This window comes from Stegodyphus dumicola, chromosome 5 (assembly GCF_044657685.1).
Source record: "Stegodyphus dumicola isolate Sdum_Otavi_A_Nest chromosome 5, ASM4465768v1".
NCBI lineage: Eukaryota > Metazoa > Arthropoda > Arachnida > Araneae > Eresidae > Stegodyphus > Stegodyphus dumicola.
In genome coordinates this window covers 213,589,698-213,878,055 of record NC_140772.1, presented here as the reverse complement: position 1 = coordinate 213,878,055, position 288,358 = coordinate 213,589,698, and the positions used below count along the sequence as shown (strand labels likewise).

The 288,358-nt window shown below is 33.5% G+C and overlaps 2 protein-coding genes across 9 annotated transcripts; one reads left to right on the top strand and one right to left on the bottom strand.

The window, feature by feature from the left end:
• Nucleotides 1–129,452: 129,452 nt before the first annotated feature.
• LOC118190320 (phospholysine phosphohistidine inorganic pyrophosphate phosphatase-like) lies at nucleotides 129,453–194,520 on the bottom strand. 7 transcript variants are annotated; one of them, XR_015041414.1, is made up of 9 exons: nucleotides 194,159–194,516; nucleotides 193,715–193,827; nucleotides 192,752–192,939; nucleotides 182,135–182,288; nucleotides 178,598–178,661; nucleotides 158,661–158,753; nucleotides 156,802–156,893; nucleotides 144,562–144,743; nucleotides 129,453–132,667 (listed from the first exon to the last, which is right to left on the bottom strand). XR_015041414.1 is itself a non-coding variant. In XM_085817657.1 (8 exons), the coding sequence occupies exons 2-8, from the start codon at nucleotides 193,825–193,827 to the stop codon at nucleotides 132,586–132,588; spliced, it is 786 nt and encodes a 261-aa protein (XP_085673783.1). In that variant the 5' UTR covers nucleotides 194,185–194,506; the 3' UTR covers nucleotides 129,453–132,585. The 7 variants fall into 7 exon arrangements, 6 of the variants coding, with proteins under 6 accessions (XP_085673783.1, XP_085673784.1, XP_085673781.1 ...); XM_085817657.1 differs by lacking the exon at nucleotides 144,562–144,743 and having other exon boundaries at nucleotides 194,185–194,506; XM_085817658.1 differs by lacking the exon at nucleotides 144,562–144,743 and having other exon boundaries at nucleotides 194,284–194,506.
• A 661-nt stretch (nucleotides 194,521–195,181) lies between these two features.
• On the top strand, nucleotides 195,182–270,095 carry LOC118190319 (uncharacterized). Of its 2 annotated transcripts, none has more exons than XM_035361016.2 (11): nucleotides 195,182–195,408; nucleotides 201,859–202,136; nucleotides 217,052–217,161; nucleotides 223,391–223,833; nucleotides 232,230–232,342; nucleotides 232,480–232,667; nucleotides 232,932–233,085; nucleotides 237,820–237,883; nucleotides 246,132–246,224; nucleotides 246,327–246,418; nucleotides 259,060–270,095. In XM_035361016.2, exons 2-11 carry the CDS (start codon nucleotides 201,898–201,900, stop codon nucleotides 259,316–259,318), a joined length of 1,755 nt encoding a protein of 584 aa, XP_035216907.1. In that variant the 5' UTR covers nucleotides 195,182–195,408; nucleotides 201,859–201,897; the 3' UTR covers nucleotides 259,319–270,095. The 2 variants fall into 2 exon arrangements, with proteins under 2 accessions (XP_035216907.1, XP_035216906.1); XM_035361015.2 differs by having other exon boundaries at nucleotides 217,052–217,185.
• Nucleotides 270,096–288,358: the final 18,263 nt, after the last annotated feature.

Below are 288,358 nucleotides of genomic sequence, written 5' to 3'. Positions count from 1 at the left end.
AGTCTGTTGTTCTCCGTTTGTGATGCAATTTCAATGATCAGATGAAATTTTAATGTAATTTACAAGTATATTAGTCATCTCAAAAGCACTGACTGTTCTAGGACGAAGATACCATGTGCCAAATTATATAAATATATAAAGCAAACAGAAAAATGCAAACAGAAATTAGGTGCAATGCAAACGTAAAATGCAAACAGAAATTAGGGTGACATAAACGATAGCTATAGATATTTTCCTGAGAACCCAAATTTCTTTCACCACTTCCTAGTCAAGCTACTCTTTTCAAGTTTCCACAGTGCGGATGCATTCAGCACAAGTCGCTTTCACATTTCTTAAAAAAGGAATAAATTATTTTGGAAAATGAAAAAAGTATGTCTCAATAGGATTAAATTACTTTATGTTTTAAGTAGCGAAATTAAATTATTTCAGCAAGACTATGAAATATTCAATGAAATATTTACAAAAGTGGAAAGTTGAAATTCATGTTTCGATATAACCAATGTCTCATTGATTGATATCTCCTTTAATTTCTAATAAATATTGAAACATACTTAATACTAGCGGAAATGCCCAATGCCAGTAACGTTAGATTGAGAGTAATGTATCTAACAACAGAGAAAACGATACCGTTGTAATCCTTCTCTAATAAGGACGCAAAAAATATGATTCATAGTTATACATTTTTCAATTTGATGCGATACGGAATCCATATAAAAAATTTCGGTAGAAAAATAAACTAATTCTTTCTCTCTTTATATCAGCAACAATGGATATAAGGATTTCAATGATTTTCATCTTTCTAATCAAATGGTCATAAAAGCTCAATTTCCATTCAATATTTCATCTATTTTAGTCGATTAAATGTAGCAAAATATTTATCATAATTAAACAGAAATCAATAACGCGAACAAACAAACAAACAGACAGGCATTCTTCTTTATGTATATAGATTTTGTAAAACTTACAAATTTCGATAAACAAACTCTACGATTTGAAAGCAGGAAGTAGTAACACTTTTCGAAATAAAGCATTTTTATCTCAAAAGCGCGAGACTGTTGCCACTCGGAAAAATGGATGCGAAAATTAGTGTTTTCAGTGTTTTTAATTAATATCTCGGCTGATTAAAGTCGTACAAAGATGGGAGCAGTTGAAAAGGCTTCCCACGAATTTTGGAATATGGAATAATGTATTTGATGTTTGGCAATGCTATTTTTATTTCATTGTAAAACTTAAAATTTTTTATTAACAAACTATACGATTTGAAAGCGAGCAGTGGCAACAGTTCTCAAAATAAATCAGATTTTTATCTCCAGCGTGCGAGACTGTTGCCACTCGGAAAAATGATGGCGAAACTTAGCGTTTTCAGAGTTTTTAATTAATATCTCTGATTTTTAGCTATTTTTTCAGAAAAAGTGGACGTCGACCTTTCCGAGAACCCAGAAAATAATTGTAGAAAATTTGGCGACGATAGCTATAGTAGGGGCTGAGTTAATTGCGAACAAACACACAGATATTCTTCTTTATATATATAGATAATACAAGCTGTTTACAATAGTTTTCATCTAAAATATTTCCATTGCCCATGTAAAATCAAAGAAATTTTGTTTCTTAAAAATGACATTGTAAAAGGCATTTAAAGGGCTTGAGTCGTCAATCAGTTAGTCATAGATTTCTCATGTAAAAAGTACATAGCTTTCGTTAAATAATTCAGCAGAGTACATTTTTAAGAACTTTCATTCCTTTGTAAAATACTTTGACTTAGATTAATCATGCCAGAAATTACTACAGAAAATTAGTACTAACTTTCAAAGCTTTCTCACATTTTCTATATACAACAATACTCGGGTCAAATTAAAAGAATGCTCCAGTTTAGGGAAGAGAAAGAGCGAGAAATTTTAATGCAATAAAAGTTAAAAAAATCTATGATTTATCGTTATTAACTTCTAATGCATTACTTCAACTTCTTCTGCTTAGGTGATTCAAACACTTCTTCTACCTTTCCCTTTTTCTTTCTCTTTTCTGTTAATTTAGATTTTGCTGAAATTTTATACATTCTTCACATTCTGTTAATTTCAGTAAATGACCTTAATTCCTGTTCTTCCTTCTTCTCTTTAGTATGTTTTCTTTTTCGCTCGAACGTTGCAGTGTTTAATTAAGTGCTCTGAAAAGAATGGCTTTCATTACTATCTGATGTGTACTACACTCACTACATGACTTCCTTGTACGGAATATTAAATTATGCGCATTTTCCCTGCATTTCATTATTAAACTTATTTCCTAAATTTCGTTAGAGATATATTTCTCATTCAGTTAATTCAATTCTCACCTCGTAGTAAGGCAAAAATACATAAAACCTCAAAATATCTTCATTAAAAATTGAAAGATACAGAAAACCATAAAACGCCAAATTCAGTCAAAACAATTAAAAAACAGTTTTTACAATTAGAGTTTCTACGCAAAAACGAGCCATTCGGCCAGCAAGCAGATTTTTCGGTGGACAAAACTAAAAGTTTCCTGTTGGTCCAACTTGGAAAAAAAAACGCTGAAGGTGAAGCAAGACTTAATTCCCTATTCTGTTCAAATGGAAACACATTTCAAATGTAAACAAATATGTGTACTATGGTTAAAACATTAGACTCAGCCGCACTTGAACAACTTTTAAATTGTTGATAATTTTACAACTATTGCATGGAGATTTACTAAAGCCATAAAAACCTTAACCAGGAGATAAGAACAACATAATTCAATCATTCAATCATTTTCAAAGACAAAAATGAGCAATTTATCAACATACAAGAATAAAAAAGGGTGAGCTCATTGAGCCGAATAACAGAGTGGGTGTATATACGTATACGTGTATATATATATATATTCGTTAATGCTGCATTTATGTATATATAAACTTTTGATGCGACCAATTGCAATCAAAACGTGAGGAGCACAACTATATCTTATAGCAGTCCTATATACATATTTTCAACGTTCTGAATCTACTGGTTTCTGAGCTATGCGAGATACACACACATAGTATACGTACGTATGTACAGACGCCACGAAAACCTCTCTCTTCTGAATTCTTTTTAAATCAGTTTTATAAATCAGTTTTATTATTCTGTCCTTACGTACAAATTTCAAGCAAAAACATCGTTGAATTGCATTCGATAGAGGTCAAAATGGATAATTTTGTTGAAATATGATACCCGGAATTTTTCGTGATTACAATACTTCCTTTACTTCGTACAAGGAAGTAAAAAACGCTAAATTAATTTATTTATCAGGTATGTGGTGCATTCACGTTTTACACTCAAATCCAAGCAACACTTTCTGATAAATACTGCCTCTCGAAATATGCAACAAAAACATTTAGATCTAATAAATTCCTGTTAGAATATTTTTCCAGGTGTCTATATAAACTCAATGGCAATTATGACTTCTAAACCTTCAACAGAAGGAAAATTATAGGAATTAAATCCCACGTAGACTCACGCTTGCAGGCTTATTTAACACATTACGGGTACTACAGTGTAAAATAAATGTGATTGTTCTAGTGTCATAGTGAATATTTTAGGAAAATTGTCTGCTGTTTATTGGAAACTGATGAACTATATCTACAAATAATATAAAAAATTATTTTTTTTATTTCAAACATGAGACTGCCTGTGATCCACAAAGCATCTAGAATTTTCAATTACTCACATGTCTTGAATCTTAGAGAAATCAAATTACAGAATCCTATGTGATTTTTCTCGTAAATTTTCTTGTGAATTCTTTTCATATTAAGCTCACTCTTTAAATATAAGCCTTTGAATTCTTTAAGAGCAGTCTCAAGTAAACTTTAAAAACTTCCAGTTGCGCTTCATTTTGAATCCATAATATTTTCAAGCATATAGAGGTATTTCAAAGAGATATCTTGATTTTTACCGTACTTATTAATTTATGTAATTATCCCCTTTTTTCCTAATTTTATGGCCTTTAAATTCGATGAGAGAATACTGTATAAACCGGTATCTGGGGTTATAGGGAGAAGAAAGACATTCACGATTAAAAGCGTGAATATATTGGAAATACTATTAGGAATAGCTTCAACACCGTTTACTTGTTACATTCTTTTTTTTTCCTCTTCTCCCTTAATAGGCTATGCATAAAAGCAAAATTCCTTGTTACGATTGTAGAGTCATTAGATTATTTTGATGCTGGAGACGTGAAGAATGTGCAAAGCCCTCGCCGAGGCTCAAACCTTGGGAATGATGGAAACCAACCGCCAAATCCAGATGGTAACGAATTATCGTCCACCACGTTTTGGTTCGGACGTCAGTTCTAGCGTTATTAGTAAGATTTTTTTTTCTTTCGACGCTAAAGACATGAAAAATGTGCAATGCCTGCACGGGACTTGAACCTAGCCTGCCGATACGTGCCGAGTGTGCTGCCATAACACCCCGAAGGTATGCTGGAATGAGGGAGAAAATGCATCATCTACTTCCTCCCCTTTTAAAGAGCTATTTGGGATTAGGGGACCCAGTCACCAAATCTTGGTGGTGACGAATTATTGCCCATCATCTTTTAATTCATAAGCCACTGTAGAATCATTAAGATTTTTTTTATGCTGAAGACATGAAAAATGTGAAATGCCCTCGTCTGGATTCGAACTCGACCTCTCGAATACGCGCCGAATGTGCTACCGTTACACCCCGAAATCATGCTGGAAGGAGGGAGAAAATACCTTATATTTATCAGATTATAGATACCTATTTAGTTCTCAGAATTCTTCATATCAATAAATTCTTGTAAAATAATTCCTTTAATAGTAGTAATAACTTTTAAAAGACGAAATGATGGAATAAAATTATATAGTATATCTTCAGTATTCCATAGTATTCTGTACTGGCTAGTCACTGGACATTACGGAGAAAGCCAGCACAGAGCTACTCAACTGTTAAAACAGTACTTCTCTATCTATAAAAAGAGAGAAGGGCATTCCATGAACTACAAAAATATATTCTGTTATCTTTAATAACACCTCCTGGAATTTGTTTTCTAGAAATGATGTCTTTAATCTGTGTTCACCTTCTTTATTATTTTCACAGTAAAAGTGAATGACGCTAGGATTTTGTATAGTTCAATGAACGGCCATAAAGTGCATATATAAAGAATAGCAAACCGAAATGGTTCAGCTGATCATTTATAAAGGAGTTATATCATATATATATATATGTGAGTATATATATATATATATATATATGCGAAACATTATCATAACATTATATATATATATATATATATATATATATATGCGAAACATTATCATAACATTATATATATATATATATATATGCGAAACATTATCATGCCCATCAAGAAAAACACCTAAGAAAAGTGTCAAATCCTTATAAATATATATGGAAACAGGGGGAGCTTCACGCAGGAAAGCAGACTTTCATCATCGAATGGGTAAAAGCCTCTACCAACCACCATTAAAGCTAGAGAGCAGGTTGACTATTCCTAATCTGCACAGTCGCTGAGTTACACATGGGAATATCATCCCACAATTCACATTTTTACTGAAGATCATTAACGATATCTTAAGATATAACTATTCTTGCAACTCAATAAATGGGCATAAATACTCATTTATTTAATACTAGAAGGCCCGGTGGTCATACGAAATGATCGCTATTCTAGATATTATAAATTGTAATTAAAATGATTTGTGCAAAGGTGTCTGATAATTCAAACTGAATTACCCAGGACAGGCGGCGAAGATTCCCCTTTGCTTACTGCCCTACGGTGTTTCCCCTTCTACTTGCTTAATTACCTAAAATAGAGTGCAATGAAGGAAACTACTGGCGGTATATTTCTTAAAAGCCACCGCTAGCTCAATAAATAAAGGTGATTTGAATAATAAAATGTTAATTCACCTGTCAAAGATCTCTTTGTACACAGCATTTCTTGTGTAGATCTTTCCATCATTTTTAAGCTCACCTTGCAGAGGACCATCTATTATTTTTAATTTTACGTCCGTTCTTTCACGAACTCTTCAACAGGCAACATAAAGTTGATCGTGTCCAAATGCAGGCTCAGGTAAAAAAATTCCAGTACGCTTAAGCGTTTGGCCCTGAGACTTATGGATGGTCATAGCAAAGGCAAGTTTTACAGTAAATTATCTACGTCTCAATTGAAACGGCAACTTCCCCCCTTTGGCTAGTACAGTTACGCAAGCAACCCATAAACTATCGGCGACAAACAGACACTTAAGCCGCATGTAATAAAGATATTTATTCATTTCATTTTATTTGTTTTTTCATCGTTGCCGGTTTTTGCCAGTTGCATATTTCGGAATTCTATTATATGTAGATGTTAAATTTATTTATCAAATGTTAAATGCACGTGCTCATGTATTTTTAATTTTTCCGGCTTAGCTTTCTCATAATATTCGTCACGCGCTGCACTTCATGGGGAATAAAACAATTTACAGTTACGCAAGCAACCAATAAACTATCGGCGACAAACGCTTAAGCCGCATATATATAAGAAGATATAATAATTAACATTAGAATTATCAGTCTTTTAGCGTGAGAGATATTTGCCTATAGAAGAAATAAGGTTATTTTTATTGTCGGCAGTTTTAATTAAGCACATCTTAGCTTATTTTATGAAAATAATATTTTTTGGACTTTTAATAATTATCCTAAAAGTAATAAATTCAAAAAAACCATGTGCAAGTTTTATATCATTTCTCTTACTGTGAATTGTAGCATTTCCTACTGAAAAGTTTGTTTCCAATTTAGCAATGAATTTTCATTTATTTGTTCTTGATAAGTTTCATTCAAAGCGCAGCAAGAGACTCAGAATAAATTCAAATCCCTAGATTGTTTCGATCATTTGAATCGTATTATAATCAATTAAGATCAAAAGACAGATCTGATTTTAACAGATTTCGCTTATCTTATTAACGCCGTCTTACAAGTACGACCATTTTGAAATGGCGAACTCAACTAAAAGGGAATTAATATTCGCTCTAGAAGATCAAATCTGAGGGCACTCCTCGAACAGATCCTAAACTTTTAGTAGAAGCATTCGAAACAGGCGACGTTATTTTTCAACCGCTTCACAAAAGGACTCTCCAACAATTCACCGATTTCCATAAATCAGTGACCGCGACATGCCAATTAGCATTCGTTTCAGTGGCAGCCATTAAAGACTAACGGAAGTAACCGGGCTTTTGATTGGAAGAAGGCGAGTGGCCGTTATTTGTCGATTGTGCAGCGAATTCCATTAAAGCGAGATGGATAAATCAGGTTTCGGCAGAGAGCTTTTCAATCACAAATTCCAATTAGCGGAACTGTTTGTGTTCTTTCGGAAGCTCTTTGCAGATGCAAATGGACTGCGATTAACCGGTCCTGGGTCGTGAGATGAGGGAAGGTTTGAATGTTTCTATCCTGTTCACCTCCCCTCTACCTTTGCATTTTCCCAGAATTCCGGCTTCATTTAGGGGTGGTTAAATTTTAAGTTTGTGATTTTGGCGTTACTTTGCAGGTGAAGAGGATAGTGCTCTGTTAAGAGGTTTTTCGCTAATTACATTTCTTAATCTGATCGATTTTAGAATATTGCTTTGCGGTGGTATTAGATTCAATAAACCAACAGAAATTACATTACAGTTCTGTTAAGAAGGTGTATAGAAGATTGCTTTATATGTAATGCACCGTTAAATGATAACAAAATTTTTCGTCAAATAGTGGGACAATTTTAATAGTTTCATGAGCAACTTCAGAAGAAAATAAGGTATAAGAAAAAATCTGCTTTCCAAAGCTAATGCAAGCAAGAGACAAAAAAGGAATCTTAGCTTAAACATTTTACTTATTAACACTAGAACTATCGAATGGCTGACATTTAATTTTACTTAACACGAAATTAAATCATTTTAGTCATACTTAAATGTAGTGGGCATTATCGAACAGTCTTGCTGAGTTTAATATATGAAACAAACACTTAAACCGCAAATCTGATTTTATATATATTTTAAATCTTATTTTATATTTTAAATGCGTTTATACTACTAGTTTGATTACTCAAGACAAATACGTATATTTTATAGAAAAATACGTATTTATATTTTATAAATATAAATATATATTTTTAGAAAAATACGTATTTAAATTTTATGTGTAATTAGAAAGTTTGTAAAAGAATTGCATTTGCTTCAATCTGTTACGAATAATGCAAATAAAAATTTCTCAAATTCTAACCTATATAGTGTTACAGTAATTTTTTCCGCTGTTTTATTTTGTTGAGGATGTGCAGTATTAATCCCTAAATTGCAAAAGGAGTGAACAAAATAAATCTGAAAGCTTTCAGATTTATCAATATCACGATATCAATTAATTTATCACAAAGAGTCTACGATCAAATCCTTTACACGAATTGCTTAATTTTCCATTATCAGGCCATCTGGGAATAAAAAAATCAGTGCAGAGAGTTAAAGAAGCTGTTTATTTTCCACAGCTGCAAAGATTTGTAACTAATAAATAAAATCATGTAACACTCGCCAGTTTATTAATTATAGCCGGACCAGGTACCCAAATTAGATAAAAGCCGTTTTTTCTAACGAAATTGTAGGAATTGATCTGTTAGGTCTTTATTCACATAGTGAAAGAAATGAAAATAGATACTTGCTCGTGACTGTTGATCATTATAAAAATGATTCTCTTCAGAACGGCACCCACAAAAATTGCCGTAAAGTCATTTTAAATAAATTTATATTAAGGTATGGAGCTACAATAAAAGTAATCTCAGATAATTAACCTCAATTCGTAAGTCAGATGTTTCAGGAAGTATGTACAGGGCTTAGCATAAATATTTTTAAATGGTCCCTTATCGACCACAGTCTAATATAATAGAGTAGATGAATAGAAATATAATTAAAATTGTGTGCACCTATGCACCTATGTAAGAAATTATCACCAAAGCAGGGTTAGCTGTGTTAATGAACTGCCCTATGCACTAAGATTCGCCAAGCACGATACCGTTGGTAAATCACCAGCTGAATTATTTGTTAGCAAGAAGTTGGTTATGCCTACGTTAAACACTTTTGTTCACTTTTGTTCAGATTTCAAAGACTTTTTTTCGCTCTATCCGATGGTGCATCGGAAACAATATGCATGCAAAATTTGAGTTCGATAGCATACTGGAAAGAAGGCGCAAATTGAATGACAAACTGTTCATAATAGCGACAAGCATCATGATAGAAAAGCTTATAATAAAAACGTTTGTGTTGGTCTGGTTAAACGAATGCTCAAGATGCATATATTAGCATAACATGTTCAACCTAGGTATAGAAATGTTAGTCTTTGCTATTAGTAAATAAGACCAGAGAAGACAAACATTTCTACATTCTGCTTTTCTACTGAATACAAAATATTAAACTGCGCATTGTTCTAATAGCTCAGCCGGAAGGCTTCTGAAAGCAGACAGATTTTTACACGGCCCTATGGTGAAATATACATGCGTCATTTGGCAGTTTCTGTGTGTTTTAATTTTTTTGATTCATTCACCTATGATAGTCATTTGTTCAAGAGAATCCTGGAAAGTCTTTCTTGAATAGTATAAATGTAAAATACTTTCTGGCTACATAAAAGAAAAATGATCAAATCTCTTGTTCAAGTGCTTAATAGCAATTACTAACATTAAACTCACTAAAAACTTTAGTTACGTTTAAATAACTTAACTCTAAAAATACTTCATATGGGAAAATGTTTTTGTCTCTTTGCTGCACATATATTTAAATTTGATACAATATTTAACTAGAAAATGTTTGAATGAAATAAATTAGTCTTTTAAAAGGTATAATATTTATTACAAATATAACTGATTAAATTACTTAAATGTTTTCACACTATGCAGAAACTTGTTGCCAACCCTAAGCCTAATTTTTTTTTTAATTTACTGTGCTATTTAACGTAAATCGTTATTTCATTGTCATTTTTTTTTTTTTTTTTTTTTTTTTTTTTTTGTTTCTTAAGCTAATATCTAAGTTACAATATGCATTGCCTAGCAATATGCCGTTTAAAAACAATATGTGTTTTCATAACATTTCCACCCATTTTGAAATCAACAAAATTTAAATATTTATGCAAATAGTTTAAGTAATAAAAGATAATTTTAAGACCATGTATTGTGTAACTCAGAAACAGTATTTTTCTAATCGCTTTTATGGAATTTTATAATAACCGAGTTTATAACTTACCGAAATGATTAAGCAGTGTTTCATTATGCCCTTATTTTTAATTAATTTTTATAAAACAGTATCACTTAGAAGGCAAATCTTTTCTAAAATACCAATTTCGTTATATTTTATTTTATGATTGGTGTATCATAACTTAATGTTTCTTTTCTGTTGTCAACATAAAATATACAACTTTATAGCTTATATGTGTGGCATCGCCTACGTTTACAAAATAATTACAAAATATTCGGCAAATTTATGAAATATAAAATAATTTGAGTCTGCAGACATTTGTATGAATTAAATGCTTATAGTGATGAGCACTGCTCAGTTTTACTTTAATGAAAAGAAAGCAGTAACTGCTATTTGATTGTGCTCTTTTCCACCATTTGTTATCATTGGCTATCCTTTCGAATACTTTAGACTTTTCTTTTCAACTGGGAATGTTTATCAATCTAATAAAATAGTATAAAAATAAAGGAAATCTCAAGCTATGTAGTTTTATAATATTTATTTTCTGCTTTTCCTGCCTTTATCTTTTCTTTGAAAACTATTTAGTTCGATTCTAAAGAAAAATTAATTAAAAATTTTGTGATTTTATTAGTTTTTTGCTTTAAACTATTGATTTTTCCTATTCGTGTCCACTAATTCTGCAAATCGTTGTCAAATTATATGCTTTCTGATATAAAATAACGCTTTCTTATTTTGATTCCAAATGAAATTGGGTGCACAGTTTTGCAAACTCTCTGTATACACTGAAGATCCAAAACATTATGAACACCTACTCAATAACGCGTTATCCGATCTTTGGCCTGAAAAACAGCTGCAACTTGCCTTGGCATGGATGCTACAAGTTCTTGGTAGGTTGTACCAAATGCCATGCGAGTGGTGGTGTTTAAGCTCTGAGCTGCCTCCGCATGACATCCCAAATGTACTGTACTCGATTATGATCTGGCGAGTTAAGTGGCCAGGACATTAAATGGAATTAATTCTTATGCTCCTCGAACCACTCCAACAGAATTTGGGTCTTGTGACAAAAGCCGTGATCCTGCTGGATGATTCCATTTATTTCCAGTTGGGAAGACAGACATGTAACGGTTCAACTGATCCACAATTATGTTCAGATATTTCGCATCTTGCATGGTCTGTTCTATCACAACTAAGGGTCCCAGAGCCGCCCACGAGAAGTCCCCCCAAAGCATGATACTGCCACCATCAGCCTCTGTATGACCTGCTGTACAAGGGGGAAACTGTTCACCTGGAGCACGGCGTACCCAGACACGACAATCGACGTGATGAATGAGAAATCGTGATTAATCCAACTAGTCAACTGTATCCCAGTTATCAATGATCATGTGTCGGCATGGTTCAAGAACACAATTAAGAATAAACATGCGTTCAGCAGCATTAGAGTATATACTACCATTGCTAAGAGCATTGCTAACAGTCTGAAGTGATTTCTTTCGTTGGATACGATGTCGTCAGCAGCCTGCTCTGTATATATATTAACTTATTTAATGTCTTGTGTTTTTTTTTGTTTGTTTTGTTTGCTTTGTTTTTAATCATGTTTAATATTGTGATTAATCCAGCACTCGTATATTTTATGATTTGTAATGTATTTGCTCAGATTTCATCTTTACATCTGTACCTGTGTCTATACCAAGTCCTTAATATATCTGTATGTCTAACATATACCATAATAGTGAAAAGTGTTCCCCTTAGTCTCAAAGTCCAAACCACGCACCTTTCTTCCATGTTCTGGTCCTTCTTTCAATGTTCCTCGTTTAGAGTAGTCAATTGCTGGAGGACACATCACTAAGCTGTAAATGTAATGGATTCCCGAAGGACATAGAACTAAGCTCTTTTTTCTTTGAATGGATCTAACAGGCTGAAGAGTACCTAACCCAGTGGGCCAGCTGTTCTGTCGATGGAGAAAAGAAAAAAAGTCTAGTCTTGGTGTTCTCGGGCCCACTGTAGGCGTAGTTGACAATGACGCTTGGTCAACAGAGGCACACGAGTGGAACATCTGCTGCGCAATCCCACGTCAAAACAATATCCAGCCAACAGCCATAACATGCTAAAAGTACCGGTTCTCCTCCGATCTAACAGTATCCACCAAACTGTGCGTTCTAAAACACTTGCACTTGCATTGCAATGGTCTGTCAGCTGAGTCACTGTCTGGCGCCGATTTTGCTGTACCAAGCGGGACATTCTCCGACACATTTTTTCTTTAATGAATCGTGGACGTCCAACACCTTGGCGTCTACTGCTGGTTTCACGGTCATTTATCCACTTTGCATAAATACTAACAACGACAGATCGTCAATAACGGCAGATCGTTGATGTTGTTTTGCTCGGCCGTATTATACGTGCCTATTCATATTCGCCGGCTAGTTTAATTTAAGGGCCAACTACGTTAGATAATTGTGTTTAACTTCGGCTAAGTCTAGTTTAGTTAATTATAGTTTATTTTCTTATTTCTTATTCTGAGTTAAATCCCGAGTAGAGGCTTCATGTAAGCCCGAGAAGGGGCCGAGTGTTATTCTTTTTTGAGTAAATAAAAGGGTAATTTAATCCTTCTCGAGTCCGAGTTTTCGTTGTTCTGAACTCAGCGATAATTTGCTATATAGTTCATTAGGTTCCTCTACGTTCATTTAAAAAAAAAGGAACTAGGAATCATACAGCTTAATTAAAAGATCCGCTTTGAATATTTTTCAATATTATTGGGTACGTGACCTCAGTTTCACTTTTGCCACTACGTAAACATGTGCTTCATTAGTGTTAATAACAAGCATACATATAAAAGATTTATTATTAGCATATCACTAGTTTTATAATTGGTAAAGGAATAATCAAATTAAAAAAGAGATTTAAACAGAATTAAAATTACAAATTAAATTTAAAATTTTACATTGCATATAAACTTCTCAAAATCATTCCTCTTCTAACTGCTAAAATTTAAAAGATAATTATTTAACGCACAAATCGCGTATATATATATGATTGATGAAGTTTTCGAAAAAAAAGGGATAAGTAGGATGCAAAAAAGAGCACTTTAGGGTTAACTATTAATTTAAAAGTTAAAAAAATTGCCAAATTCGATAAGTTAAAAATTTATCGTTCTAAAAAAACAAATCCACAAAGCACGAAAGTTACCTGCAGTATCATTTACGAAACTTCCAAACTCTTATAATTGCAGAATACTTGCGTGGTATAATTAAAAAGAGATTGCTCAGGATTATTTTTCTGTGATATCTTTATTCACTGTTACTGAAGGGAAGTGATGGCGGCCTCATTAGGCTTAGTACCACTTAAACAACTTTCAAATTGCTGCTAATTCTACAACTACTGCATGCAGATTAATTAAACAAAATATTTTTCTGTGATGTCTTCATTCGCTGCTGTTGAAGAACTTGTTGCTGTTTAGTCGAGCTTTTGTCACTGGTAGTACAGGAAAAGTACCACCGCACTAGTTATTCAACGTCATCCCAGCCCTTCTTTCTCTGCTCCTCTTCCACCAAACCACACGAAAGGGCTTTCGGATCGCCGGATATTTTGAGGGCCTCTATGTCCCGCAGACGCTATATGAAAACAAGCATCCATGCCTTCTCAGGGATTCTTACCCGAGTCCAACGAACAATAACTAGGAACGCTACCTTACCGAAGTTTCTTTTTTAATGTGAAGAAAGTTGGCAACCAGCAGTTTGCCTTTTAATCAGCATATCCTAATCATGCTGGATTGAAATTAAGTACAGTTTAGGAGCCCGGTTATTTACTGCTTCATTTCATAGCCTCATCTTTTAGCATAGCTAAAAAGTTATACCCTTTGCGAAGGCACGTAATATCAAAAAACGCGTTAAGTGTAACAACTTATAAGGTATTTTCTCATTTTCTCCCGCTTTCAAGCACGACTTCGTGATGTAACAGCTAGCACGCTCGGCGCGTATTATACCTGCGACGGCACTGCTCATTTTTCACATTTCCTACTTCAAAGACGCTACAGTGGCACCCGAACTAAAAGCTGGTGAATAATGATTCTTCACCACCAGGATTTGGTAATTATGTCCCTTAATCTCCAGTCGCCCTTTAAAAGGGGGTAGCATATAAGATAGTTTCTCCCCCCTTTCTGCATGCCTTCGCTGTGTAACGTTAGCACACTCGGCGCGTATTCGAGAGGTCCAGGTTCGAGTCCCGGCAACGGGATTGCTCATTTTTCACCTGTTTCCTACTTCAAAACTCCTAATGACTCTACAAATTGAATGCTGCAGTATCAGGTTCTGCGTGAGATGATGTATTTATGTTAACTGTAACCACAATAATACACAATTTTTATTAAAGTTTTGTTATGTTCTGTATAAGAAAGGATATACCTCCACAAAACATGCATTTTTCTTTGTTTTCGTACTACATAAAATTATACTACAAAGACATAAAAAGATATTTAAAAAAGGGTTTTGTGTCATATAAATTAGTAACACTTTCCATACTTGTATTTTTTTTTTAATTTATTTTTTTTTTATTTTTTTTTTTTTTTTTTCAAAACAGTCGCAGTGTTCTGTTTTATTCGAGTTTTTAATAACTCAAGGCGGCATCCCTGTTCATTCTGTTAATCCATGTTCAGCTATGCATAGAATAAATACAGACATATTATTATCACAGACATATTATTATAAACAACTTTCAAATTGCTGCTAATTCTACAACTACTGCATGCAGATTAATTAAACAAAATATTTTTCTGTGATGTCTTCATTCGCTGCTGTTGAAGAACTTGTTGCTGTTTAGTCGAGCTTTTGTCACTGGTAGTACAGGAAAAGTACCACCGCACTAGTTATTCAACGTCATCCCAGCAGTGTACATTATCTACATCCTTAAGGAAGTATGAATAGCATTCATTGTGCCCACATTTTAGATAAACTGTTTATTCTGCTTCCTTTTCTAAGCATTTCGTACCTTGATAAAAAATTTGAATAAATTGAGTTTGGGAGGAAATCGGTTATTTTAAGCGTAATTGCGCACATGGTTATCAGAGAGGTTATCAGTGTATCTCTTAGCAACATATACTTTTATCTCTTAAATTTCCTTAAACATTTTGAACTTATATCAGACTCCATAACAGAAACTCTCAAAGCCTACAAACGTTGTACAATCTCTTTCTGAGTCACATTTGTTGCTTTTATATTCTCATTATTCTTATCGGATTACTGTTGCGAAATAACAGTTTTGTAAGAGGGATTAGAATTTTTTTTCAAGCTTGTAATGAATCTTGTAAAAGAGAACAATAATTCAATAAAGAGAACAATAAGAGAACAATAATTGTTTTAACAATTATTTTTATTTCCAGATTAGATTGATTATCTTTGCACTTTCAGAAATTATTTATCGATGTACTTGTTTTACCTCCCTATTTTATCTTTATCTACAATAAAACAGCATGATCCAAAATGAAACTGTATGAGATAACTAAAAACTCGGACAAGGAGGAAAGGCGTGTACTTCATATTAAAAAGTACGGGTATAAAGCATTTCACCATTCGTACGAAGCAATATAGCTTTTTAAGACGGTTTTCATATGTTTAGGTATTTTATGTTATAGAGAAAACTAAGACAATCATGTATGATACATATATATAGGAGACAACTAATTTATTAAAATTATTATGCATATAAGATTAGAGATTCTGATTTCCGTACCGAAGGGCCAGACTTCGAGTCTCAGTAAAGGCATGATTGTTTGTAAACGTATAGTGTCTGTGCGGCATGGTAGCACTCTAAATATGCGGCTAGCCGAAAATCCTCTCAAGAGGTTCGTATTAGGGGAAGAGGGGTGTCAGCCTTTCAGACTCGTTCCTCCGGCGTGCCCTCTTTTAAAATATGGGGGGGGCAGGGAGTAAAGTCGTACTGTCACTTGTATTGTGCTTAAGACTGTCGCCAACGACAGGAGCAGTCTTGCACTCCTTGCCACGGCGAAGTTCGTGGGGTTATTCTAATGTTACTGTTAAACAAGGGATGTAAGTCACAATAACAACATAGGCATAAGACTTGATAATATACATATCGCTCCTCTGTTCTGGGGTCTCATTGTTAATGACTTTATTGCAGAAGTCAATATTTCGAATTGGGAGATTGTCTGTTATGCCGACGATATGTTGGCTTTGATGTAGGGAGATTCTCTTGAAAAAATGGTTAAAAAAAGTATTTTAAAAAGTAGAAAATGATTTGAAAGAATGGAGTGACAAGAGAGAAAATATATTTTAATAATGAAACAACTTGTGGATTTTTTCCCTCGGGGTGGGAGAAAGACTAGACCCCCCAATTGAAACTTAAGGGTAATCATATCAGATTTGGTGAAAATAGGAAATATCTAGGAATTATTATTGATACCCAATTAAGTTTTGCGGAACATTTTAAGCATATATATAGAATCCCAGATAATATTTCAAAATGTTATAATTATAATTTTAGTGTTGATATTTTGAATAGAAAGAGTTCTACCCTGAGAGAAATATTTAGAAATGGGATCATCCCTAAAATATTTTATGGAGTCGGAGCTTAGGGCTGCCGGGCAGATGAGGTACTTAGAATTAGAATGAGATTGGACACCCTGCGAAACGGTTCTGAATGGATGCTTGCCATTACAAGAGCCTTCAGAACCGTTTCGACCGAAGTTGCCTGCGTCCTTGCGGGTGTTCCGCCCCTCTCGATTTTATACAAATTATACTACAAAAAGTTTCTATTAGTTAATAAAATTATACATACTGAAATTGGACAAAAAGTACTCACGAGTAAGGCCTTTCAACAAAAGAATGAGGTTATTATTCACTCAATGACACGATTTGATCTTGAGTTTCCTTAAAGTGGCGAAACAGACGTTTTTACAGATGGTTCTGGAATTGATGAGGGAGTGGGTAGTCCTGTCATGGAGTTGAGATAGACAATGTGAGAATAAAACTTAAACCAATGAATTCGGTTTATCAAGCAGATCTATACGCATTGACAGAGGCTTTAATTTGGATTAATAAAAAATTAACAGTTCGATGTTTTATAAATATTTATACTGATGCCCTCCCTATCTTTGCTTCAGGCACTCGCCCAACCAAATCATAAAAATCGACTGATTAATGGAATAAAAGATTTGTTTAAAAAAGGCTAAAAGAAAATTTATTGTTAAATTACATTGGGTGAAAGCACACAGTGGAATTGTAGGAAATGAAGGAGCGGACACCCTTGCTAAAATGACGGCACTTGGGGATGAGACCAATAATTTTAATATCCAAGATTCAAGGAATAAGACCATTGCTAAAATGGAAAACTGGATTTATACGGAATGGAAGTCGTCTAATAAGGCAAAAAAGTTAATGAAAAGTATAAAGTTAAAAAAGAAGATGAATATTAGAAATAATGTTGATATAAATTAGGTACTGACTAATCATGGGCATTTCCCGGCTTATTTTAATCAGTTCCATCTACAGAATAATGATAAATGCTTAATTTGTACTACGTTTGGCGACGACAAGCACTTCGTCGATGAATATACGCTTACCCGGAGTGCAAAAGAGAAATATAGAAAGAATTTTAAGAAAGATTTTAAAAGGACCTTGTAAGGATCCTAAGTTTTACTAACGTTTATTTTATTTTAAATCTTTACTATCACTTCTTATTTTCTACTTCCGGCCAGAATTAAAAGCTTTTAACTTATTTATGCAAATTTGTCTTGCTAACGCCAAGTACTTAAGTTGTGGCTTTTTGCCAAGCAAGAGAGAGGAAGGAGTTATTAGAAGCAGGCCGCTTGCCATAGTAGTTTTACTCGTTTGCTGGTTGCCTTCAAGGCCAGAGGTTTAATCTTCGTGATAATTTTAAACGTATCGTACTTTTAGCAGCTCTCTGTACTACATACGGCTTTTTGTTAATTTACGGCCAATCTTAAAGTAGGCACTTGTATATTAATCCAAAGTTAGTTTATTTAGAGTTTTAGTTAGTATTTTTATATTCTTACGTTCAGACCACAAGTGGTTGGTCTCTGTATTCCGAAGTTCCGGAAACCTCTGTAAAGATAATAAAAATAAAGGGTTTCGTATACCCTTCCTGTGTGTATTGTCTAATTCACAATTTATTGAACATAGCTTTAGTAAGCTCCCTGTTCCGAGTCAGGACAGTTAATGTTTCCAAAGCAAGTAAAGAGGAATACTAATCCTGATAGTGGCGCCCGACGAAGAAGAATAACCATGTCGGAGTTTCAAGAAGAACCTGTGGTGCCTGCAGAAGGGGATCAGAATCCAGAAATGCCAGCTGCCGCCCTGGAAGGATTTGGTTACAACGTACAGACCATGCGCGCATCGATAAAACCAGAAGCAACATTTAATGGAAACTCACCGGTAACCAGTTTTTTGGAAAAATTGGATGACCACTTCATGCTGTATTCAGTACATGAGTTCCAGAAAGTCACCTTAGCTACCAACGCTTTGAGGGGCCAAGCGCTTAATTGGTTCAAATGTATAGGCAGAAGCCTCTTGGGTCAAGCGGGAAGTCCCACCTATACTTACGAAAATTTTAAGACTGCCTTAGTAAAAGCCTTCCCTGTCGTAAGAGATCGCGCAAGATTAGAAACGGAACTCTTCAGCATATATCAGCAACGAATCGAAAATCTTTCCACCTTTATTTTAAGAAAAATTCACGTCTTTAAACTCTTGTATGGAAACCGTCCGGATCCTGAGATAATCCAAGTGATTTTGCCGAGGTTACTTCCCCAAGTACAAGACTTTATTGAATTAAGGAATCCGACTACACTGGAAAAGTTATTTGAGCTAGCAATCCAGTTTGAAAGTAGAAGAACGGCGGACATTGAAAGAAGACGCCAGTATGAGCAACGAAGCCAATTTGGTGCGCCAAGACCACAGCAAAGTCAAGAACACGGCTACGGAAGCAAAGCGAATCAGTGGGCAAGGAAACCCGAGTATCCAAAAACAACCGGCGAACGTCGACAGTTCAATAGTAAGCCAGAAAAAAAGTCTGAAGGCCAGTGGAAAAACAAGGAAAGCATGGAAAGGAAGAAACAAAATTTAAACTAGAACGGATTTCTACTGACGTGAGGGTGCGGAAATCCGAAGGCCAAGAAAACCCCTCTTTCTTCAAGTTAAATACAGTTATGGCGAAAAATTTGACTCTTCCAAAGATTGAAGTGTTGGTGAATAACATCCCAGCCACCGCACTCCTGGATACAGGCGCGCAGTGTTCCTGTGTGGCAGAAGATTTTTTTAGGAAGTATTTCCGTAAATACCGCATATATAATTCGGATAATACGACAGTGTTAGCTGCGCAGGGAGAAAGATGCAAGTGCATAGGTAAATTACCCTTATACATTCGTATCAAGGACGAACAAGTAAAGATCATGTTTTTTATCGTAAAAAAATTACAAGCACATGTCATTTTAGGGATAGATTTTCTTTCAGAGGCAGAAGCAACGCTGGATTTTAACGAAGCGTCCCTTAAGCTGACGATGAAACCAGTTCGAGAAGAAAAAATAGAACCACCGATGTTAAACCTCGACCACCTGCCTAAGGAAGAGCAACAAAAAATTCGACAAGTGGTAAGTGAATTTGCTTCGTTATTTAGTGATATTCCCAGATTTACTCAAGTTACTAACCATAGTATCCACACCGGAGATTCACTGCCAGTTCGCCACAAGCCATATCGATATGATAAGAATAAACAAAAAATTATAGAGTGGCACATTCGAGATATGTTACGTAAAAAGATCATAATGCCCATCTCCATGACTAAATATCCGGTACTCAAGTTACTAACCATAGTATCGACACCGGAGATTCACTGCCAGTTCGCCACAAGCCATATCGATATGATAAGAATAAACAAAAAATTATAGAGTGGCACATTCGAGATATGTTACGTAAAAAGATCATAATGCCCATCTCAAGTAGTTATGCTAGCCCGGTTGTGTTATGTAAGAAAAATAATGACTATCCGGTAACACATCCGAAAAGGTGCGTTTTGCAATTGACTATCGTAAATTAAACTCCATGACTAAATATCCGGTATATCCGTCACCTATTATTGAAGAAATTCTAAGGAACATTACTTCTACCAAATATATGACTACGTTAGACTTAACGACTGGTTATTTTCAAATAGGGGTTAAACCGGAAGATGTGCCTAAGACTGCTTTTATAACCAAGTCTGGCACTTATGCATTCTTGCGTATACCGTTTGGCCTTTCAGGGGCACCGGCAACATTTCAGCGATGTATGGACATTGTGCTAAGGCCTGTTCTTGGAAAGACCACATTTATCTATTTAGACGATATCATTATTACTAGTGATAATCTGGACCAACATGTACAGGATTTAAGACAGGTGTTTTCGTTATTAAATGAGGCCGGTCTAAAAGTTAATTTCGAAAAGTGCAAATTTGCAGCCCCTAAATTAAAATACTTAGGTTACAAAATATCTCAGAAAGGAATCGAGACAGACGAATCAAAAATAATCGCTGTGCAATAGTATCCGCCGCCAAATGCGGCGAAGAAGCTCTCTTCTTTTCTAGGACTTTGTTCATATTATAATTCCTTTATAAAAGATTTTGCAGCTATTGCTGAACCATTGTTAAAATTCAAAAGGAAAAAGACAAGATTCTCGTGGACGGCCGAAGCCAATAGTGCTTTCGAAAAAATAAAGCAAGCATTTACGCAAGCCCCTGTTTTGAAATTTCCTGAGAACGATGAGAGTAGAACTTTAAATCAAACACAAAGAAATTATTCCGCGACTGAGAGAGAGGCACTTGCAGTTCTGTTAGCAGTGCAAAAATTCCGAGTCTCTTTTGCAAGGCCGCCAATAACAGTGTATTCTTATCATGCGGTGGTAACTAGATTGTACTCAGGGAAAAACTTATCCCCAAGGTTAATAAGATGGGCACTCAAGTTACAAGAATATAATCTGGTAATTAAGCACACCCCCGGAATGGAAAATATCGTAGCAGATGCCCTATCCAGAATAAAAATAGATGAAGAAGGTAATACTGTAAAGGTGTCAATGCTCACAGCATGTTCGATACATTCCCGAGAAACTGTTATAACCGAACTGGGTAAGGATCCTGAATTTAAAAATATTTATGAGTATTTAAAGGATCCTGAAAATTTTTGCCACCAAGATATTGTGGCGATAAGAAATAGGGCGGCCCATTACGAACTAATAGATGGTCTATTATTCTATACAAAAACTACGAATTCCAACAACGAATTTCGACCTGTTATCCCAGCTAGTCTTAGATTAAATATACTGCAGGAGTTACACGACTCCCCATTAGCTTCTCATGCTGGTATTCGAAAAATCATCCAACGCGTACGCGAAGCAGTTTATTTTCTTTAGCTGCAAAAGTTAACAAGGGCATATAGTCCAGTCCTGCCCAACATGTCAAGCAGTTAATTATATTAATTTCTGCCCGGCCGGTTTTCTAAATAGCATTAAATCCGAATTTCCAAATGAAATAATTGGCATCGATTTATTGGGCCCTTTCCCAAAAAGTCAGTTAAATAAAAGTCGGCATCTCCTTGTTATGGTTAATCATTTTAGTAAGTGGACCGAAATTGTTCCCTTAAAACGAGCCTCCGCGAAATTAGTTACTGATTCTATTTTAAATAAATATATTTTAAAATACGGGGCACCCCTAAAAGTTATATCGGATAATGGTCCTCAATTTGTAAGTATAAGTAATATATTTGAAGACATGTGCCAAAAACTGCGCATACGCCATTTAAAAATGGTCCCGTATCGGCCGCAATCAAATATAGCGGAACGGGTCAATAGAAATATAGTGAAAATTATCCGTAGTTATGTTAAAAATTTTCATAAAAGCTGGGATAACTATGTCAATGAATTAGGTTTCGCCCTTAGGACCGCAAAACATGATACGACGGGCAAAACTCCTGCTGAGTTCTTTTTAGGCAGAAAGATTATAACGCCGTTAGATAAATTATTTTATGTTCTACAAAGAGCCCCAGAATTTAAAATGGGCGATATAGAAAAATTAATTAAAGAAGCAAAAAAGTACACTGAAGTAGCACAGAGAAAACAGAAGCTTTATTACGATATGAAACAACGGGGAGTAACTTATAAAGTAGGAGATCAAGTGTTAAAAATTAAGCATTCACTTTCTTCAGCACCAGAAGATAAAACTGCCAAATTTTATCCACAATTTGAAGGACCATATGTCATAGAAAAAATAACTCAGGCTGTAGTGGTGTTAAAAGCCAGGAATGGTGAAACATGCACTGCAAACATTGACCAGATAAAACCATTCTATAATCGTAATAAAATGCCAATATTTAAAGATCTCTTGCAGGATCCGGCACGGCAGGCACAAGCTCCAGAGGTGGAACAACGACAATCACAAGGGCAAGCCATTACTAGACAGGAGCAGTTGAAAAGAAAGTTCCCCCGTTGGAAAATTGAAGGTAACAAGAAAAAGAAGCCGTTCCACCGACCAGAAAAGAGGGGGCTCTACCACCCCCAGAATGAAGAAGGGAGAAGTACGACGAATGCAAAGAGAGCCAGGAGAAATGACGGCAACTATAACCCGGCTCCAAAACGGAAGATCTACCCATCGGATAGGAGTCTACGCAGCAAATGTCGACGAATGGATAAAGGAAGACCAGCTGCAGATGCAAAGAAGCAAGAAAAATTTTAACAGCCAGCAACGAGATCCAAGCAGGAAAGAGAGAGAGTTGTCCCGGTTCCGCCAAGACCAGCTGCCATAAAACGGCCGAGACCACAGGCAGAGGCTAAAAAGAAGGTCTTCAAGGGTGACCGCACTGGAAGAAAAAGAAAGCTCATCGAAGAAGGAACCGAAGGGCGAACCCGCACAAGAAGGAAGATAAACCAGACCGTATTCTTCGCCACTTTCCAAGACTGAGCAGAAAAAAGGATGTCTGAATATCACAAAGATAAGTAAAACTTTATGTTACTTTGAAACCTTAAGTTAATTTTTCATTCTTACTGCAAGTGGCAGAATTCAAGAAGTTTTACCTTATGTGAGGCCTACGTTTATCGCCAAAAAGGCGAGAAATGAGTTGTTACCTATTTTGGTATTACGTTTTTCAATTACTCCCGAGTAAAACTAAAATTAATGTATAATAGGAATGTGTAAATACTTGAATATTGTAAAAACATTGATAATCTTTGAGAAAGGTACCTTAAGAAAATTGTAAAAAAATTATTGTATAAAATTTTATTTAAAAGATTCTGGCAAGAAAGAAGTTTTAGTCTGAAAGACTTTTGAAATGTAGTATTTCAATGTAGAAGGATTGGCACTTGCTTGGAAAAGAATAGAAGTTAACAATGTACTATTAATGTATGTTTCCAAATGCGTAAAATTAACTTCATGTTAATATGTCCTTATACACAATGTGAACTGTTATTTTAAAAGTTAAGAAATACTGTGATATGTTAAAAGTGAAAGTGATGCCAAAAATTTTAACTTATTCGTGTGACTGTAAAAAGAGAAAATTATTGTGAATATGTGTTAAAGGTTGAATGAATGTAGTTAGGCTCTCTGACGCTACACTTCAGAGTTAGCCACTTTTCAGAATAGTACCTCAGGGTTTAGAGATGAATATAAGGTGTGTTCTGAGGTCTTGTTATGTTGAATTTTAACACGTTAATGTTTTGATTGCAGGCGGTAGTGTTGAACACTTGTACATAGACACGCTCGTGTTTGGTGTTTTTCTTTACAACACATGTCAGAGAGCACGGGGAGATAATTAAATAACGTCATAAATGAAATAAGAATGTTAAAAGAGAAATATAAGTATTCATGTTACTTGCCATTTCATTGTGTAACATTTCATTAAACTAGTTTTCCTTCCAGATCTCTGGAAGGAACCAGATTTCAACTTAGAAACTCCTGTTTAGATGCAGTACAGATGAAAAATCTTGTCCATTGAGTTAATAATGTAAAAACGACTTTTTTAATTTCTAGTTTTTAGTGAGAAATGTTTGTAAAAGATTGGCCTTGAGTTAGATTCTAGAGCTAAAAGTTTTCAACAAGGTCGTTTTAGACCTCAGTTTCAAACTAATTAACTCTGGCGGGAAGTATGTAAGGATCCTAAGTTTTACTAACGTTTATTTTATTTTAAAGCTTTACTATCACTTCTTATTTTCTACTTCCGGCCAGAATTAAAAGCTTTTAACTTATTTATGCAAATTTGTCTTGCTAACGCCAAGTACTTAAGTTGTGGCTTTTTGCCAAGCAAGAGAGAGGAAGGAGTTATTAGAAGCAGGCCGCTTGCCATAGTAGTTTTACTCGTTTGCTGGTTGCCTTCAAGGCCAGAGGTTTAATCTTCGTGATAATTTTAAACGTATCGTACTTTTAGCAGCTCTCTGTACTACATACGGCTTTTTGTTAATTTACGGCCAATCTTAAAGTAGGCACTTGTATATTAATCCAAAGTTAGTTTATTTAGAGTTTTAGTTAGTATTTTTATATTCTTACGTTCAGACCACAAGTGGTTGGTCTCTGTATTCCGAAGTTCCGGAAACCTCTGTAAAGATAATAAAAATAAAGGGTTTCGTATACCCTTCCTGTGTGTATTGTCTAATTCACAATTTATTGAACATAGCTTTAGTAAGCTCCCTGTTCCGAGTCAGGACAGTTAATGTTTCCAAAGCAAGTAAAGAGGAATACTAATCCTGATAGTGGCGCCCGACGAAGAAGAATAACCATGTCGGAGTTTCAAGAAGAACCTGTGGTGCCTGCAGAAGGGGATCAGAATCCAGAAATGCCAGCTGCCGCCCTGGAAGGATTTGGTTACAACGTACAGACCATGCGCGCATCGATAAAACCAGAAGCAACATTTAATGGAAACTCACCGGTAACCAGTTTTTTGGAAAAATTGGATGACCACTTCATGCTGTATTCAGTACATGAGTTCCAGAAAGTCACCTTAGCTACCAACGCTTTGAGGGGCCAAGCGCTTAATTGGTTCAAATGTATAGGCAGAAGCCTCTTGGGTCAAGCGGGAAGTCCCACCTATACTTACGAAAATTTTAAGACTGCCTTAGTAAAAGCCTTCCCTGTCGTAAGAGATCGCGCAAGATTAGAAACGGAACTCTTCAGCATATATCAGCAACGAATCGAAAATCTTTCCACCTTTATTTTAAGAAAAATTCACGTCTTTAAACTCTTGTATGGAAACCGTCCGGATCCTGAGATAATCCAAGTGATTTTGCCGAGGTTACTTCCCCAAGTACAAGACTTTATTGAATTAAGGAATCCGACTACACTGGAAAAGTTATTTGAGCTAGCAATCCAGTTTGAAAGTAGAAGAACGGCGGACATTGAAAGAAGACGCCAGTATGAGCAACGAAGCCAATTTGGTGCGCCAAGACCACAGCAAAGTCAAGAACACGGCTACGGAAGCAAAGCGAATCAGTGGGCAAGGAAACCCGAGTATCCAAAAACAACCGGCGAACGTCGACAGTTCAATAGTAAGCCAGAAAAAAAGTCTGAAGGCCAGTGGAAAAACAAGGAAAGCATGGAAAGGAAGAAACAAAATTTAAACTAGAACGGATTTCTACTGACGTGAGGGTGCGGAAATCCGAAGGCCAAGAAAACCCCTCTTTCTTCAAGTTAAATACAGTTATGGCGAAAAATTTGACTCTTCCAAAGATTGAAGTGTTGGTGAATAACATCCCAGCCACCGCACTCCTGGATACAGGCGCGCAGTGTTCCTGTGTGGCAGAAGATTTTTTTAGGAAGTATTTCCGTAAATACCGCATATATAATTCGGATAATACGACAGTGTTAGCTGCGCAGGGAGAAAGATGCAAGTGCATAGGTAAATTACCCTTATACATTCGTATCAAGGACGAACAAGTAAAGATCATGTTTTTTATCGTAAAAAAATTACAAGCACATGTCATTTTAGGGATAGATTTTCTTTCAGAGGCAGAAGCAACGCTGGATTTTAACGAAGCGTCCCTTAAGCTGACGATGAAACCAGTTCGAGAAGAAAAAATAGAACCACCGATGTTAAACCTCGACCACCTGCCTAAGGAAGAGCAACAAAAAATTCGACAAGTGGTAAGTGAATTTGCTTCGTTATTTAGTGATATTCCCAGATTTACTCAAGTTACTAACCATAGTATCCACACCGGAGATTCACTGCCAGTTCGCCACAAGCCATATCGATATGATAAGAATAAACAAAAAATTATAGAGTGGCACATTCGAGATATGTTACGTAAAAAGATCATAATGCCCATCTCCATGACTAAATATCCGGTACTCAAGTTACTAACCATAGTATCGACACCGGAGATTCACTGCCAGTTCGCCACAAGCCATATCGATATGATAAGAATAAACAAAAAATTATAGAGTGGCACATTCGAGATATGTTACGTAAAAAGATCATAATGCCCATCTCAAGTAGTTATGCTAGCCCGGTTGTGTTATGTAAGAAAAATAATGACTATCCGGTAACACATCCGAAAAGGTGCGTTTTGCAATTGACTATCGTAAATTAAACTCCATGACTAAATATCCGGTATATCCGTCACCTATTATTGAAGAAATTCTAAGGAACATTACTTCTACCAAATATATGACTACGTTAGACTTAACGACTGGTTATTTTCAAATAGGGGTTAAACCGGAAGATGTGCCTAAGACTGCTTTTATAACCAAGTCTGGCACTTATGCATTCTTGCGTATACCGTTTGGCCTTTCAGGGGCACCGGCAACATTTCAGCGATGTATGGACATTGTGCTAAGGCCTGTTCTTGGAAAGACCACATTTATCTATTTAGACGATATCATTATTACTAGTGATAATCTGGACCAACATGTACAGGATTTAAGACAGGTGTTTTCGTTATTAAATGAGGCCGGTCTAAAAGTTAATTTCGAAAAGTGCAAATTTGCAGCCCCTAAATTAAAATACTTAGGTTACAAAATATCTCAGAAAGGAATCGAGACAGACGAATCAAAAATAATCGCTGTGCAATAGTATCCGCCGCCAAATGCGGCGAAGAAGCTCTCTTCTTTTCTAGGACTTTGTTCATATTATAATTCCTTTATAAAAGATTTTGCAGCTATTGCTGAACCATTGTTAAAATTCAAAAGGAAAAAGACAAGATTCTCGTGGACGGCCGAAGCCAATAGTGCTTTCGAAAAAATAAAGCAAGCATTTACGCAAGCCCCTGTTTTGAAATTTCCTGAGAACGATGAGAGTAGAACTTTAAATCAAACACAAAGAAATTATTCCGCGACTGAGAGAGAGGCACTTGCAGTTCTGTTAGCAGTGCAAAAATTCCGAGTCTCTTTTGCAAGGCCGCCAATAACAGTGTATTCTTATCATGCGGTGGTAACTAGATTGTACTCAGGGAAAAACTTATCCCCAAGGTTAATAAGATGGGCACTCAAGTTACAAGAATATAATCTGGTAATTAAGCACACCCCCGGAATGGAAAATATCGTAGCAGATGCCCTATCCAGAATAAAAATAGATGAAGAAGGTAATACTGTAAAGGTGTCAATGCTCACAGCATGTTCGATACATTCCCGAGAAACTGTTATAACCGAACTGGGTAAGGATCCTGAATTTAAAAATATTTATGAGTATTTAAAGGATCCTGAAAATTTTTGCCACCAAGATATTGTGGCGATAAGAAATAGGGCGGCCCATTACGAACTAATAGATGGTCTATTATTCTATACAAAAACTACGAATTCCAACAACGAATTTCGACCTGTTATCCCAGCTAGTCTTAGATTAAATATACTGCAGGAGTTACACGACTCCCCATTAGCTTCTCATGCTGGTATTCGAAAAATCATCCAACGCGTACGCGAAGCAGTTTATTTTCTTTAGCTGCAAAAGTTAACAAGGGCATATAGTCCAGTCCTGCCCAACATGTCAAGCAGTTAATTATATTAATTTCTGCCCGGCCGGTTTTCTAAATAGCATTAAATCCGAATTTCCAAATGAAATAATTGGCATCGATTTATTGGGCCCTTTCCCAAAAAGTCAGTTAAATAAAAGTCGGCATCTCCTTGTTATGGTTAATCATTTTAGTAAGTGGACCGAAATTGTTCCCTTAAAACGAGCCTCCGCGAAATTAGTTACTGATTCTATTTTAAATAAATATATTTTAAAATACGGGGCACCCCTAAAAGTTATATCGGATAATGGTCCTCAATTTGTAAGTATAAGTAATATATTTGAAGACATGTGCCAAAAACTGCGCATACGCCATTTAAAAATGGTCCCGTATCGGCCGCAATCAAATATAGCGGAACGGGTCAATAGAAATATAGTGAAAATTATCCGTAGTTATGTTAAAAATTTTCATAAAAGCTGGGATAACTATGTCAATGAATTAGGTTTCGCCCTTAGGACCGCAAAACATGATACGACGGGCAAAACTCCTGCTGAGTTCTTTTTAGGCAGAAAGATTATAACGCCGTTAGATAAATTATTTTATGTTCTACAAAGAGCCCCAGAATTTAAAATGGGCGATATAGAAAAATTAATTAAAGAAGCAAAAAAGTACACTGAAGTAGCACAGAGAAAACAGAAGCTTTATTACGATATGAAACAACGGGGAGTAACTTATAAAGTAGGAGATCAAGTGTTAAAAATTAAGCATTCACTTTCTTCAGCACCAGAAGATAAAACTGCCAAATTTTATCCACAATTTGAAGGACCATATGTCATAGAAAAAATAACTCAGGCTGTAGTGGTGTTAAAAGCCAGGAATGGTGAAACATGCACTGCAAACATTGACCAGATAAAACCATTCTATAATCGTAATAAAATGCCAATATTTAAAGATCTCTTGCAGGATCCGGCACGGCAGGCACAAGCTCCAGAGGTGGAACAACGACAATCACAAGGGCAAGCCATTACTAGACAGGAGCAGTTGAAAAGAAAGTTCCCCCGTTGGAAAATTGAAGGTAACAAGAAAAAGAAGCCGTTCCACCGACCAGAAAAGAGGGGGCTCTACCACCCCCAGAATGAAGAAGGGAGAAGTACGACGAATGCAAAGAGAGCCAGGAGAAATGACGGCAACTATAACCCGGCTCCAAAACGGAAGATCTACCCATCGGATAGGAGTCTACGCAGCAAATGTCGACGAATGGATAAAGGAAGACCAGCTGCAGATGCAAAGAAGCAAGAAAAATTTTAACAGCCAGCAACGAGATCCAAGCAGGAAAGAGAGAGAGTTGTCCCGGTTCCGCCAAGACCAGCTGCCATAAAACGGCCGAGACCACAGGCAGAGGCTAAAAAGAAGGTCTTCAAGGGTGACCGCACTGGAAGAAAAAGAAAGCTCATCGAAGAAGGAACCGAAGGGCGAACCCGCACAAGAAGGAAGATAAACCAGACCGTATTCTTCGCCACTTTCCAAGACTGAGCAGAAAAAAGGATGTCTGAATATCACAAAGATAAGTAAAACTTTATGTTACTTTGAAACCTTAAGTTAATTTTTCATTCTTACTGCAAGTGGCAGAATTCAAGAAGTTTTACCTTATGTGAGGCCTACGTTTATCGCCAAAAAGGCGAGAAATGAGTTGTTACCTATTTTGGTATTACGTTTTTCAATTACTCCCGAGTAAAACTAAAATTAATGTATAATAGGAATGTGTAAATACTTGAATATTGTAAAAACATTGATAATCTTTGAGAAAGGTACCTTAAGAAAATTGTAAAAAAATTATTGTATAAAATTTTATTTAAAAGATTCTGGCAAGAAAGAAGTTTTAGTCTGAAAGACTTTTGAAATGTAGTATTTCAATGTAGAAGGATTGGCACTTGCTTGGAAAAGAATAGAAGTTAACAATGTACTATTAATGTATGTTTCCAAATGCGTAAAATTAACTTCATGTTAATATGTCCTTATACACAATGTGAACTGTTATTTTAAAAGTTAAGAAATACTGTGATATGTTAAAAGTGAAAGTGATGCCAAAAATTTTAACTTATTCGTGTGACTGTAAAAAGAGAAAATTATTGTGAATATGTGTTAAAGGTTGAATGAATGTAGTTAGGCTCTCTGACGCTACACTTCAGAGTTAGCCACTTTTCAGAATAGTACCTCAGGGTTTAGAGATGAATATAAGGTGTGTTCTGAGGTCTTGTTATGTTGAATTTTAACACGTTAATGTTTTGATTGCAGGCGGTAGTGTTGAACACTTGTACATAGACACGCTCGTGTTTGGTGTTTTTCTTTACAACACATGTCAGAGAGCACGGGGAGATAATTAAATAACGTCATAAATGAAATAAGAATGTTAAAAGAGAAATATAAGTATTCATGTTACTTGCCATTTCATTGTGTAACATTTCATTAAACTAGTTTTCCTTCCAGATCTCTGGAAGGAACCAGATTTCAACTTAGAAACTCCTGTTTAGATGCAGTACAGATGAAAAATCTTGTCCATTGAGTTAATAATGTAAAAACGACTTTTTTAATTTCTAGTTTTTAGTGAGAAATGTTTGTAAAAGATTGGCCTTGAGTTAGATTCTAGAGCTAAAAGTTTTCAACAAGGTCGTTTTAGACCTCAGTTTCAAACTAATTAACTCTGGCGGGAAGTATGTAAGGATCCTAAGTTTTACTAACGTTTATTTTATTTTAAAGCTTTACTATCACTTCTTATTTTCTACTTCCGGCCAGAATTAAAAGCTTTTAACTTATTTATGCAAATTTGTCTTGCTAACGCCAAGTACTTAAGTTGTGGCTTTTTGCCAAGCAAGAGAGAGGAAGGAGTTATTAGAAGCAGGCCGCTTGCCATAGTAGTTTTACTCGTTTGCTGGTTGCCTTCAAGGCCAGAGGTTTAATCTTCGTGATAATTTTAAACGTATCGTACTTTTAGCAGCTCTCTGTACTACATACGGCTTTTTGTTAATTTACGGCCAATCTTAAAGTAGGCACTTGTATATTAATCCAAAGTTAGTTTATTTAGAGTTTTAGTTAGTATTTTTATATTCTTACGTTCAGACCACAAGTGGTTGGTCTCTGTATTCCGAAGTTCCGGAAACCTCTGTAAAGATAATAAAAATAAAGGGTTTCGTATACCCTTCCTGTGTGTATTGTCTAATTCACAATTTATTGAACATAGCTTTAGTAAGCTCCCTGTTCCGAGTCAGGACAGTTAATGTTTCCAAAGCAAGTAAAGAGGAATACTAATCCTGATAACCTATTGAAATTTGAAAGATTTTGCAGAGACAATAATGAAGATTACAACTAAGAACAAAGATAGAATTGGAATTCGGCACTGAGACTCAGATTTTGGACTTTATATGTTTTTCCCTGGCCAATCCGATTTTTGATCATACAGCCGGCTTGTTCCAGCTCCTTATAATAATAATATTATATGCTTATATGTTTCACTTTGAAAAGTTTTCCCTGAGTTAAAATTAATAAAACTTTTTAAAAAGCCAAACTACAGAATTTTGCTATGAATTTTATTATTGAAACTTTCTTAAAAATGAAATCCTTTAAACTGCCTCGAAATAGAAGTTTATCTGATATATTATATTAGTTTCCGTCTTCTTTGCAATAATGTTCTAAAATGATTTCAGCATCAGGGGTTTTGGCAAGCGTACTGACATCTTTCTATTCAGTATGCCAAAATGCAGTTCGATAATGATATTTAGACACATTATAAATTTCTATCAAATGTGTGGATTCTTATTCATTTTCCGAAACACTGTTACAAATCTGGTTTTTGAACTATTTATCACAGCTTCGCACTCTGCATAATGATAAAACTTAGATAGCGGGATTTTGCAGCTCTGCTGCATATATGGGGTCATTGAAAAGTCATGAAACATTTCCGATAGGCGCGGATAGAATTTCCGATAGAAAGTCTCGAGCGCTAGCGATAAAAAGTTTTTATTCCGTACAGTTTTACTACTGCTCGCTTTGAAATCATTGAGGTTTTTAATCACAAATTCGTTAAAGTTTTACAAAATAGGAAATGGACAGGAAACAAGTCCAAATTCCAAATTTGGTCTTCCAGGTTCCCATATTTGGGTGGAGGACTACGCTATTCAAAATTTGATGGTTCTAGGTACATTTAATTTTTTAAAATGCGGGAAAGATACATACATTCATGCCGATTCCTTATTATTTAATTTCTTTAATTATAATACAGGGCGATATTATTTCGTGGAAACAATCTGAAAAGTGAAACGCGCATTTATAGTGAGTGAACCGACGCGGGATTAAATGTGTTATATGTCAAGATTTTAGTAGATAGATCTCGATACAATTTTAAGAAAAGGAATTCCGTCATATAGTATATTAGAAAAGTTGGCTGTCCCTGGTCAAAATAGTTTAGTGATATGATTGCTTTAAGCAGGTTCGACTTTATAATGCGGCTGATTTCGTATAAGATCTTATAATAATTTGAATTAACAAACCTAATATAGTTAATGAACAATCGACAGTTACTGTTGTCATAACTTTTCAAATACCATTGCATGGTAAAATTTTTTACTCCCCCTTTGGTACCATTTTCATAGTAAATAATTTATTATGTAAGTTTAACTCTGTTTGGAAACTTCATTGGAGTTTCAAACTTCAATGTTTTCTGAAGTGAACCTCATACATCTCCTCCGAGAATTTATGTTGTGCCAGGAAACTTAATAATGAAAATACAAATTGTTTGTCTAGGATAGAGAACAAGGACCAACACTAAATTATTTTACGAAATCTATCGTCTAGACAATTTATCTTCCTGCTGGGACATTTGAGTTCAGTCAAAAATGAAAATATGCGCACATTGTATGTTAAAATATATTGATTTAGTGTTTGTACCTATTAGAATTAAAAACAAAACCGAGCAAGACATCAGATTAAGAAGCAATAAATAACTCAAATGTTTGGAAAATATGGTAATACATTATAACGGAATTAATTTAATAGCAAATACTTCTTAAAAGAATGAAAATTCAAATTCAATGGAAACCAGGTAAATAAATTTTGTATTATGTGATAAGAATAGATGAAATAAACTTGTAGTGACATAAGGATTCTTTTATACTGGGTGACATAAAAAATGTACAATATCCTCGCCGGGACACGAACCTGGACCTCTCGAATGCGTGCCGAGCGTGCTACCATTACACCACAAAGACATCCATAAAAGAGGGAGAAAATACCTTATATGCTCCCTCTTTTAAAGTGCGACTGGGTATTAGGGGATCCAAACGCCAAATCTTAATGGTGAAGAATCATCATCCACACATTTTTAGTTCGAGCGTCACTGTACAGACATTAGGACTTTTTTTATGCTGGAAGACATGAAAAATGTGCTATGCACTCGCCAGGACTCGAATATGGACTTCTCGAATACGCGCCGAGTGTGCTACCATTACACCACAAAGGCATGCAGAAAGGAGCGAGAAAATTGAGTGAAATATATAACATGAATACTACCGTATCTACTTGCGGATGCTTTCCTTTTTATTACTAATTAATAATTACTTTTATTGCTAATTTTACCTCTTGGAAATCTTAAGGGAAGAATTACACGGTAAGTACTGTTCCTGAGAGGAAGTCTTAAATGAGTAACATAGCCCATTTAAAAGGAATAGGATTAAATGTACTAAGATTACTGAATCATCAGCCCCCACATTTCAAAGAACATTCAAAACATTCAAACATTCAAAAACCACATTTCAAAGTATTTCAAAGAACTCAGTTAAAGTTATATAAAGTTCAATAACATTGTTGCGCGCGTACGGGTTCGCAGTAAATTGATTGCACAAGTTAGATAAAAGTAAATAACATTTATTATTATCGCAACAAATAAAACAAAATGCTTAAATTTCCTCAGACATTCGTACAACATTGCAATATCTCACAGTACTTATATTTTTAAACTACCAAAACATTGAACAGAACTAATTCAAAATATAGAAAGCTAATCCGAATTCGCTACAGTAAACAACAACAGTTTTCTAAACAAACTCATAAAACAACTGAGCTGAGATGCTCTTTCTCTGGCTTTTATGAGCTTTTAATCAGCACTAACATAGTCTGGTATTTTCTCGATTTTTCCCGAAAAGCAAAAGCGTACAATTACGAGATGTCTAATTATTAAATACGCGTGCTGCTGAATGTTTTAATTTATAATTATTTTTAGCTATCTCTTGAAATAAGTCGCGTGCAGCATTGCACAGGGAAATGAAACAATTTAATAATAATTCTATTAAAAATAGCAAACTAAATAAATCAATACAAAAAAATAACAATATTCTTATTATTTTCACAACATAACTTCCTTCTCTACACGTATTTTACTTCGTTAATATAAATCAGAAGTTTCTAAATCATATGCTGAACAACCTATGAGTTATATAGAAGAAATAAGAGGGCAAATATAGTATATAAAGCACACGGGAAATTTTTATACAAATAGTGTCAGTGCCGCTGAAAGAGGACTTTTGGGCACTATATCTTGGAGGACATTGTAGCTGCCAGTACTTTCATAGTGTAGAAATTACGCCATGTCGCAACTAAAAAGGGGAAAATCGCTACATAAATATAAATATATTAAATACAAATATTAAATTAACCTAAATTCTTTCGATTATTTTTCCTCGTGTGTATCCCATTCTGGGTAACATGTGTAAGATCGTAATAAAAAAATTGGTTAATATAGATATATATAGTTACTAAACATACTGCAGCTTTTAGCCCATGGTTTAGTTAAAGGTTTATCTAAGCTTATTATTTTTATTTTATTTTATTTTATTTTCCAGTCAATTGTTAGTGTATGTGTGCGAGTAAGATAACATTAATTTTAATTTTAAATATTCACTAATTTCTTTCTTTCAATTTGGTTATTTTCCTTTCTGTCTTAAAAACAGCTGCATATTTATATTTTATGTTTCTCGTGTGCGTAATTCCTTAATTAATGACTTTCCTATGTTACTTTTTTTGTTGCTGTTGTGACTTATCTCCCGTCAGAACAAACCCACGAAATTCATTGTGGGAAGGTGTGCAAGATCGCGCTTGTCGTTGGCAATATCCTTGAACACCATACAGATAAGAGTACGGCTCATTTCCGCTCCCAGTTTTGATGGAAGCACCCCGAGAGGACGAGTCAGAGGGTCTTCCACGCTCTATTCCCCTACCAACGACCTCTCGAGAGAACTTTCGGCTCACCGCATATTTAGAGTGTGTCCATTCTTCACAGACACTACACATTTACAAACATCCATGCCTTCTCCGGGATTCGAACCCGGCCCTTCGGTGTGGAAGTCAACGTCGCCAATCACTGTTAAAACTGTGCCAATAAAATCATTGTGCCATTAAAATCAAAAGTGAAATCCTCTGTCCAATAATATTCAAATCACGACTTAACTCATAATCAATAATATGATCTGAAATAACATATTCTATGAAAAACGTATTACAACCTTTTTTTAATGTCTAGCCTCTATGAATCTAAATCCTTTACTTCTGGCGTACAGATATTAACTTCTAGCACACAATATTTACTTCTGGCACATGTGAAAGTTATGCTTAAAACTTAAACGCAGGGGAGCGCTTCAAAGACTTCATGGAGCTCGGTGGAAGATGGCTTAATGGAACTAACTAAAATGTGGTGGAGGATAAGTGTAAGTTTAGATTGGTTTTTGATTTGATTGATTATGGCGAAGCACACTAGGCTATCCGCCTAGGCAAAGAGATGCCTTAGTGGAGGACTTTTCTAAGGAAAACTAGTGGCTCGTTTACACTATAAAGAGTCAAAACTTGATAGTTTTCTGCTCCCGCCCAAATTGTGCTGCAGATGTTTTATTGTGCCTATTGTTTTCTTCTACCTTGCTGTAGACTTTCTATTGTAACTTCATTTTAATTTGAAGGTACCGGTAAGCAATTACTGTTGCGGTTTGAATAGAAAGTATCTATTTCAGTTTTCTTGTTTTAGCTTGCAATATCCGCAATTCGTGGCTAATCAAGTTTAGCTTAAATTTTATTTTTCCGTGTATTATCTTGTGTGTCTGTAGTTAAGTACAGAAGCGATGACTCGCCAATCAGCGTACATTATAAGGTATTTCTCCTACCTTCTTAGCATGCCTTAGTGGTGTAATGGTCAGCACACTCGGCGCATATTCGAGAAGTCCGATGTTCGAGTCCCGGCGATGGCATTGCTCTTTTTCATCTATCCTGCTTCGAAATAACCTAATGTCTCTACAGTGGTGCCCGAACAAGAACTGCAGCGCATATCGAGAGGTCCGAGGTTCGAGTTCCGGCAAGGGCATTGCTTATTTTCACATCTTCTGCTTGAAAAATGACCTACTATCTCTCCAGTGGGGCCGGAACTAAAAAGGGTGGTCGATGATGATTCTTCACCACCAGGATTTGGCGACTGGGTCCTCTAATTCGCAGTCTCCGTTTAAAAGCTGGAGTATATAAGGTATTTCTCCGGCGTTCTTAGCATGCCTTCGTGGTGTAATGGTCAGCATACTCGGCACTTATTCGAGATGTCCGAGTACCGTCGAGGGCACTGCTCATTTTTCATCTCTCTTGCTTCGAAATAACATAATGTCTCTACAACCTAACCTCTGTGGACATCTACAAGATAATCACAATTAGTTCTAAGCATTTTGCACCAATTTTTCAGTTACGTAAACAAATAATAATAATTATGATGATGAAGTATCACTTTTCTACTTATATGCGGAATCGATTTTTATAACACTTATTACCTATTCTTTAGTTTAAGTGAAATAAATGCTTCTAAATTCGATGATCTGATATTGTTAAATTTCAATACATAATAAATACTTTTAAAATACGAGCCAATGAGAAACTTTCTGGAAGACCGCACAAGATCAATTTCTGTTGCTTTTGCTCCACCACGGTTTGAATTCTAATGGTAAGTTGTAGTACTTAACTATTTCCAAGCTTCACACAACTCGGATACGATAAAACTACGTAAACGAATTTGCCGAAGTTAACTCGGTTTGTGCTCCCTGCGTTCCGCCGAAAGAATTCGTATAAATGTATTCTTTCGGCGTTTCTGCGCGTTTTATTGTAAGGTCAGCCGTTTTGCAGTTAATGGTAAATTCTTGTTTAAGAAACTGAGTCAAAGTTGACGGAAATGGAAGAGGATGTAATGATGAGAATGAGTATTATTTTGATGGGAATTTTCATTTGAATTTGATGTACGCTACATGCTCCTTCGCCAGAGACCAAGGAAAACATATAGAAATATGATATTATAAAATGTTGAATAGAAAACATAGCTACTGTAATTCAATCTCACCTTTGAATCAACAGTGACAAAACAAGAAAACTAATCCGCTAAAAACTACCTTTTTCTTGAATTCAAGGTTTCTCCTAAAGCAAATAATGGAACGCTTTTGAGATACTCTTCACGACAGCGTAAATACTAAAGCTGTTTGCCCACTTTTTAGACAATTTTCATTGTATTTAGAGAAATATTTCACCTAAAATTTTTGTGTTTTAAATGCTCCATTTGATGGCACTTATTATGCAATATCTTTCTACACCGTAATTTCCAAGATAGTAAAGCTTTCTTTAGTAGCGGAAGAGGTATTTTATCCCATTCCTCTTGAACACCTTTTCAAAGCCCAAGGAGGGTTGTAGGCCGACATCTGGACAATCAGCTAAAAGTCCGAAAGAGCAAAACTCCGTGAACAATACATCAGGAAAAATTTACGAGGGATAGGAGTGAAGGGTAAGGCCTTGATACTCGTTTCTTGTTCCATTTTTTTAAAGTGGATTTTGAAGTAATCCTACTTGCTTTGTTTTGATGCAGTTCTACTGACTGATGGCACTGTGGGTAAATAGAAGATATTTCTTATTTGAAAATTGGGTGTAAAATCTGTTCCTGATAATATGCGGAGTTGACTTTAACAGTCTTCTGCACTTTAATTTTTATTTGACATTATATCAAAAACCAACGACAATCTTAAATCCCCCTAAAAAACTTTTCTTTAGATTTTTAGAGACATTAGGTATATTTTTTTAAGCAGGAGATGTGAAAAATGAGCAACACCCTCACCAGGAATCGAACCACGCACCTCTGGAATACGCGCCCAGCGTGCTAACCACTACACTACGAAGGCATGCTAAGAAGAAGGGAGAAATATCTTGTATACTTTCCTTTTAAAGGCAACTGGGGTTTCGTTGCCCTACTTATTTAATATTGTACGCCTTTTTCATTGCACTATTTATTTGTTTTATTACGTATTTATTACTTATGTACTGTTATATTGCAGTACTTATTTATTGTATTGTAGAAACATTAGGTATTTTTCAAAGCAGGAGATATGAAAAATGAGCAACGCCTTCGCCGGAACTCGAACGACGGGCCTCTCGATTACGTTCCGAGAGTGCTGACCACTACACTACGAAGTCATGCTAAGAAGAGGGGAGAAACACCTTATAGTATTATACTTTTACGCTTTATTTTCTCTGTTTTATATTCTGGCATTGCAATCTGTTTCTTGCACCCTCTGTTCCCAAATCTGTATCTATAGTACAACCACTCTGTAAGGCCATGTTTCTCACCTAAATCCTTAAATACTTCAAAAAGCGTTGGATAGTGGAGGATGAGGAATGTGCACTGGCTTACCTCTGGCAGACGCTAGGTTCCCCCGTTCTCCATCACCTGCATTTGAAATCTGTATTTGTATGAAAATTGATTGTAATTAGGGTAATGTCACTGAGTGGGCAATAAAGCTGAAAGTCTTCATGGCGCACAGCTGCTCACCCAGTGGTCTCCTGTAGTTAAGGTGACTACTCGTTATGAGTGAAGAAATAACTACAAGTGCCATCCAGTCGGTATAGTGGTCAGGGAAGCTGACTGAGATGCCGAAGGGCATGGGTTCGTATCCCGGAGAAGGCATGGTTGTAACAGTCCGTCCCTTCATAGAAAAGGCGACGGTGGCCCACCTATTAGGTGCCTCCATAATAAAGACAGCACCACATCCGGCCTTGTATAGATTAACGGACTGGGTTACATTTGTAATTGTTCACAATCTGCCATTGGAAAAAAAATAACTACAAGTGAGGTACCTCTGGGTTGATATAGTTTAAAAATACGTTAAGTAGCTGAATTATAAGCATAGAATGGGCTACTCATTTGACTTCGTGGACAAAGAAAGCTGATATAAAATCAAAAAGCTAAGATCTAGTTTCGAGTAAGGCATGGACGTTTTTGATTACAATTTTTGCCCGAGTAGGGCCATTTAAAGCCAGTTAATGAGAAAGTCCTCTCAATATATTCAAAAGCAAAATCAGTGCGAGAATTCCCTTCCAACAATATTCTCATTTAATGGCTGCTAATTTACTCAGCCTAATTTAGCAGCTATTAAATGTTTCTAAGCTGGTATTAATCTTTGACTCGGATATAAGTATTTTCAGTAATATTACATTATTTAAATTCGTTAAGAAGCTTGTAATACTTTTTCCTAGGAGCTCGGATTTCCTTTAATGTTAATTCTTTTCTTCCAGGCCATTTGCCTCGCTTCATAACTAGGCAAATTAGAAGCTTCATGAATTGGAATGGCGAAGAACACTTCCCTACACCGGCCTTTCTAATAGGCTCGGCCTTAGAGACTCGGATCAGAGCTCCTGTGGTAAAGTAGGCAGTGAGAGACATTACTCACTTAAATGGACTCTAACACAGGACATGCATCTTACAGAACCCTATGAAAATAATATTCGGACTTGGAAGAGCTCCACTATTGTAAAATGGAAAGGTCTAAAGAAAGCTCTCAAGGTAATTGCATATGTTAAAGCAAATGCTGATAATATTTTACCTTTTTTGCACAGTACATTCATTACTCCTAACTCAGACCTGTCTGCTACGAAACACATTGCTCAGGTATCCCCCATAAGGTTTAATCTGTAAAGTGCATGTTTTCTTCACGCTGTTTAAACCATTATCTTGCAAATAATAAGTAAATATTTCTGTGAAATGTTATTTTGATGCTTTAATGTATTCTGCAAAATGTTCCTGTAATATCTGGAAAAATATGTGTTTCTATGAAACTGATGTAAACAATATTATAATTTATGCAGTGCTGGAATTAAGCTTCTGTTCATTCGTTGTAGCAGCACAGGATTCCATTGCTTTTCTTTCAAAGGCCTTGTACGCTCATCTAACTCAACAATATTTGTTTAAATTTGTTTAAATTATGTCGCCTTTCCAACCCTCCCGAGCCTTGGTTTTGGTGCACAGATAGTAGATTTTCTACTCTAAAGAACAAGCGATAACAGCTTAAGCATAAGACCAGGCCTGTTGGAATCATAAGGGTGCACAGAGCTGAGAGTTTTCCCTGTGTGTAACGTATATACTAGACAGTTCCCCTCAGAAAGTCCTCAACGAAGGCATACTTTTTAAGGCATATATCCTTTATCTTTTTTTCCATATAAAACTGTAGAGACATATGATTATTTCGAAACAGGTGAGATGAAAAATGAGCAATGCCCTCGCCTGGACTCGAATTTGCGTCTAGCATGCTGACCACTACACAACGAAGGCATGCTATGAAGGCGGTAGAAATACTTTATATACTCCCAATTTTAAAGGGCGACTGGAGTTTTAGGGGAACAATCGCCAAATCCTGGTGGTAAAGAATCATCATCATCTTTTAATTCGGGCACCACTGTGGAAACATTAGGATTTTTGATGCTGAGACACTTGAAAAATTAGCAATGCCTTCGCTAGAACTCGAACCACTGACATCTCGAATTCGCGTCGAGCGTGCTGACCAGTACTCCACGAAGACATGCTAAGAAAGCGAAAGAAATACCTTATAATATAAGCAACCAACTATCTTCCCATTTCTTATTGATAACGAGTAAATATCATTCACTTTTACGTTATAATAAAATTTAAGCTTTTGAAAACCAATTGTTGACAGTATTTAATGATTCTTCGTTTTGTTTTGTCTCCATAAAACCTCAATATGTCAAGAACATGATCTTTAAATATCGTAGTTTTTAATTTCTTTCCCAGGTCTTTCAATACTCGTCTAATTAGTAGATTTTTTGCCTTTAATTTTACATAACTGAATTTTTCTCTTATTCACGATTCAGTTGTGGAATCTAGCAAGAAATTGCTTTTCCATTCTAGTATTTGAAGTACTGATGACTGAGGTTATTGCACTCTTATTGTCATTTTCGGACCATTTGTAGATCTATTTGCAGATCTTTGCAGAGAGCTGTAAGATTTGCTCCTTGAAGTCTTTCACAATTCCTTTCTTGCCACTCGGAAGAATAACTTTTGCTCTCATTATTTCTGAATATCAAAATTTATTATACGTTAAATTTATTATTAAATCAAGCACGAAACGTTTGTTGCTAACATGAGATATTAAATACTGTAGATTGTTATTTGTCAAAACCACGTCCGTTTGTGCATGTGTCTTGCTTCTGCCCTTGGTCATTCGGCAATAAGCTGCCCATGTGGCTGCCGGGTGATGCGGCGCCGTCTGGCTGACAGTTGTAACTATGGTTTATTTTAAGAGCAGGGCTCATATGAGGAGTACACCCTGAAAAATCAATGTTAGGACTTATTTTTTTATCAGGTTTCTTTCCCGAGAAACACGGTATACATGCATATGCATACGTGAGTAAAAATTAAAATTAATAAAAAATTACTGGAAACTTTAAGATTTTATATTACTCCCAAAAATTCGTTTTGCTCATTTACACACACATACGTTTCGAAAGCATTTGGAGTAAATTATTGTTCGTTTGGGCTAAATTAGTTAAAAACAGCGTATCTTTAGAATTTTCAATACAGACTCTCGCGCGCTGGAGATATTTTTTTCCGTACAGTGATGCCATTGCTTGCTTTCAAATTCTTGAGTTGGTTAATCAAAAATTCGTTAGTTTTACTAAAATATAAAACAGACAATGAAACAAATTCCAAATTCGGACTTGCAGGCGCTCATATTCGGGTGGAGGATTACGTTATTCAAAATTTGATGTACTCTAGGTACCGTTATTTTTTCACAGTACGAGAAACATACATACGAGGGGGAGTCAAATGAAAACCATAATTATTTTTTTAAGTATTATTTATTGGTCACACAGAGTACAGAAGTAAATCACTTTTCAACATAGTCCCCTCCTTGTTCAATGTAAGTCCGCCAGCGCTTCGGAAGAGCCTGAATACCTGCAGAAAAAAAGTCTTTTGGATGATGGCGCAACCACTCGTGCACCGCGTTGCCGTACCTCTTCATCGGAGTGGAACTTCCTGCCGCCCATTGCTTCTTTGAGCGAACCAAACAGATGGAAATCGCTCGGTGCGAGGTCTGACGAGTAAGGGGGATGTGGGAGGCATTCAAATTTCAGGTCTGTGACGGTCGCAACCGTTGCACGCGCCGTATGGGGCCGTGCATTGTCGTGTTGCAGCAGCACCCCGGCTGACAGCAATCCACGTCGTTTCGTTTTGATGGCAGGCCAGAGATGATTTTTATTAAGTCCGAGTACGTAGCACTCGTCACAGAGGTTCCTCGTGGCATGTAGTTCAAGATGATGCCCTTTCCGTTCCAAAAGAGGGTCAGCATAACCTTCCCTGCAGACGGCTGTGTTCGAAACTTTTTGGGTTTCGGTGATGAGGAGTGGCGCCACTCCTTGCTCTCTCGCTTTGTTTCAGGCTGATGGTAATGCACCCATGTTTCGTCACCATTCGTCACCAGTGACGATTCGTGACAGGAAGGCATTACCGTCACGTTCAGCACGCCACAAAAGGTCTTCGCACGCATCAACACGCCGCTGTTTCGGTTCAGGCGTCAGTTGTCGGGGTACCCATCTTGCAGACACTTTATGAAACTGGAGAACATCATGCACAATATGATGTGCCGATCAATGACTCATGTGTACACATGCTGCAATTTCGTCTATTGTCACACGGCAGTTTTCCAAAACGATGGCTTCAACGGCTGAAATGGTCTCTGGAGTCACTACGCGCCGAGCCTGGCCGGGGCGTGGAGCATCGGCCACGGACGTAACACCATTTGCAAATTTCCGGCACAATTCATAGATTTGCGGCTGTGACAAACACGCATCTCCATACTGAACCTTCATTCGCCTAAAAATGTCAATCGGTTTCACACCTTCACTTCTCAAATACCGAATCACAGAACGCTGCTCCTCGCTGGTGCATGTAGCTAGTGGGGCTGCCATTTTGGAACTGTTCTTGCACCGGTGTTTGTGCATCTGCCGGCTGCTGCCACCTAGGAGTCGTCCGGCATACTGTCGCAAACAGGCATGGCAATTTACAGCTCACTGGCGCCATATGCGGATTTTTATTTCTACTTTTATGGTTTTCAGTTGACTCCCCTACGTACATTCATGCCGATTCTTCATTATTTAATTTCTTTAAATTTAATATAGAGCGGTAATATTTGGTGGCACAATTCAAAAAGTTAAACGGACATTTATAGTAAACAGACAGGGATACTGTTTCGAGATTAATAGCCCTTTAAGGCTATTATCCCTTTCCGTGCGGAGTCGATCCAGTTGACAGCCGGGCTGCGAGTACCGAGTGGGTCGTCGAGTGCATCGAAGAGTCTCTTAGTGTATCGCGGTTAGTGCATCGTCGAGAGAGAGTGTTGAGCTCCGGGAACGACTGAACCGAAGAGTCGGGAGCTGCGCTTTGTGTGTCGTCAAGTGCATCGCGAGTTGTAGCGTGAAGAGTTTCGAGAGTACGGGGAGTTCCGAGAAGCACCGAGCAGAGTCAGGAACTGTACTCTGGTACTTTGCAGTGAAGCTGTCTCCACTGTTGTAGCCTGATAACTTGCAGGCTGTGTCGCTGATTGTTGCAGCTTGTTTATAGTAGTTCTTCGATGACTGTAAAAGAGTTTTGGAGCTGTCCTGATTAATATTTGTAAATAAAGTATGTTCCAATATTCCATCAAGTGCTGTCGTCGTTATTCACTCCGAATCCGCACGAAGCCCGTAACGAACGTACCAACTGGTGTCAGAAAATAACGTAACAATATGTAGTTTTTCATAAGTCATGCCTATTTGTATGAATACAATAAAATTTATTGCTTTCGAAAAGCATTAAAGTAATAAAAAATACGTGCTGTTTGTCTTAGCCTAGATGATTAGGACAGTTACTTGTGATAAGCAAGCAGCTGACTCAATCAGAGAGAAAAATTCAACGTCTGAACGTCGCTTTGTCTAACTGCATGTATGTCAAAATTCGTGACGTAATACACATGTCAGAATGAAACAATTGCTTCGTGAAATCGCTTTCAGGTTTCAAACCGCAAACACATTATTGTAGAAACAGAGATGCTCAATTTAACATTCAAATTTAATTATATTCTAAAAAATTGTCTTAATATTATTTATAAATAGATAAAGTGACAAGCTTGTCACGTAATAAAAACTTTTGCATAGTATTGTCATACATCCATTTATACTTTTTCAAGCATCTGAGGGTATTGTTCTTGAGTGTGTATAGAGCTGGTCTAGATTTACGCAAGATCAAACAGAACACTAGTCTTGCATTAAACGAAAACTTCAGATCTTCCTATAGTATTTAAAATACTTGCATTTTTATGTGTTTTTTTCTGTTTCCATCTTTTTAAACATAAAACTGAAAACAAGAATGAAATTTTAAACTTCGTATTTTAGTTGTTTTCATATCTTTCTTCAAAAATCAAATACTAGGACATCGTTTTGCATTCTCGTTAAGCAGCAGTATAATTAAATTAATGTCTTTCTAAATTTTTTAAAACAAGAATAATAACTGTTTTTTCCATGGTGAACAAAAGATCATAAGAAAAACTATTTTTTCCATGGTAATAAAAAACTGAACTTTTTTTAATTCTGCAATATATTTTAATGTATGATTATTACCCAAAACCTCTCCAAACGTTTACGTATATGTAAATGAAAAACAAACACCCGTTTAGACATAATCTAAAATCTGAAAGCTTTCATTTTTTTTAATTTTATTTTAATTGAATTTTATTTTTTATATTAATATCTGTTTTCTAGAAATATGGGCGATACACAAATATTTCTTCAGATTTAGTGAAATCTGTAGTAAATCATAAATAAGTGCAACAAAATACGAATTCTTCTCAAGAAGTATCGATAATGATTATGAATTAAATCTTAATCGGGAAAATTACACGAATTTGTCTAGACGCCTGTCAATAATGCCTATAAATTCCTTAAGCCATATTAGCACAGAGTGAAGTTTTACGAAACTGAAATAATTTTAAACTTTTAAGGAAAGCTCAACGAATCCAAATGGGTTGAAGATGGATTAGTAGCACTTAAAATATATGAATCTAAAATTAGATTTGGTAGAAAGCGAATATTAGCTAAGAAAATAATTAGAAAAAAGCATTAGTTTAATATACGATATTGTAATACGTATACAGTATATATAATTTTGTTTTCGAATAAACAATTATATTTGTATTAATCATTTTTATTAAATTTTCTTATCTGTTATCCATTAGAAGTAATGCAACGATTTTACGTCAAATTATATAAAATATGTGTTTATATTTTATATTTGTTAAGGTTTTGTGCTTTATATTCTTATATGCATATAAATTTTGAATAAAATATAATTAATTGAATAAATAAATAAATTTTGAATAAAATATAATTAATTGAATAAATAAATAAATTTTGAATAAATAAATAATTTTTATATGCATTATGATTTTGATTGGTACTTTTCCGTTTCGCCGCCGCAAATCTCGCCAAACAGACTTTGTTGGGGACAACATAGACAACATACAATATACGCATAAAAAATGTTAACAAATGTTAGTTCTAAGAATTTTTTATTTTGAAAGCATAAACATTTCAATATGGTTTATAATTTTGTAAAAAGCCAATAAATAAAGACAATAAATTTGTAAAAAGACATTAATTTAAGAATTTGCTATGCTTTCATGGTTCAACATCCTGATTCGCCAGTTCGTATCACGTGACCCCAAGTGATCTCATCTCACGTAAACTACGCTACAAAAATATAATTCTCTCGATATTTGTCTACATTAATTTCAAATTAAATCTTAATTTGGAATACGAGTTTAAATGCAAGAATTATTTCAATTCGTACAAATAGCTTACTCAGAAGTTATGTAAGACCGTAGTGCTTTACTTCACTAGTGCAATCTCATTAGAATTGATGAATTTGACCCTTGATTTTTCCTTTTCTATATTTTCGCCTTCGGGTGAGCGGTGTGATTGCATCCTAATTGACTTAATTACCGCGAATGGTCTTAGGGCATAAAATTTAATTATCTTTGTAAATATTCTATGTAATTGTATGTCAGTATTGAAAGAAACAATCAATCTGGTAAGAAATGGCTGCGACTTGTTTTGAAAATGAGGCCTAAAAGGTTACCAGCGAAGATATTCCGTTTGGCATCAGTTGTACCATTATTGGCGACTTTATCGTTTGCGTGGAAAAACGGAAAAGTACCTTTTGATTTTATGCGTTATATATGCATTATATATTTTAATATAACATGCTTTTCCTCAGAGTTTAAATACTTTGCCGGTATGGATAAATTTACATTCCTTGCTGATTACATTACATGAAATTGAAAATTTTATTTTAAAGAGTGCAAAGATGATTTTGGAAAGATTGTTTAATTCATCCTGGAACAGATGAAAATTAGAGTTTTCTTATAGGCAGGATTAACACTTAACGAGGTCTTGTTTTACGATTTGAGTTCACATTTAACAATACTTCAGAAAGAGACCTTATCGGAAAGAGATCAAATAAGAAATAATAAAGAGAGCGTTCACTCAGAGAGTTAAAATATTTTATATTTCTATCTCCTCTCATAATGTTAACAAAATATTCCACAGTCTAGTAATATCCTCTAATTCGCACCCAGTACTGAATTAAAAATTTAGTCCAAAAACTTTATTGATTTCGAGGGCAACCAGTTACAGGTCCCCCTTCATCAGAAGCAAAAAAAATAATCTGTAATACCGATTAAGTTTAACGTTTGAGAAGGGAAAACTATGCATTTAAGTTATTCTGTAAAACAGCACAAAAAGAGTTTTCATGTTTAGCATTGCGAGCACAGAATTGTTGATATTGGAGAAGAATAGTGTTTCTTAGGGAAATCAAATACAACAATAAACAAATGTAAAGAGTTTGCCTATCAGCGGAACACACAAAGTAATTTCCGAGAGAGGCTGTCATGAAAAATAGGTTAAAAACCTTTTCTCATTCTTTCAGAAGTTATAATTTTCAATCAAATTATACATTTAAATAACCGACTTGGAAATATTATTTTCTCATTACGTTTTTACTTCAGACGAATTGTTTTTCATTACAGTATTCGTCTTAAAGTGTCACCTTGAATGCTATATTGGCTAGCCGAGGTTTCGACTCCCGCAGATGACTGTATATGTATTTCTTCTTTCCCGAAGGAAATGATAGAGCTTCAAGATTGTTAAATTTTCTGAGAACTAATTTATAACTTTTTCTAGTTGCTGAGCTAAAGGCAATTGACTAGATTACAACTCCATATAATTCAATACTTTGATTTTCTCTTTGAATTAATGAGAGTTTAAATTACCATCTTTTGCTGTTTACGAATTGCTGCATGCTTTAAAAATGCTTATAATTCAAGTACAGTGCTTTACTGCAGTGTTACTTCATGAACTTTCCAGTCATTAATTCACTTTTCTATGGACATTTTGCTACTCAAATTTTCTTTACCCAAATACCTTTGAAGAGCAAAATTTCGTAGATTTCTGAAATTTTCCATTTTTCAAATGTTGTTTGAAAGCATATGTATTTCAATTTTGTATGCTTTTCAAAGTAGTGTATTGTTACGAATTTTGTACATAGGTGGATGATTTTAGTACAATCATTCGTGAAATTGCTGTATTTCGCTGCGTAATGTAACATGAAAAATCTAAAAGAGACGAGCTATCCCGGAAAAGTAAAAATACAGGGGCAAGTCCATTTAACATTGATTATCTCGGTAATATGGCGAGATATCGCTAAACTGGCAATAGTTTTGAATATTTATTTTGTCGTCAAATTTGGCGAGAAATCTCCAAAAGTCGCCAAATTTGGCAACATTTTGGCCCTTTCCCTGTATTACCGTAATAAGTATTGTCACTGAAAATAGTCTTGTGATTGAATAGTCTTGTGAATTTTAATAAAATATTTGTTACTTGCATTTCCGAATTTTAAAATTTAGACTGTTTCAATAGTCAAGGGCAGACAAAAAGGTACCATTCCTCCAAACAGAGGGAAGAAAGAAAATATTCAATGAAGGATGTAAATATTATTGTTATCTAGAATCTATTATCTTAGTTTAACAGCTATAGTAATCAGCTTGAAGTAATCATGAGTAATCCAACAAGAAAATGAACAAGAATGCTAGAAGTGAGATGAGAGCACTTTTCAGGGATTTCATAATGTAATAACCAAGTTCTTGAATGAAGCAACCAGCTCAATCGATACGATACCTCGAAGAGTACCCTTGACTAGATTCATCCGTTTTTCGTTATTTTCTTTAGTTGAGTTGGGTTATGGTTAAATATGTAAGTCTTTAGTCGAGAAGCTTATAACATGAAAATATACTGCTGATAAAACTTCGACGAGGAAGAACAATGGAATATTTAAATTAAAAATTCTCTCTAAGCAAATGAGACAGCGAAGATCATGTAGTTTTAATTTCCTTTGGGAAAAAAATTGCATTTTTTAGTAGATGACTATTATTTCGATTCAGGAAAAGGATCGAAATATTTGCATGATTTCTTTTCTTCCTAGCTTGTATTTCAATGGAAATAGAAATGTGTGGATTTATGTAATATGACCTTTTTATTAGTTCCTTTGTAAGGTTTATCCTACGTTATCTAACAGTTAATTTTTAAGACACAATAACACGCCGAACAAATACTAATTCAGAAGTCAATCAACAAAAATCAGCGTTATATTTTCAAATTTTCACAGAACTAGTTTACACTCTTTTTTTAGGAGATTATAAAAATTAATTCCCTTTTCTCCATTAATTAGCTATAAAATTGCACGTATTTTGCAGAAATTTAACTTTTGGGTCGTTTATTCTCCCATCCATAAAATTCCGAGTTCCATACTCAAGGACCCATTCCGGATAGGAATTCCTGGGGTATTTACAGGATTCCTTGCCACTGTGGTTTAATTTACATTGGCCAAACTAAGGGAGCCTTAAAATTTCGCGTCAAGGAACCTGAGGCATATGTTGGAAAAAAAGAAACACAGAAACTTCTGTTGCCCAAAATTGTTGGTCCGAAAATCACACTTTCAATTTTTCTGCTACCAAAATTATTCAAAAAACATCTTCCATTAGTGAACTGGATTTTCTAGGAGCATTTCACATTCAAAAAAATCTTTCTGTTCTAGTTAACGACCCTAATTCCAATCCAGCTTTGCCTTCAGCCTTTATCAGCCTTCAGGAATTATGTTTTAGTTCTGGTTTTATCAACATATGGGCGCCAGTAGCTTATCTCCAGTCCAGGCTTTCTTATCTTATCTAATCATTATATTCTATCTCGTTCATTTGCGCTTTTGAAGCTGAGGATGATAGTTCGGTAAAACCATCGAAACTAGTCCTATGAAAATTTGAAAATATAACGCTGATTTTTGTTGTTTTAATTCAGAAGTAACTTGTTTAGTTGAACAAGTTACTTTCCTATCCATTCTTAATTTCAGCTTACAACTTCCGACCAGAACGTATTTTCAGAATCGCGGTCAATTGCAAATAAAGAGAAGAAGTATTTAACTTTGAAGTTCTACTGACTTCGTTAGAGAGCCAGTTATTCTGAGCAGCGCGCGTTCGCCTTTTAGGCTGCTCTCTCTTAAGTTATTATTATGATCAGCCGTACTTTAGGCCCTTGATAGCTTCGCCGTTAGTTAGCGTTAAGAGGACAACTCTGTTAGAATATTGATAGCTTCGGCTATATCTTTTAAGTTTAATTCAGTTTTACTTCTTAGTATTCCTGAGTTCAAACCCAGGTGGATGGTTTAAATTTATTTTGGATAATAAATATACCTTATATAATATATAAAAATACCTTCTTGAGTTCTGCTCTCTGTTCACTGAACTAAGCGATTTTTCGCTTACCAGCTTTTAAGGTTCCTCACTTTCAGCTTTAACTCAAAGGCAGGAATCTTACACTTTTTTAATACATACCACAGACGATAAAAGGACGAGTAAATGAGGTATAAAGTAAGCACTTTGTAGAGTTCAGAGTTTAGACTTTTCGAGAACTCTGTGATCGGGATAAGCTTATTTTTGTGAAGTATATATACTATATTAAGGACGCGTCGGTTGGTGGTGGATAGCCGGATGTCCTGTATTATCTGATAAGGATAACTTCGAATAATAAATAAGAAGCCTCGATTCTCACCCACCCTGGCAAAACCTCTAAGGTAGATTTTTTCTGAAATCAAAAAAACCCAGAGGAAATCAGTCGAAGGAACAGAAATGTATCCTTCATCAAGTGAGGTAGAAATGACCTTTACTCAAGCTAATCAATCAACATCTGGAGAAGAGCAGGAAGCGATTAAAGACGTGACTTTCTCTCTAGCTAAAATCAAAATCAAAAAGAGGATGTCCGTAGCACAAATAAAGAAACGTACCCCAGAACTGAAAATTGCCAGACGTACATGAGTTGAAAAAACTCAAGGGGAAAGGGGCAAAAGGCAATCTCAAAAGATGGGGCAGAATACAGCTCCGAAGACTACCAAAAGAAACAGACCTGAAGTTGTAGAAACATTAGGATTTTTTAGAAGCAAGAAAGATTGAAAAATTAGCAACGCCTTCGCCGGGAATGGAATCACGGACCTCTGAAATACAGGCCAAGCGTGCTGGCCACTACGCCACGAAGACACGCTAGGAAGCCGAGTGAAATACCTTATAAGGTTATACCTTTAGGTATAACCTCTTAGGCTGGTCAAGATGGCTGTACTCGTTGAGGTACATAACAAAAAACGTTTAACGGAGGAAAAGGCTACTGACCTTGAACTTCTGAGAACATTGACTACTTTAGGTATTCTCAATACTAAAGAATCACACCTGAGCTCCACTAAGGGTTTGTAATACTTTATAAACAAAGTTAACAACGCAAACAAATGAAGCTAAGAAGACTGGGTTTGTTGCGTTTGGCACAAAATGCTGTTTGTTAAGCAGAGGTGCCAGTTACCTGACAAACTCATCCTCAAGAAGAAGAAAAAAAGAAGCGACAAAACAAGACTGCACTTTTATAATAAAATTATTTATTTTAGAGCAAAGTATTAATGTTATTAATATTTTACAATGTTTATTAATGTTACTAGTTTATGCCTATTACTCTTTGTTAATGTTATTGCTTATCAACATAGCTTATGATTATTGCTTATCAACATAGCTTAATTAATTACTCCATATAGTATCTTCTCTAATAAATATCACGCTATATGGTTAAACTTCTATGGTTTATAAACGTGCAATGATTATAAGTCATAATTATTACTACTTAATGTTTATTACTGTTTGTTAATGCGAACATAATCATTATTATTTATTAACGTAGCTTTATTAATTACTCCGAATAGTATTCTGTTTTAATCGTACATTAGTTTGTAATGTAACTGCTTAACTATTGTGTAATATAACTAAGACATAGTCTTAATGTAACTAGAATGCACTTTTTGTGACTTATTCATCAGTAAAATAGACTTATTCATCAGGTTACTAGTTGCAGTCCAGTGCTCTTCATAGCGATGCTGAGTGAGAAACTTCACGGTATTTCCTTAGTAATACTACTGGACTTCAATTTCAACCTTGCTTCCCCACAATGTTTTGCACAATGTTTTCCTGGAGAAATTTGGGTGTAATTTGAGAGGGCGAGCAGAAGTCGTATGACAAAAAACTGTACTATTAAAATCTGTGCGCGTCTGTTTATTCGTTTGTTTGTTTGTTTGTGACATCTGATGAACTTTGTTTATAAAAGACTATTTCATATTTGTGTGTTGGTGGCATTATAAGTATCGATGATTATCGATGTATAGGTTGCTTTTTTTTTAAAAAAAAAAGGATAGCCGGATGTAGTTGTAACTTGCAAGTATTGTATTCCTTCCTGATTATTAAAAGGTTTCATCCTAACAGGTGTACTGTGATCTATGGTTCTAACATCAACACCATCTCTTGCGGAACGTCTGGGAGTTGAGTTTCGAGAGAATTACCCCGGGATTACAAAAATTCATGGGAAACCATTTCGACCATTCTCATGTTATTAATCGACTTTAATCAGCAGAGATATTAATTAAAAACTCAGAAAACGCTAATTTTCGCACTCATTTTTCCGAGTGGCAAACGTCGGGCGCACTGGAGATAAAATTGCTTTATTTCGAAAGTGTTGCCACTGCTCGCTTTCAAATGGTAGAGTTTGCTAACCAAAACTCGGAAAGTTATACAAAATATAAAATAAAATTAGAATTTCCAAATATTCAACATATTATTATTATATGCGGTCATATTCTGACGTTGAAAAAAGCACGCTATTGCATGTGACACCATTGTATGTCGAACCATTTCCATTTATGTCAACATTTTGAATAAATAGCTACCGTTGGCAACTCTTTTGTTTTAGCTTAGGATAATTGACACGATATATTGTATATTGTTGCCACATTAATTCTTTTTGATTAATATTGAGAAAAAGTTTTTATATTATATATTAAATTTAAATCATGACGTCATTTGTATGTCCCTGAAGTGTCAAAAAATTTTCTTTCTTGGTTTGGCAAAGAAAACTTGTTTACAATTTGATTGTTGCTTGGAAAGAATGAACTGATTTCATTCATATTGAAATGCTTTTATACATTTTTATACATTTTCTTTTCAGGTGCGCATAGAACTTATAAATTTTGCTTTGGCCACAGGTCGCTCATCACGCACGCTTGCCGCTCTAATAATTAAATCTTATGGTTTTAATTTTAAAAAGATGTATCTCATACTGTTTTTGCTTGTTATCTTACATTTTACGCATATGCATGAGTAAAATTACTTATTAAGGAAAGCATATTTTATTTTTTGTTATCGATTTTTGTGTTTCGTATTTCCTACCTCAAGGATACAAGCTAACGTTACCTCTAAGCTGACATAAATTTGTATCCTCGAGTAGTGGAATCTGAAGTATAAGACTGAAGATCTTTTATTTATTTGCTTTTGTTCCGACTAAAGGTGGTCCTGCTTACAGTTATGATATTTCATAGTAAGAAATACCATAAAGCTATGACACGCTGCAATCCACGGACCTGACAAGTCCCATGATGAGCAAACTGTTTTAGGTGTGTAATCTCCAACGAGATGAGCTGAGATACTAAGAGTCAGGTCAGAAGTTTATTGAGCAACGTTGTGACATAAATCTCAAGGGATGAGATGAAAAGGTTGCTTTTATGTTTATTATCTTCTAACAAATATCACACTGTATGCTTCCTGAACAGTTACCAATATGTAGCTGTAAGATTTCTTATGAGAATTATTTATATCGTAGCCAATATAAAATAACATTTATTTTACTTGTAAATTAATTTTACAAATCCAACTGGGACTTTTAAAGTAAATTCGGTACTACTCCGCTTTGAGGACCGCAAAAAATCGCCAAACTATTGTTGATGCCAGTACTGCCAAAAATAATTGCGGCAACCCTAACGCAAGAAAGGAAGCATAATACTAAATAACTATCTAAGGATTATTGTTTTAATTTATATGAAGGTTAATTTCATATAATACATTTTATTATTATAATTTATATAAAAAAAGGCTAAAGATAACTAAATGGAAGCATAAGCGTAAATGACTATTTCAGATCATTATTACAATTCATATAAAAAAGACTAAACATAACTAAATGGAAGCATAAGAGTAAATAACTATTTCAGAGCATTAGTATAATTCACATAAAAAAGGCTAAACATAACTGAATGTATTCCTGCATCGCTATTTCGCTACCGAGTTATCACTAAAGCATGATTTCATCTCGTTGGTTGTTGAAACATAATTTTCTATAATGAATGATGCCTTTTCTTTGAAAAAATTCTATTGCAGACTTTTCGTCATGGGCAATTCCCAAATTGCTAAATCCATAGGATATTAAAAGAGGATTTAAAAATTAAACTATTATTTCAATGGCATCTTAAGAAATAAAGAACTGTCTAAACTTACGCAATTTGAAATCAGGGCGTATGTTAGATTTGACGCGATATTAAATGGGCGCATTTGCTAGATTTGGCGCTTTTGCGCATACATTTTTGCTGCAATTTTTTACGGTCCTCAAAACGAAATAGTACAGTAAATTGTATTTTATTTTCCTTGTAATAATTCATAAAAATTTCAAGGTCCTCTCATATGCAAAGCCGACTTATATTCGGACTAATATAGTGCAGGACATTTAGTTTAACTTGTATTATAAAATAATTTTCAACTTGAGGTAAATCGTAGTTTAAAAAGTACAATTACTGTGAACATTTAAGCTATTTAATATAAATATTATAACAAAGTACTGGACGCACTCCTAAACTGTAATGCTTCCCTTCCTCGTGGATTTAAAAAAAAAAGTGCCTAGCATCAGAAGGAAATAGGAGATATGCCGCCCAAACAACCCTTTTTGTTTCATAATCCAAAAACAGAGAAAATCTTTCAATATTTAATAAGTCTTTTTTACTTCAAGGATCTATTGTAATCGCGAAAAAATTCGAGTAACGTATTTAAACGAAAACATCAATTTTGAGAGATCTCGATTCGATTTGAACGATGTTTTTGCGTTACATTTGTATGTAAGGACAATATAAAGGACTCTTTTTCCAAAACGTGAAATGGATTTAAAATGCATTCAGAAGAGATTTTTCGTGACGTCTGTACGTACGTATGTATGTATGTATCTCGCAACACTCAAAAACGAGTAGTCTCAGAACGTTGAAATTTTGCATATGGGGCTGCTATAACATGTAGACTTGCTTTTGGGTTGCAATCGGCCACACCAAAAACATATAAATGCATCTATAGATACTGTTACTCTCTGTTACCCGGCTCGGTGAGTTACGTTGTTTTTCCCCTCATATGCTGGTAAATTGTGCAATTTTTCGCTTTAAAAATGATTGAATTATATTGTTCTTATGTTCCGGTTAAGGTTTTTATGCCGTTCGTTAATCTGCATGCAATAGATGTAGAATTTTTTTCCATTAAGCCTAATGAAATAAGTTCCACTAAGCCTAACGACGCCGTTATTTGTTTGCATTTGAAACTTAGTAGCGTAGTGAATTAAGTCAGTTTCTGCACCAACGTCGGTGTCTTTTTCACGAGAGAGGCCAAAGGTTCTGTGCACCGAAACATCTGTCTCTCTGCCTAATTTAAATTAATTTAAACTCTAATTTTAATTGCGAAAAATTGTTTTTTAACAGCTTTTAACTCCATTTGGTGTTTTAGGTTTTTCTGTATTTTGCAATTTTTAATGAAGATGTTTTGAGTTTTTGTGTATTGTTTTCCTTGCCGCGAAGTGAGAACTGAATTGATTGATTGAGAAAGATATCTCTAATGAAATTCGAAGAAAGAAGTTTAAATGAAATTCAGCAAAAAATGGGCATAATTTAATAGGCCGTACAAGGGAGTCATGTGGTGTCCACGTAAGATTTTTTATTTGGCAGTTAGTAGGCTTATCGTGATTAAGGGGAAAAGAATTTTTGATAGCTTTAATAATAGGCTTAAATCCTTTTGTGAATTAAATGTGATCTTTTATGATTTTTTTTCCAATAATTATGTATAAGTAGTGAAAACATACAAAATATGTATGATATGCGTGTTCTCTTCTCATCTGTTTATTGATTTATATTTATGGTAAATTTTAAAGGAAAGAAATAAGTAAATATTTTATACTTAAAAGATAGGTACTACTGTACTGAAGATATTCCTTTTCTATAGAAAAAGGATATTTCTTAATCTTTATGCTCTTTATTACTAGCTAGAAGTATAAACTAAAGCTTTTACAGTTGCTTGAAAGAATTTCTAAACTGAATTAATGAATAAAAAGCTAACAGACGCTTATTGATGCATTAAAACAAAATAAATCAAACCACTTAATAAAACATTATTACGGTCCTGACCTCGATTTCTGAACAGTTGCTGAAGTGACAATCAAAACTCATCTTTATTTACTTGGATTCATTTTCTTTAACGCTGCATAAAACAATTTCGCCGGTCTGCTTTAAGTGAAGCTCAAGTATCTGAGGTTTTCAGAGACAGGGATTGGACACTTTTGCATAACAAATAACAAAAGCAAATACGTTAATTGGAAATTATTCGACACTTTTATTAGTCCTTTCAGGCCCTAAATTTTCCGCGTAATTAATTTATCAGTTAACTAATGGATCTTTCCTTTTTAAATTATTGCCTCGAGAAGTTGCAGATGTAATTGATATTTTGAAAGTATGTAAAAGCAAGAGAAGAGCATTATGGATCTGAAAAGTAAAGGATCATATTTTTCGCTGATGTTCGAATATGAGGTTAAATATTTAAATTAATATTTTCTGTTATATCTTGTTAACTATTTACTACTGATTTTGTAAAATAATATAAGAAATGAAAGACTGGGGAAAGAAGCTTCTTTCGATTTTTGTTTAAGAAAAGGGGATGAAATAGGGAATTCTTTTCACCTTTGTCTTTCATTCTTTCTTTTTTCTCCTTTCTCTTCTTCTTTGCTATTTCTTCCCGCTACTCTTTCCTTTCTTTTCCCAAACTTCCTTTCTTTTCTCCATCTTAATTGTTTGCTTGTCTTTGTCCTTTCTTTTCTCCAACTCCCCCCCTTTTTTTTCCATCTTTCAAAGAGAAAACTCCTTTTCCTGTGTTTTCTTTTTTTTTTTTTTTTTTTTTTTTTTTTTTTTGTTTGTTTTTAAGGAAACGAAAAGTAAAAAAAAAAAAAAAAGATATGATCTCATCATCTTTGCTCCATGAGTACTCAAATGACTACTCCATGACTACTCTAAACCCTTTGCTCCATGACCACTCAGACTTCTCGTCAAGAGAAAGGTATGAAGGGAAGATGCCAAGGGAAAGGTATGATTTTTTTTAATGGGAAAAGAAATCTCTTAACTGTCTTTTTGTTCTTTTCTTCTTTCTATGGTAAAGAAAATCTGACAGCCGACCCATGGACAAAGAAAGATAAAGTTCCATTTTTTTATTAACGCGCTTTATCGTTAGCCTGCATAAAAGTGTAGGAAACTTGAAGTTATTATAACTCTTTAACAAAGTGCAGATATTCACAGTGTCATAAACATATATGAAATTTACCTGTGAGAAATACACTGGGGAAATCTGGTACGTTATTGGAGCGACTCCAAATAATGATTGGTAACCGACTGCTTTTCGTTTAGGTTAGGTTACGTATTACCGCATTTGTAAGAACACACTTAATATAAATCTAGGAGAAACACCATTAAATATGCACTAACGGCCGTCCACCATTAATAATGAATACATAGGAACAAATTACCTCTAAGATAACTATTATCCTCATTTCTCTATTTCAGGAACACTAAAAGCACATTTTGAAGTATTTAATGTAAGCTAATATTTCTTTAGCTTGTGCAAAACGTCCGAAAGGGTTTACGGAATGCTCCGTTTTCTGATAATATCAGAATGTCATTTAAGTAAGTATAACAAAGTTCTAGTCCTCGAAACACTTCGATCATGAAATGCTGGAATATCTCAACAGCATTTTTAAGTCAGAAAACTCAAAAAAGAGCAAAAGTGTAATTATCTCTGTTTTAGATGTCTGCTTTATAAATATAGACGGGTATGTGTTGATAAGCCTGCGCAATATCTACTTTAGAAAACACTGTTTTATAAGGAGATTGAGCGAAAACTTGTTATGAGAGATACTTCTTGGTTGATTGGTTGGTGACGTATCCTTTCAGAAGTCAAATGGATCCATGCGTGGAAATCACTTCCTTTTGCTTGCGTTGGAAGACAGCTGCGTTGGAAGGTTAAAAATAGAACAGCGCGTGCATTTAATACCTAATAAATAAATATCTCGTAATTGCTGTTGCCATCCACAAAAATCCAGATATTTATAGATGTTTTCAGTATATTCGAGAAATTAATTATAAAGCTTATAAAAGCCGAGAACAAACAACTCATCTCAGTAGTAGCTGTAGTTCTAGCGAACTGTTTGTTTACTTAATGCTGTGATTGATTTGTAGCGATTTCGCTGTGAGATAGAATTAGTTTCTCTGTTTTGAATTGATTTTTGCTAAACGTTTGACATTTTGTGATATTGTTAGAATATTTTTGAAGAAATATTTCAGCATTTTGATTTATCTCTTGTGGAAAGAATAAATTTCTGTTAACGTTTTAACGTTAACCGTGTTTATTCCAGCCCTTTGTATTCAGTATGTCTATATCAAAACCAAGTGGTAGTAAAATTAAACGAAAAATCGCTGACGAACATAGAATATTCCAAGTAAAATGGGAATTAGAATATTTTTGCTGTGAAATAAAAGATAAAATAATCTGCTTGATATGTAATAATACTATTAATGTACCAAAGTTATATAATATTAAACGTCATTACTAACAACACAAATCGAAATATAACAATTACGGAGGATTAATGAGAGAAGAAAAGTTGAAAGAGCTCAAGTTAGGAGTGAAAAAGCAACAGTCCATGTTTAGTAAAGTATTTCAAGAAAGTGAAGCGGCTGTACATGCAAGCTACGTCTTGTCCGAGTTGATAGCTAAACATTCGAAGCCTTTGACGGTGATTTCATCAAGGAATGCCTAATGAACGCTGGAGAAATTGTTTTTCCTGGAAATATGAAGGCTTTTCAATCAATTTCATTGCCTCGAAATACAGTTGCGGAAAGAGTTACTGATTTAGCCGCGAATTTAAGTGATCAGATCAAAGCAAAATCATCAAGTTTCGAAAGTTTCTCCATTGCCTGTGACGAGAGCACGGACATTAGTGGCAAAGCTCAATTAGCAATGTTTCTTCGTTCTTGTGACAAGAATTTTAACATTTTTGAGGAATTACTGGAACTAATACCGATGCCTGGTACTACCACAGGAGAAGATATATTTACTTGTGATTTTGGACTTCTGCAGAAATACAATCTACCTTTGGCAAAATTAAATTCTGTAGCTACAGATGGCGCTCCATCAATGACCGGGGAAAACAAGGGCTTCGTAGCATTACTAAGAAAAAAACTTAGTGAAATTCAAGGTTCAAACATTCATCATATGCATTGTATCTCAGTAGTAGCTCAATTCTCAAGTTCTATGCACGAAAGTAATAAATATGGAGAATGTTTTGTCATATATAAAAAAAGTTATAAATTTATAAGATCTCAAGGTTTAATCAGCGTCAATTCACTGCTTTCTTAAGTGAGTTAGATAGTGAATATTGGGGTTTGTCCTACTATACCGAGGTACGTTGGTTATCTTGCTCCAAGATTCTCAAACAATTCTGGGATTTGAAAGAAGAAATATGTCAGTTTTTAAAAACGAAAAATCAAGACGTAAGTTTGTTTTACGATCCAATATGGATACAAGATTTATCTTTCAGAGTTAATATAACCAAACACTTAACCGATTTAAATTTATCGTTACAAGGAAAAGATCATATCATTACGAACATGTTTGACATAATTAAAGCATTCAAATGTCAACTAGTTCTTTGGGAAAAACAACTTAAAAATAAAGATTTGACGCACTTCCCGACGTGCAGCATGAACAAATCAAGTTTATATGAAACTTGTTCGTATCAAAAATGCGCAGAAAAAATTGCAAATTTAACAACTGAATTTGAAACGAGGTTTAATGATTTTAGTTCCCTCGAAGACAAAATTTTTTTTTTTTTGTTTTCTTCGATTTTCTCAATAAGTATTGACTCAGTACCCAGCCATATGCAAATGGAGGTGATCGAGATTCAATGCAACTCAAATTTGAAAGCAAAATTCATTGAAGTGGGCGTGCCTGAATTTTACAAATATTTACCAGCCAGGTTTGAAAATACTCGAAAATTCGCATATGAAATTATTTCCATGTTTGGTAGCACTTATCGGTGCGAGCAGTTATTTTCAGTCATGAAAGGTAATAAGTCTCCTATTAGAAACCGTATTAATGATGCTCACCTTGGGTCAGCGTTGAAAGTTATCACTGCAAACAAAATTTCTCCCGAAATAGGAAAGATAATAGCAGAGAAGAGATGTCAAGTATCAGGATGTAAACATTAAATTTTTCTTGTTCTCTTCTATATAAATATATATATATATATGTTTATTATTGTATTATTCGAAATAAATCTACGTTTCTATGAATATTGATTTTTTTTTTTTTTTTTTTTTTTTTCGGCCCGCCTAAAGTCAAACCTTGTTTGTTTGGCCCAAGTGTACCGATGAGTTTCACATCCCTGCTCTAGATCCACAAAATGACCTCTCATGGACAAATGGTTGCCATTGCCTCAACAGGTTCGACTTCTGGCTGTTGGTCCGCGAAAGGTATTTCATTTCTCCTCTACCACCTGAAGGATGCGTTCTCTTGTTCGCCACCTTGGGGACGAGCCCTCTAGCGATTACAGGCTTCTCAGAGGGAAGAGATACTGGTTATATGTTGGATAGACTATGAATTAAAAACTGTAACTGAATTAAATGCTGTGTAATCTCCAACTGTTCTAACTCTGATAAGCCTTTTTATGTACAATATGTAAAGGTGATGATCACTTACTTTTAGAGGAATCCCAAATTCCCAGTTCTAACATATATTCAAACTCCTTTTTTGCTTCTTTATAAACTTCGACTCGAAGCCGCCTTGCTTTGGAGTGTACTGCTTGTTCTTTTGTTTCGACGTAATGAATGGTGTCACGTTTGGTTGATTTGCTATGTAAAGCAGGACTAACTCTTGGACTAGTTAGTTTAAAAAATTGTCTAAGTATGTTGTGATATTCAGAACATTCAGAAATAGTCTTAACATTCAGGTGAATGTTGTGCTCCAATTTTCCAGTAGTAACAAGACTTTACAATATGTCAGTGAATTTTTTTTCGTAAGTCGAACAGTAAGCTAAACTGAGTGCGAACGTCGGCTCTTATTATGGGATGTGAAACAATAGTGAGTATGAAATCAATAGCTTAATGTCATACGTTTAAATTTTATCCTTATTTGCAGCAAATAGCTCTCGAGAACCAAATGATCACATGTGAAACTTCTTTTTATTTTCCTATTTCTAAGCATCACTATTTACTTGAATAAATATTAATGAAATATAAATTGAAATTGTCCAGATTAAAAAATTTCACACGCTGATTTACACATATTATTGCTGCTAGATCTACGGTATCGTGACCTATACATGCGACATGTCGAAATACACATACACTGCCGTCGAGTACACAGGAACAAGACAATCTGAGAGCATCGACACAATCTAAAGAAACTTGGGAACGCAAAACAGCAAATAATTTTGAAGGAAGTCTGTTCAATCGAAAACTATACCCTACTAAAAATGCCCCATAGAAACCAGTAAAACTTTTTATGGGTACCCATAAGATTTTATGGGTTTTTATTGACTTTTACTGGTCTCTGTGGGTTTTTTTTACTGGTTTCAAAATGACCCATAGAAACCAGTAAAACTTTCTACTGGTACCTATAGAATTTTTGATGGTCTCTATTGACTTTTACTGGTTTCTATTGATCTCTGTAGGTTTTTCTTACTGGTATCAATTGTTACCCATACAACCAACATTCAATGGCAGAACTTTGTACTGGTTTGTATAGGTTTATATTGACTTTTACTGGTTTTCTTACTGGTATCAATATAATAATAAATCTTCTGTTGGTTTATATGGGTTTATGCTATTTTTTTATCTGACGTTTATAGACTTCTTGTAAACAATTAATTAACAGAATGAAAATATGATCTCTTTAAGACCATCAGAGTAACCTGGAAACGCAGGTGGTCGTTTTAGAGAGGGTTTTTACTAAATATGCTTATTTATTTGATTTAATTTTTTTTTCGGAAACAATAACAGTAATCATATACACCACACACAACGAGGTCTCTCCAAGGCGACCAGCCGCAAATAAAAATTCATCTTTGCAAGTGGTCGCCTTAGAGAGGTGATGCTCAATACCAATAGATACTCACGTTCTCAGAGATACGTTTATCTTTTAGAGGTGGTCGTCTTAGGGAGATTGCATCTACTGAATGAATCTCTCTAAGGCGACCAGACACACTTGCAGAATTTTCTTTGTGAATGGTAGCCTTACAGAGGGAATATTCAATACCAAAGTATACTTATTTTTTCAGAAATACTGGTTTCTTTCAGAGGCGGTCGTCTTAGGGAGGTGGTTTTTGCTTCGAGTTGGTTCTCTGAATACACACACATAAGCACTTACATTTCTGATATTACAAATAAACACCAGTATCAACCAACATCTCTTTAACGCGAAAAAGGTCATTCACAATCGCAAAACTTTTCTCCCTGTTAACGCTGACGTGAAGAAAAAAATTCCCCCTCCATCTCCCACTTTCAGAAGTTTCCCAAACAAGCAATATGGCGCCGCTCTAGTTATTGTTGTATGATGGTGGTGTTATTTTCTTCGTGGTTGTAGTAATGCAATATATTATTTACTAGGATTTACTGTATTACAAATTTTACTATGTTTTACTGTTTAGAAATTAGTAATAAATAATAAAATACCAGCACTGACTATGAATATACCACTAACGCCATGCACGTGTAATCGTGTCTAATGTTTGAGAGAACGTTGCTGATAACTGACTATTTGTGAAATGGAGTTTCTGAGCGTGAAATTGATTTTCCATCTTTACTTTTATTCTGAAAAACAATGTGCTTAAAGACTGAAAAGTGATAATTTCAGGCTTGATAATTTGTTTCAGTGTGCAGATGCAGAAATGTAGTTTTTGCATTCTACTGAAACTGTATTTTGGAAAATTTATTTTTTTGATTACAGTTTAGAAATACTTTTTTAAAGCTTGTTCATGTAGATGCTTTATCATTTGAATATTATGTACTAATAAATTTGAGCATACCTTACTTAAAAATGATCTTGCATGATTCAATTTTGAATTTTTCGACTAATGTGATGTGGCCGAGCAAAAAGAATGTTTTTTTATGTTTTAAAAAATGTACTAATTATATTTCGCGAGCAAAAAAGGTAAGTTTTATTAATGAAATAAACATTGAAGTATTTAATGTGTTTATTACTTATTGAATGGGGTAGACAAGACATACAAGCTTAAGAAATCTTTTTTCCACTACTAAAATTATGTGAAAATTTAGATGATCATAGTAGCTTACATTGTTTTTTCTTTTTAGTCTATTTTTCTTTACAAGTATGAGACTAGAACCACATTTTTACATTAAATATTTTGTGCTATTTTGTTAAAACACATATAATCATTTTTATGCATACTTTAATTTTCATTATTATTAGTTTGATGAAGAAAATTTCAAATGTGTTTTTCATAAATTGCTTTTGAAATAGAAGTAGATTTGTGAATAAGATTTATGTAATATTAAATGTACTAGTCTTGGGAGTATAAAAAGTGAATTATTTATTTGAAAAAAATTACATTTAGTTGAAACCTCATATAGTGGTTATTTTCTTAAATGACCACCTCTGATAATGGTACATTGTCAGGACAATAATTAAATAACAGGACTTAAAAAATCATTCATAGTTTTGTCAGGCTACAGGAAATTCGCATTATCTCGAATTGTGGAGTTGATTGTTTTAGGAACGTTTTGCTGTATAATCAGTTGACTTCGGTGTAGTAATTTTTACGTGGGTATGAATTTTGCAGAAGTAATTGAAAGTTTTTACGAGACATTTAAAACCAAAGTTTTTCGGATCATGAGTCTTATAAGGGCACTGTTATAGCATTGCTTTCAAATATAGTTAGATTTTTAATTTATTTTAACATTTATTTTCGGAATCACTTCCACAGGGAATCCGGTTGTTCTCTGCGGATGAAAACCCATATAAATAAATCTTCTGTACAGCCTTATACAAATGCAGTTAAAATTACTGTCATTACAATTAAGCGAATATAGCCACATTTGTTTACAAAAAGTTATTATTGCTAAATACCGCACTATATCAATTTCATTTAGCATTGTAATTTCAGAAAATGCTCAGCATGAGGTATTTTTATATTATATAATCTACTGTCAAAAACAATAGCTACCTTTTCTGTACTTTAAATTTTACTATTGAGAATTTTTATGGTTCAAAATAATATTTCTATACATTATTTCAAGTATTCTTTCTACAATAGAAATCTAAATAACTTGCACCTAAAACACTGACTCAAATTTATTCCAATAATGCATCGCTTTAATTAAATTTATGTTCCCTTGAGATGATATATGAAAAACCTTGTGTAATAATAAATTATTAATATATATAGGTAAATAGTATTTTTATATATTTTTTCGGGTAAAGTGCAGAATCGCCCACTTATTTATTTGGCACTTTGTACAAAAGTAAAAGGAATTGGATTTTTGTCAATTTTCTTTTGACTTTTAAAGTGAAAATAGGTTGATGTGTACATGAATAAAGTCAAAGGAGTGCACAATGGCATTTTTGTGCAATTCTGAGTTGTTTTTTTAAGTGAAAATAGGTCGATGTGTACATGGATACCGAGTATGTGCAATTCTTAGAAACACGCCAAGCAGTGGGCGATTCTACACTTTCCCCATTTTTCTATAGGAATTTAGTTTCATTAAATTAGTTATTTAGTATAATTATGTGTATATGAGTATATTCATACTTATTCACATAGATGGAATTTTTACAGTACGAAAGTTTATCTTTTTTACATCAAGAACTACATATACTATAAATACCCATTATGTTATAGATTTTATTTATATAAAATCTGTGGAAGATTATATAGCACTAAAAGTGAGATACGGAATAAAACATTATACGCTATGAGATATTTTCTTAATTCCCGAACTGTGCGTTGAGAATTGGTATTTGTTGAAACTTGTAAATTTTTTTAAATTCATTTTGTTGCAATATAATTTATTGTATTTTGGGTACTATTAAGTTTATTATATGTTATCTTCATGTTTCATTTATCTTTTGAGAGATACAGGTAACATTCAAAGTATTGTAATAAGGGGTCGACACAGTGTTTGTATATTATTATTTCTTCACTACATCATATTTTTGGATTCATCCTTTCTTCCACGCAAAACATCTATGTGTATGCATGTCATAATAAGCTGCAGGGTGTTACTATCATCGGTAAGCGAGCTTTAAGGGGATAGCAAGTATGCTAAATTTGAACTCTATGTTAAGTTTCTAATTTGCAAGTCCCGTATTCTTTTTGCTTGCTTGTTAATAATGTTTCTCTTCCTGAAAATTTGGGTTTCTTCTAGTTTTGTTTTTTAATTTGGTTTAGTGCATTGTAGGTAACTTAAAATTTAAGCAGATGCTAGAAAGTACCATCCTTTGGCAATACATTTCTCATTAGGTATCAAATTGTTAAACAAGCTGATGTGATTAAATACAATTGTTTAATTTCCCAATTAAAGAACTGAAATACAAATATATGCAGTGAGGTACAGTACTATATGTATATATTTATAATGAAATCAATAATATATATACAGTCAAAGTAATGATTCGCAACCATCAAATGAAATGATATTATATATATATGTAATAGATTCTGTAGTCGAATACAAGCAGCTGAATCCGTAATGAACAGCAAGAATTTTGATGGCTTAGAGATGTTGAAACTCCAATCCACAATGAATAAGAAATTTGGCTGTCGAGGTAGATTTAATTCAACTTTTCTTTCAGCAAATATGTTGCAGCCACAAACAAGTTGGCACATTATTTATGCCTATTCCAAAAATTAACATTTTTGATAAATGTGTATTAAGAAACAAGGAGCAGACAGACTGCAATCCAGCTAATACAAAGCGTAAAAAGCAAATGCGTTACGTTAAGGGTGAAATCTTAATTCAGACCGAGTTAATTTTGGTTATCAACGCATTTTTACTCGTCTTTGATAGTTAATACTGCTGTAAAATTACTATTGGCTGTTTGAGTTTTAGTTTCTTTTACAACATCAAATTATGTAAGAGTCATATGACATGAATTAATCTCCAAATGATGCAGTGCAGAAAGATTACTGTTTTTAGAATAGAGAAGGAAAATTAATTTTACGCTGCTAATTTAATCTTTTGCATATTCCTTATTTTTCTTACGTATATATATGTACATATATCATTCGATGGTTGTGAATCATGACTTTGGTTATTATCTTTCTATTCATTTTATTTTCAAAATTATATAAAGGTAGTTTAAAATTTTGTAAAGAGAATTTATACAAATATTTTGTAATATGTTTATAGATATTGACGTGCATTAAGAAGGACGGGCTCGTAGGCTTCTAGATATTTTAAAATTTTTATTTATTCGCATTGAGTTTTATTTAAAATTTTTTTACATGCTTTCTCCGCAATTTAGTTCTGTACATTTCATCAGTGCTAATTATGTACTTCTGCTGGTTTATGTTTTTATGGAAATTTGATTTACATTTCTATTTTTGTGTATTGTTTTTATAGGGATTCTGTATATGGATACCCGTTCTATGTACGATTCTATGTATGGATACTCCAGTATGGTATAATGCTATTGGTTCTGTTTATGGGTTTTGTGCAGCGATTTTTCCAAGAGGTACCTTTATTGGTCTGTGGATTTTTGTGTAGTGGTTTTTACAGGATTTGGCGTATGGGTGCCTGTATAGGTGTACATGCTTTTGTTTACTGGTTTTTACAAGGCATAGACCTACGGAATATCCATTTTTAATGAAAATTTGGCCAATGGATATGCATATAAAGTTTTGATTTTTGGCTATGGGTTTTTACTGGGATTTTGTTTATAGTGCCTATAGTTCTACAGAGATTTGGCCTACTCGTAACCTTTCAGTCGTACGGGTTTCCGTTTACAGGTTTTTTACGGGTATTTCGCCTACAGGTACCTATACAGCCGTGCAGGTTTCTTTCTATGGGTTTTTACGGATATTTGGCCTACGGGTACCCGTACAAACGTACGGGTTTCTTTCTATGGGTTTTTACGGGGATTTGGCCTACGGGTACCCGTACAACCGTACGGGTTTCTTTCTATGGTTTTTTACGGGGATTTGGCCTACGGGTACCCGTACAACCGTACGGGTTTCTTTCTATGGGTTTTTACGGGGATTTGGCCTACGGGTACCCGTACAGTTGTACGGGTTTCTGTCTGTGGGTTTTTACGGGGATATGGCCTACGGGTACCCACAGAGCTGTACGGGTACCCGTAGGCCAATTCCCCGTAAAAAAATTTTATGGGTTTCTACGGGGCATTTTTAGCAGGGTAGTCATTACCTTGGAAATGATGGAAAACGCTCATCAGCACTAGTATTCATTCCACGAACCACGTGGTTGATGAAATACAACTCTAGTGAAGCAATCTTTCATGCATTTCTCCTTGCATGTAGAATTTTCAGTAGCAGCTATCTTGTACAAATATAGCGTATCAAATCTTAAGAATCATCAGCAAGTTTATTTAGTAGCTCGTCAAATTCCGCATGGCGTCTCACAGGCAGCAGTCGAAAAAAAAACACATCAGCATCACGACAAGGAAGAAACAAGAGAAGAGCCCGTCCTTCACCTCCGTGCTCCAGACGCAGAAGAGGGAGAGAAATCGTTTGTGGAGTACTTTCAAGAGTTGTCTTCATTCGATGACGATTAAAAAAACGATGCGTAAATACAAAGTGGAGGCTTTACTGCACACAGTAAGACTTAATATGTTTTCCTCATGGCACAGGAATGCAGGAAATGTCACTACCTGCACCAACAACAGATTTCATATTTGCGTATTTATCGTATATATGTAATCTGTTTTAAGTGTTTACTGCTATTCTAGTATCCATTTTTGTTTCAGAATAATATCCAATATAGTTTTCCGACTGAAAAGTGCATGGGAAAACCCATTTATGAGCATCAGTTTTAAACTTTCGATGAAAAAAATTAATAACCATTGTTGATATTATTTGTGTGTGATATGTTGCCTGCTTATCGAAAGGTTACGGTTATCGCTGCATCTTGAGTTTGATTGCACTGTTTTCGAGACAAGTATTCAACTTGCTTAGTGAGATTCTCTATTTGTTTTGTCATCAAGCTTATTGCTAAAGATAGCTCTGTATTTTACTCAGTATTTGAGGCTGCTCGAACAGTTAATTGTGTGTCTTTTGTGACATCTAAATTTTTAACTCCTATCTGGGCTACGCGAGCAAAATCTGCGTCAGAGGTCGACAAAATTGCTTGCATATTGGAGGCAAGTCTTTGTAGCTGAAAATTGTTTTAGAAAATTGTCATTTGTTTTGTTACTTTGTTTGACATTTATTTTGTCTGTATCTTTCATTTGTTGCAAAAGGAAAGTAAGTTTTCTTGTCACCTAATTTTAAATCCTATAAAAGTTTATGGATTTGCTGAACTTTTAAATCTTGAAATCCGCTATCTGAGACAAAGCGGATGTGTTTAAATTTTCTACTATATGCGAAAATTTCGTAGTATCATTGGTAATGCCAACTAGATCAAATGCACTTTCGCATTGTCCTTGCCCAGAGATAACAAACACGCGGCAGGTGTGCGACAGTGTAACACAGCGGAGTTTTTTAACAGTGGCACGCGAAGACTTACTAAAACATTAAAAGATTTGAAAAAATAGTAATATCGCCTGTATCAACTACACACATGAACAGATTAGAATAAATATAATAATTCAGTTTCTCTGCAAGGCGTTAAATGTTACCCAACCGAAATCCAGATCGAAATTATTGACCTACAACAGCATACTACGCTGAAAAGCAAATCTAAGGAACTTATTTCAACTGCAAAAGTGATCTAAATTATATTAAATTTTGGAAATTTATACCAACAAGCAATTTTCCAAATTTACACGATTTGGATGTCAGATGTTGTAATAGGTTTGGATCAGCGTATGTTTGAGAAAACATTTTTCTATTATGAACATAATAAAATCAAAATATCGCTTTTTATTTTGTACATAAACTCGTAGAGACATTAGATTATTTTGAAGAAGAATATGCCCTCGCCGGTATTCGGGCCTGCACCTCTCGAATGTGCCCCGAGAGTGCAAAACGTTAAATCACGAAGGCATGCAGAAAGGAGAAAGAAAATTGCTCCTCCTTTTAAAGCGCGACTGCGGATTAGGAGACCAAATCGCCAAATCCTGGTGGTGAAAAATCATCATCCCCCACCTTTTAGTTAGGTTAGGTTTCGTATTATCGTATACTGAGCTAAAAATGTAGTTATTATAAAGCTACGAGAAGCTCTATTAAAAATACAATAAAGACAATGGACAATTAATACTGAATGCATAGGAATAAATTAATAAATTATCTGTAAGATAAGTATTGTATTCAATAGGTGAGAATCTTGATTAGCGGGAAAAAGTCTCGGTAGCTAAGAGTCTAATAGCGTTCTGTGCGTACTTGCTGTGTCTGGGACAGTCTTAGACAAGCTGGTTTAATGTTCCGGTTGTACTTTATATCGTTTGATTCGTTATAATTAAAAGCGACATTAGAATTAAAAGATCAGTGGTTATTCAGCTCTCTGTCTTCGAGAGACCTTGATGATCGCTTATAATCTCCTGACGACGGCAGTAAAATTATTGCTTTTGTAATGTCAAGTGGAGGCGTTAATGAACAATTTATTACTCTTTTAGTGGCACAGAATATCATCTCATGCTTCGTAACAGCTCAAAGACTGCAATTTCTGATGGGACGACAAACATGAATTTCTTACCTTTGTTGTGATCTGCCGCAAGACCCAAAACAAAAATGTTAATTTTTTTTTAAGTAACAGCTTTTAAAACAGAATTTACATTAAATTTAATATTGAAAAATGCTATTTGCATTTCGGGAAAAAATGTTGGAAGATTATCTTTTTATAACCAATGAATCAATCAAACAGATAATAATTCTCAAGTACGAACAAGATTACGCGAATAATTCTTAAACGTCATTTATTGAGAAAAAACATTTATAGAAAACATTTAATACATTCATTATAAGAGGCTTGACCTCTATCACGTGAGATTTGTGTCTATTGTTACTACAGCGACAAATGTGACAGCAACAACACATTGTTGCTACTACACCGACAGTGTGCCAATCTTAAGCAATAAATTGATTTTTCAACAACTTTTAATAAATTCATTTTACAACCATAAAATGTTTGAAAAGGGCTTTTTTCAGTCAATAAACGAAAAGTCAACTCAGTAGAAAGGTGTTGCACATGCACATATATCAATATCACGTCAGAGGGTACGTCAGAGCACACAGGACGAGAGGAGTCAGCGGGTACAGTGTAAGGCATCTTACAAAAAAGAAAGGAAAACATATTTCTAGGCATTCTTCTGCAAATGAAGGTGAAGTTTTATGCGCAGTATGGCTACAAGAAAACATCAGGATGCCTTTTCACGAGGTAGAACGATTGTCAAGCTTGAAAAGGGGTATAGTTCGCCGTCTGTTGCTCAAGAGTTTGGAATTTATGAAATTGTTGTTTCAAGAGCCCGGAAAGTCTTCCAAATTACAGGTACACCTGTAAGGAAGTTTGGTGGTGGTCGACAAAATGTGTTGATGACCGATACATCATCCTACAGGTGAAAAGAGATCTAAAGAAGAAACCAGACAGCATACTTCAGAAGCTGCGCCCAGCAAGCGGACGACAGGTAGTCAGGTTACTGTGGCCAAATGACATCATAATTCCTATCGCCAACGATCCTACTGCATACTACTCACAGCAGCCCATCGGCGGCACCATTTATAGTGGTAAAGCGAACACAAAGATCGTACACCTTATCAATGCAGCCATGTCTGCTTTACGGATAAGAGTCGTTTCAGGCATCTTTTCTTGGGTGCTATTGATTTTGGGATTTTGTTTTTATGGATGCCAGTGCACAGCCATAGAGGAGTCATGCTATTGAGGAACTCTTGGAAAGCGAAGATATCCACAGAATGTATTGGCCAGCATGTTCTCTTGACTTAAATTCCATTGAAAGTGTGTGAGCTACTTTATGGAAACGCCTGGAGACTATCTTATCTTCCGGAGAACACCGAACAACTGAAACAGATTCTCCTTGAAGGATGAGAAAAATTTATCTCAAGAACTGATCGATAATCTTGTGTTTAGTAGCGATAGACTGCGCAGCTCTACTACTGCAGTTAGAGGAGGTCATATCCGATAATAAAGCTCTTTGGTTTGTTGTTCTCTCTCTTGGCCAGACAGTTTTTTTTTTGGGGGACCAACGCCATTCTGTTAATAAAGCGTTTTTCGCTTTGTTCTGTACTGTACGAGCTCTATTCACTTTTTTTCTACTGTACTTTCCTCATTAATTACTAAATTGTGCCTGTGTAGCATGAATTTCAAGTCTTCCAGTTGATTTTTTGTGCAACTATAGCCAAAATCAGAAAATTTGCTTATACTTTGCACACTTGCGTAGTAGACAATATATAATAGCAAACGGCAACCTGAATGCATTGACTTTTCTAAACGCTTCTTATTCGAATACGTTTCTTGACACTGTGATGGGCACTGGAAATAGGGTAATGATACAGAATGAGCATTTGACTATGCAATTCTGGACCGAAATTTTAAACGCGAAATCAGAACCACCAAATTAACAACTTGAAAGGAAACTGCTGAATGAAACATAGAGTGGGAGCCTATGTTCATCTAGTACGTTTGTAGAATCGTTAGGGTGTTTTTTTTAATGCGAGAAACGTGCAGTGCCCTCCCCGGGACTCGAACCTGGGCCTCTCGAACGCGTGCCGAGTGTGCTACCGTTACACCACGAAGATATGCAGAAAGGAGGGAGAAAATGTCTTATATGTTCAGTTCATTATACGCTTAAAATCTTTCAGCTGCTATGAAACTTTTATGAATAGATCTTGGTGGCTTATAATGCCTTCTTTAACTTTTCTAAAGATCTCTCTTGTGAAGTTCCTTTTTCGGAGACATAAATCTATTTTTTTTTTTTTATTAAAGTTCCTGTCATTCCTAATATCTAGCTTGAAGTTTTACTTTCCTACAAGTTGATTTTCCGGAAATCCCTCTTTTTGAAAATTAAAAATAAATAAAATATATTATAATTTTTAAAAATGAAAGTAATTAAAACTTTTTTCTTTCATAGTTTGTGCGAAAAAAACTTTTAAAGGAATAATGAGCAGATTAATTTAAGTTCAAATGAGTAGAAAAATCTCTTAACCACGAAACTTTAAAGGGCTTGATAATATTTAAGGAAAATTTCTTCCTCCCTCCCCTCTTGGAAACAAGAGATTTTATTGAAAAGCGAAGGGAACTAAGACATAATTAACCAGTTTTGTATTTCAGATCATTAAAAACTAGATTATTTTAATAAAAGAAGTTATGAAATGAAAACCAAGTCTTTCGCTGCATAAAAAATTATTTTTTGTTTTCACATCTTATGATATAATTTTTTTTTTTTTTTGTCATTTAAAACGTTTAATCCATAAAAATATTCTTGCCGGAATTGAACTTTATATTATTGTGAACCGTGGAGCTCTAAGTACTAACTTGTGGTTTGCTTTTTCTTTAGATAAACTTTAAACGAGTGTTTATCTGAAGGTCTGTAACTGTCAGAGTTTAGATAAGTGTGGCAGTACCTTTGGTCAAGCAATACCTGATTGCCACATTATTGTAGATAATGATAAAGTACTCCTCCGAGAGGAACCAGATAAGCTATTGACTGGCATGGAGTATTCGATAGCTATCATTCTAACAGGTGGTGGGGTGTATTTAATTATGGGGCTATCTGCCTAAGAGGAGGGATGCCTTCGTGGAGGACTTTCTAAGGGAAACTGGCTCGTATACACGTTACATATGGGGAAAACCATGAAAACACCCATGCAGCCAACCCGTTCGCGGGATTCGAACCTCGGACCGAACTACCAGTGTTTAGTGACTTTACCGCTCGGCCGCTGATGGGCCAACTTTCTAACAGGAGAAATGCCTTTGTGAAGGACTTCCTAGGCTAAATTAGCTGGTATTCAGTTACACGTGAGTAAGACCAAGAAGCCTCCCATGCACCAAGCCCAACTGCTGGGGTTTGAAACCGGTTCGAACTACCAGTGTTTAATGTTTTTGCCACTCAGCGGCTCACGCACAGCTATTGACTTTCAAACTTTATCTTTCAAAACAGTATTTATGTTTATACTTATTAAATTATTATTTTGACTTGATTTCTGTGAATTTTATTATTTTAATATCAGCTTGTGCTCTGTTTTCTTTAACTGATCGCGATAAAGCGCACAGAGGTTATGTATTTACTTTCATTATACGATTTTTAACGTAGGTTTTTCTCTTTAATTTTTTGGTTCTAATGTGCTTTCAGAAATACTGTACTTTTTTCTAATATAATCTCTATAAATTTTTATGTACTCTACTAAAAGTTTATCTTTTTAACATTATTTCTGTGAAATTGAGCAGAGGAAAACATTGCTGATGTATGTTTATTTCCCAAAGAGCTAATGCAAAGCACGTAAACTTGATTTTTTTAGTCTAACAACATTTCTAATTTATACGTTTAAGGAAAATTAAGCATTGTTAAGGAAAATTAAGCATTGATTAATAATTGTGTTTAATTAATATTTAATTAGATAGAATTATTACAAAAATGAAGCTTTATCGTACGCAGTATTCTAAACTCACGAGTATACTAAAAATACTTAACATTATAGCTAATATATTTCAGTTTGAATGCTTAAGGAAAGAATGTACCAACAGTATTAACTGATTTTTTTTTTTTAATTTGAAAGCATTCAGATTTTATATTACGCCCAAACGGATTTTTTTTTCTCATTTACAGACACACACATGTTTGAGAGCATTTAAGCTTAAAAATATTTAAAAAACAGCATATCTTTAAAATTTCCTATATAGTCGCACCCTGCAGATAAAATGTTTTATTCTCTACAGTGTTTTCACAGCTGGCTTTGAAATTGTTGAGTTTTTCAATCAAACGTTCGTTAAAGTTTTACAAAATATGAAATAGACAATAAAACAAATTGCAAAGTCCGGTTTCCATGAGCCCATGTTCGGGTAGAGAACAATGTTATTCAAAATTTGATGACTCCGTTGCTTTTTTTCACAATGCAAGAAACATATATGCATTCCTGTAGATTCTTTAGTTTCTTTAAATATAATACAGGGCGATAATATTTGGCGGCAGCCATTTGAAGAGCGATTCGACGCAAAATGCCGTTTTGAGACTAATAGCTCATTTGGGCTAATTATGACTGCAAGAGCGTTGAAATTCGCACATTGTTTCTTTCTAAATTAAGATAATATAAATATTTATTAAGTAATTTTTCTTAGTAATCTCTTAGTAATTTTCTTCTTAATTAATTAAGAAATTTTTCTTTGCAATAAATCAGATTAATGAAAACAAAATGCGGTTCTATCGCATTGTTCACTCAAACTTGATACGAATCACGGGACAAAGCTCTAGGTCGCTAAAGTAGGCAGCTCAAAATTTTACGAAAATATACTTATCTGGTAACTCAATAATGACGGTGAGTGCATTACGCCACCGCGTAATGCCACCATCTATCTCGATAGTGGTGATAGTAAGTGGCACGGTTTTGAATTCCGAGGGACATGTTTGTGGTTTCCATTTGTTGTGATTAAAAAGCGGAATTTTTTCTCCTTCTTGTAACAAATCGTAATGCCACTGTGCCTATTTTGCGTGCAGTTCGCCTGCTATTGATAAAAAAATTGCAATTTTTTTTTTCAGAAATATGGCGTTTTGGCTATTAGTAAAGAGTGTAGGAATGAGCATTCCACGAATTGTTTATTTGTACTATTCTATAACTTTTTTTAATTAAAACAAGTCGACAGCAGTGCCATTTTGCTTCGCTATGCCAAGAATTCTGCATTTCTCTGATGCTTTTTAAGCTAAAACAAATCGCTGTGCACATGGACAGAAGGCCGAGAAAATAGAAAGTTTAAATGTTTAATTACGAATGTTGCGTTTTTCAGTTGATTTAACTTATTACTGTTTTATGAAGTTTTAATTGCTTCATCGTGTATAATTTTATGTAATTTTTACTCTTTTGTTATGGATATATCCTGCGTTTTTAACTTCTTTAATTAGAATTAATTTATTCGGCGTGTTATTGTGTCTTAATTCTTTAATTAGTTTTAGTTCTATACAATTTTCACCAGGCCGTCATTTTTAAAAATGGCTTCTATTTTGGGGGGCATTAGGGTCACGAAAAATTAATCACCAACGATTGGCGTTTTCGGCATTGTTGCAGGAGGGTTGGGCGGATAATGCAACAGTACCAAAAATACAAATTTGCGTTAAGTTAGATTGAATGGTTGTTCCAAAATATTTGAAATAATTAATTTTCTCGAAGTTTAGAAAATAAGTATTCTAATTACCAGTTGAGGATTAAGTAATAAATGCTGTGGGATACTGGATACTCCTTCATACATCAAGCAAACAGAAAAAGACTTGTTCTTAATTGAAAAACTCAGATAAATTTGTTTAAAATTCCCAGAAACATGGACTATTTCTTTTTTTAAATACTCAAACATGTTGTGTGCAGTTAATGGCGAAGTTATATGTCCCATTCGGTTTTTAAGTCTAAAAACGTATTCATTTAAAAGAAATAATGTTCTGCCATTCCGATAATCATTTAGAATTTATTAATTTCACCAATTTAATATTTAGAAAACTTTTAAAAAAACTGTACCTCAAATCAGTGGAATATTTTTTGAAATTCTTCCCCTTCCTTTCTTGCTCCTAGGAGTGTACTAGCTCCTCAGTATATTCATTCTGATAGGAGAAGAAAACAATAAAACTTTATTCTTTGTAGAATGGGTTTCAATTTTTTGTGACAATAGTTTTTCTGCCATTCGAAGCGACCTAGAAAAAAACTAAAACGGTTATAGTTATGCTGCGTCACTGATGCGTAGATGAAAAGTTCACGAAATAAGTACCTGAAAAGTTCACGAAATAAGTACCTGAAAACAAGACACTTAAAAACTTTCATACAAGCTCAGGGAATCACTAATTTCATATTTGAATAAATACAAAGTCATATTATTCGTGAAATTACAACCATTTTGAACAATTATTAAAAATTTAAACTTAATGTGTACATAAACAGATAGAGTAAGCTGAAAGCAATGTCTGGTATTTAAGTTTATAATGCAATTATTTATTATAAAACAGTTATTTCTAATAACTTGTGGTAATTTCCATATTTTAATTACTCAAATTTATGTGCTAAATTGTTTAATTTAGCACATAAATTTGATGAAAATATTCTTGCCGGTTAATAAATTAGTTGAAATGCCTCTATAACAAGACTATATTTCAATGGAGGCAAGTTATTGTACCTGTAAGTTAAATACCAATATAAACACAAATGAACTTGATTATTTAATTAGTCAAAATGCCTGTATAACAAGACTAAACTTCAGTGGCGACAATTTATTGCAATTTTAAGCTAAATACCAATATAAACACAAATTAACTTGACTCTTTAATTAGTCGAAACGCCTCTAAGCAAGATTAAACTTTAATAGCGGCAATTTATTGCACTTATAAACTAAATTCAATATAAACACAGATTAACTTGACTGTTTAATTAGTCAAAATGCCTATATTACAAGACTACATTTCAATGGAGGCAAGTTATTGCAACTGAATTAATGATGTTAAATACCAGTATAATAGTTAAATACCAGTATAATAGTTAAATACCAGTATGAACAGAAATTCACTTGATTGTTTAATTAGTCGAAATACCTCTATTACAAGAAAGCTAAATACCAATATAAACAAAAATTAACTTGACTCTTTAATTAGTCAAACCGCCTCTATAGCAAGATTAAACTTGAATGGCCGCAATTTATTGCACTTGTAGGATTTTCCACTGTGCATTTCCAAGTTGCAGTTGAAAGTGAAGAATCTTAGAACTAGTAAGAGAATAATCGCTTGAGTTTGCGTGCGGCAGGAAACAACAAGATAGAAGGATAAAATAACCCTTTATTATTCCAATCAAGTGTAACAGCACTCCGTCTTGGAGTTGTACAATAAAGCCGACACTTGGGCTTGAACTTAAGAAACTACGAATTAAACTATACTAATCTTAACTAAAGAGATATAGCCGAAGCTATCAAAACTCTAACAGAGTTGACCCCTTAACGCTAATTGACTGCGAAGCTAATAAGGGCCTAAAGTACGGCCGAGCGTAACAATAGCTTAAGAGAGAGTAACCTAAAAAGGCGGACGCGTGCAGCCAGAATATCTGACATCTCTCTCATTAAGACAGAACTTCGCGGTTAAATACCGTTCTTTCTCATTAGCATTCAGACGTGATTCTAAAACTACGTTCTGGCCGGAAGTGATAAGTTGAAATTAAGAATCGATATAAAAGGAAGTTTAACTCAAAATTTAACTGTTCATAAAATTAACATAATCCTTACATATTAAATACCAATATAAACACAGATTAACTTGACTACTGTTAGTCAAAATGCCTCGATTACAAGACTACATTTCAATGGCGGCAAGTTATTGCAATTGAATGAATGGTGTTTAATACCAGTATAATAGTTAAATACCAGTTTATTAAGTACCAGTATACCAGTTAAATTAAATACCAGTCTCAACATAAATTAACTTGATTGTTTAATTAGTCTAAATGCCTCTTTAACAAGACTGCACTTCAATAGTGGCAAGTTAATGCGCTTATAAGCTAAGTACCAATATAAACACAAATTAACTTCACTGTTTAGTTAGTCGAAATGCCTCTGTAATAAGACTACACATCAATGGCGGCATGTTATTGCAATTATAAGTTAAGTACTAATATAAACACAAATTAACTTGACTGTTTAATTAGTCTAAATGCCTCTAACAATACAATATTTCAGCTGCTGCAGTACCCTACACTTATAAGCTAAATACCAATTAAACACAAATTAACTTGACTGTTTAATTAGTCGAAATGCTTCTATAACAAGACTACACTTCAATAGCTGCAAATTATTGTAATTATAAGCTAAATACCAATATAAACACAAATCAACCTTACATTTTAATTAGTCAACAAAACTATACTTCATCAGCTGCAAGTTATTGCATTTGTAAGACACAAATTAACTTGAATACGAAGACTGAAATGTAAATTATATTTAATTGGGGCTTGTAATACATTTTAAATTTTATTTACTATGTTAGAAGATCTTATTTTACAAGAAAAATGTTATTTACTACATCACATATTAATCTGATCTAGACAGACAAATTGAAAATTCTCAGTCGTTATAAACGTACACCACAAATATTTTCCTAAATTTGAGTATCTGTAATGTTTTAACTAACCATCTCTCCCGAGAAATAACTATCAAGTGTAAATAAATATATTACTTGTTTCCTGACATTCCCCATTCTCTGTTGAGTCTGTCAGTAAAATCACTAAAGTTTTTGTTTTATTAAATTTTCTTTAAAAATTATTTAGCTTTTCCTTCGCCAGGAGCCGAACTCCAGGCACTCAATTTTTTTTGGGGGGGAGGGTGGATTCTGCATATTATAACACCAGAAATCATGAAAGAATACCTTTGAATCTTTTCAATTCGAATTTAGTAATGAGTAATCAATTTTAATGGAAAAATAACAGCAAAATTCCGAATTAAATGTGTTTGCAGTTAACCTGTTTGTGTATATCTATTTGAAAAATCTCTTCTTTTGCTAACTATTTGCAAATTTCTGACCTGTGTATGTGACATCAAAATGGATGAAATAGAATTTTTTTAGAAGCTGTTAGTTACTTAAAATAAATACTACAAAATTAGATTAGTTTATTTATTTTGACAAAATACTCGGGAGCTGTCTGCGCTAGTTATCATACCCTGGGAATAAATTTCTAAGAGAAACGTATTATACATATGCTAAAAAACATGATGTGAACACCTCATAATTTCCTTGTAGAGCCTATCAAATTATTCACATTTTTTGTTGCATTTCATTTAAATTTATTTTCTTGAATTGTTCTAACTGGAATAACTGATCATCAAAGCGAGTTGAAAATGACATCAAAAACTGCAAATTTTGAAATTAAATATACCGGCGAATTTTTGTCATACAGGACTCAAATTTCTTATAATTTGACTTTTCCATAAGTGTAAAACTTTTTTAAATATATGTATAGAAACCGGGAGATCTCATTAAAAGTTAAATTTCGTTACTTTTCGAAAATTAATTATTTCTTTTTCTTACGTTGACAATGCCAAAACATGAAAATTTTCGCTATTTAAAACACTTCTGTAATTGGAAGTATAGGATTACAACCAACGATTTGGAAAATAAAGACCGGAAAGAAGGATTTCTCTCTCTCTCTCTTTTTATACATATATATATGTATGTGTGTGTCTGTGACATTTTAATTGCGTAGAAAATACCAGTACTTTTTAACTTTCGATAGTCGTCGTGGCTGGGGGTGAAGGCATACAGACGAAACTAACAAAAACTGGATTTTGACCAATCACTAGTCTTTATTTTCACACATATCAAATTATTTTCGTAGGCATTTATCCAATCATAGTTAAATACGATAATTTTTATGTACACTGGCTTCAAAAGTACGACGTAAGCAACTTAGACAGGAAAGCATAAGCAGCGCGGAAATATTTGCATGGCAAAAGTTAAGAAAAGGAGTGGCGTAGTTGCTCACGAAGCAGTATTTATACTAAGTAGGTGCATAAGTATAGCTAAGCTCTGATTGGTTAATTTTAGGTTTTAGTTTTATTCTTCAAGCAGCGTTATGGAACATGGAAAGATCTCGAATTTGGGAGAACAGATGAATTTAGGGGGAGAACATAAAATCTAGAATGGTTCCTTTTGAGGTCGCCAATTATTTCTTAACATAGCCATCGTATTTTATTATATCTCACATATATATATATATATATATATATAGCTAGTGAAATGGAAAAAGCTCATATGAATAATGCAAATTTAGCTAAAAACTAGGAATTTCAATTTGAAGTCATCATCAATTCCAATCAACTATAAAACTGAAGTACCGATTCCAAAACTTGGAAAAAAAAAGAAAAAAAGAAAAGAAAAGAAAAAAAAGAATTTTAATTTTTAAAAAATGAAACATGAATTTTAAAAAAATTTAAAAAGGGAATAAAAGTTTTGAAAAAGAAAAATGAACATGAAGAAGTGAAGAATGTAGGTAAATAGAAAAAAAGAAAATTGTCTATCATACAGCAGCTAGTAGTCGTAATAAAGCAAATACAATTTAAATGCAAATTAAATGAAACTTTTTAGAAAAATAAACAACTGAAAAGTCATTGAGACAATGCCGACCCATCGGAAGAATATGTATATATACACTTTTGTCACAGCCGATTGTAATATAAAACAGAGGTGCACAACTAGGTTATGAAATATGATACCCGAAGTATTCCGAGATTACAGTACCACGTTTACAATCGTACCAAGGAAGTAAAATCTTCCTAAACGTCATGCACCCAGCCAGTTCAGTCAGTAAAAGTCAAATGCGGGATAAACTAACAGAGTCTCTTGGAGTCTTCTTCCATTTTCTCATAAATAAACAGCTTCAGAATTAAAAGATATTAACTTTTTTATCGCTATTATTATAATCACTATAATTTCTTGAAACGCTTTGTCTTGTAATCTTCAATCTCATTTTAAAAAATCTTTTAAAATTCATTCATTGAGATTGCGATATTTTGCACTTAAGATTCCTTATTACCTTTGCTTTGTTGATTTCTTCCGAATATAAAACCGGTAAACCATTTCAATATGAACAGTCCGCAGTGGTAACTGTTCTTGATGAAATTCACGAGGACCATATTATATATATTATAGATATTCAAAACGAAATATGAAAGAAATAAAAATTACCAATAAAATAAAATGAATTTTAAACATTTTTAATTTTTCAAATCTGAAACCTTTCAGATTTTATATTACTCCCAGGGCATTTTTTAACGTTTTGTGTGTTACCTTTATTTATTAAATATCATATTCTTCGCACTGAAACCACATAAATAACTTCAATTCAACAGTAATATCATAAACTTCAATTCAACAGTAATATCATAAAATATTTTAAAACAGCAAAAGAGCATATCTTTAGAATTTCCGATACCGCTGGAGATAAAGCTGTTTTTCTCGGATAGTGTTGCCATTGAAATCGTTGAGTTTGTTAATCAAAAGTTCGTTATAGTTTCACAAAGTTTGAAATAGGCAATAAAACAATTGCGAAATTCAAAATTTAGGCTTCGAAGTGTCCATTCTCTGTTGGAGGAATACGTTACTCAAAATTTGATGGCTCTAGGTAACGTTGTTTTTTTTCCACAATGCGAGAAACATTCATGCATTCATGCAGATTCTTCATTATTTAATTTCTTTAAACATAATACATGGCGATAATATTTGGTGGCAACAGTTTGAAAACTGAATCAAGACAAAAAGTGAAGACACAAAATGCCGTTTTGAGACTATAGTTCTTTGGGTCTAAAAGCCATTTGAGCTAAAAACAATGCAAAGCATTCAGAAGCATAGTAAGTCAAACACTCATGAACAGTGATAAGAAAAAATATTCACCATAACAAATCAGCTGGTGGGGGGAAAAACAATAATCTTCCTTTGCAGAGTCGTAAAAATAAAAGTATGAGGTTGAATATAAGAAAACCTGTGGTGACGGGCGTGCAAAAAGCATTACATGGAGGCTAACAGGATGCTAAATCTAAGAAACGAAGAAAGTTTGCAGAGGACTCAGAAAAATACTGAAACGAAAATCTAGAGTAGGAATAGTTTGGAAAATAGGTTAACGAAACTTAAATGCCCTTGCCTTTTTAATTACAGCAGCAGAAAACAAAAAATTTTACAAAATCTTTCTTTAGTTAAGCCACATTTGAGATCGTTGGTTAAGACACGTTTAAAACGTTTAGAAGTAGAAGAAAACTAGTAAAATAAAATTTAGTGATTAACATAAATTAGCTGATAAAATTTAAAAAGAAAAAAAATCTGAAAACTTTCAGATTTTACATTACGCCCAAAGGGACTTCTGTATGTTACCTTTATTTATTAAATGTTCTTTGCAATTAAACCATAAAATTCATTTCAACATCAATATCGCAAAATAGTTTTAAAATGAGTCTATCTTTAGAATTTCCGATACACAGTCTCGCGTGCTGGAAAGAAAATAATTTTCCCCCGCACAGTTTTGCCATTGCTCGCTTTGAAATCGTTCAGTTTGTTAATCAAATATTCGTTGAAGTGTTACAAAATATGAAGGAGATAATAAAACAAATTCCAAATTTGGGCTTCCAGATGCCCATATTCGGGTGGAAACGTACGTTATTCAAAATTTGATGGCTCTAGGTACCGTTGCATTTTTCACAATGCAAAATGTCAAAACGAAATTAATAGCCCTTCTGAGTTAACGTTCTTTGGGCTAAAAATTTAGAACTGTTCACGTTTAGCATTGTTACCAGCGCCTTGGAATAGTACACAATTTGACGATAAAGGAATAAAAGGTATCGTTGACTAACCGATTATACTGCAAATAAAGCATTGATGTCAATAAAAAATACAATAGCCAGTTGAGTAATTGAAATATGAGGGAAAAGGCAAGAAAAGGAAAAAAACTGAGTTCTTTCTATAAACAAACACATTAGAACAAAATATGAGAGATACATTTCTTCGCAACATAATATGTAATAAATTCTTGATGATTTTGTTGAACCTCTTACTTATTATTTAATTAATCTTCAGAGACTCCAATCCACTCAATTCACTGAGTTTTTTAAACTACGTTTTTAAAATTTTCATCGGTTTATCTTTTGAACCTTTATTCTAGTATGAAAAGAAAAGAAGCAAAGAGAAATAGAGAAAGAAAGGATGCCGAGATTTTCAATTTCATAGTAAAGGATTTTTAGTGTATGGATATTTTTCTAGGTTATGTACCAACTATTTCTGTCCTACAATTCAAGACAATAGAAAAAGCATAATCGCATGCTCCACCTCTGGTAGAAGAGAAACAAAAGATGGAAAGGAACTTTTGTAGAGATCACACATGAAAAATGCTTCCCGAAAAAAAAAATCATAATAATCCTCTTATGGAATGACAACAGAATCTCGCTCCTGAAACGCTATCGAAACTGGGAAAAGCCGTTTTTTCCTTCACCATCACTAAGCCTCTTCTTTTGTCACGGTTTCGTAGCATTTCCACGACGTACATTTTTTTTTCCCATTCTCTTCCGTGAAAAACATCCGTTACCAATGAGAATGGAAAAGCTCAAAAAACCGTTTTTCTAAATTATTTTTGTTCTTAGCGGACAATTTGGAAGTTTTGATACAGAAGGTTTTAGTCAGAGGATTTCCGATGTTTTCTAAGACGCTGGCGACCAAATCCCCACCCGGTTTAAAATGATGATATTGTTCTTTTTGTTGGGTCTTGTTGTTATTGCCTCGGTTGGAGAAAAGGCTTAGCACATACTAGTGGTTTGTCCTAGAATCATTTATTACAACAAGAAACCATTATCTCGCTTATGATGAAACGTTCCCCGACATTTTGATGAATAGTCCGAAATTATGGAATTATAAAGGTTGTGATTAATATCTTGGGATTAAATGTACTAGGCTTGTCGCTTTCATATGTCAAAGATAAAGGCAGCTTATAACCTTGCGCCTTCCTAGGGAACTATTTCATTCCGCAGTTGGCAGAAGGGAAGTAACCGTGAACGAAGCTTGGTACTTTTGCTCCAACTGAAATCTCGGTCATAAACGCGAAAGTTTTCCCCCTAATTTTCTGAGTAAACTGTAATTTTCTTAATTAGTAAACTCAGAATATTAACTTAGCTGGAAAGAATTATACGTATGTGGCTTAGGACTTTTCTAGATGTAATTCGCAAATGCTGTTTAACTTTGATTGCACTAGCTAATAATAATTAGAGTTTTAAGTGCCTGAGTTTTATTTAGGTCTGAATTATGTTTCCTTGGAATTTTTCTAGTATTATTTATTCAACAAATGTTTTTTTTCCTGTTGTTTAGTAATATTTGACGTTATTATGGCTTTAAAAACTTACTGAAAAACGTTAAAACATCAAACGTCAAAGTTTTCAGTATTTTAAATACCATTTAAAACTAATCATTAAAGTAGAATTTATTTCTCTAATGTAATATGAATCGATAGTATTTGGGATAATCGTAAATTCGGGATAAGCGGAATGTAACCAACCATACTCAGTAAAATTATGAATATAATTTTTTTAGAATTTACATTGGTAAGTACGACTTCTAAACTTGTTTCTATATCTCCTTGAACTGACTATATATAGCTATAGAAATTACATTTTCAGTTATAATTAACAGTACATGGTGCATATTATAGTACAGCAGACTATACAATACGATGCATGATTAGGCATATTCTTGAAATATTAATTTATCTCCTGGGATAAGAGTAAAGTTACTCTTTAAGGGAGGAAATAGCTTGTCATAGCACAGTAGCAATTTGTAGTATGGGACAGTTTCGTAAGTACATAAGATTAGGACTTTGTATTTTCCCCCCTGCTGCCCATCTCCAAGCTCTGAGTTTTTAATATGATCTTCCATCTTATTTGTTTGTGCCTAAAAAGTGCACTTTTCAACAGCCCAAAGTCACCATAGTTCATAGATGAAACTTCAGGGGACTTTGCAGGAATACGGTGAAAAGTTATATATGCAATATCTATATCAGTTTTCATTTTTTCAAGAATTTAAGTGGTACTTTCCAAATTATGTCATTGTCAAATTATGTCCAAATTTTGTCATTGTCATTAGTATCATTCGGATAAAGAAATGGAATTTCTTCTGAAAATATCGGACGTAAAACTTTCTCCTGAGAATACATTGATTTTAACATATTATTCCACGCAATTTTTCTCTGCAACGATGGAACCAGGTTTGTACACTGCGGGGAAAGAAAAAAAAATGGACAGTTCTATATCTTCCGTTCTACTGGGCCGATTGACGAAATTCAAATTGAGTTTTTCTTGTCTCGAAAGCGCGACTTAGGATATATATTAAATTTATATATAGCATTGTTCTAACATACGTCTATTTTGGCACAAAATAGGACTTTTTTTTAAATTACATAGCAGTTTTTTTCCATATTTCGATTCTACGACTCAAATTATACCTAGATATTAAATTTTGTAAAATTTGGTGCGACATTTACGGAGAAATTCAAAAATTTATGTTGGCGCAATTTTTTCAGCCTGCGCCAAGAATAACTCATTTGGCGAACTTCTTAATATATGGCAACTAATTTTTCTTTCACCTTCCATTATGCAGGAGCGGAAAAAAAGGGACCTCGTTCCTACCTTTTTACATTGTGCATGAGCGGGGAAAATGTTCCATCGTTCCTACTTCCAAATAATTTTAGCAAAGTGTCTAAGCCACATTTAATGTTTTATCGCTTTCAACAAATATGCCAAATTTCAAAAAGCGAAAATATATAAATTCACGTATATCTTCGGAAATTTTGAATAAAAAACTGTAATTTTTTGCAGGTATGCTTAGAAATAAGTCTACCTTACATAATGGCAAAAGTTTTATAGATTATAATTCAAATTTGCTTTGAAAAATTTATAAAAAATTATTTAAAAATACAAATTTAAAAATAAAGAATAAAACATGGGTGAATTTTATTTGGAATGAAACTGAATTTATCAAGTAAGTTTAATAAAAAAAGAGAGATTAATAAATTCACTCTTAGAAAAAAAAAACGACGCACCGACAAGACATAAAGCAAATTGGACACAAATTGATATGCATACAGGTTTCGACGGAAAATGCAAAATTTATATTTTGGCTGCCAATGAATGAAGGCTTGTCGCTACAGCGCATCTGATTTGCGCAACTAGCAGGCTATTTAAGAGGAGAAAATACGATTCCAGGTCATAAATTCTTCACGAATTTCATTCCGTGTACTCTGGTAGACAGTAACTATGCTTCGCATACAGGTGCGCGAACGATATGCGCTGATGTCAGAATTTGAGAGAGGTCGTGTAGTTGGACTCAAAGAAACCGGTTGGTCTTATCGGCGAATAGCTCACATTTGAGCAGGAAAGATGCCACTGTTAGACGATGTTGGTAGAAATGGGTGAACCATGGCCGCACACAGCACCAAGAAGGAAGCGGTAGACTAGAGAAACGGCAGAACGTGAAGACCGAACAATCGTCAGAGCGGCACCCACAGCCCCAGATGCATCATTATCATCTATTGTACGTGCAACTAGTGCTTCAGTGACCGCAAGGACCATTCATAGACGACTTACAGAAAGGGGGCTGAGGTTACGACGCCCCTTGCGCCGGCAACCATTGACCTCTGTACAACGTCAAGCCCATTTGCAGTGGTGTCGGGCTCATTCGCACTGGAATGTCACTGACTGGTGTAGAATAGTGTACAGTAATGAGTCCCGCTTTGAACTGAGCCCCGATGACGAGCGAAGGCGAATCTGGGGACGCCCCGGACAGCGGTATGATACCAACCTGACTGTCTTCCGGCAGACAGACCGACAACCAGGAGTGATGATCTGGGATGCCATTTCATTTCATCGTAGGACCCCTTTAGTTGTCATCCGTCGCAACCTTACAGCACAGCGGTACGTCGGCGATTGGGATCAAACAACGGTACCTAGAGCCATCAAATTTTGAATACATAGTCCTACTGAGAATATGGGCATCTGGAAGCCTAAATTTGAAATTTGGAATTTGTTTTATTATCAATTTCATATTTTGTAAAACTTTATCTTTTTGATTAACAAACTCAAGAATTTCAAAGCGAGCAATAGCAACGTTGTAGAGAAAAAAACATTTTTATCTACAGCGCGTGAGACTGTGTATCGGAAATTCTGAAGATAAACTCAATTGAAATTTATTTTGCGATATTGCTCTTGAACTAAATTTTATGGTTTAAGTGCGAAGAACATGATATTTAATAAATAAAGGTAACATACAAAAAAAGCCCCTTTGGACTTTTTTTAAAATCTCAAACATTTCAGATTTTCTTTTTATGTTTTCCTTTCCTTTTTAAATATTTAAGTAGTGCAGAATTCTTCTAAGAGTGATAGATGTGTCTTTATTAATAACTGAAATATTCATTCTGTCTTTTTTACTTCCTTGTACGAAGTAAAAAGAAAGTATTGTAATCGCTAAAAATATCGGGTATAATATTTCAAATAAAATATCCGTTTTGAACGCTATCGAATGCAATTTAACGATTTTTTTATTTTATTTATTTTTCGCTACAGATATGTTTAAAAACGTTGTAATTGATTTATGCTTCGGTAGATTTTATGATGTTATCAACGATTTAACTTTAGTTAAAAACAGTGCGTTCCTTTTTGGGTATTCAGCTGGAGACTTCTTTCCATGTAGAACTAATGATTGACGGATTTCCCCTTTATGATTAATAATTTTGTTTATTTTGCACTTATAAATTTTAATAGCATGCATTTCACAATGTTTTTAAATTTTGGAGTATAAATATTTCTCTTCGGAAAGCGCAAAACCATATCCTTTAAATCACAGCTAAAGTTTACATACAACATTTTGAATGAAAAATAAAAGTAGCAGACGATATTCTTGTTTCAGTTAATAAGCAGTTGCAAGAAATTTTTATGCCAAAACATTTGCTTTCTTTTAATTCCTTATCGAATTCGTTCTAAAGATGTGTAAACACCCTCTGTAAAATTGCTTATAAATCATTCAAAAACTACCTATTCGCTTAAATAATTTAATATGAACCGAGCAGAATTTCGAATAAAGAGTTTGAAAATTAGGCGTTAATTAAGATAATTTAAGCTGAATTCCTTTTCTTACTAAATACAGTTTATCATATCTGTGTATACACAAATTACTGTATTTTTTATAATACTCAAAAGTATTAGGTATACAATGCCATGATTTTAAGAACATGTATGAAGAATTATTAGTGACTGATAATCTTCAGAAATTCCATAAAATTTTCATTCTTTAGGAAAAAAGTTCTTTCTTTAAAACTTCTGCTATATGAATTATTTTAAGCGAATTTAAAATCCCCCCAATGATCTAGTGTTTAAAAATAAAAGCGTCCAGAGTAAATTTTTATAGATTGATTAATTTTACACATAAGCTTGCACAGTATATATAAATCACTGATCATTTAACCAAGATAACTCTTAGACCAAAAGTTACCTTTGAATTAAGTTTCTGTTGTAAAAAACAGCTCAAAAGTGCTCTTTCTCAGAAAAGAAAATTTATTCTTGATTAAGAAAAGACAAATGACACTTCAAACATAAATATTCATAGTATATAAAATATTCGAAAACATGTTTAATACTTAAAATTATTGCTCTGGTGTTTAAATGGCTAATATTTATTCGAGCATGCAGTCTTATCAAACGGGATTATCGTCTGACAAAAATGAAATTTACTGCATCTAGATATGATATGGTATTCAGATTCTTAAGTTTTATATATGGCCCCTGTAGGTTCAGTTTCAATTCAACCGGGTGTTCAGTATTCTTACTGCCTCCTTCTATCTTCTATGATATTTTTTTCGCTTTCTGTTCACAAGTTTTCCGTATATTCTCTCTGTTTCTGTCGCAAGTATCGTTTGGAGCAAGGAATAATAAAAGTGCGAATAAAAGAAGAAAAGAAGTAAAAATAAAAATGGAGAAGAAATTCGATGCCATGTTAAAGCGGAAGGTCTCGGGTGAGACTCTGCCTAAAGTATTCTATTCAACTTTTTTTTCCTTCTTTTTACTATTTTATTTTTGTGTTATTATTATCACTCTGCATCTTCTCTCGCTCTGAATTCAGCCAGAATTTTTCTAAAGCGCTGAGTGGCAGCAGCAGAAATAAATTCTGTCAGAAGAGAAAAAGAAAGAACCGGTTAAATTTATGTGAAATTTTTTGACGCCGAGTCTGCTTATGGAATTTTTCTGGTGGAATAGAACTCGAGATATGTGAAAATTAACTTGAACATTTTTCGCCAAACTCACAGCCGTCCCTGTTTTGTTGTCATCTGATTAAACGCAATTTGTCTTACGGTCTGACTTCGCTTTTTGCTCTTCTTCCCGTACCCAAAAAGGCAAGAATTGTGCAGAGAAAATTAAAAACACATAAACCTAATTAAATCTTTTTCTCTTTGCGTTCCAGTCAAAGAGGCGATGACATTATTTAGTACGGAGTAGGAACAAAAGGAAGGGGAGTGGAGAATGAGCCACGTACCTTTGCAAATATTGAAATTCAATTATTAATGCGGAAGACCTGTCATTATTAAGAGATAGAGCTAAGTTATTTTGGTCGTAGTAGGAATGGGATCACGGCATTAGAATAGATTATCCTTTTTCTAGAAATAGAAACTTTGCTCCAGGAAAGAGAAATTCGCCAAGAAATGTCTGATGATGTGGTTATGCAGTTAATTTAGAAACTCATTTGTTATGCTAGATGTATTTTTTTTTCTTAGCTAAAACTCCTTCAGCTTCTTATGAATACTCCAGAAAGTGAAGCAGGATGAAATTACTTGCGAAAGTTCTAAAAAAATATTTGAAATAAGATCTGATTAATACAAATTACTGGGAAAAATCTTATAACTTTCTCTTAATATAAAAGTCTACTGTGACTACAGAATGGCCCTTGCGATGAGTATTGTAATTTCTCTATTTGCTGGCACAGTGAAATTATCTAACTACATAGTTATCCAAACTATTTGGACACAGGTTGTCAATTTCTGTATACTGGAAGGTCGCATTACTTAAATGCATTTTAAAATATCTTCTGTTGTACTGGGCCGATTGAAAAATTTAACTTGCATTTTTTTGTATCTCGAAAGCGCGACTTAAGATACGTATTAGATTTATATGTAGTATTGTTTTACCATACGTATTTTGACACAAAATATAACTTTTTCTGAGATGGCAGACCGAATTTTTTCCATACTTCGGTTTACATATAACTCAAATTACACCAAAGTACCAAGTTTTGTAAAAATCGCACGAGTAAATATTTAAAAATGAGATCTCAAACTTTTAGCTCCTCGGAGTTAATCGAATTTGGTATATATTTATTAATACATCTTTTTTTAGTAAACTTATTTAACTCCTTCTTTCACAGTTTATAAAATTTAGGATCAATCCGAATAAAGTACGTACGCAGCTATTTTCTGATTTGTTTTTAAAATTTATATTTTTTATAAATTTTTCAAAAACTTTTTGAACTATAACCTATTACATTTTTTTCGCAATTAGTGTTCTTGATACTCTCGCAACTATTCTCTTGATTTGATTCAAACTATTCAGCTTCCTGCTCGATGATGTCAACTACTGTGTGAGCTGTATTGTTATTAGAGATATTTCTAGCACGTTAAGGAGAATTTTCGCCTGAATCTGTTTCTCTTAAAATGTTTATAGCTGTTTCTCTTGCCTCTAAGAGAAGTTATTTTTCTCTATAAAGTTTCAAACCTTCCTGCTCATTAAACTCAGCTGTTTAAAAAAGTAGCTGATCTGGATGAGTAGCAGGAAAATGTACTTAGACATAGTTATAGTGATCAGTGCTCTTAACAGTGCTTTAGAAAACCTAACGTATCACCTAACAGTGAATTAGAACTGCTTTAGATTAGAAACTGCTTTAGATTACCTAATAGTGCATTAGATATATGCGATATACATTATACATGTCCTTCCTGATTAGAATTAGAAACTGCTTTAGATCACCTAACAGTGCATTAGATATATGCGATATACATTATACATATCTTTCCTATTCTTTTCAGTTTCGACGAATTTCCTTAGAATTAGGGCATGGTAATTCCTTTAATACTTATTGGAGTTTTTGTAACCAAAAAAGCACAATCGTAGTTTTCGGATAAACGAAACAGTAGTGGCTATCAAAAATACATGTCAGACAAGAGTGTTAAAAGCAGCAGTGTGACATAAAGTAGATGTCTCAGTTGGGAAAAGGACATTTAGTGCTTATGGTTAAATCACGTCAAACGCAGCTGAATAAAGATGCTATATCTTCTCTCAACGCATAGCTTTCACAGTGAAAGTTTTTGCACTAATGTAATTTTAAGTTATTCCCAATAATGATATATGCTTGATTATTAGAAAAGTAATAACAATTAAGTATTTAGCCCAACATTATTATTGAAATCCTTTAGCATAATAAGAAAAAGTACTTATTTAAAGCAGCAGATCCAGTAAGCACAATTTTTTAAAAACTAAATAAAAATTCAAATTCCAATTTCAAGGAAGATTTCAATAAAGGAGTATTTTAAAAGGAATGTAAATTTTTTAAACATTAGAAACATTTGTAATCTCTTTCCACTTTTCGCTAATTTTTTTAAATTATGTTCCTAGGGCACTTCGTCCTTGTGTCCTAAAGAATACTGGCATTGCTCGAGGCATAAGGTATTTAATTTATTACTTTTCCGCACTGGCAAATTGATAGTTCTCAGAAGTGTTGCATGGCACAAGAATTTTAATTTATTTTTCAAATTAAAACTCTCACATACACTGCTTAATGATAGAAATATTTCAAAACAGTATACATACTTCTTATCAATTTATTTTTAATCACTTCGTTAAATTGTGTAGCTTGCAATGTATCTAAATTGTGAGATTTGCCAGTATAGTTGAATTTTATAAACATTTGCTCCATTACTGAAACTGACAAAAGAATTTCATATAGAGTATCTTGGTACATAATTATCGTGCAGCCTAAAACTAAGTTATATATATATAAAAGTAGAAAGTAGTAAACTAAAAAGAGAGACCTAATATATGTATGCTAAATACAAGGTTGTTATTGCGATTTTTATTGTCACATTGGCGTGTTTCTCTTCTATTCTAGAGACGTATTTGGTCAAAACATTTGCGCATTGAGCTGCAAATTTTAAAATATTTGCAAAGAAGAGGAAAGTTAAAATTCGTTACTGCTTTAATGTTCATTTGATACTGCAATTTCAAAGTAAGCAAGTAACACCAAGTAAAAACAATTATACAATACTAAAGCAGTAAATTTTACGCGAAAAACACCTACTGGAATTATTACTAAATTATTATAAACTACGAAACAAATTGGAAATTTGAAAAGACTAAATTGTTTGTGAATAAAATATGATGATGTTTTTTAGGTTTTTAAAACAAATTTTTTTAGTCTTTTCAAATTTCAAATTTGTTTTTGTAGTTTATATAATTTAGTAATAATTCCAGAAGGTTTTTTTCGCGCAAAATTTTCTGCTTTAGTATTGTATAATTGGTTACTGGTTTTCCTTTGTTACTTCTTTACTTTGGAATTGCAGTATTAAATCTACTTTAAAACATTAGCGAATTTTAACTTTCCTCTTCTTTGCAAATATATATACATATATATATATATATATATATATTGCATGTTTTAACTAATTAGCTAACTAAGTTAAGGACAGTAATAAATTAAATTATTTTATAATTATAATACTTCTTGTACTATACAACTTAAAATTGGCAAATCTTAAAATTAATATAACTCAGTATTTTATAGTTTTAAACAATTAAGACTAATTAGTATCTTAAAACACATTATTTGGGATTTAATTCTGATTCGAATACAATTTACGTTTTTTTAATGAATATAAAATTGCATGTTTGAAAGCTAGCCTGCAAATTCCGCTGTGTTACTGAGATAAGAAATCTGGGGTAGTCAATTCATAACAATGACCTCCAGTCATCATTTACCCGAGGAACTGCGATGGAGAGTCATTGGGTGACTTGAAGCAGGATAGTCAGACAGAAGTGACCAGATGCCTCAACGTGAGTCCACCTGTGGTTCATAGAGTTTGGAAACAATTTCTAACCGCAGGTTTGTCTCCCAGAAGGTTCAGCCAAGTACGGCCAACCGCTACGGCGAGCTCTGATGAACATGAAAGAATAGAACTTCAACTCCAACTCAATTCAGATCCTCTTTTGTTACAGCCCTTGGAAGGTTGGGGTCAACATCAACCGTTTGTAGAAGGCGTCACGAAGGAGGCCTGCACGAGGCGAACAGCCATTTGCGTGCCACTCACGTCACGTCATAGGAGGGAATGTTTGAGTATGTCCACTGGACAGCTGATCACTGAAGGGCTGTCCTCTTTATGAATGAGTCCAGGCTTTGCCTCCAAAGTTATAGTAAGCGTGATTTAATTTGAAGAAAACCTGGAATTTGTTATCGTCCATTAAACATCCGTTAAAGAGATGCACACGGAGACTGTGTCTTTTTCGTGAAACCCTGAATGCTCATGCCCATAGAGATGACATCATTGATCCCTTATATGCGCCCTTATGTCGGGGCAATAGGTGATAATTTCCTGCTACATCACGACAATGCTAGACCCCACAGGGCTCGCATCGTAGGTGATAATCCTCAGCAGCAAACGACTGAACGCATGGAATGGTCACTTGACCAGAGAATCTGAATCCTATCGAGAGTGCTTAGGATGCTTCAGCAAGACGTATAGCTGCTCTCAGTTCTCCTCTTCAGACCCTTGCCACGCTTGCAGTTGCTTTGCAAAAGAAATGACTCCCAGTTGCTAGGGATCTCATAGACCGGTTAATTGACAGCATCACACATCCCTCTATGTGTTGCATTGCTTCTAGGGAAAATCATGCTCCATATTGAAGGTAATTTTTCTGTACCAAACTGACACATCCGATTTGTTCATTTTATACACATACTAATTTCTGTAACACAATAATTATTTGATAATTTCTTTTCACGTTATTTTATAGCTTAACTATGTGCTACGTTACTTTCTGTTGCTACGTGTTACTTACTGTGGGTTAATTTCATTAAATTCTATACGTAACTTTTTGAGTAATCATCATTCTTGTATTTTCCCTTATTAATAATCAGTGTATTTCATTTATAGCAAGTACTTGATTCAATACTGAATGAGATATTTGAGAATTTAACAGTTACATTTTCTGTATTAGTTATTAGTTTATTGAATGTGCTTTTCTTATTTTCTAAATTGAAATAAAATGAGTTATTTGCTTTTTATTAGTAGATTTTCTTCAGGTTTTTTTTTTTTTTTTTTTTTTTTTTTTTTTTTTTTTTTTTTTTTAAGTTTGCATTAAATTTCCTGATTATTTGAAAACACAAAATTATGCAGTAAAATCACATGTTTTCATGAAATTGTCATTTTTCAAAGATAAATATGTATAAAACATAATTCCAAACAGCATAGATGCTCGCGAGCTGTTAAGGCAAAACGGGTTTAACACCACTGATTTAAATCTTCTATCCGAAAGTGGTGGAATACATTATCCGCTGATGCGGCTTGCGTCATTTGGGTACCATACCACTGTGGACCTTCTAAGGACCTTACATGGACCTTATATAAAGTCTCTTATAAGGTCCATGGATAAGGTAATTTTGGCTGCCCTGCCTCGTGAACTCAATCCCATTACAGGTCCACTCCCCCTTTAGGCACATCGTGAGGTTCAACCTCCTTCCAGAGGAGCGGCGCACCACCTGGAAACATCTCCAGGCAGCACTTGTCGTCAATTGCTACCTGCCAGTCGCATGGGCGAACAACCCGTACCTCATTCGGACAATGGACCGAGGCGTATTGGTTATTGTGACGATGGTTCGTCAACTGTATTTTAGGACTTGCCGGCGGAAAATTCAAAGAGGTGTGAAACTTCAGCATAGCAGCTAATCACCTTTCTTGGTGAGTTAGCCATCTTATTTCCCGTGAATCCTCCCAAATATTTTATGCAGACCTCCCTCAAGAATTGGATTTGAAACACCCGCCATAAAGTCTGCAATGATAGCATATGCTACAAGGACTATCGCCAAATCCTAACGAGAAAAGACTACTTTGTCATAAAAATAGTATGCATCACTGTTCTCTTTTTATCCGTGCGTACCAAAGTCAGGCTAGGTTGTTTTTGTTTGTTATTTTACCTCAAGAGCCAAAGAGCTGCCCTCAGAGGTGCATGCACCCTATACTGGTAATCGCTCGCAATCATGCAAACTGCTTGTTTTGCGATAGTTCTTTAAGTTTAATTAAAATTTTTACAAATCATAAAACTTTTTTGTGTGTATATTTTGTTGAATTGTTTTGTAACTTACTAGTGCGTCATTGTAAAAAAATATAGGCAGCATAGCAATTTAAAAACTAATTGTTTCTACCGAAAATTAGTTTTCTTATAAACACTTGCCCAGATTTTTACAGCTGCAAAAATGTCATCAAAACAAACAAAACATTTTAAAGAAAAATGAAAAGTGAATTATTTTTTCAATCTTGTAAAAGATAGAGATGTTTATCTTTTATGCTCGAATTCAATATCCACATTAAAAGAATGTAATATTAAACGACGTTATGAGACGAAACATCACACAAATTATTAAAAAAAAATCCAAGACCAAATGCAGAAAGGCAAGTTGAATGACTGATAGAAAGGATTCAGAAATGTTGCAGAAATAGCTTTTCTTACTTAATTTGTCAAGATTTACAATTGCAAGGAGAACTGAAGACCTGTCCAATTATTTATAATATTTAATCCTACAAAGCATTACTGCAACTTTAGGTGAAGGCTATGACAAATTTCAGTGGCGTTCTTCGGTACCTGATGGGAGCTGTGACATCAGTGACACATCACAAATAGATATATTTGTAAAAGGAATCAGTTCCAGTTTTAATATAACTGAAGAACCCAGCTCATTGATTCTAATGAGAGGAACAACGACTGGTAAAGAACTGAGCAATAACTTTAACTTGTGGTCACACTGAGCACTGAAATTAGTGTACCAAGTGACTTAATCCACTATTCTTCTAAGAGTTTCAAATGTAAACAAATGGCGACTTCGATAGGCTTAGAATCACTTGAACTTTTAAACTGTTGATAATTATACAACTATTGCATGCATATCACTAAAGGCATGAAAACCGTAACTGGAACATAAGAAAAACATAATTCAATCACTTTTAAAGCAAAAAAAAAGATGCGCAATTTACCAACATATATATATAAAAAAACTGAGCTCACCAAACTGCGTAACGCAGTGGATATGTAAAATATATATATATACACGTTTGATGTGGCCGATTGCAACGAAAAAGGTGCACAACTACTTGTTATAGCAGTCCCATATATAAAATTCCGTCCTTCTACAGCTACTCGTTTTTAAGTTATGCGAGATACATACGTACGTGGGTACAGACGTCACGCAAAATTTCTTCTGAATCCATTTTAAATCCATTTTACAATCCGTTTTGGAAATAAAGGTCCTTTATTCTGTCCTTACATACAGATGTCATGCAAAACCATCGTTCAAATGAATTCGAAAGTGGTCAAAATAGATATTTTCGCTGAGTTATGATACACGAAATTTTTCATGATTACAATACTTCCGTTACTTCCTACAAGGAAGTAAAAAAGAATTTTCTCAACTTTCATAGCACAGACCTTTTAAGAAGCATTAGTTTTTAAGTGTTTTGCTATTCTAACTAATAATTAATGTAACTTTTTGTGCACTTAGAAATTTTAATACTGCGATTAATTCTTAATGATTTTGAACAACGAAACAAAAAACGTTTTCTTGGGAAAGTGTAAAACATATCCTTCTACAACTTGTTTACATGTGAACATTTTGAAAGAATAATAAATATCCAGGTAGTAGACAAGAGTTCTCCTCTCCGATTGCATTTTGCTAGCAGACATTTTTATTTCAAAACATTTAGCTTTACAGCTCTTTACTGAAATTGATCTAAAATTATGTTAACTCTCTCTATATAATAAATATAATAATTAAACAAACAGCTTATAATAAATATTTGTAAAAAAATAAAAGCTTAATAAAGTAGAATTAATAAAAAGAAAATATCAATAAGGGAACTTATTTCAGAAATTAGTAAATTCCGTTACATTTGCCCCTGCATGTTCAAAGTTATTAGTCTCATAATAATAGAGGAAAATTTAGTATTTTATATTCGTCAACAGCCGCCCATTCGGATTAGTGGTTCAGGGAAGCTGACTGCGATGAGAAGGCATCGTCTTTCCTATGAAGGTTGTAACTATCCGTCCTTTCATAGGAAAGACGATGGTGGCCCACCTATTAGGTGTCTCCATAATAAAGAGACCACCACATCTGGCCTTGTAATAGATTAATGGACTAGGTTACATTTGTAATTGTTCACAATCTGCCAGTAAATATATATATATATATATATATATATATATATATATTTGTAATAGATTAATGGACTAGGTTACATTTGTAATTGTTCACAATCTGCCAGTAAATATATATATATATATATATATATATAATTTATTTCCTAAACAGTATTGATTAATTGATTTATATATATATATATATATATTCTTCAACAAAAGTATTGATTCTCGCTTTAAAATGCAGATTTCTCTCTAAATGCACAGTCTTCTTCTCTATTCCATTTCAGCCGAAGAAAACTAAATATTAATTTCGGAAATCCACTTCTGTAGTTGAATAATGTCAATATATGCATCAGTTCTCAGCTACCTACAAAAATAAAACGTTAAAGGATTCTCATGGTTAAAACATATCTGTTCTTGACAACCACACCCGTTTTATACATTCAGAAAACATATTTACCAGTTATGGCTCTTCTTTTGTGTTAAAAAATGTCGTTTTGTTAGAGTTTTCCTTTATAAGTATATTTATAATTATAACTATGTAATATTTAATTATCTTTCTTGTATAGCCGCCCTAATTTGCCTAATAGTTAACGATAATGACTGCTCATCTCGGAGAAGTTTTGGCTGTTTCTAAACGTACAGTGTCTTCATTATTATTTTTATACTAATGAGAAGCATGCAGGCACTTGAAACACTGGCTAGCTGTAGGTTCTTTCGAGAGGTTTGGTTCCCCGGAAGAGAAAGAGGGACCTTCAGATCCATTACCAGGTGTGTTTTCCATTAAAATTGGGAGGCAGCTTACCCTATCTCAGGATGTACTTCGATAACCACTTGTGTCGCAGCTGATAATGAGATAATGATTTTCCCGATAATGAGAAGACTAATTGACCAACTAACAACAAATGACTGAGTGACCATTCTGGACTAATGAGTTAAGTTGAAAGTGTCTGGATATTTGAAACAGCATCTTTCCTGAAGAGCCTTTTCTATAACGTTCATAAAAACGGTACCAAGCTAAATAAATGAACAAGAAAAATCGCTATTTAAAACAAAAGCACTTAAAAATTTGGCATTGATTTTTTTTTAAACCAATCAGGTTATGATTGAATGGTTCCACACTACTTATGTAGTTAAGTCCTACAACCGTAAACACTGGAAAATGATTTATCGCCCCGTCTTACATCTAAAGCACAGATAAATCCCAACTCAGAAAGTTTAAAATAAACCTTTTTAATTAAAACTTCAGCCTGACGATTACAAATTATAACAGCAACAGAAAATCAAATTCCCTCAACTTTCGGGAAATTCAAAACAAATACTAAAGTCAAATTAAAATATTAAATACAAAATAATAAGCTCTTAACCAAGTTATGACTCAGGCCTAAATATTTAGTACAGTCAGCAAATTACTACAACAAGTGTTCTCTAATTCAAGAACTCGGCGCGTATATGTTTTAGCTAATATATATCCTGGTGGGAATCGACGGAAGTAGAAGTGAAAGAAAAACTGCTGAGTTGCAGTCCAGTTGTAAATTAACAAGGCGCGGGAGGACACGGATGATAGAGGAAGGAGATCGGATTTGTGGGGAACGACTTGTCCTTGACTTGACGACTTGAAGTCTAACGACTTGACGACTTGAACGACTTGGGACGACTTGACGACTTGAAGTCTAACTTCTCTGCATTCTATTATAGAGAAGGAAATACAGAAAAAAATTGAATTCTTTGAATTAATGGAATATTGTGCTATGAAAATAGATCATTGAAAGGTAAACTATAAGTGAAATGCATCTTTTCTTAAGGCATAGGAATAAAAAGCCACATGTTTTTTACATCTATGAATTTGTATTGCAAAGACTGAATTTTGCATTTCGAATACTGTGTTATGTGAATATCAAGTATCTGATAAATAAATACTCTTAACTAAACTGGCTTTGAACCTTTTCACGTCTAAAGACCGTTTTCCAAATTACAAATATATTGCCGGGGTGCTGCTTTTTGGTTAATTTTCTAATGCCGTGTAAACATTTAATTGTTTCTATTTGAGACTTATGATGAATAAAATATCACAAACCATACTGGAGAAAAATTTTAAGGATTAAAACTAATAGTAATGAAAAATACACTATTGATACAATTTTTGGTTATAATACTTAAAACATTTTGGTACTTACATGAAATTATTAAATTTATATATACATATATATATGTAATGAAACTGTCCATCATCAAAATTGCTCATCAAACTGTTCAAAAACTCATCCAACCACAGTTTCATTATATATATATATATCACAGTTTCATTACATATGATATATATATATAATAAAACTGTGGTTGGATGACATGACATGAAAGATTTGATCGTGAATGCGGTACAAACTTGCATTAAAATTTTTGGTGAAAGACTTTTCCCATAATTCACTGTGAACATAGAATGACTTTTCCCATAATTCACTGAGAACATAGAACAAAACCCGTGTAGATTTCTTTATAATTAGAACTGGCCGAAGAATGTAATGACAGAACACTGAGAAGTAGATGCGTAGAAATACTAATTGCGTAGATACTTGATGCTTAGTGCGTCCATTCATTTTTAAGAAGAAACAGTCGAGCCGAATTAAGTTCCTTTTTTATTTAAATTCTCATTTTGTCGCCACAAGCACTTGGCACTCTTCTCGTGCCTATTAAAGAATATTTACAATTTTGATATTATTGCCATAGAAGCGAAAGTAGCAACACACACATGATTGCAGTGATGCGTCTGGCCAAGAGGAAAGCATAAGCAAAAGTGACACATCAGTTCATAGAAAGAAGGGAGGGGGTCAAATCAGTTTTTAGTTTTGATTTACAATTTAGTGATTGGTCAAGAGGCATCTGCATTGTGTGTTACGTAAGGCCGCATGATTAATTTGAATGACGCAGATGAAGTTTCCAAATGAAATAAAAAATAAAAGAGGTTATAGTGAATTAAATTTAGAAGTTTGCTTTCATATTTTTATCTTACATATATATATATATATATATAAATGGAACAAAGTATAAAATATCATAGGAAAGTATCCTAAATATACAATGGTCATTAACGTAAATATAATTATGTAAAATCAACATAAATGTTTGGTTAGATTTTAAATCAATTAGAAATTTGTAAGCTATATTTATATAAAATACAGTAATTTGAAGTAAAATATAGTAATTTTATATATATATTTTATACGGCTCAAAACAATTAGGGGATATTGTGATTTCGGTGTGCAATAACCTTATAATCGACAACTTTTTTAACAAAAATTAAATAGAAGAGTTTAAAAAGGAAAATTATATCGTCAAAAAAGTTTCGAATATGTAGATTTTATGCGTAACGTATAAAACTAATCATTCCAGATAATGAGTAAAAAGTGACCTGCAGTATTCCTTCTGAAGAGGAAATTAAAAACAAGTGACGCGAGTTGAATGCTTTATAACAGTGAATACCATGGAGTCTCATCAAGATGACAAAGATGAATCGGTAGACTGGAGGGCTGTTGGTCGTTCGCAATCAATTTTAGATGAAGCTTAAGAAGTTTCTCAAAGTGTCATATCCAGCAAAATTGGAAACTAGAAATATTCGCCGAAGATCGGAACAAAGTCGTGCGCCTGCAAGAACACAAAATGAGGATAGGTATTTAACACTAACGGCCAAAAGAAACTGCATTATGAAAGCCACTTTCTTGCAACAGTATCTTCAAAGATACCACAGTTTCGAATCAAACTGCCCGAAATCAACTGTACCATGTGGGCTTGTGTACTCGCACACATGGTTTTTTTACCAATGGTTTGCGTTTCGCTGACAAAGAGCTACCGTGCTGCACGCAGAAGGTGAGCATAGGAGCATCTCAAATGGAGATGAGATGAGTGGAGTAACCTGCTCTTCACGGACGAGTCCTGCTTTAGTGTACAACCTGATAATAGGCGAATTCTCATCTGGAGAGAACCTGGTACACGAAATACTCCTACATTTCTGCATTGAAGTGTCCGATTTGGTGTAGGCGGAGTGTTAGTCTGGGCCAGTATTTCTGTCAATAGCCGCACCGACCTGCACATTATCTGAAACGGAGCATTGACGGCTTAGGGATATAGGGATGAGATCCTCAAACAGGTTGTGGTCCTTTACGCTACAGCAATCGGGATAAATTCAGTTCTCTTGGATGATAAAGACAGGCCACTTCGTGCTCAGTTAGTGGACAATTTCCTTTTCGACGAGAGAATCCTTAGAATGGATTGGCCAGTATGTTCTCCATACATGAACCAGAACATATTTGAACCATTCTAGGGAGGAGGGTTACTAGTTGCTTTTCACCACAGAAACAATTCAACAGTTGAAAAGCTCTTGTCTAACAAGTGTGGGAGAGAATACCGTAGTCCCTTACTGATTCCATCCTTCGTATAAGTGCGGCATTACTTTCGGTCAGGGAAGCCATACCCCTTATTTGAACTCATTTGCACCGAAGAAATTACACATTTTATTTGCTTGTATGTGTATTTTTGTTTGCTGACAAATGTGGTCAATAAAATTTAATTATTTCTTGTTGATTGCTTCTTTTTCTTTCATCATATCTTACAACGCTTATACATCATATATCAATCACCAAAATATTTTCTCATCCGCAGTTTATATCTAAACTTATATGTATGTTACACAAGTTGTTGCACATTTTTTTTCTTTCAATTCAGTTGAACCAACCATGATTTTTGAAAAACTGTTTTAAATCTGTAATAGGTTGTACAGTCAAAAAGTTACATTTTGGTAATTACTGACTGACAGTGAAAATCGAAATGAGAGCTCTCTTTACAGCTCCAGCTTAGTTTTTATTGAAAGCACATCTGGTGCTAGATCCTCTGCGAAATTAAGAAGAAATATAATAGGCAAGAATGTGTTTAAGAAATTATATATATTTCTATATAAATTTTTTCATATAGAAACATTTTTATTTTTTTTCCTAATATACTTTTAATTCAATGAGACTTACAAACAACTTCCTTTTAAAAAAAATATCTTCCCTTATGACACATTTACTTCCCACTCTCCGTTATATTAACATCATTCTCCCCTTCTTGACCGCATCTGGGACGACATTAGTAAAAGTAAATGCGAAGTAATAATATAACTCATCAATTAACATAAAACCCTACATAATTTCTGCGCAGCAATTCTTTTATGTGCATCGCTCTCTTTTAACATGTTTAACATTGAAAATGTTCTTTTCTATTTCCATGTTAAACATTGGAAACTATCTTAGAATATGCGTGTAAATGAAAAGAACATAGATTCATGCTTTTCGTAAAAGGCTGACTGAAGTCGCGTTCAAAAATACAAAGTTTCCTTATATGTGAGGTAGTCTTATATTCGGGCTAATTCGGTAATTAAAGAATGGCCATGATTTACTTTTATATCTCTGAATAAGTTTTGAAAATATACTTTATCTCACATGTTTGTCGAACAGTAATACGCGCATGAGGTATAAAATCAATTCATATATTAATGTCATTCTGGTCAATTGGGCTTCATTATAGATAATATCAAGCTTCATTATAGATAACTTTCCTTTTCATTGATGTTTTAAGAGTAAAAAAAATTCACTTTTCACTTAAAAGCACCTTCAACAATCTTGTTAATCTGTAGACATTAAGAAAAATTCTGATTAAAATATGAAAAGAAGGCAGTAAGTTACATAAATAAAAGAAAAGAATTCATATGACTACAAAGAAAGCTTCTAATATATTCCAAATTCTAAGCCCTTTTTATAATAATCCTATTTTCCAACCAGCAAATAAACAAAAGAAAGCGTCTTCTTTACGAAAAAAGTAAATTTTGAAAAGCAAACGTTGAATTTCCATTAAAAGTTCCTTTCTTACCTTTCCATTTCAAAAAATGCCTAAATATTAGCATAATAAAAACAGCAAACTCTTCATTGACTTGAACAGAAGTGTTAAAAAAATTCTCTAGATGGCGCCATGAATCAAGCGATTCTCGAAATATATTTTTTGTGTGGTAAATATTTTCATGCAATGCATAAAACCTCAACGCCTCAGAGAACATATTCTTTCAATTTATTCTCTATATTTTTTAACGACACTCTTTTAGGAAATAAATCTCACCTATTGAATCAAAATGCTCTGCATACACTGCATTTAAACATATACTATATTGAACCCGTAAAAATTCTGAAAGGTAAATAAAATCCGAAACAAAAAATTGTTTCTTTTCGTAAAATATTTTCCCTGAATTAAAAGTAAAAAGTAGGACTGGGATGGTAATTTTGTCTTAAGTTTCTCGGTTTTATATTTTTAACTTCGACTATAAGTTTTTTTAAAAGAGCGTCGAATATTTTATAGAGGATTTAAATTTTTATTTGTGTTTATTCAATTCTTTAAAATGATATTTAAGATAAAACATTTTAATAGTATTGCTTTTTTTAATCAACAACATTCTAACAATCTACTCTTCTCTTTTTATTTTCAGTCTTTTTAAGTAGGAAAAATATTCTAATTAACATCAAATTAATCGTAATTATTACATTTACGAAAAATAAATTAGTGGACCAATGCTTGAATAACTGAGAAAGACAACATGCGGTAATTTACATTAAAAATTATAGATAAAAAGATATCATGTTCTTTTAATTCGTATAGCATCTGTCTTAAGTTCCCGGGACCTGACTGACTGACTAATAACATATCGCCAGAATACCACTGAAAACAGTAGTTTATCTGGCTCAATCAAATTTATGCCAGATGGGCGCCATAGCATAAGACTATCGTCATATAATGTCCGCCGTAAGGAGGAGCAAAGACGGATAAAGGACAGGAAGTCCAGCAACGCAAGAGCTCACTAATAGGTAAACAGACCCAGTTTAGGCGTGACTAAGTGGGAATCATAATATGTGAGTAACCATTGCAAAGAAAAACAGTGAATAAATGAAATACATACAAATACAATTTAAATGAAGGAAAACGCTAACATTTAAGGAGAAATATATAAGAAATATATACACATTATGTACACTATTTACAATGCACTACTTGGAAAAGTTCGAGTCCCTGATAAGGTGGGCCACAAGTGGACGAAAATTGGATTCCTCGTCCAAGATTTCATAGGTAAAGATGTCAGAATTACTCATGTGGTCACAGTTCAGCGCTATTAGTTTTACTCAGGTGCTCTTCTAAAGAGTCCAGTTTAAAGTCACAATGCACTTCTTTGAAGTGAGCATGAGTGAGCCTTAAGACATTATTCTGCATAATCTGAAGTCTTTTAATATCCTCCTTAGTACCGTGCTCCAGGCCAGCGACGCGTAAGTCATTAACGCCCTTATTGCCGTGATATAGACTAGCCTCTTCTTCCTGAGGTCTAATAATATAATTGCCTAGAATAGGGGTGAGAATATTGACAACAGTGAAAGCTTTTCTTCTGACCTCTGTGATATGGTCTTCCCGTTTAAATCTTTCATTAAACATCACTCTAAATACTTTGCCTTACTGACGCTTTAGAAATCTCTTTAAGGAATCTCTTTAGAAAATAAGAAGAGCTTGCTATTAATTCTAGAACGGGTATTGTATTCTTCCTCCTTATAATTAATAAATGCGACTTGCTTGCATTCATGGCAATTCGCACCTTCTAGCAGAATTTTTCTACCTCTGGCAGGAAATCCCCTGTAAATTTTTGATTGCATGGTGTGCGTTTGCGGACTTTACGGCTAATGCCGTATCGTCCGCATAGCACCCAAGAAAGTGATTTCTATCAATGTGAGCCCTGGAAAAGTCATAGACATAAAATAAATACAGGACGGGCCCTAAAATGGACCCCTGAGGGACGCCTGCATCCATGGTGCGCAAGCTGTAGAAGTCTTTTCCTATAGCAACAGTAAACTTTCTATTTGTGATGAATGACATGATCAACTGAATTAGCTCTCTATCCATAGGTAGATTTATTAGCTTATAAATGAGCCCCTCATGCCAGACGCGGTCGAATGCCTTCGCCACGTCTAGCATGAGTAAGGCGACATTTTGCTTCTTTTGGTGCGCTTCCCTACAGAACTTGACGAGCCGAAGCAGCTGCTTCGTTGTGGATAGTTTTCTCCGAAAACCAAATTGTTTCGGTGGCAGTAATTCAATATAGTTCTTCAACCCTTTAACTGCTTAAGACGTGTTTAAACGTTTTTGGAATTTCCTTTAAAAATCCTTAAGACGTCTTTACACGAATTTCAAATCGCACGAAAAATGCTTAAGACGTGTATACACGAAGCCCAAATTTCGCGAAGATTGCTTAAGACGTGTTTAGACAACACGATCTGTTCTTCCTTCCCCTACCTTTCTGCAGGCGGCTGTCAGTTGACACAAAGGTCTTAATAGGGTGTGAAGTCTTTTTGAAAAGAGCACTTTACGAAAAAGTCCTTAGGGTTGTAACAGCTTTAAATAATATTAAAATCTTGTAGTTTAAATAATTTAAATAGATGAATATTAAGGTATTTGTGAATGGCAATATTTGAAACCAGACTCGAGTGCATCGTGCGACTCTCGCACGAAGAATGTAATTTATTTTTAAATGTTAGAATATGTTTTCTCTTCTTGTTTGTATGTCGCCATTTTTTTTAGTGTTAAATAAAAGTTATTGCTGTGTTCCATCATTGGAGTTGCTTCATATTGCCAAAGAAGTATCACAGTCTTAATTATTTTGGAGGCACCGGCGAGATTCGAACTCGCGATCTCCTGTTTACCAAACAGGAGTCAAAAAGAGAAAAAGAGAGAGAGGAAAGAGAAGAACGGAAAGAGAGGGAGGAAAGAGAAGAACGTAGGAGACAGGAAGAAGCAGAAGAGCGGAGAAGGAACGAACAGTATGAATTAGAGAGATTAAGACTTGAAGCAGAGACAAAGTCTCAAAATACCGGACAGATCCGGCCGAAAACGGAGCTGCGTCACCTTATGCAGAAATTCGATGACAAGAAAGGAGATATCAGTCTATATTTGCTATTGTTTGAAAGGCAAGCAGAATGGGCTAAAATTGATAAAGAAGAATTTGTATCTCATTTACTAGGACTACTTCCTTACGAAGTAACCCAGTTAATAGCTAGAGAACCCTCTGATAAAGCTAAAGACTATGAACACGTGAAAAATTTATTGTTAAGACGGTTTAAACTAAGCCCGGAAAAGTTTAGGCAGAAATTTATGAAACATCAAAAGAGTACCGAATCCACATGGGTGGATTTCAATTATGAAATAGAAAATTATTGCAAGGAATGAGTGACTGGTCTAGGAGTTAAGACTTTTGATCAGTTGCTAGATTTGATGGTGCTTGACCAACTTAAACGTCGAGTTCCTCCTGAAATTCGAGATCATTTTCTTGATCAATGGGTACAGATGATTTCATCGAAAAAATTAGCTGAAAAACTTGATGCCTATGAAAACGTTTGCGGAAACTTTCAAAAGAGGCCTGTAGTGGATCGGCAGAAAGAAAGATACAATGCACTAACTCAAGGTAAATTGAGTTCAGATAATAAAAATAAAACTGAAAAAAAATTGTCATCAGGATTTAATACGCAAAGCTTGTTTCATAGACCTAGAATTCCACATTCAGATGATAAATATGAAAAACGAAAGACGCCACAATGCTATCAGTGTGGGTCCTATGAACATTTAAGGCCCCAATGTCCAAAACTTAAGAATAGGACTAAATCTCCTGCTAATCTTAACAGAATTAGTGCAAAACCAGAGGATAAATTTCTATTACCTTATACTAGTATGGGTTACGTAAATGGTCATAAAATTCCTATATTAAGGGATTCAGGTGCTAGTATTGATATAGTTTGTCGCAAATACATCACGCCAGAAATGCTGACAGGTGAAAATGTGTGGGTGCAAAAGCCATTAGATTTGAATCCAACCTGTTTACCATTGGCTGAGATCGAACTAAATTGCGATCTTGGGCGAGTAATAACTAAGGCTGCCATTATTAGAAATGAACTCGACAAAGGAAGGTATTTATTAGGCAATCGAACTTTTGCACTCTTGAATAAACAAGGAAAGGAGCCTGATAGTTGTCCTCACCAGGTTAATGCTGTCTCTACTAGAGCTCAAAGGAAAAGAGAAATAGCTGAAGAGAAGCTCTTAGAACGGATGAAGGAAGAAAATAAAGCATCCAGAGATGTTTTTGAAGAAGATAATTTACCGGAACTAAATACGGAAGATGAAGCTCTCATGAAACTGGTAAAAATTGACTCAGAAGAAGTTGCACGACTTCAGCTTACTGATAAGGAACTGTCTAAAATCATCCAAGAAGTTAAGGAAGGTACGTGCAAAAATGAAAACTATAGTCTGACAAAAAAAGAGCTTTTAGTTAAAAAAAACGACTGATAAAATGGGCTTTGAAAGACAGCTTGTAGTTATACCTGAAAAACTCAAGTTGTCAATTATAAAGATGTGCCACGAAGGAACTTCTGGTCATTTGGGTGTCGAAAAGACCAAAGACAGACTTGCTAGATATTTTTATTGGACGAGGTGTTACAAAGAAACTGAAGATTTTGTAAGAACCTGCGGTGCTTGTCAGCGCGCTGGAAAAGGAAATGACAAAAAGAAGGCTCCAATGACATTAGTACCAGTAATTTTCGAAATATTCACTAAAATAAATGTCGATGCTGTTGGTCCGCTACCTATTTCAAAGACTGGAAAAAAATATATTATTACAGCTCTGTGTATGTCGTCCAAATATCCAGATGCTGTTGCGGTGACAGACATTTCTTCGCCATCTGTGATTGATGCTTTCTTACAGGTTTTCAGTCGTATGGGTTTCCCAAAAGTGATCCAAACAGATCAGGGGACCTCTTTCGTCAGTGCTTTGACGGAGAAATTTTTGGAGCGTTTCGGAATTAAACATGTAACAAGCTCTGTGTATCATCCGCAGAGTAATCCCGTTGAGCGATTCCATAGAGCGCTAAAAAGGGTGTTAAGAGTCGTATGCATAAGAGCGACTTCTGATTGGGAGAATTATCTACCATCAGTTCTTTTTGCTCTCAGAACAGTCACACACGAAAGCACTGGTTTTACACCAGCAGAATTAGTTCATGGCAAAAACCTACGAACGCCAGTCACTTTACTTTATGAGCAGTGGCTAGAACCGATTGAAGAAAGTAATAATGTTGTCAGTTACGTTTTCGAACTTATTAATCGAATGAAGAAATGCCAAGAACTTGCCGTGGAAAACATGAAAGAAGCTCAACAACGGAGGAAAACATGGTACGATCGAAACGCAGTGAAAAGAGAATTTACTAGAGGAGATTTAGTTCTTGTTTTATCAACGATTCGTCAAAATAAACTAGAAGTACAGTGGAAAGGACCTGGAAAAATAGAGCAGAAAATTTCAGAAACCAATTATATTGTAAGTTTCGAGGAACAAAATGAGCCAAATCAAGTATATCACATTAACATGCTTAAACCATATTACAAAAGACCAGAAATGATTAATATGATAACTGAAGTGGAAGGAGACTTAGAAATGGACATTCCTCGTTTACCTTCCAATCCAAGTATATTAAATTTCTCGGACATCATAGACAAGAATGAACTCGAGAAAAGGTTGAAATCCGAGCAAATAGAAGATTTACGAAAGATTTTATGGAAATATTCTGTTTGTTTTTCAAATAATCCTGGACTAACAAACTCTGTCACGATATTGAGCTATTAAATAACGAACCAATACAAATAAAGCCATACAGACTGTCACCCCGACAGACTGAAATTCTCAAAAGGGAAATACAGAAAATGCTCGATCTTAAAATTATAGAGCCAGGAGAATCGGACTATACATCTCCCATGATTTTGATAGAATCTTCATCAAAGGACTCGGCCTTGTATTGATTATCGTAAACTCAATGCTGTTACTAAAACTGAATACTATCCTTTGCCTAATATTGAAGAACGTATCGAAACTGTAGCAAAAGCAAAATATATTACCCTATTAGATTTATCTAGAGGCTACTGGCAAATTCCGTTAACAGAAAGAGCCCAAAGATATGCAACATTTGTAACTAATTTTGGAAGTTTCAGGCCTCTACGTTTAAACTTTGGATTAAAAAATGCCCCATATTTTTTTAGCAAAGTTATGACTAAAGTCCTGGCTGGATGCGAAGGTTTCGCTGTACCATACCTGGATGACATTGCCATTTACTCAGAAAACTGGGAAGAGCACCTTAAAAACTTAACTTCTGTTCTAGAGAGAATACAGAAAGCAAATTTACGACTAAAACCATCAAAATGTAAATTTGCGCAAGATCAAGTGAGATACCTAGGCCATGTTGTGGGACAAGGACAACGAACCCCGGATGAAGTAAAGATCCTGGCTGTAAAGGAGTATCCTACACCTAAAACCAAAACAGAAGTACGTGCTTTCTTAGGACTGGTAGGGAATTATCGCCAGTACATACCGAGATTTTCGGAAATTGCTTCACCCCTCACGGACGCTTTGAGGGGGGTAACAAAAAAGGGAAATATACAATGGTCTGAAGTATGTGACAAAGCTTTTAAAAATTTAAAAGAGTTGCTATGCAGGAAAATAATTCTGTATGCTCCCGACTTTGATAAAAGGTTTATTATACAAACCGATGCCTCAGACAATGGCATGGGTATAGTACTATGCCAATTAGATGATGAACAACGTGAACATCCTATCTTGTATATAAGCAAAAAATTTACTAAGTTTGAAAAGAATTATTGTACTACTGAAAAGGAGTGCGCTGCTATCATCTACGCTATCAAGAAACTGCATTTTTATCTGGATGGTCAGCAAGAATTCTTGATTCAAACTGATCATAATCCTTTGGTATGGCTACAATCCAACGCCACAACTCTAGATTGATGCGCTGGGCACTTTCATTACAACCTTATAATTTTAAGGTCATTCATCGCAAAGGATCTTTGCACAAGAACGTAGATGTTCTGAGTAGAATTAAGTAATGTAATAACTCTTAGTGTATGTAACCACGTTCAGGATTTATTTATTTATTTATTTATTTAATGTATACTCAACTGATGTATTTGAACGTTCTCCATTTTTTTTCTTCCTATTTAAATATGGTATAAAAATATTTGTTTAAAACTTAAAAATTTTGGCCTGAAGTTTGGAAATTTATCAGAGAAGTTACCTTTACTCTTTAAGCAACTGAGCAAGCCGAGCTTATAAACTTTCGAATTTTTACAGAACTTTTCCCTTCGGCAAAAGTCTCTCCGTTGGTGGAGAGGTTGTAACAGCTTTAAATAATATTAAAATCTTGTAGTTTAAATAATTTAAATAGATGAATATTAAGGTATTTGTGAATGGCAATATTTGAAACCAGACTCGAGTGCCTCGTGCGACTCTCGCACGAAGAATGTAATTTATTTTTAAATGTTAGAATATGTTTTCTCTTCTTGTTTGTATGTCGCCATTTTTTTTAGTGTTAAATAAAAGTTATTGCTGTGTTCCATCATTGGAGTTGCTTCATATTGCCAAAGAAGTATCACAGAGTGAAGTATCGTTATCAGACAGCAGGTATGTATTATCTGTGTGCCGACTAAAAGTTTGCGAAAGAAGATAAATCGTTTTACAACTGTTTGCCTTTTGGTACTTTATACAAATGAAAGTCAAACAGGATCCGACGTTGTTCCAGTACATTGCCGAATTTTAGTAGAAACAAGAAAAAATAAGAATTGTAACGGAGGACGCCTTTATGCCTATATGTTATAGAATCAAATTTTTTATTTTTGTATTGAAAAATGATTACAATTTCTGATTCGTCAGGAAAAAATATAAAATGTTGCAACCATCTTTCTTCTTTGCCCTCGTATTTCAAATGCGCGTTATTATAATGGTATATTCTTTTTACATTCTTAAATGTTAAAACTGTGCTTTCAGCATGCCTGAGTTTTGTACTCGTATGTGTGGCTCTGTGCTCCGTAGAAATGGCGAACTGACATATAAAAATTATATGAATGTTGAAAGTGAAAGGAAGATATTCTACTCGAAACTTCAACTAAAGGGAATAAATGAATACGCTGAAGGAATTTCTCGAAACATTTGTTTTAAAAATTTTATTCTTATGATTTTAAATCCAAAATGTTTTAAAATCTAAAGAAAAAATATGTATTGCTTGAAACATTTTTGGAAAGAAATCTATCGATATAAAATTAATGGAGTGTAAATTAATTAAAACAGTTAGTGTACGGAAGGATTAGATATACTCCGCACAAAAAATTACAGTCAGAAGATCAATTATTTAAAGAATTAAATTAATTACAATAAAAGATTTTAAAATAAATTAACATCTGTCCAAATGTCAATGCTGACAGCATTAGCACGAATGAAAGTTATTCTTTAAATTCCGAACTTAATTCATTCGTCTGTACGCAATGATTGTGTTTTTGCGATTACTTTTCTTATAGATACTACAAAAAGCCGCCAACGAAGTAGCGGTAAAATCGTTGAATACTAATAGTTTGAAGCGGGTTCAAATCCTGACGAATGGATTGCCTGCATACCAGTTTTCGCGAATTTTTGCTGCCCATGTTTAATGTGAATATGAGCCAGTTTCAGTTAGCTTTTCATCATGACGTGCTTTGACTACGAGTCCTCGTTCGGGTTGTGTTTGGTTTGGCTTGTTAGATTATTAAGCACGTGAAGGCGATCTGTCTAAGAGGAGGTATGCTTTCGTGACAGATTTTGTAAGGGAAACAATCTCGCACTACAAAAAGTTAAAACCATAAAAACGCCCATCCAATCAGCTTGTTCACGGGGGTTTGAATGCAGGTCAAACTACCAGTATGTTAAGAGAAGCGACTTCAAGAATGCTTAATTATTTTATTTAGTTTGTCATAAGCTAAATAAAATAATTAAACATTCTTGAAATCTCTTCACATTACTGAAATGGCAATAACTTCGAATTATACTATGCTACCACTTTTCCTCTAATATGAAATTTTGAACTTTTCCGTTATCGGACAGCCCACCAGCGACTGAGCGGAGTCTAACGGAACAACTGGTGGCTCTGTCCGGGGTTCGAATCCCGGCAAACGGGCTGGTTGCCAGGATGATATTCTTAGTTTTCCATATGTGTAACATGTATTCAAGCCAATTTCAGTTAGGCAGTCCTCAAACGAAGGCATCCTTCACCTTAGGCAAATAACCATCGAGTACTTTCCCATAATCAAATAAACCTTTATCCATAACATGCTTCAAATATTTTTATGTTGAAAATGTGCATGCGCCAAAGTTGGCCCCCGTTGAATGAAATATGTTGTTTATTTTTTCTTTGTTTTTTATAACAACAATGTTCTTGTTTTCAGAATCTGAATTATCAATAAAATTCTTTTAATAATATGCGATCCTATTTTGTTTTTTGTTTAATGAAAAATTAATTTAAGCGACAAATTTCTTACATTTAGAAAAATTTTCGATTTTCGAAACTAGTTGCTGTCAAAAGCGCATCTTCTCGTTTCTGCATATATTTATTTAAAGCAAACTGCTTGGCGCGTATGCTTTTATATTTGAAAAGATCCAGAGAATTTTCAACAGGGAAATAAAGTTATTAATTTTGCTGAATTTTGTGGATTCTTTGTGTTTTGAGGTAAAAGTCAAACCATCAGATATGTGATAACGTTAAAATAAGGGTATATATAATCAGGATTTTGCGGCCAGACATTCCCAGCGAAATATATTACAAAAAATTATCTATGTAGAATTAATGTATATTCCGTTTAGTATTTGAATTTATCAGTGTTATAACCCATCAGTTTATCAGTGTAAGTTATATCGAGATTTAGTTGTGTTCGATATAAGAATTTTATTTGGTTTATATAAATCCGATTCGTTTAATAATATTATATTTATTAAATACTATTTATTAGGTTTCCAAATCTGTCAAACCCAATCAATGGCCTCCTGGCTAAGATTTCTGATTATCGCTATTTCGACTCATATTCCAACCCAAACAAACGAACTGGTTGAATTTTGTGATTTCCCCGATGTGAAACATGAACATGAGTACGTTTTACTTAGAAAGTCGTCCATGGAGACATTCATTGCCTTCGGCTGATAGATCTCGTTTCCTTTGCCATACTCAAAAAATCTAAAAATTTTTCAAAAAGACTAAGAGATGCATATAACAAAATAAAATTAAATAAATGCATATAAGAAAATAAAATTAAGTAAATGCATATAAAAAAACTGAAGTAGATGTCTATAACGAAAAAAAATGAGGTAAAAACAAATTTTCAATAATTTTTCAATACAGTAGTTTTTAAATTGCTTGTTTTCAAATTTTATTTCATTTTTATGTATGTACTAATATACAGTGTATGTGTGCGAAAGTGTGCTTGTTAGGCATATCCATATATATTAATTAAATAAATCTGGTTTGAAAATGCATGCACTAACGCGCTATTCTCGTAACTGGAAAAACACTAAAGTATTGTCTGAGAAAAATATTTATAAAGAAAATTAAATTTCGTCTCCTTACTTGGTGCTGTGTAAAAAATTTAAATAAGCTTATTAATTTTTTCTTATTTGTTAAAAACAAATTAATTTTTTTCATCTATATATGAAAAATATAGCTTAATATGAAAAATATAGCTAATAATTATTATAATAAATCTTGCTGTCATACTGGAAATTCTTAAAAATATAAAACTCGTTTTTTTCGAACAAAAGTTTCTGAGAAATTTCTCTAGGTCAGCAGGTAGTAACAGGACCACTGACTGCTTTGTTTGAAAAACTCGATGAAGTGAATGATTTTACCCCCAAAAGGTTTTCTTTAACAAAGCAGATGCGGTCCAAATGGCTTTGCTGAGAAGCGTTCGTATTTGAATAGCTAGAAACTTGAGTTGGAAGACTTATTGTTCCCGAAGCAATCAGTCAGACAGCAATAAAATTTGTTATAGATATTTCTCTCTCTCTCTCTGTGAGTTCTTGAAATCTTGGAATGGGTGAAAGTTTATTTTGTTTTACATATATAAGGAAACTGCATGTAAAGCAAAATAATTCAAGGCACCTATTGTATGTTAATCATTGTACGTCCCCTCAGCTCTTCGATTAAGTATTAAGAAAAGAAATTCCTATACTGCTTTTGTATTACTTGTATAGTGAAAGATTTGATAAAAAATAGCTTCATATGAAAAGTTTTTCTCTGATGAACGAATACAGCTGAAACATGTTTCTGTCTTCAAGTATGTCCATAAAACATGAAATAGTATTATACTCTTTTGTGTTGTAGTGAATTTTTATATTACTTCGTGGTAAATTTTCTTATTCTTAAAATTCTCTCCTTCTTTTCTTATAATACACAAGTACTCTTTCAAATATGGCTGACCTATGAACCTAAATTTTTATACTATAAAATTTTATATAAAAATTAGCCGTAATCATTAGACACAGCTTTGTGTATATTATATTGTTACGAATTTGGTATTTAAAAAGTTAATGTTAGTTCAATTATAAATTAAATGGTTTTATTTCTCGCGCAGTGCAGCGCGTGACGAATATTAAAAGAAAGCTAAGCCGGAAAAATTAAAAATACAAGAGCGCGTGCGTTAAATAAATAAATATCTCTTTTTGATTTCGAGAAAGTGCTGGAAAATTCTAGCGCGTGATTTTAAAATCTTATAAAAGGAGGAAAACATCTCAGTTTGTAGTAGTTGCTTAGTTTGTTGTTGTTTAGAAAACTGCCGTTGTTGATTATAGCGAATTCGCGGATTAGCGTTCTTTAGCTGTTTTGAATTACGTTCTATTGTACATTTAAGTAGTTAAAAGATAACTACTGTGAGATATTGTGATACTGCATGATAATTTGAGAAAATTTAATCATTTCTGTTGTGATAATAATAAATTTTTGTTCATTTTTCTTCGGACTTGTGCATTCATTTCATAACGAACCCGTACGCACGCAACAATATTCTTGAATGCATGCCTGCAATTAATACTAAGAATACTATTGATAAAATTCGTGATATAATTAATAATGAAAATACTGTTTAAGCTAAAAACCGATTTGAATCTTTTTTTCAATATAGGGTAACATGAGCCAAACAATTTTCGTTAGAAATATACAATTATGCTAACTTGACACATCAGATAGAAAATATTTTATCGTCATCATCGGCTATGATAAAAGATTTTTACGCTTAAGATTTTGGATTATGATGAAGCAAACAGGACCTATTTGTCTAACGGAAAGGAAGTCTTCATGGTAGATTTTTTTTTTGTGGGAAACAAACTGTTAATTCACAATCAATATTACTTGGGAAAAACCCCTAAACCTCTCATGCAGCCGCTAGAATTTACCGGTGCTCAGCTTTCTTACCGCTTGGAGACTAGTTGGCTTTCTGAACTTACGCAATATCTATCTGAATTTGAATATTTGCATAAAAAACGAGCAAAATAAAATGACACATCGTAAACAGTACATTTTACTGAAATCAAACTTTCTTTTAAAAATGAAAATTAATTGTAAGGAATTAGATGGATGCATTTAATTAAACGGCGGGCAATAACAGCGCTGATCATATGTTTCGCATAGGAAATCATTTTCTTCGTGTTATCGTATAACGGAAAATATCCACAGATTATATTTTACAGTTTTTGTCATGGGTTACCTGCTTTAAGAGAACACCTTCGTGGGTAATTTTCTAAATAAAATTGGCTTGAATTCAAGTTACGCATCGGGAAAATCATAAAGATCACAAGCAGCTAAACTGTTCGGCTGCCAACAACAAACTACCAACATCCAGCAATCTTATTCACTCAACTATAGTGAACTTAAATTACTGTTTTTATATTATTAGTAGTATTAAAATAACGAAAATATTTATTCTAATAAAAATTTTTGTTTGAATATCCTTCCTAGTAAGGTATTTCCTTTGGTTGGAGATTTGTCAATAATAAATGCTATGTTCAAACAAGACATTTATTTAGAGCATAATGCTTCAAAAATGTATGCTGGGATCCCTAGAAAAAAAAAATTTGCCGGAAAATATATCTCCGAAAAAATATTTAATTATTCATATTCTTATGATTAAATAATTAATAACTTTATACTTATTAAATGCAATGCTTATTTATACTTTACCAAATGTACAGCAACAGTCTTTTTTTACAAAAATACCATATTGAATAAATTATATTGTAAGCTAATAAGTAACAACATTGCTTTGTTTAATTAAGATACAATAACAAGCCGAACAAACATTAAATTGGAAGTCAAACAACAAAAATCAGCGTTATATTTTCAAATTTTCACAATCTAATTTTCATTATATCTTATCTCGTTCATTTGCGCTTTTGCAGCTGAGGATGATGGTTCGGTAAAACCATCGAAACTAGTCCTGTGAAAATTTGAAAATATAACGCTGATTTTTGTCTTTGACTTCCAAATTAATTGCTTTGTTTGTTATTACTATGTCTCATCTTTCCTATTTCAGATAAAGTTTAGTGTTTCTTGGACAGGAAAGCAAGAATTTTTAATTTGAATCAATAAATTTATGATACACTGAAAACGGTTTCAAGTTATAATTCCCTTTCTGAATATCTTGAATGTATATAAAAAAGTAAAATGCAAATTTAATATTAATATTATCACCCTTAAAAAACACCCAAATGTTTCGTTTATTACTCTTAAAACTACGTAATAATTAAGGCAAAAAGAAATTATTTAAAATAATTATTATTTGCATGCAGTTGAAGAATATAGGAAAATGCGGAAAGTTTTAATGATTTTTAATTAATGACAAAAATACAGAAAATCGGAAATAATATGAAATGTTTCAGCAATATCTCAGAAGGAATAAAAGTTGAATCAAATATTTGTCAGAATAGAATTTTACTGATAGCAGTTTAATCAGTCTGCACTGAAATTCCGGTGATAATCAGTGACATTCAGATTTAGGTTACTTAGGTTAAAAATGCGTAATAATTAAAAATTTAACCGGATAAATTTTAAAACCAATTTATTTGAAAACTAGCAGCTTCGCTGCCAGCCTTCGTCTGGCTTTTAAATGTACTGGAAAAGTGGCTGAAGGGAACACCAAACGTTAAATTAAAAAACTGCGTAGAATTTTACACTGCAGAACAACTTCATAAAAAAGTTATTACGTATAACAAATTTACAATTAAAAAAGCAATATCCCTTAATACAAATATTAATTATCCTAATAAATAAATTAACCAACTTCCCATTGCAAAATCTTAAGAACTCAAATGGTATAAAGGAGGTTAAAAACTTTGTTTCCTAAAAAAAAATCAGTCAAAATTTTCAATATCTTAAAAACAGTGAAATGAGCAGTAAATAAAATAAAGGAATGCAAAAAACAAAAAATTCTGAAAAGCAAAGTATAATTAATGATTTTTTATCTTATATTTTCAAGGGAAAAAAATTACAATTGAATAAGCAATATCTCTTAATACAAATATTAATTACCCTAATTAAAAAATTAACCAACTTTCCGTTGAAGAAAAAAAATCATGCAAAACTTTTCAATATCTTATAAACAGTGAAATAAGCAAAAAATAACATGAAAGCAACTCAACATAAAATTCCGAGCAAAATTTTACTCTGCAGAACAACTTTATCAAAAAAAAAATCAATAAAAATGTATTATATTTATATAAAAATGACAATGAAATATGCCAATCTCTTAAAAACAGTGACATAAGAAATAGGATGAAAAATTGTTGCCAAACCCATATTTCTAAAAGAATGAAACTATTCAAAATGATGCGATTTCATCAAAAATCTATCAACAACAATAAGACAAGAAAATTGTTGCCAAAATCACATTTTTAAAGATGTGAGATGTGAGAAGTGTACTCGGAAGTTTCATTTAAAAAATCTTTTAAAAATACAAAATATTATAATTTTTCCAAAATACTTTTTGTAAAAGCATTCGCAAGGATGAAAGTTTAACGTGTCCAAAAATCAAAGAAAAATAAACTGTACATTTTTAAAAATAAACTTTTTCAGAAAAAATCCCATTGAAAAGGTGTTAAGCTCCCTTTGTTAAATAAATTCGTATTTAATCGATTTATTGAAACACGAAATTTATTTTAAGTTTGTAAATTAGCTAAGTTCCTACGTTTCATGACGATGTGAAAATGGAGTGTGTAGAGTAAAATCTCGCTTTCCTATAGCCCATAGTGTTTCAAAATGACGCGATTTCGTCACAAAACATAAAATAAAAAAAATTCGGATTCGAATTTCGAAAAAAAGGCTTCGAAGTGCACTGGCTCTTGTGTAGATGAACCTATGTACCAAATTTCGTAGGCCTGGGTCTATTAGCTTAAGCGCAGCGCGAACGAAAGACACACACACAGACAGACTCTTTCTTTTATTATATGTAGAGAAGATATGTAGAGATAAGATTGTTTAAGGGAAGGAAACTTTTAAGTTTCGCAGCTGTACCCTGGGTCATCACGGAGAGTCTAGCCTTTTGCAATTCTCTTGAGAGCTCACATCTACCGAATAATATCTAGTAATCAATCTCACTTAGCGGAATCATTGAAGTAAAATTCTGGGAGGGATGGGAAATAACAAAAGAACTGCTTGACAATTTTCGGAGGTTTAGGGTTATTTTCGCGACATGGAAACAAATGGAAAAGAGAGGATGCAGTAATTTTATATTACAAGTTATAGTTAAAAAATAATGTCTCCTTTTTATTTCTTTAGTTTTTTTAGCACAAAGGGACAATATACATAGAAGGGCTAATAATTTCGTTTTGGCATTTTGTGTTGGTTCACTATAAACGGCGTTTCACGTTTCAAATTGTTCTCACCAAATATTACAGCACTGCATTATATTTAAAGAAATAAAATACTTAAGAAACTGCATGAATGTATGTATGTTTCTCGCAATGTGAAAAAACAACGGCACCTAGAGACATCAAATTCTGAATCACGTAGTCCTCTACTCGAATATGGGCAACTGGCAGCCAAATTTGGAATTTGTTTTATTATTTATTTCATATTTTGTAAACTTTTAACGAATTTTTTAATAACAAACTCAGTGATTTCAAACAGACCAATGTACACTGTACGGGGAGAAAAAAAATATTTTTATCGCCAGCGCACGAGCCTGTGTTTCAGAAATTCTAAGGACATGCTCTTTTTAAATTGTTTTGTGATATTGCTGTTCACTTGACTTTCATAGTTTAAATGCAAAGAACAGGACATTTGATAAATAAAGGTAACATACAAAACGTTAAAAAAAAATGGCCCCTTTGGGGGGTAATATAAAATCTGAAAGCTTTCAAACTTTATTTTAGCTCAAAGGCCGTTAATCCAGAAGGGTGGCCTGTATTGCATTTAAAGAAATTAAATAATGACGAATCTGCATAAATCTGTGTATGTTTCTCGCATTGTGATAAAAGAACGGCACTTAGAGCCATCCACTTGTGAATAACGTACATCTCCACCCAAATTATGGGCATCTAGAAGCCCAAATTTGGAAATTGTAATTTGTTTTATTATCTATTTCATATTTTATAAAGCATTTATGAGTTTTTGATTAAGATTTCAAAGCGAGCAATAACAACACTGTACGGGGGGGAAGAAAATTTATCTCCTAGCGCGCGCAACTGTGTATCGGAAATTCCAAAGGTATGTTCCTTTAAATATTTTGTGATATTGCTGTTGAACTGAATTTTATGGTTTAAGTGCGAAGAACATGATATTTAATAAATAAAGGTAACACAGAAAACGTTAAAAACCGCCTCTTTGTGCATAACATAAATGCTGAAAGCTTTTAGATTTTTTTGTAATTCTCCTACTTTTAAAGATGGTACATCACTTTTCTAATTTGAAAAAAAAAAAAAAAAAAAAAATCAGCTGAAAATAATTATTTGTTTACCTATAATGTTGCACGCAGTATAGTTACAATACTATATGGATGACAAAAAAAATTATTTCGTATAAAATATTTTAATATCTGACAGAAAAAGTAAAAGCATCAAATATAAAAATATCAAGAATACTGAAATAAATATACAGAATTTCACAATCATATTTTTAAGAGATGTACAGGCGCGGTGAAACAGCTTCCCCGCAAAGCAGTTTTAGGGTTACCATAAAATGGTAAGGGAAGGCCGGGTTGCCACATTTGGCGAGAAATCGCCCATTTGGCAACAAATGTGAGATATGCCTTGGGCAAATGGAGAACCTTTTGGAACGAATTCTTACCGGTTTAGCCCAGAATGTTCTCAAACACCAGTCAAAAGCTATATAAACCCTGCTGGTACGCGGAGAGTTAGTTAGTAACGAGTTGGTGTCTCGTCTAGCAAGTCAATCGAGTTGACAGCCAGGCAGCGAGTGCCGAGTGGGTCGTCGAGTGCACCGAAAGAGTCTCGTAGTGAATCGCGGTTAGTGCATCATCGAGAAAGCGTGTTGAGCTCCAGTAACGACTGAACCGAAGAATCGGGAGCTGTACTCTGTGTGTCGTCGAGTGCATCGCGAGTTGTATCGTGGAAAGTCTCGAGAGTGGAGTTCCCAGAACGACCAAGCAGACTCGGGAGCTGTACTCCAGTGCTTTGCCGTGAAGCTGTCTCCACCGTGATAGCCTGATAACCTGGAGGCTGTGTCGCTGATCGTGCCAGCGTGTTTATAGTAGTTCATCGACGACTGTAAACGTGTTTTGGAGCTGCCCTGACAATACTGGCCAATTAAAAAGTGTGTTTCGATACTTCATCAAGTAGTGTCGTCGTTATTCACTCCAAATCCACACGAACCCCGTACGAACGTGAAGGAAGAAAATAACATAACATAACAACTGATGTCAGAAAAGAAAATCACAACAATATATTAGTTAGTTACAAAGATATTGAGCTTTAAAATGTGTTATATTTTTGGCATATTTTGACGTTTTAAAAGTGCCTGACTCCTTATGGTATTTTTCATTCTTTGTAAATTAACATGCATACAGCATTTTGTGAGCAGCTTAAATTTTTTTAAAGCAAATTAATGATCAAATTCACTGCTGCAAGTTACCGAAAGATAATCAACAGTATATGGTCTTGTACGGAAGTGGAACTGAATTATACAAACTGTTACCCATTTAGCAATGAATATTTCTTTGTGCTGAAATGTCCCTGCTTTTCAACTTGTGCAGAAATGTCAGCGAAGTGGCACTAAACCTTTCCTTCAGTCATGTGCAGTGTTAGTTACTTAGTCAACAATTCTTGTGCTATTTCACAGTAATATAGTTGTGATAAAATTTGCTAGGCTTATTCATGTCGAGAAAGAAAAATTATTTCAAAAGGAACGTTATACCTAATGAAGAGATAAAGATAGCTCAATATTTTTCCTGATAAGAAGTATAAACTGCATTTAATTTAAAGTAAGAGAGCTGCAAGCACTTATAACAGCAATCAAGCATATTTCAATTCATTAAGGGTGGATGAGAAAAGCACAAATATTCAAGTAATAGGAATAATACCATTAATGACATTTAACTAGTTTACTGAAATGCACACAAACGGTTCAAACAATACATTTTCTCCTATGGTTGGTCCAGAGGGGCTGGAAAATGTGTAGCAAACTCAATTCAGTCGAAGTCATCAATCTTCAGTAACAGTTGGTGTAGCAGCAAAATATTAGACTTGCATTTATAATTGCAAATCAAGTTTATTCATGGCAAGATGAACATCTTTTATCTGTCTCCACAAAGCATCATTACAAGAACAACTGAAAGTGAAGGCTTCAACTATTAATGACTTTGTTAACAGTTAATTAAAAACACGTTTAATTAATTATTTATTAAGCTGGTGGAATTAAAATTCCTCTGGGTTACGCAAAACTGCCTTACAGAGCAGTTTATAAAGCGTTATTAATGTAATAAAAATACTGCTTATAATTTTATGCATTACCATACATTCCCCGTAGAGCTATGACCCATAACGGTAATAGTGCCATAAATAAATGCACTTAAACTAAGCTACTAGACAAGCAATTATGTCCAGAACGAATAATATTTGCTTTTTTCAAACAAACGTACTTAAATGAAACTCTGCTGTTTTCAAAATCTCGTGGCAAAAATATTAATTATGTTTTAGAACTATAAGCATTATTCTAAAAATACTTCCAGCTATTAAAATTCCGTAGCAGCGTAATAAACTGACTGCACTGCAACAATTCCTTGAAATTACTTTTGTTGAGTTTATGATATACTTAAATATTTTATAAATATCACTAACAGGTCTATCTTAATGTTTCATGGAAGCCAAACGATTTTTTATGATCGTGATTGTCTGTACTTGCATTACGTAATGAGAATCACAAAATAAAAGAAAATATCGATGATCATAATGAAATCCGAAAATTTTTATTTTAAATTATTCATCCCTAACAACAAAATTAAAATGCTCAGGAATTTTCAGCTGCTTTTAAAAACATGCAAAAATACATAACGGGAACAAAAAAAGAGTGGGAAGAATTTTTTAAGCTTTATAAAATATTCACTTAAATTGTTCAACTTCGCCTTGGATGTATTTCTTTAATCACTTAAAAAAGAAATTTGTACTCTCTTCTTTCTGATAGTTTCATGTTGGCAATGGCTCATATTTGTGTTTAGACATTTGTGTTTTCCAAATTTATTTGTAAATATCAGTTACTGAATTTTAGAGAAATTACTTTTTCTTTCGCATATGCTATCGATCATCTTTTTTAAACTCGGCTTGTTTTGAAAAATAATTTTAAGACGTTTTTGGCAAACAAAATAATTTATTCAAAAAGTTCTGAAGAGGACCTTACATAAGTATTCGGGCACTTTGAACAAACAGTTTATATTTAATAACAGTATGAAAATAATGGGACATTCAAATGTTTTGTTGGATGTTCTTTAGTGAAATTATACTTTCCATGCACCTTGCCATGCATTCAGCCAATTTCACATAAGATATGTTCTATTTTGTTCCATTTCCATTCTTCCGAAATAATCATTTTTTGTTGAGCTTTCGAAAACAAATTATGGTTCTCATTCATTTCTCCATTTCACTCCATACATGCTCGATAGCTTTAAATCAGGTGAATTTGGAGAAGTTTTGACAATTTCAAGTCAGTTGTATAATAACCCCAAGCAGACATTTAGAGCTGTATGTTTAGCTGTATGTTTAGTCACCCTGACAGAGCTTGAAAGGATTTTGCATTTTAAGTTTTATTGCAGATGCGTTCAGGTTTACATTAAGAATACTTATATGTACTGATCCATATTATCTTCTATTCCCTATTGGAACTAAATTTCCCATTGCAGAGCCAACGAACATCCCAAAACCATTCCATTCATCATTCGGTTTTCGCCTAACAGTATTTCGTCCATCGGAAACAAATATGTTATATTCCAACACATTTCCAAAGATAACAACATTATTCCAATACAATAAATCTTTTTTTAATATGGATTTTGCGAACTCCAGGGGTATTCTTGTTCTCTTGTTGTTACTGATCGCCCAGTGTATCCATATGCTCTAGTAACACTTTCGGAGTTAAATTTTGTTGCAAACAATTCTTCTAGGCGCACTATAAGTTTCACACCGTTAATTTAAATGTCTTATTTATTTTTCGTATGATGAGTATCAGATTCCTTGGTGTACCTTGAAATGTGTTTTGGACTTTAGAGAATTTTCAACAGTTCCACAAATTCCCACTGTTTTATAGTTGGATATTTTACATCAACAATGTTTTGGATATTTCGAACAATCTTATGATTTTAAAAAATTAAATTTACGGCTCAATCTTTGAAGACGCTACACAAAGCAAGACATTGTTTACTTGTCTTAGACTTGGGCATGCCTTTTTATGACGTCAAGTTGAACTATGTCCACGTATTCGGGCTCTTGGGTCAAACCACTATCCCAATACAGCAACATAACCTATTTTTCGAATGTTAATCATAGCGTGGAAATGGCAAAGAAAGTCGTTTTGGAAATTGATAGCAATTACCTGGCAGCAGTAGAATTTAGCAGAGGTGGTAAGGCATATCTTGTGAAGAAGTTGATAGCAATTAAGAAAAGTCCATAGTAATCAAGGAGGTTAGAATAGAAGGAGGGAAGGTTCAACTCAAACGGTGAAGCTTGGCGGCCATCTTCCTGTTATCACCGTGACTTGTGCAAGGAAGCTGTCATTGCAACATTTTTTTCTTTTCTTTTTGAAGCATGTCAGCTTGTATTGCATATGGATGCACAAATAGATTCTCGAAAAAAATTCCGGGCATTATTTTTCACACGTAAGTATTAATTTTCTTTTTTTATGTAATATGACAACTATGTCAAAAAATATCACAATGTCATATGGTTTTCTTTCCAGATGTGAAAAAAAGGACTTAAAATAGGTTATTTAATATAACTATAATCAAAATATATTAAATACATTTTAATGTTTCTGTTTATAGCTGGTATCTTCGTTCCTTAAGATACAATGCTATATGGTAGGATTTAAATTGTATAATTTGAACGTTTTAGTTAATTCGTTTTATAACTTTCATGAAAAGTAAGAAATCAATTGTTACTATTTTTATTAATTGTAAAAGTGTTAAATAAAGCAATGCTTTTCTTTATATATTAATTATTATTCATTTTTTTAAGTTAAGATAAACTGTTCTGTTGTTGAAAATTTTTTGCATAAACTTACAAATTTCTGAGCAGTATAGTGATAAAATTAAGTAAAATATTTACACAATTGAACATGTGGAAAGATGTATCCAAAAACTTATATAGGTGTATTTCTGTAATTCAACTTAATTAAAGGCAGTTTCTTTAAGATTAATAAATATGAAATGCGCATAAACTGAAATCAATGAATTCACATAAATCTGTTTTATTTTATTAAGATTTATTTTCTAACCTAAGCAAGTTCGTGAAATATGCAGAAACATCATTTTTTAAAGGCTTTAATGTTATGCGCATGCATTTAGATTTCGAACAATTTCTTAATAATTTGCTGTACATAGTAAATTATGGATATCATCTTTATTACTTTAAAACAAAAAGTCAACAATAGCGAGGGATTTCATTATAAATTTAACATATTTTTACTGGAAAATAAATGCACGGAACAGGTTAGAAACACGTACATGTCACTGCCGTAATGCAATGTTTTGAAGTCACAAACATGGACGCCGCTTGTTCGGCGGAGTTTCATTCCCCGATAGTGGAGGAAACCGCGAACCCTCCCTCCTTCTATTCTAACCTCCTTGATAGTAATGAAGAAGTGAAAATTGCAGTGCGAGACGAGTACGAATCGATATAAAATTTCGGAGCGCAGCGTTATTTCCAACGGAGAAGATTGACTACGCTTCTTTCTGCAAGCAAGTTATAGTTATGCTGAAGCTTCATATTTGAAAAAAATTCAAATTACATTTTAACTGAGTTGAAATGTTAGGTTTATAATATTACTGCGGAAGAATTTTTTTAATTATAAATCTACTTTATTGTGTGTTGTTGCTATTGGTAGCATTTATACAAAGAGTTAGCTCTCATTGCATTATTAATATTTACCAAACAACTGAAAATATTGAACGATTGATTTAAAATTCATAACAGTAACTCCTCAATACACAGAAAAGAATTCTTTTGCCAAAAAACGTTTTAACAACGATTTGATCTATGATTACGGTGACCAGACGTCCTTTATTTCAGAGGACCGTCCTTTATTTGAAGGCTCTGTCCTCTAACTTTATTTATTTCCTGAAATAATCATATTGTCCTTTATTTTGAGAAATCGTCGCAAAATCAAATTTCTCAAATTGGTTTTCTGCAACTCTAGATCGGAGCACCCGCAACGTATTTTTCTAAATGCCAGCCGAGCCGTACGCTGACAAATACGCAGTCGGGCCGGAGCAATGCTCGCTTCTCGCTTTAGTACCACCACCACATAACTAGGGACTGCTTAGTTTCTTTAATCTTTGTGTTCATTCTCCTTCTACGGTTTGTGCATAAATGATCGCAATATGCGGGATAATTTTGACCCTGCCCATCCCCAATCCCCATGTCACAATTTGTCACACCTTGGAAGACCCCAAATTAACATTTGTGACGTCACACGAACGCACAAACCCCCACCCCTAACACAAAATTATTGAGCACGAATGTAAATTACCATAACCCCCCTCATGTCACGTTACAAGTGTCCTTTATTTTCTCCGAAAAAATATGGTCACCGTATCTATGATGAGTGAGTCTGATCTCAGTGCTTCCTGCAGTACGATGATGACTGCATCTAGGTGGATATCTGAATTTGGATTTATTTCGAAATGTGTTGCTACTGCTCGCTTTCAAATCGTAGAGTTTGTTAATAAAAAATTTGTAAGTTTTACGTAATATGAAGCAAAAATAGCACTGCCAAACATTAAATATATTGTTGTTGCTTGGAGAGAAAAAACAGATTTCATTCGTATTGAAATGTTTTTACACATTTCCTTTTTAGGGGTATATAATAGAAGTTTGCTTCAGCTGCAGTCCACTAGAGATTATTTACATAACAAGACAGCAAGGTAACAAAGACACAATGATAGAGACTAAGCGAAATACCTATTTTACCAATTTATCGAAATTGCTACTTTGACAATTCTATTGAAAATACACCATAATGTAGTAATTAACCTAATTAGTTTGTAAAATTTCTCAACTCTGATAAATTAGATGTGTTGTTTATTGAGGTCATGTCCAGTAGTTTAGACATATGGGCATAGATTAACACATCTTTTTGCTTGGATTAATTTAATAGACGACGTTTTGGCTAAGGTAATAGGGAAACATTTAATGCATGAATGAGTTTCTCCAAAGCAACTAAACAAATAACAAAAGTTTCTACCATCTGAAAAGGAAGAATTTTTGTCCATCAAATTTTCAAAAATTTAAATACTTTGATCTCCATAACACAATTGAACTTTTATTTTAGGCATTTCGCGTTTGTATTTGATCTACTTTGGTTTATTAGGGGCTACACATTTGCAGATTGCAACAATTTTTAGTTTTACTTTTTAGTTTTACTGAGTAAAAAATAATTACTTCATTGCATTGCAATGATTTGCAGATTGCAACGATTTTTAGTTTCACTTTTTTAGTTTTACTGAGTTAAAAATAATTACTTCATTGCATTTATCAATCCACTATACTTTCGACTGGATTTCTGCATCATCTAAAAGGCCTATTGCCAATAGATCTGAGTTGTTTGTCTTTGATTTGTAACTGCACTAAAAAGAATTTCTCTAATTCATATCTGAATTTATCTCTCTAATTCTATATCTCAATTTCATTCTGTAACCTATACGAGTTGTTAAGTTTATCTAATTCCTGTTTTCTTCAGCCTTTAACTTAACAGTACTACAACAATAACACAATTCTATACTGCCAAATGATATCTCAGTTATAAATATAAAACATTAAAATGTTATTCAATTCAAAGAAAGAATACCAAAATAAAAAAAAAAAAAAAAAATTTAAATACTACGTAACACAAATTTAACTTCACTTCCCAAAATCAAAATAAATTACTGCAATCGAAACATAATTTGTCAGCATTATTACTCACCTTGCATTCTAACATCCGAAGATTTCCCTGGGTGGTTATGACAATTTACAAATAATAAGCTTCTAGTTTACAGATGCAGTGGCAGTATCATATGGTTCATAAGAAGTTTCTGAAACTGGTGTACCAAAATGATGCAACATTAACAAATCATCAAAATGTAAACACATCCCTCCAAATGTTCATTTTGCTTTAATTTTTAACTACCACCATAGTAATGCAAAGCATATTCTACATAATAAGCATATTCTACACTTTGCGGCTGATTAGGTGCAACTCCCAGAGCATGTGAGTGTAGAGTGCAATATAAATATAGCAGTACCTCCTGTAAAGAACACCTCTATTTAAAGGATAATTCTGTCGGTCTCATCTCTTTGAATTAGGCACATATTTACCTCTTAATAATGTACACCTCTATTTAAGGTCTGGTGGGACACCTCTATTTATGGTCCTATCTGGTCTGGTGGGGTGTCCCTTATTGAGAGATAAATGTTTGATAGCTTTAATTCCTGTTTAGGAAGTTGCATACTGTGCTGAAAATTATTTAGTTTCTTTCAATATTATTAATTTGTGTGTGTATCTGTGTGTTTTACTATAGAAAGTTTCTTTAATTTCCTATGTATGTGAGAGGATTGTAAGTCTTAAAATAATTGTCATATAGCACATTGCAAATCACAATTAGAATTCAAAAAAGATTTATAAGGTATTTCTCCCACCTTCTTAGCATGCCTTCGTTGTGTAGTGATCAGCATGTTCAACATGTATTCAAAAGATCCGTGGTTCGAGTCTCGGCGAGGGCATAGTACCTTTTTCATGTCTTCTGTTTTCAAAATAAACCTAATGACTCTACAGCGGCGCCTGAAATAAAAAAAGGTGGTGGATGATGATTCTCAGCCACCAGGGTTTGGCAACTGAGTCCTCTAATCACCAGTGGCACTTTAAAAAGGGGAGTATATAAGATATTTCTCCTGCCTTCTTAGCATGCCTTTGTGGTGTAGCGGTCAGCGCGCTCAACGCGTATTCGAGAGGTCCATGGTTCGAGTCCCGGCATTGCATATTTTTCATGTCTCCTGCTTTCAAAATAAACCTAATGACTCGACAGTTTTCATGTACATGTTCTCGACAGACATGTTTTCTTCGAAAGTATGTCATGAAAATACAAAAATTATCCCTGGTTTTACTTTAAAAATACTTTACTTTTAGTAGCAATAGCCATAAAGAATATTTTACTTGTATAAGAATACTAACTTAAACAATCCAGAAATAATCCAAAAACCTATTTTGTAATGCTTTTTGAGCATGCCATAAAATTGAAAAAGCCATACTCTCCTTATTTTAATAAATATTTTTATTTATATAACAATAATAATAGTTCTAATAAATAACTTACATGATCAAAAATTTCAAATGTAATAAACATACACTCAAAAACAACTTCAAGTAAAAATATTTAATATAACTTGAAATGTTAAAATTGTGTCTTCAGTGCTATGTCCTAGCATTAAGTTCAATGATGGCAGTTCAATAGTGATGCAGTGATGTAGCTTTCTTCCACTTAATTTCATTTAACTGTAACACATTTTATTAAGCACCAATATCTTCATTTTCATTCTAGTAAAACAGCTTATAGTATTTACAAACCATACAAACAATTTTGTTTTTTCTTTCACATTCATCAAAAATGAAATATAAATATGTGTAGGAATGAGAAATATTGATGCCATCAATGTTTAGAATAACATAAAATAGGCAATAAAACCAAAGGAAGGGACAGAAAAGGAAATTGGAATAGGTAACACATAATTAAATGCTAACTACTTCACCTAATATTTAATAAAAAAAAGAAAACATTTCAGTAATCAATTTATAAATTTCAGTTATGATTCTAATGTAAAAACAATACCTTTCAAAGGAAAAAAGAAAAGAAACAGTTTTTTTTTTGTCACATTAAACAATCCAAGCTTTATTTTAGCATAATGTTATCATATAATCATACTACAATAAGGAATATTTTATCATTATATCAGGTTGGCAAGAAAGTAATTCTGGTTTTTTAGTATGAAGTAAAACTTAATTTTTTCTATATAAAAATATCTTCCATTCTGTTCAATGAGCTTTTGCCATCTTTTTTGGTTACTTCATGATTTCTGCACTCACTGAATTTCTGGTCTTTATCAGCAAAAAACTCAACCAAGTGCGATTTGAGGTCATCATTATTGCTGAATTTTTGACGATTTACAAAGCTTTGTAAACTTTGAAATAAATGATAATCTGATGGTGCAAGCTGGTGCTATAAGGAAGATACAATATCATTTTCCAACCAAATTCCAATAATTCTGTACATGTTGCTAAAGATGTATGAGGCCCCACATGGTCACGGTGCAACATGATTCCATTGCAGTTTGCCTATTCTGGTTTCTTTCTCTTTGATTACTTAATCCGATTTCATAAGATGTCAGCATAAAACATCTGAGATGATCATTTGGTTGCTTGAAAGCAGCTCAAAATACACAATACTTTTATAGTCCCAACAAATTCACAGCATGATCTTTTTCTCATGCAATTTAGATTTCGATATGATTTGTGCCGATTCATCATGCTTGAACCATGGTCTTTTCCAATTAATGTTATTGTAGATAATCCACTTTTTATCATCAGTGATAATTCATTTTAAAAAGGGGTGAAATGCATTATGCAATACAGATTCATTCATACATGCATATTTCAAATACAGATTCATTGTATTAACTAAATATCTTTCAATTAATAAAGAATCCAAAAAATTGAGCTTTTTAACGATTTTAAAACATTTTATGTGATTTACAATTGTTTTCCATGATACATTTAACCTCTCTGCTATCTGTCACAAAATTATATAACAGTTTGATTCAATTACGATTAATTTTGTCATCATCAAACTTCAGAACGTCAGTCAGAACATTAAGTCATCGTCAAGTCAAAAATCTTCAGAACAAAAATTTTTAAACCAATTTTGACACATGCAATCTGTAAAGCAATCAACACCATAAACTTCACATATTTCTTTATGAAGCTCAGTCACTTTCTTGCCTGTATGAAAATAAAAAATCTGATGTGGACACCACAACTTCCTTGCATGGCCTATTAAATTATGCACACTTTTTGCTGCATTTCATTTAAACTTATTTCCTTATTTCATTAGAGATGTATTTCTGATTCAATTAATTCAATTCTTACTTCATGGCAAGGCAAAAATACACAAAAACTCAAAACATCGTCAACACAAAGCCCCCAGCACAGTTAAAAAATAACAATTTTTACAATTAAAATTAGTTTCTATGCAAAAACAAGCAATTTGGCCAGTGGTCAAGAAGACAAATTTTGGAGAGTTTCGATTTTTCAGTATATATACTTTTGGTGTGGCCGATTGCAACCAGAAAGAGAAGAGCACAACTACATGTTATAGCAGTTCGATATACAAAATTTCAACATTCTGAGGCTATTTGTTTTTGAGTTGTGCGAGTTACGTACATACAGGCGTCATGAAATAATGTCTGCTGAATACATTTTAAACCCATTTTACAATATATTTTGGATAAAAAGTTTTTTTTATTCTATCAATATGTACAGATGTCATGCAAAAACATGGTTCAAATGTATTCAAGAGCGGCCAAAATGGATTTGTCATTGAAATATGATACCTGACATTTTTGTGATTACAATACTTCCTGTACTTTGTACAAGAAAGTAAGAAGTAAAATATTTTTAAAAATGTTTATTTCTGCACCAGGTGTTAAAACTGACCGTATACTAATAGTTTCAAATAAAATACATGGATTTTGTTTCAATAGCAACCTAAAAGTGTCAGCTGCCAAATCTCAAAAGAAAAAAAATTATAAGATTGTCAGAAGAACAACAAAATGAATACAGCGCTACCTATTCATGCAAACCAAAATTATATTCTTGCCAACCCAATATAACATTGTTTATAATTTTTGTTACAGATTTTCTGTTATTAATATTACCTTTTATTGTTAATAATATATATAATTGTTATTACATTATTGTTAATATTACCTATTACTGTTAAAAATACATATATTTATTATTATATTACATATAAGTACTTATAATGTTTTATATAATTTTTTAATAATGATAAATTTTATATTTCAATAATTAATTTTACAGATCTTAATGTAAAACACATGAAACATTATTTACATATTCCACTAAAAAATTTTAAAGATTAACAGATCTCCTAATATTTATTTGAAATTTAATATGAAAACTTGATTTTTTTTTCATAGAATAAATAACCACATACATTCATGAATGCACTCAGGTAAAAACAATTTTAACTCACTGAGATTGTCAAAGAGTAAAGTGATTAAATCAGCTTCCTCATAAAATTGTCTTTCTCATCCAATCTCAGTACTACATTATAAATTCATATACAATTTTATGTTTTTGTATTTGTCAGCACAGCATTTCAACAAAACAGCTGAGATTATCCACAACAGCATCAGGCCTCACATTTGGGTTTTCCATATCGGCAGGCCTACAATAAAAAAATAGTTTTAAAAACTAATAATGTAATAAATAGACCAGCAATGAAATAAACTGCGTACTGATCTATAAAATATTGTGATAAGCCTTTAGTAACCTTTAAGAAGTTGAAAAATGAGTGTGTGTATTTTAAATCAATTTCAGCAAAATACATATCGTACTATTTTACACAAAGTTATGTCAGTGTAAAGTTATTTACATTTTAACAGAGATAAAGATTCTGAATTTTAATCTTAACTACTAAATTTTTAAAACTAATAAAAAATATTTTTCTTAATGTTCAAATCAAAAATGTTCTTAATCAAAAAAAGTTTTTAATGGTCATCAAAAATATTTAATGAAAAATGAATATAATTATTATTAAATGTGTATTCAAATGAGATAAATCACCTATATAAAATCTAATGGCATATTTTTAACTTATTTTAACAGCATACAAATCTACAAAACAATATAATATGCATTCAATAACGTCTAAAAAGTTTAGATGCGAGTATGTATATTTTAAAGGAATCTCACTAAAATGTGCATCATGCTGTTTGACAAAGTTATGTCAGTGTAATGTTACTTACATTTTAACAGTGATAAAAATTCTGAATTTTAATGTTAATTACTAAATTTTAAAACTAATAAAAAATATTTTCTCTTAATGTTGCCAATCAAAATTATATAATTAAAAATTAAATACTTAGGATTAAATATGTAGTCAAATAAAATATAATACATAAAATCTATTAGTATGTTTTTAATTAACTCTAGGTTTGTAAAAAGAATGAATTTATACACAAAACATTATTTTTCATAATTCCTCAAAAATATTATTTTTAAAAGCAAAAATTAAGGAAGAAGTAGATAAGAAGTAGAAAATTAAGAAGAAGTAGATATTAGAAAAATCCTATTAATATGAACTAATTTCATGAAGAATAGTTTTATATTCCTTAAACAGAATTCATTTCTAGAAAGAACGATATTTAAAAATAATAAATGCATCACTGACACTCACAGTAGGTATCAAAATTAAATATTTTTGTTTGCAGTTTTGTATGTCTCAGGCACTTAATCCCAACATGCATATAAATCGTCAGCCCTACTTAACAAACAGTTGCTAAATTTAATGGTAGCCATTAAATATAATAGTAACCATAAGGATTGATGGTTAAATTGGTTCTGCGACTAATTGCAGGAATAAATGAAGCAATCAGGAGTGAAAAATAGGTCTTGCTATTTGTTCTGAGAATTTTTCAAATCAAGGAGATGAAATTAAACTCAATAATTTTAAAAAAAAGTAAAAGAAGAAGATGAATTCAAAATATAAAATAAAATAAATGGAATTTATTCTCCAAGCCTTAAGTATATAAATAAATTTATACGTAGGGCAGAAATTTTAGTTGGTGTTGGTGTATTTAATTATGGCAAAGCACACTAGGGCTATCTGTCTAAGAGGAGAGATGCCTTTCGTGGAGGACTTTCTAAGGGAAACTGGCTCGTATACACGTTACACACGGGGAAAACCACGAAAACACCCATGCAGCCAGCCCGTTTGCGGGATTCAAACCTCGGACCGAACTACCAGTGTTCAGCGACTTTACCGCTCGGCCGCTGGTGGGCCTCAGAAATTTTACTTGGCAGTAATTATATCATCAGAAATGATTCAAATTCAGATCTTTACAAACAAAACAGAAAATTATTAGGGAAAATTATTAAACAGAAAATTATTAAAATTATTAATTCATTAATAGAAGAAACAAAATAGGATTTAAAAAATTCACCTAAAGACAGAAATCTTTTAAAGTATATTTCCACATCAATTAAAAAAGATCAAACAATTTAGGAAAAATGATGGAAAATGAACATACTTTAAATAAAAAATAAATTAATTAATTAAAAAAAAACTAAGTGTGCAGTATCATAAGGACTAGATAAGTATTGAGCCTAATTAATGCACAAAAGATTGCAAATTTGAATAAAAGCAGTAACAAATGAGTGCTAAAGGGAAAAAAAGATAACCTTATAGCGGAAAAGTATTTCAATTAAAAAAAATAAAATAGCTTTATTTTATTTTATTTTTTTAAATAGATGCACAACTCAGATTAGTAAAACAGATTTTGAGTGTAATAAATCCTCAAAGACTGATGATTTGAATATAACAGACAATAAAAAAAGCAAACTGGTTTTGATCATATAATCTTCTGCTCCAAAAGCCTACATGCTACATCCATGAGCCATCAAGTATTTGAGAAATTCTTCCTTGTACTGCCTATTAAATTTTAATATTTATTGCTGCACTTAAAATATTTCCTCTAATTTCAATTTCCTCTATGATATATTTCGCATTCGATTAATTCAGTACTCACTTTGTGGCAAGGCAAAAATTCAAAAATATATACATAAAAACTAAAAGCATCTGCATTAAAAATTGTCAAACACAGAAAAATCTAAACCACCAAATACAGTTAAAAAAGTGTTTTTGCAGTTAAAATAACAGTTTCTGCCTGAAAAGAGCAATTCAGCCAGTGGGCAGGAAGACGAATCTTTTAGTTCACAAAATTGAAACTTAACTCTTGTTCACACTAGGCAAAATGACACTGAAAATGGTGCACCAACCAACTTAATTTGCTATTCTACTAAGAATTTCAAACGGAAACAAATGGCAGTGGCATTAAGCTTAACACTTAAAAGTTTAAATTGTTGATAATTCTACAACTATTGCATGCATATGAAATAAAGACATAAAAACCTTAACTGGAACATAAGAACAACATAATTCAGTCCTTTTTAAAGCAAAAAAATGTGCAATATGCCAATATATAAGAATAATCATTGAGCTGGATAAGAGTGGGAATAGGTGGTAACCGAATATGTATTATGTGCAGTCAATTGCAACATAAAAGGGAGGTGTACAGCTACGTGTTATAACAGTCTCATATACAAAATTTCATCATTCTATGGCTACCGTAATTTCAGGTAGATAAGCCACGGACTTCTATGTGTTTAAAAGTTGAAATTTTAGGTCTGCGGCATACCTGAGGGAATTTTATTTTTCCTCTGTCCTTAATCTCTAGTTCAGATCGTAAATAATGCAGAAGCAAAATGGTAAGAATTCGTTGCAATATTCTAACCTCAGATTGTGCTAAAGCAGTGCAATGAGTCCAAACTTTCCTAACTAAGGTAAGTGGCACTCTCTGTAAAGACAGCGTAATGCATGTACTTTCTCCTAAACTCTGGTTTTTCCCACGTTTTCCTAAGACTTTTTGTTTTAATGGAAACAGCTATGTTTAATAAATGCAGTATTCAGTTAGTTCTTAAAGTACCATTATAATTTAATAAATAGATATGAAAAATGCTTAAATGAAACAGAAAATACAATGAATGTAGTATTTAGAATTCTAATTTATGCATGTAAACTATTACTTATTAACTTAAGTCATATAATTCCTGCTACTCAAAGTATTCCTGCTACTCAAACCCATTCCTGCTACTCAAAGTAGTAACTTTTTAAAACAAAATATATATATGTAATGAAAGCACAATTTTGGAAGCACTGATGTAAGAACACTGAAATGTAGAAGCATAGCAGTAGTGTGTATATGCCGGAGCTGGCGCAGAGCCATTTACCCTCCCATAAAAACAGTACCCACTTTTAGAAATGTAATGGCTCTGTTTCACCCATATAATTTTTTTAAAACAATGGCTCTCAAATCACCCATTAAATTTCCACCCACTTTTAGAAAAGTAATGGTTCTCAAAGCCCCCATTAAAACCGCACCCACTTTTAGAAACAATGGTGTGAAAACCCTCCATTAAATTTCCACCCACTTTTAAAAACAATGGTGTGAAAACCCTCCATTAAAATCGAACCCACTTTTAGAAAACAATGGCTCTCCAACCCTCCATTAAAATCGAACCCACTTTTAGAATGTGATGGCTCTCCAACCCTCCATAAAAATTCCACCCACTTTTCCAAAACGCCGCTTTTACAAACGCCACTTTTCCTCTTCATCGCATGCTTCTTTTGCAAGGGGACATTCGTCCCCCACATAATCCACTGGCATTCGTCCTCTGCAGTCTTCACATATGTTTCATATTTATCGGGGACGATCACTGTCATCATATCTGCCTTCACTGTCTGGCAGAGGACACGCACTACAACAACATGTAAAACCGAAACATAAAACAACTCTGGCTCAAATAATAGAGCAAAAGTTGGACACTGAATTGATGTCCAACTTTTGCTCTGAACCTCTATCTTACCACGATGGTAAACAGGTGATGATCTATGAGCCCGGCCTTTACTCTTTGGCTATGCACAGTAGATTACCCCCATCAGTGCACCATTATGTATGGCTTCTAGAGCGTCAAAGGAGAGACAATGGGTAATTGATTAATAATACCTAGTGAATAATAAAAGCATTTAAAGAGATGGATTCTATATGTAAAGATGGAATTGTTACAAGAATTAAACACATTTAGTTCTCTCAATGAGTTCAAGAAAATGAGCGAACTTAATATCAATGAAAAGTATCCGGTTACAGAAATTAGAGAAATAAACACAAAGTATGGTAAAAAAATAATAGTCCATTTACCTGAGTGTGTTGTATCTTTACCGAAGCGATGTGATAACAAAGCATCTGATTATTTAAAGCTCAATGGCATTAAACCTCTTTATTTTGTTTATTTAGGAAGTAAAGATGTCGGGAAAGCCCAACCTGGAAACATGTTTAAATTTGAGCAATAACTTTTTTTTTAATGGTTTTAGAGTCATTAAAAAATAAAGTAGGCTTAGTTACACAAAAGAAATCTGGTCATTTTTGATAGAGTGTCATAACCCATATTCTGTACCTTACTATTCTTTTCTTCGTGTAGTATTTGATACATTTGAATAATATATTTTAAAATTAGCGAATGAATTTCAGGATAATTATTATTCATATCTGTTTCTTCTTCAACAGCAGTCAGTAAATGCTGACACATTCTAGCAAGGCCGCACATTCTGCTGTTATTACCTGAGCTATATAAAGCTCTAATATCACCGAATAAGTCATAAATATTTGCCATCTTTACATATAGAATGCATCTCTTTAAATGTTTTTAATATTCACTAGGTTTCATCAGACCCCTCGAAATTTTACGAAACCTTCGTTTGAAATGACTCTGAGATCAGTATATTCATAAGCTGTAGTAATTAACTATGATGACACTCACCAACGATACCAAGGACTCGCTCGCCGAGGTACCGAGAACAAAGCCAGGAAGGCCCCGCAAGCATGACCGAAGGACCCCGCGGACACTCTCCCCCATTGGACTAAACTTTGAGCGAACAGCCATTACAACACGCACATACACAGTAAATATAGACGGCCTTACCATCATGATAAGATAAGCTATCATACTTTTTCCCAATGTAGAGGTTGGAGGGCGCAGCGCCCTCCAACTTTTTCTCAGTGGAGGGCGCAGCGCCCTTCACCTGGAGTTGTGGTCTGACTGGACTCACAGGGCTCACAGGCCACCTCTCACACAACATATATAGGACATACATATATACAACATATATAGGACATATATACAACATATATAGGACAACATAGAGGACATACACTGTAAGACTCTGACGCTTTAGCGTCGGGGATCCCACTTATGAATAACGGTGAATGCTACTCTATTGGTTCAACGGCGAGAGTAAGCTGGAATAACGGTGAATGCTACTCTATTGGTTCAACGGCGAGAGTAAGCTGGAATAACGGTGAATGCTACTCTATTGGTTCAACGGCGAGAGTAAGCTGACATGTCTTTTTGGCTAGGTTAAGACCATCAATCCGGATTGAATGACATCAATCCGGGAGAGGTCGGGGTTTGAACTTGGGACTTTGATGTTAGTAGTCCTGCGCGCTAACCGTTCAGCCAGGGTACCCGTATTCAATAATTGCTAACTGTCTTATAAATGTAACATATCAAACATGTTTTGTGAGGTGCTGCCATCTGTTGTCACTTTCTAATACTACGCATTTAGACGCAGTCAAGGTCGTGACGTATACGATAGAATAAAAAAAAAAGCACTTATCATTTCCTCAAGCTAGGAACACGTTTCACTCCAAGGTCATTTCATCAGCGTTCGCTTCGATTTTTTTTTCCCCACGCGGGACGTTGAAAACGGAAACACGATCATAACAAATTGCGGGTAGTTATTTTATTTTTAATGCTACACAGCATTAAAAATTACTAGGGGTTTAAGGTTCATTTTCGCTGCTATATCTATATAAATTTCTGTTGCATATGTTAGTTAGAAGGATGCAAATCAGTTTTTTATAGTGCATCTCGTAAAAGGCATTCGATAGTAAATGGTGTTTATAAGTCATCAGATGACAAAAGTCTATCTTATCCTGGTGTTCTAAGATAAACTCTTCGCTAAAGGTTTGATATCTGACAATTCGTTCCCATTCCAGCTGTTCTGCGAATTCCCTCATGAAATCTTCAGTGAGTGTTTGTTGGGAAGAGATAAGAACCATATCGATATAGTCTTTGTGCTTCCGCATGAAGTCTATGCTCAGTACTTGGTAGTGGGAAACTGTTATCCAATGCACTTTTGTTATATGTTTATCGAGGAAAGGTTCTGTCATCTTTTGGTACCTGCAAGCTTGTTCCCAGTCTAAACTATAGGCATATTTATTTGTCCATGAAGGGTTCCGACAATTTCTGGTATTTGGAGATTTCATACCATTCAACTAAACCTTCATGTTTTTCTATAAATGGTTCTGATAACGTCTGATACTGACAAATGACCTTCCAGTTCACCTGATTTGAGAATTCTTCGATGAACTCCTCCGAAAGAGTCGAGTATCGACTCACGAGCGACCAACTTATATTCTGTTGTAATGCCCTGATTTGTCCTTCCAACAAACCGGTCTTCGAAATATCGTTCCAATTTACGTCAGCCATTTATTATAAACACAAAAGAATTTCTACTTTCAAGTATACATAAGGTTTTAGGTCCTTAGTCTTAACGAATACTTGTATCTCTTTATCTTTCTTAATATAGTTTATAAATGATACCTGTTCGGTGTTATAATTGAACTCCCGCAGCATCTTATTACCGTTAAAAATTTGAGCTTCAACCACACTTTCAAGATAAGTACCATTATTATCTATGAGTGCGAAGAAGGTTATTTTAGCCTTTACACTTTCATTCAATGTCATGAGTGCTCCATTCAGTAAATTATTACTGAACGAAGTAAATGTCACCTTCTGAAATTTTGAGCTGCTGTACCCGCTTTCAGGAGGATCTGCGCATATATAAACACTTTGAGTATATTCCTGTAATTTTTCTTCAGTATGCTTGAATCCTATTTCCAAGCTTTTAAGCTTCTTCGAAGTCTCTGACGAATAATTTTTAAAGCTGTTTACCATAGCATCATTACTTCTCCTAGCTTCCAGCTTTAATTCCTCTATTCTGTTGGTCATAACATCATAAAGTGTCCTAATTTCCAGCTTTAAATCCTCCAATTCTCCGGAAACGAAGGACTTCGTGGTGACATCGTTGGCGTCTACTGGATCTTTACAGTTTTTCAGCACCTTGTATTCCATATCATAATTCCCATCGTTTGTGAGTTTAAACCCTATTCCAGGTGGACCGCGAAGACCCACCGCTTTTCTGGGATAGTATATTCCAAAAGGATACCAAGCCATCTTTATTATTATATAAATAAGTTTTTAATAGATTACAATCTATTAAAATCTAAAAATAATCTCTAAATATTACATCCTTAAAGTATTCAACACTATGATCTTCTTTTCTGCCATATTGAGTTTGCATCTCTTTCTCTCATTCAAAACAAAGTAAAATACATACTTATCATCAGGGCTGCTCTTCAGTCTCCAGTGAAATTCAATCATCAGGTTGCTAACATTTACGTACGGCTCGTGAAAAGATAAGTTGAAGCATATAATTGGATAGAGACTTCTAAAGGTTTCATAGTTGATCAGACATCCGGCTTCGGAAGTGATATTGTTAAGCCCTGCATCTAAGAGAGCGGCGTAGAGTCTCGAATAATCTTTTTTCTCAAAGTCCATAGTATAATTGATGTTTGGCACCCTCACGTTATTGACCATAAGCCAGCAATCAATCATGTTTAAGTTATCGAACAGCATGTTGTTTTGAGAAAAGTTTTCGTTTCTTTTATCATATTGGGGCACAACGTAAAGGCTCATCACTTCATCAGTAGTGGCGGGTATGTTGCATGATCCGCTGCTATTTTCTAAAATGTTGGACTTGACTACTCTAGGTTGCCTCCAGTTAATGTCGATGGATTGGTCCGACAGAATCAGTTTTGTAAACTGACCATCAACAGAAGAATTGAATTTAACATAAGGTAGCCAAAGCGAAAGTTTCTTGACTTGTACTTTATATTTAGGATTAGGTACATTTGTATACAACATGTTCCTATGACTGTTTCTTTGAAACTGAAATTTTACATCAAAGCCTGTAATGACTTTTTCATAATCATTGAGGAAACCGAAAATGTATTTGAGCGGTATAAATATGTGCACAGACTGACTATCTCGGGTATACATCCATCTTTTGGTAAAACCTTCGTTATGGTCATCATTCACTCTTAAGTTAGTGAAAAAATTTGTCATTGTTGTAGCGTCGGTAAGGGCACCGTTAAACTTGAACGATCCTCTCTCGGTAGAATCGGAGGTATCTATATAGTAAAACATATTGGTCGCTTCCGAAGTTGCATAATCAGGTGTGAAGTTAATTAAACCCATAACCTGTAACATCAAGGATGTGTCATGCACATCTGAATCTATCTCATAGGCACCGATGGTCATGATACTTCTCCTGAGTAAACCTCCACCATTCACCAATGTCACGTTCTCTTCCCCTACAGAATCTCCATTTGCTTTTAGGACTCTGAGTTCTTGGTGAATATATCCTTTGGAGTAGAGAATTTTAGCGTTTGTATCGAGTATGTGAAAGTTATACGTGGCATCTTCACTCGTATCTTGAGTGTTGTGCGTTTCTTTGATTTCTCTATACTCAAAACTTTCTATATCTCTGATGACGTCTTCTGACGTTTGTTTCAACTCCCAAATATTGTTCATCTTTATTATATGCAGTAAAATTATTTTCGCTTCATATTCTTTCCAAGGATAGCTTCTAATTTAGCTTCGTTCACTACTTTTAAACCTGTGCCTCTTTTAATCGTTTTATTAAGGATTGACTCCAATTTACTATTCACTGCTTGCTGCACCTCTTGTTCAACCTCTTTCTTAGCTAGGTTCAAAAGCTTTCTCCCAAAGAAACCTCGCCCTTGTATCCTCTTGCTTGCTCCGTAAAGTCTATGTCTGTTCATTTATTGTAAGTACAAAAATTTTCTTCACTCCACCAGCAACCTGTAAAGTACCCTTTGATTATTGAGCTCAATAGGTTCACCATCCTGATTGGTCAGACGCATCCTGATCCTATATATGTGGTTACTCTTTGTCTTAAAAAAGATAGGTCTGTCAAAATCTTTAGAGAGCAAACTGCCTGGCTCTTGAGCCGGTGTGAAAGAATGGATAACTTCTGATGCAAATTGGTTCAAATAAGCTCCCTCTATTATATCACAATGGATATGAATATCATCGATGCTTCGAGAAATATTAGCCACATACTTGGCTTCTTGTTTCACTTCTTCGTAAATCTTTGGTTCAAATCCTAAAATCTCATGAAGCTTACTCTTTGATAAATCAAGCTTGTAGTGTTCTTTCAGTTTTATCACAAATCTCTGTCGAGCGAATATCACGCCAAACTGTATGGGAGGACTTTCGTCCTTGAAGTACTGCATCATGTAATCGTTTAGCTCCCCCAGAGTATAATTTCCATCCGGAATAGTTAGATCATACCAAAGGCTTCCATCATAGAATGAAAGCATGTTGTTCTCATAGGCCTTGCAAATGTTGTACCATGAAACCCATAAGGAAAATGATTGCAAAGCAACCCTCTTGATTCTCAGAGGCGTAGCGTATTCGACAGTAAAGTCTTCTGACTTCGGGTAGTCTTTTGAGTTTAATATAAGCAGAGTCATTTTATTATAAGCATTTTATTTTTTTTTACCTATTAAAATAACACACATGTTTCATTAAAGTAGCACTTTCTTCTCATTATGATCACTTGGTTCTTGAGTTAGGGAGTATAAGATGTCCCAAGGAGGGTGTCCTCTATTTCTCTTTTTTATGTATGTCATACTGAAGTAGCCACAACGCTCAGATGTGGGTTTCTGCAGGAAGCTTGAATTGTACCGAACTTCTTTGTTTGATGTTCTCAGGTAATGAAATATGTTTGCCGGGATAGTGTCATCCTTTAAAGTAGTACCTTTATATTTGTAGTCTCCGAATGAATCAAAATATTCTACAAAATTATTTTTTGGATCGTTGTAGTAAGCCACCCAATGTGTTCCAGGCCCTGTCGACAAGTCTAAATTAATAATTCCACTTTCAAACTTTCTCATCTTTTTGGGTAGCAAGTCTGATGTGAAGACGCCACGAAATCCTCTCTCACCATTCATGCATTCCTCAATCATTTTGTTCGAGATTCCCAGTTTTGTAGAACGCCTTTCCCCTTTTTTTTCTTTCCCCCGCAACCGGAGCCGCTTACTTTATCCATAATCTTTTTGGCTCCCCATCCAGCTGCCCCCGAAAGAGCACCGGTAGCTAAAGTAGTAAGAATGGGAAGAAGAAAAGGCAAGAATCCACCATTTGTCTCCAGTTGTGTTTTGCTGATCTTTATGCGTTTGCCCTTCTTTAGTTGCTCGATCTGTGTTTGTGTAAGATATAGATCATGATTTGGCGCCTTGGAGGTATTGATCTGTAGAGTGACCTCCTCTTTTTTCTTGTGTGCAGTCTTTAACTTGTTGATCTGATGATCAGTCAGATGCACTTTTGTTTTAATGTAGTTACTCATTTATTATATGTAGAGAAAATTTTAGTTAGCTCAAAAACTTTGCGTAGTAGCTTTTTACAAAATCATTAGTTAGCTCACCCTTTTTCAAAAGCGCATCCAACAGAGTAACGATTTTATTGTAGAGCGTTTTACTTTTATTCCCTCCACATCTTTTATCCGTCAGTCGCGAAAGCAGCTCCACCCTATCGATACCCTCGCCTGAATAATAATTTCCATCCCTGAGTGTTTTGAGTGCTTTTGTATAGTTCCTCATCATTTGAATTTTGTAGTCGAACTTGTCCAACTCTTTTCTTAAATAGTTTTTCCTATCTTCATTATCTTCTGCACTGTTCTTCCATTCTTTTTTCATAGGCCCTTTTCTAGTTCCGAATTCTTTATTTCTGTCGTTGGCGCGTTTTATGATTTCATTCAGCTCGCCCTCACTTTTGTTCACTAATTCCGATGGTAGTTCAAAACCCTCTTCCCGAATGAAAGACTCGTCGATATCCTTATTTAAGTTTAAATTATAAATCCTGCGCTCCAAATCTTTTATTCCATAATCCAATTCTGGAATTGTTGTGGACTCTAACGATGGAGAGGATATTTCCTGTATTGCATCCTGAACAGCTTTAAGGTGTTTGTTTCTAGATACTTCCTGCTTAGTCATCTCTTCTGTCACAGGCTTATGAAACTCTGTTAACATTTCTCGAACACCTAATTTTTCTTGAAGCTGCTGCTCGTTTTTTCTTCTAAGATCTTTTTGTAACTCACCCAATCTTTTTTGGGCTAGTATCTGCCCCTTTATCTTTTCAATGCGTTCCTTTTCTAATTGATTCATCTTTATTACTTAGCAAATAAAGTTTTGCCTTAAAGTAAATGTTTTTGCCTTAAAGTAAATATTTTTTGCCTTAAAGCAAATATTTTCACCTTAAATAAAGATATGATTCGAATAAAGAATTACACGCAACCTGAAGAGTTTGCATATGCTGATCAGCATCCTTTGCTACCCAAACATCCCTTCAGACTTTTAATCACCGGACCTTCAGGGTGTGGTAAGACGAACTTGCTTCTTAACTTCATCTACGATTGGTTGAAGTTTGACAATCTCTACGTATGTGCTAAAGACATCTTCGAGCCCAAGTATTCATCTCTACAAGAAACATACACGCAGTTTAATGATATAGAGGAAGATGATATTCATAACCTTAAAAAAATTAAGAAGGTTGATAAAGAAAGGTTTCTAAAAATGTTTCACAAGTTCAAGAAGGATACATTATTCACGTCAGAGTTGGGCGATTTTATTACAGTGGATGACCTTGATCCTAACATTAAGAATCTAGTGGTATTCGATGACTGTGTGACTGAAAAGAAGCAAAAAGTCATTGAGGACCTATTCATAAGAGGTAGAAAGAAAAATGCCTCCATCATCTATATATCGCAATCATATTACTCAACACCCATCAACATACGGAAGAACTGTAACTACTTTATCTTCTTCCGACTCCAGCCAAGAGAGGTTAAACAAATCCTGCGGGAAATCGATGGTAGTCTCACCAGCGAGGAGTTCAATAGTATGTACAAAAAGTGTGTCACGAAACCTCATGATTTTTTCATGCTTGATTTAGTGAACCCTGAGATGAGGTATAGAAAATGTTTTGATTCTTTAAATAAAGCATGGAACAAAAATTAGAGTCGTGGTTGTACGTATACAGGAAGAGTTACAAATTCTACAGTGATGTTAGTCTGTCTCTGACAGTTGCGAAGTTTCTGTTTGGTACTTCGAGTTTGACTGCTTTCGCTCTGCTTCCCTTAGCATCCTTGAGCATCGTGGCCAGTGTCATAGAGATTATTGATAAATCCTTGCATATCTCTGAACGGAAAGAAGAATACAAGTTTGCCTACAAGTTTTATAAGTCTTTACTAAATGGCTTGAGAGCAAAGACTATTTCGGAGGAGGAAGCATTGATTAAAGAGCAAGAATTTATTAAGGACTTAAAGTACTTCCCCATGGAAAAATATTTGAAGGAGAAAGGCTTGAACGGGTACGGAAAATAATTTTACATTCTTAATAAATGAGTAAGCAAGATAGGAAAAAGAAGGGTGGAGATTTAGTCGGTTGGATGCAAGACAAGCTCAACCCACCAGAAATGCATCTTCCTGGGTATCAATACTGTGGACCTTTTACGAAGCTTTCTAAAAGATTGACTAGGGGGGATCCAGGAGTCAACAGAGTAGATAAAGCATGCAAGAAGCATGACATATCATACAGTCAAACAAAAGACACCAAACAGAGACATGTTGCAGATGAAGAGCTTTTAAAGGATTTAGCCGCCATTGAAAACCCAAACAGTGGTTTTTATCCACTCGGGGAAAAACAAGCAAGGGCTGTTATCCGACCTATCATAAAAGCAAAAAGAGTTTTTGGACTAGGTGCTATTGTGACATATTGCTTGGCCTGTAAAAAGAAGACAGGTACGCTAAAGGCTGAAAATTCGGTAACAAGCAACGGAAGGCCTATTATGAAAGGTATGTGTGAAGAGTGTGGATCAAAGAAAAGCTCTTTTTTAAAGTTGACGGGGTAGCTCAGAACACCCCTAGACTGAGAGACGTGTACTATGATCCTGAAACTGGATATTGCGGCATCAAGGAGCTTCAGAGGAAGACTCGTGTTCCCAGAAAGGACGTCGAAGAGTTCTTACACCAGCAAGATGTTTACACCAAACACAAACCACTTATCCGTAAATTTAATAGAAGGAGAACTTACGTATCACACATTGACGACCAATGGCAGGCAGACTTGTTATTCTTAAAGCCACTATCAAGTGCTAATGATGGCAACATCTACTTACTAACAGTGATAGACATTTTTAGCAAATATGGTTGGGCTATACCAGTTCGCAGAAAAACGGGAGAAGAAGTCACTATGGCGTTTAAAAAGATCTTTAAGGAAAGAATTCCTCAAAAAATTCAGACAGACAAGGGTACCGAGTTCATTAACAAAGAGACGCAGCGACTGTTTAAAGAGAATAATATTCACTGGTTTACTACTGAAAACGTCGAAATCAAGTGTTCCATAGTGGAACGGTTCAACAGAACTTTAAACGGCAAAATCAGAAAATATTTAGCAGCTAACAATACAAAAAGATACATAGATGCATTGGATCAATTAGTGAAGAATTACAACAACTCATACCACAGAAGTATCAGAATGACACCTGCTGAAGCCAGTCTAGAAGAAAACAGTGGTGAAGTCTACCACAATTTGTTTAAAGAAAAGGTCATACGTAAACCTAAATACCAGGTAGGAGATAAAGTAAGAATATCAATATATAAGTCTACCTTCAGAAGGGGTTATCAAGCAACTTTTACAGAAGAAATATTCGTCATTTCTGAAGTGTTAGAAACCGACCCAATCACTTATAGAGTTAAGGATTTAAATAATGATGAAGTTAAAGGCACTTTTTATGAAAATGAACTAGTAAAGTATGATAAGAAAGACGATGTGTATATGATCGAAAAAGTCATCAAAAAGAAAGGGAACAAGTATCTAGTAAAATGGTTAGGTTATCCTGAGACCAGCTGGATTGATAAGAAAGATTTAGTTTATTTTTAATAGCTGACAAAGGCTATTAAAAATTATCGTTCACTTATTGGGGAAAAACTCCAGTTTAATGTTTCGAAGATAGTTCTGCAGATTTCTTCATTCTGAATCAGCGTCTTCTTGAGTTTAGGTAACTTTAATGGAAGCCCCAAAATATGGATGTCGTAGCCTCTTTTCCGTAACATATGGTATAAGATATAGTCTTTGCTGATTAAGGTTTTACGGTCCGGATACAATTCAACGTATTTATTGATAAAGGATGAAAAATCAACCCCTAGCGCATCATCGAAAAGAAGATTATTCTTATCTAACCATTTAGAAAGGTTCTTCATTCTACTATCCTTCTTAGCTGTCTGCGCCTTTCCACGGTACAAATCTGCTATTTTGATAGGGGGTTTATTGGGGTCATACCTCAGCTCTTCACTACATGCCTGGCAAACGTACCAGCCAACATCATTTTGAATCACATATTTATGCCCACATTCTTGAGATTCAGTTCCTACAGATCCTTTGTCTGAAGAAACTTTCATATCTAGACCTAGCATTCTTATTACTTCGAACACTTCCTCTATATCCATGTTTATTTTAGCAAGTCTTCCTTTTAAATGCTTTTAAATTTGATTGTACCCCTTCAACATTTTAAGCATTTAAAGAAAAGGTTTCTAGTATATAGAAAGACAAAAATGAATCTAGAATCGAAAACCGTCCGACAGTTGAAAGACTACTGTCGGCAACATAATATTCGAGGATACTCGAACCTTAAAAAAGTGGAACTGATCACCCTCATTCAATATCATAACGGTCTTTCCACTTTTCCTTTCCACAATGACTTGTTCAGCATGCCAAAGAAGACCAGAGTGCGTAAGATCAGGTGTTGCGAAAAGTTAATCAAGGAATCAAGCATAAATAAACACGTGCAAACTAAAGCTCACCAAAACTATATGAAAAAGGGGGACTCTGGTTCGAAGGCGGAGAAACCAAAGAAGGCAGCCACCTCCCAGGTGGAACACAGAGATGATTTTGAATATATGCAGGCGCTGCATCACATGACCATCAGCCAACTCCGTGAATTTTGTCGAACGCATGGTATTGCGGGCTATTCCAAGCTAGGAAGGAAGGCGGACATCATAGCATACATAGAAAGCGTATTGTTTAACCGTCACTTCGCATTTGACTCCGACCTGTTTTCAGATTCACGAGAGAGAAGGCTATATACCCCCCATGAAGTTGAGACAGCCTATGAATCTCGTTTGAAGACGTATGATATCCAAAACGAACACAATCTGATGCTTCCCAAAGACTTTCTGAACGATGTTTCATCACAGGTCCGGGGTCTGATCGCTAAACATCTGAAAAGACTGCATGGTCTCAAGGTTAATTTCCAGTTCCTCTGCGACTATCAAAAAGGGGAAGACGGAATGAGGGAAGAAATGGAGATGAACTTTAAAACAACAAATGAAGTCATCTTAGAGTCAACTGATTTGGTAGCTTATTACAGATCGGTTATCCAAAAGTTATTGACAGAAATGGAGGAGTTTGTTGCAAGGGGTTCAGGCTGGACGCTTGCCAGAATTAAAAGCCTTGAGGTGAGGATCAATAAATACAACCCACTGAGAGGCTCATCCTACATTGATTTACCGAAAAGAATTAAAGCTAAAAAAGCCGTCATAAACGTACAAAATGAGGATAATAAGTGTTTCATGTGGGCAATACTCTCTGCACTGCACCCTATGGAAAAAGATGCCCAAAGAGTCACCAAATATAAACCGTATGAGAATGAGCTAAAGTTCGAAGGCATTGAGTTCCCAGTGCAGATGGAAGACAGAGTATTTAACAGGTTCGAGAAGTTGAATGACATATCGGTGAGCATATACTCATACGAAGGTAATGACATTTACCCATTGAGAATCACTAAAAATAAGGAAGACAAACACGTCAATTTGCTGTACACAAGGAATAAAGAAGGAAACAGTCATTACTGTTGGATAAAAGACATGTCGAAATTAATAAGTGCTCAATTAACTAAACATGAGAAAAGAGTATATCCCTGTGAAAGGTGCCTGTTATTTTATCACTCTGAGGAGGACCTTCAAGTTCATGAGACGGATTGTAGGAAGAACACGCCAGTAAAGATTGTAATGCCTAAGGAAGACGAATCTCTGAGGTTCAAAAACTACCAAAGGTCATTGCGAGTACCCTTTGTGATGTATGGAGACTTCGAGTGCTTGACAAACAAGATAAACAGCTGTCATCCCAATGAAGACGCATCCTTCTTGCATAAGTATCAAAAGCACGAGCCTATGAGCTTCACTGTCTACATCAAGTATAAACATGCAGACTACAAGGCACCAATCACGTACAGAGGACCCAATGCCACCAAACTGTTCTTTGATACAGTGAAGGCTGAGGCGCTAGCGATAAAGAACATTTATGATAAGAAGCAACCCATTAAAATGACCACCGAAGATGAAGAGCACTTCCAAAGGACCCATGTTTGCCATATCTGTGGCGGAGACATCAGGAAGAAACCCTCCCCCTATTCACCCAAGGATGAACCAGACTTCCGAAAGGTCAGAGATCATGACCATCTTCTTGATCCGGCGAAATGTGAATCGAACTACAGAGGGCCTGCTCACAACCTTTGCAACCTAAAGTACCAAGAGCCTTCGTTCATTCCGGTGTTTATCCACAACCTCTCTGGCTACGACGCCCATCTCTTCATAAAGGAGCTCGGTGGGGAGAAAGGAGACATTGATGTCATTCCGAACAACGAGGAGAGGTACATTTCATTCAGCAAGGAGGTCGGGGCAAAGATGTTAGATGTAGGCGATGGGAAGAAAGTAAAGTTGCCTGGCATAAAGTTGAGGTTTGTCGACTCGTTCAAGTTCATGGCTGCTAGCCTAGACAGTCTTGCGAAGAACGTAAAGGAGTTCAGGGAGACAGCCAAGTACTTCCCCAAGGACAAGCTAGACCTCGTCACCCGAAAAGGCGTCTATCCATACGATTACATGGACTCGTGGGACAAATGCGAAGAGACCAAGCTGCCCCCACAAGAAGACTTTTACAACCAATTGAATGAGTCTCACATAAAGGATGAGGACTACGAGCACGCCAAAAGGGTATGGAGGGCCTTCAACATTAGGACATTGGGTGGATATTCCGATTTGTATGTGAAGACTGATGTACTCATCCTTGCCGACATCATGGAGCACTTTCGAGATGTCTGTCTAAAGACCTATAAGTTGGATCCTGCATGGTACTTCACCGCACCTGGACTCTCCTGGGATGCCATGCTCAAAACCACAGAGGTCGAGTTAGAGCTGTTGACAGACTATGACATGATACTCATGCTAGAAAAGGGGACCAGAGGAGGTGTCTCTCAGTGTTGTAACCGATATGGGAGGGCGAACAACAAGTACATGAAGGACTATGACGAGAACAAGAAGTCCAATTACCTGATGTACCTTGACGCCAACAACCTTTACGGGTGGGCCATGAGTCAATACCTACCGCATGGTGGCTTCAAGTGGAGCACTGTGTCAGATGTGACCCAAGTAGCGGATGACTCAGACACAGGATACATCGTCGATTGCGACCTACAGTACCCAGCCCATCTGCACAACCTCCATTCAGACCTACCTCTAGCACCTGAGAGCAGGATGCCCGATGGCTCAAAACAACCAAAACTACTGACGACCCTCTATGACAAAGAACATTATGTGGTTCATTACAGGGTTTTGAAGCAACTGTTGCAGTTGGGGATGAAGCTCAAAAAGGTGCACAAAGTGTTGGAGTTTCAGCAGTCTCCCTGGTTGAAGAGATACATAGACCTGAACACTGAAATGAGGACCAAGGCAACCAATAACTTTGAGAAAGACTTCTTCAAACTCATGAACAACTCGGTCTTTGGCAAGACGATGGAAAATATCAGGAAGCGACTCGATATCAGACTAGTATGCGATCCCAAGAAAGCGGAGAAGCTCATTGCTAAGCCCAACTTCAAGGGGAGGACCATTTTCGACGAAAGGTTAGCCGCCGTGCATATGAACAAGACGAAAGTGATCTTTAATAAGCCAATATACGTCGGCATGAGTATATTAGATCTATCGAAGCATCTGATGTACGACTTCCATTATAATCTTATGAAGCCTAAATACGGGGACGATATCAAGCTATTGTACATGGACACTGACAGTTACATCTATGACATACAGACCGAGGACTTTTATGAGGATATGAAAGGAATGATTGACTACTTTGATACATCTGACTATGCAGAAGGTAACAGGTATGGAATACCGCGAGTCAATAAAAAGGTATTGGGGAAGATGAAGGATGAAAATGCAGGGAAGATCTTGGAAGAGTTCGTTGGCTTAAGATCTAAGATGTATGCTTGTAAAACTGAAAAAGAGCTAATTAAAAAGTCTAAGGGTGTTAAGAAATGTGTAGTGAAAAATAGGATATCTTTCGGGGACTATAAAAGCTGTTTGTTCTCACAGGAAGTACAGTACAGGACCATGAATCTCATCAGGAGCACAAAGCATGAGATTCATTCCATACAAGTGAATAAGATTGCCCTATCAGGAAAAGATGACAAGCGACACATATTGGAGGATGGTGTTCATACTTTGGCCTTAGGACATTATGCAATAAAAAAATAAACAAATGTAAACTATGGGTGGTATATATTATACATTTTTTTAATAGTTTTCGAACTATTAAAAGAAAAAGGGGCTGCTCGCCGAATGGGGTACCCTTCCGTGTCAGCGACTTTTGCATGTTCGTCCTAAGAGTGGGTTCAGTTTTTTTATGGGTGGTTTTGACACCATTGTTTTCTAAAAGTGGGTTCGATTTTAATGGAGGGTTTTCACACCATTGTTTTTAAAAGTGGGTGGAAATTTAATGGAGGGTTTTCACACCATTGTTTCTAAAAGTGGGTGCGGTTTTAATGGGGGCTTTGAGAACCATTACTTTTCTAAAAGTGGGTGGAAATTTAATGGGTGATTTGAGAGCCATTGTTTTAAAAAAATTATATGGGTGAAACAGAGCCATTACATTTCTAAAAGTGGGTACTGTTTTTATGGGAGGGTAAATGGCTCTGCGCCAGCTCCGGCATATACACACTACTCATAGCAATGTTGTTTAGCATAGATACTTGATCCATATTAAATAGGAACAAGTCAAGCCAGATTAATTTCCTTTTTTACTTAGATTCACATTTGTGGCCACAATTCACTTGGCACTCTAATCATGCCTATTTCTAGAACATTTACATTTTTGATATTATGGCAATAGAAGCGAGCATAGCGAAGCATCCACGCAGCACAGAAGTTGAAGCAAAATGTATTGCATAAATTCAGAGGAAGAAGGGAGGGAGTCAAAAGTTTCAGTTTGAGTAAAAAAAAGTTTTAGTTTACAATTATTTGATTGGGCAAGAGGCATCGGCATTAAGCATTATGTAAGATCACATGATTAATATGAATGATGTAGTTTAGACTTATAGCACTATTTTTAAGACAGAGAGAGGAAGTCCCCAAATTGAATTTAAAAAATGGAACAGGTTATAGCCAATTAAAATTCAAAGTTAGCTTTCATATTTTTATTACATATTGTTACAAAATGTACAAGAGCAGTGAGATAGCTTCTCCGCAATGCAGTTTTGGGGTTGCCATATTTGGCGAGAAATCACCCATTTGGCGACAAAATTGGTGATATGCCATGGATGGATGGAGAACCTTCTGGAACGAATTCTTACCGGTTTAGCCCAGAATGTTCTCAAACACAAGCCGAAAGCTATATAAACCCTGCTGGTCTGCAGTCAGTTTCGAGTGTGTGTGTGCCTCATCTAGCAAGCTGATAGTCAGTCATTGAACGAGTGTCTGGAAATCTAGCGCCAAGTTGGTCATCAAGTGCATCGACAGAGTCTTTTAGTGCATCACAAATTAGTGCATCGTCGAGTTTTGTCTTAGACTGTGCTGAGTCGAGAGCTATACTTTTGACGAGTGCATTGCGTGGAGTTCCAAGAACGACTAAGCAGAGTTGGGAACTGTACTCGGGTGTTTTGCAGTGAAGCTGTCTCCGTTATTGCCTGACAGTGTGAAGGCTGTGTCGCTGAACGTACCAGCGTGTTTATAACAGTTTGACGACTGTAAAAGTGATTTTGGAGCAATCTGATTAATATTGGTAAATAAAGTGTGTTTCGATACTTCATCAAGTGCTGTCGTTATTCACTCCAAATCTACGAACCCCGTACGAACGTGGGGGAAGGAAATAACTTAACAATATATATACAAATGTAAAGAAGTGATGCGAGTATACACATGGATAAACATGATTCGATAATTTACTTTCTGACCTTTAATTAAACTAGACACTATTTACAAAATCAAGAACATCAAAGAACAGTGTACTGCAATGCCACAGAGGGAACTGATCCTCTTCCTGGGTTAAGAGCTGAGTTGCAGAGTGTCTTCTAACAATATCAATACAATCATTACATAAGCAATAACTTTAACATACTACAATATCAGTAATATTCTCAGACAAAATTTATTATTGTGAAAAGTATACTCTGATAAATCAAAGAGTACAGTATAACCCCAATTATCCGAACTCCAACTATATGAATCGCTGATTATCCAAATTGCTTTCAAAATTTCAGAATTTTTCCGACTCAACTGAAGAGGAGAAGGAAAAAGAGAAAAAAGAAAAAGAAGCTTGAAAAAAGGAAAGGAAAGAGACAGGAAAAAATTAGGATGACGTGTCACTTAAGGAATTAAGAAACATTCTTTTGAAAATTCCTGATGTTAAAAGTTAGTGCTGAGGATACAGCAGAATGGATGGTATGTGATTCAGCAGACCGTGGGTTTCACATTCTAAATGATGATGAACTTATTGAAAGTTTCAGAGAAGAAAGTGTCGAGGAAGAAGATGACCTTAATTTTGAAAATGAAGCAGACATAGGACCATCAGTTAGCGAAGCGTTTGTCGGCCTTGAAACTGCATTGACGTGGATGGATGGCTTGTTAGCTCGAGTGTGACCACATGCATCTTCTCATTGTTACGAAGATGCGCGAGTTGGCTGCCTGAAAACGGATGAACACAGTCAAACAACTTGCTTTAACCAAGATGTTATGCAAGCAATGGCCTGAACAGTATGGTCTAAAACATGCATGTAAAAGTGCTGCCTTTACATTTTAATTAATTAATTTTATTTTTCCTTTAAAAGTACTTTTTTTCTCTGATTTTCAATATGCAGTTTATATAGTAATAAATTAAAGTGTATATAAACCCTTTCTTCAGAAAACATCCAATTACCCAAATTTTTTATTATCCGAATGGGGTCCAGTCCCAATTGATTCGGCTACTGTATTTCATGAACTCTGAATATCTACCAGCCCCACAGAATTACTTGAGAATTTCCACAAAGTACTATTCAACTCCACTGCAAATATAAACATGTAGGCCATTTTATTAAGGATGACCATTATTTTACTAAAAGCTGTCTTTCAACCTTTCCTTATACTTAGAAGATGACTGCTAAATTTAAAGATAAGATTTAACAAATGAGGTGATGGGAATATTGAAATAGTGAATTAAGGGCTCATGATATCAGGACACCACATGATTCATTAAAATTACTGTGAATAGAGTCCTTTGATATAGATTACAAGCATATCTCTTCGATAAAGATTAAAGGCATATAATGTTCACACACTAAAAAAGGGAGACTATCTAATTTGATTTTGTTAGTAGTTGCTATTGTTAGTTTTGTACTGTAATTTTGTATTTTTACATTTAATGATTCAACTTTCTTTTGCAAATTCTCATATATCCTCCTTTGCTGATATAATTGATGCATTTAATTGTTAATCTTAAAACACTTCAAAAGCATTATTTAGGAGCTAAAATTTCTAGCTCTACTGATTTTGATTTCATTCTTATAAGATATAAACTGCTATTTATAGGTGTTTTACCTTAATAACTTCATGAAAAATGCTTCACAGATAAAATTTGGAAATATTTTTCCATTTAGAAAAATAAAGTTTTTCTTTCTTCTTTTTATAGCACCTTGAAGAAATGTTATTGCTTTCCCTTCACAATGCAATCATATTTGCAATAAACAGACATTGTGCGAATCAATGATGCATATGATCTTCAATATTATTCTCTTTATTTATTTATTTATTTATTAAAACACTTGAAAGCTTGGTGTGGTGCCTTAAATGGCATTTTACCATTAAAAATATCCGGTACTTTTCCCTTTTGCCGGTGCAAGAGATAAAGTCAGCAAAAATGGTACAATCGATGCCAAACGGATTATCCTCGCTGGTAACCTTTTACGCCTCATTTTCAAAACAAGTCACAGCCATTTCTTATCAGATTAATTGGTTCTTTTAATACTGGCATACAATTACACAGAATTTTTACTAGATAGTTCATTTTTATGCCTTAAGGCCATTTGCAGTAATTAAGTCAATTAAGATGCAATCACACTGCTCACCCGAAGCCGAAAATATAGAAATGGTAAAGTCAAGGGTTAAATTCATGAATTCTAATGAGAACGCCCTAGCGAAGTAAAGCACTGCAGTTTTACATAATTTCTGAGTAAGTTACTCGTACAAATTGAAATAATTTTTGCATTTAAACTTGTATTCCAAATTAAGCTTTAACTTGAAATTAATGTAGAAAATTACTGAAAGAATTAGATTTTTGTAGCGTAGTTTACATGAGATGAGATCACTTGGGGTCATGTGACATGAAACGGAAAATCAGTATTTGTACCATACAAGCATATTAAATTCTTAAATTAATGCCTTTTTACAAACTTATCATGTTTATTTATTGTCTTTTTACAAAATTTTAAACGATATTAAAATGTTTATGCCTTCAAAATAAAAATTTCTTACAACTAACATTTGCTAACATTTTTTATGTGTATACTGTGTGTTGTCGCCAATAAAGTCTGCTTGGCGAGATTTGCGGCAGTGAAACAGAAAAGTACCAAATATCTAAAATAATATGAAATCAAAAATATGTCAAAAATGTACTATTGTACCAAATGTTAAAACTAAACAAATTCTTACATAAAAATTAAAACTAAACTGAAAGAAACATTGCAATTTTGAAAGTTCTGTTTCCTGCTGCTGCATTTCATTTTTAAATTCAATATGGTATAAATAAGAAAACGAAAAAGTACCTATCATTTGAAAAAATTACAGAAAAAGAAGATCAAAAAAATTTGTTACTAATAAATTTCATCCATTTGCACAAGACACAGAGTTAGAAATTATTTAGTCAATATATTATATGATATTAGAAACAAGTTTTATTTATTATAATATTAATATAAAATAACTCTTGTTGCAATATGTTATTAAAAGGTTTCAGTTGACAATAAAAGGAGCTTGATACACAAGCATCTTCAACATGATTAAAAAACAATTTCACATGTCTTTAAGAAGTACAGATGAAATAGCTTTTAAAGTGATTCTCCTTTCATTAATGAATAATGCCCAGTCATAATATTGAGGATAAAGGAAAGATTTTAGGCCTTATTAATTGGAAAAAACTGGTTATCTTTATTTGAACCAAACGAAGACCATACCTAAATTTCCCAGTTTTCACTAGAACTCCTTTTAGGCCACATTCTTGAGCAGCACGGACATCACTCATTATGTCATCTCCTACCATAACTGCCTATGAAAGCAAACTTATTACATAATACAGTAATAGATGCAATTGAGAGAAAATATATTTTTGTGTAAGAATACACATCATACAGTTTCTGAAATGTAAGAAGTTATAAAATTTAAAAAATCATTAATGTATCTGAATGCAATAATAGTATTAAAAGATTAAAATAGTATACAAATTAAACGTAACTTCTGGCACACGAGTACACAAAGGAATATATAACCTGTAAATTTTATGAATTTTTACAAAAATTAAAACAATTTGAATGATGATTTTTCTCTTCTTATTTCTTAAGTAGCCCCCCCCCCAAAAAACATATGCCATATTTATTCACGTATTCTCCCCCCCCCCACTTTTTTTGTGCTAATTTTATTCTACAAAAATCAAGACGAAAAATTATGCAAATAATTTAATTTCAAAAGATGTAGTTACAGTAAGAACATAACAAATGATAAAAATTCATGGATAAACTACCAGTAGCTATCATAACATTATTTATTTAAAAGAAATACAAATAAATTTCAGCAAGAATGCACACTAATATCAACATCACAGTATCTAATACGATTTTTCACATCTACTTCCCTGTATCTTGCATCTCACCTGCTCTTATTATTGTCCTTTTTTGCTAATTCCTAGGCTTCAATTATTTATTGCTTCTGCTTGTGCTGTCTACTACAATTTGTAAGTGTCACCATCATCTTCACTACTGTTTAGTGAGAAAATTATGTGAAAATGTGAAAATTCAAAGAATTTGTAGAACCTCATGCTAAAAGGCTGGAGGGGAAATATGTGAGTAAATATGATTTGGGAATTTTCATAATAAAATTATCATAATTACAAAAATTCTTCAAATGCTATCAATTCTAAGATGCACTACTTAATTTACAACAGCCTCTATAATCTTTTATTTAGGTATATAATCTAGTGATGCATGCATGCACTTAACAATGAAAATTAAAAGTGAAAACTTCTATCCAATATTATTTAAATCATACTTTAAATAATCAATAGCATAATGTCAAACAAATATTCTACAATAAAAATATTGAAACCCTCCCATTTAATGCCTAAGCCTTGAAGCTGAATTTTTTTCTTCTGGCATACAAATATTAACATATGAAAATCACATATAAATTTAAATAGAAATGCATGTTCTCACTTTGCAACAATTTAAATGCACCTCAAATAGCAGAATTTTACAGAATTGTAGGGCAGATTTTTTCCCCCCTGAAAAAGAGGGACTTGTGTTAGATATCCCTTAAATGAATTTTACTTATAATACACGCCAAAACATGCATTCTATTTTATATAATTTTAAGTCAAATGTACCCATTTAGCTAACAATACTAAGCTTGAAATAAACATTTGATTGAAATGTACATAAACTGCCTTTCAACTGAAATTCATCTAAAATCTGTCTGTCATAAATTTTCTCCCTAAATCATATTTTCATCATAGTGTGCATGTGTGTGTTTAACACATCATGATGTGCATGTGTGTGTTTAATATGATATAATTTCATTATTTCAGAATAATTATTAAAGAAAAAAAGCTGGCGATGAAAAAATAATTCTCTGTAGCTTTGCTAAAGTAATTGGATTAAACAAATAAAGGTGAACTTCTTTCCTTTTATAATTATTACTATTATCACATTTTACATAGCTAATTAAGCTTCTAAACCTTGCTAACAAGAACATTAAATTCTTATGTTCAGAAAAGAAAAACATAACTATTTGTTATAAAGTTTAATAAAGTAAAGAAAATTACCTCTTTTGGATTTACCCCCATATCTTTAAGAGCATCCGTAAAAAATTCAGGAGATGGTTTTCCAATAATTTTTGCTTCTGCACCAGTAGCATACTGAATATACAAAAATACATATATATTGGCAAGAAAGAAAAGTTAAAGGATAAATAAGTTTATAAAAATTGTTATTTATTAAATCTTAAATAAATTATAAATAGATTTCTAAAAAAGTAATGTCAGTTCAAAACAGTTTTTTTTTTTTTTTTTTTTTAATAAAAAGAGGCACTGTTATTTTACCTGAAAACAAAAAAACAAAAGCCAAAAAAAACTACTTCAAAATCAAATTTAATTTTTATAATCTACAATTTTTTAGGATACTTGTAATTCAACTAATAACATTTGGTTTCCTTTAATGAATTCAGGTTCCTCTGGCGAATGAACAGCATTCAGCTTCCTCTGGCACCACCAGTGTACTTTGGTTGAAGCAGGAGATGGGTAGTTATTGTACTTAACATGAAGTCAAATCACTTCTTTCCCATTTGCTTTGTTCCCACACAAATTATACCAAACAAAAATCAAGTTGTTAGAGTGCAGTATCTCCATATTTTCGATGTTCTACCATTTTGCAAAGCAGTACATGAATTGTACATGAATTGTTACATTGTAGAGACATTAGGTAATTTTTGGAAGCACAAGAAATGAAAAATTAGCAACGCCTTGCCAGGAATCGAACCACGGACCTCTGGAATACCGGCCCAGAGTGCACAACCATTATACCACGAAGGCACGCTTAAAAAGCAGGAGAAATATAACATATTTACCTTCAAACTTATTTCCCACAAATGTCATCTCACATTCTCATAACTTACATTTATCACTATTTCATCATAAGAATTATCAAACATTTCTTTAATGTACAGCAATATGCCTTACAATCACATGAAAAACACTAAAAACTATGTGCAAAAGTGTATTATCTGAAGATATACAGCAAATAGTATAGTGAAATCAAATAAGGTTTGAAAAATATATGTGATTACCAGGATATGCGAAAACATTTAGCATGACTGAACATAAGTCTTAAAACATTATTATGAAAAAATTATTTGGTAATGAAAAGATCCACATAAGCAAGTAATCTCATAATCTGGCTAAAGTGTCAGTTAAGACATAAGCCTCTTTTTCAGATAAATCTAGAAAATAATACCCTCCTCCCCCCCAAAAAAAGGGTGAGTGAGTGAGTGAGTGAGTGATTATGGCGCAAAAACCAGAGATGATTATGATGCGCCAAACAAAAGATGAGATGATTACAATTGATGACATTAAAATTCAATAAATAAAGAACAAGTAGATAAATGTACCAAATCCAGAGGATGAAGTCATATAAACACAAGTTAAAAGCACATATTAAAATTCAAGACACAGTCTTCAAAACAAATTACATTTGGTAATAAAAGCCAATCTCTTTTAAATAATAAAATAAATTAGAATTGACCTCTCTTCCGATTAAACGGTCGAGAGGTAAGTCACAGCTATTAAAATATTTCTGGCGAAGACTATTAAACCATGGACACTCAATTAAAATATGACGAACAGATAAACAAACATTACAATTAAAACAAACAGGCTCATTTTCAGCATTAAGAAGATAGTTATGAGTGACTCTAGTGTGACCAATTCTGAGGCGAGTCAAAAGAACGTCCTCCTTACGATTTCCAACAAAATCCCAATGCTCAATTCTAGGCTTGACGTTTCTCAACTTGTTGTGATGCTAAACATCCCAAAATTGCTGCCATTTTTTTCGGACCTTTCCCTTGATGACACTGCAGATATCTCTAAAAGGGATAAGGCGACTGGACAGTTCAACAGCAGATTTGGCTGCGATATCTGCAAGCTCATTTCCCTTTATTCCAGCATGTCCAGGAACCCAGCAGTACAGGACTTCATAACCTCGACTCGTTAAATTTATATGAATTTTGAGAACATCCACTACCACAGGATTCTGAGTGTTGGGAAAAGCTTCCAAGGATTTAAGAGCACTATATGAGTCTGTGTAAACTATGAACTTTTTGTGGCAGAGCTTTGAGATGTACAAAAGACCATAATATATTGCAGTTAGTTCAGATGTTAGGACTGAGAAAGCATGGTGCAGGCATCTGCCCTCTATGTAATTTTCAAATACAAAAGCCATCCCGACATGATCATTTGACTTTGATCCATCTGTGTATATCGGATAATAACTGCTATATTTGTGCCTGTGCTCAGCAAAGAGTTGTCTGTAAACAATCTCATTAGTGCTTGCTTTCACGTGATGTTTGAAAACATCAAGAAGCTGAATCCGTGAATTTTCCCAAGGTGGGATTTCAAAGTTCTGTACTGCTTGGGGGTGCATATCAGAGAGGGAATGTTCCTCAATGATAAGGCGAAGCTTAAAGGAAAGGTAGCAACACAGGATGGACGTGTTTCAAATAAAGTATTACACTCATTATCAAGTAAGCACAGCTTATTGGGATGTTCAGGTTGGGATAAGATATTAAAGTATTGTAAAAGGGACAATTGCTCATGCCTCAGATAAAGTAAGGGTTCGTTAGAGTCAACGTATAGGCTCTGTACAGGAGAAGTCCTGAAAGCTCCTGAACAAATCCGCAAACCTTGATGGTGAACAGGGTCCAGTTTTAACAAAACAGATGAGCGAGCGGATCCATAAACCACTGAGCCATAGTCCAGTCTAGAGCGGATAAGCGCTCTGTAAATGCGAAGCATGGAGCAACGCTCTGCACCCCAGGAGGTGTTCGCCAACACTTTTAAAATATTTAGTGTTTTTAGACACTTCTTTCTCAGGTTTAAAACATGAAAAAGGAAAGTCAATTTCTGGTCGAACGTCACTCCTAAAAATTTCACTTCGGGCGCAACTGGAATAATTGTACCATTTAGATATAACTCAGGTTCAGGATGGAGACCTCGCTTCCTACAAAAGTGCACGCACACAGATTTCTGTTTCGAAAAGGTAAATCCCTGTTTGTCTGACCATTCTTGGATCTTATTCAGAGCCATCTGCAATTGCCTCTCTATGTATCTCATGTCTGCTTCTCGACAGCTAATCTGTAAATCATCTACATATAGTGATCCCAAGATGGTAGGAGGAAGTTCTTTTAATACAGAATTTATTTTTAAACTGAACAGCGTTACACTAAGCACACAGCCTTGAGGCACACCCTCTTCCTGTTGGAAAACATCAGAAAAAACAGAGCCAATTCTTACTTAAAAAGTTCTACTGTTCAAGAAATTCTGAATGAAAATTGGTAGGTTGCCACGCAAGCCACTCTCGTGAAGATCCCGGAGTATACCGTATCTCCATGCCTTATCATAAGCTTTTTCAATGTCGAAGAATATCGAGACAAGGTGGCTTCTTTTTACAAATGCTTTTCGAATAGATGTCTCTAAGAGGAGCATGTTATCTACAGTTGTTCTTCCCTTTCGAAAACCGCTCTGATAAGGCGATATAATATCATTCTTTTCCAAGAAGTAGACTAGGTGGCTGTTTACCATCTTTTCAAACAGTTTGCAGAGGCAACTCGTAAGGGCAATTGGTCGATAGTTGGAGGGATTCCTTGGATCTTTCCCTGGCTTAGCAATGGGAATGACAACAGCTCTCCTCCATGCACTGGGGAAAATACGCTCCTTCCACACTCTATTGTAAAGCGTGAGAAGGGCATTCAGTGACTTATAGGACAGATGCTTTAGCATTTCGTAGTTCACGCCATCGAGACCCGGAGACGACCTATGTGTCTGTAACAAAGCTCTCTTTAACTCTAGCACAGTAAAATCTCTATTATAAGGCTCAAATTTGGAAGAGTTGAAAGCGATGGGATTTTTCTCAGAGCGTTGCTTGATAGAAAGAAATGCAGGTGAATAGTTTCTGCTGGAAGAAACGGCAGCAAATGTCTCACTGATAGTATTCGCAATTTCTTCTATGGAGCTAATCACTCGGCCATCTTTTTCCAGAAAGGAAAGTGAGTGGTCTTTATATATTCCGCATGCCTTTCGAACTCTTTCCCAAACCCGCTTACTAGGCGTAGAGGATGTTATTGAAGACACATATGAAATCCAGGAATCCCTCTGGCTTTGCCTTCTTACTTTTCGTGCATTTGCTTTGGCTCTTTTAAATGCTATGAGGTTTCGCAGAGTAGGATATCTACTCTGCGAAAATACCCCATGCTTTTTTCTGTTTTTTCAGTGCTTCATGACAGTCGCGATTCCACCAAGGTTTCGTATATTTTAGTATTTTTCCTGATGTTCTAGGAATGGAGAGCATAGCTGCCTGAATAATAGTATTTGTAACAGCATCAACAGCATCATCGATATGCGCATCTTCTACCATTTCATCTGTGAGCTCTGCAATGGAAGAGAAGAGTTCCCAGTCTGCCCTGTCCAGAATAAACCGAGGGACTTTCGACATGGGGTTTGCTCCTTTTCGTGCAAGAGATACAAAAATGGGATAATGATTGCTGTTGTACAGGTCATTTCCGACACTAAAAGTGCAAAATGGCAACAGAGATGGTGAACAGATGGCAAGGTCGAGAGCGTGGAATGTCCTTGAAGGCTCATGGAAGTAAGTATCCTGCCCATTGTTCAGGAGACAAAGGCGATCTTCGATCATCCGCTCAATTTGTCTTCCTCGGCAGTTTGTATCTTTACTGCCCCAGAGCGAGTTATGGCTGTTAAAATCTCCTATTATGATGAAAGGCTCAGGCAGCTGCTCTAAAAGATCATTTAAATCTTGCTGATCAATGTGCTCATTAGGAGGCAAATAAAGAGAAACGACTGAAACTACAATATCAAAATTTACTTGTACAGCGACAACTTGGAGAGAAGTCGTCAAAGGAAAGGAACTTGAGGGATAATCCAGTGAGGTGAGGAGACATACACCTCCACTGGCACGCTCACCTGCAAGGTTATCCTTCCTGACGAGAGAAAACCTCCGAAGTTTTGCATGTTGATCTGGTTTCAGATTTGTCTCTTGTATTGCCAAGCAAACAGGATGATAAGCATTGATCATAGTTTTAATGTCAAGCAAATTTCGGTGGAAACCGCGACAGTTCCATGAGACGAGGGTGGCCATTATGACTGGTGTTGTTTGTTCTTTCTGTGTTCCTTTTTAGTTTTGCGCGGAAGTAGATGCTCGGGAACTTCCATTCCCTCCTCCACTTCCATACCGTCTGAATCTAGAGATTCAGAATTCATGGCATCTACAGATGGGCTTCTATTTTTGGATACTATTTTTGGAAGCACAGTTTTTGGTTTGCTCGAGATTGTTACTTCTTTATTTTGTATGACATGGGTTGGATTTTCCTTTTTGTTGTTTGCAGGCTGCTGGGTTTTATTTGGTGGAGTCTGTGAACTTATGGAAGTTTGAGTGGCTATTGTGCGTGTTGATTTAACGGCACCAGCATATGATTTGTTTCACTGAGGCTGTGTGCTTTGAACTTGTCTTCTAGCTTCGGCATATGAAATGTTTCTAGAGACTTTTATGGTCTGAACTTCCTTTTCTAATTTCCATTTTGGACAGGAACGGGAAAATGCTGGATGGTTGCCCTTGCAATTAACACACAGTGCTGCAGCGGTGCAATTATCGCTATTGTGGCCAACCGACGAGCATCGAGCGCACGTCAGGGTCCCACGACAGGACATCTTGGAATGGCCAAAACGCTGGCACTGGAAGCATCGCATGGGGTTTGGAATATAAGGTCTTACGGGGCAATTTAAATATCCAGCCTTAATATTCTTCGGCAGATCAGGCGAATTGAAGGTCAGGATCACGTGTTTCGTGTCAATCAACTGACCTTCCTTACGCATCTTGATCCGCTTGGCAGCACAAACCTTTTGATCAGCTAACTCGGAGACGAACTCTTCTTCTAAAACACACAGAAGGTCGATTTCCGAGATCACGCCTCTACAGAAATTAAGCGTTTTGTGCGCTGACGCAGTTATAGATACCTGTCCAAGTTTGGTTTGTTGTAAAAGTGAAGCAGACTGGGTGGCCGAAAAGGTATCAATAAGCAGATCTCCCGAACGGAGACGCTTTATGTTCCTTGGCTCACCTATGCAAGAATGAATGTATTTGTTTATCAGGAAAGGAGACATCTTTTTAAATTCTTCAGAGGCACTGGTAACAACAACAAAGCGAGGACATTCAGTAGTTTCTTTGGCATTTGCATCGGTACGAATTTTCTTGCTCACAGATTTGTCAATGATTTCAATATCTTTATTCGTGTCGTTTGTTTCAGGTTTTTTTAAAATAAATAAGGAAGCCATAATTGAAAAATATACGATTCGGGTCCGACGGCCCCGCCCACCACGGAGCCCAACAAGGGAACACAGATTCCTGTGTTAGGGCTAGCCGGACCTATACGCAAACTGAAGCCCCACAGTCGGCTTTCCCGAAAGCAGGTACTCTCGAGACCTTGACCCCAAGCCACTGACACAAGGACTAGTGACCAGCCGATTGACACCCGTGAGGACGACTAAGGTGCCTCCCGTTTAGCTGAAGCAGAGGCCAAAGTAGTGTGTTGTGGACAGTACCTCGCCCCTCAACTACCAGGACCCTCCTTTCCAGCGACACGGGTCTCCACGCACGGCAAACACGTGGGCAGTTTTCTCGCCCTCGAAGACTAGAGACAAGGGCTGTTCCAGTCTCTCGTGACAAGCCCCAAACTCCATAGAGAGAAACCACAAGGGAGAAGAGAAGGGAAAAAGTTCCAGCAAAGAGGAGAGGAGACGGAAAAGAGGATAGATCACTGGGGCTCCAGGATCGTGACACCCGTCTCACCAAGAAGATGATCCCCTAAAGGGCTAGGGTACCTCGGGATTGCCACACCCATACTCACAAGAGTAAGCCCCCTGAGGGCCCAAAAAAAAAAAAGGCATAGTGTCAAATGGTGTCTATTATTATGCTGTTATAATTAATGAATCAGTAACTGGGATAGCCAGAAATCAAAAGCATTACGGTATTAAAAACGAATTGGATCTGTAAGCCTCCCATTTTACAGCTCGATTTTTTTACACATAAACTATTTACATGGGAAGGTGACGATATACATTTCAATTTCAAATAGCAAACATGTACATTTGGCTTCTCTTCCAACATCTAAATCCTGCCTTTTCCTTGTTGTCAACTTCCAGAAAAAAACTTCTAAATAAATCTTGGGTAAAAGGAAAGCAGGTTTTTTACAAAGGATATTATAAGTAAGTTTTATGGCAAATCAAAGAGCAATAATACGCATTAATTTAAAGAATAATAGTACTTTCAACTTAAAAAGAACAGAAAAGGATACACAGATTAAAAAAGAAGATCTCCATACTATGGATAGGGACCTATACTATGGATAGTTAAGACAATAAGCAACTACATAGAAAGCATTGGATAGTAAAGAATATAGTCTTAATGCATTTAGAAAATGTTTATTTCAAACTCGACTGTTTAATATTCTAATATTTATTTCAAGATCCCTTCATCAATAAAAGAATAATTTTCAAATTCAAGCATAATTTTCCTTATCTATTATTCTTTTAATATCCTAACTCTTATTTCCCGTTTTATGAGCTTCTCGAAATTTACAAATCATGCTATGTTTAAAACGAAAATGCCGACGCCTAGCTTCATGTTCCTATCTGTATCAAATTAAATCTTCATCATTTACTTTCACCCATTCTCTTAAAATTTTACCTTATTTGTGAATCAAGAAAACATATCTTAAGTTCATAATTTTTTCTTTCCAGCCATGCAATAATTATGATGAAAATATTTTCTGCTATAAGTATTAAGCAATTTTGCATTAAGTTTCAAGAAGTATAAAGATGAACAATGATGTTTAATATTGCCTTCTTTTAAGAAATTCTTAATCCCATCTAAAGTGAAGTTACTACAATCTGAAAGAAATTCATCTGGATTATCCTCTCAATATTTTTTTTTTTTTAATGTGTTACAGTTTTCAGTGTAATACTGAAAAACAGTATTACATTAAAGATATTATTTACATTTTTGAATTGTTTAATTCATTGAGTTTTATTTTTAATGATACAAGGAATGTCTTCAAAAAACAAATAACAAACAGCTGGTGAAAATATATTATTTCAAGATAAATGGGAAAAGGAATATTTTGTTGAGGAAAGGTTTCAGCAGTTTGTTTACTGTGCCATGAAAGTATAATATTAAAATTGAACTGATATAATATTATGAAACACAAATTATTTAGTGACACTCTCCTTGTGGGACTTTTAATATGAAGTAAATAATTAACTTTCTTCAAGAAATCTTTGCAGTAACAACAAAATATAATATCAATGACAGTTTAACAAAATGTAAGATGGCAAGCACTGTTACATATTGGCACATGTATGAAATCATTTACTGAAACAAAAATCAGAAATGAATCATTAATGCTTCTAAAGCATTATTTTAAAAATTTAATAATAAAAATTAAACACTTACATAAATTAAAATAACAAAAGCTACATAAGATGTTACTCAAATATCTCTAGGAAACAATATTTACTATTATATAATATTTACTATATAAGAAACTCTAGAAAACTGTAATTTTCTATAATACTAAACTATACTATTAAACTATAACACTAAACTCTAGAAAGCAATAATTTTAAATCACTTAGCTGTCTTCCCCAATACATTTAACAGCAAATTTTAAGAATTAAGAAATATTTAGAATTGTGTACTGCCAGTAGGAAATTCCTGAAATGTAGAAACACAAGTTTTCCATTACGGCGGCACTTTTCCATTACGCCGGTGAAAATCTCACCAAACAGACTTTATTGGCGACAACACACAGTATACACGTAAAAAATTTTAACAAATGTTAGTTCTTAGAAACTTTTATTTTGGAGGCATAAACATTTTAACATTTAAAATTTTGTAAAAAGACAATAAATTTGTAAAAAGACATTAATTTAACAATTTACTATGCTTTCATGGTATAACATCCTGATTCACCATTTCATATCACGTGACCCAAAGTGATCTCATCTCACATAAACTATGCAACAAAAATCTAATTCTCTCAGTAATTATCTACATTAATTTCAAGTTAAATCTTAATTTGGAATACAGTACAAAGTCTGTAATCCGGACGTCCATAATCCGGAATGATCTATAATCCGGACCTTTAAGTCTACAAACTTTATGTGCATGCGCATTTAATGTATAACGGACGCTATAAGCTAGATTAAAATTATCTAAGGCATTTCAGTTAATTTTGTAGACTGCACTGTTCCTTAATCTTCTAATTGGATCCAGCTTATTATTTTTTGCAGACTGTTAGAACAATTTTATAAAAATTAAGCTTGAACTTTCGATTATGTCAAAAGAGTTTCCAATTCTGGAGCTGCCAAAGGATCTACAAAGTGAAAGCATGTTTCAATGTCCATTAAACAAAAGGTGGAATTGCTGCAAAAAATGGATAAAAGCCTATCTGCCTTAAAATTATGGGAGAAGTATGGCATTGGAAAGTCCACTATATATGGCACAAGAAAAAGGAACTTTTTCAATTTTTTGGGAAAGCATCTTAAACAACTTAGATTGAAAGAAATGTTTAATAAAGTAAACAAATAAATATTAAGCTTTTTTTTTTTTTTTTTTTTTTTTTTTTTTGTAAATCTTGATACCCTTTAGATCATAATTGTTCTTTATTTCATAAATTACGATTTCATATTTTTAATTGTATAATTTCTGCATGCCATCTTACAAGATTTAAATTGATGATCTATAATCCGGAAAACCCCCTAATCCGCAATCACCGAAGTCCCGACGAGTCCGGATTACGGATGTTGTACTGTACAAGTTTAAGTGCAAGAATTATTTTAAGAGTGTGTTAAGCTCCGGGAATGACTGAACCGAAGAGTCAGGAGCTGTGCTCTGCGTGTCGTCGAGTGCATCGCCAGTTGTAGCATGGAGAGTCTCGAGAGTACGTGGAGTTCCAAGAACGACCAAGCAGAGTCAGGAGCTGTACTTTGGTGCTCTGCAGTGAAGCTGTCTCCACTGTTATTCCCTGACAGTGTGAAGGCTGTGTCGCTGATTGTTTCAGCGAGTGTATAGTAGATCTTCGATGAGTGCAAAACATGATTTTGGAGATGTCCTGATTAATATTGGTAAATAAAGTGTGTTTTGATATTCCATCAAGTACTGTTGACATTATTCACTCCAAATCCACACGAACCCCGTACCAACGTGAAGGAAGAAAATAACGTAACTACTGGTGTCAGAAAAGAAAAATGCAACAATTGGTGTCAGAAGTGAGATTTGCGAGTGAATGCCAGTGACCCGCCTGCAGAGGAAAGCCATGGCAGAGAAAATGAAGACTTTGATGAACTTCCTAGCCGAGATGAAAGCTGAAATGAAAGCTGGACAGGAAGAGATGAAAACCCAACAGAAGAGATGAAAGCCCGATAGAAGAGATGAAAGCTGAAATGAAAGCCCGACAGAAAGAGATGAAAGCTGAAATGAAAGCCGAACTGAAAGAGATGAAAGCCGGACAGGAGGAGATAAAGGCTAAGATCAAGAGCGAAATAAAAGCCATAAAAGAAAAGATACAAGAAAAATTCGAACAGATGGAAGTGGAACAAGAAAAGATTAAAAGCAAGATCGTGGAGCTTAGAGAGGATACTGGAGCAAAAATAGCAGCTATTGAAGAACGATTTGAAGAAAAATTGAAAAAATTCTGGAAAGAAGTAGATGTTTCGAAAGAAAACTGGGCTGAGCCCAAGAAGCTGAAGATTTCAAGGTTTCCCCAGTGTACTCTCATACGGTGATCAAACCAAGCACATATGATGGAAAATCATCATGTAGTGTATATAAGACCCAGTTTTCCATCGTGACAGAAAATAGCAAGTGGGACTCCCACACGAAGGCTTCGCAGTTGGCTGCGTCACTCGGAGGAGATGCTGCAGACATCTTAGGGGTCCTCTCCAAAGACCAGATTTCAAACTTCAACGCCCTCTCGAATGCACTGAAAATGAGATTCAAGGAAAAGTGCACAAAGAACTGTAGCCGTCTGCAGTTGAAATCTCGCCGGCAGAAAATCACGGAAAGCCTTTAAGAACTGGCGACTGACATCAAGAGGTTGGCGCATCAAGCATATCCGAACTGTCCACCTGATGTCCGAGAAAATCTGCCCTTGATGCATTTTGTCAATGCCGTTAAGGATGCAGAAATTCAGAAAGCTCTCAGATTGGCGGATCTGAAAGACTTAAAATCTGCTTTGGTCTATGCTATGAAGTTCGAGTTGGCTCAACAAGCGACTTGAAGAGATCGCCATCCTATTAGAGCGGTTCAAATAGAAGATCCAAATTTTGATATCTCAAAACTAAAAAAAAAGAAATAAGAGAGATTCGAGAGGCATTAAGAAGACCTAATAAAAACAATACTGGGAAGAAAATCATCAAGTGCTGGAACTGTGGATTGGAAGGACATCTCAGCAGGAACTGTCACGTGAATCAAGACTGGAAGAAAGCTTCCGCGAAACAGAACTAGGGAAACTAAAAAGTGGCAATCTCATGGGATGGAGGTTGCCAGGCAAAGATGCAGCCCCTCTGAAAGTTCTTCAAATCTCTTCAATGAGCGGCGGAGATAACGGACTGCTTGTTGAAGGACACATAAGTAAGCATCCTTGTAAGATGATCATAGATACGGGAGCAAATGTAACCATTGTGAGAACAGATGTAGCTCGAGAATTGAGCGAAATGTTGCCCTGGACTCAGGACTGTGTGACTTTACAAACAGTGACAGGTGATAAGATTCCCATTGAAGGTAAAATTAACATCACCATTACCTTCGGAAATGAGACCTACCAGCACTTAGCTTTCGTCGCTAACATTGCGAACGAATTAATACTTGGTCTGGACTTTTTGCGGAAGTATGACTTTACGTTGGACTTTAAACATAACGAAATGCGCTCTGCAAAAGATACAAAAAAAAAAATTCTATAATAACTGTGTTTGAATAAAATATAAATATAATAAATAAAGATACAACTGTGTTTGAAATGAAGAGAGGCATTTCTCAGCTCACTAAGTAACAACAGTAACAGATGTCACCATATCTCCGATGACAGAATTATTAATAGCCAGCTCCATAGAAAAGAATAGCTTCAAATTTGGGCTAATTGAATATCCTGAAAATAGCCTAAGAGAGGTATTAGTGGCCTCCACATTAGTAGACCTTTCAAAAAATTTTATCCCTGTGAGAGTGGCGAATGTGAGCCACAGACCAAGAAACATCCAAAGCTAGCAGCATGCACTCCAGTTACTTGCGTTTACAAAGCCCCACTTGAAATTCCGACTGAGGCAACTAGTAAATTAATGGAAGAACTTCTGCAGAGTGCAAATTTAACCCACAAACAAAGACGTGCAGCAGAGAAAACAATTTAAGAATTTGAACATCTATTTTCTACGACATCTAGGCCGCACAAAACTGACGCAAAATCGAATTGATATGGGGGATCACTCTTTGATAAAGCAGCATCCCAGACATCTACCATTCGCAAAACAGGAAGAGGTTGGAAATCTGCTGAAGGAGATGCAAGAAAATGATATCATCGAACCTTCCACAAGTCCATGGGCATTTCCCATAGTTCTCGTCCGGAAGAAAGACGGCTCAACAAGATTTTGTGTCGACTACCGGAGACTAAATAATGTCACTAAGAAAGACAGTTACCTTCTTCCCAGGATTGACGATACTCTAGACACTATCAGGACACAAATGGTTTTCCAGTCTGGACCTCAAGAGTGAATACTGGCAAGTGGAAATTCATCCCGATGATAGAGAAAAGAAAAATGCATTCACTACCGGTCAAGGACTCTGGCAGTTTAAAGTTATGCCTTTTAGACTCTGAAATGCCCCTGCAACATCTGAACACTTGATAGAGACAGTGCTTCATGGCCTATCTTACGAATCCTGTCTGGTCTACCTAGAAAACATCATTACAGTGGGCCGTACTTTTGAGGAACATCTAGAAAATATCAGGAAGGTGTTCCAGAAATTGAGAGATTCCAACTTTAAACTGAGTCTTTCAAAATGCAAGTTGTTCCGAAGTGAAGTTACCTATCTCGGGCACGTCATCTCTGCCGAAGGTGTCAGCACAGATCCAGAAAAGGTGTCGGCAGTTAAGGACTGGGAACGTCCTGTAGATATTCATGAACTACAGAGCTTCCTGGGACTCTGTACTTATTACAGAAGATTCGTGAAGGGGTTCTCCAACATTGCAAGGTCTCTGCATAAATTAACAGAAAATAAACAAAAGTTCATGTGGACTGAGGAGTGCGAGAATCCTTTAATCAGTTGAAGGCAGCATTAACATATGCGCCCGTGCTCGCGTATCCCCAGACCGGCAAACAATTTATATTAGACACAGATACAAGCAGCAAAAGTGTGGGAGCTGTCCTTTCTCAAATGATTAATGGTCAAGAGCAAGTAATAGCCTATTGGAGTAAATGCATGTCCAAACCAGAAAGGAATTATTGTGTCACCCATAAAGAATTGCTTGCTATCGTAAAGGCCATAGAATATTTCCATCATTATCTCTATGGCAGAAAATTCTTATTGCGAACTGACCATGCTTCTCTAACCTGGCTACTGAATTTCAAAAATCCTGAAGGACAAATAGCAAGATGTATTCAAAGACTCCAGGAATATGACATCGTAAAGGTTCCTCTCATGGAAATGCGGATGCTTTATCCAGGAAGCCTTGTCCTGCATACTGCAGGCATTGTTCAAGAGCCGAGGCTAAGTACGGGTTGGCTAATCCGAGTATCCGGCAAGTAACACTGTAAGGATCTTAAGTTTTACTAACGTTTATTTTATTTTAAATCTTTACTATCACTTCTTATTTTCTACTTCCGGCCAGAATTATAAGCGTGAAGGTTTTTATGCAAAGTTTGTCTGGCGAACGCCAAGTACTTAAGTTGTGGCTTTTTGCCAAGCAAGAGAGAGAGGAAGCAGTAAGTCAACGCAGGCCGCTTACCTTAGAAGTTACGCAGTTGCTGTTCGCCTTCCAGGCCAGAGGTTTTAATCCTCTTGATAAATTAAACGTATTGTAGTGTTCACAGTCTCTGTGCTACATACGCTTCCTGTTATTATAAGGCCAATCTTCCACGTGTATTATTCTAAAGTTAAATTAGAGTTTAGTTTTATTTTTATACTTTTTTTTACGTTAGACCCCGAGTGGTGGGTCAGTGTATTCCGAAGTACGGAAGTTATTGTATATAGAGAAAAATAAAGGGTTTTGTATACCCTTCGCCTGTATCCTGTCTACTTACTACAATTAGTGAACATAGCTTTAGTAAGCTCTCTGTTCCTAGTCAGATCCTTGTATGTTCCCGAAGAAGGTTAGAAGGAACATTGAACCTGATAACACAAGTAACATCTTCAACATCAGCTGATCCAGATCCGTGGAGTGATGAAAAAGTTAGAGAAGACCAATTAGCAGATCCTGACATTAGGCCAATAATAGAACTGAAGGAATCATCCAGTACAAAACCCAAGTGGCAGGACATTTCCATTTTCAGTCCTACAACTAAAAGGTACTGGGCTCTCTGAGATTCACTCCACTTCCGAAATGGAGTCTATCAACTATGGGAAAGCGACGATGGAACTAATAAGAGATGGCAGCTGTTGCTTCCTCGAAACCGAATACCTGATGTTCTGAAGCAAATAATCAGCAACACAACAGGAGGGCATTTTGGCTATATGAAGACACTAAACAAGGTCCGAGGGCACTTCTTCTGAAGTTCGACGAGAAACGATGTTGAGAAGTGGTGCCGATCTTGTGATGCTTGCGCAGCCAGGAAAGGACAGAAGGGACGTAGCCGAGGAAGGCTGCAGCGATACAATGTAGGAGTGCCTTTCGAGCGAATTGCCCTCAACATACTTGGACCTTTTTCTCGAACCACGGATAGCAACAAATACATTGTCGTTGTCATGGATTACTTTACGAAGTGGCCCGAAGCTTACCCAGTTCCAGATCAAGAGGCTGTCAAAAATTGGGTATCCAGATTTGGGACACCCCCCCTCCAAATTCATTTCCGACCAAGGCAAGAACTTCACTTCGGCTGTGTTCAAGGGACTCTACGACTTGTTGGAAATCATGAAAACACAGACGACCCCGTTACAATTGCAGTCATGGTGGAGAGGTTTAACTGTACAATCCTGAACCACCTCTTGCTCATGGTTTCGAAAAACCAAGAAGACTGGGATCACAAGCTGTCCCTGTTCCTGCTTGCTTACCATAGTGCCGTCCATGAAAGCACCCGCTGTTCTCCATCACAGATGCTCTTCGGTCGCGATCTCCATCTGTCAAGTGACCTGCTCTTCGACCGCCCTCCGGATGTACATTCCTTGCCTGAGGAGTATGTGCAAAACCTCCAGGCCCAGTTGGAAACAGTACACAGGTTTGCTCGAGAGCAGATCAACATCTCGACAGAAAGGATGAAGAAGAGATACGATGCAAGAGCCACCAAACATCAATTCCAGGAAAACGACAATGTGTGGCTGTGGAATCCAAGGCATCGTAAGGGCATTTTTTACAAACTGCAGTCACATTGGGAGGGTCCCTATACAATCCTCAACATATTGAATGACGTCGTGATATGGATCCGTAAATCCCCCAATTCCAAACACAAGGTTATTCATTATGACAGATTAGTCCCATACTGTGGCCATAGTACTTAGTCCTTCTCATTCATAGGGGTACCCATAATTCTTGTGCGTGAGTTTTCTTACCTAGTTTCTGTGTAAAGTTTGTATGTAATGAAAATGTTCGTTCAGGGTTCATAGCCACATTTTAGTTAAAAAAATAAGCACCTATAAGCACTTTTCAAGCACATTTTAAGGAAAAAAATAAGCACCTGTCTAATTACATTATACACAACTGCATAACCTTAAAAATTAGACTTGTAATTTAAAATATGAGAAATGCAGTATTTATTAAGAGAGAATAAGCATTACCTCAACCATGGAAAATAATTACTTTTTTTTTTTTTAATTTTAAATAACAGTTCAATTTAAAGAACTAGTTTACAATGAGAGAAAAAAAAAAACTATGCAGAACTAAACTATATTACAAGATTTAATGAGGAAATTTCAGTTCAAAATAGAGAAAATAAATAATAATAAGGAATATTTATTGTATTTGCTTGGAACCTAATAATAAATACAATTTATTTTTCCACTTATACTGATATTTAAATAATTAAAATCTAAATTCTGAACATTTTCTAAATTTTCATTGTATATCAGTTTTCCTTTAAAAGATATTGCAAGCAAAGTAATTTAAGTAAAAAAGAGGAACATTTCTGAAATCAGAAGACAGAAATTTGCTTCATGCAGTAAATTAACAGTAAAAGCTTAACTAACCCACATACTTGGAAATTGGCGAATATTCGGACAGTCGAGCGTAGAATATTCGGACAGTCGAGCGTAACTTGAAAAAGAGGAGCGGAAGAGAGGGGGTAGATTGTAGCCGCTCTTTAGATTTTTCCGCTAAATAAATGCTTTTGACATTTTGATATGTGCATCATATAAAAATAAAAAAATGGAACTGAAAAATATTCTGCTTAGCAAGCACAGTAAAAAGTGTTCATAAACAAATCTCGGACAGAACATCAAAATTAATTATCTCTGCAAAATATTGCAAATGTTACTGCACAATACGTGCGCCGTAATTCTTCCCTACGTGACATTACGCAATCTGAATCAACAGCTGCCGGTATTGGGAGAATAAAGAACTAAATAACTGGGGTGTTTTTCATTCTAATTTTCAACAGACGGCGTTAAATTTCCGGAATAGAATCATTCTTTGCTTGGGCTGGTAGACCGCAGAACTTTTAGTCCTATTCAATCCAGATTGGAAAGTGACAAAAAAAAAAGGCCCATTGCTTGTTTTGCAGCGAACTGTAACAGTTTCAATATTCGAGATTTTGCGGAGAAAGGAGAGAACCTCCCAATCTTCGTACTTTATAATGAATTGGCCAAAAAAATTAAATTATTTTGACTATTCGATTACTTTCCCTTTATTTAAGCCATTCGGAATATTATTCATTAGAAAGCTAATCTGTGTTAAAACACAACCATTTTTGGAAGTTTACTATACTTCAGCAGTTACTGTAACTATGTTATTATAAACATTCATACATATGCTCATAATATAAGCATAATGATCATAATAAGCACGAATATGAACTGACCAAGCAAAACGAGAATGTACATTATTAAGATCTTGATAGAAATTCAAACATGTGTAGTATTTGGGTGGGAGGAAAAGAATGCCGAATGTACTGGAATTTTCTACTGCTTTCGCAATTCTTTGACCAATAGAATAACAAGCACCTGTCTGTACTTTTCGTGCCCTCCAAAGGTTATGTTAATGCAGAGAAATGGAGAAAAGCTATTTCCGGAAGTATGATTCCCCATCTGACGTTGCATATAAGGAAGAAAAGTTGTTTATTTAGTTTCGGCTTTGTTACGGGGAAAAAATGTGCGTTCATTAAAAACAAAGGATTTAAAACAAAGCACTAAAAGCAAAAAAAAAGCACTAAAAACAAAAAAATAAGGGCTTTAAAGAAAAAGTAAGCACCTATAAGGGCCTTTATATTTTATTTTTAAATGTAAGGACTTATAAGCACTTGTAAGGACCGCTAAGAACCCTGTTGTTTCTTTAGTTATGTTATCGGTATGTTTTAAAACGTTTTGATTTTATCGAATTTGGCTTCTGACCAAGGGTTGTACTGCCCACGACATGCAGTCCTTGGGAGGGAGCAGTGTTATGAAATGTAAAGACGGTGCGGTGGGATACCTTTCTCGCAAAGCAGGTTTAGAGTTGCCATAAAATAGCAAGGGAAGGCATGGTGCCACATTTGACGAAAAATCGCTTATTTAGCGACAAAATTGGCTATATACCATGGACGGTTGGAGAACCTTCTGGGACAAATTCTTACCTGTTTAGCCCAGAATGTTCTCAAGCACAAGCCGAAAGCTGTATAAACCCTGATGGCCCGCAATCAGTTAGTATGTGCCTCGTCTAGCGGGCTGATAGTCAGTCATTAAGCGAGTGTCTTGAAGTCTAGCACTGAGTTGGTAGTTGAGTGCATCAAAGAGTCTCTTAGTGTATTGCGGTTGGTGCATCATCAAGAGTGCTCAGACTCAACACTGAGAGAGAGTGTTAAGCTCCAGAAACGACTCAACCGAAGAGTCAGGAGCTGTGCTCTGCGTGTCGTCGAGTGCATCGTCAGTTGTAGCGTGGAGAGTCTCGAGAGTATGTGGAGTTCCAAGAACAACCGAGCAGAGTCAGAAGCTGTACTCTGGTGCTTTGCAGTGTCCACCGTTATTGCCTGACAGTGTGAAGGCTGTGTCGCTGATTGTTTCAGCGAGTGTATATAGTAGATCTTCGATGACTATAAAACGTGACTTTGGAGCTGTCCTGATTAATATTGGTAAATAAAGTGTGTTTGGATATTCCATCAAGTGCTGTCGACGTTATTCACTCCAAATCCACACAAACCCCGTACGAATGTGAAGGAAGAAAATAACGTAACAACTGGTATCAGAAAAGATAAACACAACAATACTATTATTATGAAAAATTAATATCTTTTTCAGGAAAATAAATTAATAATCATACATGTCTAGCAGTTTAACTTACCAATTTTAGGATGCATTTATATACCCACTCATCCTATATTAATAAATACTATTGGAATGAGGGTTGGTCTGAATGCCTAGCTACACCAGACCACATATTAATAAATGGAAATAGTATATAACTATTTATGCATACTAATAACAAGAACTTGCCATATGTCTACCTCACTGTTATTGACATGTGCCATACAGCCAGTGTAGTAGTTAGTGGCATAGACTGTCATACTGATGGACCCAGGTTTGAACCGTGGAGAAGGTAAGGATGTGTGTAAGTGTAATGTCTTTGTGGCAAGGAAGCACTCAAAATACATGACAAACCGAAAATGATCTCAAGTGTTTGGTAGTAGACAAAGAGGGGTGTGAGACCCTGGAAACCCTCAGGGGGTTATCCATCAAAATTGAGGCGCAGTTTAAAACTTAACAAAACGCAGTGATGCCTAACGTACCTTTGGAAATACATAGATGCAGGCCTTGCTTCAACCTGTACCTGTTGCTGCCTAGCCTTCTTCTATTAGCCACACTTTTTATTTTATTAATTTTGCTTCAGTTTTTATTTATTTATTTATTTATTTGTTTATTAGTCTCCCCTCCATAACATTCTGTATTAATTCCTTAGTTATAGGTCTTTGGAATTTGAAAGTAATCAAATAGAAGTCATCAGTTTTTCACAGTATTATGGCACATTGCCAATAATAAATCATGACAATGCTACTTCCCATGAAGTTAAAATATTTATCATTAAGGAAAGAATGCTGAAAATGTAATAAATGTAATGATAAATGCAGATAAAACTACAGAAAAGGAGGAAAGTGGCTTTAAAGAAGTTAAATCACATTAAAAAAAACCATACCACTTAATTATTGTAGGTAAATTCTGCTAGTCATTCAAATTCTGCTAAAAACTAGTTACTGAAGATAAAACAATGAGAGACTAAAATAATTATGTTCCAATCCGCTGGTCAAAATGAAAAGAGAACAGTAATTAGTGGAACTTAGTGCACTGTTGGAATCAACAATAATGTATTTAATAACAAGAAAAATTATCCATTCCATCACCCGTGTTCATCAAAGGAAAATGGCACTATCATTCAATGCCATTAAAATCCTAATCTGGGGACAAACTGCATATAATCATTTTATTCAAACTTAGAAAGCAAAATGAAACAATAAAATAGAAAGTTTTGATGAATGAAATACATCTACAAATCATATACAGCAGAAATATAAACATGAAAAAAAAAATAACAGCCTACTTCTAATGCTGCAGTAAACCCTCCTAAATCCATAACTAATTCATCATTTTCTTTATAATACCTCCTAAGAAGAAATTTAAATACAAATTGGAGAATACTAAGCACATTATTCAATCATTTATGTTATAACAATCTGAATAAAATATTTGTACTTCATATGTTATTAATATATGTATGAAAACAACTCATCAATCTATTAATAGCTAATTAAAAATTAACAGGGTACATTTTGATTATCAACACCCCCACTAAAAAATCATGAAAAAGTATTCAAGAATTAAATCAGTATGTCACTAAAATGATTATGACACCAAAAAGTAATAATGACACCAAAAAGTATTTATATGGCAACTCAGGTATGCACAAAGTTTGCTTTGGGTTAGTATGCAATACTGAAGTTCAGTAACACTGACTTTGTAATTCTTTAATGTTTTTCAAGTAAATCGATGTGGAGGAGAGCACAGCAGAAAAAAAATAATAAAAAGTACTGTAAATTCTGGTGTATAAATAATTTCAAACTACACTTTCTAAATTTGAAATATATTCTCCATATAATTTGGAACCTTTTCTTTATAAAGAAACTGAAATGATCATGTGAAATTCTCTTCTCTTTTGATGTCATTCATTCGAAGATTTTCCCCAGGTTTTTGAACAATGGTATTTGTAAGGACTTTATTTTATTCTAATTATTTTTAGTTTTACTTTCCTTTCCCTCCTGATTTCAGTTTACTGCCGGAATGTAAATTTGTAATGATGTAGTATACTGATTTAACATGCTTTAGAAACAGTATTTAAGCTGGGTTTCAAGAGCTCGAAAGGAGTAGTAGCGGAGTTAGTTCCAATGTTTATGATGCATGTTTGAAAATAGCCCTCTAGTTGGTGTTAGACACATTTCAGTTTATACTGATATTTCTAGGCTCACCATTGCTGTGTGCAGCCGATATAGTGATCTTAAAAATAAAAGTTAAGCTAAGGAGACCATTGTTAGACATTCAAATTCATTAGTGATTTGTTACATTCTTATTTTCTGTTAATTTAGTTAGTCACAAGTGGTGGTAAATTGCGAGCACCAAGTGTGTGCATCTGTTTAATTTAGTTCAAATAAAAAGTTTTTTGAAAACTTCTTCTGCAGTATTTATTCTTTAAGGCATAGTGAGTACTCACTAATTCGTCTTCTATGTAGAGTCCATGTTGTATACTTTCAAAAAGAACACATCGATTCTATAGTATATTGAATTTACAAATGATAAAGGGAACACAATATTTGGAGGGAATAGATAATTCTGCAAACACTGTGTGTTGTATTCAATGCAGTTGTGCACAGGAATGCTATTCTAGATTTTTGAGAAAATGGAGACATAATTTGGGGAAGAATGCACTTTCAACCCAAAAAAAATTGTGACATTAAGACGCTGATATTTTTTCTTTCTCCAGTCCTTTGAAGTGAGCATTGATGGCTTCAATAAATCGCAACTGCTTTAGAAATACAGTTGATCTAGTGTTCTTTTTAGTAGTAAATATGGCTCCTGCTGAATGAAACAAACACAGTGCTGGTTTCAAATGCAAAGTTATTTGCAAAAGAAATTGGAAACTGTGCTGCAGCAAGAAAGTTCGGCGTTGACGAAAGCTCCATAATGAGGAGAAAAATTAAATCTTAATAATTAATATGCCAAAGAATAAATGTACTTTGCACAAAGAAATAATGAAATGGCTTATCCAGAAGAAAGCATTTTGAACTGGATCCTAGAAAATCACCAAAATGGACTAATTGTGACAAGAAATAGCGTACGCTTATTTGCCTTAAAAATGGGCAAAAAAGAATGCAAGTAAAAGTGAAAATTTAAAGCAACTTTGAGTTGGTGTAGTTGACTTGTGACAAGAAATAATGTTATTGTATGAGAAAAAAACAAATATTTTACAAAGGCTTCCTAGATTTGGACAATGAATTGATAAGTTTCCAGATATATGTTATTGACCTACGAAGGCAAAAAAAATTATTTGCCATCACATATTGAAAATATGGATGAAACTTCAATAATGTTTGATAGGATAAGAAATATAACAACTGATGTGAAAGGAACAAAAACAGTTCACATAAAAATAATAGGAAACAAAAAATCTCACCTCGCCATAATGCTTTCCTAATTAGTGGATAGTACAAAATAACAGTTATTTTTAAAAGAAAGATGTCATTTTTCAAATGGTGTTTTCATTTGTATTCATGAGAAAGGATGGATGGATGAGAAGGGTATAAAACTGTGGGCAAGAAATGTCTGGCAGAAGCGTCCTTTTGCCTTAAAGAATCCAGAAAGTCTTTTAATCTGGGACATATTCAGATCACATCTAACAGATTATACAAAGAAATTGATACAAGAGAATAACACAGTAGTTATTCCAAATGGATTTATATAATTAGTTCAGCCTTAAGAAGTGTGTATCAATAAGCCTTTCAAAACAAACTTAAAATCACAGTATAACACGCAGATGTTAGAAGATGAAAAAAAATTTACAAAAGGAGGCCAAATGCATCATGCCAATCTAGAATAATGTGTGATGGGACAATAAAAGCATGGAATGAAATTAAACAGCACATAATTCAAAAATCATTAAAAAAGTGTAATATATTTAAAAATCTAGATGGAATGGAAGATGATTATTTATTTATGGATTAGAGTTTCAGTGATGATGAAGATAAAAGAAAATTTAATGATATGCCTGAACATAAACGGAAAAGAGGACCATTATGACGACCTTTTTATGCTACCTGATAATGAAACGTTTTAAGTTCATAAGGTATGTCATTTCTTTTAAATTAACAACATTTAAGTACATGTATAAATCTAATTTTTTTATGCTCGTGTTTTCCTTACTTTCAAATCTATGATTTTTATATTTGATGTATAACGTATATCCACAAATTTTGAGCTTATTTTTATGTTGTGTACAAGATGGGAAGAACAAAAAGAAGGATTTCTTGAAAAAGGTAATTATTTTATTATTAGTGTTTCTTGTTTTCTATGTTACTGATTGACTGTTCTTGCATGAAATTCATTAAGCACCATGATTTCGAAAATAGTTATAGCTTTCACATGTCAGCTTGTCAGAAAATTAGCTGGCAACAAATTCCTAAATTCTCTCTTAAGTCGCCGAGGAGTTCAAGACTTCTCAGTGAGGATGCAGATAATCAGAAATTACTAAAAATTAATCATATAAATTAAATATAATATTAAAAAACCATCTTTAAATCCCAATTTTTCAGAAGATCCACCTATTCATTTAAATTAAAAGCTAAAAATAAGTAGATATGTGAATTGCGTTAAAATTAATTACTAAAATACTTTAAAAATATACAGTGTTCTGATGATCAAATCAGCTACTATCAAAAGTCACTTCAAATGAATTTTTTATTTGAAGTTTAAGATTATCTCATTCTTTATATTAAAATATTAATAAATTCATAAAATCATAAGACAACATGTTTCAAACTTCATTACTTAAAAAGGATTTCCATTGAAACTCTTAATAACAAAATATTACCCTTTGCCCATAGAAATCAAAACTGGATTTTTTGATTTAATAAGTATATTGAACGCTTTATTCATATTCTCAAATGAAAAATGCTCTGCAGCATCTCCAACAACCACACAGTTTGGATTACTTTGGTTACAATCACTAAATTCTGGCAATATATCTAAAACAGATAAAGAAATATTAAAATAAAATATGCATTACACCATTTTATTTTCTTTGCAGTAACAAGTTTAAAAATAACAAAAAAAATTTCCACAAAAAAAGTATTTTATATGCATATAATGCAGAAAACTCCATGTGCAGTTTTAGTTGACTTAAGCTTTATTTGAGCTTCTTTTGAGAAATAATATACTACATTTCAAATAATTTAATCAGCTAGAACTAATTTAAGCTTTATTTATTTTATTTTTGTTTATTTGTTTTTGGAAAGATAGTACAACTTTTAAAACAAGAAAAATGTGAAGTTTAATCCTAGTATACGGTACACACAGGATTTGGTGACTTTATGATAAGCAGTACACAGAGTATTTATGATAAGTAGTAAATGAGTCATTTGGGTGTTGCTGACAGTTTTCAAAATCGTGTTGAGGCCGTCCTTTATACTAGGATTTTATCTGATTTGATTCAGACCTCACATGTTGGAGCAGAATCTAAATGGAAGTGCTGGAAAAGAACTGTGGCGTTCCGACAGATACTTCAACTTCTATTCATGAGATGGTGCCATGTGTAAAATCCAGTTCTTAATCGGAGCAGCAAAGCGACGTCATTACTCACTCAGACTTCTCGTCGCACAAGTGTACGCGACACTAGCACGAACTGTGTTCCGAGCTCTGTGTTGATCTCTGCAATGTAATTTAAATTTAGTACTTAATATATTCTTTTGTTATAGGAGATTGTCTACTCTTATTTTCTTTAATTATATCATGCATTAAGCACACACGACCACCAAAAGTGGTGACCCGGACGTGATTTGAACACGCAACCTTCTGATCTGGAGTCAGACCTTTACCGGAAAGAGTCAAAGCAATTAACAACCTACCTCAGCCCAAAACCATCTCTGAACTGAAGCGTTTTCTAGCAATGTTAAATTTCTACCGATGCTTTCTGCCAAATGCCGCAAAAACACAAGCCTGCCTACATGAGTTTCTGAAGAATAGCAAAAAAAACGATCAACGAGCTGTCCCTTGGACTGAATCTGCATCTGCAGCATTTGTGCAATGCAAACACGATCTGGCAAATGCAGCCACACTTTCTTATCACTCACCTAGTGATCAGCTCTCTATAATGGTAGATGCATCTGACACGGCCATAGGAGCAGTGCTTCAAGCCCATACCACTAAAGGACTTTCCCCAATGGCATTCTTTTCCAGAAAACTTAACTACTGCAAAAAGGAAATACAGCACATATGACAGAGAGCTACTTGCTGTGTACTGTGCTGTTAAATACTTCCGGCACAACTTGGAAGGACACGACTTCATCATTTTCACCGATCATCGACCATTAACCTTCGCTTTTAGAAAAAACTCTGACTCATGTTCTCCTCGTCAGCTTCAACATCTGGATTTCATCACCCAGTTTAGTACAGATATCAGATATATGTCTCTGGTACTGATAATTGTGTCGCTGATGCCTTGTCTCGGGTAAACAATATCAACCTCACTACCCTAGATTTCTCTGAAATTGCAAAAGCTCAATTGCATGATGAGGAACTCAAGAACCTAATCTCAAATCCACAAACCTCCCTTCAGTTACAACCGCTGCACATTGATCCAACGCTTAAAATTTACTGTGACATAGAGAACAATAGAATACGTCCCTATATTCCTGTCAATTTTAGACGTGAAGTGTTTAATGCCTTGCACAATTTGGCACATCCTGGAATCCGTGCCACCAAAAAGCTGATTGCAGACAGATTTGTCTGGCCAGCGATGAATCAAGACATCACAGAATGGACTCGTTCATGTATTAGATGTCAACGGTGTAAAGTATCCCGTCACACTCACAGTCCCATTCAACAATTTAACCTTCCAGCAAGACGCTTTGATCATGTACACTTAGACTTGGTTGGCTCATTGCCTCCTTCAAATGGTTACACTTACCTCCTCACTTGTATTGATCGGTACACAAGATGGCCTGAAGCCATTCCTATTGAAAATATATCCGCTGAAACTGTAGCTCGAGCATTCATCTCCCAGTGGCTTTCAAGATTTGGCATGCCTACCACCATCACTACTGACCAAGGCCGACAATTTCAATGTCACTTGTTCGCATCCCTCACCTCTCTTCTTGGCATTCGCCATATTCGCACAACACCATACCATCCATCTGGAAATGGGATGGTGGAACGCTTTCACCGATCTCTCAAACAAGGTCTGAAGTGCCACAGTAGCACACACTGGACAGAAGCCTTACCCCTAGTCTTGCTTGGTCTTCGCACAGCATTCAAAGAAGACATTGGGGGCACTTGTGCTGAAATGTTATATGGTGCAACCCTCCGTCTGCCAGGTGAATTCTTTCACCCAGAATCTACTCCAGTTATCGACCCTCCAACATTCCTTCAACGTTTACGTGACACCATGAGCAATATCTCGCCAACCCCAGCATCTTCGCATAACCAGCCAAGCTATTTTGTACATCCTGCGCTTGAGACATCTTCGCACGTATTTCTGCGCAACGATGCAATTAAGCCAACTTTAACACCTTCATATGATGGTCCATTCAAAGTTGTCAAACGAACACCGAAACATTTCACCATCATCTGCAATGGCAAACAATCAGTGATTGGAATCGATCATCTCAAACCAGCATTTCTAATGCAAGATCCAACAACTTCCTCATCAACATCACTCCTGGAAGAAAGCTTACATCCCGTTAAAGAGCAACCTAAAACCACCAGATCTGGAAGAAAGGTTAAATTTAACCCAAAGTACTTATAACGTACCGATGGTACTTGGGGGGGGGAGTACTGTGGCGTTCCAACAGATACTTCAACTTCTATTCATGAGATGGCGCCACGTGTAAAATCCAGTTCTTAATCGGAGCAGCAAAGCGACGTCATTACTCACTCAGACTTCTCGTCGCACAAGTGTACGCGACGCTAGCATGAACTGTGTTTCGAGCTCTGTGTTGATCTCTGCAATGTAATTTAAATTGTAATTTAGTACTTAATATATTCTTTTGTTATAGGAGATTGTCTACTCTTATTTTCTTTAATTACATCATGCATTAAGCACACACGACCACCAAAGAACGTTTTCCTCATACAAGTGTTAATCAACTAGAGCCTTCCCCCCCACACACAAAAAAATGGAACAATTTTTGAAAACAGAAAGACCTGATGTTGAAACCACATGTGTTGGAGATGAAGCTAGATGGAAACACTGGAAAAGAACCTTTTCCTCATACAAGTGAAGCACTGAGGAAAAGAAACTATAACTCTTAGGTCTCAATCACATAATGTTTTGGCTGCGCAGGACTTAACGTCAAAAGGGACAAGTCTCAGAGCCCGCACAATTCCAGGAAACACATGTAGCTATGTTACCATTCTCACTTACTTCAAATCGGGATCCCGTGATCCTTCAGAAGCAGAACTTTCATCTGATTGGTTGTCTCTACCCAGGACCCGAGACATTTTTGGTGAGGTTTGAAAAAATTCCACATAGCCGCAACATTGCTTCCATAGCTAGGCGGGGCTCTTTTTTCTAGGAATCCTCCTATTTAAACCAGTGCTACCAGAATCTCGTTTCTCAGAAAAGTCCCGTCTAGCAGGGACTGTAGCCATGTGTGATAACCTCTTTATGTAATTTCAAATCTGCAAGTATTTATCAGTATATTAATGATTCAGAATCGCATATTAATTATAGATTCATTGAAGATTACTAAAAGACACAAAATATTTCCCCAGCACTGTTTAGCATCTAGATAACAACAAAGAGGCAAGTCTGTAAATGAGTATTTGCAAATATTAAGACAATTGAACAAAGGTTATGAATTTAACTTTGTTACTCTTGAAAAAGATAAAAATGAATGTATTAGAGATTCATTCGGCAAAAGTATGTTTTAGGGTACCCCTTGGCTAAACTTGGCAATTTTTGGCAGTACATGATACCGAATTTGTGCAAGTCTTTGACTTATTATTTTGGCTTGCATAGCGGCGATTTTTGCACAAAAAAAATCCCCACTACACAAAGCCAAAATAACAAGACAAAGAATTGCACAAACTCAGTATCCATGCACACATCGACCTATTTTCACTTAAAAAAAAAATCCTAGAATTGCAGAAAAACGGCATTGCCCATTCCCTTTATCCATATGCACATTGACCTATTTTCACTTAAAATCAGAGAATTTCACAAACTAGGTTTTGCGCACTCCGTTGAGTTTGTCTATGTACACATCGATATATTTTCACTTAAAAAGTCAAAGGAGCACCCAATTACAGTAGAGGCAAACAAAAAATTCATAATATCAATAAACTACATTTTAAACCAAACAATAAAATAACATAAAAAAGGATTATGCATTAACATTATGCATTTAAGCATTACACAAAAATATCCTCTTACCTCTGTGGCACACAAAATTCCTTAACAGCATCCAAAAACTTCCTAAAATTATCTGAACTAAAATCTGTATATCGGCATCACCACATAAATTCACAAAAATAAGAGTAAAAAATATCCTATGTATTCCGGACTGTCCCGAAAATGGTTACTAAGTAAACCTTCATTTACACACCAGTCAATGCACTTTTCTCCTTTCATTCCAAACTGTACAAAACAGGGCTTAATTTCTAAAAGTAGAAGTGCGGAGCCCTATGAAAGGCCATCACGAAAGAGGAACAAGAGTAAATAAATAAACAAAATGACTATTAAAATCATTAATAATTTTAAAATTAAATAGTTAATGAGTATCTAATTAATAATTATTTAATTGATACTAATAATTAATATTTATTAATTATTATTTAACTTGTAATTATTGTTTAATTAATTCACAATTTATTATTATTTATTAAAATAATTAAAGATTAAAGTAATTAAATAATTAAAATTAAATAAAATGTAAAGAGATAAATTAAAATTTAATAAGCAATTTTTTATATAATTTTATTGCTAAAAATAAAATTTTCTAGATCAAATTTCTACTAAAATAATTGTTACATTACACAAAAAAGTGCCGGAGCCTTCTTATTTAGGGCTCCGGTGGGCTTCTGCGCAATTTAAGATTTGATACAGAAACTTCAAATTAATCTTACTACATTCAGCAATTCTACTGACTAAACAATGAAACAAGCAATGTATTTCCTAACCACACACCACAAAAGCCCTTACAAAACATCCCATGACTCTAAATTTCCCAGAATAGCGCAAACGATTATGTCATAATAGGGTTTCCATAACATTCAAATACTCAGGCTACTATAAACGAAACAACAACTTGGCGATAAATGAAACAACAACTCTGCGATACTTCAAGGGTCAACTTACTACTAAAGTCGACTCTAACCATTCATTCTTCTGAGAGTTTGAAGAATCCCCGCATTCAAAAATGGGGGAAAGCTTTTGATCATGGTACCCCCGCAGAGCAGCGTGAAATTGATAAACAGATTTCGGAATGGTTAGAAAAACAAAGGATATGCCTTTATCCATTTTTTGCAGCAATTCCACTTTTTGTTTGATGAATATCGAAACATGCTTTCACTTTGTAGATCCTTTGGCAGCTCCAGAATCAAAAATTCTATTTGACATAATCGAAAGATCAAGCTTACTTTTATAAAATTGCTCTAACAGTCTGCAAAAAATAATAAGCCGGATCGAATTAGAAGATTAAGGAACAACACAATCTGCAGCATTGACTGAAATAGATAATTAGATAATTTTAGCTTAGCTTATACCGTCCATTCGCACGCGTAAACACATATGCACATGCGCAGGAAGTCCTTTGAGGTCCGGATTAAAGACTTTTAACTGTATATATTTATTAACATCTCTTTTTTTATTAAAATTATTTTATTCTTCTTTCACATTTCAAAATTTAGGTTCATTGCAAATAAAATTCACCCATTTTTTATAATTTAAGTTTTAAATTTGTATTTTTAAATAAATTTTACAACTTTTTCAAAAACATTTTTGAATTATAACATAAACTTTTTGCCATCATCTTAAAGTAAATGTATATCTAAGCATACCAGCAAAAATTAAAATTTTTTAGTTCAAAATTGCATAAGATATAAGTTAATTTATATACAGGTGTGTTTTGAAATTTGTCACATTTTTTTATAAGCAATAATAACTCCAAATGTGGTTTACACACTTAATATTATTTGAAAATTATTTAAAAGAATGAATGATAACTTTTCCTTGCTTGTGTTTACTGAAAAAAGAAAAGGAAAACTGGTTGCTATAAATTAAGAAGTTTGGTTAAGTGAACTATTTTTGGCATAAGGTGAAAAAAAAATGTGCCAAGATAAATTTTTAAATTTTTTGTAAATATCTCACTGAAAAGTAAGCATATCTAAGCATAATTTGAGTTGTAGAATCAAAATATGGTAAACAAATGGTTTGTTATCTCAGAAGAAGTCTGCTTTTATATCAAAATACCTATGTTAGAACAATGCTATATCTGAATTTAATATATATCATAAGTTGCACTTTTGAAACATGGAACACACAAATAAAATATCAACAACTGGTCCAGTAGAATGGAAAATATAGAGCTGTCCCCCCCCCCCTTTTTTTTTTTTTTTTTTTTTTTTTTGTACTAGATGTACCCAGTACTACTAGTTTTACAGCAAACGTTTATACACTAGCATGTTTCAGTTGTTCCTGATTGTCTTGATAGGTCAATAACTAAAGTCAAAGTAAATGGGATTCGAGTGAGTGCCATAATTGATACTGCCAGAACCACATATGGTAGAATAACCAAGGTTTTCTAAGCTCAGATATTGCAAGTTATTTTTTACTGTTAAATTGCTAACTACATATAGTAATGTAGAGGTACTAATTATAAAAAAAAACTCTGTGCTGACTTATTCAGCAAGATGTATTAAAAGATCATTCTTCTGCACAGATAGAATTTAAAGGTGACGATAACCTCTTAGAATTTGTTTATTGCTCTCATAGTTCCAGTCTCATTGTTCTGTAATTTTACACCTGATTGTAGACCCTTGTTACAAACGGTTACAATTGTTGTGGTAAACAATTATGCTACTAATGTAGCATTTAGCATTCTATTTTATGTGCAGTTTTAGTTGATTAAAGCTTTATTTGAGCTTCTTTTGAAAAAGGATTTATATTTATAACATTTCCTTAACTTTATTCATTGTGTAACTATAAGGCCCATATCACACGGCGTCTGTTTCACATGAACAACTATTTTGGACAATTTTTCTGCCTGCTTTACTATTGAAAGAAAGACGTGCGACTTTTTCCTTCCTTTCCAAAAAAATTGCAAGTTGTTCGTTTTCAACCAATCAGCTATCAGCTTGTTTGTAATGGGGAACCAGTTTTCCCTGCGTTAACCCCCAAAGTGATCTATGGTGATTGGCTGTTGCGATAAAGCAGAAAAATTGTTCCAAACAGTTGTTCTTCCGAAACAAACCAATGTGTGATAGCAGCCTTAGAATACCTCATTTTCCATAATTTAAGGTTATAAATCAAATTCATAATCTTAAGTCTGATTCTAATTCAAGAAAGTTCATAAGAGAAAATAAATTTAGTTACTACAGTAATCAATAATTTAACAAACAGTTCATTAGTACCTCTATACCTTTGGGTAATACATTCCAACACAAATCCTACATATGTGAAATGGCTGATAAGATTAAATAATATACATAACAAAACAGTCATGTTTCATTCACAAGATATGGTAAAGTTTAATTGCTAAATTACATAAAATAAGATAATATCAGCATCATATAAAGTAACAACAAAGTACATTATATTATACATTAATAATATAGCTCTCTCCCTTAAACATAAAAATATATGATTCTGGCATTTTAGAATAATCTTCAATAGATGATTAAAGAATGAAAAGTAGTACAGTACCAAAGTCCGAAATCCGGACTCGTCAGGACTTCAGCGATTACGGATTTGGGATTTTTCCGGATATTAGATCATCAATTTAAATCTGGTAAGATGGCATGCAGAAATTATACAATTAAAAATATGAAATTGTAATTTACGAAATAAAGTGCAATTTTGATCTAAAGGGTATCAACATTTACACACACAAAAAAGCTTAATATTTATTTGTTTAACATTTCTTTCAATGTAAGTTGTTTTAAGTTGCTTCGTTTTTTGCACTACTTTCTCTTTAATTCTATAAACAGACATAATTTCTTATTCAAAGTTCCTGTAATTGCTGTGTCGAGAATACAAAAAGTTTGCACTATAAAAAAACTTCCCATCCCTTAATTTTGCCCAAATTGCTTCCAAAAATTCCAAAAATTTTATCTTCCCTAAATTCTGCTGTCCGGTGCCAACATATTTTGCTGCCGCTTCTGGGTTTATGGTGAATAACATTATCAGTTATTCTTAATTAAAATAGCACTAAATGTAATCTTTTGGCCTATGAGCTTCAAAACCAAAATCTATTTTTAGCATATGAAAAGAAATTTTTGTTGAATTTTTCCTCGTCAACATTTCTTAGAGCATTTAAAAATCTATAATCATCGCCAAGCGTAATGTTAGCATTGAAGGTTGCCACACTCTTGTTATTCAATTACTAATATAAAAGAAAAAGGTTTAGACATCACTGCATGAGTTATTACCAAAACTGTCATGTATTGATAATCATGCGGTGATGAAAACAAAATATAATAAATAATAACTCATCAGGTCAGTGTCAGGGATATAAAATACGTGAATGTTTCGGTTTGAGTTGTATGCCAAGCAGATACTCAGCTACGAAGCCAAATTATTAATCTCACAAATTTATGCTTACATGATTGTTTTTCCATAATGAGGTATTTTATTTAATGCCTAAGTTAAATTAAAAATCAGAATTTTTAAGTGAAAATCTCTATTATGGAAGGAAAAATCAAATGCGCAAAAAAGAAGTTTGTGGCTTTGAGGTCTGGATTTTAGATCATTCCGGATAATGGACTGCTTAACATCATGTATTACTTTAATGGAAGGTGACAAAACATTATGCTTTGCTTTCCCATGACAACAGTATGGTTTAGTCCTAGTATCAGGTGCACACGGGATTTGGCTACTTTTGGCGACTTTTATGATGAGCAGTAAAAACGGGGCATATACGATGAGTAGTAAACGGGTATTCAAAGAATATATATAGTTATACATAGTATATACTATGTATATAGTGAGAGTATATAGTGTATAGTATATACATAGACGTTCTTTGAGTCATTTTTGGTGTTGGCGATAATTTTCAAAATCGCGCCAAGGCTGCACCGTATACTAGGATTTTACCCGATAGTACTATATAAATATGATATGGTCTCATATCTTGAATGTATATTTATATAAATGATCACAAATGCCATGGAAAGTATCAGAGATATAAAATACGTGAATGTTTCGGTTTGAGTTGTATGCCAAGCAGACACTCAGCTACGAAGCCAAATTATTAATCTCACAAATTTATGCTTACGTGATTGTTTTTCCATAATGAAGTATTTTATTTAATGCCTAAGTTAAATTAAGAATCGGAATTTTTAAGTGAAAATCTCTATTATGGAAGGAAAAATCAAATGCGCAAAAAAGAAGTTTGTGGCTTTGAGGTCCGGATTTTAGATCATTCCGGATAATGGACTGCTTAACATCATGTATTATTTTAATGGAGAGGAAGGTGACAAAACATCATGCTTTGCTTTCCCATGACGACAGTACGGTTTAATCCTAGTATCCAGTGCACACGGGATTTGGCTACTTTTGGCGACTTTTATGATGAGCAGTAAAAACGGGGCATATACGATGAGTAGTAAATGGGTATTCAAAGAATATATATAGTTATACATAGTATATACTTAGTATATAGTGTATAGTATATACATAGACGTTCTTTGGGTCATTTTTGGTGTTGGTGATAATTTTCAAAATCACGCCAAGGCTACACCGTATACTAGGATTTTACCCGACACTACTATATAAATATGATATGGTCTCATATCTTGCCTGTATATTTATATAAATGATCACAAATGACATGGAAAGACAATACTTGAAATGTTTGCATATTCTCTCTTGAAGCAAATTTTATAACTTATGAACCACTTACTTCTTTAGCTTTAAAAAATAAAAATAACTTTCTGGACTGCAGTATACTGCAGATACACTTGAAACTATACATACTAAATCAATGAATGAGCATACATAAATGTACATTCATTGATTCAGTATGTGATTTTGGTACTTTACATAAGCATAGGTAAAATCCTAGTATATGGTACAACCTTGGGACTATTTTGAAAACTGCTGATAACACCCATATGATGCTTTTAATGCTCATCGTAATGTTGACAAAAATACCCAAATCCCATGTGTACCATATAATCGGATGAAACTCAAATATGTCACCTTATATAAAACATAGCATCATAATTCAAATATTTATGCATACTTTTTTTAATATACACCTTTCTTACATACTTGGATGTACTAATAAAAAAGGTCTCAACTGCATTTGTTTCACATAGTGACTAGCAGCTACGCCTGGTGAAAACACATCTGATTCTGATAAAGTAAAACCAAAAGATCTCAATTTTGACACCAAAGAAGCTCTTGTTCGTTGTGTTTCATTTGTAACAAACCTGAAGGGCACCTTCAGACTATATAATCTGCAAAATAAAAATCTGAATATAATTCAGATGTTCATTGCTGAATAAAAAGTATGAAGCAATATAAAAGCATTTTTTATCTAATTTTGTGTTACACTTTTAAAACCAGAAGGCATTTATTAAAACTTACAGTAAAATATTGATAACAGATCACAAAAAACATCCCATCTCCAGTAATGCATGATCATGCACAATAATAAAATGAAACTTAAATAATTATAAAAGATGTAATCATACAAATTTTTTAAAAAAAAAAGTTTATAAAGTTATCCTAGGTCTCCAGTTTAGGAAAACTTCCATAAAGTGTCCCAGCCGACTTAACTTTTTCAATGTAGCCAAATGTCCAATAAATTGGGAGAAAAATGCATTACACTTTATATATTTTAAATATTGTTGGGTAATTTGGAGGCCTCTCGAATATGGAGGTTTAAGAAATGTACCCCATTTGCCTTGCAGAAATCAGGCCAAGCAGACACCAAAATCTTGGAATTATTTAAACATTAGTATTTACAAATATTAAACAGTGACCATAACGTATTACTTACCATTTTTTATTTAATCACAATTAGACTGAATTTATGTGACTGACCATTTACACTGAATGACAATAGCAAAGCAATTTCCCTTCACAGAAAATGAGAACATAAACTCTTAAATTACACCCCACAGTTAAAAATATCCTCTTATTAAATTCCTTTTATGTTTAAAATCTTTTAAATTAATGAAAACATATTTATTTAAACATACTTATATGCACTTAATAAGAAAACTTCACCTTTGTATTGCTTCTACAGATCCTGGAATTGCAATTTTTTGTCCACTTTCATATAAAACACCAGTTATATCCAAAAGCACACCTTTCATATTCCATTTCACAGATGATGTCATCTGTAAAAGCAGATAAATATTTAAATTTGGCGACCTGCTTCTAAAATTAATCTTACAGCTACCACGGTGATATTCATATGTAACATTTATTATAAAATCTACCTTTCAAGGCATATATTCCCCCTTCCCCCACACACTAAGACTGAGTATTCAAGATCTGGTAATGCATTATAAAACTTTGTGTCAACTGTTTTCCATAACTATTGATAGTGAACGATAAGCAGATTAGGAAACAGCAAAACGGTCGGTAACAATCTGTATCAAGAGAGGTTCTACTGCATTCGCAGCAAGACTGTTTTAAGTAAATGCAGAATAAGATAAAAGTATTTACTTTTCTCAAAGCGATAAAAAACGTACGCCTTATCTCCTGGCTGAAAAGTACCCTCATTTGCAACTACAGATCTTTACTACGCAGTAGATTGAAAGAACTAAAATTTACATTATTTATTTAAATACCTATTGAAAATATTTTAAATATATGTTATTGGGTAAAATGTATTGCTATTCTTCTCTGATCTACATGCTTCTTCGCAGAAAAATGATAATCAGAATACTATATACTACTTCATTCATTCACTTAATCATTTATAAAAACTGAGTTCCGGTTTCGTATTGTCATTCATATTCAAGGGGGTATTCTGCTTTTTTTTTCTCGAGTGTCAAAAAAGATGTAGAAACATCTTTTTATTACTCGACTTCTGATAAATTGTTCAATTAACAATTTCTGAAATATTCTTTGTATACCAGAAATCGGGTGATGTTTGTGGAATCTATTAGCGAAAAAAAATAATAAATAATCTTGTTACGTTAAATTGTTTAAGCAAATGCTCTCTCTAACATTTTAAAAAAAAAAAAAAAAAAAAAAAAAAAAAAAATTATGAACAATTATTTTTGGAAAGTAAAATCTGAAGTTTCTCCGAGAAAATAGGAAGGTTAATTATAAACAATGTGAATTACGAAAATTGCCTTAAAAAGTTAAAACACTGCTATTCAAATTACTGATAATTTACAACCTACGAGAAATTAAATCGGATGAGAACAATTTCATTGCATCAAATATGAATAAGATATGAATATTATATCTAATTTTATGTATATTTAAAATGTTTGTTTTAAAAAACACATAAAATTCAACTTTAGCTTGCCTTCATTCTAAATAAAATGGCTAAAAGCAGGTTTAAAACGGTCTCTTCGCCATGAAAAGTTTGAATATTGTTTAATTATGAATGTTCAGCTACAGAAAGGGAGTGAAATGAAGCAAGAATTCTCTAATGGTATAATAGTTTGAATTAATTTCAACACTATGAAAAAGAACTTGAAGCGGGATCAATTGGCGTGATCGAAATTATTGAAACTCAGACGAAGTGAAGTGAATAAAAATTAAAGCGCTTGTTTATTTGGATGAGCGCAAGTTGTATGATTTCTGGCTGAGGTACACCGCGAAATCGTGTTTTCTTGAGTTGATCATGATCTTTTTCTTAAATTTAAAAAAATGTAAATTTTTAGAGAAATATTATTTTTCATTTAAGTTATTATAATAATCTTTTATTCGCGTAGTTGTTGTTTGGCGTATTGATTTGGGTAAGACTATCATTTTGTGTATCTGAGTATTTTAAATTAAAGGACATTATGATTTGTAATAAAACTTTCTTAAAATTCATTCTGCTTCCTTTGACGCTGCTTTGTTATATTGCGTGAAAAATAATGGCTTGTTGTGAGAAATTATGACCAATTACATTATTATTTCTAACCTACGTTAATTATAATTAGGACATCTTTTCAATTAATTGCTTATTATAGAATTTCTAAATTTATATTATTGCTAACTTATCATAGGTAATCTCCCGCCATTGTTAACTAATGTAATTTTAAGTAATGCGGTCTCAGTCGTAATACGTTTCCAGAAAGCCGGCAAAGTTCTTCAAGATTTGTGAAGACTTTTCATAGAGTAAAACATTTTTATTCTGATTTAATATCATAATTACTGATGCTAATGTTATGTTTAAACTTATTTGTGTATATGTACTGTAAAATAAGAGTATTTATTGTTTTTAACTTTGTTTAAATCATGTTACAAGTATATAAATTCAGCCAGAATCGATGAATCTGAAACCATTCATAATAATGCCTTGTCTTGAAGAAGGCGGTATCTTTTAGTATAAATCAGCCACTGTTCGAAAAGACACAAATCCTCATAAGGGTACCTTTGCAGGCTTATGAAAATCAGTATCTAACTTGTAAAAAGCAACCTTCCCAAAGATGTGAGCACTTTCATGGCAGTGCACTGCTATGCAAGTAAAATTTTCATTTGCTACTCCTAATGTAGTCACATTTTTGCATTAAGGTGCCTTCACTCTTAGTTTTTAACTAATTAGAAACTGATCTTCATAAGGTTGTAGTCACCTGTAAGCAAGCTGTCAGTGATTTTAATCAGACAAAATCATAATTTTATAACTAATGTGGTTTTATAAAATTGGGTTTATAAGAAAGTGGGGGTCCTAAGCCATAGCTTGTTCAGCTTATACCTAAATCTGGCACCAGCTGCTGATGGTCCAAAGGTCTGGATTTTAGATAATTTAGATTTGAAATCCAGACTTACGGACTTCAGCCTAGCTCAAAATGAATTTAATATTTTCTTCTTACATGTCAACAGTCTTTTTCCGTACATCACTGAGGAAATTTATACATTAATTTCTTTGCATTTAGAGAAAACTGATTGCTATTTGCACGTTTTCTTTTCTGTGCAATATTATTAAACAATATTTCTAGTCGTATATTTTTATGAGAATAGTTTTAACATATTTGCTTGACACAACATAAACAACATGAGTTGTATATTTTTATTCTGCATATCATGAATGATATTAGTCATTTAATTTTTTCTACATATGAAGGAAGGTTTTAGTCCAGGTTATCTCAACGAGCAGGGAAATTTACCCTCAGAAGGGAGGGAGAGGGGTTTCATAGTTTCAGGGAGGGATGTGGTCAGTTTTTTTATATACTTGAAAATTTTAGTTTATAAATATAAAAACAGCTTTTATTCAAGTTTTGGTATTTATCAACATTTTCTATACTTTTTTATGTTCAATTTAGAGAACACATTAAAAAGTAATGTAAATTTATAAAAATGTATATGCATTTTTCAAGTTTTGGAAAGGTGGGGACTGATCGTCTAGCTATGATTAAACCGGTGCATGGGGCAAAAAAGAGTGAAAAACCAAACTGTTTTAGTCATTTAACGAATTAAGTTAAATGACTAAAAACTGTTTTAGTCATTTAACTTAATTTCGCTCTATGTAATCACTGATGATCTTAGTTCTTTAGTAGGAGTCATAGTTATTGTCCATATATGAACCAGCTTCCCTTAGAAAATCCTTTACGAAGGCATCCTTTCCCTTAGGCAAATAGCTCTCGAGGCTTTGCCCTAATCAAATGAATCGTATTTATTGTGTGTTAAGCGTAAGTAGATAATGTTGTAAAAAATGCTTTGTTCTGAAATATTTGGTATGCTTTATTAAAAACTTTCCAGAATAACTGTGGCTTTATGTACCAAGTATTAAAGGCAAATTTCATTCATTTGTAATGTAATGGAAGAAAACAGCATTTTGATAAAGATACTGTATATGAAAATTATTTTTGCATGTACAGTCAAAAGTCTTTAATCCGAACTCGTCGGGACTTCGATTCCGGATTATCGATTTTTCCGGATTATAGATCATCAGTTTAAATCTGGTAAGATGGCAGAAATTATAAAATTAAAAATATGAAATCTTAATTTATGAAATAAAGAGCAATTATGATCTAAAGGGTATCAAAATTTATAAAAAAAAGCTTAATATTTATTTGTTTACTTTATAAAACATTTCTTTCAATGCATGCATGTGTAAAGCACACATTATGCATAGTCGAAATTAGAAAATTGCAACCAGAAAACTATTTGATGTGTATTCGTGAAATTTATAATGACGAGGAATTTGATTTAAATCATATCAAAGACGGAGTACTTCGAGATGAAATACTACATTTAGTAAGGAATTATAAGCCGAATAAAATAAAAACATCTGCCCTGAAGATAAGGATAGTGCTGACAGATCAACTTCCAGTTGATTACGCGCCGCGACGTCCCCCCCCCCTCAGAACAGCGTGAAATTGATAAACAGATTTCGCAATGGTTAGAGAAACAAAGGATATGCCTTTATCCATTTTTTTTTTTTTTTCAGCAATTCCACTTTTTGTTTGATGGACATCGAAACATGCTTTCGCTTTGTAGATCCTTTGGCAGCTCCAGGAATCGGAAATTCTTTTTGACATAATCGAAACTTCAAGCTTACTTTTATAAAATTGCTCTAACGGTCTGCCAAAAATAATAAGCCGGATCCAATTAGAAGATTAAGGAACAACGCTATCTGCAACATTAACTGAAATAGATAATTTTACCGTCCATTATACATTAAACGCGCATGTGTACATGCATATGCGCATGCATCAATGCATAATGCGTTGACGCATGCGCAGTTTGTAGCTTTGAGGTCCGGATTAAAGTCTTTTGATTGTATAATGTAAACACATATTTCATGTGGCTGACGGAAATAATGATGTAGTGCTGTAATGATGTAAATTCTGCAAAAATAAATGACGACTAAGAACTGAAGCAATATATGGTAATATGGTGGTTGAAATAACATTTAGATAGAGTTAAGGGTGCCCCTTGGATTATCGCTAAGCTGTTGTTTCCCTTATCTCCAAGTTGTTGTTTCATTTATGGTAACCTGAGTAGTTGAATGTTATGGAAACCCTATTATGACACAACTGGTTGTGTGATTGCGGTGAATTTGAATGATGGGAAAAGACTTGTTAGGGCTTGTGTATATGTGTGTTAGTTAGGAAATACATTGGTTATTTTGTGTTTTGCACAGTAAAGTGGTCAAATGTGGTAAGATTAATTTGAATTACTGTACGATTTAGAACAAAAAGAAAAAAAGCATTAGTTGACTGGTGTGTAAATGAAGGTTTACTTAGTAGCCATTATTAAGTGTCCTGTTTGTAGGAAGGAAATGCGTATGGTCGAATGGTCGGATAATACCGGCACTAAGGAGAATATTTTTATAATTTATGTAGCGACACCAGTATACAGATTCTAGTTCAGATAATTTTAGGAAGTTTTGGGATGCTGTAAAGGAATTTTGTTTAACTGAAGACATGAAAATTTGTAAATAAGGTAAGTGGATATTTCATCTGTGTAATGCTAAGATGAAATTCCTTTTTTATGTTATTTCATTGTTTGATTAAAACCAAAATAACAAGTCAAGGAATTGCACAAAGTCAGTGTCCATGTATCACCAAAAATCGCCAGTTATCGCCATGGGTCACCGGTAAATATATTATTACCAAATTTTCATTTCTTGCAACAATTCTAAATAGCTGCAGAAGTGAAAGTTTCATAAAAATATGTCTTATGGGGTAGTATGAGTTGCTGCAGTCATGCTCACAATGTACGTAAGAACAAGGAATACAGCATTTAAGGTCAGGCAAAACAGTAATCTAGTGCAGCAAAACAAATTCTGGGATAAATTTTTTTGTTTCTGACGAAGAGGACTGATGCTCAATTGCCCTTGAAATCAATTGAGTTTTGATTAGAATATGCTGAACATAAAGTTTCTGTTTTGCATGATTTAAAGTTTTACTTTAGCGTGTTTCTCTTCTAATGGGATTATCACATCTAACAACATGTGAAGCTAGGAGAAATTTTACTTAGAAGTGAGTTTCTCCTCCTCCTACCATTGGAGGATTCCCTGCTAAATGAGTTTTGCTGGAACCAGTATCCTGGTTAGCTATGCTGGCTAAGAAATTTTGCATTACAAATGAAAATGTTTCACTTAAAACTATGTCCTTCACAGGTTTTCTCCAAAGAACTGGTTTTTGTATAAGTCAACCAATTACATATCCCAAAAGCTAAAATTCCACATAGTCTTTTGAGGCACTGTTAAGTATAGGTAGTAGATGAGATACTGATTTTACAACTACATTATTCATTTTTGAGTTTATCAATCTATATGAGTCAAATATAAAGTGCTTGGGATATGTGATGAGTCGAATAGCACTGTTGCTGTTTTTCTAAGTATTCAAGTTCTGAGCAATTTTATTTAACAAAAATAACATTGTAAATTTGAAAAGAATTAAATCTAGTATTGTAGGAAAAAGAGTGTGAAACCTGTTATATAAAATATGTTATTATAATGCTGAATGCTATCTAAAGGTATTACTAGTGTACAATAATTTAGGTACATAAATAATAAATATGCTTTGTAACCAAAATAGTCACACATCTCGGTGAAGTGAGTATAATTTAATTATGAAATAAGCATTTTGTTATGAGTTAAACATTTCAAATTATTAGTTATTTATTCTGCAATTTTGAGTAGGAGCAGTTGGAGGTTCTTCACAACATGAATTCACAACATTCAGTTGGAAAGAATTTTTACTTTTTTTGAAGTAATAACTTCTGAGGAATTCTAAGTTTCAACTGTTTTGTATAAAATAGACCAGTTTTGTTATTTCACTTTTATATTAATTACGGGTTGTAAGTTTTTTAAGTTTTTACCCCTTCTCTTCCGTAAAAGAATAGAAAAACTCTCGGCTGTTCAATTAGTTAAAGTGTGAATTTAAATGCTATGCTGTGATAAAATTATAAGGCATTATAATAGACTTGTGCATGTTAACTTATTGTTCATAAAATTTAATGATAAAATTTTAAATAATAAAATAATAATAAAATTAAGACACAATAACACGCCGAATAAATACTAATTCAGAAGACAAACAACAAAAATCAGCGTTATATTTACAAAATTTCCACAGGACTAGTTTCGATGGTTTTACCGAACCACCATCCTCAGCTGCAAAACCGCAAATGAACAAGATAGGAAAAAACGATTAGATAAGATAAGAAAGCCTGGACAAGAATAAGCAAGTGACGCCATCTGTTGGTGAAACCAGAACTAAAACATAATTTCTTTAAAGGCCGAAGGCAAATTTGGATTGGAATTAGGATCGTTAACTAGAACAGAAAGATTTTTACGAATGTGAAATGCCTCTAGAAAATCCTGTTCTCCAATGGAAGATGTTTTTTGAATAATTTTGGCAGCAGAAAAATTGAAAGTGTGATTTTCGGACCAACAATGTTGTGCAACAGTGGTTTCCTTCTTTCTAACATATGCCTCATGTTCCTTGACGCGAAATTTTAAGGCTCTCTTAGTTTGGCCAATGTAAATTAAACCACACTGGCAAGGAATCCTATAAATACCCCAGGAATTCATATTCGGAATGGGGTCCTTAAGTATGGAACTCGGAATTTTATTGATGGGAGAATAAACAACCGGAAAGTTAAATTTCTGCAAAATATGTGCAACTTTATAGCTAATTGATGGAAAGAAGGGAATGACAACAGAATTTTTATAATCTCCTAAAACAAGAGTGTGCCTTTTAGTGTGTTGAGATGAGAATTTTTTAACTGCTTGATTAATAATGTTGGGTGAAAAGCCCCTGTCAATAGCTATTGCTTTTAAATAATTTTTAAATTATCTCAACACACTAAAAGGCACACTCTTGTTTCATAAAAATCTTTCTGTTCTAGTTAACGATCCTAATTCCAATCCAAATTTGCCTTCGGCCTTTAAAGAAATTATGTTTTAGTTCTGGTTTCACCAACAAATGACGCCACTTGCTTATTCTTGTCCAGGCTTTCTTATCTTATCTAATCATTTTTTCCTATCTTGTTCATTTGTGGTTTTGCAGCTGAGGATGGTGGTTCGTTAAAACCATCGAAACTAGTCCTGTGGAAATTTTGTAAATATAACGCTGATTTTTGTTGTTTGTCTTCTGAATTAGTAATAATAAAATGTTGATTAGAATAAATACTTTTTTTAATTCCTGTTTTAAAAAAATGTTTTTAGTAAAAATGCATAAAAAATACATAAAAAGTGTAATCTGTAACATTATTAGTATTTATTTAGTAGTATGTTTTACTTTTAGAGCACCAAGCAACAATAATGCTGAAGCAATTGAAATAAAATGGAATTTGGTGATTATACAATTACAAAAATAAATGATTGCAACCAAACTGTTCAGACTTTGAATCAACCTGTCATACCTCATACTCAAGCACCTATCCAACCTCCTCCTCAAGCACCTATTATACATCCGACATATCATGCAACTACTAATAAAAATGATTTGGATGCACTTGCTCTTCAAGATAATCATTTGCTGAATGATAATCCCGATAGTCCACCTGAACATGAAGGGAAAAAGTAAGCAGTCTAATAATTTAGTTATAAGTTTGTTTGTTATTTTTTCCATATTCCAGTTTTATCATTTCTGTGAAGTTACTATAGTTTTTTATCTTATTAATATGAATAGTAATAACTGTTAATGCAAACTGTTATCATTTGTATGTCAAACTGTCTTAAAAAATTAATCAATTTTTCTCTAATGCTGTGAAGCCTATACATTTTGCGGTACTTTCTTCTTAAAGTGGTGACCAAATAAATCTTTGATAGTATTTGAAATTTTCCTTTTAAAACTTAAGCGATTAAGTTTGCCAATTGTGGTAAATAAGTGTTGTGGCCACTTTAACAAGAAAGTACCATTGTTTCCTCTAATTTTCTGTTATACAGTACAAAGTCCAAAATCCAAACATCCAATGTCTGGAATACCTAGACTTGCAGACCATCAACCAAATAAATAAATAAATAAATAAATTTTTCCCCTTATCCTTACGAAGTCTGGGAATGGAGACTATAATACTCAACAAAAGTAAACAAGTGTGCCTTAAATGCAATTCTTTTCCTGACTTATTAAGATTCCTCCATGTCATTTTCAAATATCTGCTGGCCAGTGGAGTAGGGAGCATAACTGATGCCCAGGGCAAAATACCTTTTTGGTGCCCCCCCCCCGAAAAAACACAGTGATATGATGAAAATCTTGTTTTTAGACCATTTGGTGCCCCTCTGCGAGCGGCACCCGGGGCATCATACACCCCCTTCGCTACGCCGCTGCTGCTGGCTAGGAAGTGACACAGTTGCCATTAAAAATACATTAATTGATCTTGTATTGTTGTTTGGCTGGTATCACACTTTCAGCCCTTGAGTTTTTGTGGGGGAGAGCAGGGCTGATGCTATGCATTTTGCTGTCTGGTACAATCCCTAAATCTCTACAAATCCTAAATTCTGCTCCTGGGGTACTTCCCTAAATTCTAAAAATTGTGCCCCTTTAAACTCCGCTACTAAGTGCTTCTCCTAAGTTCTTAAAATTTTATCATCCTTAATTTTTCTGCTTGATTCTGTAAATTATAAAGTTTTTGGCCACCTGTTGCAATTGCAGTGGCTGCTCTGGTGCCACTCCTGTGAAAGGATTAGCATTTTTCTATGTGACCTGAACTACAAATAAAGCTCCAATGTTGCCATGTCTTCATGTCATCTAAAATCTGGAATCACTGAAGCCCTAATAATTCTGGATCTCAGACTTCATACTATATCCAGTTAATCATAATAATACTATATTATTATGTAGTTTTGAATTTTAATAACAATTCTGTCAATCAGCCATAAAAAATTATGCCAGTATAGGTTGTTGTCCACTGGTCTGTTCTTAGTACAGTGTGTGGTCCACTGGTGAAATGTGGCACAAAATACATAAATATATAATTCTCTTTACAAAATTTACTAAAAAGTCAATTGCTTTAATATCTTCAATATGCATCTAAAGCATACCATTCATACATATATTACATTAATATCAATAATATGCATCTAAAGGGACATTTATTAAAAAAAATACATAATTAAGGAAGTAATATTAAAAAGAAGTATCTAACTTAGATTTATATGCAGTTCTTATATCTCTTACAAAACATGAATAGGTTGTTTTCTCTTTTTCTTAGCATTTTCCGATAGAAGTGGTGTAGGCAAGTTTGAAAATATTCATTTGGTACACCTCTCATTTTCTTTAATATCTGCACTTTTGCATGAAGCCAAGATCTTTCAATCAATGGTGGATGTGGCCCTGTTGTTGGATTGACATAATTTTCTTGATGATTAACAATTAGATGATAGTAACCAAATTCTGTTAAATTTGCATAGAGTGGTCATTATCAAAAAGTATAACTGATCTAGTGGCAGCTTCACACTATTAGTATTAGGTAGCTCTGTCTTCTTGTTGTGCATAAAAGTATCAATAATCCCAACCGTTATTTAGACTAAAATCTCTATGGATAAAGTGACCACATGTCCCAATTTTGGAGGGACAGCCCTGCTTTTTGGAGGACTGTCCTGTGTCCTGCCGATTTTTTAAAATGTCACGCTTTTTAGAAAACATCTGCATTTCTTATTTTAAATCTACTGTAAAAATATATTACCTATTATTTATTAATTATTATAGTAAATATAAAGAAATAAGAAACCACATAAAATGCATGGAGAGTAAACTATTTAGGGAATGTAACGAGTTAGATTTACTTGGTGGTGTTCATTCATTGTCGTTATGTCTCATCAAGGAATATGTATTGTTAACGGAGGAACAGCTAGCATTAGCTGAAGGGCTATTTGCTTTTCACACAATAAACCACAATCAAAGTTTCAGATCAATTGATTGTATGTCGCAAATGATCAAAACGTTGTACGACAAAATATTTGCACGTGCAAGGACAAAATCCGAAACAATTATTTGTAATGTTTTCCACCATATTCGTTTTCACAATTGTAGAAAGAATTAGATTAAATGCACATTTATATCCATATATTATGAGGTAAAAGTTTACAATTGGGTGCCCCTTGTTTTCTGGCGATTCTTTCTTGACGCCAGGAAAGCACAATTTCAAGATGGCTGCTACACAAAACCAAAATAAGAAGTCAAAGAATTGCACAAACTCTGTGTCCATGTACACATCGATCTGTTTTCACTTAAAAAAACATCCTAGAATTGCACAAAAATGGCATTGCGCACTGTCTTGACTTTATCCATGTACACATCGACCTATTTTCATTTAAATAAAATCAGGAAGCTAAAACAAAGTTAAAACTATTATGGTAACCAGAAGTGAGGTTTCATCGCCAAAATTAAAAAAAAAAAAATGCTGCTAATCAAAGGGGCACCCAATTCTACACTAGAGCCTATTATGATGCTTCCAACCACAAATATTTAAAATTATTTTCCACAATTGTTAGACTTTTTGATCCAGAAACAGGAATCAAATTTAGAATATTAGATTTTATTTCATTGCCGGGTGAAACTTCATAAATAAATTAAGTACTATTTAAAAAAAATTAAACAATAAAATTATTGCCTATTGTGAGGATAACACTAACGAAAATTTTGCTGGAAAAGCTAGAAAAGGCATCAATTACATTTTTATGAAATTTAACGAATATTTGAACCAAAAAATTATTGGAGTAGGTTGTGCAGCGCACATTCTACACAATACTATTCAAACAGCATCTGACTTACTTCGAGTGGATCTTGAAAATATTATTGCAAAAATGTATTCGTATTTTTATATATATACTGTGCGTGTTGAAATTATTTGAAAGCGCATAAATCAAATATAAAAGAATTGGGTGACATTAAAAAAGGAGATTTTATGGGAATATGTGGAAAAATCTTTTTAACATATAATTTTTAATATATTTTTAATATTTGCGAAAAAGATCTTTTTGATAAGGTGTCATTGGTCAAAAGATATGTTACTGAAGAAAAAAATTAAATGTTGGTTGTTTGCAAATGTGGAAACAGACAAAAAATGGATGGAGTTATTCCTTCATTTTAAACAGAATAATTATTATGAATGAATATATGAAATATTAAAAAGTGAAAATATTTTAAAAATTGTAGAACACGTGGTCTCCCTTCCAGGAACAAATGCAGCAACAAAATGTGTTTTTTCTAGTATCAATAAAATATGGACAATTGAAAAAATGCAGTTCAACATTAGAATTTTAAAATCTGTATTTAGGATAAAATATAATTTGATCAATTCATGTGAGAAATTTCATGACATTTTAATAAATGATCCAAATCTATTGCAAAGTATTCATTCGGATAAAAAAATAGGCTAAAGTGCAGAACTGCCAACGTATTTGTTTCTCACTTTTTACAAGAGTAAAAAGAATTGGGTTTTTGTCAATTTTCTTTGACTTTTAAAGTGAAAATAGGTCGATGTGTACTTGAATAAAGGGAGTGCAGAATGCCATTTTTGTGCAATTCTGGGATGTTTTTTTAAGTGAAAATAGGTCGACATGTACATGAATATCGAGTATGTGCTATTCTTAAAAACATGCCAAACAGTGGGCGATTCTGCACTTTCCCCAAAAAATATGACTGTGAAAGAAAATCATAATTTTTTTTAAATAAAATTTTAAATTAATTAAAAAGCATAATATTCAAATTATAGTTTTTTACAAATATTTTTAGTTACCAATAGTTAATAATAAATATATTTTTGTATATTTATAGACAAGTATATGAATGTATACAATAAAATGTATTCTTTTTTAAATTATTGGTCTGCTTTCATAACTAAATTACAATTCTCATTTCATTCCATTTGTCCCGCTTTGTCTCAATGAAAATGTGGTTACTTTACCTATGGATGCCCCTTAGAATTTGGCCTGAATTATACTTTCTGGGACATCAGCCTTTGCCTATTTGCATGGGACTCTCCTCAGAACCGTGCATCTGAGGTATTGCTGTCACAATGGAACTGCATATTTCACGGTACATATTAAACCTGTCATAAATGGTATTTTGCAGTTTGTCTGAAAGTCTAGCCGCAGTATCCGTAGGGATCTTCTCAACAAGAAACAGCACAAGCTACAGGATTTCACATAGAATCGGATTGGTATTAATCCTCTAATTTATATCTATGTAATGAAAAAAAAATATCATCAAGCAGCTCGCGTGCCATGGCAGATTTTCTGGAGCCAATAAGGCTGATTTGCTTTCTTCACCTTTATCTCTTCCAAACTTTTCCTGCATTTCACTACCATACCAATGACAGAATTCTGCATCTTCAGCTTCTTCTAAAAGATCATGTTTTCATAGAAAATCAACAGCAGTTTTTTTCACTTCAGATAACAAACATGTAAACCTCTCTTAATAACATTGTGAAGATTTAGGCTTCATAAATTATCCTTTGTAGATGCTCTTGAGATACCTAGTAAAAATATTAACATAATTGGTAGAAACCCTTAATAAAACAAATATTTGTAAATATTAAAACATTAAGAAAAATTAGGTGTACTGCACTCTTACACAACACACAAAAAAATGTTATTCAACCTGAAAGAATGAGTATTATTTATTTTGTGAAAGTAGATGTCATTTCAATCTTGAATCTAGAAAAAATTGGGTACTTTTCTGTTTAGCCGGCACAAATCTCACTAAGCAGACTTTGTTGGCGATAGCATACAGTATACACATAAAAAATGTTAACAAATGTTAGTTCTAAGAATTTTTTATTTTGAAAGCATAAACATTTTAATATGGTTTAAAATTTTGTAAAAAGCCAGTAACTAAAGACAATAAATTTTTAAGAAGACATTAATTTAAAATTTACTGTTGTTGAGATCTCCCATAGAGGGCATTGTAGCACTCCTCAACTGTGTGAGAAAAGTTTCGATTTGAGAGAGAGTTGGAGTGGGTTTTGAGAATGTAGTGTGAAGAGCTGTGTAACGCGTATTTGCTATGTAACTGTACTATGTAATATAATGTAATTAAATGTATTTATTTAAAATGTGGAGCAATTTTGAAGGAGCACACTTCACATTTTTTTGGAGCCACCAGTGAGGTCAGAGTTGGTCTTGGAAGCTGTGGATTCTAGTGTTTTAGTTGCAAGCTTTGTTTGGGAATTTGTGGAATTTTGCAGGAAGTGAAGGTAGGCTTTGTTTTGATGTTTTGTTTGAAATTTGAATTGTTGTAAAATGTCGGAATTACCCAAGTTGAGAAAGGAGCATATCGCTGTTAGGTCTATGTGAAGCTTTTATTATGGAAGATTCTAGCGATATAGATGTTGCAAATAAGGTAGATACTTTAAAGGAATTTCGAGCCCAAATAATTGATAAGGAAACTATTTTAAAACGATTAAACGATGAAGTGAAAAATCTTTGTAATTGTGATGATATAGAAGAGGAAATTACTATGTCAGAGGAATATTCAGAAAAAATTATCCTCTGGAAACAAAAGATAACTAATGTAATTGATAGATTAATGAAAGATGAAATGAATATTAGTAACGTATCCTTTTCTATTCCCGCAACTGCTCAAGGTACACTAGAAAACCAAACCTTTAGAGAAACCAAAACAGTTAAACTTCCTAAATTGATAATCAGTAAATATTATGGTGATTCTGCTTTTTGGTTAGAATTTTATAACCAGTTTGAAAGCGCTATTCATAATAACAGAAATCTTACAAAGATAGATAAATTTAATTATTTAAGGTCATATTTAGGGGATACGGCATCTAATTGTATAAGTGGTTTTGCGTTAACAGAAGAAAATTATGATGCTGCTTTGGACATATTAAAAGGTAGATTTGGTAATAAGAATACTCTTATACAGACACATTTGAATAAGTTACTTAAAATTCCTATTATTAGAAGTATAAATGATTTAGCTGGATTGAGAAGGTTGTTTGGCAAAGCTGATACTCAAATTAGAAGTTTAGAGTCCTTAGGAGTTAAAACAAAATCTTTCAGCACTTTATTGATTCCCATTTTGTTAGAAAGAATTCCAAGGGAACTTGTTTTAGAATTCAATAGAACATATCCAGATAGTGATTGGAATTTTAAGGATTTATTTACCTTTCTAGACAAAGAGATATGGTCTAGGGAAAGGACATATTTATTTAGTAGAAAAACTGAAAATTATCATAATTTTGGTAATGAATATAAAAGTAATTCTAGGAAATTTGAAAATAAAAAGCTTAATGCTAGTAGGAATATATCATACTAGTATATTCTATACTAGTATACTTGCTATATATACTTGCTAGTTATACTACAAATGTTAAAAGAAACTGCATATTTTGTAATAGCAAAGAATGTGAATTTTGCGAATTTGAAAGTGTCGCGGAAAGGAAAAATAGATTACAAAGAGATAATCGATGTTTTCGCTGTTTCTCAAAATTCCATTTAGCGCGATTCTGTAAAACTAAGCTCGACCCATGTAAGAACTGCAACAGCTTAGCTCACCACTCCTTGCTATGCGAAAAAAGTAATAAATTAGCTGAAGTCGAAGGGGGAAAAGGGAATTCAAACGCAGTGACTCAGTGCAGCTCTTCTCAGCGGGGGTCAAATGGCAGTGCTTTACTGCAAACTTGTACTGCCTGGCTTGTTCGAAAGGAAACTTTAAACTATGTTGGGTGTTAATGGATAACGGGAGTGAAAGATCTCGGATAACAAAATCTTCGTCAGATGCCCTTAGCCTTAAAACCATTCGAAAGGAAAGATTGTCAGTTTATGCTTTTGGGTCTACGAAAGCCATAAATAAAACTTACAGTGTAGTAGAATTAACATTGAGAAATAGAACGATCCTAAGAAATATATTGAGATAGAAGCATTAGTTACTGAAATGATTACTGCCGCACCCATTGCATTTCCCAATATAAATATTCAAAATATTTTTAAGCAAAAGTGTTTAAATTTAGCTGAGGCATACATGGATTCAGATGAAGGTATTCACATTTTAATAGGAGCAGATTATTTTTGGGACGTCATTAAAGAGTCGAAAGTAGAAAAAATAACCAAAACGCTAAACTGCATACAAACTATTTTTGGCCTTACACTCCAGGGCATTCAAAATAATTCTGAGGATAAAATTTGGGGAAACATAGTATCAACAAATTTTTGCGTTGGCACAGATATGCAGATGCTATGGAATTTAGAATCGTTAGGAATTACAGATTCTTATAAGTTATCAATTGCAGATGAGAATTTGATAAAGCAATTTGAAGATAATCTGAGGTTTGTAGATGGAAGATACGAAAATTGTTTGTTATGGGGAATAAAGCCAACAGATTTAAAAAATAACTTTTGTCTTGCTAAAAAAAGACTTGAGGACTTAAAAAACAATTTCGAAAATAATGAGTGGTTGGCAAATGAATACAAGGACATAATTAAACATCAACAGAGTAAAGGAATAATTGAAGAATGTTCTAGAGATGCGAAGGAATATTTCATGCCACATAGAGCAGTTGTGAGAACCGATAAGAATACTACTAAAGTTCTCGTGGTTTTCAATTGTAGTTCGAAAGCGAAACTAAATCTCTCTTTGAATGATTATTTAGAGACTGGGCTGAATTTGAATCCCAATGTACTTGATGTTATTTTAAATTTTAGGAAATTCAAAATTGCATTTTGTGCTGATATAGAGAAAGCATTTTTGATGATTGGAATTTCAGAAGAGGATAGGAAATTTTTTATATTCTTGTGGTTATCAGAAAATACAAATGAAGACTACAAAATAATGCGTATGCCACGTTTGCCGTTTGGTTGTAAGTCATCGCCATTTATTTTAAGTGCAACAATAAAAAAGCACTTAAAGCAGTACAGGAATAATAAACACGAATGTGTTGAAATGTTGAACTCTGTTCACTGTATGTAGATGATTTATATTTTGGGGTAAATAGTGTTGAAGAGGCATTTAAGCTGCCTTCTGAAGCTGTGTCGATTTTAAAGGATGCGAGTATGATTTTGCGAAAATTAAAAACTAATTCTGAGACACTGAGGTTGTTATGGATGCAGAATGGACTTAGTGATGATACTTGTACTTCTGATTGTCAGTTGAAGGTTTTAGGCTTGAACTGGAACCCAGTAAATGATAAATTTTCTATAGATATAGCAAGATTAATGGATAGTTTGAAGAGCACAAAGCGTTATGTTTTGCATGTTGCAGCAATGATTTTTGATCCAATTGTTTTTGCAACTCCATTTCTTGTTAGGATTAAGTGTTTGCTACAGGAAATTTGGGAACATGGTATTGTTTGGGATGAGAAATTGCCAGATGACCTTAAAATCAAGTGGACTAGCTGGTGTTCTGAGTTAAATAGCTGAAGGATATTTCAGTTCCGAGAAATTTATTTGTGTGTTGTGATAACTTAAATTCAAAAATGGAAATACACGTATTTTGCAATATGTCTCCCATAGCTTATTGTGTTGTAGCATATTGTCATTACTTAAATGATAAGGGTGACATTTCTGTGTCATTTGTCATGTCGAAAAGCAGCGTAGCTCCTTTAAAGAAATTGACGTTGCCACGATTGGAACTAATGGCAGCAGTCATAAGAGCTAGAATAGGAAAGTATCTGGGGGAGGTTTTTAAGAATCTTATTGATAAATTTGTGTATTGGACTGATTCCTTAATTGTCTTGTTTTGGATAAAGGGTTCTGCGAAACAATGGAAACAATTTGTCAGTAATAGAGTGGTTGAAGTGCAGGAAAAATCAGATCCCAGGTCTTGGAATCATTGCAGGGGAAGGGAAGATCCTGCTGATTTAGTTAGTAGGAGTGTGCCATCTCAATGTTTATTGGGAGGTGATCGTTGGTGGTGTGGTCCATATTGGCTAAAAGGAAAAGATAATTTTTTCCCTAAGCATCCACTGAAGGATATCCCACTGGAAGTAGTAGAAACTGAGAGAAAGACATGTGTTGTGCATACTTCTGTGATTAAGAATTTTGTGATTGATGAACTGCTTCATAAATATTCTTCTTGGACAAAAATTTTACGAGTTATAGCTTGGTGTCTCAGATTTATTGCCAATGTGAAACGATCATCAATAACAAGGACAAAATAAAATTTTCTCCAGACTGTAGAGCTAGCCATAGCACATTCTTGGGTAATCAAGTCTGTGCAAATGCAAGAATTTAGTGAAGAAATCGATCATTTGAAAAAGAGAAAACTGGTGAGTCCTCGGAGTAAACTCAATATGTTGAATCCATTCTTAGACGACGAGGGTATTCTAAGAGTGGGAGGACGACTAAGAAATTCTAGCATCGCACAGAATGTAAAATATCCAATCATTCTGCCTAAATCACACTATATTACAGAACTGATAATACGATATTATCACCTATCTTCATGGAGGATATGTGAATATAGGTGATATCACCTATCTTCACGGAGGAGAACTGATAATACGATAATACGATATTATCGATACCTATCTTCATGGAGGAGCAAAAATGCTCCATTCAGAAATCAAGCAGAGATACTGGATTATTAATGCACGAGCAGCTATTCGAAAGTTCATTCATAAATGTGTAACATGCTGTTGACACAGAAGTGAGCTGTCATATCAAGCAATGGGCGATCTTCCAGCATCCAGAATGAATCCCACAAGAGCTTTTTCGAAATGTGGTGTGGATTTTTCGAGTCCTTTCCAAGTTAAACCGAGGAAAGGGTGCTGTGTTCGGACAGTGAAGATCTATGTTTGTGTTTTTGTATGTTTTAGTACTAAGGCAGTGCATTTAGAACAAGTTGGAGACATGACGACAGATTCCTTCATAACAGCTCTAAAACGATTCATTGCTAGACGTGGAAGACCGGAGGAAACGTATAGTGATTGCGGCACTAATTTTATAGGTGCCAACAGACAACTGAAATCATATCGTTCGGACCAAAGGGTAGCTAGATACTTAACAGAAGAAGAAATTAAGTGGAATTTCAATCCGCCTTCTGCGCCGCACTTTGGTGGACTGTGGGAAGCCGCAGTAAAGGCTATGAAATATCATATGAGAAAAGCAATTGTTTCTCAAGTTCCAGCTTTCGAAGAATTTGCTACTTATCTAGCAGAAATCGAGGCATGTCTGAACTCAAGACCATTAGTAGCGATTTCAAGTGATCCAGATGATTTTTCCGTGATTACACCAGGTCATTTTTTAATAGGAACATCATTAAAGGCTATTCCGGAACCAAATGTGTGCGACGAGACACTAACACTTCGCAATCCTTGGAAACTAGTTCAGCAAATGTCACAGTCCTTCTGGAGGAAATGGTCTAAGGACTATTTGACACAACTGCAAGTTCGCACAAAATGGCATCGTGTTTCAGCAAATATTAAAGTAAATGACTTAGTAATCATTAAGGAAGATAACACACCTTCCTTAAAATGGAAACTGGGACGTATCACCGAAATTTACCCAGGTAATGATTACAGAGTTTGTGTTGTAAAAGTAAAAACTGCTGATGGTGAATTCAAGAGACCCATTCACAAATTGTGTTACCAATACACAGTTAAGTATCGTGAAAAATTTTGAACTTTAACTTGATATTCATCGATATTCATTTAAATTTTCTAAGTTTTAATGTTATTGTACATATTCATGTTATTAATTTTATGTAATTTATTGTTTACATTTATATGTTGTTTAGGCTTAGTTACTCATTTATAAGCAAGAACTATTTAATCTAGAACTTATATGTTTACTAAGAATAATATTAAGTAATAATTTCATGTAAGAGGTAGTTTGATGTCCTGAACGGTCATCCATGGGGAGTATGTTGAGATCTCCCATAGAGGGCGTTGTAGCACTCCTCAACTGTGTGAGAAAAGTTTCGATTTGAGAGAGAGTTGACGTGGGTTTTGAGAATGTAGTGAAGAGCTGTGTAACGCGTATTTGCTATGTAACTGTACTATGTAATATAATGTAATTGGAACTACTCTGATATGTGCCCTCAAGTAGCCAAATTTCTCGCCAAATATTTTTGGCGAGAAACTTCATGCTGCTACTATCTAAATTTTTTGTGTACATTTCGAACTTTAAGCCTAAAATGTCTCCAAAAACACGGTTTTCGCACATGCAAAAACTACGTTTTGAACACACGATTTAAGCTAAAAATCCAAAACAAAAACAAAAAATTTAGATAGCAAAATCGTAAAGTTGCTAACCAAAAATATTTGACAAGAATACATGTACACAGCGACATGTTTTAACTTTAAAAAAATCTACGAATGGCATACTGTAGGCAATGAACGAATCTATGAACTACGCACACCTCACTTTAGTAAATTAACATAACAACAATAAATTTCAAAGAATACCATGTACACAGCGTTCTGTTTCAACTTTAAAAAACATCTACAAATTGCACAATCTACACTAAAATCAAGAAAATAAACTAAAATAAATTTCAGACAATTCAAAAAACAACAATAAAAGTGGAAATTCATACAAAAAACAATGAATATAAGATTCTACAAAATAAAAACAATAAAATAAAATGCACTTACCATAATGAAAGCTTCTTTTAAAAGCAGAAATATCTTCCTTCCTATCTTCTCAGATACAGAGCATACAAAGTCCAAAATACATTCATTAATAAAATTTCGCCAGTCACACAACGTCTCTGAAGAAAACTTCCACGATTTTGCTATATCACATGCCTTCCTATGATTCAAAATTTCAAAAGTAACAATAAAAACTTCCTCCAACGTTAACTTGCTACACGAAAACCAAGATCCAAACCTTAAACTCCGCTGACACCCACATACTTTATTAGCAACAATTTTACTGCAAACCCACACAAGTCTATCAGAAACACCTTTTTTCGTCCGAGTTCTCGTATCAGCTCCGCATTTCGGACACATCAAACTCCGTTTCAAAAGTCCCGACTCCCACAGAAATTCCAAAAATACACTACGATCCCCATAAATACATCCGTGAACAAAAGACTCGTTAACAACGCCAACATCGTACCTTTTCATACTAAATTTACGCTGCACACAATCTAAAATACGCGGCTGAAACCTTTCCACCACGTCTTTCATCGCAACATAGGCCATTTCAAAAACACATGCGACACGAACCAACTAGCAATTTAAACTACTCCACCAAAAGAATTTTCAACGTCGACATGGTTGCCATACAACACGCAATCGCGCCAAAAACCAGCGCAAAACACATATTGCCACATTTGGTGAAATTAGGGCGTTTATCAGAGTTGTACCATGTAATTAAATGTATTTATTTAAAATGTGGAGCAATTTTGAAGGAGCACACTTCACAACTATGCTTTCATGGTTCAACATCATGATTCGCCGGTTCATATCATGTGACCCCAAGTGATCTCTTATCTCACGTAAACTATGCTACAAAAAACTAATTCTCTCAGTAATTATCTACATTAATTTCAAGTTAAATTCTTATTTGGAATACAAGTTTAAATGCAAGAATTATTTCAATTCGTATGAATAGCTTACTCAGAAATTATGTAAAACCGCATTGCTTTACTTCGCTAGTGCATTCTCATTAGAATTGTTGAATTTAACCCTTGATTTTGCCTTTTCTATATTTTCGCCTTCGACTGAGCAGTATGATTGTGTCCTAATTGACTTAATTACCTCGAATGGTCTTAGGGCATAAAATTTAACTATCTTGTAAAAATTCTATGTAATTGTATGCCAGTATTGAAAGTAACAATCAATCTGATAAGAAATGGCTGCGACTTGTTTTGAAAATGAAGCATTAAAGGTTACCAGCGAAGATATTCCGTTTGGCATCAGTTGTACCATTATTGGCGGCTTTATCGTTTGCGCCGGCAAAACGGAAAAGTACCAAAAATTGTTACAATATGGCATTTCAGGGTTGTAATGGTATAAAGATTTATATCGTATAACTATGTTAAGGTTTCTGTAATACTGAAAGATTTCATAGATGACCTGGCTGCTTCATCAACCACAATTATCTTTCTTGTTATGCATGCATTATCTTTCTTTTTCTTCTGTGTTTGTTGCTGGGTAGGTCTCCTTGAAGCTTATGTAGAACATACTTAAGACATATACCACCAGTTCTAGACATTTTTGCCCTTCTGTGAAAGTGGCTTCATCTGAGAATATAACTATCAGTAATGTGGTTAGTGCTATTTTGAATTTGTTCTTTCATACAGTTTGGAGGGGGGAGGTAATTAAAATTAAAAAAAAAAAAAAAAAAAAAACAAAGGCTGAAATATTTCAATCTTAGTTGCCATTAAGAATTTTTAGCAGTTTCAGTAATCAGTCAAAATACTATATTATGATAGTTAATGTTTAAAATTGATATTTTAACTGCTCATAGATATTTAAAAAAATTTTGCATTTTTATAGTGATGCTTGAAGCAGGTCATAATGTGCACTTTCATTGCTAATATTCAAAAATGTTCTTAGCCAATACGTGTATCCTGTGGTCTCGAACTGTAGGAAAAGCTTAAAAATCTGATTATATTGCATAAAATAAAACAGTAGCAGTTGCTTTCTTCTGTAAGCAATTTCTGCAATTTGTATAATTTAAATAGAATAAAATCGTTTATCACCCTGTATTTTTACAGAAGTTTGTAATTATCAACTTTATCTTTGCCACTGTAAAATCAAAATTGTTTAAATTTGAACTTAATAATCCATGTCTTAAGCATAAAATGATTAAGAAGAAGACAAATAAGACATATTATCATATATTACATTATCATAAGGTTTTCAGAAAAGGGTAAAATAATCAAAGGTTTTTGGTCACAGTCAGTAAGATGTAGTCTTGGAGGAAAGGAAAAATAATATAAAGAGCAATACTTTGCATTTATTTGATACTTATTTAATAATAAAGATGTAATTTTGAATCTGTTTGTTATAATTTTGGTACTTTCTGGTCATTCACCCCTCAAATTTCGAAGTACAGAAAAATATTGCCATGTAACTACGCAATTATAGCCTATGCATGCATGCACATATCATATATGCACTTGTTTACATGTGGAATTACATGCTTTAATATTTAGCTTCATGTGCTAAGCATTACCTAACATCTGTAAAAATGTAAATACCAGCTATATATAGATTTTTTTTCTTTTTTCCTGATAAAGTTTTTTATTTTTTATGAAATGCTTTCTTTTATTTTTTATTTATGAGTATAATAGTATCTGTGAACCATAAAGATAGCCAAGCAAAACTTTTTCACCAGTTCACTAAATCAGCAATGAGTTTGACAATGTTTCTGGAGAGACGATGCCCTCATAAAGTGGCTTTAATTATCTGATGGGAAGTGAAAGGTTAATAATTAGATACATCCTTGTAATCTCTTTGTGATAAAGAAAATCGCTTTTATAAATTTTTAAGTATATTTTGCAAATATGTGTCTTGTAATAAAAGATTTCTGTTGTTTTTATATATTTCATTTCTACTATAAATTTTAATTGAAATATTTTGATACAGAGGGCCTTCAGAGGAACGTCATTTATGCCAGTATTGTGACCGAGTATATCCTTCAAGGACTAACCTTTCCAGGCATATTTTTAGAGTTCATCGTGTACCTGCTAGGAAAAGTAAGCCATGTCCTGACACATTGAGTAAGTTGTACTTTATCCTAAAATGTGAACCTGTTTGATGTGCACTTCACTGCTAGCCATCTAGAGTGTAGCACCCAAGGGATGTTGAAGTTATTCTACTGGGCAAATAGTTTAAGATACAGAGGCAAATTGATTAAAATTATTGCCTCATTCGACTTGCAGAACACAACGAAATCAGTACTTTATGTAGCTGCCTTAATAGGCTGTTACTGCTGTAATATACTTTAGTGAAAGAAAGCTTTCAGTGTGAGCTTGAGATATGTGTTATGATTCCATGTGTTGTTAAAGTACATCTGGCAAAACCGTGGATGGCATATGCTAGGCCACTCATTTGCCAGTCATCAACCAATTTGCCAACTCATTTGCATCATAAATGCCTTTGAGTACTTTGGTATTATTGCAACCACCTTGGTAGAAGTCGCCAAACTATGGCACCCATGCTCATAACTATTCTTCACGTAACCATATCGATAACTGTAAGTTTGAATAAGCAATATAGCCATTTTTGTATGTGCTGTTTTGTTTATATTAGAAGCTCTAAAGGAAAATTGTGATATTTTTGGTCTTTAGCTAATTTTTGAAATATGCACTTCTGAGATTTACCAGCAAATGAAGAAGGTTCTGTGAAATTTTTACAGGAATGTAATACAATCACTCATTATTATATTATATGCATAAAATGCCTATCCTCTCATTTGGTGTGTGATGAGGCTGATGTAGTCATTCCCATCTGTCGGTCCAACCCTCCTATACCTACTGATTCTATATTTGCATCACTGTGACTTCATTTTATGTAATTTTTTAGAAGAATAATCTGCAGTCCCAGAAAACCACAATTCTTCCTCTATTGAACTCAGAAGTATACTTGAATAACTTGTTTTTCCCCCAACAAAGCATACTGAAGCTTTTAGGTACTCTCCTGTTATTTGTACCGTATTCAGAAATATATGCATGTGTATATGTAAGTATGTGCATATGTGTGCATACACTCACATACATATGTACACACATATACACATGCATACATGAGCATATACATCCATACATTGTGTTTGACTAATGCTTACTTGTCTGACCTATAGTCAGCCCAAGCCCACGAAATTCCTCGTGGCAAGGAACGCAAGATGTGTCTGTTGTTGGCAGCAGCCTTCCTTGAGAACCTTATAGGTGACAGTGCGATTTAGCTCAGTTCTGGCCCCAGTTTTGATGGAGAGCATCCTGGGGAGGACAGGTCCGAGGGTCTTCTACCACCAACCTCTCGAGAAGACTTTCGGCTCGCCGCTTGTTTGGAGTGCCCCAATGCTGCATGGACACTATACATTTTCAAACATCCATGCCTTCTTTGGGATTCGAATCTAGACTCTTCAGCATGACAGTCAGCTATACTAACCACTATACTGGTTGGGCAGCACACATCCGTACATACATCCGTATACACATACATTTCTGAATCGGGTCTTGATAACAGAAGAGTACTGCTTCCTATGTAAATAAACAACAAAAAACACATTATTTGATTATCCTTTAAAACAGTTTTCTGTTCTTTTTTATAACGTTTCTGTGTAGCATTACTGGCACATTGCATTCATTTGTACGTAGGCTGCAATAGTAATCAGTCATGCATCTTTTCAAGGTCTCCACATGTAGAAAATTTCAAGCCTCTTGAATGCTTTCTTTTGGTGCTACATTTTAGATGGTCAGTGATGTATTTTATACATCAAACATGTATGCAAAATATGTCAATTTTTAAAGGCATTCATTTATGCAGAATATTTTAATCTTTAAAGACAGAGTAATTTCAAATTTTGTATATTATTTCTTTCATTTATATTGGAAATTTGAAACCATTAATTTATATTTTAAAAGCACTTTTAAATTACAATATTGTCTAAATTTATAAATGTCTTTATTAAAAATAGTACTGCTTAGTGAAATAATGTAATTATTAAATATTGCTAATCTATTCTACTTACTAATTTATTCTTTTGTTATATATGTGTGAATGTATAATACACACATACAGAGGAAGATCTCCCCCTCCTTCATTTATCCCCCCCCCCCGCCTAATGGGCTATACATCCGAAATTCTCTTCAGAATTGCACGAATACTGTCAGTGACAAAATAAGTATAGTGAAACATAAACTTATTGTTTTTCTGTAGAATTTTTCTTAACTATAAGTTTGTCATTTTTTTGTATTGCAGATAATTTTTAAGTCTGATCTAGCATAAATGACAAAATTTTGTACTTTCTAAGTATCCTCATCCCTCTTTCAAAAACTGAAAACTTGCTGGTGACTAAATTTTCATCAAGCTAATACACACAAGGCCACAGCCATTTACAAAATGACAATATGCTGAGAATTGCATAGAAAATAACAAAATTAAAAAATCAAGAAACACCTACCTTTTTATGAAATTCTTAAGTTATTTGCATTCCGTGTGCAAGACGTGTTATCAGAGTAGTTGTTCCCTCGGTTAGAGCAAGTGGTTCCTGGCTCCATTCTGCAGCAACATGGTGCTCCACTACATTGGCATAAAAATATATGCCAGTATCTGAACCATAGTCTACCTCATCGCTGGATTGACAATGCTGGGTCAAATGATATGCCATTTCTTTGTCAACCACTGATATCCCCAGATTTAACCTCTTAAAATTTTTTCCCTATGGGGTTTCGTTAAGGACAAAGTGTTCATGCGTCCATTTCCCCAGGACGTACAGCAACTGAAGCAGCAGATAGCTGAAGTGCTCAAATCATTAACAAAGGATATTTTATCACAAGTGTGAAACTGGAATACTGCGTAGGTATTTGCCATGCCACTCTAGGGGTACACATAGAACATCTACAGAAACTTGGATAACTGTAAATTTGATTTATCAAAATAAAATAATTACAACTTTTGCACTTATGCTTTTTTTTTTTTTTTTTTTTTTTTCATACCATTAAATATGAAACACCCTGTATAATTATGTAGCAGATGTCACATCATTCTAACCTAATGTTGCAAAATATATTTTTGGCAGGAAGCAACCTGCAGTTTTTAAAGTAATAGCAAAGATGGATTGTTAAGAAAGTTCTATAATTTCTCTAGCATCATAAATATCATCGCCAATTTCTGCATGAAAATTTTCACACTGCCTTAACAAAGGTCACTATTAGCTGCTACCACAATTATTATTATTATTATTACAGTCAAAAGTCATTAATCCGGACTTGTTGGGACTTTGGCGATTCCAGATTATCGATTTTTCCAGATTATAGATAATCAGTTTAAATAAAGAACAATTATGATCTAATGGGTATCAAAATTTACAAAAAGGAAAAAGCTTAATATGTATTTGTTAACTTTACTAAACATTTCTTTCGATGTAAGTTGTTTAAGTTGCTTCGTTTCATGTGATAATACTTTCTCTTTAATTCTATTAAACAGACTTAATTTCTTGTTTAGTTACAAAGTTCCGCTGTTCAAGTCCTATAATTGCCGAGTCGAGAATACCGACTAATTTGTGAATCGAAATTTTTTCGTTTTCATTAACCTCTGCGTCACTTTCTTCACTATTGGAAGCGAATTATGATGATGAGGAACTTGATTTAAATCATATCAAAGACGGAGTACATCGAGATGAAATACTACATTTAGTAAGGAATTATAAGCCAAATAAAAAATAATAATCTGCCCTGAAGATAAGGATAGTGCTGACAGATCAACTTCCAATTCATTGCGCGCCGCGTCGTTTCCCTCCCCCCGCAGAGCAGCGTGAAATTGATAAACATATTTCAGAATGATTAGATCATCAAAGGATATGCCTTTATCCATTTTTTTCAGCAATTCCACTTTCTGTTTAATGTACTTCGAAACATACTTTCGCTTTATAGATCCTTTACATATTAGTAAATATATATCGGAAATTCTATTTGACATAATCAAAAGTTCAAGCTTACTTTTATAAAATTGCTCTAACAGTCTGCAAAAAATAATAAGCCGGATCCAATTAGAAGATTAAGGAACAACGCAATCTGCAACATTAACTGAATTAGATAATTTTAGCTTTATACCGTCCGTTATACATTAAACGCGCATGCATAAACGTATTATGTGCATGCACACATGCATATTCGCAGACGTAAAGGTCTTATGCGCACGCGTAAACACCTATGCACATGCGTCAAAGTGACGCATGTGCAGAAAGTTTGTAGCTTTGAGGTCCGGATTATAGATCATTCCGGATTATGGGTGTCCGAATTAACGATTTTTGACTGTATTTGGCTGTCATTTGTTGCCATGCTACAGTATTAATCTAAGAGGGTTTTGATTCTAATATGTTTAAATTTATTGCCTCCTTATCATTTAACTTAGTGTATAATCTTGGATATTTATGCTCTGTTTTGTCTCTATACATATAAAAAAATGAATAATAGATATATATATGGAAACATGAAAAAAGTTATACTTAAAACAGACTGCAAATTTATTTATAGAACTTTAAGTAATGAGTTTAACTGTTACACAGGCTGATTGTGTAAGAAAGCATCTTTACTTCCATTTCGCATTACATAAAACTTTACAAATCATACAAATATCCAGAATATGTGAGGTAGTTTATTTTGAATTTCAGTATTTTAAAATTTTTACTTTTATTCCATTAGATTCATAAAATGTTTAAAAGGTACACCCCTCTGTATTGCCTTGTAGAAAACACAATAGATGACCTTATATCTTACCTGTATTGTTATAGTACATATAACAATACAGGTAAGATATAAGATATAAGTTATATAACAATACAGGTAAGATATAAGTTATATATAGTGTATAGTTATATCTTACCTGTATTGTTATAGTGTATAGTTATAGTTATAGTCATTAGCAGAGACATAAATCACAAATACATATGTGGATATTTATGAAAATAGATTGTTTTTTAATTATAGTCTATTTAGTAAAATTTTATATCTACCTTTTTTAGCCCAGAAGGGCTATTAATTTCATTTTGGCATTTTGCATTGAAAACTTTAAATTTTGGTTCACTTTTCAAACTGTTGCCACCAAATGTTACAGCCCTGTATTGTATTTAAAGAAATTAAATAATGAAGAATCTGCATAAATGTATGCATTTTTCTCACACTGTGATAAAACAACGGTACCTAGAGCCATAAAATTTTGAAAAACTTATGTTTCCACCTGAATTTGGGCATCTGAAAGCCAAAATTAGGAATTTGTTATATTATCTATTTCATATCTTGTAAAACTTTAACAAATTTTTTATCAACAAACTCAATGATTTCAAAGCGAGCAGTGGCAACACTGTACAGAATTTTTTTTTTTTTTTTTTTTAATCTCCAGCTCGTGAGACTATGTATCGGAAATTCTAAAGGTATGCTGATTTTAAAATTACTTTGCGATATTGCTGTTGAACTGAATTTCATGGTTTAAGTGTGAAGAACATGATATTTAATAAATAAAGGTAACCTGCAAAACATTAAAAAAACGCCCCTTTGGGCATAATGTAAAATCTGAAAGCTTTCAGATTTTTTTTTTAAATAAGATAGTTAGTTAAAAAGGGGAAAGACTCTTATTTATATATCTGATTCTAGCCAGTGTTGAAATTTAATTAAAAATTGATCCATGAAGTAAGAAAGAAAAATTGAAATAAAAACTTAGAAAATTAAATAAATATATTCTAAACTTCAGAATCTAAATTATCTCTCTCTCTTTTGGGGGGGAGGTAGTTCTTTAATTGTAATATATAAACCGATACCGCTAGAGAAAAGAATTTTGAAACATAAAATGCTGAAAGTATTAAAATAAAAGCACATCACTTTTAAATTTTGTTGTTTCAATTCAGTTCATTTATATAAGCTGCAGGGTTTCAAGAATCTTCTCTTAATTCTTCGGGGTTTTTATTCACTTTTTTAAGGTTATGAATAGGAAGACTTTTTTAGAATATTACTGAATTGGGTTTTTGGAATTCTGGATCATTTATTTCTTTAGCTTTAGTATCATTTAAATAAAGTAGTACTACTGTTTCTTCTACCACTTTTTTTCCCATTTATAATTAGATAATTTAGTTTCAGTATATTAACTAAATTACCTAATTTCCTTTACTGTACTCAAGAAAATGTAGTCTTTTTTGTTAAGCACACTTAGATTAAACTCAGTATACTAAACTAAAGCATACAGCTAATATCCTTCTATCTATTTTAGCAAATGAATCCAAAGGAGCAGTATGTTATGAAGAAGGTTGTGATAACCAGAAATTTAAAAGCACAACAGAGCTGAGAAATCATCTTGTAAATAAGCATAATTTTATTTTCCAAGTTGTGAAAAATGAATTGGAAACTGAGCAGGAGTTCATCACATGGAAGAAGAATGTGGAAGAAGCTTGCAATATCAAATGGGTAAAGCAAGCTGCCAAAAAAAAAGCTTCTGGTTGTACTGTTGTGACATATATATGCCATCGAAGTGGCAAATTTCGTAGTAATGGTGCTCGTCGCAGGGCGTTGAAATCTTGCAAAATAGGACACTTCTGCACAGCTTATTTGAAAGTGATTATATTGCAAGATGGGAAAGGTTATCAAGTAGAACTTTACCCAGATCATTATGGCCATGATGTCTCCTCCTCAGAAGACAAAAAAGTCAAAGTTCAAGTAAGTACTTGCAATTATTTTTAGGGAAAATAATGTAGTTATGCAAGTAACTTTACTAATACACTCATCATTCTTTTTTTTTTTTTTTTTTTTTTAGCTTTATATTAAGCTTGAGTATATTACTATTTTTCCTAAGTGTTGAATAAGTGCTTTTTCTTACATGCTAAACTCGTATACAGAAAATAAAATTCAGATTTAATTAATCCTATAAACATGCATTTAAATAAGTTAAATTGAGATTACTCGAGAGGTATTAAAATAAACATAAATCTGTTGAAAGACACAATGACATGTTTAGTTCAGTACGAAGATTTCAGAAATGTGTAAATGAAAGTTACCTATATACACAGAAAATATAACAGTGAAATTTTAAAAAAGAAAGAAAGGAATGGGGGGGGGGGGTTACTATTCAATTTGTTGCTCAGAAAACTATTTCATATTTAAGTTCTGTTTTAGTTTTATTAATTTCACTCTCCAAATCTACTTATCAGTGTTCTGAAAAGCATTAAATATTATATATTTTATCTCATACTGCATTAGCATTATCTTTTGTTTCATACTGCATGAAAGGAATTCTTTGTAGTCTCTGAGTCAGAAAGAGCACTTGTAAGCATAATTTGTTGAATTGCTTTCTCATTGTTAGTACAGGATTCATTGTACTCTGATGGTTGATACATCACTGATGGTTGATACATCAGTGTCAGCAGATACATAATAGGGAATCTAATAAACTGTAAAATTTCATTCCATTCATTGAGAGTAATTTAATCATAGTTATCTCTGATAAATTTATGGCTTATCCACAAATTTATTGCTGTTTAGAAATTGAAATGAAAAAAAAAAATATCATACAAGGTTCAGCAGTTAAATTTGCCAGCATTTGAATTATTATTTTTTTTTATATATATAAGTTATTAGATTTCTAAGAATTTTTTTTGCTTTTTTATATATATTTTCAAATGTTTCTTTTACTCTGTATAAAAAATATTTATATAGATCTACTTACTAAAAAGTAGTAACGTGGAACATTGTAGTAATTAGATATGATAATGTATATTAAACAACATATTGACTGTTGAGGCTTTCTTGGATAACTGCATACAGAAATAAACTTTTTGCTTGCTGGAAATATTTAATTAAGTACCCTAAGCTCATCGGAATGTGCATTTGATCATATAAAATGAAATTTGTGCAACTCTTCTATGGCAGTTTATGTGTTACGGATCAAATGTGTATTGCTGTCTCATAACAGTTAATAAGTAATATTACCTGTAAAAAAAGTGAGCCAAACTGTAGTGTGTCTAGGCAAACTTGGTATCAGCTTATCTGATTAAAATTTTTAATATATATTGGATTTGGTAGGAGGGTATTTAACAGCAAATATTTAGCTGCATTCAGAGCATAAAAAATCACTCTGGAGCAGAGTATTTAAAGATATGAATACAGTCAAAAGTCTTTAATCCGGTCAGGACTTCGTCATTTCCGGATTATCGGATTTTCCGGATTATAGATCATCAATTTAAATCTGGTAAGATGGCATGCGGAAATTATAAAATTAAAAATATGAAACTGTAATATATGAAATAAAGAGCAATTATGATCTAAAGGGTATCAAAATTTACAAAAAAAAAGCTTAATATTTCTTTGTTTACTTTATTAAACATTTCTTTCAATGCACGCATGCGTAAAGTATACTTTACGCATAGTCGAAATTAGAAAATTGCAACCAGAAAACTATTTGATGTGTATTCGTGATATTTATAATGACGAGGAATTTGATTTAAATCATATCAAAGACGGAGTACATCGAGATGAAATACTACATTTAGTAAGGAATTATAAGCCGAATAAAATAAAAACATCTACCCTAAAGATGAGGATAGTGCTGACAGATCAACTTCCAGTTCATTGCATGACGCCCCCTCCCCACAGAGCAGCGTGAAATTGATAAACAGGTTTCAAAATGGTTAGAGAAACAAAGGATATCCATTTTTGCAGCAATTTCACTTTTTGTTTGATGGACATCGAAACATGCTTTTGCTTTGTAGATCCTTTGGCAGCTCCAGAATCGGAAATTCTTTTTGACATAATCGAAAGTTCAAGCTTACTTTTATAAAATTGCTCTAACAGTCTGCAAAAAATAATAAGCCGGATCCAATTAGAAGGTTAAGGAACAATGCAATCTGCAACATTAACTGAAATAGATAATTAGATAATTTTACCATCTGTTATACATTAAACGCGCATGCGTAAACGCATATGCACATGCGTACACGCTATGCATTTGCAGAAAGTTTGTAGCTTTGATGTCCGGAGTATGGACGCTCGGATTAAAGACTTTTGACTGTATCAGAAAGTTTTTTGCTGGTTAAAATTTACAGTAACAGTATATCAACAAAATTCTAATTCTTTTCAAGAAACTTTTCTATTCAAAAAACAAATTTTCATAGGTGTTACTTTTACAAATTTTTATTGAAATCAAAACTATATTGTTAATATCAAGGCTTGATATATGAGTAATTTTTTTTCACAGTTTAACTAATTAATTAAGTCTTAAAAGTAGTTCTGTCCCTAGTTCCACCTTTGTTGGGCATGCTTTGTAAATGAGTTATACATAAAGTTTTACTTTTAGAGATATGTGTACTCCACATAAAAGATTCACTGGTTCTTATTACCATTTTATTTGCTTAGTCCAGAAAATATGTTATTTTTTTAACCTTTTAAATATTTATGGTACTACTCTTATAAGTGCCCTCAGGTCGCCAGATCGGGCTGTATGTGTTGTGCACTTATTTTTGGCGCGATTGTGTTTTCTGTAATGTTGATTTCTATGGCAACTTTTTTTATGTGGAAACCTGAATTTGCTAGTTGGTTCGTGTAGTGTGTGGTAATTAAGTGATTTATGACGTGTTGACAAAATTTTAGTCGCATGCCTGGTACAACATTTTTTTGGGGGTGGCTGGAAATTCTACAAGTATTTAGAAGAAGAAGGTTTTGAACATTTATTTGTGGATAGTGAGTCTGGCTCTTATATAAATATGATAGAGATGATGTGGCTGCATTTTAAAGCTATGTTGCCTACTTATAATTGGAAATGCGATTTTGTGTTTTATTTGGTGGTTCATATATTTTTCCATCGTTGTTCTGAGACAGGAGAAGATGCTTTTAACAAATTTGTGGTGAAATTGTTTTGGTGATGCTCGAAATTAGTATTTCTGCTGTTTGAAGAAGCATTTATTCATGGTAAGTGCATTTTATTTTATTCTTGTTCTTATTTTGTAGAATGTTATGTTCATTGTTTTCTTAGTGTGAATTTCTGTTGTTATTGTAGTTTTTTTTTTTTTTAATTATTTGAAATTTATTTTAGTTATTTTAATTTATTTTGTTGATTAGTGCAGAATGCATAGATTGTGTGATTCATAGATGTTTTTTATAAAGTTTAAACAGAACACTGTGTACATGGTATTCTTTGAAATTTATTGTTATGTTAATTTATTTAAGCTAGGTGTGCTTAGTTCGTAGATTTCTTCGCTGCATAAATTGTGCAATTCTGTGATTTTTTTTAAGTTAAAACATATCGCTGTGTACATGAATTCTTGTCAAATATTTTTGGTTAGAAACTTTACATTTTTTGCTATCTAAATTTCTTGTTTTTGTTTCAGATTTTTAACTTAAATTGTATGTTCAAAATGGGGTTTTTGCAAGTGTGAAAACCACGTTTTTGGAGACATTTTAAGCTTAAAGTTCGAAATTTAGGCAAACAATTTAGATAGTAATATGGCATCATGGAGTTTCTCACCAAAAATATTTGGCAAGAAATTTGTCGCCAAGTGAGGGTCTATATATATAAAAGTAGTTTCATATTCACTGGGCAGTGCTTGGTAATGTGTCAGATATCTGTCATTGAAATTAGTAGGAAAAAAAATTTTTGTTTTATTTATTTAAAGTTCAAAATTTCATCCATTCTGTTTGGTAAAGGTTTACAACCATGCTTGGTTACCAAGTGCCCTAAGAATTCTGTTTCAAGAACACCAAAACTGTATTTTGAAGCATTTAATTTAAGACTGTATTCATTTCATTTGTGTAGAACTTTAGAAGTTGTTTAAATTGTTATTTACAAAGTGCTTAATTTTCTGAGAATACTGGAATATCATCTAAGTATGTGTAACAAAAGTCTAGTTCATACATGAAATGTGGAAACATCCAAGCAACATTTTTTTAGTTCAAAATTTAAATGAGGAAATTCAGAAGACTGAAAGGAGTAATTACTGCTGTTTCAAATATGTGTTTTTTTGTAGACAGGTATATAGTATTAAGCACATGCAATATCAAATTTAGAAATCAGTGTTTTGCCATGAAGATATTGTGTAAAATCATGTATATGTGGGACAGAGTATGATTTAAAATGTGTAACTAAATTAAATGCTCTGTAATTTTCAGTTGGTCTAATCCTGATAAGCCTTTTTATGCATCACATGCTAAACGGATGATGACCAGTTACTTTTACACCATCAACAAATTTCCTATTATAACATATACAGTCAAAAGTCTTTAATCTGGACTCGCCAGGCGATTCCGGATTATCGGTTTTTCCGGATTATAGATCATCAGTTTAAATCTGGTAAGATGGCATGCAGAAATTATAAAATTAAAAATATGGAACCGTAATTTATGAAATAAAGAGCAATTATGATCTAAAGGGTATCAAAATTTACAAAAAAAAAGCTTAATATTTATTTGTTTACTTTATAAAACATTTCTTTCAATGCATGCATGTGTAAAGCATACATTATGCATAGTCGAAATTAGAAAATTGCAACCAGAAAACTATTTGATGTGTATTCGTGATATTTATAATGACGAGGAATTTGATTTAAATCATATCAAAGACGGAGTACATCGAGATGAAATACTACATTTAGTAAGGAATTATAAGCCGAATAAAATAAAAACATCTACCCTGAAGATGAGGATAGTGCTGACAGATCAACTTCCAGTTCATTGCATGACGCCCCCTCCCCACAGAGGAGCGTGAAATTGATAAACAGGTTTCAGAATGGTTAGAGAAACAAAGGATATCCATTTTTGCAGCAATTTCACTTTTTCTTTGATGGACATCGAAACATGCTTTTGCTTTGTAGATCCTTTGGCAGCTCCAGAATCGGAAATTCTTTTTGACATAATCGAAAGTTCAAGCTTACTTTTATAAAATTTCTCTAACAGTCTGCAAAAAATAAGAAGCTGGATCTAATTAGAAGATTAAGAAACAGCGCAATCTGCAACATTAACTGAAATAGACAATTAGATAATTTTAGCTTAGCTTATACCATCTGTTACACATTAAACGCGCATGCGTAAACATATTATGCGAATGCGTAAACGCATATGCGCATGCATAAAGCTATTATGTGAACGCGTAAACGCATATGCGCATGCGCAGAAAGTTTGTAGCTTTGAAGTCCGGCTTTGAGATTCTGGATTATGGACGTCCGGATTAAAGACTTTTGACTGTATTTGAATTCTGTTTTGCTTCATAGTAAATTTTATATCATAGTTATAAAATATGAATTAAGTCATAGAATATTCAAAAACAGTTTTAACTTCCACTTGAATGCTATACTCTGAATTTTCCAGTAGTAGCAAGACTTGGCAATGTGAGAGACATTCTTTGCCTAAGTCAATTAGTAACTCAAAATGAATGAGAGTCTACTCCTATTTTAGAGACCACAACTTAACACTTATAAAATACCATTTAATATTTCATTTGAGACTTAAAGGTTTAATACTATGTATTTTAGTTTTAGTATTGTTAATGGCAAGCAGTTCTAAAGTAGTGACACTTATTTGTTTTCCCCTTGGCACAGGAAAACAGTAAATATCATGTTTGTATGTTTATCATAAACATGAAATTTGTTTGAAACACTTGCTGCTCTTCCACTGACCATGATTTATTTTGGTAGAGCTGAATTTAGTTTTCTGGCTAAAAAGAGGCATGAAGAAACACACGGGCATCAGTTTTAAACTTTTAATGATAGAAGCAGTAGCCTATTTTGGCCTTATTTGTGTAATAATTGCGTTTCTGAATGTTTTCTTTGTAACCTCTGAAACTTTATCTGCTATTTGAGCTAGACAAGTTAGACTGCATCAGAAGCCAATAAAATTGTCTGCATATTGGAAGGAAGTCTTTGTATCTACAAGTATTTTTAGAAAATCGCCATGTATTTTGTTTGAGGATAACTTTTTCATTTATTTTGAAAGGAAACTAAATTTTTTCATCCCCATTTGTAATTCTGATAAAAGTTAACTGATTTTTTGAATTTCAAATTGAAAATCTGCTTTTAGTCTGTTTTTTGAAGTCAAATATTTATCTTTATCAGCACTAAAATGTATGTGATACATGTATTAAAAGTTAAGGTGTCTAGCTTTGCTACAGTATGTAAATACTTTTTTTTTTTTTTTTACCAGTAGGTAATGCCAATCACATGTTGTTTCACATTGTCTTAGCTGTAATATAATATGCGATTTTCAAATAGATAGTATTTTAAATGTCATACTGTTAATCTGAGCTGCAATAGCATCGTGCATCTGATATATAGTCATTTTCAAAAAGGAAAGTTTCTTTAAAAAGGAATATATATATATATATATGCAAGAAAAATTCAGGGAAGTGGTTTGCTTGGAATTGCCCACATTAGGAGAAAGAGCTAGTGCTTTCAGTCAGTAATAACTGACTGACTGAATTATTCGTTGACTTATTCGTTGGAATTAGTGCATAGACGTGGCATAAATGCAGGGAAGGGAAGAAAGAAATAAACATGCCTTGTTTGCAGCTTTCTGCTATGTTTTGGTTGTTATGAGGAGATAGCCAGCAATTGTACATATTTTCAGATAATGCGGTACTTCACACCAGTGGTGTAGCAAGGTCTGGAAGCAAAGTTTTTATTCAGTTGGTTAAGTAAAAAAGGCACAATGTAGATTATTTTGCAGACAATTTTTTATGAATGGAAAAAATGAGTAAAAATGCCTCTTTATTAATAAGCCAGTTTAATATATGATGTAAGAAATCTTTTTTTTTCTTAAAGATTTTTCTAGTGTATAACTTTATTTTTGTTATAATAGAATTTAATGAAAACTAAATTGTTTACAAGTTTTGTTGTTTAGTCTCTTAATCCAATAAACTGTACTTCAACATGGTACTTAGAGTCTCGTCTTCCTAATTTTTTGTTTTGCAAATTTTCAAACTATGTCATCAAAATCAGTATCTTTAGGTACACTATTTTCAGTTAACAAAATGGCTGAGCTCGAAATTCGTGCTTGATTCCTAGTGTGTCTGAGATAATTCTTAATTGATCTGAGTTCGAAAAACTATTTTTTGAACTTTGGGGGTTTTCAGAAATTTGACTTAGAAAGTTCAGTTTCTGTGGTTTTGATCACATTTTTTGGGTTCTAAGATTGCAAACTAATCTGATATATATTCCATGCGTTCGCAACATATATCAATTTCTTGTTCTTTTGTTCATCACATAACTGACGTTAACCCTTTCAGTTCTTGGTCCAAAATCAGTAGCTCGTCTGCAGCCTTGTGTCCGGGCATAATTTTTGTCCTTCTGGCAGTTCTACCATAGGAATGCATTGCATTGCTTCCTTTATAAGGTCATTTCTTTTAAAAATGCGTTTAGACTTCTCATTTTGATAATAGCCTTCTAGAATTTTATTCCAGTTATCTGTAAAATACTTTTGAACATAGTTGTCTTCTTCTAAGACATTATTTCATAAACGTAAAAACATGAAATCATACATTGCAGGCAACAGAGCTTGAGCTACTCCTCTGGTTTTGTTCATTTCCAAAGCATCATGCAGTTCCACAGTGGCATTGACAGTCTTCTTAAAGCACTTGAACACATAATTAACAGCTTCATGGTGAACACTCTATCTTATTTCTAAAAGTTACTTACCTGTAACTTCAACATTTGTCAGAAAGATTGCCTATCTATGCATAGAAGCTGAAAAAAACACTTACAAACTTTATAAGATTCCCAAAAAGGTCACACATAATAGAACTGTTGCAAAAGATTATGCTTCACACAGATTAAGAAAGTGGTTTTTACAAGGTACAAACAATGCTTTAGAACTGAGTTCATAAATCCTTGCTACAATACTTAAACACACTCACCATTGTAGATGCATCATATCCTTGTTCTCATCACGTTGTTATATCTAGATTAAATCCCATTCAATAACCTTTAAAATATCTTTCGTTATGTCAGCGGCTTTCTTCAAACAAACTTAATTGACCTGTTAAATTATAGGTATACAGTTTTATAATTATGTTTGCAATATGAATATAATTCTAATATAACTACTTTTCAGATATTTTTTTTTTTTTCATATGTTAGGTTGCCAAATGCTTAAATAATCCTGTCAGAGGAATTCTGATAAGTACAACTGGAGTTCTTTTTGAGAATGGAAAGTATGAAGCCATTAAAGGATCTGTAATAGCAGTTGAAAGGTAAGTATTCCAATAAGTTATTTTATTTTTTCTTTTAATCCTGCTGTTTTGTAATAAAGCATTTTTAATTAATGTGGTGGATATTTTACAGTTCATATATATATTTTTAAAATATATTATTTATTTTTTATTTGTAGGTTGAGGCAACTAGGAATTGCTATTAGGTTCATCACGAATGATTCTAGGCGAACTCCTGCTGATTTAGTCAAAAAACTTCAAACTTTGGGGTTCAGTGTGATTGAAGAAGAAATTTTCTCTCCTATACCTGTAGTGATAAATACTCTCTTAACACTTGGACTGAGGCCTTATTTAATGGTTCATCAAGGTAGACATTTTGTAGAAAAAAATTCAAGCTATCGAAAATTCAGCTTTTAGAGAAAAATTGACATATATATCAGTTTCTGAATTTTAGGATTTAATTCAGCTGATCAAAAATTTGAGCTGACAAAAATTTTTTGTTCTAAATTTATAAATTTTATTGTAAAAAATCATGTTAATCCTCCAAGTTTTACTTACTCTTATTTGTTAATTATAATGAATCTTAAAAATTTAATGTTGTGTTTAAAAAAAAAATACCGTTCTTTTTCAGATATTCGATCTGCTTTTGATAAACTTGATCAATCTTCTCCTAATTGTGTAGTCATTGGGGATTTAGGTGGAAATGTTTCTGCTGATATGTTTAATAAGGCATATCAAGTGCTGACATCATCACCAAGCCCAGTTCTTGTGAAATTAGGAAATGAGTAAGAATTATCAAAATGAATTTTTTTAATCTATCAACTTTTTTTTTGGTCCATAAATGGTTAAAAACATGAAATGCATGTAAGCTTTAATAAGCATTTCTGTAACTTATTTTTCAAATTTCCATTTTTCTCAATTTTTTTATGGAGTATACTGTTTTATGGATTTTTATTTCAAGTTACGGCATTTTATATTGTTTTCTTTCTTATGTTTCAAGTTTTATTACTTAAATAAAATATGCTTCTTAATACATCATTATCTTTGCCTTTATGTCTTTCGGCCTCTGAGAGATATGAAAACTGGAACTTATTAATTACTGTTGCTCAAAATATGCTGTTTATAAAATTGCTGAAAGGAGTTTCACTTAAGACTCTTACGTTTTAAAATTTTTACATTTAACAGTATGATTTCTAAGACTATCTGAGGTTTCATAAGTTTATACAGTCAAAAGTCGTTAATTCGGACACCCATAATCCAGAATGATCTATAATCCGGACCTCAAAGCTAAAAACTTTCTGCACATGCGCCACGTTGACACATGCGCATATGCGTTTATGCGTGCGCATAAGACCTTTACGACTGCGCATATGCGTGGGCGCAAGCTCAGAGTACGTTTTCGCATGCTCTTTTTATGTATAATGGACGGTATAAGCTAAAATTATCTATTTCAGTTAATGTTGATGATTGCGTTGTTCCTTAATCTTCGAGTTGGGTCCGGCTTATTATTTTTTGCAGACTGTAAGAGCAATTTTTAAAAGTAAACTTGAACTTTCGATTATGCCAAATAGAATTTCCGATGCTGGAGCTCCCAAAGGATCTACAAAACGAAAGTATGTTTCGATGTCCATCAAACAAAAAGTGGAATTGCTGCAAAAAATGGATAAAGACATGAAGAAGGTGACAGAGAGGTTAGTGAAAACGAAAAAATTTCGATTGACAAATTAGTCGGTATTCTCAGCACAGCAATTACGGAACTTTGTAAATGAACAAGAAATGATGTCTGTTTATAGAATTAAAGAGAAAGTATTGTCACATAAAACAAAGCAAATTAAATAACTTACATTGAAAGAAATGTTTAATAAAGTAAACAAATAAATATTAAGCTTTTTTTTTATTTTATTTGTTTTTGTAAATTTTGATACCCTTTAAATCATAATTGTTCTTTATTTCATAAATTACGGTTTCATATTTTTAATTTTAGAATTTCTGCCTGCCATCTTACGAGATTTAAACTGATGATCTATAATCCGGAAAAATCAACAATCCAGAATCGCAGAAGTCCCGACGAGTCCGGATTAACGACTTTTGACTGTAATATATTAACTGTAATGAATATAGCATAAATGTGCTTATTAGTACATAAAGAATCTTCACGATTTGTTTTTTTTCTCCCCACAGTTGTGCTAAATCACATGGCAAATAGAACATGAATAGTACATATAATCTTTGATATAACCCCATAAAAATTTACATGAGATTATATCAGGTGAGCATGGAGGCAACAGAAGAACAGGAGAATCAATCTAACAACATTCAGTTTAGCACTGAGCTATGAATGCCCTCGTAAAATTATAGGAAGCACTATCTTGTTGAAGTCTCCATTGTCTGTAGTTGTGGTGTTTGTCACTGTTGGGGCAAATCTAGGTACAGTACACCCTAGCAGTTTGCTTTGCAAAAGATAATGGCTTGTAGCAGTTGAAACTGCCATTATGTGACCTTGTTTGACATTTTATGAGTGCAAGTCTGGAGAAATTCTCTGTGTTACTGATATGTACTTTTATATGACATTTGTTGTAATTATTGTACTGTAAACTTTTGAAATCTCAGAGGAAGTTATGAGTCACTGTATATATAAGCATACACAATTTTTTATTATTATTAGAACTTTATTAGTCTTCGTGACTTACTGTTTGTATTAGATGACAAATTTTATTGAAAATTTTATTTAGATTTTGACATAGATCTGTGTTCTAGTTGTGTAACAGTGAACAGATGTTCTTTCACAAGTTAATTTTTATTTAATAATATAGATTTTTATCTCACCAAAAGTTTTACAATGATTGCTTGGTTATTAATCAAAATTGAATATTAAAATTATGCTTTTGAGATCAGATCAGCATTTTATGCCTGTTATATCTTGAAAAAAGTAAAAAAGCCTTTTTCATCTTGAAATATGTTTTATAAAATTTAATCCCTTAATTTCAAAATAACTCATACATTGCTGTGGTATAATAAGTCTGTGAATTTTTTTATTGTTTATTAAATTTTAATTATTCTAAATTATGCAAGTAAATTTTGTCATACATTGGCTTCCAAAAGTTAAGTATACAGTCAAAAGTCTTTAATCCGGAATGATCTATAATCAGGACCTCAAAGCTACAAACTTTCTGCGCATGCGTCAATGCATAATGCGTTAACGCATGCGCATAATACCTTTACGCATGTGTGTTTAATGTATAACGGATGGTATAAGCTAAGCTAAAATTATCTAATTATCTATTTCAGTTAATGTTGCAGATTGCATTGTTCCTTAATCTTCTAATTGGATCTGGCTTATTATTTTTTGCAGACTGTTAGAGCAATTTTATTAAAGTAAGCTTGAACTTTCGATTATGTCAAAAAGAATTTCCGATTCTAGCGCTACCAAAGGATTTACAAAGCGAAAGCATGTTTCGATGTCCATCAAACAAAAAGTGGAAAAATGGATAAAGGCATATCTTTGATTCTTTAACCATTCCGAAATATGTTTATCAATTTCACGCTGCTCTGGGGGGAACAACGTGGCACGCAATGAACTGGAAGTTGATCTGTCAGCACTATCGTTATCTTCAGGGCAGATGTTTTTATTTTATTCAGCTTACTAAATGTAGTATTTCATCTCGAAGTACTCCGTCTTTGATATGATTTAAATCAAATTCCTCATCATTATAAATATCACGATACACATCAAATAGTTTTCTGGTTGCAATTTTATAATTTCGACTATGCGTAATGTATGCTTTACGCATGCGCGCATTGAAAGAAATGTTTAATAAAGTAAAATAAATATAAAGCTTTTTTTTTTTTTTTTTTTTTTTTTTTTTTTTTTTTGTAAATTTTGATACCCTTTAGATCATAATTGCTGTTTATTTCATAAATTACAGTTTCATATTTTTAATTTTATAATTTCTGCATGCCTCTTACCAGATTTATACTGATGATCTATAATCCGGAAAAACCGATAATCTGGAATCGCCGAAGTCCTGATGAGTCCGAATTAAAGACTTTTGACTGTACAATGCAACGTAGAAATTTTCAAAAACATACTTTAATATGAATGGCTTAAAATTACTATAGATGCAGATGCAGTATGCAAAATCAGTACACAAGTAATATAACAACCAATCATAATTGACTGTCTCAATATACGCTAATTAGGCAGTAACATTCTGAGAGGTTTCAGGAGGTTTATTTAAATGCTGTATAAAGTGTTAGTAACTTTTGTAGAATAAATTTTGAGAAAATTCATGTTTTATGGCAGATAATGAGTACTGGTTTGCTTTTGGACACATTGAAGCAAGACAATCAATCCAAGATGTTACACTTTTCTTTGCTGTTGATCATTCAGTAATTTCTTGAATATGGAAGGAATTCCAAATGAATCAAACAGTTGTTTGGAGACCTATACCCAGTCAACCAAGGGTTACTACCCCTTTTGAAGATCACTATATTGCTATGGTAGACAAGCGGATTCGATGAGTGACCTCTACAGTTGCGACATCCATGTTTGCAGTGTCACTTGGTAAGGCAATATCTGTGAATAGTGTGCTCTGAAGGCTTCACATGAAGGGATTGTGTGCTCGATTATCAAGTGTTATTGTTCAACTAACTATCTTATCCAGAAAGGCAGATTAAAGGGGTGATGTCAACATCTCAGTTAGGTCTTTCAGACTCAGAACATCATCAAACGTAACATGTTCAGAGGTAGAAGCATCATGGTGTGGGCTAGAATTTCAATAGCATATCACACCTAGCGGTACATCTTTTAAGATGACTCTGTGATAGCTGCGCAGTATCGGAATGAAATAGTAAAACCCAGTAAGGAGCAACAGTTGGTCCTGATTTCGTCCTTATGAGGGATAATTCCTATCTTCATTAACGCAGCATAATTAAAAGTTCCTGGAGAGTGAGGGCATTTTATGTATGGAATGGCAGTTGCACTCCCCTTACCTTAATCCCATTGAAAACCTTTGTAAACTTTGGAATACCCTCAGGCATTTTACCTCTGCATGGGTATATCCTCTAGCCAGTCTCAGAAGTTTGAAACTGCTCTATTATAGAAATGGCCATTGCTAACGTTTGTGATGATTGATCACCTCATTCAACACAGGCAAAATTGCAGTAAAGTTTGTGTGAACATCCAATAGTCATATGCCTTATTAATATAAGTTTTGCATGTTTGTTTTTACCTTTAAACATAAATTTATTAATGATTCAAATGTGATGTTATCATATAATTCATTAAAATTAAATATTGCTATCATATTTGTATATAATGCTTGTTTTCATTAATGCATAAAAACATTTGGTACCTTTGTCGTTAATTTAATACTAATCAAAGTTTTACTTTTCCATTTTTGTTTTATCATTGCATGATTATTTTTTGAAAGTATAGAAGAAATATGATTTTTTTTTTTTTTTTTTTTTTTTTTTTTTTTTGGTGTATGTGTAAAATAAAAGTATTTTGCTTTTTCTAGAAAGTATTATAAGGAGAAAAATGAATTAGTTCTCGGAGCAGCATCCTATGCTGCAGCTTTGGAGGTAATTATTTCTTAAAGTTTATGATGTGCTTACAAAAGTAGAATGAATCAAAAAAGGGAGAGGACAGTTCTATTATCTCATGTTCTAGTTAGGTTGATCAGCAAACTTTAATTGCATTTAACTAGCCATAGGAATCTGATTTTGATAATTAAAAAAAAAATTGTGTAAATTATCTTGTTAGGAACATATATGAGGAAAGATTAAGAAGAAATAGAAAAAAAGTGACAACACTTAACACTGTATTTAAAATTCTAAAAATGTGATGCTTTTTAAAATCTTATGATTTTACTTTTGAATTTCATGCAGTGTAAATGTGGAAAAAACTATGTTTAATAATAAAGTTAAAAAGACAAAAAAAAAGTTGTATAAGCAGAAGAGAATCTCCAAGAACAGATTGGTAAATTACAAAGTCATAAAAAAAACCTTAACAAACACCTTGGTGCAACGTTAAAATCTGAATCCTTCCAGATTTTTTATTCATATATTTATTTATTTATTTTACTTTTGACTTCTTTTGACATAGTCATAGCAAGAAGTAGATAAGAAAGCTTTCATATGATTGTGGAAAATGAAAATATGATAAAATATATTCTTATATGTTTTCTTTTCTTGGTGGATGTTTTGATTTTTCATGTGAGAAAATCTTTATTATCCATATAATTTGGCACATAAGTAAAATGTATAGCAAGGTTATTATTTAAATTTCTTAAGTCATGTTTTCGAAGAGTATTTAACTAAATGCTATGCAAGACTGGACTCCTCCACCCCATTGGCAGGTACTTTGCCAACTTAGGCTTGGCTACTACTAAGGCCAAAATTGGTGGCCACTTTATTATGGGAGCACTTAATAGGTGGACCATTGTTGCTGCTTATGGAGGGACAGACGATTACAGCCATGCTTTCTCCAGGATTCGAATCTGTGCACTTCAGTACAACAGTAGGCTCCCTTAACCACTGTACCATCTGAGCAGCAAATTTTTGTCAAAAACAATTTTAATTTTTTTGCAGAGGGAGGGGCTTAATGTTACAAAATGTGTTAAGAGTTAAGGGAAAATTTTAACAAAACACCCCTGTTTTTAAGATTTTAATAATGTAAATAGCAGAATGTATTACAATTTTTGCATGTTCTGTTTTGCTCATACCAAGTGGGTAGCCAAATAAACTGGAAAAGTCTTCAGTAGAGTGGGTTGACAGCATTTTAGTGGTACTTCTACACAAGACAATTCTGCCCGAATCGAAAAGTGAGAATACTTCTGAATAAAAGAAACATTCACTGAAGGATAAAAGCAATTTGTATAGTTTAATGGCATTGCTGCACAAATCACATCTTGGTTATCTTTCATTAACTTGCAACAGCAATTTTAAGTATGAATTTATTTTACAACATTCTAAGCTAATGGAGTACAAAAATATAGAATTTAGCAGAATATTTATGTTATGCACAAAGAATTATAAATGCCTTGAGATATCTTTAAAATTTCAAAATATCAAAAAAAATATAATACACTTTAAAGCTCAATTTCCTTATAACTAACTGTATAAGTATGAAAACTTAATGCTTCTTTTGATCCCCTTGGTAGTGTATTTGCTACTTTTATTTTATGTTTCAGATATCAAACTGTTTTAAATAAAATACATTTTTTGTCATCTGCATAATATTGTAATATGCACTTTTTAAAAATTTTTAGGTGAGACACATAATAGTTCATTTTTTAAACTCATCATTTTATTTTCATACAACTGAAAAATAATCACTTTGGGTTTATATATCTTAACTGAAAAATGAAATTACCTTGAAATCTTCTAACCCAGCTTTTCTTTCATTTGTAACCATACATTTGTTTAACATTGTATGCGGAACCTTTGCCAGTATGGTGGAAGTGCCATGTTGAGATCAAGGTGATATGAGCATCTGAATGTGCCTTAGCATCATGACAGCTTATTAAGAGTTTGAAAATAAGTTAATCCACAGAGTGGAAAACCTTTGCATATTCCATCGTATGAGGTCCTATCAGGAATGGTCCTCTTACTGATTCCAGATTAAATGTTTCCCCACACAAGTGTTTTTTCCTCAGAAATTCGAGGTTCATGCTCAGTTCTTAGTGTCCATAAGGCTCACTCATAGCCAAAGAATGGCTTGCTTTATCATATTACAATATTTGCTCTCAGTATTATGATTAAAATATGTCAAAATGGGTAAAATTCCCAAAAGATTAATGCTAAGAAAATATATAGAAATATAAAATTATATATAAAATATTAAATATAAATATATAAGAAAATATAAAATTCCTAAGAGATTATTGAATGCTGTGCCAAAATATATTTACTAGAAAATTTGAATTTAAGAATGAATGTATCCAAAAACATGTTTGAGTCAAAAGTTTGAAATTTGATAATTAAATGTAAATATAAAATTATGTATGTTAAAGTATTTGTAGTTAGTCACATAGGTCAGGTTGAGTTTTTAAAATAGGGTAAAGCATGCAAAGGCTATCTGCCTAAGGGAAGAGATGCCTTTGTGTATAACTTTAGAAGGAAAAATTGAGGTGGATGTTAAAAATAATGCATGTAATTTTCATTCAAAAATATTTGTACATATTTCTTATGTAAAAAATTTTGATATATGCTGAATTATTGTAAATTGTATTAGTCAAAAAATACGGTGAATGCACTAAAATTAAAGATTTGCACATGCCAAAAATGAAGAATTTAACGAAAAATTAATGTTGGACAAATAATTACGAGGGCTATCCAGAAAGTAGATTACGTTTTGGAATAAAAAAATAAACAAAGTATAGGAAACAAATTTTATTATATACAGATGAAAGCCACACTCAAATACTACTTTTCTACATAGTCACCATACAAATTAAGGCATTTATCGTAGCGATGTACGAGCTTGGAAATTCCTTCGTCGAAAAATTCGGCCGCCTGCGCCTTCAACCACTTCATTACCTCTTCTTGCAGCTGTGCGTCGTCATCAAAACGCTGCATAGCCAGCCACTTCTTCATTGCTGGGAATAGGTGGAAGTCGCTCGGTGCCAGGTCGGGACTGTACGGCGGATGAGGAAACAACTCCCACTTAAAAGATTCAAGAACTTTACGAGTGACATTTGCCGTGTGGGGCCAGGCGTTGTCGTGAATCAACAAGATCTTAGAGCTCAACGTTCCTCTGCGCTTGTTTTGAATTGCTCTTCTGAGTTTTTGGAGAGTTTGGCAATACCTTTGAGAGTTTATTGTAGTGCCTCTTTCCAGGAAGTCCACCAAAATTACACCTTTTCTGTCCCAAAAAACAGTCGCCATCATCTTCCTTGCCGACATTGTTTGCATGCATTTCTTGGGTTTTTGGGGAGAACTTGTGTGCCCCCACTGCATTGATTGCAATTTCGTTTCACAGTTCACATGTTTCACCCATGTTTCGTCACCTGTAACGATGCGATCGAGTAAAGAGTCACCATCCTTATGGTAAGTGTCCAAAAAGTTCAACGCTGCAGCCATTTGCTGATTTTTGTGGTCCTCTGTCAAGATTTTTGGAATCCATCTTGCACAAAACTTGTGGTAACCAAGCTTTTCGCTGATGATTTCGTGCAACAAACTTCGCGAAATTTGTGGAAAACTCAAAGAAAGTTCCGTTATTGTGAAATTTCGATTTTCACGGACTTTAGCATCGACTTTTTCGAGAAGTTCGGCGGTCACTATGCTGGGTCTCCCACTTCGATCTTCGTCGTGAACATTGGTTCGGCCATTTTGAAATCTTATGACCCACTGACGCACTCCACCTTCAGTGATAATGTTGTCCCCATACACTTCACGAAGCTGCCGATAGATTTCTATCGGTTTACAGTTTTTTGCAGTCAGAAACCTTATTACTGAGCACACCTCGCAGCTCGCGGGATTTTCAATTAACGCAGACATTTCAAACCGTCACAGTATCTGAACGGAGCACAGCACGAACCTCTCACTAGCACGGCTAGATGCAGACTGAGCTGCGCAACGCTCTGACCCCAAGATGGCCGCGCTAGCCCCGCCCCTAGCGGACACAGACGGAAACGTAATCTACTTCCTGGATGGCCCTCGTAAATCTAACTTTGAATGTTGTCACCTGGTTCCTGTACTTATATGTGGGAAAGTTTCATACTCATTATAAAAAAATAAAAATACAAGAAGTTTGTCTCTACGACAATAATTGACCAGGATGCTTAACTTCAAAATTTGCGTTTTTGATGCCATCTTCAATTTGCCTTGAGAGACTGGTTAAATAAGTTAGAATAATTTAAAGAAATAAGTTTAAATGAAATGTAGCACAAAAAAAATGTGTATTATTTAATAGGCCACACAAGGAAGTCATAGTATCCACATCAGATTTTTTTTTTTTTTTTTTTTTTTTTTTTTTTTTTTTTTTTTGTATTTCAATCTGTAACCTTTCTAAACTTTAGTCTTGATTTATTTCATACTAACTATGAATAAAATTATTGTGAGAAAAATTTGTAAGTTAAGTCAATTGAATTAAGATCAGCTTAAAAAATCTTTAAAGAAAAATTCAGATGTTTTTCCTCTCATTCATTTGTTCAACCATAAGTTCCCAAGTCAGTTCAGTCGTGACCTTCGAGAGGGAGAAGGCCATGACACTTTATAAACATGGAGCTTTCCGTCTGATGTTATCATGGGAAAGTTATCTGGATTTTTAAATTTTCGTTGGAAATATAACTTTATCATGTTGCTTAGTTAATTAAAATAGCTGAAAGAAATGAGGCTTTATATGCATTATTTTCATTTTTTAGGCTTTTTACAGATATTATAATTAACATTGTGCATAAATATAATTGAAAAAAAAACAAAGAACAAATGAACATTTTACAAAAATTTAAAAGCTGATAGAAAATTGCCACTGTCATGATAAATTGGGAAGAGGTTCTTAAAATAATAATTAATATTTTACCTAGGCTCAAGTATTAACTTATTTGCATTTCAGAGCAAAATATATAATCATCAACTTCTATATCTCCAACGTATGTAAATGAAATACTATATAAATTAGCTAATAAATGTGATAAAAAATATTTTATACAAAAAACATGCCTAAATCTAATAACAAAAAAGCCTTCCAACATTCATATTTGAAATGAAATAACCTAACAAACAACATACACAACTGGCAATAAAAAAATAATAAAAAGCATATAAATGATAATCGTAATTCCCATTATCCTAAAATTTAGAAGCTAAAAATATGTATATACACCTGCATATGATTGAAAGAAATGGTGTTAAGAAACATCAGCATTACTACTAAATATTGTAATCCATAATTATTGCATTTTTAATCATATAATATTTTAAAAACATTAAATTTAACGAATTGCAGTTCTGTTATTTTTCTCTTGGAATTCGTAATATATCTCTTGGTATGAATACAAATGTTGCAAGTTATTTTTTTAATTATTAGATATGAATACATTCCAATTTCATTGTTAATTTTTTTTACATGCAATAAAATTTATGATAAATGGAAAAACTTTTTGTTGTGTCCTATTTAGTGAAGAGCAGATTTAAGTGTGCAGTTTTTACTATTGTGTATATTATTCAAATCATTTCTGCACAGTATCCAAAGGAATGTTATTGATTTGAAAAAATGAATAAAATGGCCGTGAGAATCTACCATTATTTAAAACTAGTATATATATATATATATATATTTACATATGATAGAAAGAATGATGTTAAAAATTATCAGCATTGCTACTAATTATTATACTTTTAATAGCTTGCTATTTAAAAAGCACTATATAATTTTTTATTAATTGGAAATAGTAATTCTGTTACTTTTTTCTGGTAACCTTTAAACACTGCATACTTTATGTGTTTTTATTTTTTTTTTTTAAATATTGCCACATACACTAATTTAAAATATTTTTTTTAATATTTTAAAATAGTGTATGTTGTTTGTTAGGTTATCTCATTTCAAATATGAATGTCGGAAGGCTTTTTTGTTATAAGATTTAGGTATGTTTCTTGTATGAAATATTTTTTATCGCATTTATTAGCTAATTTATATAGTATTTCATTTACATACGTTGGAGTTATAGAAATTGATGGTTATATATTTTGCTCTGAAAAGCGAATAAATTAATACTTGAGCCTAGGTAAAATATTAATTAAGAACCCCTCCCCAATTTATCATGACAGTGGTAATTTTCAATCAGCGTTTAAATTTTTGTAAAATGTTCATTTGTTCTTCAGTTTCTTTCAATTATATTTATGCACAATGTTAATTAAAATATCTGTAAAAAGCCTAAAAAGTGAAAATAATGTATATAAAGCCTCCTTTCTTCCAGCTATTTTAATTAACTAAGCAACATGATAAAGTTATATTTCCGACAAAAATTTGAAAATCCAGATGACTTTCCGATGATAACATTAGACAGAAAGCTCCGCCATGTTTATAAAGTGTAATGGCCTTCTACCTCTCAAAGGTCACGGTTCAGTCAAGTGACTTGGAAAACTGAATTGAGTTATTTTGAGATCGAAAATTCATTTTTAATATTAATAAAAGTCTGGTTTTAAATGTTTAATTTATTTATTTAGATTGTATGGCCTTCCAGATATCACCCCTTATTAATACCCTTTGTCACTATCTTACCTCAAGTGTTGATTCTTACGGAAACCAGATTACTTATTTCTAGCATGATTGATTACTCACTAAATTACTTTCAAATCTGTAGTATGAAATCATTTTCTTTTTACACATGTTCACCAGTTACCTCAGTTAAAATATTTTACGTTCAAGCTACCTTTAGGTTAGTCCTTCTAATGGACTTTATAGTAATTATTCATTTCACAGCTCATCTGGTAGTATTCCATGCATATTGTATGAGACCTTGCCATTTTGGTTGCAGTATATTGATGTCACATTTCTTTAAAGCAGAGATTTTCAACCAGGAGGGAATTTCACCCATTGGGAAAATTTCACAGTTTCAAGAAAGGAGGGAAGCCTTTTATTTGCCTATTAAATATTTAATTCAAGTTTATGAATGTAAAAAAAATTACTTTTATTGTAATTTTTTTATTTATTATTTTATTCAAATTTTATTATTGCTGTAATTATTCATTTCACAGTTAATTTTACCTGCATGTTTGATACATCCTTACCATTTCGGTTACGATATATTAGTGCTATATTTCTTTAAACCAGAGGTTCTTAACCAGGAAGAAATTCCACCTCCGGGAGGGAATTTCCTAGTTTCGGGATGGGAATTTCGGTTTTGTAGTATAGTATTTGAAAATAGTTTGAAAATACCTGTGAAGTATTTAGTTTGGGTTTATGAATATAAAAAACTGCTATTGTTAATATTTTTTTTTCTTCTATGAGCCAAAAAAGGTTGAACGCTGCTGCTTTAAACATTATGATTAAATTCAAAATTAGTTTTAAAACTAATTCCTCCTTATCCTTTGCTTACTCAACAAAGTACTAGTAACATTTTTAACAACTAAGAGTAAATCAGATTTTTTATTTGCATAGAGTGATGCATGGTATTTCAAAAGAAAAAAAAAACTTGGTATGATATGATAATTTCTAAAATAAAATCCTGCAAAATTGTTAATACAAGGAAACTTTAAAAAAATGATAACCCACAATGCAAGGTGATTTTGTTTTCTATAGAAATGATCCGATCAGAGAGCACTGAAATTGATGATGCTCAGTATCATTATTCATCTGTATTCTCAGCAGTACTGCTCATTTTCAGAGGCAGTCAGTCATCTTAAAAAATTGCACAATTCAGTTTATAAGTAATTGGAAGTGTTTTGTTTCCAGAATTTTTAAGATGCAATATCTTTTGCAGTAGCAGCTTTTAGTTCTCTGCTTATTGTTATAAAATTGGATCAGTTATTGAATATGCAGTTTTAAAAATAATTTAGTATAAGAATATTTAAAATTTTGCTATAAATAATAAGAAGAGATGTCCGCTAAATTGTAGACTTTAAGTTAGTTAAGATTCTATAACATTTTTTCATGAAATATGATAATCAGCAAAAAAATTAATTGATAAATTCTGATACACTGAAAGATCAGTTTTATGAGAATTAGATTCTTCACAGAAATATCACAAGAAGTAAAACTGGAAATTTTATTTTAGTTATATTTTTGCTTACTGTTCTTTAATGTTAATCACAAGTTATAATATATATTGCTTTGAATGAATGTTTATATATACTGGAAAATAATTTATGTTCCAATTCTCTTTAGTATGCTTGTAGTACAGAAGCAATGGTTGTTGGGAAGCCATGTTATGATTTTATTATGAATGCAGTGAATGGCATGGGAATATGTCCTCAAGAGGTATATTATTTTGAAGCAGTATTATAATTTGTCTTCAGAAATTACTTAATGTATGTAAAGGAAGTTGTTCTATGTGAAGTATAATCAAATTTTATTTTTAAGATACTTATGGTTGGAGATGATATTGAGAATGACATACAAGCTGCACAAAGATGTGGTATGCGTGCTATTCTTGTGCGAACAGGAAAATTTAGGTATGAATTACATGCAGTCTTAAATTTTAATTTATATAAGTATTTTTATAGTATTTGATGCAATTATCATGTTGTTTAATTTATTGAATTTTGTCCCCATTAAGATTGAAAAGTTTTTGAATCCCAAACAAAATTTTAATTTATTTTAATAATATATTGGGGAAAATGTAGTGTGCTTATTAAGTCAGTTGATAAATTACAGCCACAACCGCAAACATCAGAATTAAAATGTCAAAGAAATTTGTTTTATAGCTTGCCAGAATTTGAGAGAGAAAACCAAATCTTACAGCTATTTGCAAACAAGTAGTTATCATAAATATATGGTTCATATTTAGGGATGTTAACTTCTTTACATACATATTTAAGATGGATGTATTGGATGGTATTGATTGTGTGGGCCACATGATTTTTATAGAAATTATTTTTAAAAGTAATTAATTATATTTATTTTAAGCAATCTTTAAAACAGTTTTGCAAATTGAACAGTACTAAGACAATGTGCAAGATAACAAAATGTTTTAGGGATTACATTTGGTGCTTCATTGTATTTTATTTTTTAAAAATCATTTAGTAATGTTTCTTAAGGCAGTTAATATCATTCTCTGAGGATTTTCTTCACTTATTTCATAGTAAATTTTTAAGATTTGTTAAAGTAGAAACCTGTTTAATTTTTTTAATATATAGATACTCATGCAAGATCTACTCATATGACATGAGAACTGTTTGGAATTCTCTTGGTGAAGCTTTATGAATTGAACTTTTTTGATAAATGAAGAACTTTTAGCAGTGTATGAAGGTGCAGAACTTTGATGAAAAACCCCATGTCCATTTGATTGCATTCTAGTTAGACATACTTCAGAAAGAGTCTTAAAATTTTCTATGTATAGTTTCCTAACTTGATTTTTATCATTCGTTGAAGAAATACAAAGTTATCCTAATTGTAGAAATGCTGTATAAATCTTAACATATTTAGAATGAACAATCAAAGTTGACTGAATTAAATCATACCTATTGTGGACAAAACTGCTATAGTGAACTCTGGCTTCAACCTGAAAGATACATCAAACTTCATGCATTATTATGCACATTTTATTGGGGGGGGAGCTTACTGAAAGACCATGAATGCTGCCTTTTTATTTTCATAAAATTTATAGCATTTAGGCATTTTTAAGACATCTTTTCTTCAACATACATTTTATATGATAACTTATGACTTGATGGCTTACATTTAGACCTTCAGTCATACTCGCTTTTATTGAAGGACCTGATTTTGGAACTATTCTGCTGAGATAATTCATCATTAGGGATGTTAGTTTGCTCCTTTGTTTCATTTGTTTCAGTATTAGTATCACATGAGTCCTGAACTAGGGATTTCATTAGTTACATTTCAATAGTTACAGGAGGGATGCAATCAGCCTTTTATTTAGTTCATAAGTATTTAGTTTTTTTATATGAATATAAAAAACTATTTTTTATATGAATATAAAAAACTATTTTATTCAAGTTTTGGCATTTATCAGCTTTTTTTTTTTTTTTTTTTTTTTTTTTTTTTTTTTTGTTTGTTTGTTTATTTCATAAAACACGTTTGATCTAAATCTAAATAAATGCATTTATGTGTTTTTCAAGTGTTGGAAAGATATGGGAAAATGTTCTAGCTATGGTGAAAGGGCTACAGGATGCAAAACTAGTTATTTCATTTTGTATAGTAATTTTATGCTTATTTATTGTGCATTTTTTTAATCAGATGTGGGACCCACCAGTGGCTGAGTAGTAAAGTCGCTGAACACTGGAAGTTCGGTCCGAGGTTCGAATTCAGTGAACCGGCTGGCTGCATCTGCGTTTTCGTTGTTTTCTCCATGTGTAATGTGTATATGAGTGAATTTTCCTTAGAAAGTCCTCCACAAGGCCATCTCTCCCTTTAGACAAATAACGCTCAAGGCTTTTCTGCAATCACATAAACCAAACCATTTAATCATAGTATATGTGCCACTTAATGTGTTTTACGTATTTATTTCATGTATTATGTTGTAGATCTTTTCATTCTGGTTTAATTAGTGTTTAAATTGTGAAAATAATTCAAATAAAATCAGAGATATGGACAGAAACTCTTCTATTGAATTTTGATGCCATTCTAAAAGTTTCTAAAAAATGCATTTCTTAAACCATTGCATAGATTTTTTTTTCTTTTATCAAAGCTTCCAGAAATGCTTGCTAATTCTCTTAAGCCATTCTATAACAGTTGTGTTGAAGCTTGCAGTCACTTAATGCAAAGCTTGCAACTGTTTTGCTAGAGAGCATCTAGCCTGGTTATTACTGCTTTAAACTTTGTTCTGTGAGTGATTTAGGTGATCTTCAGTGTTTTCCATGTGTTAAGAAGAATTTTCTCTATCCTTATTTTTCTCTTTGGGCTATTTAGAGCTATGTATATTGCTGTATGAGCAGTTAGTTATTTCAATAAAATTTCAGCTTCTTCCTGTTCTTCTGGCTTAGTTATCAAGCAGATCTCTATGAATTCATAGCATTTAACAGTGTTTTTAATTTCAATAAATGTTTTGGTTAGGTTAAATTAGGTTTGAATATGGTAAAACACATAAGAGTTATCTGCTTAAGAGTATCACTCAAATTGGGTATTTTTCTCTTGACAAGTTTCCAAAAGTCAATGACTAAATCTTCCTGACTAGAAAATTCGTTACTTTTCTCATCACATATTTGTAATGGGAATAGCATTTACTGCTCATAAATATCACATTTAATCAAGTCATCTGTAAAAAGTTTATAATAAAAATTATTAATACATAGGAAGTTTCATGTCAATAATAATAGTATTAAATTTTATTAATTTTGCCACAGGTGTGAAAATGAACATAAGGAGTCATATCCAAAGCACTATATCACTATTTCTTCAATTATTTTTGAAATTTTGTACGGTATTTATGATTTGCTGTATAAGAAATGTAATGGATTTTATACTTCACAGTTATGAACAATAAAAAATATAAAATTAATGATTCAAAACTATAAATTCAGAAGTTATAGGTTTAACACATTGTAATGACTTCGTGGCTCAATAAGGCACCATTTAACAAGACGAAATGAACATTTATTAAAAATATGGTTCAAAGCATAATAGTAAGCTCAGAGGAGTACGTCGCTCTTACTGCGTAGCAAAATCTACTACCTTCCTCTTCTGAGGCTAACATGCAACTCTCTTAAAATACACTAACCCTTCTTGGAAAAGACCTACATGCGCCAAGCACGCTCTGTTGATCGCCAAACAGTCGCCAGATATCACACCCCCGTCGTAAGATTGTTGTTGATACTATTTACAAATCAATCAGCAATCTGGAAACTAAAATCTAGCAACTGTTTGCAATCAATGAGAAAAAGAAAAAAAAAAAAAAAACTATGTATACATTTATACATTCTACCCTAATATTCAAATCTCAATTACTATAGACATTTGCAATGTAATACCTACTATTGTACGTCAATTTACTGCATAAGCATATATAAACATAGATAACACATTTTTAACTTCACTCCACTTGTTCCGAACATTATTGTTATTGTAACAATTTATCAATTCTTAACCCAAAGAAACCAAGTGGATATTTTTCTTTTATAAACATGTTACAATATACCCTAGTATTATTCCAATGATGACAGTAAAATTATTAAGCTTCTTATATATATATATATATAATTATATTCTTAATATTCTCTTTAATTAATGATGCTGCAATATGATTTATATCCTTGGGAGACAAATATCTAAATTTACCACCCTCCTCGAATATTTGTTATCCAATAATTTTTCTATCTATTTCAAATTACATAAACATCTTATTTGCACAAAATTGTAAAATTATTAAGAAAAGCAAAGAAAAACTATCTAATCGTTAACTATACAAAATGTTTGTGAAGATGAACAGTAAATTAATATTCAAAGTTCACAGGTAAGGAGTCTGGATAATGCATCTGCGTTCAACAATTTTTTTCTAGGGCAATGTTCTATTTAGAGATTATATTTCTGCAAAGCTATGGCCCATCGTTGTAATTTGGACGATTTCGGAGCATTTCTCACTATAAAGGCTAGAGGATTATAATGTCACAATTTTCACCGATGAACCGAATATCCAAGGTTCAAACTTCTTCAATGCCCATACTGTAGCATAAGCTTCACGCTCTATAGTCAGCCAGCTTTGTTGAGGTTTCGATAATTTCTTGCTCGCCTAGCAGATGGGAAATTGTTTCTCTCCCCTTTGCTGTGATAAACATGCACCTATTCCGATTTGGTATGCATCAGAATGAATGACAAACGGATCCTGTGGTGTTGGGGTGATCAACTCCGTTGACATCGCTAATCGTTCCTTCAGTTGTTGAAATGTTGACTCATGAATTTCTTTCCGTTCGAGTATTTCCGGTTGTTTGTTTTTCGTGAGTTCTGTGAGTGGATAGGCGAACTCTGCATGCCCTGGGATATAATCATGGTAATAATTACGTAATCCTAACAGACTTTTAAGATATCTTTTCGTTTTCAGCGTTTCCAGCTTCTTGATTGCCTCTATTTTCTCGGGATCTGGTCGATGTTTTCCTGATCCAATAATGTGTCCTAAATATTTAATTTGAGGTTTTGCAAACGAACATTTCTTCGAATTGATAGTAAATCCAAGTGACTCTAGTTTGGTGAAAACTTTATCCAGATCTTGGAGATGAGTGTCGAAATCTGTTGAAAATATAGCTATGTCGTCAATATTGGCTCTTGAAAATTGTTGAAATTCTTTCAGCGCCTTATTCATCACTCTCTGAAAAGTTGCTGCTGCGTTCCTTAGTCCAAAGGGTAGCACTTTAAACTGATATTGATCTCGATGAGTTTTGAAGGATGTGTACTCTTTACTTTGTTCCTCCATGGGAATTGTCCAATATCCTTTCAGTAAATCCAAAGTTGTTATGACGTTGGCTCTTCCTATACTGTACATTAAATCAATGGTGTTTTGCATAGGACAGTCATCATAGGAAAGTCGAAAAACAAACAACCGGAAAGTCATCTGGCTTCGTCACTGCATTCAAGGCTTGATAATCTAGACACAATCTGATATTTCCATCTTTTTTGCTTACACAAACTACTGGATGAGCTATTTCTGCATTACTTTCTACTATGAGTCCCGATTTCAATAATTCTTCCACTTCTTCGTCGACCTTGGTTTTCAATGCTTCAGGAATCCTATAAATGTAAGATTTCTTCCTCTCCATATTGGGTATTAATCTAATTTTATGAGCTTCAGCTTTAACTATATTCAGCTTACCGGTGAATAGTGCTCGATGTTTATTGATAAGAGCTATCAATTTTCTTCTTTGCTGCGGATTTAAATTTTCTAAATTCAGATTTGCATCTATTTTAAGATCTTCCAGGGGGGTCGAGAGATCTTTTCCTGGCAAAGTTATAATTTCTCCAAATTCTTCTTCATCTTCAAATATCACTCCAAACTGCATTGACACTAGCTTGGAATTTTCAAATTTTATTTGCCTGAACATGTTTGTTCTTTCCATCAGATAGTTTTACTTTATAGGAATGAGGTTAGCAATGATTCACGATTTCTCCTGATCCAGTCCATCATGCATAGAGTTCATTATTTGAGTCTGGTATGAGTAAATAAACTTGTTCTCTGATTTTGAAATTTTTTGGTATTGATCTCCGATTAAAGTAGTCAGTATATTTTGTTTATCACTTGCAATTAAATTGGCTTTTTCAACTGCTTGTTCTAATCTTATTTTTAAATGCTGTAAGTAATTCACTGCCGATTCACTTAGATCAGGTGGTATAGGTATTTCTCCTGACCATGAAGACTTCAGTACTGCTAAAGGACCTCTTGGTTGTCTTCCATACATCAGCTGAAATGTTGAGACACCCATGGTGCAGTTTGGTACTTCTCTGTATGCAAAGAGAAGGAATGGGATGTGCTTATCCCAATTCAAAGGATCAGTCCTGATGACATGATGTAACATTTGCTTGAAGGACTTGTTCCATCTTTCCACTAATCCATTTGAAGCACTATAAGCAGGTGTAGAGAACCTAGGGTGAGAACCTAGTCTTTTCTGGAATTCTTTAGTTAATTTTGAAACAAAGTTACTTCCGTTGTGACTAGCTATTGTATTAGGGATTCCTGTTCTCATGAAAATCTCTAAAAGCACGTCGCAAGTGGCTTTTGTTGTCAAGCTCCTCAGTGGAATGGCTTCTGGCTATTGAGGATGTTGATCTACCAGGCATAACACATATTTATGTTTCCTAGCAGAGGGAGGTTCAATAGGTCCAGTAACGTCAATGTTAACTGTTTCGAAAGGTAATCCTGGCCTTCTGACCGGTGTGATGGAAATCTTGTCAGATCGCTTTTCTGGACTCTTCAACTGACAATCCTTGTATGTTTTACAAAAAATTTCAACATCTTGTGCTAATCCAGGCCAAAAAAAATAAATATCATATTCATTCCTTTGTTTTTCTTATTCCAAGATGTGCACTGAAAATGGAACCATGTGCTAATTCCAACACTTGTGCTCTTCTACTAAGCGGAAGCACTAACTGAAAAACGGTCTGTCCTAATATTTTTTCTTGGTGATGTAACAAATGATCTATAAATAAATAATTTCCTTTTTTTTTTTCTATAGCTAGCTTCCATGCTTCTCTCAGCGAGGAACAGTTAGCTTGCTCTTCGCGTAGACGTTCAGCAGACGACAAGTCTGTGTTTACGCAAACACTCGCCTTCTCCCCTTCCTCCTCTTCGTTTTTCTTCTTCATAAGCATTAGCGGGGGAAAGTCGACGCTGTCGTTTGACTGTGCATTGCCGAATAAATTTTGCATGTTTTCGCATCCGTAATTATTTCTTTCTGCGTTGGATTCTTCTGCCACAGGATTAATCAACATCACCTCATTCTCACAACTCCTACCACATCAGACTTACTACTGTCATGTGCCTTCAGGCATCTCTTCAAGAGCTGGTAACAGCGCGCTTTGCATGCTACCCCAGCAATAATTGTTTGGATCTGATCGAACAGTTGGTGTATTTCTGGAGTTATTAGGCAAGGCACATTTAGCTTATCAGTCACTGCAATTAATGTATCCACAAAATTAAATATATTGCTTCCATGATCTTTATGATAAATAGGTACATGGCAAACTTTTGCTTCAATTGGTTGTCCGAAAGCAGGTGTTAGCAATATTTTACCTCCTTCTCTCTCCTCTAAATCTGGAATGAGGAATGAATGTACAATTGTTATCTGCGTTCCAGAGTCTACGATAGCTTCGATTTTCTCAGATTTAATAAAAATATCTACTTTTTGCAGTGGTTGAATGATGCGTTCTGCGAATTTGGATCGTAGATGGGATGAGTCTACTTTAGCTACGATGGCTTCTTCTTTTGATGTTCTGTTTGACCTTTTTTGAGTTTTGGAATCATCCTTTCCCTTCCTATTTACTGCAGTTTCGTTCTTTCTTCTTTTGTCTGGGCAATCTCTTGTGATGTGTTGACCGTTTCTACAAATATAACATTCCTTTCTTCTCACGTGAGATCCTTCTTGTTTTGAATATTCTTTTCTCATGGGTGGCGGAACATATTTATCTTGTGTACATGTTGTATCCATATGAATCTCGGTGATCGCTTAATTCCATTTTGAACTTCATTGAAAGATTTTCCTTTGGCTGTGAAATAAATATCACATTCTGTAGCTAATTCTTGAGGCTTCAGCCATTTATTTCCTTGGCATATTGCGACGTGTGCGGCTGTTTCTTCATCTAAAGCTTGGAATAATTTATCCGAAATAAATAACTCCTTGAGTGTTTCGAAATTCTTTATTTCTCTTGACTTGCAGTAATAGTCCCATGTAGCTGTTAGCCTTGAAGCGAACTGGATATGCATTCCTTGGAATAATGTTTAGTTCTTCTGAAGTTTTCTAAACAGGTTTGAGGAGTAGGTTGGTATTCCTACAGAACAAGAGTTTTCACTTTTTCGTAATTTTGCAGATCTTCCTCCTTTATATAAACAAGAACATTTGAAGCTTTTCCTCCAATTAATTTCAATAATATTTTCGATTTGTATTCTTCGGGAACCTTCTTGTCCTTAAATGCTCTTTCGATAGAATCGAAAAATATATTCCATGCTTCTGCTCTCTTCGGTACTGGTATAGTCAGTGTTTCTACTCCTTTGATCAGCTTGTCGAGGGAAATTTCAGTTTCTCGTTCTGTGTTTTGGATTGAAGGTGTTGGACTTCTACTTCCTTCATTTTGAGTTGCTCGAATCTTCGCTAATTCTATTTTGTGTTTTCTTTCTGTTTTTAATCTTTCTTCTTCCATTTGTATTCTTTCCATTTCTTCTTTTATTTTTCTGTTCTCCACTGTAGTAACCAGAATTTCTTTCACAAAGTCAGCATCTTCGATGTATTCCTTGCTATTCTAGAGTTTGTGTTTCAGTTCTACCAGCTTCAAATCTGGGGATGCTTCTTCGCCAATTTCCAATAGAACTGTTACTAAATCCTCTTTCTTTGCGTTTTTGAACATTTTCTTCTATTTTCCTTTAGAATCAAGCTTTTCGAACTCTTGATTAAATAATTCTCATGTTTCTACTCCCTTTTGCAAATGTGTACTTCTTTCGTAAGTTAGGCTTAATGTTACTGCTTCGGTTTTCAACGCCCTAAGCTTCTAACCTCTCTGGTTCTCGTAAGAGAGTGTGTTGTAATGACTTTGTGGCTCAATAAGGCACCACTTAACGAGACAAAACAAACATTTATTAAAAATATGGTTCAAAGCATAATAGTAAGCTCAGAGCAGTACGTCGTTCTTACCGCATAGCGAAATCTACTACCTTCCTCTTCCGAGGCTAACATGCAACTCCCTTCAAATACCTTAACCCTTCTTGGAGAAGAGCTACATGCGCCACGCACGCTCTGTTGATCTCCAAACAGTCACCAGATATCACACACATTATGCTAGTTAGTAGAGACTATAAAGCTTATGAGTAAAAACAAAATATATCATTAATTAGCCTTCATAAGCAATTGTCACAGTTTTTCAAAATCGTGTGTATTGAATCTTTCAATAACGTATTATGTTTATTATTATTTTCTGCCTTTCAGTAAAAGTCTTGTTTTATGAATCTGAAATTTTTTGCAAGAAGATTCAGATTTAATGTTGTGCATGTATAATTAATAGGAAGTTATAAGAATAGATTTTAATTGTGAATGTTACATGAATTCTAAAATATTTCTTTATAATGCTGTTTTTTAGTACAAGAACATAGCATGCAGATTTAGAAATAAATTTGAAATTTTTAGAAAATTATTGTGTTTAATGTCCTATTTATTTTTAGTAAAGGTTTTTCTTACACCTATGTAGTTCCTTTAGAGCATGAAAAATATTAGGCAATTAGAATTGAATGTAGCAAAACTGTTTTCCTTAAAAAAAAAAAAAAAAAAAAAGTGTAATCATCTAACTACTTTTTTCATACACTTATTTTACGTAAATGTCACTACTATTGATAATGGTAATTTCTTAAAAAAGTAAATTATTAATAATATTAGGCTTACTTAATATTTTGATTCTATGTAAATATGAGTGCCTTTATTTAAAAATTGTCGATTATTTCTGGTAAAAAGCTTAAGAATTTCAGGAATTTGTGTCTTCACGAGGATACTTTTCTTGTATTCTGTTATCCTTACATTCATGTTGTAATTATTTTCCTGGTGATTATAGCCTGCTGTTGCAATAATCAGCATTTGAAACAACTGTTTATCATGTAAACGAAAAAAAGTAGCAAAATATTGGCACAGGAAGGATTCAGGCCCTTCCACAATTGAATGACTATTTGAAACTCCCTTTTGACTATGCAATTATTTTTTTCTATTAGAGCCATACCACTTGGCATTTTTTTTTTTTTTCCCTCCTTCATATTTTCTTTGTGCAAAGTGTCTAAATTTTGTTTTGGCTTTTTTCCTGAATGGATTCTTCTTTACTGCACTGGACTTCATGACTGTGGATTTGCCAAAAGATGAAGATATGGCTATCCTATTTTGCAAGAAAAAAGTGTTCTTCATCATAAAAAAGGGGTAAGAAAAAAAAAGAGTGTATTTAAATAACCACCACATAAAATTAAAATGTGATTTAAAGTCAAAATGGGTATGTAATCTTCATTTTTGGCAGAAAGCAGAAGGTGCTCGACTACAAGTAGGGCTTCTTGAATCATGCATTTCTTTTTTACTGCTGTATGGTACATTTACATAGACTATTCAGAAAGTAACTTATGTTTTAGAATAAAAGAAAAACAAATGAAAGTAAACATGCATGGACGCCTGCATGCTATTCCTCCTTATCACCGAAGCGCTGTGTTGCAAGCCAGGCACACGCAAGTGTCTCACAAGTGACGAACTTTACCCAAGTCTCATCTCCTGTTACAACACGATTAAGAAGTGAATCACTGTTCATGGTACACTCGGAGAAATGTCAAAGCTGCTGCCATGTGCTGCTTTTTGTGGTCTTCTGACAAGAGTTTTGGTACCCATCTGGCAAAAAAATTGTGATAGCCTAGATCTTGCATCACAACACCAAACAATAAAGTTCGTGAAATTTGATGAAATTCTGAAATTGTGAAGTAGTGGATTTCACGAATCTTTTCAGTGATTTTTTTCTACGATTGAGCATTAACAATGCTCGCCCAGCCACTTCACGCTTCCTCGTGAAAATTTGTGCGACCAATCTTAAACATGACGCACCATTGTCTCATTCTGGCTTCACTCATTATGTCGTTTCCATACACCGTACAAAGTTCCCAATAAATTTCAATTGCTCCCAGGTGTTTTACTTCGCAGCTGGTGGAATTTTCTATTCTATATTTTAAACATTCACAGTGAGCAAAGCAGAGGCAATACATGCCATCAACAATTACAACCAGATGCATAAGAATTCAGTAGACACTCCAATACCAAGATGGGGATATTAGCACTATCTCTCACCACGCAGCAGCGAAACGTAAGTTGCTTTGTGAATAGCCCTCATATATATAGTGTTAAGAGTAAATGTTATGGAGTTTTGTGAATCAAAGCTTGCTTTAAATTAATCACAATACACGATTAATTGGAATAATTACATAAGAGCTGAATGTTAAAATTGATAAATTCAAAAAAAAAATGTCAAAATTGCTGAAAACTTATTAAAAAAGAAAAAATTAATTATGTATACAACATGCTTTCCCTGCAGTGAGTTTTTGAAGGATCTTGTTTGAAAACTAAAGAATGTTTCTTGTTGTTGTTCATAAAATTTCTGTTTTGCCTAGTATCAAGCCAAGGCATAGGGAAAGAAGCAGGAAAAAATACTCTAGTATGATATTTAAAATGCTTAATATGGCTTTTATGGAAATATACTGACTATCCTTCCCTAAAGGATCAAGAGACTAAAATTACTGAATTTAACATGAGTGCTAAATGAATTTTTTTCTTTTACAACATAACCTTCTTGTCATTACATTGTTACATAATTTCCCCCCTGCTGTCATAATATAATAAAGTAGGTAATTTAATGTTGGTCTTCGTTATCCTTCAGCTTGCTTCATTTTTAAAGAAAATGGCAATCATCAGATAGTTCAGAAAATTACCTTGCACATTTTAAAGTTTTATTTTATAATAGATCAGTAATATGATTGGTTCATGAGAGGTTTAACATCTGAAATAAATTACTATTTCATTTGCTTTTAATATACAGTACAAAGTCCATAATCCGGACAACCATTATCCGAAATGATCTATAATCTGGACCTCAAAGCCACAAACTTTTTTTTATGCTTTACGCATGCACGAAATGCATTTATGCATGCACATTTAATGTATAACAGATGGTATAAGCTAGGCTAAAATTATCATTACTGATTCTAAGGCATTTTAATTAATGTTGCAGATTGTGCTGTTCCTTAATCTTCTAATTGGATCCGGTTTATTATTTTTTGAAGACTGTTAGAGCAATTTTATAAAAATTAAGCTTGAACTTTCGATTATATCAAAAAGAGTTTCCAATTCTGGAGCTGCCAAAGGATCTACAAAGCGAAAGCATGTTCGATGTACCGCTTCCAATAGTGAACAAAGTGACAGAGAGGTTATTGAAAACGAAAAAATTTCAATTGACAAGTTAGTCGGTATTTTTGACACAGCAATTACAGGACTTGAACAGTAGAACTTTGTAACTGAACAAGAAATTATGTCTGTGTATAGAATTAAAGAGAAAGTATTAGCACAAAAAAATGAAGCAACTTAAACAAGTTACATTGAAAGAAATGTTTAATAAAGTAAAATAAATATTAAGCTTTTTTTGTAACTTCTGATACCCTTTAGATCATAATTGCTCATTATTTCATAAATTATGGTTTCATATTTTGAATTGTATAATTTCTGCATGCCATCTTACCAGATTTAAATTGATGATCTATAATCCAGAAAAACCCCTAATCCGGAATCGGCGAAGTCCCTACGAGTTCGGATTATGAACTTTGTACCGTATAAGTTTTTAACCTAGTCCATTTAGCATGAAAGGGTGATTTATATATTTAGTGAGTCTTTGCTTTCTTGTGTAGCATTTGTATTTAAAACCTAAATTAAATTTCTTTTTTCAGACCTGATGATGCTAAGAATGAAGTGATAAAACCGGATACTATTGTAAAGAATCTTGCTCATCTGGTTGATATGTTAGTTCTAAAATCTAAGCGTGAAAACTCAGCAAAATGTAATCCAGAGAATTCGCACAAATATCCTCAAGACCATAAAAAACAAATGAATCGAACTCCTAAGCCTATGGAACAGCCACCTGTTCCTGTTCCAGTTCATTGTGACATTTTTCCATTTAGATTTGGTGCAGGACCTGATGGCAGTTAATGGAGGTATCATATTGACTGTGTTTATTTATACTTTGAACTGAGTTCAAATTAGTAGTATTTTGTTAAACCCTGTGACAAAATCAGTTGTTTATCAATAACTGACTCAATAAGCAGCTCTGCTGTAAGTTTTGTTCAAATTAGTTAATGACTGATAAAAAGAGGGTGTCATCACTTATCATATTCAAATACAGTGTATTTTGGTGACATCATTTGTTAAAAATATGTTAGTTTCCAGTTTTCTAGACATACCCTCTGAGTGGCATGGCATCTTGGTTCTGCTCATGGAGACCTGTATTTAAACAGCTTCTGTAAGCTGTATTTTTATAATTTATTTTAGTCTCTGCTTTCAAAAACTTCAGTTCATTAACCCTTTCTGGCATGCTATCTTTTAAATTTGGAATTTTGATTTAAAAAAAAAAAAAAAAAAAAAAAAGGTAAGCAGTCTAATTAGGCCTAGAGGAGTACACAAGTAAAATTTTGTGAACATAGCACTTATCGTTTTAATTCTGTGAGTGTGCCTGCCACACTGATTGGATAGAGTTTCAAAAAGAGTGTTGAAATGAGCATTGCTGGGAAGCGCATAAAAGAGTAAGAGAATTTGCCTACGATTAAAAAACACTAGATTCTGAATACAGCAGCATATTTAGCACTATCCAGGGTTTGATATGGGGAGACCTGCTACTCTACACCCTAAAAAGTAACTTGGGTATATGATATTTAGATTTCATATTTACACTTTAGTCTATTTTTTTCAGGGTGGTACTTTTCGAAGAAAGTGACACCACCCTTGACAAAGCACAATACAATATTGCTTGTTTTGCTCATGTACTGGGATTCACTATCTGAAAACAATTCGTGTAGCACTTTCAGTGCTTTAGAAATGGTCAGCCCTCTCTGATCCGTTTGGAAAATAATTAAAAATCCGAAAAAAAATAAAATAATAATATTATATCTACAATTAGAAATTATAAACTATAAAATCAAATTAAATAAATGTCTACAATTCAAAACTATTAAATGTAGTGCTAGCGAAACTTTGAACGAAAGCGAAAGAGAAAAAGAAAACTGCTCTAGTGAAAAACAAAACAGCTAACTGATAAAATTACCGTTGACCTTCAAAAAATCACCCCAACAATTTGTTAGTTGATAACCAAACATCCCCTCAAAAAAAAGAGGGAAAAAAAGAGAGGGAGAAATGAACAAAGAGAAAAACAGGAAATGAAACATAGATGTGGACCCACCTTTCCGTTATCAATGAACTGACCGATGAGATGCAAAGAAACAAAGAATACAGACCCCTAGTTGTCCTAGATTATCAATGAGCCCATCCTGGGCACACCTGGTGTTTGCCGTTTGATTTTAGGCAAGATTTCAAGGTAAAAATTTAAAACTAATATAGAATAAGGAGATTAGCATACAACCAAAAAAATAACATAAATAATACATATAAATAATACATATAAAAAATAACATAAATAACACACAAAATAATGATTATTGAAAAGTCAAACAACAAGAATCAGTGTTATATTTGTAAATTTTGCAAGACTAGTTTTGATGATTTGACTATAGAACCAACATCCTCAGCTGCCAAAGTGCAAAAATGCAATTTTTGCTTGTTATTTTAACCTAAATTATAGGAGCTCCAAACAGGCCTTTTTTTACTTCCTTGTACAAAGTAAAAAGGAAGTATTGTAATCGCGAAAAGTTTCAGGCAGCATATTTCAACGAAAATATCCATTTTGACCTCTATCGAATGCAATTTAACAATGTTTTTGCATGATATCTGTACTTAAGGACAGAATAAAATACTCTTTTCCTTCGAAAAAATTATAAAACTGCTTTAAAATGAATTCTGAAGAGAATTCTTCGTGGCGTCTGTACGAACGTACGTACGTATCTCGCAAAACTCAAAAACGAGTAGCCTCAGAATGTTGAAATTTTGTATATAGGACTGCTATAACATGTAGATGTGCACCTCGTATTTTGGTTGCAATCGGCCGCATAAAAATAATGTATATAAATATATTTATATATATATCCACTCTGTTACCCGGCTCAGTGATCTCAGTTTCTTTACTCTTATATGTTTGTAAATTATACATTTTTTGCTTTAAAAATGATTGTAGTATGTTGTTTTTATCTTCCGATTAAGGTTTTTATGCCTTTAGTAAATCTGTATGCAATATTTTTAGAATTATCAACAATTTTAAAGTTGTCTAAGTGCCGCTAAGCCTTTTTTTTATGGCGGCCATTGATGTTTACATTTGAAACAGGAGACTAGTGGATTTGTTGCCAATCTAGAGAAACTTAGCTTTGCAACAACAAAGATAACACATTCATTTATTATTGCCAATTAAATCATGCTTAATTCTTTCTGGAACTTTTTCGAGGAAATAAGTGTTTAAGATTTACTCCATAATTTTTAATATAGATATTTTGAGTTTTTATGTATTTTTGCCTTCTCGCGAAGTGAGAACTGAATTAATTAAATGAGAAATACTCAATCGTCTGTGAAAAACTGTTTCTTTTTTTGTTTTGTTTGCTTAATTTCTTTTATACATCATTCTAGCTTTATTATAGTATTTGAATAGAACATGTGGCAATGATTAGAGAATTCTATTCTTTAAATGATATAAATTTTGTGCATTATGAGTTATAATATGAACAAAATATATAAGTTAACTTTTATATAATTATTGGATTATATAACAGTTAACTTAGTTTCCATTATATAATTATTATATAAGTTAACTATTATATAATTATTAATACTGGTAAGTGAATCTAGCGCCGAGTGTCGCTATGGTAAACAAATACTAGAGTGAATTTTAAAAAATGGATTTATTCTATTGTTGTATATGCGCTGTTGGCGAAGTAGATTTAATTCAATCCGATAAGTTTAAATGAAATGCAAGAAAAAATGTGCATAATTTAATATTCTGTACAAGGAAGTCATGTGGTGTACACATCAGATTTTTTATATTTACATTATTAAAGAAAATAAAAAAGCAGAATATTTTAAATTATAATCTAAGTGACATACCAAGTGTAAAAAATTCTCATGGCCAGATAAGGTTGGTCATGCCACTCAGGGAGTTAAAATATTCTAGTTTTATGTAATATTTTTTTTTTTTAGATATATATATATATATATATATATATATATATGGATTCCTTTTAAATTTGCGAAAGATCATGCTAATTTTCTAAAGCATAACATATTACTTATCAGCAATAATTAAAATGTGTTTTTCTTGTAGTAAAATGAGCACTTGAGAAACTGTGAAATATGTATATAAATTATAAATTGTTATAAAAACTTTAATTTTATTTTGTTAAGATAAAATTCTATCTTGTTTAATTTTATCTTGTTAATTTTATCTTATTCCATTAATTAATTCTAGCAGGAATTTTTTTTACAGAAACCTAATGTAATTTTTGTTATATTTTATGGGCTATTTAATCAAATTTTTTCTGTGAAACTAGGAAATTATACCTGTTTCTTTTAAACATGAATTAAATAGACCTTTAAACTCATACAGCAATTTAAAATGTTGCAGGTAATGTATTAAATTTCTTTCTTGGTGAATGTTTTTTAAAAAGCGGAAATATTTCATATGCACTTTAAACTCCAAACAAGTGTATGTTTGTGATAAAAGTATGTGTATACAAGAATTACTAAATACCGCAGTATGTTTAAAAAAAATATTAGGTCTACCGGAAAGTTATGTCCTTTTCATGACAACAATTTTCGACACATAAGTACATGTTTATTTGTTGTATGTTCGGCTCTCTATTTTTATTGCTCAATGCATACATACTGAAGTAGCAAGTTAACTAAAACAAAGTTGATTCACGTTAATTTTAAGTGTGCAGCGATAGTGTACCCATGGCCACTGATAAAGTTCATTTATGCCACTGTATTTTATACGAATTTCTTCAAGGAAGAAATGCTACAGAAGCATGTAGAAATTTATTGAAAGTGTTTGGTGAAGATACAGTTTCTGATAAGGAATGCAGAAGATGGTTCGAAAAATTTGAAACAGGTGATTTCAAACTTTCTGATAAGCCACGTTCATCTTTGATTGGTGACGGTGTTGTTACAACCATGTTGGAGCAAGATCCTTTTGTGACAACATCAGAGATCACAGAAAGGCTTAATTCAGATCAACAAACCATTTCGAACCATATTCGGAAGATAGGATTTTGGTGTGGAAATATTCAAGACGGGTGCCACATGAATTAAGTCAGAAGAATTTGGATGATCGAGTCGTCATATGCACATCTCTGTTTGCTTTGAACAAAATGAAGCCATTCTTGAACTGGATGATAACTGGAAATGAAAAGTGGATCGCCCACAGAAACATCATAAGGGAAAGAGCATATCGTGAACCCAGAAAACCTAGCCCTCCAACCTTTAAACCAAATTTGACCCTGAATAATGAGAATGTTGTGTATATGTTGGGGCATTCTAGGACAGTACATTATGAGCTTTTAAAACCAAACAAAAAGCTCAATTCAGAGAAGTGCTGTCAGCAATTAGACAATTTTAAGGACAACAGTCCAAGAAAAGAGGCGGGCGATTTTCAGTGGGAAGGCATTGTGCTGCATCATGATCATGCCAGGCCACATGCTGCTGCTTTGGGGACTCGTCAAAAAATTGCAGAACTAGGCTGGAAATTTCTGTCACATACACCATATTCCCCGGACTTAGCACCCTCTGATTATCACTTGTTTTTTTCCTTACAAAATTTTTTGAAGGGCAAAAAATTCAAAAATGAAATAGATGTCAAACAAGCACCAGCTCAATTTTTCGCATCAAAAGTTACATCATTTTTAAAAAATGGGATATACAAATTGCCCTTCTGCTGGCAGAAGTCATTAATAATAATGGTAATTATATTATTTTAATAAAGTTTATTGATGGTAAGAAAAGTTTGTATTTTCTTTTATTCCAAAAACAGACAGAACTTTCCGGTAGACCATATATCATTTCTTTAGTATTCATTGAGCCTTATGATAAATATAAAATGGTTGCAAATTTAAAATTTTTCTTTAAAAAAACTGTTAAGAATGCAAAGAGTGCAATTTTTTTTTTTTTTTTTCAAATTTTTTGTTATTGTTAAATAGTTCATCTTACTATTATTTCCATCATTTATGCATACCAAATATATTTTTCTACCATTAAATTCCTTATCCTGTTATCATCAGCTTCTGCACTTTCTTGACTGAAACATTTCTGAGTTTTTTCATTATTGTTTTAAATCTGTGAATACTTTTTTATGCTAACATTTTAATCTTAACATAATATGCATTTTGGTATGATGTCAAAGTGAAAGATGAGGTTTTATATAGCAGAGGATTAGAAGAGGAATAGGTAGTGGAATTTTCACTCTAGTTATAGAATTAAGAAGTGGTGAACCCTCTTATCATCTGAAATGCAATATGTTTAAAATGATTAGATTTTAAAATGAAAAAAAAAAAAGAAAGAAAGAAAAAAGAAAAAAAGAAAATACACTGGTAGAAGAAATTAAAGGAAAAGTTATAAAATCCCATCTAAATTGAATGATTTTCAGTTAAGGACATGAATCTCATATCCTTAACTTGCTTTAAAATGAAGCTTAAGGCTTGAAGTCCTTAACTAGCTTTAACTTATCATGCTCAACATACCTGGAAAATACAGAATTAACTTATTTCTGCAAAAAATAAATTTAAGAATCTTAAGAAATGTGATATAAAGGGAAGTAGGGAAAAGTTGGTGTAGCAACTTTTTAGAAATACATTAAAAAAATAATTTGTGTAGTCACCCCTAACCAAAATGCAAGCTTTTTAGTGATTTTCCATGCTGTGTGTTCGATTGTCCAGAATTTCTTGCTGTAGCAAAGTGTATTTGCAATGTTGAGTGCCTTGGGGCTTCTGGAGAATGCTAGATAGTGGCTGCAGTGACGTAAGTCAGCATCCTAGTGCAGCCCACAAATGGTCTGTCTGATGTAAATCTGAAAAATATGCTGGTTACTTCCATCCACTGGGTTCCACTGCCTCAAGATAATCAATCAGTAGTGCAGCATGATGGTGATGAGTATTAGCGTACCAGTTGCACAATTCCCCCAAACTACCTGGTATAAGGATCAAGAAGCCCATCTGTATATTCAGCATTCGTATTTGCGCTTGTAAAAGTATCTAGATCAGTATGCCCGTTCAAAACAATCTTCGGATAACATGATTCCACTGCCTTTTTACTAATGTCTTTCATGGGTATTATTAGGCTTCTTGCACTTGCTTTGTTTCACTTCCTGCAGACTGTAGGACAATCTGGAACCATTCTGTAAACAAAAAATTCGATTTTCTAATAAAGAGAACTCAGCTGTATTCCAATCCTGATGATCTCTGCATCTCTGCAGCCAGGAATATTTCAGCTTAAAGTTAATCAGAAACAAATTGTGGATTTTCTTACATATAGCCCTCTCTTATGCAGCCTGTCACTTGTGATATAAAATAACTCACATTTGTTTTCGAATACTTGCATTATTAAAATTTATTTATTTAATATATTTGGGCCTGATACATTTTGTATTTTATTTTAAGCCTTGCTTGTTGTAAAATTAATATCATCAAAATATTCTTTGTGCCGCCCAACAGGGATATAGTGGTTAGAGACGCTGACTGCTGTACCAAAGAGCACAGGCTCGAATTCAAGAGAAGGCATAGATGTTTGTAAATGTGTGGTGTCTATGCGGCAAGGAGGCTCTCTAAATAAGCAGCAAGCCCAAAATCTTAGCGAGAGGTTTGTGGTAGGGGAAGAGCACATGAAATTCATCCTGGCTAGAAAGCCAGGATGAATTTCATGGGCTTGTGCTGATGATACCATGAGATAAGTAACAACAACAACAGGACAAATATCCCTTGTAATAAAATAATTTATTCAAAAAGTGTTAATCAGTAACTCGCATAAAAATTCAAACATTCCAAACTTCTGCTGGAATGTTTTGGTAGACAATTTCTCTTGCTATAAAAGTTTGTTTTAAATGAAAATACATCACAAGAATTATTGTCTGCATTTGTAAATTTGTACCTGTTTAGCAAAATATATTAAAGGTTCCATATCTGAAGTGAACATGGCGAGATGTTACACATTAATGACCAATTCTGTTAGAAATTGAATAGTTCAGCTTTTTAAATATGAAAATCTAATACAAATATCCAAAGAATTCTGTAAATTTTAAATTTAGTAAATTCATTAAATTTAGTAAAGCATTTAACTATTTTTGATATAATAAAATGGTGAAAATTGTAGGGAACTGTGAAAACGCACCTAAGTCCTAACCACATTCCAACCTAACACCAAGGAGCCACAGATTTACTGTATAAAAAATCAAACTTGATGCAGAAGTTAATACTGTAAAATATTCAGCTGGCTCAGGAAAAAGATTTGCGATAAAAGTTAACCCTAAAGCTTTTAGAAGAATTATTTAGGTCATATGAAAAAAAATGGACAATCAACAAGTGGGCGAGTCTAAACTATTGAAACTAATATAGATTCGAATAAATATATATATTAATGAAAACCTGTGCATAAGGCATATGCAAGAAAACTTGTAATGCAAAATATATTCAAGTTCCATCAGAATAATGACCCTAAACATACAGCTGTAAATGTTTCCATGTGATTATTATGTAACTGCCCTGAAGTTAACAAAACGTCTCCATATTCTTCAGACTTAAATCCTCTGGAATATTATATAAAGTGAGTTGGAGAGAAGTACATGGCACTTCTTTGAAATGGTTTCAATAAATGTAATTCAACTTTCATAAATTTTCAATAAATAAATTTCAACTTCTTTGAAATGGCATGGTACTTCTTTTAAAGCTCTACTAAAAGCAATTCTTATGTAGGAATGGAGCAAATAGAATATTCTTACATGAAAAAATTAGTTGAATCCATGCATGAAAAGTGTAATTTTAGCTAAAGGATACCCAATGGAATATTATGTCCCATTATATTCATATTTTTGTTAAATATAAACAGTTTATTCACAGTGTCTGAATACTTATGTGAACCGAATGAGATGATCAATAGTATATGTAAAAGAAAAATAGAGTGATTTTGCTAATATTTATTGATAGAGTTTTGCAAATAAAACTGAAAAACGCAAGTATTCGAAAACAGTTGTGAATCCCTGCATTCCCTGCATCTGGATAGTTGAGTTCCTATAGCTGCAGCAAACTCCTTTGCAATCCTGGTTGGTCTCAGTTCTGTATCATAATGGTCCTGAGAGTTTATAGTGACATATTTGTGTTTGTTGTGGCAAGGCATCAACCTTCACTTGGTTGCCTATATGCATCAGCAGTATCTTTAAACCATTTCTAGATTCTTGATGTGAGGATTTTAAATATTTTTGAAGCCTTTACAGACCACTGTCAGTACCTGTACTGCTTCCATTCTCCCAGTTGCACATCATTACTCAAAATCATTAAATGCTTTCTCAGCTACATGTTCCACCTTCCACATGTGATAATTTTTTCCACCTATTTATACAGTCCTTGACATTAGAATTTGAACCAGCCCCTTGTACAGTCTGTCTATCATAAGAAAAGCTCTCGCCAGTTAGTCTGCAGCTGTCTGTTGCCATAAAAACGAGTCTTGACCCATTTTCCTTAGGAGTGTCTTGAAGACGAATGATAAACTCTTTTCGCCTCAGCAAATAGTCACCAAAAACAAAATAAAGCAACCCTTGGTTCGCCCCTATTTGAAATATACTAGCCCTGTTGCTATAGCAACCACCATCTGGCAGACACTGTGGCAGGAACTGTTCTTCACGTAGACAGACAATAGCCCTTTTCACCTATGCTGAAAGAATGGAAGCAAAAATAGTATATTTTTGTGTAGTGAAGGTGAATTCCATTGGACTGCATGATAATGTTGAGCTTATGCCAATCAATGACCTTTCATTGGACTTAATAGAATAAACATGAAGCACCTTTTTATAATTGTTGATCTAATTTTTCCTACCAGTATATTACATGCTAATAATATAGCATTTTACTTTTTATTCTTTACATTATAATTACTATTAAATTGTCTTTAAATTACCTGTCTTAAGTAATATGACCCCTTTTTTCCCCTTAATAAATACAGAATTCAACACATAATGTGTATCCTGTGTTCTTTTCTATATTGACGCTTATGCAACAGAAGTGTCCCTTCAGCTGAAATGCTGCCTTTCAACTATACAACCATCAAAATGTATAACAAAATACATGCCTGTAATGTATATACAATGTATTTTGTTTTTGAACTAATTTATTAATGTAAAATTGTGTGATAGAACATTTTGTATATATTTCTTTTTTTAAAATATTTATGGAAAATTACATAAATTGGTGTTCAATCTTGAAAATACTATTGTAAATTTTTTTGTATGATTGATAATTCTTAATTTTATTAAGAATCTTCTTTGGCATTTTTGATAAAAATTTTTTCAGATAAATCATGTTTAGTAAATTATGTTTACATTTGCACCAGCAACCAAGGATCAAAATATAAAAATATTTGCCAATTTCACAGTGTCTTCTTGAGCATACTTATTCATTTGCATCAATATTCTGCAAATGTTAATGTCTGACAATAATGTGCATAAGTCCATTTTATGTCCAATTTGTACCATTTATTAGTGCATAAAGAAATTGATGCATAAATAGAATAGACTTCCAGTGCTTGAGTCTGTTGCATGTGATTATACATGATATTAAGTCTAATATATTTTTAGTACACAAAGTATGAATTAAATACTTGTATTTCTACTGCTTCCTACACTTGTCTTTTTACTTATGAAATAACTATGTCTTTTATATTGAAAATTGAGTTTTTTCATAAAATCCTGATATAAGATTTAGCCCAATTTTCAATCAGAGATCCTCAACATGCAGTTTTTCTTTGACCTTTATTCCTTTGGTTTCATAACAAGGTTAATTTTTATAGCTTTTTTTATATTTTCAATTTTTTACACAATTGAAAAATATCTTTGAGGCATCAATATAATATAATATTCTTTATTGTGATTATTTAAAAAATATCAAGAACTGTACATATATTAGTTTTTCATGTATATTTTGAATACAGTTTGTATTCTGACAAAATCTTAAATTTTACTCACTGCCCATAATTTACATTTCTTTGGAAAGAAAACCAAGGAAGGATACTGGTGCATATAAACATAATAAATACTATTCTATGTTTGAAATTAATGACTTCTGTTAGAGAGATTTCAGGGCATTACCTTTTTAACAACCATCAATTTTGTAAATTCTTTATTAAAACTCCAGAATGTACTAAATTTTAATATGAAGGGTTACCAAAGGTTCTGAACTAGGGGTTAATTTCATAGTTTCAAGGGGAATGCAGTCAGTTTTTTATTTGCTTATTAAGTATTTACATTTATGAATATAAAAATCTACTTTTATTTCAGTTTTGGTATTTGTGAACATTTTATGTACATTTTCATGTTTAATTTATAAAACGCGACAAAAAATAATATGAATTTAAATAAATATACAAGTATTTTTCAAGTTTTTGAAAATAGGAGGGAATGATTGCCTTGCAGTGATCAAGGGATGGATGCATGAACAAAAAAGATTGAGAACCACTGAGTTACATAAATACAATATATGAAGTTATATTTATAATTTAGGTAAAAAAAAGGCTTTAATTCTGCATACTTTGTATCATCTTGTTATTATGTAACAAACCCCTTGCCATTGCTTTTTAATATGTACTTAAAAAAGTGCAGTTTAAGTAAAATTTGAGAATTATCTGCATAGTGCTGCAGGTTTGTTCAGTAGATATATTTTACTGAATATCTTATTTATGTAAATGTTTTGTATTTATTTTCTTGTAAGTAAATTTGCACCTTTATCATATTTGATTTTTTCAAATATGAAAAGAGATGCATGAAACAAAATTGTCTTGTGTTTTTTTTATCCTAATAAATACATCTTTAATTCTACTTATAATAGAAATAACTGTAAAGAGCATTCAAAATTATATATATATATTTCTTTTTATAAACGCAAATTAATCCCAGAATTTGTTTCAACTTTCTTTTGGCTTGAGTTTTAATATCCATGTATTACTGATTTCTGAAATGCACAATATTTCTAGCACTTTTTTCTTTCCAATCTAATGGAAAATATTTAATAATTATTATTTTTGTTAGAATCAGAATTTATGTCATTAAGGTTTAACCTATTATTACATATGCTGAAATAAGTATTATATTATACATATAATTTTAGATACATAATTTATTTTTATAAAAAGAAAAAACATCTTTTCACTTAGTGATATGCTAGTGCAGTGTACAGTGATGCTCAGGTATAAAATAAAATTATGATCAAGCTAATTAATTGAATACTTATTCGTTATCCTACATTCTACTGATTTGTCTTTATCTTTTCTTAAGCTTATAATTAAACATAATGAAATGTCCTTTAAACAGGTATGAAATTTAAATTATCCTGAAATGGGAAAGTCCTGCACAAAGGCATCCTTTCCCTTAGGCACTGCGATATTCAAATAATCTAACCATCTCAGGACCATTTAAAAATTTTTTGTCATTTAATTGTATCCATAATGGCAGTGGTAAACAATTTCCATAACAATCTCATTTTTTGAGAAATTCAAAAGAAAACAAAAAATTTTAAGCCCTAAATGAATTAATGATTTACTTCTTGAAAGCTTTTTAAATCCAATTCCTACTCCCATGCAAAGTTACTAGCAATTAGAGAAAAAAGAATGAGGTAATGAAGATTTATTTTAATACTGCAAAGATATACACATAAACCTAAGCGATTTTTAAATAAAAAGCCGTGTAAAATTTTATGAAAATAATGCTTGAGGATGTTTTACAAAGCCTTTATGAAGAAAATTAATTGCTTTAAATGTTGCCATATATTGCTCATTTGCTTAAAATGCTAACTTTAAAATTTCCTTGCTTTCTGAGAAAATTAAGAAAAGTGCTAAGTTAAAATTAATAAAAAATTTTTAATTAGCAATGCCTTTATAACATCTTACTAATTTATCAATGATTTGAGAAGAAAATGATATAATGCATACTTGATATATGGATGATCCAGTTGAGTATTTGCAAAAAATGAAGACATTTTTATTTATATAAGAAAAGAAATCATGTATAGCAAAGTCCAAATTATTTTATTATGTAAGGATTTTATGTAATATGTAAATTACATTATTGTTTTAGATATTATTTTGTTCCATGCAGAAGCAAATAAAAAGCATCTCATATCTACGTGGGGGCTGCACTAGTGATAGAAAGTCACAATTATCTACAGATTCACAATTTTTATTCTTTTTGCAAAATATTGTAACACACCCATGCTTGCATTGAACTGTCTTTGTAATTTCAAGTAGGACTTTCAGACATACTGAGTTACTGATTTCTTGACTACCAACAATCGTTTACTTTTTTACATTACATTTTTCATTAAAAGTGACAATCATACATTGAGACCATTGCATACTTGCTACAGAGAGTCACTATGGTTATCTAATATAATTTCTGGCAGATGAAAGTCCTTTCATGCGTCATGGATATATAGAAAGAGAGGAATAGTATTATTTACATTTTATCTTTAATCGCTAGTGTAGAAAAAATTAAAAATGCTAATTTCAACCTGGCAGTTCCTATGAGGTTTCTTTATCATGCACTTGTACTGTAAAATGTTTTGTGCTACATTAGCAAACTTTAAATGCTCCATTGTGTAGAGGAGGCTTCACCGCAACATTTCTGATGAAGTAGTGATGGTTGCATATCTCCAGTGCAGGATGTATGAAACCAGAAAATTTGATGTGGCTTGGCTTTGGAGACAAAACTTTACTCTTATAAATTTTGTAGAAAGGACAATTGTTCATCTATGTCAGAAAAAGACTGATAAAACCTCAGAGGGATGTCAAAGTGCCATGCCATATACCATTTAGGCACATCCTGGAGATTTTATTTGAAGGAGGAACATAAACCAAATAATACAATAGACAGAGATTTGATCCAGTGAGTGTTGTTATGGCACTTGATAGTTTGAGGCTGCAGTGGAATTATTCTACAAGATTGTATTGTTGTAGCTTAGCGCACTCGATCACAATAATATCAGATCATGTCCATGAAATTCATTGTGGCAAGGATTACGCCTGTCATTCGCTAGAGCCTTGGCACCATATAGGTGATAGTGTGATTTTGAGGGAGAGCACCTCCAGGGAGGGGAGTCCGAGTGACTCCCACTTCCCCACTTTTCTCCTACCACAACCTGTCGAGAAGACTTTTGGCTCACCGCATATTTAGAGTGCCCCCATGCCACACAGACTCTGTACATTTACAAACATCGAACCCAGGCCCTTTGGTATGGCAATCAGCATTGCTAACCACTATCCTAGTTGGGCGACCCACAAGATTGTTCAAAGAACGATGGTATGGTAAAGTAGAAATTCTCGTTATCCCTGTAATGATATTAGTGAGGGAAATTTTTTATTGGAATATTCGGCCTTGATCGGCGATTATGATGAAATACACTGAATCTTAAAATCCAGCCACCGTTGAATTGCCGAATTTTCTAATTTAACGATATTTAATAGGTCTCCATTATACTTTTTTGTTAGTTAGCAACTGAAAGAATATTTTCCAATGATGGTAATAAATAAGAATAATAAAAATCAATTACTAACATTCCTAAAGAGGGATTGATTTTGTTGATTAAGAAAAAATTACAACATTAATTAGCAATCGAATCTCCTTCTCGGAAGTCCATTTCCAATACAAATTTCAATACTTTCAATGCTTTTTAGCTTCGTACTTTTCAACTTTTGCTGTTTAATTTCTAGTAACATTTCATTTTCTTCTATATCAAGAAAAGTTTCCCGAGGTTTGAAATCAACTTCGGAAGTTTTTCAATTTCTGTTTCAATAAGGAGGAATGACTGAACGACTGCAGAATTTTTATACATTTTTTGCGCTGAATGCACATTTATATGTAATCTTCCTCCCAGAATACAAAATTGCTTTTTTGTATTCCTACATATAAGTACATATATCAAAAACTTAAGATTCTTCGGAACCTGATCACAGATCTGAGGCGGTCCTTCCCTTCTTTGGTATACCACAAGGGTTTTACCACAGAAAGTTAGTTTATTTTCACCAATCGATTGAGTTGTTATTTTTCATAGTTATAAGAAAATTCAACTCTTCAGAATGTTCTATGGGCCTGACCCCTTCAAAAGGGAAAATAACTGGTAATGCCATTTCTCTATATGAACATTATTAAATTAATGCTTCCCGGACTGTCTAAGGCAAAAAAAAAAAAAATCATTGGTAATATCAGTGTGAGGCAAGAAGCAGGAAGGTGGTCAATTCTTATATGAAGTTGCATATCGAGTGGAAATACAGCAAGCTGTAAAATTTGTGGAAAATGGAGCAATCATGCGTTTGTTCATTATCACCGAGTATTTTGAATATTTGTGTTAGCCTTTGAGGTAGGTTTACTTTTTAGCTCTGTATTTTTTGACATAACGTCAAAGGTGAATTTGGAAAGTGATTATGACTTTTTGACTGTGATAGGATAGCGATTACGACTTTCTGACTCTGTTATTACGATAGAATACTGATTATGACTGTGTTATTTGACATCACTATGTTATTTCAGACTGCAATATTGATTATTCCCTCGCTGAAATGGATCAAGTTCTGACAGATTTACGGAAAAGGAACAATATGACCAAGCGGATTTTACAAATGCGGCAACTTTTAGAGGACTAATATGCAAAACCATACCGATTACATTCAAAATATGTATGATAACTTTCTAAAGGAAAACTTTCAAGAGGATGTGAGACAGCATCGTGCGATATTGGTTTTGGAAGTGTAGTGATCTCAAGAGCTAATCAAATGCTTGCATTACAAAGGAGTTCGAATATCAGAATTTGCCGCACAAAAGCTCTTTTGCAACTGCGGTATGATATTCGACTACTGCATAACAGGCCTGGAATCGAATCCCAAGGGCATGTGAAACTCATACGCTGCTGCACTTCTCATTGATGCCAATAGATGGCAGCACGAGCGAGCAATTACGTACGGGGCAGAACCAAACAAGCATACCACTAGGTGATCGCTACAACATACCCTCCCCCTCCAAAATGACAAAATGTCACACACACCAAAGGCACTCATTCACACGTACTTCACCTCAAACCTAACGGCGATAAACATGACACAGACTGGGGCCTCTTCACCATGCATCAACAGTTCCACATTGAGCACGTCCACATACCGCAGCTCATCAACGCACTGTGCTCACAACACGAGCTTAGTTCACAACGACCACACAGAAATGCTTGGTAGGGGAGTGTGTAGCGAGCTTGTTTGATCCAGAACCCTTTGATACGAGCTCGAGGGCTCGTATTACAAAACAGTTCAAATATCAGAATCTGTCACACAGGAGCTCTTTTGCAACAGTAGTATGATATTCGACTGCTACATAACAGACCCGGAATCGAATCCCAAGGTCATTATAGTCTTCAAGGGCGTACGAAACTCATAGGGTTCTGCACTTCTCATTGGTGTTAACCTTTTCACGTGGGCTCGAAAAATAGTTGTGTTCCTTCACTGGGGCTCTTCGCTCAGCGGTTATGGGAAAGGGGGAAATTTTTTCAGATCGAGTCTTAACGACAAGGTGATTAGTGTTCTTTTGTTGGCAGGCAGAGAAACGGTCAGTATTTCTTTTCAGTCTAGTTCCAAAACTCTAGGCGTTAGAATGAGGGAAGTATTCTAATCGCTTTCACACACTGCAGGTAGATGTATGCAGTTTTTCCACGAAACACAATTTAATGTTTTATTTCCAGACGAAATGTTTTATGCTACAACTATACAATTTTGTTCATTTTTTGGTTAAAATAACTTTTTAAACTTGCACATAGGTTATATACTGAAAAATAAGTGAAGTAATCAGAGTTACCTATATTCACTTGTAACAGTATAGAGAATTTAGTGATTTAAAATATTCAAACATATCCTTCAAATAATATATAGAATTTCATGTTAAGTATTATAATTATCCTGATATTGAAGAGCAAATTAAATACAGTTTAATTACAGTCAAAAGTTGTTAATCCGGACTCGTCGGATTATAGATTTTTCCAGATTATAGATCATCAGTTTAAATCTGGTAAGATGGCATGCAGATATTATAAAATTAAAAATATGAAACCGTAATTTATGAAATAAAGAACAATTATGATCTAAAGGGTATCAAAATTTACAAAAAAAAAAAGCTTAATATTTATTTGTTTACTTTATTAAACATTTTTTTCAATGTAAGTTGTTTAAGTTGCTTCGTTTTTTATGTGATAATACATTCTCTTTAATTCTATAAACAGACATAATTTCTTGTTCAGTTACAAAGTTACGCTGTTCAAGTCCTATAATTGCTGTGTCTACCGACTAATTTGTCAATCGAAATTTTTTCGTTTTCAGTAACCTCTGTTACTTTCTTCGCTATCGGAAGCGAATTATAATGACGAGGAATTTAATTTAAATCGTATCAAAGACGGAGTACATCGAGATAAAATACTACATTTAGTAAGGAATTATAAGCCAGATAAAATAAAAACATCTGCCCTGAAGATAAGGATAGTGCTGACAGATCAACTTCCAATTCATCCCGCGTCGCCCGCAGCGTTAAAGATAAACAAAGGATATGCCTTTATCCATTTTTTGCAGCAATTCCACTTTTTGTTTAATGAACTTTGAAACATACTTTCGCTTTGTAGACCCTTTACATATTAATAAATATATATCGGAAATTCTATTTGACATAATCGAAAGTTCAAGCTTACTTTTATAAAATTGCTCTAAGAGTCTGCAAAAAATAATAAGCCGGATCCAATTCGAAGATTAAGGAACAACGCAATCTGCAACAATAACTGAAATAGATAATTATACCGTCCGTTATACATTAAACGCGCACTCGTAAACGTATTTTGCGCACGCGCACAAGCAAATTCGCAGCCGTAAAGGTCTTACGTGCATGCGTCAACGTGACGCATGCGCAGAAAGTTTGTATCTTTGAGGTCCGGATTATGGGTGTCCGAATTAACGACTTTTGACTGTATTACGAGCGTCATTTAGAAAGCATTTTCGAGTTCCCAAATGAGTGTTATTGGGATTTACACCTTATTAGGAGATAGTATTTTATACTTATTTATTTCCTAACATAAACATGAAATTCATTTCTGTAAATTTCACAAATGTAAAATTCATTTCTGGAGAAAACGAAATTGGTAACTGCGTTTGTGCTGCATTGAATCATTATTGAACAACACTAACAAACATGCACTAACAAAAATTTACCAATGCACAAGGTAAGAATTTTTTTAAATAAATTTTTCTTTCATGTGATGTTGCAAATAGCGTTCCCAGGCTTGATCTGCCTTCAAATCAGGAATATAAGATATTTAAATTTTTTAACCGCTTCACAGTTTTTGGTTCGGTAAAGAAATGCAGAAGCAAATGCTGGAGGTTTAGAAAATAAAATCTTTGTTGAGTTTCAATGTATTCAATAACAAAAATTTAGGTTTACAACTTAGAGATATTATATATTACTCTTATAGAATAGAAGGGAAATAGCTGTTCGTCGATTTATATTGTTGGCTGCATTTCTTCTTTAAAAGCAAAACTTCATATTCAGGAACCCATTAAAATTTCAAAAAATAAAGATTTTTGTCGATTGGAGAAATATTTCTTCAGATTTATGATCTACATTTTCAGAATGCTAAAATCGCCTTTGAGGTATCAGATTGTTATACGAAATTTTCAGATCTCAAGCTTTTTATTGTTGCTTTCTTTCGGAATAATGAAGCTCGGAATGAAGATTCGTACTGAGTTGATTAATATTAATAAAGAATCGTAAATCGTACTGAGGATTAAATTCAGGGAACTAAAAAATAGTACACATCTTAATTACTCTATACATCCTTAGTATCCTAATATATCGTTTGATTCCCCCAAAACACAATTCTCACGTTAAAAATTAATTACTTTCTGAACACTACCTGTGACTGAGTGGTCAATGCTGCTGAATACTGGTAATTCGACTTGGGTTCGACCCTAGGCGATCGGGTTGGCTACATGGTTGGTTTTTGTTGTTTGTCCCATGTGAAACGTGAATACGAGATAGTTTTCCTTAAAAGTTCTCCACGAAGGCATCCTTTTCCTTAGATAGGCATCATTTCCCTTAGGAAGGCAGCCTTCGTGTGTTTTCCCATGTTTAACTAATCTAAACTAACGTATCTACTTTCTTAAAAAATTGATGCAGATATCATATTATAGACGTAAACATATAACAACGGATAAATTAATAAGTATTGAAACTTTTTAAAATTTTGAATTATAAAATGTTCTTTACTAACCGCTTTAATAAAAATTCGTGTTTCATTTATCGTACAGTCGAAATTCCTTTTGTCATCAAAATTATTGATAAAAGGAAGGGTTTCTAAATATAGTTATGAGATGCTCACAAACATAACTTCTTTATTTCAAATATAATTTTATTTTTATTCGTCTGATTAAAGAAAAGATTATTTGCCTAATCGAAGGGGGCTTTCGTGGAGGACGTTCAAAGGAAATTGGCTCATATACATGAACGAATACGAAAGGTTCATGCAGTCAATCCGTTCATTGAAATTTGAACCCGGGTTGAATTATCAGTGTTAAAGAAATGTTATCCGCTCAGCCGCTAGTTATAATTTAGAACATAACAAACCAAAATTTCACTCAAGTAAACAGTAGTCGTGGAATGTATGTCATTTAGAAATAGCATTAAAATTAATTTTCATGCACATTAAAAACTGGAATATATTGAAATAAACAATTACAAAAAGAATGAAACAAAGAAACTTTCCTGTATGTTTAGCCATTATTTAATACCGAACTCCAAAAAAATGATAAATATCAACTCAAATAATTTATAACGGTATTTGCAACAGAAAGAAAAAAAAAATTGAAGAAATATCTTAAAACGCCAACGCGCGAGAATCGAAGTAACAAATTATTCTTTTTATTTTCTCCTCTTGAGAAAATATTTCCCGGAAAACACCAAATTCGCAAACAAGCCATGTAGGTGCAAATTACGGACAATTACCCCTACCCATTAGCAAAATTCCACAAAAGAATGCACTCGTTAGGGTGTCGTAAAATAGTCGTCAAGCCTCAAGCGTTAGAATTCCTACCCCTGCGACCAAGGAAAAACTGTCTCGAGCCCCCAGTTGCTGTACACTTTGCTCGGGACATATATGTCCCAGCCCCCAGGAAAAGGTTAACAGATGGTGACAAGAGCAAGCAACTGCATACGAAGCAGCACCAAATAAGCATACCACCACATGATCTATGTAAAAGTTATTTCCACGCAAAGCAGGATTAAAGTATTGCAAGTTAAGTGTGAAACACTGTAAAAATACAGTATTGAAGACGAGGAATATTTTAAGTCAGATTCGTCAAAATTTCATCTAGTTTAGTTTTCCAACAAAGTGGTGTCTCCTTCAGGAACAAACCATAGTCTGAAATGTATATGAAATACAGTTAATTTAACAGTGCTCAGAGCTGGTGTAACCCATGTAACAGAATAAGGGGCAGGGGCCAAAATTTAAAAAATTACAGTACCACTGAGAGGGAGAAGAATTTTTTTAGAATTTAAGAAAAGTATTGTGCATCAGAATTTAGCATCGCCAGAGATTCCACCGGGTGCCAAAATGCTTATCGCCTGCAGAAACATAATGTACTTTCAAAACCAAGTTTAAAAAAGTATCCTATAAAATTTTTTCCTCTGCTGCCTAAAATAATATAATAATTGGTAACATGTTATGATGGTACTTACGAACCATATTACTATAATTATACTGAATTGCGATAATATGAGTACAGTCAAAAGTCTTTAATCCGGACTCGTAGGGACTTCGGCGATTCCGGATTATCGATTTTTCCGGATTATAGATCGTCAGTTTAAATGTGGTAAGATGGCTTGCAGAAATTATAAAATTAAAAATATGAAACCGTAATTTATAAAATAATGAGCAATTATGATCTAAAGGGTATCAAAATTTACAAAAAAAGAAGCTTAATATGTATTTGTTTACTTTATTAAACATTTCTTTCAACGCGCGCATGCGTACCTTACGCATAGCCGAAATTAGAAAATTGCAACCAGAAAACTATTTGATTTGTATTCGTGATATTTATAATGACGAGGAATTTGATTTAAATGATATCAAAGACAGAGTACATCGAGATTAAATACTACATTTAGTAAGGAATTATAAGCCGAATAAAATAAAAACATCTGCCCTGAAGATCAACTTTCAGTTCATTGCGCGCCGCGACGTTCCCCCCCCCCCCCCCGCGCAGAGCAGCGTGAAATTGATAAACAGATTTCGGAACGATTAGATAAACGAAGGATATACCTTTATCCATTTTTTGTAGCAATTCTTTTTTTGTTTGATGGACATCGAAACATACTTTCGTTTTCTAGATTCTTTGGGAGCTCCAGCATCGGAAATTCTATTTGACATAATCGAAAGTTCAAGCTTACTTTTATAAAATTGCTCTTACAGTCTGCAAAAAATAATAAGCCGGATCCAATTCGAAGATTAAGGAACAACGCAATCATCAACATTAACTGAATTAGATAATTTTAGCTTATACCGTCTGTTATCCATTAAACGCGCACGCTAAAACGTATTCTGCGCTTGCGCAGACGCGTATGCGCAGTCGTAAATGTCTTGCGCGCTCGCGTAAAACGCCTATGAGCGTGCGTCAACGCGGCGCATGCGCAGAAAGATTTTAGCTTTGAGGTCCGGATTATAGATCATTCTGGATTATGTGTGTCCGAATTAACGACTTTCGACTGTATTATTAGAATTTTCTTCCTTAGGAATTATCGTAAAATGACGGATTTTACAGAGCTACATTTTTGCAGTATGGTAAACAGAAAATTTCTCAGAAAAGCCTGCAGTTTCCTATACAATCTGAATGAAGCTCTAGTTAAGCGGCATTACATAGTGTATCGCAATTACTGCGGGTTTCTAGTTAAAAGTGATAGAATATACAGAAAATATGGTCTCAAAGTGCAGAACTAAGCATACTCCTGGAGATCAAGATGCTTTACAATAGAAACTAGCTTCTGCTCAGAAAAATTGAATGAATCAAAGCTTTCCAAGCCTTAAGAGAAAATATTTTAGTGTTAAGTTATGGGAAACAAACAGAAACATTTGCTTGTTGAGCATTCGGAAGGAATGGCTGAACCCATTAGTCTTTTTGCCGTCTCATCAACGAGAACATGAGCCAGGGTGCACAATAGAGGATAAACCGATAACGTACTTCCGAAAGGATGGAAAGGATGCGTATAGATACAAAGCCTCATTCTGAAGTCCGGACTAGTAGTCATCTACTGACCAGGACACTTTCCAAGGCAATACTTAAGCAAAATGCCATTCTGCGAAATTCAAAGCCAGTATGAGTTAACCGTATTGCTTTATGGAGAACGGAATATCAATGTAAAGACAAGCATGATGATACTTGCAATTTTTTATAACAACGATTTCACTGTCGTTGCTCTCGAACGCGCATCATCAAATCAGTGCTGTTGTCACCATCCAGACTGATGGCGGCCGCCTGACTTTTACTTTCGTCTTTTTGCTTTACTGATGTTCTTCACGTGATACAGAGTAAAAGGAGGCGCTGCTTTCTGAAACTCAAATTCACTATATGGTCTTAATAGTAGATTAATGTTGCCAAATTCACTAATGACTAATTTAGTAAGATGACTGGAAATATAGTAATTAAAATCTTCAAATCACAGAAAACAATATCTGGTTGTAATATGAATATTTGTGGGTTTTTTCCATGTGTAAAATGAATACAAGCCAGCTTCTTTTAAAAACAGCTCCAGGAAAGGATCCCTTCGTCTAAAGGCCCGTCCATACGAGTACGCTCACGACGTAGTTGACGCAACTTTTTTGACGCCGGCGTAAATTCGCGTGACGCGCATATTTACAAAGATTACAGACCATTTCTCTACGGTCTGCTCTCATTGCATGAAACATCTGGTTGTCGGTCATATTTGGAATGGCGAGTTATCGACTTGTAGGCGTGGTAATTAACGCCAAACAAACGGAAACAGCGTTTATTTCATTCGATATTTTTTTAGTTTATGAATGAAAGCTTAGAGGAATTCTGTGGAATATATTTTAAATAACTTACTTACCTTATTAACAGTTTATTTGTATTTGAATTTAAACTTTTAAAAGTACGTAATTGTTTTACAAGAAAAGGTGTCTACACGGAGATAGTGTGTTGTATTTTATATGTGTTGGTTACGTGCTCAGTGATGATTACAAGATGTACACAAACATCGTTTATTCTATATTTCTCATCTACTATTCTATATTACAGTTACGATTAAAGATAATAATAGATACAGTTACAGTTACATATATAACATCTCCCTTTTTTATAAAAAATAATAATAGTAGTAAAATTAAACATATTCTTTTAAATAACAAGGTTTCTTAACAGTCCTACCAGATCGAGCGACGTAGTTATGTCCATTTGAAAAATTTGATGATACTATACCTCTTTCACTATTTGGTGACACAACACTTCTGTCAGATTTTGAAGGACTTACAGGCGCATCTAAATTTGTAGTGCTCCTACTATTTTCATGTATCTCGGGGTTCATCTATAACTTCATTCTCATAGTTGTTATGTATTGCAAACTCTTCCTGATTAGTTCCTTTAAGAAGGTCTCTTCTGTTCATTTCTACAATTCTTCCATCTCTTCTTATAATCCTATATGAACGTGGTCTTTCTGCTTCTTCTATAATTTTCCCTCTTTCATTTAGTTTTTTCCCTTTCTTTTTTATGTAAACATGATCTCCTGTTTTCAGTGGTTTTAATGGTCTTGCATTCCTATCATAATAACTTTTTTGTAAGGTTTGTCTCTTCAGTAAATGTTGTTTATAGTCTTCATATCGTTTAGCTTGGACAAAATTCTCTTTTATAGGCATCAATCCATTTACTTTTCTTCCAAACATCAATTCTGAAGGTGACTTAATTTCATCTGAAATAGGAGAGTCACGATATTCCAGTAATACTAAATATGGATCCTTGTTGTCAACTACAGCTTTTTCTAACATTCGCTTGACAGTTTGAATATGTCTTTCAACCATTCCATTAGACTGTGGGCATTTTGGACTTGAAGTTCTGGTTTCAAAATTCCATCTTCTTGCAAAATCTTTATATTTCCTGCAATTATATTGTGGACCATTATACGAATATACTATTTTCGGAATACCATGTCTTGCAAAAATTGATTTCAATTGCTTTATCACTGCTACACTTGACAAATCTTCCAAATGTCCAATTTCAACATATTTGCTAAAATAATCTATTACTATTAGATAATCCCTTCCTTGAAAGTAAAAGATATCTGTTCCCAATACTTCTCATGGACCATTAGGTATTTCTTTAGATATCATTGGTTCTTTAGTATTAGCTTTTTGTAAACTTAAACATGTTTGACAATTCAGTGCCAAATCTTCAATTTCTTTCGACATTCCTGGCCAATATAATATTTCTCTTGCTTTGATCTTGCATTTTACTACTCCTAAATAACCATAATGAATTCTGTTTAACATATCTTTTCGTAAACTTCTTGGTACAACAACACAGGAATTTTTAAATATTAATCCATTTGCTTCTGATAGTTCTTCTCTGAAGTTAAAATATAGTTTTGCCAATTCTGGAACCATACATTTTTCATCTGGCCATCCAGTTTTAATTAATTTTTTTAAAACTTGTAGTTCTTCATCTTTTTCTATTTCCAGTTGAAAAACTTCCATTTTACCATTAGACATTGGTATACATTCTACAACCAATCCAACATGAGCTTCTATATCTCCTTCAAAGAAATCAGATCCTTTATCAGTAAATGATCTTGATAATGCATCCGCTATAAAAAAGTTCTTTTCCTGGTTTATATTTTATCTCAAACTGATATGGCTGTAATTTTATACGCATTCTTTGTAGTCTTACAGGGCATTTATTTAATGGCTTTTTGAAAATTGATTCCAGTGGTTTATGATCACTTTCCATAGTAATATTTTTTCCAAATATATACTGGTGAAATTTCTCACACGCAAATACAATAGCTAAAGTTTCCTTTTCAATTTGAGCATAATTCTTCTGTGTATCTGTTAATGCCTTAGATGCATATGCCACTGGTAAATTATTCTGTAGTAAGACTGCTCCTAGTCCTTCTTGAGATGTATCTACAGATAAAACTACTGGTATTTTTATATCATAATACTGTAAAACTGGTTTATTTACTAAGACATCTTTTAGTCTTCTAAATGCTTTTTCATGTGTTGCATTCCAATTCCAGATAACTTGTTTTTTCAACAAATCTCTTAAACATGATGTCAATTCTGATACATTAGGTATAAATCTAGAAACATATGTAATCATTCCTAGGAAAGTTTCTAATTCTTTCACATTTTTTGGTGGTTTTATATCTATAATAGCCTTGATTTTGTCTTCATCTGGTTTTAAACCATCTTTAGAAAATATATGTCCCATATATTTCACTTCATTCAGCCCAAATTTACATTTATTTAAATTAAATTAAACATTCTTTTCTCCGGCTCTGTCCAACAACTTCTTTAATTTTAAATCGTGTTCTTTTTTATCTTTACCCCAAACTAATAAGTCATCTATATATATTTGAACTCCTTCTAAATCACTAAAAATTTCAGAAAAACTTCTGGTGATGTCCATATGGCAACCTTAAAAAACAATATCTACCAAACGGAGTGTTAAATGTAGTAAATTCACAACTTGAATCTGACAGTTTAATTTGCCAAAATGCTTTGTTTGCATCTAAAATACTAAAGACCTTTGCATTTGTCATTTGAGATGAAATTTCTTCAAAGGTTGGTATGTGATAATGTTCTCTCAATATATTTTGGTTAAGTTGCTGAGGATCTAAACACACTCTTAAATTTCCATCCTTTTTCCTTACTACCACTAATGAATTCACGAATTCTGTTGGTTGGTTAACTTTCTTTATAATACCATTTTTTTCCATTCTTGCTAATTCCTTTTTTAATGGATTTAATAAGCTAAGTGGAATTTTCCTACAGGGTTCTATTTTACCAACAGCTCCTGGTTTTAATTTAATATGATATGTATATCCAGTTAAATTCCCAGTTCCTTTAAACAAATCTTGATATCCTTTTAAAGATTCTAGTAACTTTTCATTGGAATCAGGATTTACTGTACAAATCCTTTGTATTAGGTTTAATTTTTGCAATGTAGGTAAACCTAAAATAGCTGGAACAGTTTTATCACATGCTACAACTTGAAATTCTACTTCATCCTTGTCTCCTTTCGATGTCTCGCATAATAATTTACATTTTCCAACTACATCAATTGTAGTACCATTGTAATTATTTAAAGTGACTTTTGATTCAGTCAAACATTTCTCTCTTAAATTTAATTGTTTAAATTTAGGCAATGGTAGCACATTACACTGAGCTCCAGTATCCAACTTAACAAATAAATATTTAGATATGTTTACTTTTAGTTTTTCAAACCATTCGGTTTTATTTTTAGAAAATGGATTTGTATCTTCTACTGACCCTAAAATATATTCATTACCATTATTATGTCTCATGCTCTAAATTATTCTGTACAACATTAACATTTTTATAAGTGCACATTTTAGAAAAGTGATTTTTCTTTTTACAGTACAAGCAAATCTTATTATAAGCAGGACAGTTGTATAACTTATGAAAAGTTCCACATTTTCTACATGGTTTTGGATTATTGTACTTATTTCCTTGATAGTTTGAAGAAGATTTAGTACTTTGTTGCTTTTGTTTTACATGATAGTCTTTCTTACAAGGCTGACCTTTTTCCTCTGAAGGTCGAAATTTATTACGTTTGATAGCTTCTATTTTATTTTCTTCAGTTAAAGTTTTCAGCTGAAGTTCTGCTAATTCAGAAGCTTTACACATTTTAATACATTTCTCCAATGTTAACTGATCTTCCCTTAATAATCTATCTTCGAGATTTTTATTTAGAATTCCACTTACTATTCTATCTCTTATTAAACTATCTTTTAATTCTGCAAATCCACAGTTGCTACTTAATTTCTTTAAATCGGTTAAAAAATCATCAAACGATTCACCTACATGTTGTGTTCGACAGAAAAATATATGTCTATCAACACTTTCGTTTGCTTTCGGTATGCAAAAATTTTCGAGAGCTTCAATTACTTTGTCAACATCCTTCTTATCTTCTTCACTTAAGGTATCCGACCTCGTTCGGGTACCATTTTTTAAGAAATGGTTTTTATTTTAACTATAAACAAATTAATTTGAAGATAAGCATACTAATGAATGAAAACAGCTTAAAAATTAATGCTAAGTAATTTTAATTTTGAAAAATAATGAAAAAAAAGGATAATTTTTGCTTAAATTTTGTCATTACGGCAACAACCACGGTGAACAATGTATACATAAATATACAGTTTTTTTAATTTGTATTTATGTATACACTTATTTTGTATGCAATGAAGCAAAATAATTAAGAAATATTCATATGTTCTTGAGATATGTCAAAATATATAGTATTTACTGCATATTTTCCTATTATTGCATCCAAAATCTAAGAATAAAAAGTAACAATTCAACTTCTAATTAATATTTCTAAAATCTTCTGCTTCAGAGCATGCATCAGATTATATAAAACATGCATAGAAAGTATCATTTAGTTTTATTCATAAAATTGTGAGTTATGGCTGTTACCATGGGCAATACTTACTGAAAAACACATTTTTCAGAAAACAAGTTTAAAGTTTTCATAAAACAATTTCTTAGTGAAAAATGCATCCCTAATAATTAAAATCCCCTTCTTTTTAATTGACACCTTGTTTGTATTTTCGCAAACATTGCGCTTTTTCTTTCGAACCGATCGTAATTTTTTTCTTTGGGTTTTTGTAAAACTTGCGGAATGGCGCCAAGAGTAATGATTTTGCACTCTATCAAGTTTTAGAATTCCCTGCTCAGTGTAAAATTCAGAACACACAGCTAACCTTGAAAATGCTTCAAGCAAACCTATAAATCCATCATTAAATGACATTAAATAACAACACTTGTAATTTAATGTTATTTAATGATTGCTCCAAACATTAATGTTCGCGAAGAACAATTTGTAATAAAATGCCATTAAAACGTTCTTTGATATTTTGAGTTTTGCCATGTATGCACTTTTTTAATAACTCTTGTTTATGTAGTCAACTCCATATATGTAGGTTTAATTAAATTCAAAATATATGTTGATATACCAGAGGTTTTTGGCTGATTTTTTTGTTTTCTGCAATCGCACATTGATAGTTGCACCAACTCGTTGATTAAGGAGGGCATTGGCTTCGAAGAAGAGCTACAATGGAACAAGCAGCTAGTACAGCCTGCTGCGTCTCAATTAAGTTTCCAACATTACTTCTAATTGCAATCCCCAATTCTGTAGTTTATCAATAAAAAAACCAATCAGTTTACCTTTCCCTTTCAATCCAGGAGTGGAGTTTTTTATTTTTCGTAGTGCACTACTAACCTTTTTCTTTACATGTCCAATGCATTCCAGTTTCTTGACCGAATCTTTACCATATATTTTTTTTCATAATTAAAAACCCCTTAGAATCTCCATCCTCATAATACTCCGTGTACTTCAGCTTTCGTAATTTTATAGATCATTCAAAAAGCGAATAAACACCAACTGCTTCCATACCCGAAGCTGCTTCTTTATAATTTGCAGAATAGTTATGTTACGCTATATATATTATGAACTATATGTCGTGCTGAAGATTGCATTCCATTTTGTTTAGTTTGTTGTAAATGATGCAAAAATGTGACATAGCCTTCAAATCAAGACTGTCAACCTAATCGACAAAGCAGTAACACATCCATTCAACGTCGAATACCCTCTGCGCCAAACTAAATACGAAATTAAGGGGAAAAACTACTGCCAGATTCTTAAAATGTATTACAAAATATGTAAACTTAGTACGATGGTTTATAATTTACAAAATCTTGATGATAAATAAAGTTTCTAAATAAGTATGTCTATTTAAACGCTCACTTTCGGTCCAGAATATTGGAACTTCCGGTTTATTCTGTTACAGAAAAATGCTTATAACTTCAGTTCTAATTTACATATCAACAAGCAAAAACTTGTATTTGATAGCTAAAGATGTATTCTTTAAGATAATGTAATAAAGTAAAAATCGAAATTTTGTCCGAAAATCGTCTTTTGTACGAGGTCGGATACCTTAAATTAAAAGTATTAAATTTTTCAAGTGCTTCTTCACCAATAATATACAATAAAATAGCTACTTTAATTTCAGGTGATTTAGTAATACCACCAGACGCTAACATATAAATTTGGAATTTTTGTTTCCATTTCTTCCAATTTTTGCTTAAATTTCCTTCGAAACTTAGATTACTTGGTGGCTTTAATCCATCCATATTTAATTTAGGACTTTAAATAGTCCTTATATATATATATATACGTATTTTTAGCCACTTCCAATAAAAATAAACAACTCACTTACCAGCGATATAAGTTAAGTTTCGATTTCACAGTAAACAACTTCCCATCATGTGTTTGTTTAGAATATCTTTACCTATGTTGAACTGCGGTGCTTAACCACCAGGGTGCCTGGGCGCCATAGCCCTACCCCTCATCGAATAACATGATAAAAGTTTCGAATTATGAGAAATATAACTGAATGTGCTAAATAATTAAATGAGCAAGAGTTTAAATTCATAATTGCTAATAGTTAAATACAAATTTTTTCCTTAAGTACCTAATTACTAATCCATACATAATTAACTATTTTTTAACAACTATTTCACAGAAGAATATATG

Bases quoted from the DNA above. Each gene is read 5' to 3' on its own strand.
- LOC118190320 (XM_085817655.1), bottom strand. From the start codon at position 194,215: ATGAGGGTACTTTTCAGCCAGGAGATAAGGCGTACGTTTTTTATCGCT. The intron at 193,828-194,158 runs GTAAATACTTTT...CTGCTTTTACAG, and splicing joins TTTTTATCGCTTTGAGAAAA to ATGACATCATCTGTGAAATG. The intron at 178,662-182,134 runs GTAATATTTTGT...ATTTCTTCTTAG, and splicing joins TTGATTTCTATGGGCAAAGG to GAGGTATTATAAAGAAAATG.
- LOC118190319 (XM_035361015.2), top strand. From the start codon at position 201,898: ATGGAATTTGGTGATTATACAATTACAAAAATAAATGATTGCAACCAA. The intron at 246,225-246,326 runs GTATATTATTTT...TTTATTTTTAAG, and splicing joins TGGGAATATGTCCTCAAGAG to ATACTTATGGTTGGAGATGA. The intron at 246,419-259,059 runs GTATGAATTACA...TTCTTTTTTCAG, and splicing joins GTGCGAACAGGAAAATTTAG to ACCTGATGATGCTAAGAATG.